Below are 247129 nucleotides of genomic sequence, written 5' to 3' on the forward strand. Positions count from 1 at the left end.
ACACTTCCACAAATTCATATTTTAACCTCTTACCGCCCGCCTTAACATTAACATGTGCATTTCCCCCAGTTCGGCTTTTTATTATTATTATTTTGATCGGAATCAGCAAAAAGAACAGGAAAGGTGGTCGTAGAAACAGAAGCAAAATCATTAATATAAATAATAAATAATAATGGTCCCAAAATTGAACCTTGTGGCACACCATACTCCACGGAATTCCTTTTAGATTCATGTTTTTTTACACTGGGCGTTACCCAAATCTAAAAGCTTCTCGACTGGAGAGCAACGGAAAGCTAAGACCTACAAAAGTGACGGAAACTTTTTGTCTTTTTTTGTCATATTATTGTTGTTTTTTTATCATTTTTTCTGTCATTTTATGTTGTGTTTTTATCACGTTTTTGTCCTTTTTTTGTCCGTGTTTTTCTCATGTTTTTGTTGCCTTTTCATCACATTTTTTGTCACTTTTTTGTTGCCTTTTCATCACATTTTTGTTTTGTTTTCATCCTCTTTTTCTCGCTATTTTGATGCTTTTCTTTTTAGCTTTTAGATTTGGGTAAAGCTCAGTTGAGGCGGGACCGGTGGCCCCAGAGCCAGTGGCCCTTCTGTGCTCTTCCAGAATGGACATATGGCCAGTCCGCCCCTGTCCTCCATCCATCCTGTAGCTTTTTGTTTTAGCGTAATAATTGGAAATTGGAGACTTTTATTCAAATGTCCACACACTATAATGTGGTAATGCCATTTTGTAGCAGTAGCTCTCAAAATTTCCCACAATGCAATCTGAAAAGTAGTCACTAGACGGGTCAATATAGATCACAATGCACTGCGAGAGTCAGAGATCACCGACAGGTCTTTGAACTAAGTTTGAACAGGTTCATGAATAAGGCAAGGCAAGTTTATTTGTAGAGCACAATTCATACACAAGGCAATTCAAAGTGCTTCACAGTTGCATAAATATAAGAAAACAAATACAATCAATAAAAACATCAACATAGAATTAATCAATTACAGTAAGAGGCAAGAGTGTAGATAAAATACTTTCAGTTATATGCATTTTTAAGTCTTGTTTAGATTCGCTCTGTCTTGAGCACTATTTTTAAGCCTTGTAGTGTTATCAGTCACCTTGAGTCTCTCTCTCTAAAACCAAAAAACTACTTCAGTGGTTCTCAACCTGGGGGTCGGGACCCCCAAGGGGGTCGCGAGACAAATTTGGGGGGTCGCCAGATCATTTAGATCAAGGGTGCCCAAAGTGCGGTGCGGGGGCCAAATGCGGCCCTGAGACCAATCTTTGGTGGCCCTCAGACTACTTGTTGAATTTCTCCAGAGATAGTACTTTTTACTCCACTGTTTATTCCACACAATTAAAACCTCAGAAACTATAATATTTTATTGTGAGACAAAGCTGGCATCATGGTTCCAAGCCTAAATAAAGGTGGGGGGCACGATTTAAACCTCTCTTAAATGCACCCGAGTGAATTTTTTACTGACCACTGATCTTTGGCCCTCCACGCCGTACACACTTCAATATGCGGCCCTTGATGATAAAAGTTTGGACACCCCTGATTTAGATAAAATATACATATTTTCATTCGCAAATAATCTAATGTTTTATTGTAGCATGTGTTTGCTATTTTGCTTTAGTGCCATTATTTGTTCGTAGTTTGATGAATAACAAGACAATGTAAAGGCAAATGAAGTATCCAGGCAAACATAATGTCCAAATGAGCGTCGGCAGGAGGTGGTGAGGAGCTGCGTGGGTGTTCGGCGAGGAAAAACTCAAAAACCCAATGGGAGAAAAAAGAAACCTCGGGGGGAACCACTAAAGGAGAGATCTCTATGGACAGACCCAGGGCCGATGGGAGTCCCTCAGACACCGGGCATCCTTCTGCACACTGAGGAGGAGGCAGTGGGCTACATCAATTGCCAACAGAATCAGTGGAGAGTAGACGTTCAGACACAGCCTAAAACTAATTATAAGAGCTTTTACAGACATCTTTCCAACATTGACGAGGGCCAATAAGGCGACAACACACGTGAAAACCACTTCACACATTGATTGGCCTCCACAGTGCCCAGACTTTAACCCTGAACAGAAATAATCATCATGACATTGCAGAAGCTAAAGTCGGTCCAATGAAATACTAGAGTGTGCGACCTTCTATTTAGCTTTCTAACTTTTCTTTTGGCCGGGCGCTGCGTTTCTGTTCTCAATCTCACACGACTTGCTCTGCCATGGTTATTTCAAGACACCCTATCATGTCTCCAGCCTGAAGTAAAAATACATTTTTAATACATTGTAAGAGGACCGACTGCTTATTTGATCCAAAAAACTAATCGCTGAGAGGCACAAGTCGAGCTGAATCGTCCACATTTAGCAAAGTTTTGACCCTTCCAAAGAGCATGTGGGGGAGAGCGAGGGTGGCTGTCACACTTTTTTGTGTATAGACCACAGCTCATCAACTCAAGAGCCACAAGAGCCCATGAGATGGTAGAGTGGGTCGTCTTGTGATCGGAAGGTCGGGGGTTCGAATCCTGTGTGAATGAGTGAGAGGTTCCTTGCTATAAAGCGCTTTGAGTGCCTAATGTAGGTGGGAAAACGCTATTTAAGTTGAGACCATTTCCCATTTAAATGCCTGCACTGCAAAAAGTAAATATCAAGCATTGGCTTAAATGACCTGAATTGAGGAAATGTATCTTGTTTTGAGCGGTTTTCACTCATTTAGACACTTTTCCTGATCGGACCAAGTTTACTTTGCTTGTTTGAGGACATTTCAGACCAGTTCTAAGTTAAATCTCGCTTGAAATAAGAAAGTAAAATTGCCAATGAGATAAGACTAATTTTCTTACCCCAGTGGCAAAGAAAATGACCTGAAATAAGGACGAAATGTATCGAAACGAGTCAGAAACATCTCAGAACAAGTGAAATAATCTAGGACAAATGCCCAACAACTTCTTAACTAGTCAAAACAACTAAAATTTGGATTATTGTGCTCAAATTGAGATGTTTATACTGATCTAGTTAATTACTTTTTGCTGTGTGATGAGTCTCTCACCAATTAGAAACAGAGTTTACCAACACCTGCACTGGACATTGCACCCCAGATCATGACGGACTGTGGATATTTCACACTGGACCTCAAGCAGCTTGGGTTCTGTTCCTCACCCGTCTTCCTCCAAACCCTTGGATCTTGATTCCAGAATGAAAGGCACGCTTTACTTTCACCACTGGCCAACAGTCCAGTCCTTCTTCTTGAGGCGCTTCCTACGTTGGCTCAGGCCCAGAAGCGGTTTGACCCGAGGAACCCAACAGTTGTAACCCATCTCTCGGATGCGTCTGAATGTGGTGGTTTTTGTAGCTGTGACTCCCGCCTCATTCCACTCTTTCTGGATCTCTGCCAGATTCATGAATCTTCTCTGTTTGATGATCCGCTGAAGCCCACGGTCGGCTCTTCTGTTGGTGCATCTTCTCCTGCCACATTTTGCTCTTCCACTAGACTTTCCATTGATCTGCTTGGACACAGCACTCTGTGAACAGCCAGCCTCCTTAGCTCTGAACGTTTGTGGCTCATCCAATGGAGGGTGTCAATGATGGTCTTTCACCCAGTTGTCAAGTCTGCAGTCTTCCCCATATTGATCCTAATTAAGACAATTGAACCAAAGTGAAGCAACTGAACGACACCTGGTAAACCTGTGCAGGTGCTTTGAGTTTAGTAGATGAGTGTGTGACTCAGTTTAAAACATTCATGCCCTGTAGAGTTTGGGCTGATTTCTTCACAGTATTCAAATCTTTGGAAATCCTGTTTTCGTGGGTTTTGTGAGCTGGAAGCCCAAATTATGTACAAATAAACAACTAAATACTTGAGATGGTTTAAGTTGTGGGCCCTGAATCTATAATCTATGGAAGTTTAATGTTTTGAATGGAATTATGGAAATGAATACACTTTTCCATGATGTTCTAATTTTTTGGAAAGGATCTGTATATGACATCAGTGTAGTATGGCTGCCATCCAAACTTCTCCTTCAAATTCCAGGCTACGTTGAGAAAATCTATTTTTGCGAAGGATTGGGGATGTATAGAATGTCGTAAGTGCCTCATAAAAGCTCACGTCAAACAGGCTTGTGGTAAATCAAATGAGTTCTCATTGAATGTGGTGTTGGCTGTAGGACAAATGAAGGGAAGTGTTGCACTGTGAGCGCCCACAGCGCTGCCAAGCACAGCCTCTTGATCTGATGCCAAACTATAATGGGGAATTTCTGACGTGACTTCATGTGTAGCATAGACAACATTGAACAGCTCCCACACATATGCAAATGTGCGGACGTATAGTTTCTGCTGCATTCGATTTCTCCCTTTGCCAAAATTGTACAGAATCTGACTTATCATCCGTGACATACAGTGTAGCCTGGAGACCATAGTATGTCGACTGATTTTTTAAATTAGGTTAGAATATCCAAGCCTGATTATGTGTAAGCTGCTATTGTCAGTCCTTATTAGTATCTTTTTACATAAGAAATGAAAAAAAATCAAAGTGCAAGTAATCAAGGCACTGCAAAACTAATGTTCAAGACAAAAACTTGGTATTTGCATTTTTACACCCATGGAATTAAACATTTTGGATTCTTGTGGCGAGCAATACAAATCATAATCATAATGACCAGCTACACAGAAAAGGCTCCTTTTGCAGTGAGTAAGAATGGATTTGGATGAGGGTCCAACCAGCTCAACACCTGGTGCATTAAGTGGGTTGTTATGTGGGCTGTAAAACACCCATGGCCAATGGTGATGTTATAGCATAGACTGTAAATATAATGGACGTCTTCTCCTCACTCCTCCCCGTTTACCACAATGACCACGCTCGAGGGGGAAATCATGGCAGATTTACAGACTCCTCCTCCCCAGCATGTTGACGAAGCATGTGCCTAAAAGGACATACGGGCGGGATCTTCACTGTAGACCCGGCCCTTGCGTGACGTGTAGCTCGCGCTGCTCCAACACTAACAGTCCGACCCTCATTAAGTACGAGATTTCTAAAATTCTTCTTACGAAAACCAGCCTGGTGTCTTTAATTGTGACTAACCCAGCAATATCACAAGAGGAATATTTAGCCTAGTCTAGTGTTGAAAAAATAGAAACCAGTTGTTGTTTTCAACGTGTTTAAACTCCAATGCCTTTCAATGGGGAACGAGCGGCGATATGGAGGTACTACAGCATTGCCGGCCTCTAGTGTCGTGGGCATAAAGCAGAGCAGCCAGTGCAGACCCACGCCACAGTATTCTCTTACAGTGTTTAACTCACAGTGGGATAAATACGGTTTTTAGTTTGACCAATAGAACTTATTAAAGCCTATAATGCTAAAAGAAGAACATGAGGCAGCACGATATATATACGAGGAAAGAATATGAGGCTGCTATAGGAGAGCAGCGCTCTCAGTGCAGCTTGTAATAAACCTCAGTGACACCTGTTTTTATAAGTGACAACCCTCTCGCTTGTAGCGCAGGCACAACAGATGCGCACATACAAGATGACCGTCTCACTTGAAGCAACGCTGTCCTTGCGCCAGGCGGAAGATCGATCCCAATGTCTCAAACGATAAGACTGAAAATAGGCTCAGCTTGTGTGTTTCCCAGTTAGTATTTGACTTAAAAGCTGGAAGAAATAGCTCTTCCCAGTGCTTGATTTTCCATCCATCCATCCATCCATCCATCCATCCATCCATCTTCTTCCACTTTTCCGTTGCCGGGTCGTGGGGGCAGCTGTTGGAGTTGCCCAAATCACATTGCACCAGCCCCTTATGACTCCCCCTGCAGGTGGTGGGTCCACAGAAGGACAGCCTCACGATTCAAATCGGGCCTGTTGGTCTCTAAGGAGCTTCTGAACCGCTCTGTCTGTCCCGTCACCTGGGACCAGTTTGCCTGGGAAGACCCTACAGGGGCACGAAGCCCCCGACAACAGAGCTCCATTCGGGTACTTAAACCCCTCCACCACGTTAAGGTGGTGGTTCCAGGAGGGGGTGCTTGATTTTATTATTATTATTATTAACGTAAAATATAGTGAACCAAAAGAATGCTTTTAAGCCTCAAATATGCATATTATGTCCACTGAAGCAAGAAACAGCTCTGCTGACTAGAATCATTCCAACACCTCAAAGACCTTTTTATCCATTAAGCCATCGGGGAAATCTCTGACCAAGCTTGAGATTAACTCCCTTTCCTTTTTACTTCATAAATAATCGTATATTTGAAGACCGCTGTCCAAAATGAGACAATCTTTTTAGCAAACACGCCACACGGGACTTGTATGTGCAGAAACACTCTCCTGAAGGCTTCTTGTCAGACCCAATTGCTTGTTAAATCAGGTCGGATTGCTGTTCGGAGGTTAAGGTTACACAAATGATTGAAAAGGTTATTTCTGGGCTAACTTCCCTTCCACTTGTTCCTGCCAATTGTCCTTTGTCCAAGATTTCTGGCCCGCTCCTGGCCTTATTCAAATGGTTACGACCTCACAACTTGAAGAGCAGACTTCTTGGCGGACCGTAGTACCGGCAATCCTTATCAGCATGCCAAAAAACTATGCTGCAAAACGTATTGAGTTACATTATAAGGACATTATATCCACTGAAATGCACGCTTTAAGTGGGAAACCGTGATAAAGGCATGGGAAAGTTTGTTTTTCTGCTAACTTTAATAACAGGGTGAAGTGATCCAGTCGCCAAAAGTACTTATATCAGAGTTAACACCAACAAAAGGGGAGTTAGAGATATGGGGTAAAGTGCAAAAATGTGGAGTTATTGTACAGCGTGAGTCGACACAATCATGATAAGAAAAATAGAGAATGTACTGCAAGGTCTGGAAAGGGAAGTTCAGGACAGTGCCGTTAGTGCTGCTTTCAATGAATATTAAAGATAAAGACATATGCCCGGTCAGAGGCGGATTAGAGTCAAAAGCTCGGGAGCCAAACCTTCCCAATGTGAGTTAAACGGCCATGATTTGGAGAGAAAAATAAATATTAACATGGACCTACCAGGTATAATGGGTTTCCATTTCTTGAGACAAATTTGAAGTAATCGCGGAAAGTAGCCATGTTGGCCCGCGGCCCAAGAAGAAGAAGAAGAAGATCTTTATTTATATAGCGCCTTTCACAAACATAGTCACAAAGCGCTTTACATGAGGCAATTGTACATTCACTCTATACCCGGTGGTGGAAAACTACGTTTGTAGCTTCAGTTTCCCCTGGGGGAGACTGTCAGAAGCGCTATCGCGACTGCGCACGTCTGCGCCAACGGACCCTCTGACACCACCATTCACTCACACACATCATTCATCCTGGCCTATTGTGCATGTTTTTAGTGGTAGGGGAAACCGGAGTACCTGGAGGAAACCAACGCAGATACGGGGAGAACATGCAAACTCCACACAGAAAGGCCCCGTCCAGGTGGGAATCAAACCCGGGACCTTCTAGCTGTGAAGCGAGAGCGCTAACCGCTGCGGTACCGTGCAACTTCCTGTTTCGATCCAGCACACAAAAATAAAAGCACCGTGTTATTCACTAGTTCAGCAGTTCATTAGTTCAATTTTCTTCCTGCCTAACTATCAACAGACAAAACACATATAATGTGTGTATTTAATTATATTCTTGTAATGTTGCAAGTACCTGCTGAACTAATTAATGAGACGAGCTGTGTGCTTTTATTTTGGAGCGCTGGATCAACACAGGAGGTCACTTCTTGGGTCGCGTGGTTATGATTTGAAGAAACAGAGTAAATTGACTCCTGTACATTAAAGGAATAGGCCACCGTTTTTACATACTGAAATATGTTCTTACCTTAGCTTTGACGAGTTCTTTAGGACCTGTCTGATCTTTACCCGTGCCTTCAGTCACGTAAACACAGCGCAGACGGCGTTAGCATTTAGCCTCTCCCTCTCTCCTCTATAGCTCCAAAACAGGTCAAGATAGAAGCTACCAAGCTCTTCCATGTTTTCCCTGTTTAAATATATAAAATATATACAACCTAATATGGTTACGTGAAGTGTTCCACTACAAAGTATAATTACACAAAATTAAACAATGTGGATTTTCTAAGAGGATAAAAGGGGGAAGTATATTGTAAGGCGTAATAATACCAGGAGTAGTTCGAAATCCGCACAGTAATCTAATCCAAACTACTACTACCATGTGATCGATGTGTACCCACCTGAACCGGGCCTTTCTGTGTGGAGTTTGTGTGTTCTCCCTGTGTCTGTGCAGGTTTCCTCCTGGTACTCCGGTGTCCCCTACCACTAAAAACATGTACAATAGGCCAAGAAGAAGAGTGTGTTTGAGAGCGCGGATGCAAATTAGGCTACAATCCGGTGTGGTGTGTTTACATGCACTGTCACGACCAAACAAACAAACAAATAAATAAATAAAATGACTTACGTGAAGGGTTTGCAGGTGGACGTCTGACCGTACCATTGGTGGATTGCGCCTGCCCTATCACTGCTGTCCATGAACCCTGGGGCAAGACACTTTCAAGAGGCTCTAATTGAAGTCAAAATCTATTCTCAGCTTGAAGGGCGCTCGGTGGAGGCGGGTCCCTCTGCATATACAGAAACAGCTCTGTCAGCACATTGTAAACTCTCTGATCCCCGCTGCCTTTTTGACCTGCTCTTGGCTCCACAAAACTACAGGACTGGAGGGTAATTTTCACTTAGTCCGGACAGCATTCCTCCTGCGTTCTCTGGGAGATGGGGAATACACCTGGATGCACGAGCGGAGAACAACATTTGTTGATCTGTCCTCATGTTGCAGCCAAGTCAAACAGACGAGATGCTCCGGGGCCAGAGGCTCAAAGTCAAAGATGTGGCTGCACAGGTCCAAGGAAGCAAAAGAAACAACTAAACCAACACGTTTTATTCAGCGCCGAAACTGGAACAGATGTACAAATAATGGGTCATTTGTAATGCAATTTCAACACTGGGGAAAGGATTTTGAATACGGTTAAAGCAACGACTTTTCTTCACTGAGGCAACATATTTTTGGACGTTAAAAGTAGCCTATTTAACACCAAGACACGCACAGTCTCAAGAAAGTCCATTCATCCATTTTCTTCCACTTGTCCGTTGCCGGGTCGTGGGGGCAGCTGTTGGAGTTGCCCAAATCACATGGCACCAGCCCCTTATGGCTCCTCCTGCAGGTGGTGGGTCCATAGAAGGACGGCCTCACGATTCAACCCGGGCCTGTTGGTCTCATAAGGGGCTTCTGAACCGCTCTTTGTCTGACCTGTCACCTAGGACCTGTTTGCCATGGGAGACCCTACCAGGGGCACGAAGCCCCCGACAACAGAGCCCCCAGGGTGCTCAAGCACCTCCACCACGTTAAGGTGGCGGTTCCAGGAGGGGCTCAAGAAAGTCCTGGATAAAAAAGCAAGCAAACATAGATATTATTGGGGGAAAAAACATCTTATATTTTATTTCTGATGAAGAGCCCATGCCTGAAATGTCCCTTTGTAGTGGAAGTAATAATAAATTTAGCCGCAAAACAGCGATTATCAAAAGCAAGCCTTTGTCTCCCTCAGTCTAAAATTATGGTATTTATTATAGGATTTTTGGAATGCGCTAATGCGGCCTCTTGGTATCTGAAAAAAAAGTTTATTATGTTTTTTGACAATGCTGAGCATAATTTTAGTTGACATTATACAAAGAAAAAATTGTATCACACTATATCTGCAAACTGAAGCATATTCACATTTTACTTAGGGTTGCGCCTGCGGTTCCTCACCTCTCTAGATCTTTTTCACCAGGGTTTCCTTGGAGAAGATTTCTACTTTTTTTAAACATTTATTTACGAAAACCAGCCTGTTTTTTTTATTTGTAACTAACCCAGCGTTAACACAGGAGGAACATCTAGCTGTAGAAAGTTTAACAAAAATAGAAACCAGGCTTTAAAGTTGTTTTTAACGTGTCTAAAGCGCAATGCTTTCCAATGTGGTACTAGTGGCTATTCACCTTATTCCGCCCCGCCCACTTTTTGCGTTGTCTTGGCACTTTCGTTGTCCAGACACTTCCGGTCGAGCGCGAAGCCCGTTCATTTTAACGGAGAACGAGGGAAAATATTCTCCGCTCAAATCTGATGTTTAGTCGATTGATTTGTGTAAAATGGCCAATGTTCATTTGCACCGACATGTCGACACTGCAGCGTTTCTCTGTGCGGCCTGAAAACGGCTTTGTTTTCGTGTAGTGACTGATTTTATGTTGACTCCTCCAGCCCCATGTTAACACATAGGAGAAAAGGGGCGGGCCCATTCATGGCGGCGCCCACACAAAGGTGAATATGGACGTACAACAGCAATGGCGGCCTCTAGTGTTGTCGTCGCAGAGCAGCCAGCGGCCATTGGAAGGAAGCTACGCAGGTGGAGGTGACCAGTGCAGGACACCACGCTCAGAAACAGGGACAAACACTCAGCTCAGTTTCCAAACATCACTTCAGCTCCGCCACCTTTCCCCAGGATCGTTGCACATTCGCACACAAATAAACTGACTCGACACGGTTGATAAGGGGCTTTATTTAATTTATTAAGATGCTACATAGTCCAACCAGGTCATTGGGTTGTTTTTACACACCAGAGAGACTACTGTACTAGGAATATTCACCCTCTTCTTTCAGATAGACTCATTTATTTATTTATTTATATATACATACAAAACAGTTTCATCTCCCGCCTGCGCTTTCCACGCGGATCTTAAACGGCGACGGTCGGAGAGAGAGACAAGGAGACTCCACGGCAAGTCGGCGCAGTGAGATTTATACAACCAGCCTTGAAACCACGATCCCGTTTGTACAAATTGTTACCGACGAATTGTGAGTGTAGCAAACCGCTGGGGTCAGTTGTATCAAGACAGGAGAGTATGAAAATTCGGTGTAAGCTGATACCGGGGTACTTTTCACGTGTAGAAATACTCCCAAAAGTACTATGTTAAAGCCTATACACATAGTACTATATATGCACAGGACTGCTCTGCCCTCCCTCGAAGCAGCAAGTCATCCCCAACCAACCTCCTCGGCTTCGATTCGCGCTGAACAATTGCTTTTTGACGATGCATATTTTTTTTGCCAAAGCCGCCATGTTTGTCTGAGAATAAGGTGGTCCCTCGAGGCAAAAAGCAAAGTTGTTTTTTTTTTTGCGAGAGCTTTAAATGGCGTTCGATGATCAAAGAAGCAGCTTTTTTTTTCTTTTCAGACGTATTTATAAATGGATGGGACATCAAATGCGACAGGGGGAATCGGAACATGATTTAAGACTGTAGATTAAGTTGGCAGCTTGACACGCTTTGCCTCAAAAGAATGAGACGAGACGCAAAATAAAATAAAGTACGCCGGACACGGATTGGGAGAAGATACAGCTCTGAAAGACAAAAGAAGAGACCACAGCGTAACGTCTATTTCTATATATATATACACAGTGAGGAAGAGCTTGGAGTACTTCAAACTTTGCGCAGTGGAGGATTTTGGTAACACTTTAAAATAACTACCTAATTTAGCCTTAATGAATGATGAGTTAACGTGAACAATTCATTAGTTGGCACTTTATAACTAGTTAAAGGTGCATTATGAGTGGTCAGCTCTTTACTTTCCATCACAGTCGTCTCTACAACGCTCCAGGATCAATTGTTTGGAAGGTTTTCGCCGCTGACGGATCCACTCACCAGAAAATCTACAAAACAATTGATCCTGGAGGGTTGTAGGGACCACCGTGATCGGAAATAAAAGTGCTGACCGCTCATACAGCCACTGGGTCACTACAAGGTCAAACACTCACGAAAATCAACTTTTTTCTCTGCATTAAAAGTTCCATAATGCAGCTTCAACAATGAATGAGTGAAGTATGTGGAGATCTATTCATTATGAGAGGCATGTAGTAGTTAAAGGTGCATTATCACACTCAACAAATGATGAATTAAGTGTTAACTCATAATTTATTAACCTCCACCTTAACTGAGTGCATTCTCTCTCTGTTCAGCTTTACCCAAATCCATAAGGTCACAACCTAGAGGCCAGTTTAACGCTTCATTTGAAAGCTAAGACTTACAAAACTGCTCTAAATGGAGCTTTTCCCTTGCATTGTCGTCACTTTATCAACACTGTTTTGTTGCTCTTTTGTGTCACATTTTTTTCACTCTTTCCATCACAATTTTCTCACATTTTCTTTCACTTTCTCATCATTTTTGTCGCCACTTTGACAGAGAATCATTTAGATTTGGGCAAAGCCGAACCTGGAGAAAACGTGCTCAGTTCATGTGGGAGTTAAAGGGGGGGGGGGGTTTTATGCAAAATCGACTTTTTCAAGCTTTACATCATGTTATTATGTCATTCCCTCATTAAAAACATGCCTGAAGTGTTAGGGATAGGTTTGCCTGAGTCCTCCTAGGAACGCCCCCACCTCCTGGAGACGCCTCCGAGCTTTCGTCACCAGCCGAGTAACCAACCACTGCTCCTCAGCAGAACCCCCTCCCCACTGATGCCACAGACAGCGTGTGGAGGGGGCGTGTCTAAAGGCTCAGAGGTTCTTAACTTCTTAACTCCCGCCTGAACCGAGAGCCTTTTCTCCAGTTCAGCTTTACCCAAATCCTGTAGGCCTGTAGGCAACACCTCATTTGAAAGCTAAGACCTACAAAACTAAAACTAAATAAACACTTTTTTTTTCATCATCTCATTTTTGTCAAATTTTCGTGACTTTTTTGTCACTTTTTCGTCAAATTACTCGCATTTTTTTGGTCAAATTCTTATCACTTTTTTGTCAATGTTTCGTCAATTTTTTCTCACTTTTTTGTCAAATTTTCGTCAATTTTTTGTAATTTATTTGTACATTTTTGTAAATTTTTTGTCACTTTTTTCACATTTTCATCCTTGTTTTCGTCAGTTTTGTTGCTATTTTCACACCTTTTTTCCAGAAGCTTTTGGACTGGGGTAAAGCTGGAGAAAATGTGCTCGGTTCAGGTGGGAGTTAAGGGGTTAAAGAGACAGAGGCCTATTTCAAGACATTCGCTACAGCCATTTTGAGAGAGCAATTTTATACAAGGCAGTTATTCTAATTGACTGCATTTACAGACCAACAGAAGGTTTGGTCATCATTGTAGTGTGATATAGACTGGTGCTATGTGGCTGAAAAAAGCATAACACCCCCTCTTTAAGGGATCAAGGCTAAATAAGGTGTAGTTATTATAAAGTGTTACCGGATTTTCCTTTACACGTAGAATGCACCGCCTGGTCGAAACAAAGTCACCACAGTCCGTTCTGGGCCAAAAGAATGACCAGGTTATTCCACGGAGACGGCGTTGCACAGTTCTCTCGTCATCTCGCCAAATAAACGCGACATTGGACGGAAATAAATCTTGCATCACCGCTGAAGCGCATCGAATAAACGCCATAGCGAATAAGCGCAGCAATCAAAGCTAATATTAGAGAGAGTGATGTTCTCCGGGCCAGGCGGCGCATCTTAAAGCTTTTTTGGTAGAAAACATTGATGTCCCGCGTCACGCTCTCTACCACTTCTTGCACATTGTTGACTCTCATGGGATAAAAAATAGACCGCAAGTGATCTCTTCATCTTCATTTCCCGACCAGCACAAACCATAATGCATCCTTGTGTGTCCATTGATAAACTTTTATGTACAGTAGTAGTCAGACAATTTGTTCACACCATCTTCTTGGACTGAGAATAACTCGCTGAAACAGGTCACAAGGCAAGACTCGAAAAAAAAAAGCTAAACGGGTTCAGTTCATGTCGAAGCTGCTAGTTCCTTAAATGCTTTTAGACCCAAAAAAAACAACATCATTAAAATCATAGAAACGCAAACAAAACAAAAAACAAAATCAGAAATGCAGTTGTGCAAACCTACAGCCAAAAATGACACATTTATTATCATTATCACCGTATTATAAAAGCTATTAAATTAGGTTTAAAAAAAAAAAAAAAAAAAAGTCCAGATGCAACACTCTTCATTGTGAACGCATGCAGTAAAACGAGCCCCCCTTTGCAAGAATGCGAGGGCCGTGGTGAGTGACATGTGACGAGTGGAGAAAAAGGACACACTATGTACTAATACTATGGTAGTGTTTGGATACGTGGGTCTGTTTAAAGGAACAGGCCACCGTTTTTACATACTGAGATATGTTCTTACCTTAGCTTTGACGAGTTCTTTAGGACCTGTCTGATCTTCACCCGTGCCTTAAGTCACGTAAACACAGCGCAGACGGCGTTAGCATTTAGCCTCTCCCTCTCTCCTCTATAGCTCCAAAACAGGTCAAGATAGAAGCTACCAAGCTCTTCCACGTTTTCCCTATTTAAATATGGTTACGTGAAGTGTTCCACTACAAAGTATAATTACACAAAATTAAACAATGTGGATTTTCTAAGCGGATAAAAGGGGGAACTATATTGTAAGGCGTAATAACACCAGGAGTAGTTCGACATTCGCGCAGTAATCTTCACTTTACTGTGCGGATGCCAAATTACTCCTGATATTATTACGCCTCACAATATAGTTCCCCCTTTTATCCGCTTAGAAAATCCACATTCTTTAATTTTGTGTAGTTATACACTGCAAAAAGTAATTAACTAGATCAGGATAAACATCTCAATTTGAGCATAATAATCCAAATTTTAGCTGTTTTGACTAGTTAAGAAGTTCTTGGGCATTTGTCCTAGATTATTTCACTTGTTCTGAGATGTTTCCGACTCGTTTCGATACATTTCGTCCTTATTTCAGGTCATTTTCTTTGCCAAAGGGGTAAGAAAATTGGTCTTATCTCATTGGCAATTTTACTTTCTTATTTCAAGCGAGATTTACCCTAGAACTGGTCTGAAATGTCCTCGAACAAGCAAAGTAAACTTGGTCCGATCAGGAAAAGTGTCTAAATGAGTGAAAACCGCTCAAAACTAGATACATTTCCTCAATTCAAGTCATTTAAGCCAATGTTTGATATTCACTTTTTGCAGTGTACTTTGTAGTGTAACACTTCACGCAACCATATTTAAATAGGGAAAACGTGGAAGAGCTTGGTAGCTTCTATCTTGACCTGTTTTGGAGCTATAGAGGAGAGAGGGAGAGGCTAAATGCTAACGCCGTCTGTGCTGTGTTTACGTGACTGAAGGCACGGGGGAAGATCAGACAGGTCCTAAAGAACTCGTCAAAGCTAAGGTAAGAACATATCTCAGTATGGAAAAATGGTGGCCTATTCCTTTAAGCCCGGAAATAAGAGCAAAGGAGTTATCGGACCGTGTGTGCGATTGGAGTTCATTTCCTTCATCGTTAACTGGGCGACACATGGATAACCGCAGGAAAACAAAGGCGGGACATTATAGTAAAAAGGTGTCGAATCAACAAGTGAGAGCAGATACCAGTGCGACTTATACTTAAGTTTATGTGGATTTTCTGGGCACGGACTCGACAAACGGAGAAAGCGGACGAAGACATTCGGCGCCGTGTGCGTTAATTTAAGAGCGACGTGAACAAAGTTACGAACAAAGGTTTTTAATTTGTGAAGTAACATTTTAATCTCGGTGCAATAAATATAAGAAAAGCGCTTTAGTTACAAGTAACTTTCTATTAGTATAAGCATTGGATACTGGTGCTGACAATATTTTAGTATTTTTGGGGTCTCTAAACAAGTAGCTCTGTTGTGCGCAATTGTATTTCTCAAAATCATCTGGACATTTGCGTGAGGCCGGAATTTGCCCGCGGGCCGGACATTGCCTGACCCTGGTGTAAAATCATATTCGCCCAAATGATCAAGCAACCATAGTGAATACCCAGTCTTAAAGGAAAAGGCAACCGTTTTTCCATCCCGAGACATGTTCTCACCTGAGCTTAGACGAGTTGATGCGTACCTGTCTGGACCAAAGATGTTGTTAGCATTTAGCCTGTCCTAGCATGTTCCTATGGACCCAAACAAGGGGTGAAGTTAGAAGCATCCAAGCTCTTTCACGTTTTCCCTATTTAAATACGCTTAGTAGTTCAACGATCCAAGTACAGTTACATAGAAGCAGGAATATCTGCAGAATTCTTTAGGAGTGAAGGTATTACTGCGCGGACGTCGAAGCGCTCCAAAGGCGTTACTACGCGTCACAATCAGTGTTGATTTTGACAACATATTTTATTTTAGTTTTAGTAAAATGTAGCTTAATTTTAGTCGAGATTTAGTCAAAAAAAAACTTCAATTTTAGTCAAGTTTTAGTCGACTAAAATTGCAAGTAAATTTAGTCGACTAAATTTAAGAGTAATTTAGTTGACTTTGCATTTATAATATTCATTATAATCATATTTAATCTTGTTCCTCTGCTTCATGGAGCTGCTCCACATGAACAAAGCTCAGAGCTGCCTTTGGCAGAGAATTTACATGATCTGAGGCTCTTTCAGACGGTCAATAGAAGTTTGGATGATTTTAGTCTCTCCTTTTCACTTTTATTTTGTCTTATTTTAGTCGACTAAAATATCTGGACATTTTAGTCATAGTTTTAGTCTCATGAGAAACTTTTAATTTAGTTTTAGTCCAATATTAGTCTTCAAAAATATCACTTTGACTAAAATTAAGACTAAATATCAAATATTTTAGTTGACGAAATTAACACTGGACACAATATAGTCCCCCTTTTGATCCGCTTAGAAAATCGACATGTTTAATTTTGTGTAACTGTACTTGGATCGTGTAACTGCTCATGTAACCGTATTTAAACAGGGAAAACGTGGAAGAGCTTGGTCGCTTCCAACTACACCTTTGGATCCATAGGAAAATGCTACGAGAGGCTAAATGCTAACAACATCTTTGGTCCAGACAGGTACGAATCAACTCGTCTAAGCTCAGGTAAGAACATATCTATGTAAAAACGGTGGCCTGCTCCTTAAACAAACTGCATAATGAGTGAAAAGAACAATGGAGACAATAGACAAGACAATAGAGAACCGTTCGATTAAAGCAATATGTCAAAAACATCAGCCCTCCCAAACACCGCCTCATGTGTCCCGAGTCACCACATTTTTTAAAAAACCTACATTTGTCACTCTCAAAACCAGCACCGTGTGAACTAGAACCTTCTGCCGCGAACACACCTACAGACACAGAACGATAACTCTTTTGCGCTCGGATTTCACAGGATTCAAAGCCCTCAGTTTGGTTGATTTTTTTTTTTTTCTCCAACCACGTCTGATCGGTGGTCGTCAGTTTGATGGAGCCCTGTATGTGCGAGTTACCCCATTAGTTGTCGTCGTTGTAGTAGTAGTAGTAGTAGTTGTAGTAGTGATCATCTCTCTGGTTAAATCCCTTCAGTTCTTAAAGGGGCTCCAACTGGAAGGATATTCTGTACAGTGACGGGGGGGAGGTCAATTTACAGGTCAATAGGCTCGGGCCGCCATTTAGAAAAAACAAACGACGACGATACAGTGAAATCAACATTCGCACACAGTCGCACCACCACTGCCTCGCCGGTGTTAGAAAATCCATTGGTCTTCAACATTACCATCCAAATCGCTTTTTTTTGGACACTTTGGGGTGTTTTGAACCAGAACGATTATTACGGAAGATTGTCTGCGTCATCAGATTGTCAGATTTATATGTCCGTGGGTTTTGTGCTGTGACTTTTTTTTTCTTCCAACGCTGGAAAAACATGCTTGAATTTTCACCTTTTAAATATTCAATGTATTTGGAGTGGAAAATGTGCCCCAAGTTTGGGGAGCAGGAGGAGCTTTCTCTGCCACTGGGGAAGGTTCAAAGACAGAGCCGTGGGAAGATGTTTTGGTTAGGGGGCGCTGAGGGACAGAATTTACCCCCAAAATACTTTTTCTGTGCATAAATCCTATTTATTAACCTCTTAACTCCCGCCTGAACCGAGAGCATTTTCTCCAGTTCAGCTCTACCCACATTTTTTTTCATCACTTTTTTTGTTGGGCAGTCGTCTCATTTTTGTCAAATTTTCGTGACTTTTTTGTCACTTTTCGTCAAATTATTCACATTTTTTTGGTCAAATTCTTATCACTTTTTCGTCCATTTTTTTCTCAATTCTTCGTCAAATTTTTCTCGCTTTTTTGTCATTTTTTTGTCAATTTTTGTCATTTTTTGTAAATTTTTTGTCACTTTTTTGTCAAATTCTTATCACTTTTTCGTCCATTTTTTCCTCAATTTTTAGTCAAATTTTTCTCACTTTTTCGTCAATGTTTTCTCACATTTTCATCCTTGTTTTCGTCTCAGTTTTGTTGCCATTTTCACACCTTTTTTCCAGAAGCTTTTGGACTGGGGGTAAAGCTGGAGAAAATGTGCTCGGTTCAGGTGGGAGTTAAGGGGTTAATATTGCCTGCAGTTCACAAACTATCCACCAGGGGCTGCTGCAGCGCCCTCAGCACCCTGGGTTCCCACGGCCTTGTTCAAAGATTACTCAAAGATGCGCTACTGGCTCCAAACAGAACTTTTGGTATGTCTTTGAAGAGAGAATAAAATTGTGACATGCTAGAAAGCTGTATTAAAGGCACTATACCTGATTTCTTTCTAGTAATGGTAAGAAATTTGCTTTGTCCTTCTTTAGTGTGTTGTAAACACGGTGCCTCTAAGTATAATTTGGAACAATTTTATGAACTTGCAGGTGAGTTTTCTTGCGTTTCTGTGAATGTGACCCTGAAAAGTGACCCTGCAAGTCGTGAAACGAGCCTTGAAGAATTGGGACGGCACAAATCTGTTAAAAAGGAATGAGTGTGTTTTAAATGTGTGGCTTCCTCTTTCATTATTTGTAAAAAATAAAACAAAAAAACAAAACAAAAATCAGGTATAGGGCTTGAGTGAGTTTTGCATAATAGCCCCCTTTAAAACATTTGTGTATATTAAAAATTTAGTGGCTGAAATTCAGGGACACAAGTTCTGCGTTAAAAAACATTCAAAGCAAAAAAAGTCACTGACATTTAAACTTCACATCTGATGCACAAACAATCTTTCACAGATTACGTCTTGATTACGTAGCGGCAAAACCGGTAACAGTAGATTTCTTCATGTTTATCATAACCTTTCATTTTTCAATTTCTGTTTTTTTGTGTGTTTTTTTTTACATAAATGAATCAAAATCGTTACCACGCCCCCGTCCGGCGAACATGGCATTTCCGATCCAAAAAAGAAGGAGAAACCCACATCCCGCGTTTCTTTTTCGATGGTTGTTGGTTGTTTTCACCCCGAAAAGCATGCTGCCGCTCTCTACAAGACCAGTTTGCCGATAATGACGCCGAGCACGAAAAACAGGACGATGAGGGCGATGCTGCGAGCGCTGAGCCCCTCCTCTCGCTTCATGCCCACTGATGCATGCTGGGACATTATGTTGCTCTTCCTCATCCGCAGGCCGTCGTCCTCCTGCAGGGAGAAGAGGAGGGAGACGCGATGAGGGTTACGTTTAATCATCTGCGACCGTGCAATGTCATAAAGTTCAGACGGAGGGAAGAGCTCTAGAAATGAGTCAAGTAAAGTTTAGAATTGCGGTAGATTTCATCATTTGTCCATTTAACTCAATTTGTAGTTTCATTTGGACTGAGGAAAAGCGTCATTCATCTCGCCCTGCTGTTCCTAAACAAGTCGTCTGCTCTTAAAGGAACAGGCCACTGTTTTTACACACTGAGATATGTTCTTGCCTGAGCTTAGACGAGTTGATGCGTAACTGTCTGGTCTTTGTGCGCGTCCTCAGTCACGCAAAACGACCAAAGCTGTTGTTAGCATTAAACCTCTCCCAATGTATTCCCATAGCTCCAAGCGGACGGGAAGTTGGAAGCTACCACGCTCTTCCACGGGCACGCGCAATGACCGGGCAGGTACGCATCAACTCGTCTAAGCTCAGGTAAGAACATATCACAGTATAGAAGTGTGCTCTCAGCCACGCAAAAAGACCAAAGATGTTGTTAGCTTTGGCCTCTCCCAGTATAGCTCAGGTAAGAACATATCCCAGTATGGAAAACGGTGGCCTGTTCCTTTAATGTGGGTCGGGAATCGTCCAGTGTCTTGATGCCCAGCCAATCGAGTCCTCCGGCTCAGTGTTGGGGACATTTTTTTGGCGGGGGGGGGGGTCTTCCAATTGACTTTTTTGTTCTATAACCCTCAGGATCTTTTAAAGAGGGGGTATTATGCTTTTTTCAATCACATAGCACCAGTCTATATCACACTACAATGATGACCAAACCTTCTGTTGGTCTGTAAATGCAGTAAATTAGAATAACTGCCTTGTATAAAATTGCTCTCTCAAAATGGCTGTAGTGAATGTCTTGAAATAGGCCTCTGTCTCTTTAAGAACCTCTGACCCTTTCCGACACGCCCCCTCCACACGCTGTCTGTGGCATCAGTGGGGAGGGGGTTCTGCTGAGGAGCAGTGGTTGGTTACTCGGCTGGTGACGAAAGCTCGGAGGCGTCTCCAGGAGGTGGGGGCGTTCCTAGGAGGACTCAGGCAAACCTATCCCTAAAATGGCCGCCGTCAGAGTTTTTACAGATTACTCAAAAATACGTGAATGTGCCAAGGCAACACTTCAGGCATGTTTTTAATGAGGGAACGACATAATAACATGATGTACAGCTTGAAAAAGTCAATTTTGTGTAATACCCCCCCTTTAAGAAATTCAAAATGACTGTTTTACTACGACCCGCCTCAGCAGCGATGGTGCCCGGCTGATGCAGCTCAACAACTGTACCATGTTGAAAACGTCATGACAGCACCTGACAGAAAATGAAACTGAATCCACATTTTTGCACAGATTTGGCCTTTTCGTGTGGACCTAGACGTTTTTCCTAGTTGAAAACTTGTTATTCAACCATGTAAAATGTGTGTGTTTTTTTTTTGTGTGTGCCGTTTTTCAAGAGATCTTAAACTTTTGATCGGGACTGTATGACAGTTCGTGAGCCAAGCTGGATTTTCTATTTCCCCTGTGGATCAATAAAGATTGTCTAAGATCAAACTTGAGTCAACTTGAGATCAATCGTATTTAATCTTATCATTTCCTTTTCCTTGTAAAATCTGTCAGACTGTTTTCCTTTTATCTATTAACCTGAAGGACCTTTAAACACATCTGAACGGGAGAGAAAATTCTTCTGATTCTTCCTAATCCTGACATTTCTAATTCAGGCAAAACTACCTACTTTTCGAAATGTTTTGGCTGATTTGTTGCCATTCTCCTGCCAAACAAGCCCCCAACAAAGTTTCTGCAGACAACACGGTGAGCGCATCAGTCACTGAGAAACCGGCTTTATCTCTCGGCTCAGAGAAAGCGGATCTGTGGAAGGGTTCACGTGAGCCTGTCCCCCGGAGGAGTGTGAAAGGCGCCAGGCTGTAACACACTTCATTTCCCATCAGCGGGAGGCAGCTCTGTTAGTTTAATCTTAGCCACAGGAGGAGCCCGCGGTGTCTGAAGCCTCGGGCGAGAAGAGGAGAGAGGAGGTGCTGCTGGAGGCAAGGAATGATGTGCTTTCAATCAGGACGCTGGGTGAAACTTAGACCGACTGACAGTAGCATCTCTCAACAGTGTGCAGTGTTTGTATGAACTGTGGCATAAGGCGTTTTAAAACTTTATTTCATTTTAGGAGGAAAAACAGCTCATTATTAAAAGTTTTTTCATAATATTGTGCAATACGGGGCTAAAATTGAATGATTGAATACTGGGATGTATTGCCTTGATATTTAAAGGGGCTGGATGCAAGTTGGCTATTTTATACTCACTACTGCCACCTCAGGCCGTATGTGTAACTGCACCTTCTATATTAAAGGGGTAGGTATTATGCAAAATTGACTTTTTCAAGCTTTACATCATGTTATTATGTCACTCCCTCATTAAAAACATGCCTGAAGTGTTGCCTTGGCACATTCAAGTATTTTTGAGTAATCTGTAAAAACTCTGATGGCGGCCATTTTAGGGATAGGTTTGCCTGAGTCCTCCTAGGAACGCCCCCACCTCCTGGAGACGCCTCCGAGCTTTCGTCACCAGCCGAGTAACCAACCACTGCTCCTCAGCAGAACCCCCTCCCCACTGATGCCACAGACAGCGTGTGGAGGGGGCGTGTCGGAAAGGGTCAGAGGTTCTTAAAGAGACAGAGGCCTATTTCAAGACATTCACTACAGCCATTTTGAGAGAGCAATTTTATACAAGGCAGTTATTTTAATTTACTGCATTTACAGACCAACAGAAGGTTTGGTCATCATTGTAGTGTGATATAGACTGGTGCTATGTGATTGAAAAAAGCAGAATACCCCCTCTTTAAGCTCGTGCATGACGACAATTCGACCCGAATTAAGACCTTTTTGAGTGACAGTGCAGGATTTTAGCGGCAGTTGTGGTGAACAGGTCTGGGCTCATTCTATACATTAATACACATAATGTATAGTAACTGTATTCTAAATACTCTCAAATGAAAGTGCAAAGGCTCATTCATACTTCACAAGACGCAAGAACTTCTTGTTCTTGCACCCTGAGCTGCAGAACAAATGTCACTTTTGCCTTGCGGCCATGGATCTGTCGTCAGTTACAAAACGTTTCCATGACTTCATTTTGTTCTGCGGCTCCGGGTGCAAGAACAAGAAATTCTTGCGTCTTGTGAAGTATGAATGAGCCTTAACTTTATTAGAATACAGTTACTCAAAATGACTATTCTGAATACGCATTCTGAATACATGTATTTAGTTCCACCCCAACACTGGCTATAACTAAGATTGGCTTGCATTAAATAGAAAATGATCAAATAATTTTAGCTAACTTTAGCTATGCTGCTTGCGCAAATGCCTGAAGCCGTTGCTGCACGAGCCTACTGGTTTACTCGTGCTTCGTTCTAATGATTAAAGTGCTCGGGCGATGTAACCTTCACTCTGTTTATCTGCTCATGCTGCAACAAGTCGAAACCGCAAACAAACTGATGTGTTCCTGGCTCTGAAAAGACTTGTCCTTATCACCGCGAGCTTAGCTTTCCCGCTCTTTTTGTTATTGTCACTGAAGAAAGGTCGACATTAGCATTACAGGAACACTTAAAATTCACGTGTTTAATCATGTTCTTCAAGAAGCAAGCGCAGACTAGACAAGACCCGGGCTGCGGCCTTTACCTGGAACCTTTAGCTGGATTCTGGCCTAGAACGGGGGGTCCACACTACACGACTGGATTCAGTGCGATTTTTGAACGTCTGGGGGTTCACACATAACGACTGAGAATCGTAAGAGCGACACACGATTCTGACAAACAGCTGATGTTTTATAACAGCGCGTCTGTCCTCTCTACGGCTTCCAAAACTGACCCCAAATCCGCAAAAACAGGCCTGTGTTTGTGAGCGCGGGAAACGTGTGCGGGTCCCGATTGGTCAACGGTGTCAACAATGTCACAACACCGCAGCGCTAGCTTACTGCTACTACGAAGCTTCAACTGGGCTATAGTTCAGTCAAATGGAGATAAAAGTTGGCGACAGGAAGAAGCGGGACGTATTTCAGTGGATTTAATAAGAAAAGGAGACGGGCCTCAGCCTCAGGATGGAGGAGACAGAGGAGGAGACGGAGGAGAAAGCGGGGAGGCTAGCCGCCGTTAGCAGCGAGGTGAAGCTAAACAGTTCGTCTTCAAACACAGTAAGTGCCGCTAAACCCTGTTCGTGGTTGAAATGTAGCTGGAAAAGGTGGTTGTCGTGAACTTTTGGTGATATAAAGTCGTGCTGTTTTGTGTGTGGGGCTGTGGCCATGAAATGAGTTGTTGGTGCCGCTGGTTTAACAAGGAAGTGAAAAAAGGAGGCGCGGCGGTGTTTTCCTGTCTTTATATCACTCTGTCATTCACATTTGGGACGGTAAAATCACCCACGTTTCTCCCGTGCGTCCAAAATCGGGCTTAAAAATCAACCATGTTGCGTCTTTCTACCGCCCACACGACACGATTCGAACGTCAGTCCAGTCCTGACCCCCCACACTACACGACCCCCCCACACTACACGACCCGACTCCATGTGACCACCTTCGACTAGACGCGACTCGATTAGACTCGGCACGACTGAGAATTAGAGCGAAATCGGGCATAAAAGTCGTGTAGTGTGTGCTGACCTTTAGAGATACACTTTGCTTAGTTTATTTCATTGCTTTACAATTACTTCATCTCATTACTAGTTTGGTTTCATGTCGCAAATCCTAGACAGAGGCAATAAACCCCATTCTGATTCAGACTCCTCACCCGAATCTGTTTGTTTTCTTCTCGTAGCCGCTGGGCCTCCATCTGCAGCCTCTTGCACTCCTCCATGATCTTCTTCACCTCGCCGTCGTCCAGAGTGGAGGAGCTCATCAGCTTCTGCGGCAGCGCGGAGGACTCGGACTTCAGCAAACTGGACGCCATCTTGTTGTCCATGTCGTGCTGCAAAAGAGGGTCACACGGGGATACGTTTTGACTTCGGGTACGGAGAAAGAAAGAAAAAAAGGACGCAAGAGTTTCCGAGGTTTTTCTGACCAACGCTCTGGCTGGTTTACAGGCGGCGTTAATACATGGGGAAGATGAGTAACCAAATTGGCCGTGGATCGTAAAGTTAAATGAGCTTCGTAAAAGATATGTGTCGGTGAAATTACACTTTCAAACCAGTAATTATGTTAACTTCACTTTATTTTCCTATAAGATCATGGGTCATTTTGGTGACGGTAAAAATGTTTTGTCCCTGAGGAAGTTTGTGCTGTATTTTCCACAGAGAACACATTTCCAAAGGAGCGACCAGTCGAGAGGATCCTGCTCGTAAACTTGTGCATCGTGTTCATTTTAGGTTTCAGTTTAATTAATGGATCATCATAAAGGGGAGGTAAACAGCCCTATATATCGAAGAATTGGTTTATGTCGACGTAAAACTGCACAACATACAAATATATTGTGAAATCCTCCATATTGACATGGCAATATCTGATAACAGGAAGGTAAAAATATGACAATAAAGCCAAGACAGCCAGTCACAGTTTGTCTGTTTTTGTTCCAAGCAGAAACTAAAGTGTGACTGTGAACACGCCTGTTTTTTTTTAGTTCTCAGCCGTGAAAATTTGACCTGACAAATCAACCAAAACCCACTCGCATAGGTAGAGCTGGGTGCCATTAGGGCTGCTCGATTATAGAAAAAACAATAATCACGATTATTTTAGTAGGAATTGAATCAAGATTACTGATTGTTTGAAACATAATCATATTCAAACAATTAAATGTTGCCTTAAAAAAGAATCTTTATTTTATTTATTTAAAAAAAATTATAATAATCTTAGGACAATCAAAAAATTTATATTAAATATGTTCACGTTTCCAAACTAATCCTCTATTGAGAGATACCTGCCTCCTGCTGGCCAGCCCTCACACCTGTCCAAGCAAACAGAGCCGCACGGCCTGATGACATCATCACACAGCGCTAATGTTTTTATGTCGGACCAAAGTGTTAGACTTTAGCACGTGAAACACAAAGGGGACAGAAACAATCATCACAGCGGCATGAAGTAATAAGAGTTTGCTTTGAGCTCTGTTGAGATCTGCTCCTGAAGACGAGTTTGAGACTCTACTACTAAACAAAACCCGTGTCTGGGCCAGAGGCTACATTAACCGAAAATACTCCGTCATTTATGGAATATTTTAAGCTTTGACGGAAAATTTTAAAGGCCGTCCGTCATTTTGAAGGATTGAAAATCAAGCTGCAATTAAATTAAAGATGCAGGTCTGCTGTTTTTCAGGGCGCACAGGGCTCTCTTTCTAAAAACAGCTTCACTGTTTCACACCGCGTCTTGTCCTGGATGAACTCTGGCAAGTCGTATCACTGCCTAGCTAGCGAGCTAACTTTCTGGGCGCTAACTGTAGCAACATTTGTGCTCCATGATTGTTCAGATGTTTTAGTTTAACTCCATTTATCCAGTGATCTCACATTTTTCCTAACATACACAATATGCAGCCTATATATCGGCTATATAAATGTCTTTAAAAAATGTTTATAATGCGAGATTAATTCATGAAGGAAAAAAATAGCTCAGAGAAATTATCCCTAGCGAAACAACTGGTCTGGGCAAAGGATATCGAGGCTTCTCCACAGCTGTTTTCCTTTCAGCAAAAGGTGAGCACTTAACTATCTCAAGAGCTAGGCATAAAAAGTCTTAGTATGATGTTATTAGCAGATCTATCGCGCTGCACTGGTAGTTCAGTGGATCAGACGCGCTCACAAAAACACAAAGAAAGGATTTTTTTGCACTTTGGATGGACAAGCCGGAGTCCATCCTTAATAATCACTTTTTCTCGATTATTCTATTTTTGTGATCGTGTAGTGTAATAATCGAAATCATAACTGAATTTCGCACATTAACTGCACAGCCCTACGTACCATTACATTTTCTTTAATACCGATATCTGAATGATTATTTATTTGATACCATTAATAAATGATTGTCATACAGAACCATAAATCAGAACAATAATGTTTCTTCATTCCACAAAAGTCTAAATTCCTTTAATGCTTGGACCAAACAGGCATCAACACTTGGTCTCTAAGATATATTATTTTTTTCTGTACCTGCTTGATCTAAATACATCACAGACAGCGATTTTCATCCGTGGAAAATTCCAGATTTCAAAAACTGATGCCATAACAATTATCTTCTTTGATTAGATACATGTAATTATGAGTAAATATGAAAGGCTTCTCTCTCGCACATGTTTAAAATGTGCGATGCATGAGAACCGGACTGAGCCTCTGTTAACTGTATGTATTTAATAGGCTCTGATTAAAAGTCAGATGTTACAGGTAATAGTTTTTCAATAAAAATAAACCCTATTTTGTCAACATCTTAATGGTAGTAACCCAGGAGAGCATGTTGTGGTGGATAAAGGCACTTGTTGAAACTCATAATTGTGGGAAACCCAGTCTTTCCGTATCAGCCCCATCTGTTTATGAGACTGTGTGAAGCCCTGTGCCGACCGGGCGCCGTGTGTATGTAACACTTGTTTCATAATGAAGTGAAAACATCTAGGGCAGGTCCTCCTCCCTCCTGCGGTCCCGACACTCAGTGTACTGCACCGTGTGGGGTCCCGGAAGATCCACAAACAACAATAAACCATAAACAACGAGGGGAAATGACAGGAGTTCAGCTCAGGCCTTAATTGTGGGAAAGTATGGCATGTTTTTGCGTACTTGTACAGAAACGCTGAACTGCCAGTGTGAATTAAACATTATTAACTGAGCTTTGTCGTTCGAACGTGTTTTTTTTACGTGTTGCTGTTATTTGAACGACTTATTAGAGCGAAGGCTAAATGCTAAAAAAAACATTATCCTTCCCATAATGGCACAGGCACCAGACATGCTACAAAGAGGCTCAACGACTGCGAAAATAAAGAAATTAAATATTGTTTACAGTAAGTGCTCGTGCTACTAAGAAACAATCATCTACACAATTGAATTTGACTTAAAGACACACTGCGTAATATTTTGGACTACACCAGGGGTCCCCAACGAAATCAGCTCGAGGTACTTTTCTTTCTTAACTTTCGACGGGTCCGGACATATTTAGTCATTGCTCTTCAAAATGTTAAAACATGAGCTCAGGTATTCACAAAGCAGATTAATGAATCAAAAATGTTGCAATCTTATTTCAATGTTATTCAAATTGTGTAATTAATTCAGCCTTAGAAGTTAAGTATATTGACAAGATGCCTCTGGAGGTCTTGGATTATCGTGATTATTGTGCTAGAAGATAATCGCTAAATCCATCAGACAACCAGTGCCGGTAACTTTACCGGGAGTGGGTACATGGAGATGTGACTAAAGTCAGCAGTATTTCAGGTTTCAGTAGGTTAGTTCCTCATCCAAATCCATTCTTTGATTACCCTCTGCAGAAATAGCATTGTCTGTGTGGAGCTGCTCATTTGCTGCGTGTTTTGTATTGAGGACAACAGTAGAGTCCAAAATGTTACACAGTGTGCCTTTAAATACTTTATGTCTCACTCAATATGACATTTACAGCAGACAATGAAGAGGAATATTTAATAATTGCCCAATTTCTGCAGTTTCAGTGGTTTTTTAAAGGGACTAGAAGTTGACCATTTTATACTCACTACTGCCACCTCAGGTCATAGGTGTAACTGCACCTTCTATATTAAGCTCGTGCATGATGGTACTTCGGACAGAGCAACTTTTTGAGTGACAGTGCAGGATTTTTGTTGAGCCAAGGCACATTTTTTTCATTGAAATAATCACGAGGCACCACCAGCAGAAATGTTCTCAAAGTGTCTTGACTCGGAACACCGTATAGTCTCACTAGCCACAATGCCTCAATACATCACTAATTCTCTTGTCTCAAAGAAATTAACTACCAGATATGGAAGAGTATAATATGGTTACTCTGCCGATCACTAGACAGCATAGACACTCGAAAACGATACATTATTTGTGGATAATAATGCATTTGTTTAAAACAAAACAACAACTAGGTGAGATTGGATAATTTCCCAAGGCACACCAGACAATATCTCACAGCACTCTAGTGTGCCACGGCACAGTGGTTGAAAAACACTGGTGTAGAGGGAGGAAAATACTTAATTTAAACATTTTTAAACTCCGTACAGTCCCTTTAAACCATAGGCAAATAACATGATAAAAATATTGTTAATGGCAATTATTTTGGCCAAGATAATCGTGACCCCAAATTTCATTATCGTCCCAGCCCTAGCTCCAACTGTCAGGTCAGTTACCAATTAAATTGTTTCAATATTAGTAGCACTAGCACTAGCCAGTGTGCATTATGGGAAAAAGTAATGTTTTCAAACTTTTTAGGCTGCGACCCCCAAAGTATATGTAAAGTATATGTAAAATATAATCAGCATTTATAATAATTTAGGGTTCAAAACATTTAGCCTTGTTTAATGATGTTAGTTTGGATACATATTTGGTTTCATTCCACTTAAATATGCTATTTCCAATCAAAAATACATGCTCATTGTTCCTCAAGTACTCTCACAGTATTAAAAGCTCTCTGCTATTTTAAAGTAGCACAAGGAAGAGACCCTAAATATATGTACAGTATACTATATAGTCGCACTGCAAAAGTTTAGTTTGAAGTTGAAATTAGCAGCATCTTGTGCAGCAGGGCCGGCGCTAAACTCGACACACGACACTCGGCTTCTCTGTTCGAGCCAATTAGCGCCGCCGCTGCAAGTCTCGGAAATATGGAACAGGATCCTGTCCCGCTGAGAAACACGGTGTTGACGGATGGGGGAGTTCTCACCGTTTTCTCGTTCTCCGCCGGCATCTCGAAAACACACCGCAGCTTCGAGTCCATCAGCTCCTCTGGCTTGGCCTCCTTCCACTGAGGACGACAACAGGAAGGTTTGTGAGAGACATAATTGGAGAGGTGAAGGGTGTGGTAAGTAGCGATGTGGGAGTTTAAAAGAGACCCATGTTTGTATGTGAAGTGATGCTACAAAATATTACAAGAAAGCCTATAGATACTGCAGTTTAGTCCAACCTTTTCAATTCAAACAGCCAATTCTTGTTAAAAAAAAGAACCGAATTCCAAGCAATTGATTGAGCCTGAGTTAGAACTGATTTGGTCCCAATTTATACCCGAGTTTACTGACAGTTTTTAACCTCTTTAACCTCTAATCTCTTATTTGTCTGTGTCGTTTTGTTTATAATGTCTTTTTACTAACCATTTTATCTTGTCTTTTGTTCATGTCTGTTGTTCTGAAGACAGCAACCTGCCCTGGGACTACAGATGAAAATTAGCCATTGTGGCTAACTCTGGCATATTTACATGTGGACTTTGAGGACTCATGTTAATTAATATGCACTGTCCCATCTTAAATAAATAAATAAACAAACCTGGTTATTTTTCAAGTACTGGAACGAATCTTGTCCTCCTATAGTATATTGTAAAAGTGCATTGGATGTAAAGTAAGGCTGGGCGATAAATCAAATTAACTCATGCGTTTAAAAACAGACGATTTGGAAAATGGGTAAATCGTAAAATCGAGTTTACCATTTAGCTCCGCCCCTTTCCCTTGAGTCTCCATGGAGACAGTTGTCAATCATAGCAGGGGCATGAAGACGATAAAACAAGAGGTTTTAGTTTTGAGAGCAGACAGAGAATATCTAAAGCAGAAATAACAATTTTTGAATAAAGGCTTATGTTCTTAACGGGCCTAATTGTAGCTGCGTTATGAAATATTAAAGGGATATTTCAGGATTTTTGACATAGGGCCTCATTTTCTAGTCATCCAGAGTGTTGCTGATATTTGTAATGATAAAAGCTGTGATTATAAGAGATACTTTATATTTTGTGTGTAGAAAAACTGATATGTTGTATTATGATGGACGCATCGAGAGATCAACTCCCTTCTCCCACAATTTGCTGAATATCTCTTCCCAGTTTTCTGTCCCTTTTTGGCCATGACCTTTAAAGGGATATTTCAGGATTTTTGACATAGGGTCTCATGTTGCTGATTTCTGGAGATATTTTTTTTTATAATTCATGCTGTTCTTATATTTGAAGAGTTTTGTGGCGCTAGGCTAGTGCAAGGCCAGCCAGTCAGACACACTCCACAGAGCACCTGAGGCAAATCACTTATAACGCCAGACTAACCATATAAATATCTGTGTCAATAGAGTAATTTTAACCATTTTGCATTTAAAGTAACTTATATTTGAGCAGCATCAGCTTCGTGGTTGTATAAGCTACGCAGCGGCGGAGTGATCTGCTAGAAAATAGTCCCTCAAAATGCGATCATTCATGTGATGCAAGTTCAGTTATATTCCAAAAATTACTGACACGGGTCAGACTGTTTTTAATGCAGGCTAGCTGATATCGTAGCAGTGTTAATTTGGTCGACAAAAATATTTAGTCTTAATTTTAGTCAAAGTGATATTTTTGACGACTAAAATTGGACTAAAACTAAATTAAAAGTTTCTCATGAGACTAAAACTATGACTAAAATGTCCAGATGTTTTAGTCGACTAAAATAAGACTAAATAAAAATGAAAAGGAGAGACTAAAATCATCCAAACTTCTATTGACCGTCTGAAAAAGCCTCAGATCACGTAAATTCACTGCCAAAGGATCAGCTCTGAGCTTTGTTCATGTGGAGCATGAATATTATCCACAAAGTCGACTAAATTCGTCTTAAATTTAGTCGACTAAAATTGAAGATATTTTTTTGACTAAAACTAGACTAAAATCGAATTACATTTTTGTCAAAAGACTAAAACTAAACTATAACATGTTGTCAAAATTAACTCTGTATCGTAGAAATGCGTTAGCCATGCACTAGCCTAGCGCCACGAAACTCTTCAAATATAAGAACTGCATAAATTACAAAAAAAAATATCTCCAGGAATCAGCAACACTCTGGATAACTAGGAAATGAGGCCCTATGTCAAAAATACTGAAATATCCCTTTAATGAGCAGGACTCTGAGCAGTTTTCTTCATATGAAAGATCAAGGTTCAAGGTTCAAGGTTCAACTTTATTAATGTCCCGAAGGAAATTATTATGCAGCAGGAGTCCACACATGATAAAGCAAAAACAAACAAATAAAACACAGTGAGACAACAATTGTGCTTGGGACAAAGATTATACAGTCACAGCATCATCAGTCCGGCTCTGAGGCTGAGAAACAATCAGCATAAGATCAAATAAACCCTAATTTGCAGCAGCTTCACTGAGCAACATATGATCATTTACCTTCGCAACAGCCTCTGGAATAAAAGAGGCCCTGGCCCGACGAGTTCGAGTACAGGGCATTCTTAGCCTGCGTCCGGAGGGGAGTAAGTTAAACTCCTTAAAAAGCGGATGGTCCGGACACTCCATTATCTGTTGGGCTTTACGTACAACCCATTGGCTGTAAAGGTCATGCAGCTGAGTCTGCTGTGCACCAAGATCAGGAGACTTTTTAAAGTTTACTACAAATAAAATCGTCCAAACTATCGCCCATCCCTAATGTAGAGCATTTGTTTCAATGTCATGAACTTGCAGGCACAAGCTTTTTCCCATTTCTGTGAAAGTGACCCTGAAAAGTGACCCTGCAAGTTACGAAACGTTCCTATAAACACATTCCTGTGAAGAATTGGGATGTTATTAATGTGTCAGGAAAGTTAGGAATGAGTTTGGACCACAACTAAACATTAGTTTACAAACTAATCGCTAACTAAACATTAGCGATTGAATTCTCCAGGTTCTGTGTTTCAAAATGACATGCAGCACGTTTTAGTTTTAGTCAAACTCGTAGATGACCAATTTTGATCACGATCTTTCTCTGTTCCCCTGAGGCAGGGGTGGCTAATTAGTCAGAGACCAAGAGCCGAAATTTTCAACCTTGATCCTGTGAAGAGCCACAAAGGCAGCGACCATTTGCGAGATCCAGGGGCGGTACTTTATTGTGATTAAATATAATGTGACTGTTGGTTTTACTCCTAACCAAGATTGAAATAAATATATATTAAATAAACTGACATTTTGTTCTGTTCTGACTGGGACAGAATTAGATTTTTTTTTTTTTTAATGCTGGGGTGTGTTTGTATGGGGGGCCCTGCCCACTGAGCCCCCTCCTCTGATTCGCCCCTGGCCTGTGCGCTCAGTGCCTGCAGCTCGGTCCTGACTGGACTGTTCAGAGAGAAGGCACTCTAGGCTGCACAAAGTTCATAAACTTTAATCAGGAGCCTCTGGACGTCTGAGGTTCTGTTTTAAGTTGTATTTGTTACAGTTACTGTCACATGTGGAACAAAAGTCAATGACTTTGTGTATTTCCGCGATACGTGATGTCGCGCTTCGCATCATATGCTTCGTTAGAGCTCTGCTTTTTTCCATTTCCTAATTTTGATCTTTTTCTGTGAATATGAGGCCAAATTTCATCAACTAAAGAGTAGGCTGATCAGAAATCTGAAAAGCACAGAAGCTGATCCCAGATCCACGATCTTTTCACGCCGCCTCGAAAACGAGGATGATGCGGGCTCTCATTCATGTGTAGAGATGGAAACCGGGTCTGTAGGACGATGGTTGGATTTTTGGTCAAGATTCTTAAAGACTGTTTTACAGTTTATGGGAAATATGTACCAATACTCTTGTAAAGAGCAGCATTTTATTATCCAGTCATGCAAAGAGCCGCACTCTGATTGGCCAAGAGCCGCATGTGGCTCAAGAGCCGCGTGTTCGCCACCCCTGCCCTGAGGCTTTGGAGGTTGTGGGGGGGACTTGTTTTAAAGGCCTGACTTCGCTCTTTCCAATGCAATGAGAAATGAGAAGTCTCCATCACTTTCGGTCCCGGAGATATTTTATTGGCCTAAGATTGGCTGATAGCCGATATTGTGAAATCCCCAAATATCGGCCTCTAGTCCAGACTCATTCCCAACTTTTCTAACAGGGTCACTTTTCAGGGTCACTTTCACAGAAATGCTGTAAAACTAACCTGAGCGTTCATGAAATTGATGCAAATGCTTTGTAATTAGATAAGATGAAAGTGTTCACCACAAATGTCTGAGTTTACAATATTCACCTTATTCCGGAGGCTCGCGTGGGCGCCGCCATTAATTGTGCCCGCCCCTTTTCTCCTATCTGTTAACATGAGACTGGAGAAGTCCACATTAAATCAGTCACTACACGAAAACAAAGCCGTTTATTTCCGCCGCGCTGAAAAATAGTGCAGTGTTGACTTATCGGTGCAAATGAACATTGGCAATTTTACACAAATCAATCTACTAAATATCAGATTTGAGCGGAGAATATTTCCCCTTGTTCTCTGTTTAAATGAATGGGCTTCGCGCTCGACCGGAATTGTCTGTACAACGGACAAAGCAAAAAGTGGCAAAAGTGGGCAGGTCAGAATAAGGTGAATACAAAAGGAGGACACAACAAAATGTGCTTTCAAAGTGCATATGACTAGCCTGGTTTTACCATACTGTCGTACTCATTGCTTTTCGTACAAGGGTCTGGACTTTCACAATTGAGCTGACACAATTTCTGCTAAAACATAGTTAACACAATTATATTTAAGATTTTGCTACAGTTTCACTTCCTTATTGAACACCAACAAGAAGTGACATAGATATGAATCAAACTGCTATATCGCTACCTTCTTCTATGCCACTTCCTGTCAGCAGCTTAAAGGAATAGTTCACCGTTTTTCCCATACCGAGATATGTTCTTACCTGAGCTTAGACAAGTTGGTGTCTGGTACTGTCTGGTCTTTGTGCGTGCGCTCTGTCATGTATTCCTATAGCTCCAAACGGGGGTGAAGTTGGGAAGCTACCTCGCTCCCCCATGGGCACGCACAAAGACCAGACAGGTACGTATGAACTCGTCTAAGCTCGGGTAAGAACGTATATCAGTATGGAAGAACGGAGTGTGCACCAAAAGGCCTTTAAACGAGATGAAAAACATTTACCTTTTTACTTTATATTTCAAATGTAGTGGAGTAAAGTAAGAATTTCTCAACCTAAATCCCACTCAAGTAAAGTGCAGATCCTTAAAAACTGAGGACTTTCTGACTCTAAATAGATTATACAGCAACAGTGACGAAACACTGACACCTCTTTCCCTCTCGACACTTTTCCCAGCCTCTGATGTAACTGCGGGCTGCGAGCTCCACCACTGAGGTTCACTTTGGGTCTCTGCTAACCAACGCTTTGCTTGGCCTGTTGTGTCCTCATAAATTGGGAGTAAAACCGTTTCTGGCCTAAGCCGCACAAACTGGTGGGACGGCTCCTTGCGTTTTTGTTGATTTTCTGCGGCAGCATCGGTGGAGGTTTTGGGAAACTACTCACCACGCCCTCCATGTCGGTCATGTCCGGAGGCGCTAGCATGGACTGCACCATGAACTTGTGTTTGCTCTTCTCATTGGGGTCATAGTCAAACGGCTGTAGCATAACTGGAGGGAAAAAGAGAGGAAAGAAAGTGTCAGTAAACAATGAGAGTAAAGAATCCACTTCTGGTTTTGACACAGTCTCCTCTTACTCTCCTTCGATGCGCATCTGTTACAGTAAAGAGAAAAAGCTTGTGTGGCTGTAGAGAATTTTGGCGAGTGTTTTTACTTTGTGATTAAAATATTAAGCTTAGCAAGAGATCGAAGTGAGGAAAGCATGTCCTGGATACATAAGACTTCAGGAGGAGCCATTGGAGAAGATTTAGGGCTGCACAATATATCGCGAAGAATATCGTATCGCGACATTAGCTGATGCAATATCCGTATCACGAGAAGCCACAATATATCGCAGCATCACCATAGCCTTCATCTGACTGAGATCGACCCATTTTTTTTGAAAACTCAAACTCATGCCCCTTTAAGAGGAGGGATCATTTTATGTAGGTCTGAAAATAATGAATAGTGCCTTAACCGTTTTCAATAGAAATGGAAAGCTCATATTTTATTAACAGCAACTTTATTCAAAATGTAAGATCAACCTGTGATACTCAAAGATATTCAAAGGAGCAGCAGCAACTGTTTCCCTTGTAGATTAAAAAAACTATCAATTATTATCCATGAAATAACGGACTAAAACGTAGCTGTATCTATAATGCAATCTATATGAGATGTCCGCGTATTAGTTTTGCTCCCGATTTGTTTTCAGAAGAGCATCATGATTAAAATATTTGCCTTAAAATATTAGCCTTTCCGTAACTGTACTATAACGGCTCTAAGCTACACTGACTATAGGACATTCACCATCGATACAAAGGTGTCCAGCTGTAGACTCCTTTCTCTTTCTGTCGGAAAAAGAGTCTGTCGGTCCGATTCATTTCCACGCGTGTGTTGCCATGACGGAGACACAGTGACGAATGCGCCGTTGCCTCTGGGGGGTAATCTCTCCAACAGCTCCGGCGTCCAGATCGCTCTTGTTTTTCATCTTCACGTTAACGTATCGTCCTAACAGAAAGCAGGTGCGCGCATGGAATAGCACTTGAACTCGGCACCTTCTGAAGTTATTCCAATGACATCAACCCTATTTTATAGCCGTAGCTGTGATTTGTGGCCCAATGGGATGATCGCTTTCTTATGCCGGGATCAGTGGAAGGAGTACACAGAACTGCACAGTTTTGGAAGACTGTCAAAATGTAGTTTTTTTCTGGAGAGTTTTGCAAATGTGATTAAGGCTGAAAAATGAACGGCTACACTGATACAAGATTCACAGGCATTTCAGAATATCTACAGGGCAAAACTACACGGTTTAGTACATAATAATCCCATGGAGACGAGGGCTGGGACAATACACTTTTGTCCCGATCCAATATGTATCATGATACTTAGGGGCTGATCCGATCCGTATTGATACACAGTGAGTAATTCTGATTAGAAGAGCCGTAAATCCCATCACTAGACGTGTTGCCCTTTGTAAAGAAAATGGTGGTCAAACCAGATCCTGACTTCTTACCCCCCGTAGCCTCCCCATAAAGCAAACTGAACATTTCAGAATGTTCTTTTATTGTAGACAGCCTAATGGCGGGTGCACACTGCACAATATTGGCCGTCTGTGAAGTACGATCACAAGTCGTGAGAAAAATCTCAAGTTGTAGCTGAAAATCGCAGGTCTTAGGTCGTACAGTGAGACAACGATTTAAAATAAAACCGTCATACGACTGAAGACGAGCTACGCCCAATGGCCGCTGGCTGCTCTGCTTTATGCCCACGACACTAGAGGCCGCCATTGCTCCGACATTGGTGTAGTACCTCCATATCGCAGCTAGTCCCCCATTGAAAAGCATTGGACTTTAGACACATTAAAAACAACTTTAACGTCTGGTTTCTGTTTATTAAACACTAGACTAGGCTAGATAATCCTCCTGAGATAACTGATCAAATTTAATGAGGGTCGGACTGTTAGCGTTGGAGCTGCGCGAGCTACACGTCACACAAGGGCCGAGTCTACAGTGAAGATCCCGCCCGTATGTCCTTTTTAGGAAAATTCTTCATCAGAGCTGGGGAGGAGGAGTCTGTTAATCAGCCATGATTTCCCCCTCGAGCGTGGCCATTGTGTTAAACGGGGAGGAGTGAGCAGAAGACATCCATTATAAATACAGTCTATGGCTACGACCGACATCAGGCAGTGTCTGATATTTTGGAAGGCTAGTCGTAGAGTGATCCTCCTCTCGTTGCAGAGAGTATCTCTGTCAGTGTCCCGTCAACACATCGGGACACCAAAGTCACAGGCAACAGAGGCCAGGCCTGAGCGGGTCCGACTACGCATTTTACTGAACTTTCTCTGCAATTTTCCATGACAATAAAACCCACTAGCATGCAGCACTTGTCTCAGCTAAACACACGCCTTCTAAAGCCTTAAAATGCTTCGACAAAACTTTGATCGTAGCTATGATTGTCTTTTTGAACAATCGCAGTGTGGAGACGAGTGCAGCTCACGATTTTACCATCCCCACATCGTGCAACGCGACATCTAAAAATCTTATATGACAAAAAAAAAAGGTGCATTGTACACCCGCTACAAGGCAACATTCATGTGGTCTAAACAGCATCTTGATATGCCACAAAGGCACAGGAGAACTGCTCTATTGGAGTTTATAGAAAAAAAGTTTTATGTCTTTGAGTTCACCCCATGAAAAATGAGGGCAAAAAAAACAAAAGTGTTGCGTTTAAATGTTCGTTGAGCGCAGTTGGCTGTTCAAAATCAGGCCAGTTCAACATCTCTAATCAAAAACAGATTGGGAACGTCCTGTTTAAGTCGGAGCCAATTTGCTCGCCCATCTACTCTCACTCCCAGCGGACAACATCGGAGAACAAGAAAGCTAAATGTTTAACTTCTTTGAGATACACCAATTACCATGAAATGCCTCGACCCAAAGCCAGTCAAAACAGTTTAAAAATAAGCATCGACAAAGCCTATTTTAGCCAACAGCCCGATTTAAGTTTCCAGTATTAAATCTGACAGTAATTTCCGGAACCAGGAAAAGCTGATTGTTCAATACTATGGCAATTACTTTTAAGTGAGAATATTTGAAACCCTTCGAGCACATTGGCTTATTGTTTCATTCCCAAAGTCACAGTGGGAAAGGAATAGAGAAATAGTCACCGTTCTTTTGCCCATTACACACTGAGTCACATGTGAGAAACATCAGCAAAAAACTCCCCTCTATTATGATTTATAAAAACACGTCTACGCTCAGTTTCAGCCTTGTAACGCCCCAGGAATTCACTTGATGTTTACATTTTTCCAGCCCATTCATTGTTTGATGTATTGTCTGCTTTAGGTTGAGGTTCACAAAAGAAAAATATGACGCAACGCTTTATCTCGGGCTCCGACACTCGCGGCAGGAGAGACGAGCACGAGGCAACTCCCAGGTCACTGTTGCTCAACACGCACCCGGTCCACGAGGAAACTAAAGAAGGTCCGGACAATGGGTCTGGATACTTGTTGTTTTGGACTCAAACTGAGGATTTTTCTCATTGAGTAAAGTGATTTCTAAATGCACAAATGGAACACAAATGCTCAAACATAAATCTATACAGCTGCAAATGTCTTGATTTTGATGGACAATGGCTTTCCTCTTCTTCAAAGCGCCAAAGTTGTTGCCAAAGTTGTTGCCAAAGTTGTTGCCAAAGTTTATGTTTTCCTTATGGCTCCTGTGCAAATTTGAAACAGAAATAAGTAACGAGCGTTTAGTTCAAGGACATCTCGAAGTTTGGAGGAAGTGTTAGAAAGAGGGATGTTCATTATTAATCAGATAATCAGTCGTCATCATGGGCTTAATGGATTAAAGAGTGTGTTTAGAAAATACAGTATAAATCACAAATAAGCATGAAATGTCTATGTAAGTTTATAAACCTATGTGTGCTTTGGTTAATAATTCAACTTTTTAACAATGTTTCATAATTATTATTGATTATTATTACATGATTAAACATGTTTACAATGTTGTTGATATGAAATGTTCTGTACAATGACAGTAAGACGGTAGCATTGACAGTCCATATATCCACACGAAGACAAAACGCTTATGTTTTCAGAAACTTTCTTTGTGAGCATGAAGCCGGCTTAGTAAATGTGTGCGTCCACATGGGTCGACTCAGGTCTGTGAAAACGGCACAATTCATCTTCCAGGCCTGTGTGAGGCGCTGTGACGCCAACACAGATAATAATGTGCAGTAAACTTATGTGGAATGTAAACAGTGAAAATGAAACTGATTCATGGATTCACAATCTACAGAAGAGACGAGGAGGAGAGTTTATTCTTCAGACGTAACGGGACTAAACAGAAAAACCTGTCAGTGACTTTTACTGTCAGTCCAAAAACACAGACTGACTCCTGTTTTTCTACTTGTCACCTGTGGCTTCCTGCAGTGGAGCAAAGAGGAGCGGAGTCAAACCATCATAGATCCATGAGTAAAACTCATTATAAAGTCAGTAGATTATGGATCACAGACACCACTCTGGTGCTGTGATGTCACTGTTTTAGTAAAAGTTGCAGAGACGTTGTAACAGCGGCGTCACGTAAACGGCGTTTTGAGATCTTTCCACTCTGGGACCTAGTTTGGAAAATGTTCGTTTACAAACTCCCAAAACGCCGGGCTCGTATGGACGATTCACTGGATTGATAAAATATCTTTGTGTTTGGTCCTCAGCTTGACTTCGTATGGACAGGGCCTGAGTCAATGCACTGTCAATGGCCGGTAGTTAACAGTTAACTGACAATCATTTTAATTAATCGATGAATTAAACTGAGTGCAACGTCCATCCCCAGTCAGAACAATTGGATTTTAAGACAATTGTTAAACGTCACGTCACCTGAACACATAAAAACACTTAAATTAAATCTAACTATAACCTCTGGACAAACTGAACTGGAAGATTCAGACCCGTCCTTCGTAAAACTCAACTGTCCCACCCATCGCAAAACCCGCTCTGGTTCAGGAGGTAAAAATCCCTTTCAAATTCCCCATAGGTACAGACGGTCATGCAAGGGGCGTCATACAATTTTTCACTCTTTTTAGGCGTTTTCTGGAGGACTACAAACATATTTATCACACACAAATGAAGTCAAGCCAAAATCGGGAGTTTTGTCTTTCGCTAAAAGCAAAAAATTGCACTTGTTGCTAACATATATATATATAGCATGAAGCCAACGTTAGGTTTCTGGTTAGCATTGTCTGTTTCTTAAGTGTTTATGGGCAGTTGAACCACTTTGCTCCTCTCCATTTCTCTGCATATTTATTTAGTAGATTCATAATTCAGCATTTGTTGGAAAAATGGAAGAAAGTTTTTTCTCTTCTTTGTTTTCCCCCTCTGGCTGCTTTGAACACAACAAATTAATATACGGGCAATTCCCGAAAACGCTGTCGGTATCAGGACCTTTAGAGCATTTAAAGGCGCAGCAGAGGCAAAACATGAAATATTACAAATTAAAGACAACACAAAAAATTCAATGCATGTGTTTTGTGGCGTAGCTTTAGTTTATATCATTCTTTTAAACTCCTTGCAACAAACATTTGCAAGGAGTCAACAAATGAAGAGGGATTTCATTTCCCACGGCGGGTTTCGGAGTCAGACTGGGCGGGAAATGTTCTCCATACAGTAATTCATTGTAGTATTTGCCTTTCGCAGCCAAGATTACAATCAGTTGGGCTTACATAATATAACAAATGCATCAATTAGCACCATCACTTTGAAACCATTACTGCAGTGGAGTGAGTTGTTTGCTTTCTTTTCAACCACATGTTACGTTAAACTATGCATCATTTATCATGATTGTGCTTCAGATGTTGAGGCCGAGGGTGGCACTGCTGCACAAAGTCGTTTACTCCCAGGTCTCCGGTGTTTATGTTGGATGGGTGGTGTTCAGCTGAGGCCAAACTGTCTCCAAATAAGGAGAGTGTGTTTAACCTTGGTACTAAATGGTCATGTTATCCTGAAATCGACTTTTGGTCAGGTAGCTCAGGCAACGTAGCTTTAGATTTACGACAAGAGATTAAAAGAATAGTGCAGTGAAATGCCATAGCTGGATGAATTAGGATTCGCAAGTGAATAATTCTCTCAATATCCTTATGGTTATTTTTGTCGCTGCTGTAAAAAGTAAAATATGAAGAAATATGCTATTCCTGTTAGAGAGCCCCAGCCATATTCACTGTCATATTACGAGTGGGGTAGAACTAGGGCTGGGCACCGTTAAAATCTTTTCAATACCGCCGGTACTTTAACGATACTTGGTTTACGATACTGATACCTGAACGTTTCCTTTTACATTTGTATCATTTATTTGAGGTGAACAACCAAGTAACTTCCTTTAATGCTGTCCCTGGACCAAATAGGCATCAAAAATAGGTCTCTAAAGATGTATTTTTTTCGGTATCAGCTTTTAATACTTTTTTTTTTTATACCAGCAGTGTCTAAACTTTTATTCTCGATACCGTACTATCTTTTACTGGTAACGAGGGATGAACGATATGGACAAAATTTCATATCTCGATATTCATGCCAGACATCTCGATATCGATACGATATAACTTTGGGTTAGGTGAAAACTAAATCTATATTTGTTTATATCTTGCTTTTTCGATTTTAATATTTTCAATGTTCATATCTTGATATATACGATCACAATATATTTTTGCGATATTGAGATCTTGAATGTCTCGATATCGATACAATAACGATACAGCTTTCAGCCCTCCTGGTGACCCAGCCTTAGTCATATGGCCCTGTCACGATAATATAATCTGAAGTGTGATATATTGAGATAAACAATATTATTGAAGACCTTACAATGCTAACCTTTATTTTATGTGTGATTTTATTCTTGTTTTCTGTAAAGCGTCTTTGAGTGTCTTGAAAAGTGCTATACAAATAAAATGTATTATTATTAACCTACCCTAAAGCTTAAAAGTGACAGTCATGCTTTGTTCGAAAAAGTACTTAATATTAAAACATTTCACAACAAACACTTTCTTTGGGTTGAATGAATGAATGGGTTTCTTTACATTAGAAAAATGGGGCACTGACAATAAATATTGAACCTAAAGACAGCCATTTATTGAACGATAAGTCGATATAGTAATTATTATGACTGGCCTAGTGTCATACCCTAAACCAGTGGTTCTCAACCTTTTTGAGCCGCGACCCCCTTTATAACAGTTAAAGGGGTTCGTGACCCCCCGCCCGGGTCACACCATGAGAAATCGGAACATTAGCCTACATAATTCTTAAAAAACAAAGAAAAAAACAAATGGCTAAAAAAAAAAATCAGGAAATTCCGAACTTATACTGAAACTCTGGTAAAATAGCACACACATGCGACAATAAAATATTATAATATACGCAATAAAAATATGGATATTTTATCTACATGATCTGGCGACCCCCCAAATTTGTCTCGCGACCCCCAGGTTGAGAACCACTGCCCTAAACGTATACATCTGATGATATCGTTTTTGGGCTTTGTCACAATTTCAAACTGCAATAGAAGAAGATGGGAGGACACTGGACAGTCACCTTTTTAGAAACCATTTAATAAAAGCAACGAAGTAGCTCATGCCCCTAGAGGCCACAAGCGCCACTGCAGGTGTTGTAGCATGTTACGTTTTTTTACTCATTAATTGTCCGTGAGAGTAAATACTACGCTGACAGAAAAGACATAAGGAGAGAGGGATATTGTACATCCAATTACACATTGGAGATCATTTTTTTCACTCAGAGTTGGCTGTAAAGAAAAGTTAAGTGATGCTAGCCCACAGTTAGCTTTGCCGTTAGCCTGTTAGCTTCTTCTTCATGATTCCATTAGTGTGTATTGGTGGCTCCAACCCGGAGGCAGCGAAGTTTTTAGTGTGGCTTTCTGGCCAGAGACGCCAGGGGGAGATGAAGGACCCTCCAATCGTCCCATTAACACTTGTATCACCCCCAGAGGAACTACGAAAAGCATTAATTAAGGCAAAAAAGTTACTTAGTACTGCTTTAAGACGGTATATAAAATGTGCATCTGTTTGTTGATGTTTACACTACATGATAGATTAGTTCCCTTAATAATGTGAAACATGCTTAAAAACTCATCAATGTGAACAATTGGGATGCTAGAAATGTGTCGGCAAAGTTAAGAACGAGCTTTTTCATTATATCCGGCTTTGCGACGGGACGACGGGACATGCCTCAGGCCGCTCCCTCCTCCAAATGCAAACATGTTGTGAAGATGTCAGAAAGACCTTCAGCGCCGCGTGTCAGTTTTTGTGGACATAGGGGTTTCTGGTACGGCCGCGCCACATAGTTTTTCCGCGGCTCCGCACAACACCGGAGGGTCCCATCACATTCCCGTGGTCATGGCAGCGCTGATGTATACAGTTACAGCAGCCTTTCGCTTCAAAACACGCCGTTTCTCCTCTAAGCCCGCGCCGACACTTTATAGGGCTGGAGGTATCAAGTGGTAGACGGCTGGTCCAAAGTAAATCAACATGTGCACAGTTCAGACGCTCAAATTCTGTCCAGAAATCATCTTTTTTTCTAATATTTGTGTATTTGTGGCATTTCTAGTATTTGTGTATTTGTGGCAGGGTGTACAGGTGGCAGTGAGTCAAATTAAATGCTTTTTAGTGGAATTTTAATGCCACAATACTATATCTTACTGCCATAAATGCAAATAAATCTTGTTTCATTTGTAAGGCTTATAAATGACGGGATATTTTGAAACTAAACTGGACACAATGGGCAACATTTGAGTTAAACTGCAGCTCAATTTGTTCTGGACATTAGTTTTTGACTGTATGCAGGAAAAATAGTATCAAATCCAATATTATTTATACTGATAGCAATTGTCATCTTGATTTATTCACAATTACAAAAACGTTTCACATGATGTTAAAGGTGTTCATGTTTACATTTTTGCCTTTGGTTCTCAGGACATTCATCCAATACGAAAGTTCAGCTTCCAATGAACATAAAGCGACTCAGCTATTTCCACAATCCCAAATTAGTGCTAGTTTAGCCTCCAGCAACGTACTTTTAAATGAAGAATGGTCTGCTAATATATTTTGTTTCTCATCTGCAGCTTAAGGCAAGGCCAAGTTCAGATGTTGTGCTTTTATAAACCACAAAGAGCTCCTCCGACAGACGTTAGCTTTAAATGCAGCTCTACAAACACAGAGGTGAGCTGCTCTCCTCCTCTTGGTCAGCCTTCATCATGCTCCTGGTGAGTGAGGTGGATTTAACCAATTATAGCAAAGTGTAAGCGCTCAGAAGAAACAAAAAAGCAACATGGAGTTACCAAGTGCACAAAACATCAAAATTGTGACCAAGGCTTCAAGAAAATCATGTTTTTTTCAATCCATAATCGTCCAATCCAATAATCGCACAATAGTTTTGCTAAATTAAGAGGTAAACATAAAACATGTCAACTTGCTGACACACTGACTGCGGTCTCTAGTGATTTTTTATTCAAAGGTTATTGTTAAAATTATACAATTCTAATAGCTGAGTGAACAATGTCTAAAAAACTCAGGGGAATAAAGCTGTTCAAATAAAGCCTAAACAGTAACTACCAGCTATTAACAAGAAATTGATCAATTAAAGCAGTGTTTCCCAACCAGGGGTACAGGGACCCCTGAGGGTACTCGAGGACCTAGCAGGGGGTACCTTAAAGAGGGGGTATTCTGCTTTTTTCAATCACATGGCACCAGTCTATATCACACTACAATGATGACCAAACCTTCTGTTGGTCTGTAAATGCAGTAAATTAAAATAACTGCCTTGTATAAAATTGCTCTCTGAAAATGGCTGTAGTGATTGTCTTGAAATAGGCCTCTGTCTCTTTAAGAACCTCTGAGCCTTTCCGACACGCCCCCTCCACACGCTGTCTGTGGCATCAGTGGGGAGGGGGTTCTGCTGAGGAGCAGTGGTTGGTTACTCGATGTTACACTACAACAGTAGTTTGGCATCCGCACAGTAAAGTGAAGATTACTGCGCGGATTTCGAACTACTCCTGGTATTATTACACCTTACAATATAGTTCCCCATTTTTATCCGCTTAGAAAATCCACATTGTTTAATTTTGTGTAATTATACTTTGTAGTGGAACACTTCACGTAACCATATTTAAATAGGGAAAACGTGGAAGAGCTTGGTAGCTTCTATCTTGACCTGTTTTGGAGCTATAGTGGAGAGAGGGAGAGGCTAAATGCTAACGCCGTCTGCGCTGTGTTTACGTGACTGAAGGCACGGGTGAAGATCAGACAGGTCCTAAAGAACTCGTCAAAGCTCAGGTAAGAACATGTCTCAGTATGTAAAAACGGTGGACTATTCCTTTAAGCCGACACAGCCGGGTGTAAACAATAAGGAAATCAAGTGCAATCAAAGCTGAAGTACTGCATTCTCCCAAACTGAATGCACTGATGATCTACAGTCTGTCCCCTAATAGCAGTAATTGAGATAGTAGCTCTTACCATCCCATTACAAGCTGAACAACACTCCAGTCTAGACTCCAGATAATAGGCCATGCTAAGCTACAAATCCTATATGTTTTCCATTAGGGAAAGCCTAGAGCCTAATACGGGTGAAAAATGTTGGCACCGAACAGAGTGGACAGGGCAGATTTGTCATGCCCCGCTAACCGCAGGTCCCACTGACACAGTTCACAGGAGCTGTTGACATAAGATAGAGCAGGCTGTAAAACGAGTCTCCTGCTGCAAATGGCAAAGGTGGCACAGCGGAGAAACACTACACTGTACCCGTCTCTCTCAAACCGCACTCCGGAGCCCAGGACGGTGTTAGAAAACCTCTCTAGTAAATAGCTAAATAGGCAGTAATTTGAGGAAGTGATTGGCTATAATTAACCTGGTGAGCGCCAGACGTGTTGTTGCTAATGTTTTGTCAATATGGAACTTCTCCAGGGTGGAAAGGGGGAGGGACTTGCAGGAGATTATTTGGAGCTGATTGGATGACGTTCACTGCAGCTATAGTAAAGAAATTGTTTTTATATCAACTCTTTGACTGCCACCATTTAGACTGGTCTGCTATACTTGTACACTTGAAATGGCTTCTGACTATACGTTTGTTAACTGAGCGAGAAACTACAAAAAACTCTTTAATACCACAATCAATACTTCTGAAACTCAACGGAGAGTTACTGAACATACTTATTTATCAGGCCCATTAGCCAAAAACGCTGAACCTACTGCTTTAAAAGTAATATTTACCAAAATCGCTGCATCCGGGTTAGTGGAGAAAAATGCTAACGGCGCAGCAGCTACGCTAACCCCGGAAGTAGCGACTTTAGAAAAAACGTTTTCAGCAGTAGGTGCAGAATTTTTGGCTAATGAGTCTGAGAAATAAGTAGGTTCAGTAACTCTCCGCTGAGGTTCAGAAATATTGATCTGCGAGTACCCGGAAGTCGTGACGTCACTCTTAAGGCGAGACACTGCAGGTGAATAGGGGAAAAAAAATAAATGTAGAGATATCAATTTGAAACTTTTGCTGAACATTACAGATATAAGTATGAGAAAAAAATGTATCGCATTTTTTCGGTCATTTTATGTTTTCGCAACAAAATCAAAATAATGAATTGAGCCAGATTAAAATTTATGGTTTTATTTTATTGACATATTAGTAACTAAGATTTTTTCAGAGGGGATTTTGGATATTTTGTTTAGTTTTTCAATAAACTAATCATCAGTGAAAAAATCTGTAAAAACTCAAATTCCGCCTGTTTTTTTGGTATCAAAGCTGAATAAATCAGGCTAGGAATTAGATATTAAAAAATCCAACTGAAAAAAACCTTCAGAATATTGTTAGGTCTCAGACTGGAAAGTTTGGAGTCTGTGGGAGCTGCTATAAGGGCTCAGGCTCTGCCCGAGTGCAGCTTCTCTCATTCAGAGAAAACCAGCCCTGAAGTTTTGTAGCGAGTGCGCATGCTCGGCCCGTTCTTCCACTTTTCCGCTCCAGCGTCTCGTAGGAGGAAAAATACCATATTTGGGTGAAAGCGTCATCACGGGGCCCCTTAGCAGGACACGTGGATGTAAAATCTGTCAATATTTATGAATGAATACCCGCGGGAAAGACGGACTTTCTACGCGGCGCAGCAGCTACTTCCGGGTTGCCCCCACCTCGCAGACAAAACATCATAAAATAAACATCATGCGGGTGAGTTTTGTCATTTTTATATCTGACATGAAAACTAAGATGTAAAGGGAGGAAAATAGATAAAAATCTCCACTTTGACCACCGCGTGAAACATCAATACTTTCACCTGCCGTGTCTCGCCTTAACAAAGGTATAGGGGTGGAGCACTAGGACCTTGGGAACGCCCTGCACCAGCATGGCACGCTGAGAGCGCGTGTTGCATCTGCCGACAAAAACGCTCCAGACGTGGGGCCAGGCTGAACGGGGGAAGAGCCCCACCCCCCTGAACGAAATTCAGGAAAAAACAAAACATAAACGGTTCATCTAGCCCCAGAGCAGTACTCAAATGAAAACTCGATGACACAAGATCAGAGTCAGATCAGTTCGAGGAAGCGGACGAGAACGGCACGGACAACAATTTCAAAAAGGGGGCCGCCTAAAAAGACACGCTACGACTGTCAACAATGTGTTGTCCCATTACACATGAGAAAATGTAACAAAATGCATCACACCAACCAAAGTAAGCAAAATTTGTCGAGGAGAATGGGTACCTATGTAGCTATAAAATGTTATTGTTTTTCAAATGTTTTTACAGTTGTTAAAGGAATAGGCCACCGTGTTTCCATACTGAGATATGTTCTTACACTAGCTTAGACGAGTTGATGCGTAACTGTCTGGTCTTTGTGCATGCGCTCAGTCGCGCAGATGTTGTTAGCATTTAGCCGCTCCCAGCCTAGGTATAGCCCCAAACTGGGGTGAAGTTAGAAGCTACCAAGCGGTTCCACGTTTTCCCTATTTAAATACAGTTACGTGAGCCTTTACACGATCCAAGTCTAGTTACACAAAATCAAACATGTCGATTTTCTAAGCCAATAAAAAGGGGTACTATATATGTAAGGCGTAGGAATCTGCTCAGTAAAGTGAGATATTACTGCTCCTATGTTATTACGCCTCACAATATAGTCCCCCTTTTATCCTCTTAGAAAATCGACATGTTTAATTTTGTGTAACTAGACTTGGATCATGTAAAAGCTCACATGACTGGATTTAAATAGGAAAAACGTGGAACAGCTTGGTAGCTTTTAACTTCAGTTTGGGGCTATACCTGTGCTCAGAGAGGCAAACACATCTGCGTGACTGAGCACACAAGGACCAGAAAGTTATGCACCAACTCGTCTGAGCTAAGGTAAGAACATATCTCAGTATGTAAAAACAGTGGCCTATTCCTTTAAATGTATTTCACAGTTACATTTATGAAGTGGGAAGTCGATTTTTGTGTTTTGGGATACTTTAAATGCTTCAAAACTTTATGAAATGTTGCTTAACAGAACAGTTTTACAAAAGATGTGGAGCTGGGTTTCCAAACAGCAGCCTTTGTATTTGTGGCTGGACGCTCAACCATGAATCCACCGCCTCACGGTAAAACCCCAAGTCGTACCTGAGACATTGATGGAGGTTCCTGCATCAATGATCCCACTGTTTGGCCGCACACAGTACCGGCGCGGCGCTGTCGTCTTCACCTTAAAGCACACATTCCTGTCTGTGGGGTTGGCGAGCTTGAGGTTTGTGGTGACCACGTCTGAGAAGGGACCTGCACAACAAAGGGCACAAGTAAGTGTAAACGACTTATGAGATGATTATTATTGACTTTTTGTGTTTTTTAAAGCACTATATTATCATTTCAAAGTACACCCTTGTGTGGAAATCTCATTCCATCTCTTCTCTACTCAACAGACCAGTGGCTCTCTGCATTTTTAGTCACAGTAAAACCACCCTTGCGTTTGCGACCCACACAGGGTTTGTTTTCTTTTCAAACTTCGTAGGAAATACTGCATGTCTCGCATATAATCTGCATTGCCCTTTGAATTATCTGGCAACCTCTGTGGGAGTCCTAAGTCCAGGTTGAGAACCACAGCAAAAGACTGACTGGTTGGTTTCTCAATAAAAGTCAGTCACACTTATGCTCTGTTGCTACTTCAATTTGAAAAAAACAAACTGCCCAACTTTCATTCAGGCTCCTACTACTATTCCAAATTTGCCAATATAATAGACTACAGCATGTGTAGGATGTGTAGTATAGTACTCGAGGCAGTGAGCTATTTTTGAATGAGCTCCGAGCGAAAGATAAGGTTTCAGAGAATGTCGAGAGCCACTGACACTTCCTTCTGTTTGCAATGACAGAAAGCACTAAATTGGGCTCAGATGTCCTGTTTGTGTAAAGAAACTTAAACTTCTTTAAAAGGGACACATTTTGGACTATAGTGTTGCCATTAGTGCAAAACATGCTCCCAGGGGCGTAGCACCAAATTCTGGGCCCTAGGTACAAACTATCTTTTTGGACCCCCCTCATATTTCTTGTTCTTTAACCACATAACAGTGGTTTACCAGTGCAGTTGATTTATTTTCTATTATAACTTTATGATACAGCGATCTCTGCGTAGGTTTCCTCCGGGTACTCCGGTTTCCCCTACCACTAAAAACATGTGCAATAGGTGAATCCTCCAGCCAGGTGATTCTGACCATCAGCCTGGCTCCACATCATGGAGATGGGTCCCCGGGTGTGGCACGGCCGTCGAACACTGCTCCTTACGGGTTGCCCCAGTGGCATCGAAGGATGGGTTAAATGCAGAGGACAAATTTCCCTACGGGGACAATCAAGTATACAAAACAAAACAAAACAAAAACAAATCTCTAGATTAGTCCTGGATACTTAGTTCATTGTTTTGTTTTTGTTTGTCTTGTACTCGATGTTTGACTTGAAATTTCATCTGGATCGGCTTCAGTTACAGAAATTGAATAACCTTCAATCCCGGTAGTGATATAGATATTTAAATTGGTGGTGGAATATTCTGCATGCATAATGACTATAAGCAGACCACATTAAACAGGACGACTGCACCAGGGACAGAGGATATTTGTGCTGGGAATGAAAATTGTGTGACTTTAAAGTAGGCATTAAAATGCTATTTTGCAAAAAAGAAATATTATACTATATGTTGGCTCATGAACAAAAAAGCTCAAGGGCTTCAGCCTCATTTAGTCTCGCACCATATTTGAAGCCGGCTGAACCATTTGGCACATTTTTAAATTCATCCATCATTATTGTTTGTGCAAAATTCTGTGTAGCAACCATTGTATTTCAGCTCGGTTGTGTTCAATTCTTATAGTATCAATTATGAGGAAACTTAGAAAGTACAATACAGAACGCTTTTTGCAGCACTTTTTAGGGCCCCCACCCTGCTCTGGGCCCTGGGTACACAGTGCCCATTACCCCCACAGTGCTCCTATTGACCAGCTCGACAAGAAAAACACTATTACTGCAGGGAATAATCAAAGAATGGATTTGGATGAGGACCTAACCTGTTTTAATCTCAAATTCTGCTGACTTTAGTCACATCTCCATGGAGACGAGCTGGAGACGAACCCACTCCCGGTAAAGATACAGTCATGTCTTAGGAGAGATACCGCTCACAGCAAAAACACATGTTTGTTTGTGCATTAATGAGGTATTTTTCCAATGATGAAATGATCTATCGTAAAATAAATGCTAGTATTTCAGTTAGCAAAGTAAAATTCTACGCGGTGTGGCTTTAACATCTTACCTCCCACCTGAACCGACCACATTTTCTACAGTTTGGTTTGACCCAAATCTAAAAGCTTCTCGAACAAAGCGGAAAAACAGCAACGAAAATGAGACGAAAATATGACGAAAACACACTAAAGAAAACTATGAAAAAGTGACCCAAAAAAGACACAAAAGACCAACAAAAACACAATAAAGAAGCGCCAAAAACACGCCCGAAAATGATGAAAATCTGACAAAAACACACAAAAAAAGCAACAAAAAAAAACTATGAAAACAAGACACAAAGGGATGAAAACGCAGTGAGAAACGCAGCCCAGAAGCAATTAGATTACGTTAAAGCCGATCTGGAGAAAATGTGCTCGATTAAGGTGAGAGGTTAAGTATAATCATTGTCCTTAATAATGAGTCGTGTTTTAATGCCTTAGACAGGCAGCGCGATTACTTTTATGGTTAGATGTAAAAAGCTAATGAATTATAAATGGTTATGAAGTGCATAATTTCAAGCGCACGTTCCACAGATGCTCTGAGAATCGCAAGTCAAAAGCCCTTATGTGTTGCAATACATTTGAATTATTAATGGCACAATTTAAAGGGCAATTGCTTTTTATATAATTCACAATATTTCATTTTTATATGAACACACCTCGTCTTTTCACAGATCAATAAGGCATTTCAAGTATAGTGAAATAAAAACAATCATTGGTAGATATTGCTTCTTGATTCCATGTTGCACTTGTCCTAAATAGATTAGTATAAACATCTCAATTTGAGCATAATAATCCAAATTTGAGCTGTTTTGGCTAGTTCTTGGGCATTTGTCCCAGATTATTTCACTTGTTCTGAGATGTTTCTGACTCGTTTCGATACATTTCGTCCTTATTTCAGGTCATTTTCTTTGCCAATGGGGAAAGAAAATTGTTCTTATCTCATTGGCAATTTTACTTTCTTATTTCAAGCGAGATTTACCCTAGAACTGGTCTGAAATGTCCTCAAACAAGCAAAGTAAACTTGGTCCGATCAGGAAAAATGTCTAAATGAGTGAAAACCGCTCAAAACAAGATACATTTCCTCAATTCAAGTCATTTAAGCCAATGCTTGATATTCACTTTATGCTTTGTACTACTGAGTGTTGTGATTTTCAAGCCAAATTATGTGATTATTATGTGGAAAATGGAAGGAATGCATTTTCTAGCTTGTCACAGCAAGTCTGTCTGGCAAACATATTAACGTGACAATGCGCCCCTGATCAAGCCTGTGGTCTAAGAGTCTATGCTTGTGAAACAAAAACATTAGGACAAAAGTAGTTTTTTTCCACTGAAACATCTTGTAAGGTAAAGATTTAATGCAATGCCTCAATTAATATCAGGTTCCTGTGCTGCTAAGAGAGAGTTGTCATTATTAACTTGGGGTACACAGACTGATATAACTAATTTCTCACGGTGTAATGTTTAATAGAGTTCGGGAATGTGACGTCATACCGCTAAGCATTATGGGATTAGCAGCCATTGTAAACTAATGGAGATTTTAAAAGTCAACATACTGGAGTTATTGTTCACATTAAAACACTTGGAGACCACAGTGTGTTAGATGTATTTACCAGCAGTATCTCAGCAGCTAACGGAGTCGTTCCACTGTTTTTTTTCTCCACTTTTTCGACTGTTTTTAGCTAATGTTAGTCTATGGAAATGTATGCTAACAGCTGCAAAGATGGCGGATCTCCATGGTAACTGTGGACATTCCCGAACTCTATACGTGGCCTTGATTGAAAAATCTAAGTTGGTTGCTGTAATACAATGTGTGTTTATGTAACGTTATTAGGCCGACACCTGCATGACATCTTGCAGTCAAATGTCCAGCACCTCCCTGATGTCAGTTAAGAGTTGTGGAAACACTGATGACCTGTAACCAACACAGATAAAGGAGCAAAGATTGTCCATTTCTGCGTGCCGTGAGCTGTCACGCTAACATGACAGCTGGGTGGCCAGTAGAGCGAGGCAGCCAATGAGGGAGCGAGCTAATGTTAGCCCACAGCTACTGCTACACAGACAGAAAAACACCGCTTTCATATAGTAGTTCATTGTATATTTCAAAGGGTTGTTTAATATTGTACAATCGAATTTCAATTTTGACATGGTTATGCCTTGATAGGGAGTGTTTCGTGAGCAGTGGCTGCATTAGAAATACGCGTGTTACTGCCAGATTTGTGTCGCTACCATATTTGGGCCAGACTGTTCCTCATTTAGATAAACATGAGTTAATTTAGTTATAATTCTGGCACATACATCGTTTTGTATATTTTCCGGACAACAAAACTCGACATGTCATAATGTTCCGCAAACTATCAAGTCTCTTTTCATATGTAAAGTTGGTATAAAATCAACTAATGAAAATTACAACGGACCTATGTTTGTCCAAGTCGGGTTGCTGTATCAAACGTGGAACACCGGCTCACGCATGCGCAGAGTTAACTTTGACACAAATCAGGCAGCGACGTAAATCGGGTATCGACTGCAACTGGCCCTCTCTCTAGCTTAGCCGTTGGAAGCTAATCCAGCGAGCTAACTAGCCAGCTAGCTGTCACTTGACCTGCCGTCCTTTTAGCAGAGGTATCTAGCTTTTAAAGGGGTGCTTTTGGCTCTCAACGGGAATCACAGTCTTCCCTACGTCTGAGTCATGATAACACTGGTATGCCCCCCGCTCCTAACCCCGCTGGGACAGTCAGTTCCCCCCTCCTCCAGCCCGAGCCAGGCCCTCCCTCTCTCCCGGGCTCATACCTCTGAATTTCAGTTCGTGCTGAGGCTCCAAGAGCAGAACCTGTTCCGGCCTGGCCATATCCCAACAGCAGCTGGAGCGGGACGATCGCGCTGCAACCAAGTCCTGTCGGTCTCCTCCCCCGTGTTGGGACGCAGTCGCTGGTGAAGTATTTGCGCCGTCAGTGAGTGAGTGGACGTGTTTAATGAATGAATTAGCTGAGTGCGCTTGGTCACTGGAGCTAGTACGGAGCTATGCGCGGAGGCTGTTGTGATGCAGCAGGAAGGGAGTGAGAGGCTGGCGGCTTACGTCACTGCCTCTGCAGAGCGACCAGCGGCATCACAGCCACTCTGAGCGAGCCACGGACCAGCCTCTCGAGTCAAGCTGTCACACGGACAAGTGGGACAACAAACGAGAAGTAAAGTCCAGAGTGATCCAGTGAAACCCTCGCCCAAGTATCACAAGCATGAATCCGTCAGCAGCAACCCTGTCAGTCATCCAATAGTACTAGTTCCAAACCAAGCCCGAATAATAGCTCCCAGCCACAATAATGAGAACTACAATAATATTACAAACCAAAGAAGAAGAAGAAGATCTTTATTTATATAGCGCCTTTCACAGACATATAGTCACAAAGCGCTTTACATGAGACGGTTGTACATTCACTCCATTCTCGGTGGTGGAAAGCTACATTTGTAGCTTCAGTTTCCCCTGGGGGAGACTGTCAGAGGCGCTTTCGCGACTACACACGTCTGCGCCAACGGACCCTCTGACACCACCATACATTCACTCATACATATCATTCATCCTGGCCTATTGTGCATGTTTTTAGTGGTAGGGGAAACCGGAGTACCCGGAGGAAACCTACGCAGACACGGGGAGAACATACAAACTCCACACAGAAAGGCCCCGTCCCTGGTGGGAACCGAACCCGGACCTTCTAGCTGTGAAGCGAGAGCACTAACCGCTGCGCTACCGTGCCGCCCGAAGAGGAGTTAACGCGTACCTGTCTGGTCTTTGTGCGTGCGCTCAGTCACGCAAAACGACCAAAGATGTTGTTAGCATTTGGCCTCTCCCAGTATATTCCTATGGCTCCAAACGGGGTGAAGTTGAAAGCTACCACAATCTTCCACAGGGACATGCACAAAGACCTGACATGTACATATCAACTCCTTTAAGCTCAGGTAAGAACATATCTCAGTCTGGAAAAACTGGCCTGTTCCTTTAATAGTCAATCAATAACGAACATTACCTGCTGACAGAACTTTCAGCATCAGGCTGAGTAACAGGTGCATATATGCAGTGTTGGGGGCAACAAAGGTATCGAGTTACAAAACATATATAACTTTTTTCAGTAACTAAGGAATATGACACATTACTTACACAGAATAATATATTAGTAATTACAATTCAAGCGTATTTAAGTGTATGAACAAAAAAAATGCCAAACTGCTCCCAAATAAAATGCAGCACCAAATAAAGTGGGAAGTTGGTGTGTAAAGGTCTGCAGTCGTGTGTAGCTAATGTTGTCAAAGCACAAAAGAATGGGGAAAGCAAAGGAAAAGGAAATCCTTTACTGCACTTTTGCTCGGTGGCATTCTTACTGTTTTCACTTTGTGTTTTGCCAAAAGTAACAGTGTTGAAGCAGTGTTGGGCAAGTTACTTAAACATTGTAATATATTTTATATTAGTGATTACAGCTTTAAAAATGTAATATGGTTGTATTACATATTATTGTTTCAAAAATGTAGCAGAGTTACACTACTTTGAGTTACTTTTGGCAAAATGTAAACTGAAAATAGCAAAAATGCCACCGACCAAAAGTGCAGGAGATTTCTTTTTCCTTCGCTTTCCCCCATTCTCTTGTGTTTTGTTTTGTTTAGTTTAGTTTAATTGTTTATTTGAGCAGTAGAATTTCTGCTCAAAGGAGTGGGCCGAAAGCAAAAGCTTAATGCCCACCCTGGGCATTTATAAGCAAGTTTTGTAAATTAAATGCAGATCTAATTCATCAGTCCAACTTCATTTGTCACGTTGCATGTTATTTGAGGGAGTTTGGCATTTTTTCATGCAGACATTAAAATGCACTTGTAACTTGAGTTACAGGAATTGTAATGACAAATATATTCCTGTATTTTGTCTCAGTAATATGTTATATTCCTTAGTTAATGAAAAAAGCCATTTATTTTTGTATCTCGTTACTTTTATAATACATTACCCCAAACACTGCTCAGAAGTAACTCAAAGTAGTGTAACTCAATCACATTTTTGAAACAGAAGTATGTAATAAAAACATACATTATTAAAACTGTAACTACGAATATAGAACATATTACTTTATGTTTGTCAATGCCAGAGTGAACACGTCTGAAAATGAAATAATAGTGTCCCTCACAAATATAAAAGTGCGACGCGTTATCAATCTGACTTGTGGAGACAAAAGACATGACTGTCAAAAGACATGACTGTCTTTTCAAAATGCCATCTTAATTGTTTGTCTTGTCTTTTATTTCATTTTTAATGGACTACGAGTCAGGAATTAAGTTGAATTGAATTGAATTGAACTGATTACACAAAGTAACTTGCCCAACACTGCCTGTATGGGAATGTTATACTATAAGTGAGTTGGATAGACACAGACATCCCAGATGAGTTTTGGTAGCGTGCAAGAGTTCGATCGGACATTAGATGAGAGAGTAAGAGACTCTGCACCACTGTTTAGCTCCCAAAGTATTTTGGAACCACAACAGGGGCGGACTGGCCATATGTCCATTCTGGAAGAACACAGAAGGGCCACTGGCTCTAGGGCCACCAGTCCCGCCTCAACCGAGCTTTACCCAAATCTAAAAGCTAGAAAGAAAAGCATCAAAATAGCGAGAAAAAGAGGATGAAAACAAAACAAAAATGTGCTGGAAAAGCAACAAAAAAGTGACAAAAATGTTATTAAAAGGCAACAAAAACATGAGAAAAACACGGACAAAAAAAACTACAAAAACGTGAGAAAAACACAACAAAAAATGATAGAAAACAACGAAAATATGACAAAAATGACGTGACAAAAAGTTCCCATCACTTTTGTAGGTCTTATCTTTCAAATGAGGCGTTACATTGTTGATCTCCAGTCAAGAAGCTTTTAGATTTGGGTAAAGCCCAGTATAAAAAAAAAACATGAATCTAAAAGGAATTCCGTGGAGTATGGTGCACCACAAGGTTCAATTTTGGGACCATTATTATTTATTATTTATATTAATGATTTTGCTTCTGTTTCTACGACCACCTTTCCTGTTCTTTTTGCTGATGATACCAATAACAAAAATAAAAAATAGGTAAAAGGTTAACATATGTATTTGTGGAAGTGCACAATAACGCTAATTTGGGCCTGATCAGAGTCCAGGGCTGTTTTTCAGTCCCAGTCCGCCCCTGAACCACAAGGTTATGTTTTGCGCGTCTGACGAAGGCCCAGTTAATGAACAGTTTCCTAAAGTTACTATACTTTGACTTTAGGCAACTGTTAATTAATTATTGGCAGCACATGTTTCATCCTACGGCCAAAAACTAAAATAGATGTTTTAACTGAACGTTCCACAAGTGTCTGTGCAGTAACTTATGTAATTTTAAGTCCGGTGTTGTAACTTGGTCTGCATATCCTGTTCCCTTTGCATTTAACACACCGTGAAAAGCCCTCAGCTCATGTCAAATATGTGAAATATGTGTCTCGAGTGTCACATTCGTATATATAGGTATATGTGAGTGAACAACATGACCAGTCGCCAACAACACAGTCAGTGTGTCCCACGGGATTCACTTAATGCCCCGCGTAGCCACCGCTTCATTCACGCATAGCTTCAATTTACACACAGAAAAAGCAACATGTAAAAACATTTTGTCAATCTTTTATTAATAAACAAATTGACAAGTCCCTTTTGACACTGTGGATGTACATTGCACGTGTGTTTTCAAGCACTTGTAAATAAACAATCATTAAAAAAAAAGAAGCTAAGAAAGGGTTAACTAGTGCTTAAGAGGATTACTGCAAAAAACTCAGAGAAAGGCTACTGTGATCACAGAAATGCATTACAATAGTGATGTGTGTGCAAACCGATGGCATCTACACTGTCATATACATAATCATTGTTATAATAATACTATAGATTCATCAAGTTCCTCGGGCCAGCCCAAGACAACTGCGTTCGCTGCAAAACTGACACATTTCTGGGGTAGAAGAAGCACTATGTAATTTACAGGGAATAATTTATGTCTGAGAGGAACAGTGGCAGCAGCTCGGAGCGTTCGCCCGCCAGTCCAAACATGGCGGGTTTTTGATCTCGTGCTGTTGTGTCCAGGAGAAAGAAAGAAAGAAAGACTCAGAAAGAAAGACTCAGAAAGAAAAACTCAGAAAGAAAGAAAGACTCAGAAAGAAAGACTCAGAAAGAAAGAAAGACTCAGAAAGAAAGAGACTCAGAAAGAAAGACTCAGAAAGAAAGAAAGACTCAGAAAGACTCAGAAAGAAAGACTCAGAAAGAAAGACTCAGAAAGAAAGAAAGACTCAGAAAGAAAGACTCAGAAAGAAAGACTCAGAAAGACTCAGAAAGAAAGACTCAGAAAGACTCAGAAAGAAAGACTCAGAAAGAAAGAAAGAAAGAAAGAAAGAAAGACTCAGAAAGAAAGACTCAGAAAGACTCAGAAAGACTCAGAAAGAAAGACTCAGAAAGACTCAGAAAGAAAGACTCAGAAAGAAAGAAAGAAAGAAAGAAAGACTCAGAAAGAAAGAAAGACTCAGAAAGAAAGACTCAGAAAGACTCAGAAAGACTCAGAAAGAAAGAATGAAAGGCAATTGATGCGAAGGGAAGAAATACTTTGACCTATGAGTTCTGTGGCACTTCAGTTCATTTGGTTTTGGAAACTCACCAGCTAAATGTGCAAAAGGGAGTAGAATAAAAAAAAATAATAGAATGTAGGCTACTCAAAGTGTGGCACAAAAGAAATCGCCTCAGTCGGCTTTATTTATGTATCTCTACATAACTTTCAGTAACTTGGATTGAGTTTGTGTGTCTGAAGAACTTAAGGTAAGGTGAATCGTCTCAATTTATACACAGCAGGGGAATGTTTCTCGAAGGTGACGCAATACCTTGTTACCCATAAAATCCATGTTCGTATAAAATAATATTTTTGCTATTATATTTACAATTACGACACGCATACCATCACTGACTTTGGCCTTTTTTAATCCAGGCTTAAAGGGATATTTCAGGATTTTTGACATAGGGCCTCATTTCCCAGTTATCCAGAGTGTTGTTGATTTCTGGAGATGTTTTTTTCTTTTTTTTAAATTCACGTAGTCCATATATTTGAAGGGTTTAGTGGTGCTAGGCTAATGCTAGGCTAGTGCTAGTCTAGCGCATGTCTATGGTAACTAGTAGCCTGCATCAAAAACAGTCTGACCCAAGCACAGTGCACCTCAGGCTCTTATAACACCAGACTAACCATATAATTGTCTGTGTTGACTGAATATTTTTGTTTTGTTTTAAATATAACCATTTTGCAGTTAAAAGAACTTGTAAGCTACGTAGCGGCGAAGTGATCTGCTAGCTTACCAGATCTACAGTAGTTTGTTTGACAACGTTTGGAGGATGACCCCATTTTGAAGAGGTTTTTAATGCAGGCTACTAGTTACCATAGACATGCGCTAGCCTAGCACACTTAACTCTTTAAAGCAGTACTAAGTAACGTGTTTACCTCCCTGTGGGGGTAATACAAGTGTTTATGGGATGATTGGAGGGTCTTTCATCTCCCCCTGGTGTCTCTGGCCAGAAAACCATGTTTGCAACTTGACTGCCATCGGACCGGAGCCACCAATACACACTAATGGAATCACGAAGAAGCTAACAGGCTAACGGGCAAAGCTAACTGCAGGCTAACGTTACTTTAAACAGTATTTACAGCCAAGTTTGAATGAAAAAAAATATTTCCATTCTATAATTGGATGCACAATATCCCTCTGTCCCTTCACCTTTCCTGTCAGTGTAGTATCTCCAAGACAATAAGTTAAAAAATTGTAACTTGCTATGACACCTGCAGTTGCGCTTATGGCCTCTAGGGGCAAGAGTTACTTAGTGCTGCTTTAATGTAAGAACTGCATGAAAAATCTATAAGGCCCTGTGTCAAAAATCCTGAAATATCCCTTTAATACTCAGCAATGTGGTGACATTTTGTTTGATTCTTTTGTTGATATATGTTTAACTATTGCTCTCATATAATTGTTTTTATTCTCATTTTACAGTTGGAGTTTCCTGAAAAGGCCTTTGATGACCTTGAGTGTTGTCAAGGGCTTTATAAAAAAAATATTGATTGATTGATTTATGTTATTAAAACAACTTTAGGCCCGAAACTATTTCAAAACCTACAACTAAATACTCATCATTAGCTCTTTTACGAGGGTTAACTGTATGACGTTATCTGAGGGCTGTAACATATTTTTCCATACTCAAATAAAAAAAGAATTGGCTGAGGGAGAGGACTCTTAAAGGCTTAGGTTTATGGGGAGGAAAGGTGAAAGGAAAACAAATGAGAGCTATTAGACGAAAATAAAAAAGGGGAACAGCACGTCCACACTGTGCCTTTGATGAACGACATTGACGGCTATTTGGTCAAGCTTCTCAGTAAATAACACCCGATGTCTATAGTTAGCGACAGGAAGGGGTTCACATCTGTCAACTATGAATAAACACCTGCATTGGACTTGTTTTAGCTTTACACCTTATACTTGGAGTAAGATGTGTTGCTTTTAGAGAAACAGAAGTTGTTAGTTGTTGCACAATATAAGCTGATAATGAACACAGATTCTTAGTATTAATGAACTTGGATATTAGTGCGGCCTGTGTTGACTTGTTTCAACTGAGTATTTTTTTAATGTCATGCATCGTTGCCGTAGGAGAGTCGTCGTGTATTGTCCAACATGTATCTGTAGCGACTGCAACGTAAAGCTTGATTAGTTATGTTATTACACCAACATGCTGTGTGTAGAAAATTCCATAACATTGAAAAATACAAGTTGCAAAAATCTTAACTTAAGTAATATCAAAATATTTTGGTGAAATATCTTAATCCTGTACACATTTACAAGGAATTAAAAATCGCAAGACTTCGTTTGTTGATTTTGTGATTGCTGTTATTAGGTTCAGTAGGTTGCATTGTCAAAACAGTGGCTTCAGGAAGTGCTCGTACCCCTCTGATTATTACGATCGATACAGACGGCATCTCGTCATTGAAGGGGGCGTGGCCTCGCCGAGGGAGAAAATAGAATCTTTTGGGCCCCATTTTTCCCTCTTTTTAGCCATTTTCTGGTGAAACATGAACTTATTTATCACATACAAATAAAGTCAAGTGTAAATCGGGCCCATATGGATATTTTCTCACAGCAGATTCTTCTGTAGAAGTGAAAAAACAGCAGTTGTAGCTAGCACTAGCTAACCGTTAGCATTAGCCCAATGCTAACATGTAGCATCATGTTCTCTGTAATTTATGTATTTATGGGCTGTTGAACCACTTTGCTCCTCTCCATGTCTTTGTATCTTTATTTAGTGGAAACTTTATTGATAATTCAGCGTTTGTTAAAGTAGTTTTTGAATAATTAGAGAAAGTTTAGATTTTTTTCAAAATTGTTTTCCCCCTTAACTGTTTTCAAACATGACCATATATGGGCGATTCCAGAGATGACCGTCTGTATCTATGTTACCATGTTATAGTCGGAAAGATACAGACGGCATCTCTGGAATCGCCCATATATGGTCATGTTTGAAAACAGTTAAGGGGGAAAACAATTTTGAAAAAAATCTAAACTTTCTCTAATTATTCAAAAACTACTTTAACAAACGCTGAATTATCAATAAAGTTTCCACTAAATAAAGATACAAAGACATGGGGAGGAGCAAAGTAGTTCAACAGCCCATAAATACATAAATTACAGAGAATGCTAACATGATGCTACATGTTAGCATCGGGCTAATGCTAGTGGTTAGCGAGCACGAGCTACAACTGCAGTTTTTTCACTTCTACTAAACAATATGCTGTGAGAAAATATCCATATGGGCCCGATTTACACTTGACTTTATTTATGTGTCATAAATGAGTTCATATTCCACCAGAAAATGGCTTAAAAGAGTGAAAAATTGAGTCTCTAAAGATTCTATTTTCCCCCTCGGCGAGGCCACGCCTCCTTCTATGACGAGATGCCGTCTGTATCTGAAAAAGAAAGTAGAGCAGTGGTTTTCAACTGGTGGGTCGGCAGCCTTTCCCTGAAAACGTCACTTATTATTACAGTTATGCTCAAAAAATGTACATACCCTGGCAGAATTTTTCAAAGAATACGAAAGATCCAAGTTTTTTTTTTTCATTCATAGTTAGTGGTTGTGTGAAGCCATTTACGGTGAATCAACTGAGTTTACTATTTTTTTGGAGTCTTTTGTGGTGCACTTTTCATCACCATAGGCCTTGCTGACAACAAAAAAGTGCACCATACCTTCTGTGAAATATGGAGGCGGTTCACTGATGCCAGTGGCTCCAGCAGAATAAAGTAAAGGTCTGAGACTGAGATGGAACTAACAGTTCCATCTCAGTCTCTTGATCTCAATATCATTGAACCACTGTAGGGAGAGCTCAATCATGCAGTTCATGCAAGACAGCCCAGGAACTTAAAGGAATAGGCCACCGTTTTTACATACTGAGATATGTTCTTACCTTAGCTTTGACGAGTTCATGTGTACCTGTCTGATCTATACCCGTGCCTTCAGTCACGTAAACACAGCGCAGACGGCGTTAGCATTTAGCCTCTCCTGCTCTCCACTATAGCTCCAAACGAGGTGAAGATTGAAGCTACCAAGCTCTTCCACGTTTTCCCTATTTAAATATGGTTACGTGAAGCGCTACACGATCCAAGATAGAATAAATTAAACAATGTGGATTTTTTAAGCGGATAAAAAGGGGAACTATATTGTAAGGCGTAATAATACCAGGAGTACTTCGGCGTCGGCTCAGTAAAGTGAAGATATTACTGCGCGGATTTGTGTCATTTTTATTCTTTGAAAAAATGAAAATAAACTCTGCCAGGGTATGTAAACTTTTGAGCACAACTGTACAGAAACAGAATAGAACCACTATTTGAGTCCATTGAAATGACTTGTTTTGATCATAATTTCAGCTTTTTTTGGCTTATTTAATGCTTATTCAACCTCTATTTTTGAGGAAAAGACCAAATTCAAGTGTGAGTTGCATTTAAATCGCGGCTGTCATCCCAGTTTGATTGTGGGTCCCGACACCAAACCAGCTGAGACCCTGTACCCCCAGTAGAGGCTGTACCTTTTCATATGATGCGCAATGAATGGAATTTACCACAGACTTAATCTTATACGAAGGCTCAAAAAACAGCACAACTATGATGGAGAGCCATGGACTGGGTCTGCACTTGCTGAGTAGGGTTAGAGATTGTTAACACATGATGAAAATGTATGTTTCCTCTTTTCAAAACCTTTCACATTTCTTTTTCTTTATGGTAATGTATACGCTTTTAGTCGTAAACCGCCACAGAATAAAATCAACAAAATTAAAAGAGCTCTTAAGACTTCCTGAACCCACTGTCTGTGAAACCGCGCTGCTGTTTCTGAAGTGAAATGTCCATGTTTGCACTGAGTTTTGCTGAGGCCAGGCTGCTGGTATGTGAGGCGGAGATGTGGAGTGTTTTGCGGTGAAAGGTCACGTCAGGTCACGTGGTCGGTGTCGGGGCCTCATCAGCAGCACGTCCTCTGAGACTCGGAGGCCTGACGTCCGATTTTAAAACTCTTCCCCGGACTCCCACCAGCGCCGTCTGCGGCCGGGATACGCTTACCTGCGGGAGGGGGAAACAGGAAATTAGATACAAACAACAACAACTACTGCCTAAGATGTTCTTAAAGCATGTATTTACAACGACGTCGCATTTTTAACTCATTCACTTTGTACCTCAGACTCTTAAAGGACTAGGCCACCGTTTTTCCATACTGAGATATGGTCTTACCTGAGCTTAGACGAGTTGATACGTACTTGTCTGGTCTTTGTGCCCATGGAAGAGCTTGGTCGCTTCTAACTTCACCCTGTTTGGTGCTATAGGAATATACTGGGAGAGGACAAATGCGAACAACATCTTCTCGTCTAAGCTCAGGTAAGAACATATCTCAGTATGGAAAAACGGTGGCCTGTTCCTTTAACCCTCGCCTTCACAAGTGCATTTTCTCCAGTTCAGCTTTACCCAAATCTCAAAGCTTACAGCCAATAAGCGGATTCGGCATCTCACCGAGCGCAAAGCTGGTCCAGGTTAAAGGTCAGGACTACCCAGATCGTATCCCAAACTGTTAACATGACCAAGTGTGACACAGATATTGAATATTTTGAGCGTTGAGAAACTATGTTTAAAAATAATTCTGTAAGAAACGGGGACACAGTGCTACTGGGAAGAGATAAAGAACTTGTGGCCATCACTAAACCAATAAATAAATTTAAAAAAGGTGTTGCATTAAGTAAATAGACGTATCAGTTACAAATAGCGTTATTACTAGTGAGCTATATGTCAAACTAACTAATTTAATCCATTCGCATCACAACGTTCTGGATCTTTTCTTACTGTAGTAAATGTGATGAGTACGTATGGTGGCTCGCATATACAACACTGTGAGGTTCCTTTATTGGACTTGTGAATGGGGCAAAACTTTTCCATAGACTGATTAAAGGAATAGGCCACCGTTTTTACATACTGAGAAATGTTATTACCTTAGCTTTGACGAGTTCTTTAGGACCTGTCTGATCTTCCCCCGTGCCTTTAGTCACGTAAACACAGCGCAGACGGCGTTAGCATTTAGCCTCTCCCTCTCTCCTCTATAGCTCCAAAACTGGTCAAGATAGAAGCTACCAAGCTCTTTCACGTTTTCCCCGTTTCCCACGTTTTAAGGTTCAAGATTGCTGCGCAGTAATCTTCACTTTACTGCGCGGATTTCAAACTACTCCTGGTATTATTACGCCTTACAATATAGTCCCCCCTTTTATCCGCTTAGAAAATCCACATTGTTTAATTTTGTGTAATTATACTTTGTAGTGGAACACTTCACGTAACCATATTTAAATAGGGAAAACGTGGAAGAGCTTGGTAGCTTCTATCTTGACCTGTTTTGGAGGTATGGAGAGAGGGAGAGGCTAAATGCTAACGCCGTCTGCACTGTGTTTACGTGATTGAAGGCACGGGGGAAGATCAGACAGGTCCTAAAGAACTCGTCAAAGCTAAGGTACGTCAAAGTGACGTAATAGTCACTAAATAGCCGGTTGTTCTATGACAGTCTGGTTTTAGTGGACTTTGTTGACACCGTGTGTAGGTGTGAACCTTGACCGGAATATTACACTGACAATGCTGATTCTGCTTACAAGCCAGTGTAACGCCTCATTTAAACTAATCTTTTACCTTGCTTTTTGTCACTTTGTTGGCACTTTTTTGTTGCTCTTTTGTGGCGTTTTTGTCACTTTTTCTTCACATTTTCGCCACTTTTTTTTAAATCACTTTTTTTGTCACTTAACAGTTAGGTTTTTTTTTGCGTTTTCATACTCTTTTTCGTCTCATTTTTGTTACTATTATGTTGCTAGATTTTTCAAGAAGCTTTTAGATTTGGATAAAGCCAAACTGGGGAAAGTGTGCTTGCTTCAAGTGGGAGTTAAAGGGACTATACGGAGTAAAAAAAATGTTAAAATTGTGTATTTTCCTCCCCCTACCTGTTCCAACAATGTCCTAGTGTGTAGAGCTCAGACCTGTTCACCACAACTGCCTCTAAAATCCTGCACCGTCACTCAAAAGGTTGTTACTTCGGGTCCCAAGCTTAATATAAAAGGTGCAGTTACACGTATGACCTGAGGGGGCAGTAGTGAGCATAAAAAGGCCAACTTCTAGTCCCTTTAAACTACTGCATTAAACTAAACTGTTTCCTCTAATTCTAAAGTCTTCATGCTTTGTGTTCATGTGCACAGCATCTGAAAGTGTTTTGTTTGACACAATGTGAGCGTTTGCCATGAAGAGTCACTTAAATGATGACTAATCCTTGGTTTAAAAATAAGAACATTATGGAGCAGCGTTACCCCTGATTATACTATGCCGCCGTAGCATCTGTCTATAGGGCTCACTCTGAAATGGAGCGTATACATCATATTGTTTAATCTGTCCAAACACTGGCAGTTTAATGGTAACCTGGGGATCTTAAGACCAAGAGCTTAAAACACACTCACTTATCTCTATAAACACCTCATTGATGTTAATGGCATTTTTGGCGCTGGATTCTACGAAGATGGCGTGGATGGAGTCCGCATAATCCTTGGCATCCTTCTCTTGTACCTCCCTGTGAAGCAAACAAGGGAATGCCAATGTTCTGTATCTAATATTTTGATCATGATGATGTCAAATTTAAATATTTACAAATATATTTGAGGATAAAGTTTGAAAAGCGGGAAAGCAAGTGAAGGAAATATTTACCTGGCGTCAGTAAGGTCACATTTGTTTCCAGCGATCGCAACCACGATATTTGGAGGCCCGTGCTGCCGTAGTTCCTTCACCCAGTTCTTCAGCGTTTGAAATGACTCCTGTTGACGTAAGACATGATACTTTACCAAGTATTTAGAAACATAAATCTATGTTTTGGGTCTGTTAGGATTTTTCTCACCACGTTTATCTGGTATTTTACAGAGATATTTTACATTACGATATATTTTATTTAAAAAAAGTGGTTCTCAAAGTCCCCTCCTGGAACTGCCACCTTAACGTGGTGGAGGGGTTTGAGCGCCCGAATGATCCTGGAGCTCTGTTGTCGGGGGCTTCATGCCCCTGGTAGGGTCTCCCATGGCAAACAGGTCCTTAGTGACGGGTCAGACTAAGAGCGGTGCAGAAGCCCCTTATGAGAGACCAACAGGCCCGGTTAATCGTGAGGCCGTCCTTCCGTGGACCCACCACCTGCAGGAGGAGCCATAAGGGGCTTCAACAGCCCCCGCGACCCGGCAACGGACAAGTGGAAGAAAATGGATGGATGGTTCTCAAAGTGGCACTGAGGTAGGAAGATATTTTAAAGCAAATATTTTCTAAATGTATGACATTGAATCTGATGTATTTTTGACTGAAAACTGCATATTTTATTGTGAAATTAAGCCTAATATCAAAACATGAATAATTTATGTTTTCATGACCATATGTTTATTGGAGGACAAGCCCCATGAGATGAATTATCTTGTTTTCCAGGGGGTCCTCAGGGTGACAAAATATAGTATCCAAACAAACATCACGTAGGGCTGTGCAATTAATCGAAATTCGATTAAGATTTTGCTTATTACACTAAACGATTATTGAATTAGCATAATCGAAAAAACATTGAAAAAAAAAAGCAGGCTAGCTGACACCATAGACATGTGCTAGCTTTGCACTTTTTTTTTAATTTAACATCAGTGCAAATTTATACAATTTACTAAAATATGCTAATTTTCAATCAAATTTTTCTTACACATAGATGCAACATGTTCATGTTCAAATAAACAATCTACAAGACAAAACAACAACAACAAAGACACGGGTCTGCTAAGTTACAATAAGATTGTAATTTTCAAGAAGAGCGATGGATTTAATTAGTTTTTTATTATTTACATTCATTTTCTCAAGGGAGGCCAAATAAAATTTTAAATCAGATTCTTTAAAGTGGAACCATGAGGGTATTTTTTCACACCATTTCATTTTGTGGATATAATATTTTGCTAGTATTATAATTAAGTTTATTATAAATGTTTCATCTGAATTGAAGGTGGTATTATCAAAGGTCAGTAAAATATAATTTTTTGTCAATGTAATACTCTTACTAAATATTCTTGTGAGGTAGTTCTGTTCTGTACATCAGACCAAAAAGTGCAGACAAAAGGACATTCCACAAATAAATGTTTAATACTTTCACCATCACCTTGACAAAAGGAGCAATTGTTACTGACATCTTTAAAAAAAAGACAAATATAATCTTTTACCGGGTAATATCTATGTATAATTTTGAGTAAGCACTCTTTAACCTTATTATTGAGAATATACTTATGAGGTAACAGAAAAATTGTACTCCATTGTTTTCTACTCATAGGGATCCATTTTTGTTTACATATAGGATTTGCAAAGTCATCAAAATGAACTCTAATAAACTTATTTGCACATTTCTTATCAGTGAGACTTATTCCCTCAACAGTGATGGGTCGTTCGCTTAAATTTAAATCAGTTAGATGTAAACTTTTTGCTAAAGAACTACTAGCCTAGCGCCAGGAAACTCTTCAAATATAAGAACTGCATGAATTACAAAAAAAATATCTCCAGAAATCAGCAGCACTCTGGATAACTATGAAATGAGGCCCTATGTCAAAAATACTGAAATATCCCTTTAAGGGTCATGGCCAAAAAGGGACAGAAAACTGGGAAGAGATATTCAGCAAATTGTGGGAGAAAGGAGTTGATCTCTCGATGCGTCCATCATAACACAACCTTATTATGTAATCGATGCTTGGGAACGTATCAGTTACAAGTTTTTCTACACACAATATATAAAGTATCTCTTATAATCACAGCTGTTATCATTACAAATACACAAAAAGAAGTGAAATACCTCTTTTGTGATGTCATACACGATAATGGCCGCCGCTGATCCTCTGTAGTACATCGGTGCCAGAGCTCTGAACTGTGAAGAAGAAAAAAAGATCAAAGTCACTCAATTTGCACTGTGTAAGTTAATAACACGACTGAGAATAGCCGCAACAATACCTCACGACACTAAATATACACTTTGAGCCTTTGTATTTCAACCCACAGACGGTTTCTCTCGAAGGGAGGCGAAGGGTGAGTTTCCACAGACCTCACACATGTGGTAGCCATCAGGGGAAAGATGAGCACAATGTGTCAGAAACTGTTAACGTTTGGATATTTATGGCCGACTTTTACATTTGATCCGAACTCGATGCATCACACGGGGCAAGTGAATCAAAACAACATGTGCGGATTTCAGAATTCGCTGCAGAAGACGGCAGTTCATACGTTGCAGACGCTCTGGTATGTCCCTGGTGAAATACTTCAGGTCAGGGCCAAAACGAGGGGGTGCAGCAATTAGTATTTGTAGAGATTATGCTTAAAGGGATGTTTCAGGATTTTTGACATAGGGCCTCATTTCCTAGTTATCCAGAGTGTTGTTGATTTCTGGAGATATATATGTTTTTAATTCATGCAGTCCTTATATTTGAAGAGTTTTGCGGCGCTAGGCTAATGCTAGGCTAGTGCATGTCTATGGTAACTAGTAGCCTGCATTAAAAACAGTCTAACCCAAGTGTTGTTTACCTGCGGCCGGCATTACTACACGTGGAATTCAGGAGCTTTCTACAAATGAGATATGGCAACATTTGGAGGACGACCCCATGATTTTGAAGAGGTTTTTACTGCAGGCTACTAGTTACCATAGACATGCACTAGCCTAGCGCCACTAAACTCTTCAAATATAAAGACTGCATGAATTAAAAAAAAGAAAAAAATCTCCAGAAATCAACAACACTCTGGATAACTAGGAAATGAGGCCCTATGTCAAAAAACCTGATATATCCCTTTAAGACAGGATCATTAATCCGAGTTTCGTCAATGAAATTCATCATAATTTAATCAAAGCAGCAATTGTTCTAAAATAAATAAATACAAAGGATTTATCATGTATAAAACCTGCCAAGTCTGTGGTTTAGACATCCACATACGACAACATGCCTGAAGTGTTGCCTCGGCACATTCACGTATTTTTGAGTAATCTGTAGAAACTCTGATGGCGGCCATTTTAGGGATCGGTTTGCCTGAGTCCTCCTAGGAACGCCCCCACCTCCTGGAGACGCCTCCGAGCTTTCGTCACCAGCCGAGTAACCAACCACTGCCCCTCAGCAGAACCCCCTCCCCACTGATGCCACAGACAGCGTGTGGAGGGGGCGTGTCGGAAAGGGTCAGAGGTTCTTAAAGAGACAGAGGCCTATTTCAAGACATTCACTACAGCCATTTTGAGAGAGACATTTTATACAAGGCAGTTATTCTAATTTACTGCATTTACAGACCAACAGAAGGTTTGGTCATCATTGTAGTGTGATATAGACTGGTGCTATGTGATTGAAAAAAGCCCCCTCTTTAAGTCATAAAATGTCAGTAAATGTACAGGGTTTATACAGGCAGAGGCAAGTCAAATTTAATGCCTTTTTTAAATGCCATTTTACTGCACAAATGCTATATTTTAATACCACAAATGCAGAAAAAAAGTCAGCAGATATTTCATTTCTTAAGATTTGAACAAAAAAGAATTGGGCAAAACGGACAACTTTTTAGCAATTAAAAGTGGTCAATTTCAGCTAAAGCTATTGACTACTACAACAATTTGGGTATTTTCGATGAACTTTTACAATAAAAGGTTTTGAGAAGAGCAGATTGCTTCGAAACGCTGTGTCGGAGCCTGTTTCAGTAACAGCGGGTCCCGTGACTAAAGTGTCTATTTTCTGGAAAAGTGTTTCACTCTGCGAGCTGCGTATCAGCGCCTCAAAGCGGGTCATCGGCTCAGAGCGTTTCACTGCGCTGCCTTGAGCGGCGAGGTGCTAAACCACAGATGCTTTCTGGTCCATAGGCAGCAATGTAAACGATTTAACCGCATTCAGGCTGTGTCAGAATAAACGTTTTTCCTATTCTTTACACAGTCCTGCTTTTGAAGAGATACAAAAGCAGCAGGCGAGGACGGCTGACCAGGCGAGGGAAACGTAAGGCGCGCCATCTAAACAAATAGTGTCTAAATTAGCTCTGACTGAGTGAAATAAATAGATCGCACACTGATGTCCTGCGTCGGAGCAGCAGAGCCACAGGTGACTTAGGCCCCGCCCACTGGAGCTCCGTGAAGAACAGAACCACGGTGCAAAGAAAATGACTCTGATTTATCGGCCTATGATTCATTTGATTCATTTGAAAACCGCCACATTTCTGTTTGAGTCAGGTTTATGAGAAGTTGCAATAATAAAGTTTGTCCACAAGAGGTCAGTGTTCGAACAGAATGAATCAGCTCTGAGACTTCGAACCTTACAAGACTTTTTTGCCAGGAAAGCATTTAAGTGTTACAAGGCTTCACTCGCCCATTAATAGTTTTGAGCAATGTCATAATTTTCCCGATACATTTACAATTAACGCCAGTTTGAATCCAATTTAATGCTTTTTATTAACATTAAAGGCCTTCATTTCGGCAAAATTAATTCAACGACTTTTAATGCCCCACGGAAACCCTGATATCAAATGGACTTTCTATTAAAATACCTCTGAAACTGGACAAACCACTATTGAACATCTAAAAATGAAAATATTCGGGAAAATCATTTTCCTCGTTTCATCGTTTTCATTCATCATTAGAGCTATTTGTGTAAATATAATAATTTGCGCTGTATACAATTACCGTAAATGCTCTAATACTGGCCTGTATTCCATTTAGGGCTGAAACAACTAATCGATTAATCGACAACTAATCGATTACTAAAATAGTTGTCAACTATTCTAGTAATCGATTAATCGTTTTCTAGTAAACACAGACTGAAATTGAGCAAAAAAGACATGACAATTATGTATTTTGGATGAAAACCTACTTTGTTTTTTAAAGTTAGGGTCTGCAGTGTTTTGTACATCGTAAATTTCATAAATATCTGTCTTTGTCTCGTCCAATCAAAGCAGAATTAGCACAAAGAACCTCCTACAAACGTTTACTTTAAGTTTACTCCATCCACGTGTCCTCAAGTGGCGCCACCTTAGCTTTATGTGATAAAGCATTAAAAAAAAATACAATTTCCATGCACCTTTCACAGCCAAGCGATTAATCGATTAATCGTAAAAATAATCGGTCGATTAATCGATTACCTAAATAATCGTTAGTTGCAGCCCTAATTCCATTAGCGGCCGGGTCTCTAACAGTGGCCGGGTTCGCGGCTGGCGGAGGCAAATTAAAGCCGGTCTCTAAAACAGGCCGGGGCTTTTATTAGAAACTATAGCGGTAGAAATATTCCCCATGTTAGGAATTTGTCTCATACTGGTGTAAATGAAAACTCACGTGCAGGAAGTAAACAAACGGGAACCCGGGCCGATGGGGAGGAGCTGATGCGAGCGTAACTTTGACACAGATTTAGCCACTTTTCAAACCTCCAGTGACTATTTGTAGAAACAGGGAAAGCAACAAATGTTGTGTGACCCTCCAGGGTTTTAATAAAGTCACCATCGCGTCTTCAAAGCACGTCCAGCTGCTCCGTGTGCAGGTCAGTCCCACGCCTCAAAATAACTCCTCCGATCAGCGCGAGCGTCTCGTCTTCTCTCTGGTCAGTCTTATGATCGATCACAAACACAAACGCTCCGTCTAAAATTCGCCTTTTACACAAGATAACAAAAAATAATCCGGTCCGCGGTAAAAACGAAACAGAAACCTGCAGTGACATTGATGTTAAAGCTCCGCTAACAGCAACGAAACACTTCTTGTTGTCACGACAAAATAAAGGGCGTCAATGTTCCAGCCGCTGGGAGAGGGTTTGAAATGTTAATTAATAAATTAACCTAATATTTTAGGTGCAAATGGACACAAATCTCGTTTTTCCTTGTTTTCCTGGTCGTCCGTTTTGCTCAAATAGAAATAAAGGCCTGTCTCTAATTGTGGCCTGGTTCCAATAAAGGCCTGGTCCTAGATGCCCTTGAGTAAATAAAGGCCCGGGCCTATATTAGAGCATTTACGGTATTAAATGTCTTCCTCATTTTATAATCTTTCAAGAGTTCACTAATAACCATGACCTTAAACTTACAAAATCACTCTGGATTTTGAACTTTTATAGCCGTTTCTTGTCGTCGCGGCCTTTTAAGAGCGTGGGGATTTGCATATCTCTCTGGCATGTGACATTTTCTGGCTTATTCGAGTTGATGAAACACTAATACTGTACGATTCACAGCTCCAACAATTTCACTCCATCTCTGCCCTTTCCTTTAATATACACTTGGCCTGCGTTTCATCTTCCTTAATGCGAAATCAACAGCAACGCTAAACCATGTGTCCCGCGTTAACTAATGATATTTATTTTAAAAGCAGCGGATCTCACCTCACTGTCCTGCCAAGTCTACTTTCCTTCACAATATGATGGAATAAGACTATCCATCTCGCTTTGACACTCTTACCTCAGCGCACATTCCGCAAAATCGTGTTGATATTGGCCCAAAATCTGCCTAACGCGCTCCAAGTTTGGAAGATATTTGGCGAAGTAAACCTTAGGAGGGAGAACCGTCTTTTTATACCGGCTTCGAGATTCCTGTGTGGTCTCTATCTGTGAATCAACCCCAGAGCAATCAAGTTAAATCCACTTTTCAAGCCACACAGAAGCCAAACAGAAAAGCCCCAGTGATGCGCAATTCGCTCTGACTAATCACCCCAAACCGCACGTTTAGGGCTTAATGAAAGACGCTAGTGCTACGATGTTTGTTTTCTGTTAAATTGGAGGCTCGGGGATCGCGGGGGCCGCTGACAGCTACAATCGTCTGCACATATTGAGCTTGCAAATCACGCCGGGCTTTGAGCTGGCTCCGTCTTCCCCACTCGCCCGCTCCCATTTGTCATTTCAACAGATTTTGAGAGTCCATAAATCCGCTGAGGTTAGGAAAACATCCAAACAAATCCACGCAGTCGACAGTTTGGGGATGAAGATGTAGAGAGCAGCTGGGCACAGACGCAGAGCTGTGAGCCTCTCTGAAGGTTTGTAGTGAGATTAGATCATTATCTGGGCGTTTTTCATTGTTTTTTCCGTTCTATTTTAGCAACGACGGAGATAGTATGAGCAACACCCGCCACTGTGTCACTTTCATCGTAACCTCTCGCCTCGTTACAGCGTGTTTCTGCCCTGAAAGCATCGCTGTCCTTTTCTATTTTCATGGCATCGATCTACATTTGTCTTCCTGCAGTATGTGTGTTGCTGTGTATTCAGGGAAGCCTGTAGGGAATTTCTCCACAGTGAGATCAATAAAGTTGTATTCTATTCTAAGGCTGGCAACGGTCCACACAGTTTCGCCCGGACACTTCTTTCTCCGGTTTAAATTATTGATTTTGATCATAAGATTTGTTTACATTTCTATTCTATAAATAGGGCTGGGTATTGTTAAAGGGACAACACGGAGTTTAGCCATGTCCTAATGTGTAGAATGAACTCAGACCTGTTCAACACAACTCCTTCTAAAATCTGTCACTCAAAAAGGTGTTAATTCGGGTCTGAAGTGCCGTCATGCAAGAGCTTAAAGGGGGGGTATTATGCAAAATGTACTTTTTCAAGCTTTACATCATGTTATTATGTCATTCTCTCATTAAAAACATGCCTGAAGTGTTGCCTTGGCACATTCACGTATTTTTAAGTAATCTGTAAAAACTCTGATGGCGGCCATTTTAGGGATAGGTTTGCCTGAGTCCTCCTAGGAACGCCCCCACCTCCTGGAGACGCCTCCGAGCTTTCGTCACCAGCCGAGTAACCAACCACTGCTCCTCAGCAGAACCCCCTCCCCACTGATGCCACAGACAGTGTGTGGAGAGGGCGTGTCTGAAAGGGTCAGAGGTTCTTAAAGAGACAGAGGCCTATTTCAAGACATTCACTACAGCCATTTTGAGAGAGCAATTTTATACAAGGCAGTTATTCTAATTTACTGCATTTACAGACCAACAGAAGGTTTGGTCATCATTGTAGTGTGATATAGACTGGTGCTATGATTGAAAAAAGCATAATACCCCCTCTTTAATATAGAAGGTGACCTGAGGTGGCAGTAGTGAGCATAAAATGGCCAACTTGCATCTCGCCTCTTTAACATCTTATCCCCCGCCCTAAATGTGCACTATGCAACTTTTTATGTGTGAAAAAACACACATAACATCACAGTGGCCTTTAAGATGCTACAAGATCAATTGTGTTAAAGGGTTCGTACCAGAAACTGTCCATAAACCCCCAAATAATGGATTCCGGAGCATCATGGAGGCCACTGTGAGGGAAAGCAAAGGTTCCATGCTGCACCCAAAATGCCACTGAGTCACTAAAAGGTCAAATATGCACAAATATCAAGAGTTTTTTGTTTTACATAAAAAGCTACATAGGCCATAGGCAACAGTAAATAGGCATGTTTTCAGCTTGGACTTAAGAGTTGAGGCCTGTCTCACGTCCTCATGAAGATTGTTCCAGACTTTTGCTGCATGAAACTGAAACGCAGCCTCACCGTGTTTAGTGGTGACTCTAGGACAGTGGTTCTCAACCTGGGGGTCGCGAGACAAATTTGGGGGGTCGCCAGATGTAAATGAAATATACATATTTTTATTAGCGTATACTATAATATTTTCTTGTCGAATGTGTGTGCTATTTTACCAGAGTGTCATTATATGTTTGTAATTTGATGAATTTTATTTTAGCCATTTGTTTTTTTCTTTGTTTTTAAAGAATTATGTGGGCTAATGTTCCGATTTCTCACGGTGTGACCCGGGCAGGGGGTTCACGGACCCCTTTAACTGTTATAATGTGGGTCGCGGCTCCAAAAAGTTGAGAACCACTGCTCTAGGAACCACCAGGAGACCGCTGCCTGAGGATCTCAAGGCCCGAGATGGTTCATACTGCTGTACCACGTCAGCTATATATTTTAGCGCCTGACCATGAAGGGACTTGTACACAAGCGGAGCTATTTTAAAATCTATTCTCTGAGTGATAGGAAGCCAGTGCAGAGACCAGAGCATTGGACTAATGTGGTCATATTTCCTGGTTCTGGTGGTCAGGACTTGAGCAGCAGCATTTTGAATATACTGCAGCTGTTTAACTGCTCGTTTAGAAAGACCAGAGAACAGGCCGTTACAATAGTCTAACCCAGTGGTTCTCAACCTTTTGGAGCCGTGACCCCCATTACAGTTCATTAGGATCGTGCCCCCGCCCGGGTCAGACCATGGGAAACACAGGGACATGAACGTTTATAATTCTTAAAAAACAAAGAAAAAACAATGGCTGAAATAAAATGTATCAAATTTAGAACAAATGTCTCGTACCCCTTTGGCCTTTCAGTGGTCAACCGTGTACCCCCATCTCAAGGGTGTTTATTTAGAAAGTAATTGCTTGAAAGTGGTATTTGTAAGAAAAAGGCCAATGTTGCAGTAAAAATAAACCTAAAATTCTCCCAAAGCAACACATTTTACTGAAAAATTTAGCTTTTCCTATAAAAATGATGTTACATTTTCCCCTTTTTTCAATCTGAAATAGTTCCAAGTACCCCCTGCTAGGTCCTCGAGTACCCCCAGGGGTCTCCGTACCCCTGGTTGGGAAACACTGTGCTACAACACCATAATAATAATAATATTAGAATATATATTTTTCTCTATATGCTCTGGCGACCCCCCAAATTTGTCTCGACCCCCAGGTTGAGAAACCCTGGTCTAACCGACTGGTAAGCAGTACTAAGTAACTCGTTTACCTCAATAAATCATTTCCGTAGTCCCTCTGGGGATAATACAAGTGGTGATAAGATAATTGGGGTCTTTCATCTCCCCCTGGTGTCTCTGGCCAGAAAACCGCAATTGCAACTTCCCCTGTTCCGGGTCCAAGGCGCAATACACACTAATGGAATCACGAAGAAGAAGCTAACAGGCTAACAGGCGGAGCTGACTGCGGGCTAGCGCCATTTAAACAGTATTTACAGCCAGGTTTGAGTGAAAAAAATGATCTCTATTATGTATTTGGAAGTGCAAGCAATGAAAAAGCAACAAAAAGCCACATAAACTGTCAAAAAAATAGTCAAAAACGCTTCAAAAATAGTAAAAAACAAACAAACAGTGAAGCACGACAAAAAAAGATATGATCAGATTTCAATACTATTCATACTCTGGCCTATAGTCTGTAAGCTCCAGTTGAGAAGCTTTTAGATTTGGTTAAAGTCGAACTGGAGAAAATGCCTTCGATTAAGGCGGGGGTTAAGCGGTTATTAAACTCCCATTGACAAATAAACACATTAAAAAATAAGGAGGTTCAAAAGAATGCACTTCAACCAGCACGACACAATTCTACGAGACTTTCTCCACAAGTTATCAAACATCTGACCGCGCCACTATTCCTCTGAAACCCTAAAACAGACACAGGGTAAAGACATGTTGAAGGGATAAAGCAGGCCTATTAGAGTGGCAGCACGCCTTAGATAAGCCCCCAGCAACAGCACACCCCAGTGGGCACGGACAGCTCCTGTTTCAGCCTCTCTCTCTCTCATCTTATCTTAAACCCACCGGCGGTCGTGTCCCTTCAGGGCCACAAAGACACCAGGCCCCCGGGGGGGAAGAACCAGGATAAAAGACCAGCCCACGTCTTATCTGACCTCTCTGGAGAGTTCGTACATGGGAAAAGCAGAAGGGCACGCACAAGAGGGGAAGTGATGACAAATCTCTAAAGTAAAACGCCAGGCTGGGTCAGGGGGGGAAAGTAGCCCGTAAAAATACCTTCAAAAGCCGAGTGTAAGCAAAGTATTGTTTCGCATTGAAGTTTAAAGACCAGGATAGACTAATCTGAGCCCTTAAGCTCAAACATGTGTGCAAGAAAATCCCCTTACAACATGGGATAAGAAATTCTAACATGGGTGAAGAAAGCAAAATATTATTCTCACTATTGCAGAATATCAATGCTCTAAACTAGAGGTCGACCGATATGGGTTTTTCTAAGGCCGATACCGATTTTGGGGTATTTTTAATGGCCGATATGCTCAGCTAATATTTTTGGCCGATTTTTCCAAATGTCTGGTCCATAATCCTGTAAAAATATAAATAATTGGCCACTCCAGCAATTACTTTAGGTGATTCAATAATTTCTGTCCCAGCTTTGAAGATGCTGTTAGTTTTTGTATACTGTTGCGCTGCAATCAAAATACAATTGTGGAGGTTAAAATTAAAGGACCAGGCCACCGTTTTTCCATTCTGAGATATGTTCCTATTGTTATGTACCTGAGCTTAGATGAGCTGATGCGTACCTGACCAGACTGATCTTTACGCGTGACTGCGCTCAGTCACGCAAAAAGACCGAAGTGGAGCCGTTTGTTGATTTAATTCGCTACTAAGGCAATTCCTCAGTCTGGAATTGCCGCATAGATCTCATGGTTAAAGCCTAAATATACATTAAAAATGATCGTGCCGTGAGCAGTAGTTTAAGTTGTGTAAGTCTGATAGGAGGGGGAGGGCCTTATGTTATAACTAACTTCTTCCTACTCCCTTTGAGCAGCACTAATACCTCTTATGTTGTGAAAAATTCTGTATGTTATATGTCTACTATACCTGTATGCATCTGTTGTTTGTTTTGTTTTGTTTTGTTTGTATACTTTATTGTCCCCGTAGGGAAATTTGTCCTCTGCATTTAACCCATCCTTCGATGCCACTGGGGCAACCCGTAAGGAGCAGTGGTCGACGGCCGTGCCGCGCCCGGGGACCCATCTCCATGATGTGGAGCCAGGCTGATGGTCAGAATCACCTGGCTGGAGGATTCACCTATTGCACATGTTTTTAGTGGTAGGGGAAACCGGAGTACCCGGAGGAAACCTACGCAGACACGGGGAGAACATGCAAACTCCACACAGAAAGGCCCCGTCCTGGTGGGAATCGAACCCGGGACCTTCTAGCTGTGAAGCGGAGGCGCTAACCGCTGCGCTACCGTGCCGCCCCGCGGCTAAATGCTAAATGTTGTTAGCATTTAGCCTCTCCTTCTCTCCTCTATATAGTTACACAAAATTAAAACATGTCGGTTTTCGAAGTGGATAAAAAGGGGTACTATATTGTAAGGCGGGGTAGGCAAGTTTGTGTCATGGAGGGCCGATTTGCATTATTTCCAAAACGCCAAGGAACCTTACAATTGTAGCCCAAAGTAAGTAAGTTTTGCACGCATTATATGACCTAATGTGGTGTTTTGACAGTATTTTTCACATTTTGGAGTCCTTTTCACGTATTGGGTCTTCAAAATTCTTTGACTTTACAGCACAGACGTTGAAGTGCTCCTAAGTGCTCCGCTTAGAAAATCGATATGTTTAATTTTGTGTAGGATCGTGTAACTACTCATGTAACCAGTGTTAATTTTGACAACTTGTTTTAATTTAGTTTTAGTCTTAGTCTTTTGACGAAAATGTAATTCGATTTTAGTCTAGTTTTAGTCAAAAAAATATCTTCAATTTGAGTCTAGTTTTAGTCGACTAAAATTGCAAGTAAATTTAGTCGACTAAATTTAAGACGAATTTAGTCGACTTTGCATTTATAATGTTCATTATAATCATATTTAATCTGGTTCCTCTGCTTCATTGGAGCTGCTCCACATGAACAAAGCTCAGAGCTGATCCTTTTGCAGAGAATTTAAATGATCTGAGGCTCTTTCAGACGGTCAATAGAAGTTTGGATGATTTTAGTCTCTCCTTTTAATTTTTATCTAGTCTTATTTTAGTCGACTAAAATATCTGGACATTTTAGTCATAGTTTTAGTCTTATGAAAAACTTCTAATTTAGTTTTAGTCAAATTTTAGTCGTCAAAAATATCACTTTGACTAAAATTAAGACTAAATATTTTAGTCGACGAAATTAACACTGCATGTAACCGCATTTAAATAAAGAAAACGTAGAAGAGGTCGGTCGCATCTAACTTCACCCCTGTTTGGCTCCATAGAGGAGCAGTGGAGAGGCTTTTTGCGTGAATGAGCGCACACGTGAAGAACACAGGTACACATCAACTCATCTAAGCTCAGGTAAGAACATATCTCAGTATGGAAAAAAAGTGGCCTATTCCTTTTACTCAGCGATTGAAATCTCCAGATTCTATGCTTCAAAATGACACGCTGCATGTCCATATTGAGGTTTAGTGAAACTTATAAACCTGTAGCTGATTGTGATGTTTCTCTATCACTTTCGGTCCCGGAGATATCGGCTTTTCGCCCCGATATATCAGTTGACCTTTACTCTAAACAGCTACTACAGTGCATATTCTTCCATAAACTTAAAATGACCTTAAAGAGGAATGTTCAAACTGCAAGAATGCTTTGATAACGAGGGTGTGAGACTGAAAGTAAAAGCAGGTCAAAGGATAAAGTTGACATAAAGGACAAATTACACCGGAATACTTTTCCCCCATAGATCAAACTAAATTCATTGTTCTCTAAATCCCACTTAACTCACTGTGCACAAAGGGAAATCCTACAATTCTCACTCCATGAAGGCAGGGTCTCGCTTATTCAAAGGTATACATTGCCCCCTATCAGAAAACATGTACAACTACACAATACATACTCAACAAGTGCCACTGACATAGCAGGGGGAATCTTTGGACTTTTTACAATTACAAAAAGGCTGTATACTTGAGATAGCTGAAAGCCGTGTTCCATTGTGACGAGCTGAGACATTCTGTGTGAGTGAAATCCGAAGCGACAAACAATGGAGACGTTTTATAAGAGGACAATACAAACCCGCTCCTGTCCCGCTGTGTCCCAGATCAGGAACTTGTGCAGCTCGTTCTGGTATTGCACGGTCTTGGTCATAAAAGATGCCCTGGGAAAGAGAAAAAAAAAAAAATCACCAGAATGATAAAACACACTGCATAATCAGTTGATAGAAAGGAATACCCCAAAAAACGATGACTACAGTCCTATGGAAATGAAGCGGTTTGCATAATATCATGGTGATGGTTACAGAGTGTAATGACATTGTAATAGTACACGTGCATAACAATTTATACGTATTATGGTAATATATTTAACCCAGTATAAAGTCTGTTAATTACCAGGGAACATGGTTAGTATCTCTCTTAGCAATAATTTGGATACAGGGCCTTCCTAATACGATGCTATTGCTGTGCTGAAAGGTAAAGTATGACAAAGGCAAGAAACAAAACAAACAAAACCCCACATGTCACGCTATCACAGTAACGATTTAAAAAAAAAAACTCATTATAGAGCTATTTTTAATGGTTTATTCATTGGTATGTTGCCTTCTCAGCATCCAATGTGTTCTTCACTTGTTTGATTGGTCCAGTCTTTAAGTCTTTTGCAAAGATTTAGCCTTTGAAACTGTCATATATCTATATAAGAAAGTACTGTTTCATTATCTATGTGCTAAACAGTTGGTGAACAACATGCTAAGTAATATTCTGGAACAATGTGGGTTCCCAAAGTGAGGTTCAGCTTGTCTACTAAACAAGAACATAAAGGAAAAAAAGGGATTTCAATTGCATTTGTTAATTCTTGCAGCTTTGAATCAGTATTTACCTTTAGTCATTGCTAATTGTTCATTTATAAGTCATTTTAAAAGGGACTAGACGCAAGTTGGTCATTTTTATACTCACTACTGCCACCTCAGGTCTTCAACGTAACTGCAGTTTCTATATTAAGCTCGTGCATGACGGCAAGTCGGTCCCGAAGTAAACAACTTTATGAGTGACAGTGCAGTATTTTAAAGGCAGTTGTGGTGAACAGGTCTGGGCTCTTTCTACACATTAGGACATTGTTGGAACATGTAGGGGGGTGGAAATACTTTCGTTTAAAAAAATGAAAACTCTGTATAGTCCCTTTAAGGTGAAAACTTTACAAATTCATTTAAAGGGGCTAGATGCAAGTTAGCCATTTATGCTCACTACTGCCACCTCAGGTCATACGTGTAACTGCAGCTTCTATATTAACCTTGTGCATGACGGCAATTCAGACCCGAATTGACATCTTTTTGGGTGACAGGATTTTAGAGGCAGTTGTGGGGAACAGGTCTGGGCTCATTCTACACCTTAGGACATTGTTGGAACATGTGGGGGGAGGACAATACTTAATTGTATCAAACTCGGTATAGTCCCTTTAAATAGAATAAAGTACATTTTTATTATTGTGGGGGCCTCATCATGGGATCTTCGCATCACTAAGGGGGCCGTGAAACTTTGGAAAAGCCTGAGGCACAATAAATGTGCATTTAATTTGAGGCAGCGAAAGTAGCTTACATTTCAGTTTCTCAGAGTGTTTGGCCATTGATCTGAGGTCGCGTCCGGCCAGTGCATTCTATCATAGTGTCATTGAGCTCGGTACTTAATCCATCTTGCTGCCAATGTTTAGTGAATGGATGTGTTCGAAAAAGTGCTGTGAGTGGCCAGTAGAGGTGAACAAGTTATATAAATTGATGATATTCAACAACATTTGGTTACATTTCTGAATTATCTGAATATCTTTTTTATTTATTTATTTAGGGGACAGGTACCCAAACATAGACAGACTGTAGCAGAAGTCTGTGTATGCATTGTAGTAGGGCTGCACGATATTGAAGTGACTTGCGATATGCGATACAGCTGTGCAATATCGCGATAACGATATTATTGCGATATCTCATCAAACACGATATGTTCCATTTTTTTCCAGCAAACTGTGTCAAAAGAAGACTTAAAAAACACCCAATCAGGACCAAAACAAGGGTAGAATTTAACAAAGCTAGTAAATGTTAAACTAAAACTGAACTGTTACACATGACTTCAATGCATGAGCTTGAGTTTGCAAAAAAAATGGGTCGATCTCAGTCAGATGAAGGCTATGGTGATGTTGCGATATATTGTGGCTTCTCGCGATACGGATATTGCATCAGCTAATATTGCGATATGATATGTTTCGCGATATATTGTGCAGCCCTACATTGTAGTGCTTGTAGCAGAAGCTGATTTGCAGCACGTGCCCCTAGATGGGATTTTAAAAAAGGTGACAGTACAAAACATGTTAAAAAAGGATGAGAGGACAATGCCCTTCCCAGACACAGAACTGTACTCGCACACAAACACATAACATTAGTGCAGCTGCTGGCTCAACACGCGCACATTCAAGAGTCAAGCATTTCCTAATTGTCTTGTTGAAACAGTTAATGTCAAACACTTTTACACATCCTCTTTTCAAGACGTGACAATATATTTTTGAAATGCTACAAATTATCAGCAGTGCATGAGTTCAGCTCTAAATAGGGAAATGTCATAAATCTCTAAATATAACCAAAGATGTTAATATGAAAGTGGAAGTGAGAAGAAACAAACCCGATTGTTGGGTTGATGTTTGGATCGAAGCTGTCCTCAACAAATCGCCACACAATACTTGACTTCCCAACCCCAGTCTCCTGCAAAAAGACACAAATGTAGTATACAGTTATCGTCAACAAGTTATGCATATGGTAATTATTGTGTATCTAGCAAACTGACTGGCTAACTGTGCATAATTGTGCACAAACTATGGTCAGGAGACGCAGTAAATAAAAACTACAGTTAGACATTATTACCTGCAAGTCATGCTTTGGTAGATTTTATATTTACAAACATACTTCCTACCAAGAATGACTAGTTATCTATCTGACCAAACAAACACAACAAAATATAGAAACAATCCAGATTTCTCATGATAAAGTGACAACCACACACACGAAACAAAGCCTCTAACTATCATTAATGCAACATCATTGCCGGTAGTTTCCATTACGTGATGACTGTACAGGTAATTCATAATTAATGACAACAGAAATTACATCAACAAGTTTACCATTACAGTAACGTGAGCCGTGTAAGTGGATACAGAAAGTAGACAATTTAACACCACATCGAAAGTGCATTAGGCGACATTTTAGACACGCAAAAAACACCGACTTACCCCGAGGAGACAGACTTTTAACTCTCTTAGTGTCATACCCATCTCCTCTCTTGAAATTAGTAAGTTATGATGCTCATTGAGCGTTTCTATCCCTTGACTAGTTACTTCTTATGTGGAAAATCCTTCAGGTGGTCGTAGTTTACATGCGATTGCACCTCATCGCGGTTAATTTCAGCACTTTCGCATATCCGACTCACGATTCTTTCGTTTAAGGAGTTGTAAAACGCAGATTAATCGGTATTCAGCATATTGTGGATGTTGTAAACAGCTACTCGGGGCTAGCACAGGACTCGCTCGGCCGCCATCTTGGATTACGGCATGAGGTCACGTGACTGCGTCGGCTTTTTGTTTTTTTTGTTTGGACATACACACAAAGCCGAAAGGCTGTATTTCTGCTCAGCTATGTCGAGTTTGTGCCAAAGCTGACCCACGGCTACCAGAACCACCGTTTAAAGAGACAAAAGAGCGGCGTGCACCAGCATCAGGAAGTACTTTCAGGAAGTAGTTTGCTGCTTGTTTGAGTGACAGCTGTGCCGCGGTGACAGCCCACAGCGGACCGACGGCAGCCCGGAGCCGAGCCGATACTCAAGATGGCAGGTAACCAGACTTTTGCACTGTTTTCTTAACCCTCTCTGACATCCCATCTGCTAGATTAAATACAGCGAATGCTTTTAACAATACAAGAGTGTGAAATTTAGCGCACTTTGTTTCTTATATAATGACTGCATTTGTGGAAAAACAAAGAAGTCTTCGCTTTGGCAAGTCAAGTCAAGCGAAAGGGCTGGACAAGCCGCACTAGCAAACTTAGCGCTACTAGCCAGCTAGCTAAGACAAGCTCCTCAGGGTGTAAAACCGTGCGTCCAGCGCAGCATTTAGCAAAATAACACAATCCACATGGCTGAACCTGATGTCCAACATTTGTTCCGTGTAGTTAGGCTGCTGCATGCTCTCTAAGTTGTGTTTATGATCGAACTGTTGTCATAGCAAAGGCTAGCGAGTTGGCGGAGCTATGCAGCTAACATTAGCCGAGGTGCTAAAGTCATTTTCAGCTCTAAGATGACAAAAGCCTGCTTTATACCTACACAAAGACGAGCTGTGTTTCTTCTGCAAATGTAATCTGGGATATATTTTAAACACACCACATGTTTAACACAATTGAAAACCACAATAAGCCCCTGTGTAAATTGGGATATTGCATTAAAAGCACTCCGAGCAGCCCGTTCAGCTGTAAACACAAGCTCGCCACATGCGGCGTTTTGTCTGGCGTTTTCTGTGTTCTCTTGGTTACTCTCGTTAATACTTTGTTTATTACCATAGTGTAACAAGGCCAATCTAAGCTATATTGGGAATATTTAGTAGTATTAACCTAGACATTTTATGACAGGATATCAGCCGGTTATGTCATGGTGTTAGTGTTACAAAACTGGTAGTTTCCATGTCTTCCTTTTGTGAACTGCCATTCTTTAACAGGCACATAGAAATCTGGCATTTTTTCATTGTTTCGTGCCATGCCTTTGACACAACTAAAACCTGAGCACTCACCTGTTATCATCCAACTTTTTTAACAGTTGCTTATTATGTTTCACATTATTAGACTCCTTCTTGACCACCTCTAGTTTTACTCAGTTGGGCTAAACTGTCTTCTCCTCATAGGTCTATCTTTATATTTTGAAGATGGCCACGACGATTTGGATGACTGTAAGTAACATATTCCACCGACACTGTCTGTGCTGTACATGTGCTAGAACAACTACTTCTTTTCAACATTGAGATTTATGATGAAGTGTCGTCTTTCTGCAGAACGGTGTGAAATTTAAAGCAGCCGACAGTAGTTATTTCAACTTTTGCGCAAGGGTATTATTAGTGTCCAACAATGCTTCTTACAAATCTGTTTTTGGGAAGAAAAATGCAACCTCAGTCAGGACAGCAAACGCCTGTAGCTAAACTAATAAGCAATTGCTGGTGTGAATTTAAACCATTACCATTAATTGAGGTGTAATTTATGCATTGTTCTTTTATTTTATTCTGCTGCTCCTTAACAAGATTATTATGGCATTTTGTATTTGTCAATAACACATTTGTCTTCCAGCTTTATAAAAACGTGCATTAATTCGCCATATTTATTTCTACAGTTGGATTTGATGACTACGGTTCAGAGTGCGACGGCATCCGCATCACAGCTTTCCTTGATGCGGGACAGGACAACCTCACTCCACTTGGGAGGCTAGAGAAATATGCTTTTAGTGAGAATGTTTTTAACAGGTGAGTTTGATTTTGAGCAGCTGAATGCAAGACACTGCTGGAAAAACCTTATTTAGCGATATCAATTTGAAACTGTACCGATGTAAATAGAAGGAGAAAATTGTATTGCAGGTTTTCTTTCATTTAATGTTTGCCAAATAGTTTCAGTTTATGGGTTTATTTTGTTGACATATTGGATAAAGATGTGTGAGTTTAGTTTAGTGTTTGATTAGACTAGGCATTGCTGGGAAAACAAAAAACGTCAATACATCAGGCGAGAAATAGGAACTAAAAATCGATCTGGAGGAAAAAAGCAACTGAGGTTCAAGACTGAAAAATATTGACGTCTGTTCTACTTTAAGAAGACAAGTTGTGACCACAATGAAAGAAAAATACATGAGAAATGTTGAATCAGTTCAATAATGTTCGGGCTATTTATTGGTTTTTCCTGTAGTGTCTCCCCTTAAAGGAACAGGCCACCGTTTTTCCATACTGAGATATGTTCTTGCCAGAGCTTAGACGAGTTGATACGCACCTGTCTGGCCTTTGTGCGTGTCCGTGGAAGAGCTCGCTTCTAACTTCACCCCATTCAGAGCTATAGGAATACACTGGGAGAGGCCAAATGCTACAAACATCTTTGGTCGTTTTGTGTGACTGAGGGCACACAGTTTTTCCACGCTGAGATATGTTCTTACCCGAGCTTACACAGGGTTGATGCCTACCTCTCTGGTCTTTGTGCCCGTGGAAGAGCGCGGTCGCTTCTAACTTCACCCCTGTTTGGAGCTATAGGAATACATTGGGAGAGGCCAAATGCTAAAAACATCTTTGGTCGTTTTGCGTGACTGAGGGCACACACAAAGACCAGACAGGTACGCATCAAGTCGTCTAAGCTCAGGCAAGAACATGTCTCAGTATGGAAAAACGGTGGACTGTTCCTTTTAAAATGTATAATAATAAAGCACCTAGTTCTTCAAATACTGAAAATGGGGGTTGCTTTTGCTCTTGAGATATTGGAGTTGTGTTGACACCTCTCAAAGTGAGAAAATTACCTCGGATTTAAATGCATCCCCTTTGTTGACAACATGTTTTACTAGGAAGTCTCAGAAAGGATGTGCTTGCCCTTTGATCGTAGCGAGGAAGCATCTGCGGAATGGGAAGCGCTCGTCACCTCTCGATGCAGATTAAATGGGATAATGTGTGTGTGGCATCCACTTTTGATTTCACCTCTGGAAGCGGTTTCCCAGTAATCCCGTCGCGCCCGCATTAGACTTAAGCTTTAAGTCTTCAGTGGCCAGTAGTTGAAATCATACAGGAAATGATCACACTACCAACACTCATGTCGGGATGTGTCTTCCTAATGACTGTTCTGCATTCCTGCTCATTCACCAGGCGCGTACCTGCACTAGCTCTCATGCGACAGCTCAAAAAGATTCACAGATTGTGGAAATGTCTATAACTGGGTTGTCCAAATTCGCTTTTGTGGGGGACACTTATTTGCTCCAGTGTTTCCACAATCATTTTGACCTGATTTCCCTTTTTCTTATGAATGCTGTTTGGATGATACTCCGGTGCTGCGTGTCCATTTTTAAAATCTCATCAGGCTCTAGTGTTCTTCCTCTTCACGCTGAGCCTCCCAGGGTGGTCGTGTCCGAGTACAAAGGCGTGTAATGTACTTGACAGCTCTGACAGCGCAGTGTTAACGCGGCACTTGTTTGGCGGAGGTATTGGCAGGCTCCCTCCACTGACTTGAGACCCCCCTTTTGCTTTCTAGGCAAATTGTGGCGCGCGGCCTCCTCGACGTGCTGCGCGAGTTCAGCGACAACGAGAACGACTTCATCAGCGTGATGGAGACAGTCGCTCGGATGTCGGAGGACGGAGGTAAGACGCCTCTCTCGGAAATGAAAAGGCTAATCTACACGGGCAATCCTGCTAATTTGACTTGGAGCTTCACCACCATCTTGTATTATGTTTTGTATATGTGTTCTCTTTTTTTCTCTTATGTTTTGAATTATTCATGTATGTTCGATGAATCAATTTCTGTCCATCTCCTTCTCAAGACCTCGACAAACCTGCTGAACAATTGGCCCTAGTATATTGTATATGTGTTTGAGTGTTATTGCAGTCGCTCTTCAAAGACACGTCTGATTGGAGAGTTTGACGATCTAAATATGTTTCTTTTGTTGATGTTCCCTCCAGAGCCAACGGTTCGGGCTGAACTTATGGAGCAGGTCCCAAACATCGCGATGTTCCTTCACGAGAGTCGGCCCAACTTCCCAGCAGCCTTCTCCAGATACTTGGTGCCCATCGTAGTGCGGTACCTCACAGACCCCAACAATCAAGTGAGTGTCGCACAAGAACGTCTTCAATTATCTTAAAGGAACAGGCCACCCTTGTTCCACACAGAGATATGTTCTTACCTAAGCTTAGCCGAGTTGATACGTACCTGTCTGGTCTTTGTGCGTGACCGTGGAAGAGCTTGATCGCTTCTAACTTCACCCCGTTTGGAGCTATAGGAATATACTGAGAAAGGCCAAATGCTGACAACATCTTTGGTTGTTGTGCGTGACTGGTACGTATCAACTCGTCTAAGCTCAGGTAAGAACAAATCTCAGGATGTAAAAACGGTGGCCTGTTCCTTTAAGTTTAAAGGGCTGCCGAGGCCACATTTTACAGCGTGTGTGCGATTGTTACGTTGTGTGTACGTGAGGTTTGTGGTGAGGTGTGTTTCACTCACGTTATTATAAAACGAGTGTGTGGATTAAACTAATTGGATTATTACAGATGTTTCCCAAAGAAGGGGGCAATTTTATGTTTTCATCCCCACATGGCTAAAGCTAAGGTATGCTAACTGCTAACTTTTTACCATTATGGAGGCACATAAAGGAGTATTTGCTTTATTAAAGGAATAGGCCACCGTTTTTAGACACTGAGACATGTTCTTACCTTAGCTTTGACAAGTTCTTTAGGACCTGTTTGGTCTTCCCCCGTGCCTTCAGTCACGTAAACACAGCGCAGACGGCGTTAGCATTTAGCCTCTCCCCCTCTCCACTATAGCTCCAAAACAGGTCAAGATAGAAGCTACCAAGCTCTTCCACATTTTCCCTATTTAAATATGGTTACGTGAAGTGTTCCACTACAAAGTATAATTACACGAAATTAAACAATGTTGATTTTCTAAGCGGATAAAAGGGGGAACTATATTGTACGGCGTAATAATAACAGGAGTAGTTCGAAATCCACGCAGTAATCTTCACTTTACTGTGCGGATGCCAAATTAGCCAAACCAGTTTTGGAGCTATAGTGGAGAGGGGGAGAGGCTAGATGCTAACGCCGTCTGCGCTGTGTTTACGTGACTGAAGGCACGGGGGAAGACCAGACAGGTCCTAAAGAACTCGTCAAAGCTAAGGTAAGAACATATCTCAGTGTGTAAAAACAGTGGCCTATTCCTTTAAGAGTTACATTAGACGAGAGGAGCGTTATGGTTTGTGAATAGAGCCAGTTACAGCGCTCTTTGTGTCGTGTGGCGAGTGGGACATAAAAAAACTAGACCCACCAGCGATCTCCTCATGGTGTTGTTTCTCGCGAAAAACACTTGTAACGCCGTCCACAAAAACCTGCTTAATCACTTCAAGGAGATTAATAGACTGGTGTGAAAAGAGCTTTATGCACTCCTCTTCGAAAACCTTCTACCACTCAAAAGCTAGAGCTGTGTGTTTTTTAAGTGTCCTAATTTTGCATGAATTGAAACCTAAAGATACAGTGGGTTGTCAGATTCTTGAATGTGATATTGTCTCTCTCAGATGGAGGGCAAGAGGCTATTTTTCTTTGATTCCATTGTATTCCCCAAATAATAAGGGGATATTCATGATCCCTTTATACCACAGCAAAAAGAAAAACTCAAATTAGCAGTCTTTTCTTTTCTGTTATCTCAATTGAATATTATAAGCCAGTACAAAGTTGCCCCATGGAACTCATCCTTTGCATCCCTGTGGTTTTGTGTTCCCAGGTGCGTAAGACCAGTCAGGCCGCGCTGCTGGTTCTGCTGGAGCAGGGCCTGATCTCTAAAGCCGACATGGAGACCAAAGTGTGCCCCGTGCTGCTCGACCTCACGGAGCCCCGCTGTGACGACGACTACAAAATCGAGGCAGTGGCCGTGAGTAATCCTATTTGGCCACGCCAGCATTAATAACTCTCCCTCTACCTTTTCTTATTCAGGCTGTATTTGCACACACATGCCTTTCCATCGTCCGCTCGTTAATCATTCATTTAACTCAAGGCTTGACATTTATTTATGGTTAAAACAAGCATGACGCTGATGGTAGAGCGGAGGCAGGAGCTATAACCAGGAGCAACTCAGCAATTTATGATCTGTGACGGCCGGTTGACTGACTTTCTTCAAACCCCTTTATTTTTTTTTGGGTGGGGGGCTTTTCTGGGTAAATAAAGGTCAAATTTAAAAACAAGCAAACAAGCAAAAAATGTGTTTTGTGTCATTACAAATGTTGGGAATGACGTTGATTCCCAACATTTGTAATGCGGCGTTTCTCACATCGCAGTTCTTCACAGAGATGAGTTTATTAGCTTGTTTCACAGCTTTCAGGGTCACTGCCACAGTGATGCTAACTAGAGCTAGCTCACAGTCGATTAAAATGCTTTATTACATGAAGGGGCTCACAAACCTTTTTAGCTGTGACCCCAAGAACTGATACGTACAACTCTGGACCCTCATCATATTAAGTTATTGCTTCGTATGGAACTTTATGGAAACATTTTAAGTTAATGTGTATTAAAGCAGCTTATTTTAAATATTTGACTATTTATCTATTGACAGTTTTTATGCTATTATATACTTAAACATTTACTAAAAACAGCAGCATTTTTCTCTTCATATCATCTTGAATTCTTCTGGGGACCACCACCCAAGGCCTTGTCACCTTCCCCCACTGTATTACATGGACAGTCTTTTCACAAACCACTGCGTATTCACTGTTCTGAAGGCGTATCAAACACATTTCATGTAACTTCTATTAATAAATGAGTAGAGGCCATGTCAATCAAAGTCCGGCCCTCATTAGTATACGAGATTTCTAAAAGGTTTCTTACAAAAACCCGCCTGGTCTCTGTAATTGCACCTAACCCAGCGTCATCACAGGAGGAATATATAGCTGTAGAAAGTTTAGGAAAATTAGGCACCAGGCTTTAGAGTTGTTTTTGGCGTGTGTAATGGGCAATGCTTGCTTATGGAAGACTAGCTTTTTCTGCTGCCTCTATATATGGAGGTTCTGCAGCAATGTCAACCCCTAGTGTAGTGGCCGTGAACCCACGTCACGAACCACTTGGCTGCAAAGTCATGATGTTGATGACGCGCACAAAACAACTTAAAAATCCACAAAATGCTTGATATCCATTTATTTCCACTATTTGTCATCTTGCTACGGTCAAAAGTAGTGTGCCTTCACACCTTGCAACACCTGGGGCTACTTCTAGGCCCTTTTTATCGGGGTAAAACAAAGACACAGTGGTCGGCGGTCCAAATTAAAAGGTCAAAATGGCTCCTACACCTAGCGTCGTGGTCGTAAAGCAGTGCAGCCAGCAGCCATTGGTAGAGGCCCTTTACATATCCTTTTTTTTCTTTTCTATGATCAAATATTTTGTACATTTTTGCATTATTTCTGTTGCCATGGGATTCAATAACACTGGTGGTCCCCTTTTTTAACTATACCGTCCACTGTGAACCATGATGCCACTAGGGCTGAAACAACTAATCGATTAATCGACAACTAATCGATTATTGAAATAGTTGTCAACTATTTTAGTAATCGATTAATCGTTTTCTAGTAAACACAGACTTAAAAAGAGCAAAAATTACATGAACATTTTTTATTTTTGATGGAAACCTACTTTGTTTTTCAAGTTAGGGTCTGTAGAGTTTTGTACATTGAAAATTTCATAGATATCTGTCTGTGTCACATCCAATTAATAAAGCAGAACTGGCACTAAGAGCCTCCAAAAACACTTTACAACACAGTTTAAGTTTATTCCATCAACATGTCCTCAAGAGATGCCACTTTAGCTTTATGTGATTAAAAATAAATGAAAAAATACAATTTTCATACACCGTTCACAGCCAATCGATTAATCGTAAAAATAATCGGTAGTTTAATCGATTACCAAAATAATCGTTCGTCCAGACAAAAAATCAAAACGAAAACGGTAACCCAATTATACAAGAAGCACATCTTAATGAATAACATGGGATGAAAATGTATAAAATACCCCTGATCTGATGCACTCACCGACACATTGATCACTGCTTAACACTGCTATTGTTGTTCTGACAGAAATGTAGTGTTTTATGGTAAATGGTCTCAACTTATATAGCGCTTTTCCACCTACATTAGGCACTCAAAGCGCTTTACAGCAAGGATCCACTCACCCATTCATACTCTCATTCATACACCAATGTACGCAGACACTGGGGGCAATGTGGGTAAAGTGTCTTTCCCAAGGACACAACGACAATGTGCACTTTCAGGAGGTGGGATTCGAACCCCCGACCCTCCGATCATGAGACGACCCGCTCTACCATCTGTGCCACTGTCGCTCCAGTGCTAATTATGCTAATTACGCTAATTCCACCCCTCCTGAAGCCCGTAGCTGCTGGGATACCCATAGGTGTCGTCTTCTCTTGTCGCAGATCATGTGCAAAGTGGTGACGATGCTGGGCAAAGACACAGTGGAGCACCTCCTCCTGCCGCGCTTCTGCGACCTCTGCAGCGACGCCAGACTCTTCCAAGTCCGAAAGGTAAACTGCCAAACTAGAGGGAAGCAAAAATCTAAGCGTGAAGACAATAGTTATCGGATAAACCTAAGTTTCCACTCTTCCACTGAGGTGCTACTTGTTAAAATTAGTTGATTAAATTTGGACATTAACTCAATATCAAGCCGTCAGTGGTTGTTTTACATCGATTTGTAACACAGTGTGCCGTTGTTTTGGCTTGGAATGTTAATACCTCGTGCGAGTGGTGCCAGTTGCCAGGTGGTATGCAGTAACAAGTTTAGCCCTGTGAGATCTAATTTGTCACTAAGCTGCTGTGTTGGAGTTCAGAATTTATATACAGAAAAAGCATTGCCAAGATGGACATTTGTTACATCTCCTCATTTTTCTTTCTGTTTTTCTCAGGTTTGTGCGGCGAATTTTGGGGAGTTCTGCTCAATTGTTGGGCAAGAAGCAACAGAAAAGCTACTGGTAAGATACAATATGTCCATGAGGAAAAGTTATAACTGTTAACCTCTTAAGGTCAGCACACAATACACGACTTTTATGGCCGATTTTGCTCTAATTCTCAGTCATGCCGAGTCGCGTCTAGTGTGGGGGGGGGCCACGACTGGACTGTAGTGTGGGCGGTAGAAAGATGCGACTAGACTCCAGTCGTTGGAAATCAAACATGTTTGACTTTTAAAGGAACAGGCCACCGTTTTTACATACTGAGATATGTTCGTACCTTAGCTTTGACAAGTTCTTTAGGACCTGTCTGATCTTCACTCGTGCCTTCAGTCACGTAAACACAGCGCAGACGGCGTTAGCATTTAGCCTCTCCCCCTCTCCACTATAGCTCCAAAACAGGTCAAGATAGAAGCTACCAAGCTCTTCCACGTTTTCCCTATTTAAATATGGTTACGTGAAGTGTTACACTACAAAGTATAATTGCACAAAATTAAACAATGTGGATTTTCTAAGCGGATAAAAGGGGGAACTATATTGTAAGGCGTAATAATACCAGGAGTAGTTCGAAATCCGCGCAGTAATCTTCACTTTACTGTGCGGACGCCACATTAAATCATCTCGTGTCAAGGACCTTGACACATAAGTCCTATAGTCTATCCGCACATCTGTAATTGTAGCTATAATAAGCACGCTGCAATAATATGGCGCTTTGTTGTCTATTTTAGCCTGTATCTTCTCTTGTACATGTAAAGAAAGACCGCATAGTATCATGTTTGCTAAATTCTTCTAAAATACTTGCTACTAAAAGTTATTACTTGGTGCATTTACAGTGTATTGCACATTGTATTGCTAATATTATGGCCAATGCATACTTTTAAGTGTAGGTTAGTAGCATTTAGTGGATTTAATGCAGTAACAGTAGATAATGAAGTACCAGAAAGTGTATAATTTCTGCTACTCCCACATCTAGGTAAAATAAGAAGGTTGATCTGGGTTTAGCAGCAGTTTTTGGAGTCCGGTGTTGGTTATTTGGACGATTCCAGCTCGGTGACATTTTATTTTCTTGCTCAAGTTACAGTAAAGGACAGAGTTACAAATGAGCTGATTGTACGGATGCGTCTGTTGCTTCCAAAACTGGACGGCTCGTGTTTGAGGAGTTACGCAGTCTCACGCTTGTTCCTCTTTTGGATGTTGCGACAGATGCCCAAGTTCTTCGACCTGTGCTCCGACGGCCTGTGGGGCATCCGGAAAGCGTGCGCCGAGTGTTTCATGATGGTGTCCAACTCCACGTCTCCAGAAGTGCGGCGCTCAAAGTTATCCCCCCTGTTCATCAGCCTCATCAGCGACCAGTCCCGTTGGGTAAGAACAAACCCGGCTTCCCTCGTGATGGAGTAAGAATTATGAAAGTCGCTTTGTCACACATCATGCTCTCAATTTTGAAACATTTACACCATGTTGGGTAGTTTATTCCTCTTTTTGCAGTTATTAACACATACACTTCATCATCATTTTGTATTCACCAGGGTTAAATGATTACAACAATTCAACATTAGTAACTGCTTTTAATTTTTACCGCTATTGTGCAACCAAAGAGCTGTCCCAATGCCAACAATACAGTTCAAAAATAAAATCGTTTTGTTATTTTGTGCTCGTCACCCCCTTTCACAATGTCCCGTCTGATTCACATCTGTGTGTGTTGGGCCTCAGGTGCGACAGGCAGCCTTTCAGTCTTTAGGACGGTTCATCTCCACCTTCGCCAACCCCTCCAGCACAGGCCTGCGCTTCAGAGAGGACGGCGCTCTGCTCGAGGTGCCCAGGTGTACAACAGACATGTGAGTCCGTTTCTCCTAAACAACAACGTGACCTTTTACAAAAACACACAAATAAAACTTCAACACGTGTCAAAACATACCCGGAGCTGTGTTTCGAGCCGATAGCGAGTCTTTGAGTATTGTTTGTATCTTCTCTAGTGGCTGTTCTTACGCTGCCTTCATGTGCTCTCGTAATTATGGTAAATGCCTAAATGAGTAGAAAACGAACGCAATCTCATATTTTCCAATGGAAACTGGGAGATCATTGTGATGCCCGAGTTCCCGAGATGAGATGACCTTTGACCTCTAAACACAACGGAGAGCACTAATAATACATTATCGTGCCTTTTAGCGGCTCGTTATGAAGCCCATACATTATGCATTTAGCTTCTCCTTTTGAATGTCATCACTTTTTCCACTTAGCGTCATTATAGCAGTTATAGGAGTTGGTCAGCGGTTTGTAAAACACTTCCTCACATGGATTTACGCAGGTTTCCTCTGGGTACTCCGGTTTCCCCTAAAAACATGTAGTAATTATTAGGGATGCACTGATACTGATACCAGTATCGGTTACCGGGCCGATACCACATGCTTCTACTCATTCCGATACCAAAAACTGATACCACTTGACGTGTGGCCGGTGCTCCTACGGGACGCAGCTCTCCGCTGAGGAGAGAAAATAGAAACAAACTGGAGAATTCTTTCGTAGAAATGCAATATTCCACATAGAGCTGACTTTACTACAGACGACACTCCCTAAATCAGAGTCTGTGCTGGATTTAACCAGAGCTAAATGTTGTTAGTGCTGCAGCGTCTGCAGTGTTTACAACATACAGGCTAATGTTGCTAATGTTGCTAAACTAGCCGCTAACTTGCGGCTAACAGTTCTGGCGATTCTTATGCCGTTTTATGCCCAGGGGCTTTTTCATCTGAAAAACTAGCCTGACAATCAAAATGTTGTAGCTACTAAGTTGCTATAAACACACACGAAAATCTACAACAGAGCTGAAGTAAAGGCGAAAAGAGACCATTTATTTGCAATAATAAGTAACCATCTCAATACTATGGTTAAATAGAAATTAGGGCTGAAACGACTAATCGATTACTCGAGGACTAATCGATTATTGAAATAGTCGACAACTATTTTAGTAATCGATTAATCGTTTTCTGGTTCACACTGACTAAAATGGAGCAAAAATTACGTAAAAAATGTAGTATTTTTAATGAAAACCTATTTTGATTTTATATTTAGGGTCTGTAGTGTTTTGTACATTGTAAATTTCATTAATAGAACCTTCAAAAAACATTTCCCTGTAGTTTACTTTGAGGAGCTTTTGGACATGAGCTGTTCTGTCTATGATGGACAGTGCAATAAAAATAAAAAATATATAATGGCATCTGTTCAATTCTGATATAACTTTTCTTAAAAGTGTAGCCTACTTTACTCAATGTAAAATGTAAATGAGTAAATTAACTAAATAATTACTAACCAATCTGCTGTGAAAGTCAGTATATAAAATGCCTTGTACGTGTATCCATACGTGGTATCGGCAAGTACTTAAATAAAAGTACTCGTATTTGTTTTAGAAAAAGTGGTATCAGTCCCTAGTAATTATTTATAGGTTAATCCAATCCTCCAGCCAGGTGATACTGACCAGCATCCTGGCTCCACATCTGGAGATGGGACCCCAGGCGCTGCACGGTCTTATATAGGGATCAAGAGGGGGTGGGGCTTATTTTAGCTCACTCTTAGGATCAAGAAGTCAAGCTACTGAATGTTTTGTCAGCTTTCATTTCTCATTACTGTTTGAAAGCAGGAAAATGTGTGAACAGCAGTTGTTTAATCGTTTTTTTTTCCTCCCACTCCAGTGACTGTTCCCTCAACTCCCTGAACTGCCCCAACTTAAGCCCCCACCACAGCGAGAGGACCATCGCCCACACGCCCCCCAACCAGGACGGGCGCGCCACCCCCTCCCCCGAGCGCTCGCTAAAGGCCGACAGCGAAGACCTGCACGGCTACGACGACAACACCCAACAGCACCAACACCACGCGCGAAGCTTTAGCCACAACCTCCTCAACAACAACAGCGGCAAAACGGAGCAGGCGGACGAGAACTTTAACTCCTTCCACTTTTGGAGATCGCCGCTACCGGACATCACCGACGAACTGGAGATGTTGAACTGTCCGGTGACCACGACGACGCCGAAAGAGGAGGGGAGAGAAGAGGGCGTCGCGGAGGAGCAGTCGGCGCAGGCGATGGCGGAGGAGGCGGGGGACAGCTGCACGCTCGACACGCAGTCCGGTGCCACCAGCGACCAGATACAGAAGGTGCTGGACTGTCTGCAGCCGCACATAGACGACCCCGATGTTCAAGGTGAGCCCGTGCGAAGTTAGCCACAACAACACAACTTCCGATAGTTTCTTAAAGCCACCACGCGTCGAATTTTACCCAATACAGGGCTCTAGACTGCGACCAAAATGCTTGCATATGCGACTATTTTTAGAGAATGTGCAAGTAAAAAAAAAAAGTGGTAGCATCTGTGCGAGCAAAAAAAGAAGGTCTAATAGGCTTTATGAGGAGTGCTGCAAACAATGTTATAAACAGCGTCTCCAGAGCACTCTTCAACACACACTACGCACGCACGTCGCACGCACACACCCAAGCTTCTACTATTATTGAAGAAGTCAGCTGGTAGTTTAGGCTAAGCGTTTTGTCCAGGCAAGTGCCCCACTCTCCCTGTTTGTCCGAGGGACAGGTGAAATACAGACAGCAACAGAAGCCACGTGTCCCGACATGAATTAACCTCTATTACTCTCTGCCAATACGCACTTTCCGACAGTTTATTCCCCACAGTAGTATATTTTCACTTTTATGTTTATGTCCGAGCTTGCCGCTCGGCTGCAGCGGTACCGCCCCAAAAGGCGAGCTCACGAGCGCAGGTCAGAGAGAAGCGCGAGCACGAGAGGAGGAGACAGGAGCAGAAAGAGTTTAGCGGTTTATGTTCCTACCTGAGTTCGCTCTGATCTCCTCGCGGTCAGAAGAAGCTTGTTTTAGAGCGCAAACGTAAAGCTAACAGAGAGCTAACGTAAAGCTAACAGAGAGCTAACGTAAAGCTAACAGAGAGCTAACGTAAAGCTAACAGAGAGTTAACGTAAAGCTAGTTAGCGAACATAAAGCTAACAGAGAGCTAACATAAAGCTAACGGAGAGCTAACAGCTGCTGTTATGACCCGCCCTCTCCCTCAGCCACTTCAGATTGAGCTCCTGTATTTTATTTAGGCTTTAGGCTAAAACAGGTACATTTTGACTGTGATTAATACGGTCTTAATTGGCAGTAATACATAATTTTCTAAGTAAAACAATTGTCAAGGAAGATGAATAATAATGGATTGAAAACACAAAATTAAAGCAGAACAATGCAAAATTATTGATATGAAAAACTCAATTTTAAAAAGTTTTAACATTATTTTAATCATTATTAAGATCAATTATTAGTGATTTTGAACATGTTTAAACGGTCCTTGTTTTAATTTATTAAAATGGTGAATTTTGATATTGTGTCTCAAGTCTGTGCGACCAAAATATTGTCTGTGCGACCAAACGAAAAAGTTGGTAGCACCAGCGCTACTAAAATAAAAGTTAGTCTGGAGCCCTGCATTAAATAAACTAGAAATACAAGCATTTATTTCATGACAGATATTTTCATCATTGAAAAACACCTCATAAATGTACAAACAAACATGAGTTTTTGCTGTGAGCGGCTCAGACATGTAACTAACTCGATTTTTAAAGGAATAGGCCACCATTTTTACACACTGAGATATGTTCTTACCTTAGCTTATACGAGTTCATTTGTTTCTGTCTGGTCGTCATGCGTGCCTTCAATCACGTAAACACAGCGCAGACGGCGTTAGCATTTAGCCTCTCCCTCTCTCCTCTATAGCTCCAAACGAGGTCAAGATAGAAGCTACCAAGCTCTTCCACGTTTCCCCTATTTAAATATGGTTTCACTACAAAGCATAGTTACACAAAATTAAACAATGTGGATTTTCTAAGCGGATAAAAGGGGGGACTATATTGTAGGGCGTAATAATACCAGGAGTAGTTTGGCGTCCGCACAGAAAAGTTAAGATATTACTGCGCAGATTTTGAACTACTCCCCTTTAATCCGCTTAGAAAATCCACATTGTTTAATTTTGTGTAATTATACTTTGTAAGGTAACACTTCACGTAACCATATTTAAATAGGGGAAACGTGGAAGAGCTTGGTAGCTTCTATCTTGACCTTGTTTGGAGCTATAGTGGAGAGAGGGAGAGGCTAAATGCTAACGCCGTCTGTGCTGTGTTTACGTGATTGAAGGCACAGGTAAGCTAAGGTAAGAACATATCTCAGTGTGTAAAAACGGTGGCCTGTTCCTTTAAAGGCTCGGTGTGACTTCCATATCTGCAGCACGGTAGCTCAGGAAGTCTCAGCGTGTTCTCATGGCATAGTCTTTCCAATGTGAAGGGCCAAATCATTATTGGAATTTAGCGCAAAAGTGGCTTTTTATGAATGTGGTTTTCGTTTTCACAGGCCAACTAGAATTGGCCCTCAATAAGTGTAAATTTGGACGTCAATAGTTCAGCTGTTCTAACACCTTCTATTCTCACAACCCATGATTACAGCTCTGTCTTTACAAAACAATTATCAACGTCCTTCATCGCTGCGTACAAAGACGGTGCCAGTGAACCCTCAGTTTTAGCTCTCACTACTGAAATATCCTTTTGTTTACACTGCAGTACTATAGTTGGACAGCATGTGTTTAATTTAGTTTTGTATTATATTTTTGTGTTTGGTAAAACCTGTTTCTCAGTCAAATTGACAAAGTTCTCGTCATTTTGCTCCGTCATTGTTGCGGTTTCATGTAGGAGTTGGTGATGATATCAGACCATCTTCACAGTCTCCAGGGCTGATGATCTGGCATTTTTGTGAAATTGTTTTATCACGATCCAAAGTACTTCCACAGTCGACTCTTTTTCTGCTTCTGTCAGGGCGGAAAACAAAAGCCCAAGCTTTTTCATCCGAAATGTCAAAGTCTTTGGCTTCTCTGCGTTTTTACACGGGAGCTGGACTCCTCTATTCTGAGCTTTTTAAACCCGGCTTTTTCTGTCTCAAACTCTGTTGGCCCCTCACCCTCGGGCGGCTGATCTGTGCGGACGTCCCACCTTGTGTTTTTTTTCCTGGCTCGCGTTGCCACCGTGTCCTTTGTCTTTGTAGCACTGTCAGACGCTTCTCAATTGTGTAGTTAAAATCCTGGACAATGTTCACAAGTATCTAATGCTGACAAAGTGCTTCTCGTTTACCTTTTGCTCATTAAAAGTCACAGAAGTTATAATATAGCAAGTGTGAAAGGGTCAGATAGTGACACAGATTCATTTTATCTTTTTTGATAGTGTTGATAGTGAGTTTGCAATAGGGATGGGAAACTTGGGTACCTCACGATAACGATATGCTCACGATTAGGGCTGCAACTAACGATTATTTTGTAATCGATTAATCTATAGATTATTTTTACAATTAATCGATTAATCGCTTGACTGTGAATGGTGTAGGATTTTTTTTTTTAATCACATTATAGCTTAAGTGGCGCTGTTTGAGGATGTGTTGATGGAGTAAACTAAAGGGAAATGTTTTTTGAAGGCTCTATTAGTGAAATTTACAATGTACAAAACACTACAGACCCTAAATATAAAATCAAAGTAGGTTTTCATCAAAAATACTACACTTTTTATGTCATTTTTGCTCCATTTTAGTCTGTGTGAACCAGAAAACAATTAATCAATTACTAAAATGGTTGTCGACTATAATAATCGATTAGTCATCAATTAATCGATTAGTCGTTTCAGCCCTACTCACGATACGCCGATACTGCGATAATCGATATATCGCAACAATGACCTGCAATAGGTTGATTTTTAAAGAAACGTGCAATTTTTTAAATCTTTTTTTTAACCTACTATTCATGATTTACATCTGTCTTCATGTGCTTTGTTCCCCCTTTTTAAATAAGTGAATAAATAATCCCTGACTTACTGAAAATTAAACTTGTAGTGCTGCCCTCTACTGTTCTTATTGAATTCTTGATCATTATTGGCCTCTATTGACTGACAGCAGTGGAGCAATGACCTCATTGATATGCATGAAGTTGATCATTAACATGTGTGACGTAATCAAAAGTATCGATATCGGAATAAAAAGGTATATCGCTTTATAGATATATCGTCACCCCAATATGTTTCTGTGTTGATTAATGTGACAAATGTGTACTTTTCTCTCATATCTTTCTCTTCTTCAGTTGGGATTGGGATTTAAGCTCTATTTGGCATCATAAAATTATTGTTTATTGTTTATTGAAAGGATCCCCATTAGCACAGTCATGCGGTCGCTATTCTTCCTGGGGTCCCACTAAATCCATTCACAAAAAGTATAAACCGTATTAAAATCCATACAAAATGCGTATCAATACTTCTGTATATCCTACGGAAAACCCAAAAAACTGTACATAAAAGTAGTATAAAATAATCGTGATAAAACTGTTAGTGTGATTTCATACTAAAAAAATGTGTGAATCGATTTTCGGTTAAGAAGAAATAGGCTCGCAAAATAAGATCACAGATTAAAGTAAGAGTCCGCACAGCAGTGAAGGCTCCCAATTTTCGCCCGCCTGTAGTTTCACGTTATATTTTCAGCTGTTTGATGGTAACATATTGACCCGTGTTCCCCCCGCAGCTCAAGTGCAGGTCTTGTCCGCCGCCCTCAAAGCCGCGCAGCTCGACAGCCCGTCGTCCACGGCCGACGACAGCCCCACCACGGAGAGCTCATCGCAGGACAGCAGCGACTCGGACAGCCCCTCGGACGAGTGCAAGTCCATGGAGCTGCAGTCGGAGGAGAGCGAGGGGGACAGCCCCACGGAGGAGGAGGAGGGGCATCCCGTCGAGGAGCAAGCGGAGTCACCCCCCACAGAGCCCAGTCCGGAGATATGTCCCGAGTCCAGCCCCGAAACGGATCCGGTCCAAGAGCAGGGCGACGAGGAGGGGAACAGGCCTGTGGAAAACCAGGAGGACTCGCCGCCAGATTCACCTCTGCTGGTAAGAGAGAGTCCCCACACAAACCTCTTATTTTGAGATGTTTATTTTAGGGATGCACCGATACCACTTTTTCTAAAACTGATACGAGTACTTGGATTTAAGTACTCGCCGATACCGAATACCGATACGAGTACAAGGCATTTTCTTCGACATTCTTACTTTTTTCACCGCAGATTGGTTTGTAATTAGTAAATTTACTCATGTGCATTTCATAAAGTAAAGTAGGCGACACATTTAAGAGCAGTTATATTAGAATTGTGCTGATGCCATTTATTTATTTTTATTTTCATTCAATATATATTTTTTTTTTATTGCACTGTCCATCATAGACAGAAAATCCCATGTCCAAATGCCTGTGCTTTATTCATTTATGTATTTTTATTTAACAATAGTATTGAGATGTTATTTAAATGGTCTCTTTTCGTCTTTACTTCAGCTCCGTGTGGATTTTCTCGTGTGTTTTGTTGCAACTTATCCAGTAGCTACAGTGTTTTCACTGTTTTGCTGCAGCTCATTTTCGCTCAATATAAACATGCTGTATCTCTTTAATTTGGATTTTCTGAGGACTTTTTAGTCGCTGGGTTAGTTTTTCAGATGAATAAACCCCTGGGCATAAAATGGCGTCAGAATGGCCAAAACCGCTAGCCGCGAGTTAGCAACGTTAGCCTGTATGTTGTAAACACTGCAGACTCCACACTGCAGCACTAACAACATTAAGCTCTGGTTAAATCCAGCTCAGACTCTGGTTTAGAGAGCGCAGCCTGTAATAAAGTCAGCTCTATGTGGATTATTGTATTTACATTGAAGAATTCTCCAGTTTGTTGCTTCTTCTCTCCTCAGCTGAGAGCTGCGCCTCGTAGCAGCGCTGGCCGCACGTCTAATGGTATCAGTTTCTGGTATCGGGACCTCATGAATGAGTACGAATATGAGTACAAGCATGTGGTATCGGCCCGATACCCGATACTGGTATCAGTATCGGTGCATCCCTATTTATTTTCTTTATTTCTTTCTACTTCATTATTGCCGATCAACATTTACTGACAAAGCACTTCTCAGGGTTACAGACGTTGACATGATTATTGGCCATGTGCTTATGACACTTGTGCGATTCCTAAAACTGTCCTATCGATGTTTTCAAGGCCTCACCCCTTAATGTTGTGTTGACATTTCCACAGGAGTCTGAGCTCATCGAGAGCGTTGAAGACGAGGGAATCGAGGACACAGTTCACAGTCCCACGTGTGACGACAAACCCAAGATCCAGGTCTGCCTTTTTCACGTATTGATTTATTGCCGTTTCCTCCCTCATGCTGATGATGATTTCCACACACTGTGCCGCTCTCGTCTCCCTCTTTGATGCCTAGTTTGTATGTGTGTCGCAGAATGTGATCCCCCAGCAGCTCTTGGACCAGTACCTCTCCATGACGGACCCGGCCCGAGCCCAGACGGTGGACACGGAGATCGCCAAGCACTGTGCCTTCAGCCTGCCCGGGGTGGCCCTCACCCTGGGCCGACAGAACTGGCACTGCCTCAAGGACACCTACGAGACGCTGGCCACAGACGTGCAGGTGAGGCCACAGGAATGAGCAGCATGGTGGAAATAAACACGGATTCTCACACACCCAGGTAGATGCAGTAAATACGCAAAGAATCGAGACAGTTGGTCACTTTCCACCAGCTGATGTTTAACCAAATTACTTCTTCTGGTCCAGAGTTGGTGGCTGGATTTCCTATATCAGACGGTTATCAGTTGATGTAGCGCCAATAAAAGCTGATATCTCCGGGACCGAAAGTGATACAGACTTCCCTTTTTGCGTTTGGAAAGAGCGAAGTCAGGGCTTTAAAACACGTCTTCCCACAACTTCCTTGGCATCAGGGGAGCAGAGACACATTGCGATGAAAATTGGTTAGCTACATGTTTGTTTAAAGGATCTATATCATGCTATTTTAGCCATTCCAAAGTTAAGTATAGGCATTTATATGAATGATTGTACCTCTACCGCTATTGAGCACTCATTTTTGTGATAAATATAAGTGTTTTCTGGAGGTATTTTTCAAACCCGGAAGACACAACGCTTCGATTCAGTTAACTCCGCCCCCTCTCTCCGCACATACTTTACCGTAATATAAATAAACAACAATAAGTGAAGTTACTTCACGATGTAGTTATACGGAGTAGACATCTGCAACACAGCTTCATAAATGGCTAACACACAAGCTAACACACACACGCTAACACACAAGCTAATATGCTAACCCGCGTTTGGACTGACTCACCGCTCTGCTCCATCGCTGTTTACATTACGGGACTCGCGTTGGTTATAAAAGTTAATCCACTTTGATTCAGGCGAAGGTTCCCCAAACATCCATCAGAGACAGTCACAGAAAAACAATATTTTGGTGATAGTCGCTGAATCCCGGGGAAAAAAACAACTTCAAGTGGCCTCTTCTTGAAAAAGGTTGAATAAACTCCGTAGCCAAATGCGCTTCTTTTTCTCCGTGACATTATCGTTAGTTAAGAATAAAGAACAGGTGTGTCCAGTTATAACGAGCTCCATCTTCAGCTGCAGCGCAAACATGACTGATCTGTTCAGACGCTCAGGGGATGTGTTTGTTTTGGCCACAGCTGACCTGGAAGCACCTCGGGCACATCCTTTTTATTTATTTTTTTCCCTTTTTTCTCTCTGGGGGTGTTTTTGATAAGGAAATAGCATAACAACATGGCTAAAAGCTCTAAAATAAAAAGTCGATTTTGCATGATACAAGTTTCACTAAACCTCAGTCAATATGGACGACGTGTATGTCATTTTGAAGCACAGAACCTGGAGAATTCAATCGCTGAGCAGTGTTGATTTTGTCAACATATTTTAATTTAGTTTTAGTCTTAGTCTTTTGACTAAAATGTGGCCATACCGCCTATGCTCTGCCCAATCCCATCAGACCTTGGAAGCTAAGAAGGGAAGGGCCTGGTCGGTACTTGGATGGGAGACCGTTTAGTAACACCAGGAAGCCTAGTGAATGTAGTGAGTGAGTGGTTGGTGGTGGTCGGAGGGGCCGATGGCGCAGACTGGTTGCCTCGCTTCTGTCAGTCTACCCCAGGGCAGCTGTGGCTACAATAGTAGCTTACCACCACAGGGTATGGAGTGAATGAATAGTGCAATGTAAAGCGTCTTTGAGTGTCCAGAAAAGCGCTATATAAAACCAATGCATTATTATTATTATTAAAATGTTATTTAATTTTATTCGAGATTTAGTTGAAAAAATCTTTTCAATTTTAGTCTAGTTTTAGTCGACTAAAATTGCATGTCAATGTTGTCGACTAAATTTAAGACTAATTTAGTCGACTTTACATTTATAATATTCAGGATAATCATATTTAATCAGGTCCTCTGCTTCATGGAGCTGATCCTTTAACAGAGGATTTACATGATCTGAGGCTCTTTCAGACGCTCAATAGAAGTTTGGATGATTTTAGTCTCTCCTTTTCATTTTTATTTAGTCTGATTTTAGTCGACTAAAATATCTGGACATTTTAGTCATAGTTTTAGTCTCATGAAAAACTTTTAATTTAGTTTTAGTCCAATTTTAGTCGTTAAAAATATCACTTTGACTAAAATTAAGACTAAATATTTTAGTCGACAAAATGAAAAAATTTTGCTGAGTAGGGCAGGGGAAAAAATTTATTTTATTTATAAAAATCGAGTTGGTAGGTCAAATCTATGCATTTTTTTTTATTTATTTTTTTTGGCGATTTTTAAGATTTATTTAATTATCATTGTTATTTTGGATATATAGAGATATATAGATAGTTCTCTGCCCTAAACTCAGAGGAAGGAGGTCCTGCTGTACAAGAAAAACAGAGCCCACCTCAGGATTTTTTGTTGTTTTATTGCTCACTGCACAGTGACTTTTCAGTTACAGAAAGAGTTTCCCGTAAATCAAATTTATGTAAAAAATCCCCGATTTTTTTGGGAAACATATCGCCAGGCTCTATCGTTGAGTTAGTTTTAACCTCCGTAATTGTATTTTTAATGCCGCAGCTAGTAACAGTATGCTAATGCTAACAACAACTAATCAAAGCTGGGGTTGAAACTATGACTATACTTAAAAAGATTACAGCTGTACAGTTTGAGCCGAGTCATCTTGTGCTTGTTGTGCAATGTGCCATTAATAAATCAACACAAGAAAAGTAAATTAGCTTGTACGTGAGTCACACTTAAATTACTATATTGAAGTCGGTGACTCATGTTGATTGTTCGTGTCTAACATCTTGCACGGTTTCTCCACAGTGGAAGGTGCGGCGGACCCTGGCCTTCTCCATACATGAGCTGGCGGTGATCCTGGGCGACCAGCTGACCGCGGCCGACCTGGTGCCCATCTTCAATGGTTTCCTCAAAGATCTGGACGAGGTTCGAATCGGGGTGCTCAAACACCTCTACGACTTCCTCAAGGTACAAGCAGCTCCCCGTGTCCATGAATGTACGAGTGAGGAGTTCATTCTGGTCTTTTCACGCAATAATTCTGAAAGGAATCGTCTGAAACAAAGTCAGTGTGCTTCTCACTATAATGGTAAATGCTTTAATACATATTGGTCAATCAGGATCATCTGCAATAGATAATCTCAGTCAATTATCGGAAAATATGTTATTTTCTCTATTTAACCTCTAAGCCTCTAAAGTATAATTTGTCACACCAGTTTTTGTTGTTCAGCTGTTTTTAAACTGTGGCCGGAGCAGAATTTGATGCTCCTAACTTTATAACTTTGAAATGAATTGCTATTGAATCAGATTTTCAATCTGAATGGTTGCAATTTGTAAATTAGCAATAATAGTTATTTAGTATTTAGTTTCCCTTGGAACGTCAAAAACATATCGCCTTCCCTGTAGTTTAGACCCGAAAAATACCCTTTTCTAATTTATGTTTCTTCTGTTAAAGTGCCTGTGACACATAAGACACATTTTTTTTGCTAAAACTTATTTAACACAATAAAATAAAAAATAATAAGATAATAAAAGTCTGAATTTGTGTCAGCAGTGAGAATTTTGCAACCTCCTGTATAAGCAGATATTACACACATATAAGTTTCTACACATATATATATACACACATTCCCACTATTTTTTGTTTTATACAACAAAACACGGGTACGGTATATTTGCACATAGATTATTATTATTTTGTCAAGGTTTAAGTTTAGCACCCTATTCATTTAGATTAGTTTTTTGCATGAAACTACAGTTTTTTTTACTTGCCAAAATGAACACTGCTAAGCATCATCAACCATGTTTAAATACTTATTGGGGGGGATCCAATAATTGTTTACATCTTATTTTCAGTCCATATCAATACATGTTATTGCCTGCCATTCATGTCCAAAATAGTCTTTGAGGGGGGATCAGTCGTTTACGAAATTGTCCAAAGTTCCATCCAGTGCATTATGTAATCTTTCGTATGGTAACAGTGAGTTTCTCACGCCCAAGAGATAAAGTAGGAGAGTGTTCTTTAATCCAGACTTGTAGTATGGAGAGGCGAGCGGCGAACAACATTATGAGCATTGGTTTCGTTTCTGGCTCGCAGTTGCTTACACCAAGAATACACAATATAGGGTCAGGTGGCACTTTAATCCCAAACACTTTTTCAATTTCCTGAACATCCGAAGACCAGAATGAGGCAATTAAAGGCCAGGTTCACATTAAGTGGAAATAAGTTCCTGTGTCCGTTTTACATTTCAGACAAAATTCTGTACATGTGTTATATTTGCTCCGGATTAAAGGAGTCACATGCAGCTTGTTAATGATTTTATATTGTACTGCATGTCATTTGCTTGATTTAGTAATTTGTCTTGCATGGTCTAATACTTTGCTCCATATCTGGTCTTCCAGTTGAACACCAAAGTCAAGTTCCCAGTTTTGTTTAATACTTATTAAACCTTTGCTATTTGCTGCAATTTGATCATAAATGTGTGTCGTTATTTTACTTTTCAATGCAGCTGCCTTTAATAAGATGATATCTAGCACATTTGTATAGCATATTGTTAACAGATTTCTAGTCGAAGTCGAGCACAGAGCAGGAAAGCCAGTTTGTTGTTGCATGAAAACTAACCTTTTTTCCTGTGTGCGTTTGTTCAGCTCCTCCACGCCGACAAGAGGCGAGAGTACCTGTACCAGCTGCAAGAGTTCATGGTGACGGACAACAGCCGCAACTGGAGATTCAGATACGAGCTGGCAGAGTACGTCCGCCGCGTCACACACCCGCCGCTCCGCATTAGCCCCGCTCGCCGCCGATCAGGCCGCGACGGAGCGATGTTTAACGCGATTCGGCTCGCTGTGACCGCGCGCGAGTCCGTTGGTTCGGATTTGAACCCAGGTTTAGCAGCTCAGTGGATTGATTTTGTTGAGCAATGGCCCCAGGGTTCGGAGGGTGTTTTTTTTCCAAATTCACCAGGGCCAGTTGCGCAAGTTCGCTAAAGTGTCCTCCGCGAACCACGTCATAGGTTCTTCGCATGTGAACATCTGCAAGGTTTGGCTGACATTGTGGAAACGGGTGGCTGTTTCCTATTAACAGTTGGCTGTGTCTCGGCAAAATAAATAAGCTTATGTGGCTGCAGTGGACAAAAAGCAGCTGGCAGACAATGACTAACAACATGTAAAAATGTGAGTACAGGAAGAGACTCGTGTTCATGAAAGTTTTGAAGCTGAAAGCCCAACATTAATTTGATGCAGAACGTGCTGAACCGTTTGAACCAGGGCCGTACGCAGAAATATTTAAAGCAGTACTAAGTAACTTGTTTACCTTAATAACTCCTTTTCTTTGTCCCTCTGGGGGTAATACAAGTGATAATGTGATGATTGGGGGGGGGTCTCTCATCTCCCCCTGGTGTCTCTGGCCAGAAAACCACAATTGCAACTTCCTGCACTGGGTCGGAGTCACCAATGCACACTAATAAAATCACGAAGAAGAAGCAAACAGGCTAACGGGCAAAGCTAATGGGGGGCTAGCGCCACTTAAACCGTATTTACAGCCAAGTTTGAGTGACAAAAATAATCTCCATTGTGTAATTGGATGTACAATGTCCCTCTGTCCCTTTGTTCGTGAGAGTAAAAATACTATGCTGACAGAAAAGACAATTAGTGAGTAAGAAAGTTGCTTAGTTCTGCTTTAATGGTGCAAACACAGGCTCCAGAGAACACAATACATGACAATACATGGATCTGAACCCAAGTTTGCTCATGAATTGACTCCATTTGTATGAGCGTGAAGTCTCCTCACGCGGCACAGAGACGTACAAGGTTAAGATATACTTTATTAATCCCCTATAGTGAAATACATTCTCTGCATTTGACCAGTGTTAATTTTGACAACATATTTTAATTTAGTTTTAGTCTTAGTCTTTTGACGAAAATGTAATTCGATTTTAGTCTAATTTTAGTCAAAAAAATATTTTGTTTTAGTCGACTAAAATTAAGACTAATTCAGTCGACTTTGCATTGATAATATTCATTATAATCATATTTAATCTTGTTCCTCTGCTTTATGGATTTGCTCCACATGAACAAAGCTCAGAGCTGATCCTTTGGCAGAGACTTTACATGATCTAAGGCTCTTTCAGACTGTAGAAGTTTGGATGATTTTAGTCTCTCCCTTTCATTTTTATTTAGTCTTATTTTAGTCGACTAAAATATCTGGACATTTTAGTCATAGTTTTATTCTCATGAAAAACTTTTAATTTAGTTTTAGGCGAATTTTAGTCGCGTCAAAAATAACACTTTGACTAAAATTAAGACTAAATATTTTAGTCGACGAAATTAACACTGCATTTGACTCATCCTCAATGCCGCTGGGGCGACCTGTAGGAGCAGTGATGATGTGAAGCCAGGCTAATGGTCAGAAACGCCTGGCCAGAGGATTCATCTATTCTACATGTTTTTAGTGGTAGGGGAAAACAGAGCACCTGGAGGAAACCTACGCAGACACGGGTAGAACATTCAAACTCCACACAGAAACGCCCCATCCTTGGTGGGAATCGAACCCGGGCCTTCTAGCTGTGAAGCACAAGCGCTAAGTGCTGTGCTACCTACTTACTTACCTACTTATGTGTGTTGTAGCTCGTCTTTCTCATCGTTCTCCTTGTATGCGGATTGTTTTTTGTCAGCTGTGTTGATAAAGCAGCATCACAAATACTGTACAAATCCATTCGATCACAGCGTGCTGCCACAGAGCACTTAAAGCACAGCGTGTTATAAGTGTGTAGGAAGAGTCGGCACTGATCTGAACTAATCTGCCTAGAATAAAGTAATCATCATTTTAATTTTCTTTGTCTTTGTTCCTGTAGGCAGCTCATCTTGATCATCGAGCTGTACAGCCACTACGACGTGTACGACTACCTCAGGCAGATCGCGCTCACACTGTGCTCAGACAAAGTGTCCGAGGTCCGGTGGATCTCCTACAAACTGGTGAGTCCCACACGGATCCAGGAGAGCGGGATTATTCCGATTTCTCAGACCTGGAGGCTGGTGAATGACCTCTGAGTGGCTAAAGGCGAGCGGTGATTTGGTTTCCGCTTCGGGGCGTGCAGCCAGGTGAAGATAATGACGGTCTGACGTCACTGCAGTGTTAAAGTGCCATTAACCTTTATCAAAGGACGGAGCGCTGTTTACTCAGGACACTAATTGGCCACGTGCTCCATGTGCCCCTGACGTGTGTCCAATTATGATGGCAGATAACGAGCTTTGGAAATCACACAGGCCAATGTTAATGCACAGAAGGAGAGCTTTTTTTAATTATATTGGTAAACACACAACCATAGTCTCACGTCTTATTTGTTTATTTAAAGGGGCTAGATGCAAGTTTGCCATTTTATACTCACTACTGCCACCTCAGGTCATATGTGTAACTGCACCTTCTATATTAAGCTCATGCATGACCCGAATTAACACCTTTTTGAGTGACAGTGCAGGATTTTAGAGGCAGTCGTGGTGAACAGGTCTGAGCTCATTCTACACATTAGGACATGGCTAGAACATGTAGGGGGAGGAAAACACTTAATTTTAACATTTTTAAACTCCGTATAGTCCCTTTAAGGGGGGGTATTATGCAAAATGGACTTTTTCAAGCTTTAAATCGTGTTATTATGTCATTCCCTCATTAAAAACATGCCTGAAGTGTTGCCTTGGCACATTCACGTATTTTTGAGTAATCTGTAAAAACTCTGATGGCGGCCATTTTAGGGATAGGTTTGCCTGAGTCCTCCTAGGAACGCCCCCACCTCCTGGAGACGCCTCCGAGCTTTCGTCACCAGCCGAGTAACCAACCACTGCTCCTCAGCAGAACCCCCTCCCCACTGATGCCACAGACAGCGTGTGGAGGGGGCGTGTCGGAAAGGGTCAGAGGTTCTTAAAGAGACAGAGGCCTATTTCAAGACATTCACTACAGCCATTTTGAGAGAGCAATTTTATACAAGGCAGTTATTCTAATTTACTGCATTTACAGACCAACAGAAGGTTTCTTCATCATTGTACTGTGCTATAGACTGGTGCTATGTGATTGAAAAAAGCATAATACCCCCTCTTTAATCAGGAACTTGTGAAGTAAAGTGTCTTTGAGTGTCCAGAGAAGTGCAGTAGTTATGACAGTTCTGGCTAGTTTGTGATTCCAATAACGTGGCGGTGTGTGTTGCAGGTGGTGGAGATCCTTCAGAAGTTGTACGCCTGCGGTGCTGACGAACTGGGCCTGAACTTCATCAATGAGATCACAGTCCGTTTCTGTCACTGTCCCAAATGGGTCGGACGACAAGCTTTTGCCTTCATATGTCAGGTCTGGACCGCTCACTCTACACTCTAACGTTTTGCTTTAAAATGCTTTAATAGATCAAGATTCAAGCCTACCTTTTTATCCAATTCCACTGATTGAAAACAGCATCACAGACGAATTGTGATTTGAGTTACAACTGTAGCATTTTCATCTGCGATCATCTATAGTTCTAACTGTGCACATGTGGTGTAAGAAAACCACTGTGAATCCATAGCTTCCTCTTGTGTGGGCGGTGACTCATGAGACTGTGGAGCCGGTTGGTTCACTTTCGTCTCCTCCGTTGTATCCTGACTTTGCTCTTTCACTTTCCTCCCGACCCCAGGCGATCGTGGAGGAGGAGTGCATGCCCATGGACCAGTTCAGCCAGCACCTGCTGCCCAGCCTGCTCAGCCTCTCCTCGGACCCCGTGGCCAACGTGCGCGTCCTGGTGGCCAAGGCGCTGCGGCAGAGCGTCATGGAGAAAGGTCAACAAGGCAACGACAGTTTTGATTCTCAACACTGACTCACGGCTTAAGTTATTTGTGCCACGAGGACGAGTTATTCTTACTATGCACCAGCGACAAAGGATCATTATTCTGTCTGTTTACATGAGAGGTTTATTCAGTTTCAGTATCAGTGAATACACAAACCAATTCACCAGCTATTTGATATCGAGTGTATTTTTCTGCTACTGCTAATGCTCTGAGCAGGTTAGCACATTGAGTGGGAAACTCTTCAGGTGATACACTCTCTAGTAATCTCAAGAAGGTTATTGTTACCTCTTTGATCTCTTTGTTTTGTCCAAATGTAGAGCAGGAGCAGAATGAAGATTTGATTGCGTAGTTGACTGTCGGTGCTTTACAGAGTGCACATGTGCTCTGGGGCCCTGCTGCTGTTGCTCAACATCACCGACTGGTGCTTGGAATCTGCAGCTCCACTGAGCCCAAGTCTCGTGTTGCCTGATCAGATTGATCAAAATGTACAATGCCGGTCAAAAGTTTGGAAACATATTTTATGTGTTGGCCTTTTGACTTTGTGCGATTCTCATTGAACATATTAAACTATGAATGAACACACACTGCAAAAAGTAATTTACTAGATTAGTTTAAATGACTCAAATTGAGCATAATAATCCAAATTGTAGTTGTTTTGACTAGTTAAGATTTAGTTGGGCATTTGACCTAGATTATTTCACTTGCTCTGAGATGTTTCTGACTCGTTTCAATACATTTCCCCGTTATTTCAAGTAAGTTTCTTTGCCAATGGGGTAAGAAAAATGGTCTTGTCCCATTGGCAGTTTCACTTTCTTATTTCAAGCGAGATTTTCCATAGAACCAGTCTGAACTGTCATCAAACTAGCAAAATAATCTTGGTCGGATCAGGAAAAAGGTCTAAATGAGTGAAAACCCCTCAAAACAAGATACATTTTCTCAGTTCAAGTCATTTAAGCCAATGCTTGATATTTACTTTTTGTAGTGCACGGTGTAGGTTCTAAAACGAAATGAAGCCAGCATGACTCGCCCTTAGCATGTCCAAACTTCGTCATCCAAAACACGGTCAATAATAAAAATCCATGGAGACCAAGATGTGGAGTTAAAACTCTTTATTGAGTAAAAACAGACCTTGTAAGACAGACAGGGGATTACAATAAAAGGTAGCTCCCCACGAATGCACCACTGTCATAATATAGAGACAAAACCAAACAAAATATGACAAAACGCAATAGACCAAATACCAAAAAATATGATTATGAAAATGATTACTCAACCAAATAATTAAAGAAAAGCAAATTAGGCCAAAATAACCATTAACCAAAAAACAAACACAATAATTGTGACAAACTAATAAACAATTTACAGGAAAAAAACATAATCTAGACTCCTACATAAGGGATTATGTAGTAACCAAAAAAAGGGTGAAATAAGGCCCTTTACCACCCATGATTCTTGGCATTTTCTCAATGAGCTTCATAAGGTCGTCCCTGATCTGGTTCAACAGTCTGTGAAGTGAAAACCATTTCAGGTGACGACATCATGAAGCAGATTGAGAAAACGTCAACAGTGCAAAGCAGTATGTTTGTTTAAATACTTTTCAACGTATGGAATTATGTTTCAAAGGTTTGTGCTTCAAAGGGGTCTAGAGTAATAAAACAAACAGTAAACCGTTATAGTAGAATTCCTTATGTGTTCATTCAATATAGTTTAAAGGGGCTAGATGCAAGTTAGCCATTTTATACTCACTACTGCCACCTCAGGTCATACGTGTAACTGCAGCTTCTATATTAAGCTCGTGCATGACGGCACTTCAGACCCGAATTAACACCTTTTGAGTGACAGTGCAGGATGTTAGAGGCAGTTGTGGTGAACAGATCTGAGCTCAGGACACGGCTGGAACATGTAGGGGGAGGAAAATACTTAGTTTTAACATTTTTAAACTCTGTATAGTCCCCTTAAAGGAACAGGCCACCGTTTTCCCACACTGAGATATGTTCTTACCTGAGCTTAGACGAGTTGATACGTACCTGTGTGGTCTTTGTGCCTGTGGAAGAGCTTGGTCCTTTCTGGCTTCACCCCTGTTTGGAGCTATAGGAATATACTGGGAGAGGCCAAATGCTAACAACATCTTTGGTCGAGCGCACGCACAAAGACCAGAAAGGTACACATCAACTCATCTAAGCTCAGGTAAGAACATATCTCAGTATGGAAAAACGGTGGCCTGTTCCTTTAATGCCTTCAGTGAGAATCTACAATGTCAATAGAAGAAAAACTAACTTTTTGACAGGTGCTGTATATCCAAACGTGCATAAAAAATACTTCAAAATCCTTTGTCAGCCTGCAGACGATTTTAATCACAGCCTGCCTGCTTGACTTATTCCTGATATTTTTCCAAATGTCTTTCTCTACTCTACTCTTTGCACAATATGCTTCTTAAACTTAAATAGGTAAGTGTTAGTCAAAAGAACCTCATTGATAGCGAGATATTGTGGGGCTTTGGCCTTTTCTGACTTGTTGCTATATATGAAACTTTGAAAAACGCGCTGATTTCATCTAACTCCCAGCATCCTTTGCGTCACAGCTTACTTCAAGGAGCCCGGCTGTGCCTACTCGGACGAGCTGGAGGAGACCGTCATGGCGCTGCAGCAGGACAAGGACCGGGACGTGCGCTTCTTCGCCAGCCTGGACCCCAACAAAAACCTGGCAGACACCGCACCCCTCATATAACACCCCCCACCACACCCTCCTCATCCTCTCTGGACTCCCACGCGCCCGCCTGCCTGTCTACCTGTCTGACTAACGCACAGTCAAGGCTACAAACTCTTAACCACGACACCAGCAGCAACAACAACAACGACAAAAACACAGAACCAGGTCGAGAGTGAAGCGGCGTCTCCGGGATCCAGCGATGAAAACATTAAAACAGCGCACATCCTCCACAGCATCCAGAGTTTTTAGAAAAAGAGCAGGACTCGTATTTTGAACTCCTCCTCCTCCTCCTCGTCTTTTCCTCACACTAAACCGTCGCCCCAAAGCTAATCGTGAGCTTAATATTAACTGTTGACTTTGTTTTTTTTTTCCTTTTTCTTCCGGCCGCTTGAGTCTCGTTCGACGCGTTGTGCACTAACTCAGGGGGACCCGTTTGAACCGAAAACAGCATTGGTGAAACAACATGCAAGCATATCCTTTTTTTTTTCTTTTTTTCTTTGTTTTTTGAATCTCTCGAGCCACAGACCAGCTAAAATCACGTAGCTTCGCTGGTGTACTACGTCAGTGTTTCGCTCCTGAACTGATATTTGTTCTCAAGACGTCTGCGTTTAATGTGATGCGTTTTCTTTTCCGTTTAGATAACCACTAAGGCAGGGGAAGGCAACATCAGGCCCTCGAGATGATTTTTGAGAAATAATATGACCCAAATCAGAGCTCAACGGCCTGTTAAAGTACTCTAGAAATGGTAAAAATACTGTCAATTCCTTAAAATGTCTTTGTATTCTTAGCAGAACACCCTTTTAGGCTGTAATCCTAAAAGAATACTCTAAGAAATGACTTAAATCTACTTGAATTAAGAGATTAAATCTAAAGATTGAATGGATTTGGTCTGGCCTTAAAGCAGATAAAACCTATTCTTGCCAATGGAACAAGCACAAGTTTTTCCTTAATTCAGATTATTTTGTGTAATTTCAAGTGATATTCTTTACAGTAAGTTAATTTGATTTCCAGTGGGATTTCTGTTTGTTCCATTGGCATTGGTGTTTTTATCTCATCTTAGATTAGTTCAAACCGACTCAAATTTAACATAAAAAAAACTTTATTCAAGCGATTTTAAGTCATTTATCTAATTTACGGTGGACATTTTTCCAGTGTATGTGATGTACGACACTGGCATGTGCAGAAAGTGATGCTTTACTTCAATTGCTTCTGTCGGAGGGTCCGGCCCTTGGTCTTTTGAAGAAAACCGGCCCGAGCAAACGTGCCGACCCCTGCACTAAGGTGTTGTTCTTAGTTATCCTGAAAAGAAGGAGAGAAAAAAAAACGAACTAACCAGGTTTTACGAACTGTCAAATAAAGTAAATTATTCCAAATGTTGATCTAAAAGAAAGGTTTGATCCTGGTAGATTTCTGTACACAAGCACGCAATCTTCTGACGAGAATCAATTTACTGTAAAGGTTTTTTAGAAGTATATTTTATAGCTGCATATTTTGGAAATCTGGTCTGATATAATTGGACTCATTTTCTTTGTCTGCCTGTTTTTTTTATCTTGATTTTATTTGGTGTCTAATAAATATGTCAGCCTCCTCATAATGCAGAAAGTTAAAGGTTAAAGGTCAACTTTTTATGTTTAGATAAGTTGATATTGGTGCGTATTTGTGGTTGTCTTGGCGCCTTTACTTTCCATCCCTTTGACCCCTATGGTGCTTCAGGATCAATTTCCTTTAAAGGTTTTTTTTTAGGATTTCCGTAGGTTTTCGGAATTAAATGTATGCGTAACCGTGGAGACGGTTCAAACGGCAGTGAAAACCTACCAGAAATCCTGAAAACGACTGATCGGGATGGTAAGTAACAACGCTAAGCAAACCACCCGTGGTCACTGAAGTGTCAAATATGCTCGAATATCAGCTTTTCTTCCGCATTAAAAGGTTACATAATGCAGCTTTAAAGAAGAAAACCAAGTCTTCACTGTCTCATATATGCAGATTGTGTCCACTTTTTTACAGAAATCTACTCTACAGTATAGATACAGGCGGCATCGCGTCATCGAAGGGGGCGTGGCTTTGTCAAGGGGGAAAATAGAATCTTTTGAGAAACACAATTTTCCCTCTTTTTAGCCATTTTCTGGTGGAATATCAACTTATTTATCACATAAAGTCAGGTGTAAATCGGGCCCATATGGATATTTTCTCACAGCAGATTGTTCAGTAGAAGTGAAAAAACGGCAGTTGTAACAAGCGCTAGCTAACCGTTAGCATTAGCCCGATGCTAACATGTAGCATCCTGTTAGCATCCTCCGTTTTTTTATGTATCTATGGGTTGTTGAACCTCTTTGCTCCTCCCCATGTCTTTGTATCTGTATTTATTCAAAATTGATTAACCCCTGAACTGTTTTCGAGCATGACCATATATGGGCGGCATCTCTAGAATCGCCCATATATGGTCATGTTTGAAAACAGTTCAGGGAGAAAATAATTTGGAGAAAAATCTAAACTTTCTCTAATTATTCAAAAACAACTTTACAAAACGCTGAATTATGAATATAGTTTCTACTAAATAAAGATACAAAGACATGAAGAGGAGCAAAGTTGTTCAACAGCCCATAAAAACATAAATAACGGAGATGTTAGCATCGTGCTAATGCTAGCAGTTAGCTACAACTGCCTTTTTTTGCACTGCTATTAAACAATCTGCTGTGAGAAAATATCCATATGGGCCCGATTTAGACTTGACTTCCTTTGTGTGTGATAAATAAGTCCATATTCCACCAGAAAATGGCTACAAACATGATATTTCCCCCCCTTGACAAAGCCACGCCCCCTTCTATGACGCGACGCCGTCTGCATCCATTGTACCTACACTAACTGTCCGTGGTCGGCTCATTTGGAACGACTTCCTGCCCTCGCTCGGTGGTTCTCACACTTTTCACACCAATGTTCCACCTTCCAAGCGCCAGCAGAGCGAGATCGAGATCAGAATCGGAAATAGATCTCAAAGTGTCACAAAACAACAGAACCACCGAGTCTGGCAGCCATTTTTTCTCTCACACGCCGACCAAAACCTCTAAAAGACTAAACCGTTTCCTTTTTTTTGTGATTAACTCGTTTTCACCCATGAGAAATGTGACTTGCACCGCCCGTTTTCAGGATTCGTTTTTCTTTTCTTTTTTACCAGAATACCTCTGCTTGGACTCGACTGGCCAGTGCGTGGAACGATCCGAATGTCGAAACGATTGACGGTTTAGTTGTAGCGTCTCTCTCTTTGAACAAGGGCTTTTTGCGTTGGAATCGACACAGGGTGTATTCGGCAGGAGACCGAACGATGAAGCAAGCACATTTATTTGGGATATGCATGCCCCCCCTCACCCTCACCCCACCATGTCCCCCTAATCCCCGTCCCATTTGTGTATAGTCCCGCGGTGGGAGTGGATCTAAAGTGTACAGTAGGTAGCTTTTGAAACAGCAAAGGACCGAGCGCTATTTCCCTGGTAAAAAAAATAAATAAAGAGCGATTTTTTCTTTTTTTAAAGTATGAGCGTTTCTCAAAAATGTACCTGTACAGCGTTTAAACCTGTGGAGTTTTTTTTTTTTTTTAAACCATGGCCAGTGGAGTAGTCGGGTATGGACCCAAAAAGAGAACATGATGATGTGTGGATATTGGGAGCAGTCACCAAGTCACTTTTTGTAATCTTGAAAGCTTTTTTTTTTTTTTTTTTTTCCCCCCTCGTCCTTTCTTGTAAATGATAATGTGTTTTTCAAGACATAGGCCTAACTTGAGAAACCCGAGCTGATTGTGGCGTGTGCTGTGCATCTCAAGGTTTTTTCTTTTTTTTTTTTTTTTTTAAATCGTCAAACTTTTTGGAGAGGCCACTGCGGAGAGCGGCACTCATCTCTCGTCTGTCTGCGACCTGTGTCCATCTCATTTTTTATGTAGTAGAACAGTTAATATATACATTTTATGAGAATTATTTTTCTTTCCAATTATGCACCACTGTTCAAAGATTTTATATCCTAACTTTACAAAATTTACAACCTTTTTAATATTCAATGGTTTCATTAAAAAGACATTTTATGTAATGTTATTTTTAGTATTCTGTAATTAAAATGAGGAAAATTATGTCGTCTGCGTCTGATTATACAAGTCAAGAACACATTTACTTTTAAAGGGACCATAGATACAGACGGCGTCTCGTCATAGAAGGGGGCGTGGCTTCGCCGAGGGGGAAAATAGAATCTTTAGAGAAACACAATTTTTCACTCTTTTTAGCCATTTTCTGGTGAAATATCAACTTATTTATCACATTTATAAAGTCAAGTGTAAATCGGGCCCATATGGATATTTTGTCACAACAAATTGTTCAGTAGAAGTGAAAAAACGGCAGTTGTAGCAAGCGCTAGCTAACCGTTAGCATTAGCCCGATGCTAACATGTAGCATTAAGTTAGCATTCTCCGTTATTCATGTATTCATGGGCTGTTGAACCACTTTGCTCCTCCCCATGTCTTTGTATCATTATTTAGTAGAAACTATGTTCATATTTCAGCATTTGTTACAGTAGTTTTTGAATAATTAGAGAAAATTTACATTTTTTCAAAATTGTTTCCCCCTTAACTGTTTTCAAAAATGACCATGTATGGGAGATGCCGTCTGTATCTATAGATACATGATGCTACATGTTAGCATCGGGCTAATACTAACGGTTAGCTAGCACTGACTACAACTGCCGTTTTTTCACTACTGCAGAACAATCTGCTGTGAGAAAATATCCATATGGACCTGATTTACACTTGACTTTATTTGTATGCGATACATAAGTTGATATTCCACCAGAAAATGTCTAAAAAGAGTGGAAAATTGTGTTTCTCAAAAGATTCCATTTTCCCCCTCGGCAAAGCCACGCCCCCTTCTATGACGAGATGCCGTCTGTATCTATTCACCTTATTCCGCCCCGCCCACTTTTGCCACTTTTTGCGTCGTCTCGGCGCCTCTTTTTCCTGACACCTCCGGTCGAGCGCGAAGCCCGTTCATTTTAACGGAGAATGAGGGAAAATATTCTCCGCTCAAATCTGATGTTTAGTCGATTGATTTGTGTAAAATGTCCGATGTTCATTTGCACCAACAAGTCAACACTGCACCGTTTCTCTGTGCGGCCTGAAAACGGCTTTGTTTTCGTGTAGTGACTGATTTTACGCGGACTTCTCCAGCCCCATGTTAACACATAGGAGAAAAGGGGCGGGCACAATTCATGGCGGCGCCCACGCGAACGTCCGGAATAAGGTGAATAGACCCTTTAACTGGTGACATCATCAGTGACATCATCTGGAGGCAGGAAGTGATCAAGAGAAATAATATTTAACAAAAACGAGCGATTATAAGTGTAAAACGACAACAAAAAAATGTGGTCCTGTTGTGGCTTAAGGTGCCAGACCAAGAGGAATGACATTTGAGATGATACAATAAGGTTTATTTGACATTTCCTAAAACAGTTAAACATTTGTTTATTGTAACCATGGCAACAGCTCCAATAGAAATAGATAGGAATCTAACTTCCTGCCTCCAGCTAAATCCCAAATGTTTACAAACAATTAAAGGGTCTATACAGAGTTTAAAAATGTTAAAACTAAGTATTTTCCTCCCCCTACATGTTCCAGCCATGTCCTCAGGTGTAGAATGAGCTCAGACCTGTTCACCACAACTGCGTCTAAAATCCAAATTGCCTCACGCACAAGCTTTAGTGCAATTACACATGTGACCTGAGGTGGCAGTAGTGAGTATAAATGGCTAACTTGCATCTAGCCCCTTTAAGTTAATTTCTTCCATTTTACTTCTTCACACTCGAGTGGGGAAAAATATTACTTGTGCAAATACCACTAAACTAGAATGTTATTTGTAACCTTAGAAATATCTAATTTTCCAAATAACCTATTGATAGAAATAAAAACTAGGTCATGCTACTGATATTTCAGGATTTTTGACATAGGCCTCATTTCCTAGTTATCCAGAGTGTCGTTGATTTCTGGAGATATTTTTCTTATTCATGCAGTCCTTATATTAAAGAGTTTACCTGTGCTAAGCTAATGCTAGGCTAGCGCATGTCTATGGTAACTAGTAGCCTACATTAAAAACCTCTTCAAAATCATTGGGTCGTCCTCCAAACGTTGCCATATCTGATTTATAGAAAACTCCTTTGAATTCCACGTGTAGTAACGCCGACCGCAGGTAAACAAACTGTAGATCCGGTAAGCTAGCAGATCACTCCGCCGCTGCGTAGCTACAACCAGGAAGCTGATGCTGCTCAAATATAACTTCTTTTAAATGCAAAATGGTTATGTTAACAAACTTATTCAGTCGACAGACATTTATATGGCTAGTCTATTAATATAAGTGATTTACCTCAGGTGCACAGACTGTTTTTAATGCAGGCTACTAGTTACCATAGACATGCACTAGCTTAGCACTAGCCTAGCACCACTAAACTCTTCAAATATAAGGACTGCATGAATTTACAAAAAAAAAAAACACTCTGGATAACTAGGAAATGAGGAAATATCCCTTTAAGTTATATCGTTGAATTTAAAATGTATAAATTATCGCTTGGTCATAGAGCGAGAATGAGGTTTTTGATTGGATTGAAGGAGCAGGGGTGGACTTAAGAACTGGGGCAAATATGCTCAAACAACTTTATCTTCGAGCGTCAATATTTACACGTCACACATTTTTGTCAAGAAACGTCCAGTTGTATTGACTCCCCAAACTCAGATTATTTGTCCACCTGGGTGTTTGAACAGTCTTGTTTAATCAAATCAGAATTTAGGCAGTGTTTGCAAACTGGTCTGGAGGGACGGTCGGCAGTAAAAACTTGATACATTATGACATAAATAAGGAATGTGAACAGGGATATGGGACTAACCGGCTCACAGATCTATCCAGAATCCACACTGGCTGTTCCTTCTGAGCAGCACTAACTTCTGTCAGAGCTTTAGATCTCAAAACGTCAGCCATTTTTGTCAAGAAATATCCAGTTGTATTAATTCACCAGGCACTGACTATTGGATTTGCACATTTTTCATGCCCGGGGACACATATGGATCATTGTTAGGGATCAAAATTGAAACTCCCTTTTCCCTTAAAAGGTTGCATTCACGATTTAGAATGTCATAATCTCAGGTGGAGGGCAGGGCCAATAGATACAGACGGCATCTCTGGAATTGCCCATATATGGTCCTGTTTGAAAACAGTTAAAGCAGTATAAGTAACGTGTTTACCTTAATAAATCCTTTCCGTAGTCCCTGTGGGGGTAATACAAGTGTGTATGGGATGATTGGAGGGTCTTTCATCTCCCCCTGGTGTCTCTGGACAGAAAACCATGTTTGCAACTTGACTGCCACCGGTCCGGAGAAAGCAATACACACTAATGGAATCACGAAGAAGAAGCTAACATGCTAACAGGCAAAGCTAACTGCGGGCTAACGTCACTTTAAACAATATTTACAGCCAATTTTGAGTGAAAAAAACATTTCCATTGTATAATTGGATGCACAGTAACCCTCTCTCCCTTCACCTTTCCTGTCAGCGTAGTATTTACTCTCCAAGACAATTAAGAAGTTAAAAAATTGTAACTTGCTGTGACACCTGCAGTTGCGGTTATGGCCTCTAGGGGCAAGAGTTACTGAAATATGAACATAGTTTCCACTAAATAATGATACAAAGACATGGGGAGGAGCAAAGTGGTTCAACAGCCCATAAATACATAAATAACGGAGAATGCTAACTTGATGCTGCATGTTAGCATCGGGCTAATACTAACTGTTAGCTAGCGCTTGCTACAACTGCCGTTTTTTCACTTCTACTGAACAATCTGCTGTGAGAAAATATCCATATGGGCCCGATTTACACTTGACTTTATTTGTGTGATAAATAAGTCCATATTCCACCAGAAAATGGCTAAAAAGAGGGGAAAATTGTGTTTCTCTAAAGAATCTATTTTCCCCCTCAGCGAAGCCACGCCCCCTTCTATGACGAGATGCCGTCTGTATCTATGGGCTCTTTAGAATGTTGTGATGTCACATGAACGCAACGTACTCTGTTTTAATGGAAAAAGATGACAATGTCAAGCTTTTCCAAACAATGAATACTTAAAAACAATAGAAACAATTCAAAATCTCTATTTATTTATTTTCTTTCTTTTTAAAAAGTAGTAATTTTCTGTCCCACGTTGTACTCCCAAAACTCTGCACCAACTCCATCCCACAGCGCTTTTCTAAATGGTCCTGCGCGTGTCCAGCGACATCGCCTCTGATTTCCAAAGTCTTAAAATGGTCAAAGTCGGAGCGTCCCAGTTTCCTCAGTCTTCTCGCCGCCGACCGGTAACATTTCCACGGCTGGGCTTCGAGTAACAGGTATTCGCAGCAGGAGGAAAGATCGGAAAGAAGTCCAAGCAAACCTGAGTCTCCGTGGTTGAGGTGGATCCACATCGTGACCGCGAAACACAGACAGAGGTGAAAGCGAGGGCAGCCGTGCTGTTTGAGGGAGTCTTTCAGAGCTTCTGTATCTGTCGTTATATCCAGGGCAATGAAGGACACGTTGTCGGGGAAAGGGTTGGCCTGGTTCGCTCTCTTGATTAAAATCTCGTCCAAATCGAAGCCCAGGACGTGAACTTGTCTTTGAGAAGGTCCCTCTTCAGTCATGGCCTTTTGGAGATGTTCGTAAAAGGCCACAGTCAGATCCTAAAATGGACAGATCTTGCATTAGAAATAGACAGATTTCCCAAGTGTGGACGTGGTTCAGTTTAACTAGAATAATTCTAACCTGGAATAGTTTATGCCTCATTTAGATCTGGTGCTACTTGGAAATAAGGCTGGGTACCGATACATTTTTTTATCAGTATCTTAACAATACTTTGTTTTCAATACCAATACCTGAATGAACTTATACTCAAATATTTGTCATCTAGAACCATAAAACAGAACAACAATGTTAAAACAATTTCTTTCAAAGTTGTATAATTTATTTAAGCTGAAAGACCCAAATCACTTCCTTTAATGCCGTCCTTGGACCAAACCGGCATCAAACCTTGGTCTCTAAAGATACAGTGTTTTTTCCAGTACCTGCTTTTTGACTTTTATTTTACGATACCAGTGCCTAGATAGAAAATAATTTTCAATACCATACTGGTGTCATTTGTCGGTACTCAGCCCTTCTTAGAAAACCACATTTTCCCTTAATACTTGATACAAAAAGACTGTAAAGTATATTTAGGGCAGGGACTCCCAAACTTTTCAGGCTGTGATGCCCACAATACCTCAACCAAACAAATGAAAATAGAAGGCGGCGAGTGCATCAATGGTCTGGGAAAGAGTGAGAAGGAAGACCGGTGCTCTTCGAAGACTGGGCTGAGCTTTATAAGAATAAATTTGCTGATACTGGCTTGTAGAGTAGCTTGTGCTAAGTAGTGAACGCAGTCAAAAAAAGCAAAATAAAGTCAGAGGCACTCGGGTCATGTAGCAAAAATAAAAGTCCTTTATTTAATGTGGACCAGCCTACGCGTTTCGACCGCACAGGTCTTCGTCAGGGCATGTACAATTGATCACAGGTGTGGAGATTTTAACAGAGTGATCATGTGACCAATCATGTCACGTGATCAACCTGATGATCAGAAGCAGAAAGACAAACAACAATAAGATAAATAAAATTGTCCTGGCCAGGACTAACACGAAAAGACCCAGAGCAGAAAAGTGAAGCATAACATGAAGACTGAATACACCCACAAATGGACACTGGAGGTAAAAAAATATAACTCAGTGAACAGAGGTAAGTACATGCATCAACATTAAAAAACATTCCTTAGTCATGACCAAAAATGACAGACTAACCCACCTTGACCACAGAGCAAAAATTTACATAGAAGTATGTATGATAGTCTTTCATAAAAAAAGGGGAGATGTCAATTTCTTCATTCAACCCAGGTAAATGAGTGGCTCCCAGAGTGTCAATCCAGTACGTTTCACGTTGTAAAAGTTTTTTTTAGTTTATTGCCACCACGCGGGTCCATTCCTCAACCAAACACTTGGACCCCCTTCTGTAAAATGTTATTAGCATTTATAACAATTTAAGATGCAAAACATTTAAAATCTGGCTTAATAATGTTAGTTTGATTTTGACATTTGGCTCAATTTCACTAAAAGATGCTGCTTTCAGTCAAAAATACATCAAATTCAATTTCAGAAATCTAAAAAACCGACCTCCATTTTGGGAACCACTGTACAATGAAGCCACATCTAAACGTTTTTGATCGGTCTGCGAGTTTATATTAAAAAATTAAAATTATGCACATTAGCTTTTTGGTGTGAACAATTCATCAAGGAAATGACCACATTATTAGTTTGAACAATTACATTTGAAAATGTAGGTTTGATCTGAGGCTGCTGTAAAAAACACATAAACATAAGTAGCAGAGACTGGTTGAGTGACGAACCCCAGAGTTGCATCCCACGTCCAGAACGAGGGTCTTATTGTCTTCATTTTTGCCCAGGTCTTGTAGCAGCGAGGCTGGGATCAGACTCAGGCGGTTTTCTGGGGGGTTGAAGGTGTAATAGTTTATGAAGTTCCCAAAAGGAGCAGCTCCTGGATCATTTATTTCGGCGTCAACTTCAGCATTTTCCGAACACGCTGCCATTGTTGTGCCAGTGTTGTGTGCGGCTTGGAAATAGTCCCGTGTGGAAAAAAAAAACACATGATAAAAATGTTCCACGTTGTTATGCATGACTTGCTTATCTATTTACAAAAACCTTATGCTTGGTATTTTATTAACCCCATTGTGAATTAGTAACCCCAACTGGTTTTCAACATTATTTATCTATGCCCAAAGTTCTTTTTTTTTTTATTATTCATTTCGCTTTCTAGGTTTGTCTCTTCCGGGACACTGTACTTTATGAAAGCAAGCGCTAGCTAAACCATAGCTAAACTAGCTGCTCTCTCAAACACTGGTGACATTGGGCTGAAACAGACTTTGTTTTGTTTTTCTGGACCATATTAAAGGTAAGATCAAACGCAGATCAGGCCTTTACTTCGTGTCGATGATGTTGGGGACTGAAAAGAGAAGTTCATTTTGAGATTCGCGTGGAAACATATTTGACCCTCATGCAGGTGCTTCACCACACTGTGCTGAGACACACGGTGGTTTTTATCACACATCCTGACCTGGTAAAAACCTGGTTTGTGTCAAGGGTTGTTTTTACCACTTCATGTTGAGCACATGTTGGTTAGTTCTGTATAACAGATGCCCTGGTAAATACTGTATCTGCTCTGTAGCTTTAATTTGTGCAGCAACAAAACCATGAATTTAAAGATTGTTTTCCACATTGAAAAGCGATTCATTTAATAGTTAATTGCCAGAAGTAATTATATTTTCATTTATCAAAATGTGCGAATGACACCTGAGAAAAAAAAGAAACAACCCTGGAAAGGTATTGGTTGCTCTTCCTTGAAATTACAATAGCGTTGCTTTTGTTTCTTTAGACCCGTAATAAACCCGTAATAAACACGTAATAAACACGTAATAAACGCGTAATAAAGTTGAATTGAATTGTTAAGAGTTAATTACAGATTCATGTCTGTGGAAGTTTGTTGCCTTTAAAATAAATGATGCTCAGTCCAATGGTTCTTCATGGCCTTTTCTTTTGGGGTCATTTAAATGTTTTGTTTATTCTTGTCTACATTATCATGCAATTGTTTCATTTATTTATTTATTTATTTGAGTTATTTTTACATTATTTACATTACATTGTCACAGAACAAAAAACTCAAAGGGAATAGGCTGAAGCAAGAAAGCTTATAGGTGCCCAGTGCCCACCCCATGTTCAAGATGAGTTTACTTTCCAGCTGCAGGCTGATAATAATAGTGTTATTATCATGAAATAAAAATCATTAACCTGAGTTATCCAGGTACATAACACTGTCTTCCCCGGGCACATGGACAGCAGGAGTGTGCAGGTGCCTGTTTGAGTACAAGTTATTACTGAATAACAAGTTCTTATTTCTTTCTCCTTTTGGGTGTGTGTCATAGAATTGGATACATATATGAACTACAGTAATGTTTATTGCAGATTTCACAGTACAATGTTCAGCATTATCAGTAAGATTAGCAGCTTTGATTATTAGAAGCCTTTACATTTTGCAAGATAGAAATCTGAAGAGACTTACAAGACAACTTCCAAGTATGAAAGACTAAGAACTAGTAGTAGTAGTAGTAGTAGTAGTAGTAGTAGTAGTAGTAGTAGTAGTAGTAGTAGTAGTAGTAGTAGTCAAAAAGGAACGTAAAAAATAGTAAATGGTTTAGTTAAATTTAGTAATATTCGCATCACAATATAAATAGATCTCTTATTAGGGCTGGTCGATATGGCAAAAAAATAACCACAATATTTTTTTTTCTCAAATTGGTGGAGAATTTGGTAGAGAAACAAAAGTAAGTGCATCAGTAGGTCCAAAAAAGTAGGTGCAGGTGCTCTTCAGAGATCAGGCATCAAACTTAAAATAAACAAAGGGAAAAGAGGATCTGAGACACTCTGACCTGCAAATGGAAAGTCCTTTATTGAATTGGACATGCAGACGCGTTTCGACCTAGTGATGGTCTTCCTCAGGGCGGAATTTAAAAAAGAAGCACCAAGTGGTCTTAAATACTGATTAGGTGGTCATGTGACCATATTCCACACACTGTTTTCAAATATGAATGTATGAAGTACAATTATATACAATCATACCTTGCGGAAAAAAGCGTAGCATGTGTTAGATAGATTTTGTTTTTTTTCTTTCGATTTTACTTTTTCATAATAAAAATAAAAAATGTAGCTTGTTCATGACCTTTGACAGACCTTCAGTACAAACCTCAGCTCAAACAAAGACAAATGTTTTCCTCCAGTATCAGGCAGTGTTAATTTCGTGCATATTTAGTCTTAATTTTAGTCAAAGTGATATTTTTGACGACTAAAATTGGACTAAAACTAAATTAAAAGTTTCTCATGAGACTAAAACTATGACTAAAATGTCCAGATATTTTTGTCGACTAAAATAAGACTAAATAAAAATGAAAGGGAGAAACTAAAATCATCCAAACTTCTATGACCGTCTGAAAGAGCCTCAGATCATGTAAATTCTCTGCCAAATTAACAGGTCTGAGCTTTATTCATGTGGAGCAGCTCCATGAAGCAGAGGAACAAGATTAAATATGATTATAATGAATATTATCAATGCAAAGTCGACTAAATTAGTCCAATTTTAGTCGTCAAAAATATCACTTTGACTAAAATTAAGACTTAAATTAACACTGCCCAAGTAGAGATTGGATTTTGATAATTGCCCAGCCTTATCTCTCATCATTTTTTTCATACTGTGCATTGCCCTCGACCTCACGCTCATCATTCCCTCTCTGTTCCCCTCTGTTGCAGCGCATCCACAATGGTGACGGGAAAGCGCCTGGCAGACATGGGCTACAGAGCCTTCTCCGCCTCCATGATGCTGCTGACGGTCTACGGAGGCTACCTGTGCGCGATGAGGGGCTACCGCTACATGAAGAAGCAAGAGCAGCTCAAGCTCGCCGCAGAAAACCAGGACCCCGAAGTAATGAAAGACTGACGTACAACGAACTGGACTGTTTCCATTAACGACTTCACTGTGTTGCTTTGAATCAGCCGGAACGGAGGTGGGATTAGTCTGATGGAGAAGTGCAGGATGTGTTTTGTTTAAATGAACCAACGACATTTGCATTTGTGTCTTTTGTGTCCACAGTTGTGCTGAGATGGCAAAGTAACAATCTGTAATATATTAAATGCTACGAAAGTAAATGTTTTTCATTTGTCCATTTGAAGTATCACAAAGTTGTGTATTGTTGATGGCACATGTTCCAAATGCATTCTGAATTAAAAGTGCAATTTGACTATTCTGTGATAAAAACATGGATATCCGTAATTATTCATTAGAGATGTTCATAACCCAGTTTACATTTGTCAAAATTACATTTAGCGATGTCAATATTTCAGTTTTGTCTTGACAAATCATGTATTTAACATAATCTTAAATTCATAATGAAAAATGATAATAAAGGAATATCTGTCACATGTAACTTAAAGGTGCATTATCCAACTTTTTATGCAAAGAAAAAAACCTTGATATTTGTGCCAATTTGTGACTCCCCTGGCTGCATGGTTAAAGGAATAGGCCACCGTTTTTACATACTGAGATATGTTCTTACCTTAGCTTTGACGAGTTCTTTAGGACCTGTCTGGTCTTCACCCGTGCCTTCAGTCACGTAAACACAGCGCAGACGGCGTTAGCATTTAGCCTCTCCCTCTCTCCTCTATAGCTCCAAAACAGGTCAAGATAGAAGCTACCAAGCTCTTCCACGTTTTCCCTATTTAAATATGGTTACGTGAAGTGTTCCACTACAAAGTATAATTACACAAAATTAAACAATGTGGATTTTCTAAGCGGATAAAAGGGGGGACTATATTGTAAGGCGTAATAATACGAGTAGTTAGAAATCTGCGCAGTAATCTTCACTTTACTGTGCGGATGCCTAATAGGCCACCGTTTTTACATACTGAGATATGTTCTTACCGTAGCTTAGACGAGTTAATTTGTACCCGTCTGGTCTTCACGCTTGCCCTCAGTGATGTAAACACAGCACAGACGGCGTTAGCATTTAGCCTCCAAACGAGGTGAAGATAGAAGCTACCAAGCTCTTCCACGTCTTTCCTATATAAATATGTAAATACTTCGACATCCGCGCAGTAATATCTTCACTTTCCTGGGCGGACGCCGAATTACTCCTGGTATTATTACGCCTTTCAATACAGTTCCCCTTTTTATCCGCTTAGAAAATCCACATTGTTTAATTTTGTGTAGCTAGCTTCTATCTTCACCTCGTTTGGAGCTATAGAGGAGAGGGATAGAGGCTAAATGCTAACGCCGTCTGTGCTGTGTTTACATCACTGAGAGCACACGTGAAGAACATATCTCAGTATGTAAAAACGGCGGCCTATTCCTTTAACAAGGCGCCTTTACTTTCCACCACAGTGGTCTCTACACCTCCAGGATCAATTGCTTTATAGGTTTTCTGGGGAGAGGGTCTGTCAGCAGTGAAAACCTACCAGAAACTCTAAATAACAATTGATCCTGGAGCATCATAGAGGCCTCTGTGATGGAAAATAAAGGCACCATATTAACCACTGGGTCACTAAAAGGTCAAATAGGCACAAATACAAAGTTGTTTTTTTTTTGTTTTTTTTACATACAAAGTTACATAATGCACATTTAAAGATATCTCAAAATACATTTGTCATAAGTACAGTGGTATATATCTGTAACTTAGTTTTAACTACCCCTCCTAGAACCGCCACCTTAACGTGGTGGAGGAGTTTGAGCGCCCGAATGATCCTGGAGCTCTGTTGTCGGGTCTTCATGCCCCTGGTCGGGTCTCCCAGGGCAAACAGGTCCTAGGTGACGGGTCAGACAAAGAGCGGTTCAGAAGCCCCTCATGAGAGACCGACAGGCCTGGTTAGAATCGTGAGGCCGTCCTTCTGTGGACCCACCACCTGCAGGAGGAGCCATAGGGGCTGGTGCAGTGTGATTTGGGCAGATCCAACAGCCGCCCCCACGACCCGGAGACGGACAAGTGGAAGAAAATAGACGGATGGATGGATAGTTTTAACTTGTCCGAAAGCCAAAATAAGATATTCATATTTGTTTGAGTCTAGTAAACATTTTCAAGATCTCATTAGTAATGTTGATATTTACACATCTCTAATAAGGAATATGTCTAGTCAAGAGTTGGTCATATATATCTAGAACTAGATTTATTACTAGTCGTTATTCAGTTGTGGATAATCCATCACTGAATTACGACTAGTTATAATGATGGATTTACATAATGACAATATAGAAATGAATGGGAAATGTGTAAACAGCATCACAGAGGAAATTCGAGACGTCAGTATTCCATGTTCAGAAAAGTTATTAGAGGTTAAATGTTTTGCTGTTGACGAAGCTTATTTTGAACATTTCCATGGCATGGGTCGACGCACCCCTGGTTGGGAAACACTGATCTAAATTGCGTCAGAGCAGAAAAAGCTGGTGTGTCACCAGTGATGCCGTCACTGGTTAAGAAACAAAGTAAATCTACGTTCTCACTCTGTGACTCAAGGAACAAGATCCCAGATACAAGCAGTGCTGGGGAGAATACTTTGACATTGTGTTTAGTTACAATATACTGAAAACTCGCCTTAAAATGTATTTAGTAATGTATTCCGTTACTTTGTCCAATCAGAGCACAGTATTTTGAATACTTATAATACTAATTCAGTTACTACCCAACACACGATACAAGGAGTCGAGATGAGTTTCCTCCGCAGGGTGGCTGAGTTCTCCCTTAGAGATAGAACGATAAGCTCGAAGTAGAGTCACTGCTCCTTTGCATCGGGCATTTCCGAAACCGCTCCCTTCTCCCTCACCTTCCCCCTAACACTCAGTTAACGTGTTCCCACGGAGTGGAGTTCTGTCCTAGTCGGACCCCTCAGTGAGGGGGAGTGGGTGAAAAGCTCCTCCTCAGTGAGTCTGCATCGACGCTGGCTCAACAGGTGTGTGTTACACTGGAGAGCAGTCCCACGAGCAACACGCACCAAACAACATCAGTTCCACGTTTATGTCGGAGCACGAAGCGTTTTTAACAACCGTCACATACACATTTATTAATGAAAAACAAAGTGTCAATGAGACCTAATATGATTTTATTGTGAGAGGAAAACACCTCACTCTCAGTTTGAAGAAGCTAAATGATATAATGTGAATACGACATATTTGAATCTGAATGACTTTATAAACTCATGAAGGAACGTTTCTTTCATTTAAAAGTAAGATCAGTCGAACTTGTGATTTTTGCAGGATTAGTGGGCTGTTCAGTCCGTGGGGGCGAGTGCGTCTGAAAGTCACAGCTCAAATTTCTCTAATGAGTGAACCTCTGGAGGTGCCCTCACTGAGGCCTGAGTGGAAGGGTGTAGGGGAAGGGTAGGCAATGTCAGGCCCGAGGGCACCATTGGCCCCCAAGAGAATTTTGAAGAAACATTTATTCATTAGTCACAGACCAAATACCGGAAAATGACTCTAAAATGTGAAAAATTCTGTCAATATTTTCACATTTCCCAGCAAAACACTGCAATAGGTCATATATTATGTGCAAAACTTATATTTGTAGAAAAAAGGTGCTTTACTTTAATTGTGAGTTTCGGCCCTTGGTGTTTTGGAAATGAAGAAAATCGGCCCTCTATGACACAAACTTGCCTACCCCTGGTGTAGGGGAAGGGAGGAGGGAATGGTTTCGGAAAGGCCCATCCAGAAGAGCCAACTGAGGTGGGTTAGGCGTCTGTTGTAGAAGACCTGGAACACGCCTTTGGCTGGGCCTGGGAACACCTTCAGGGAGCTTTAATTGTCTGGGGTAAAGGAAGCGGCAGTCCACCAGTTTACTGCTGCTTCAGTGGCTACGTTTACATGGAGACCCAAAATCTGAACGGGGAACCAGATTTGAACCCAACCTTTGGGTTGTTAAACCAGTGCTGTATCCACTCGGCCACCAAGCACAAGAAGTTATACCACAGCACTTTTGACTCCAAGTCCAAATATGGAGTCTCCACCTGTTTCTGCAGGTGCGCCTGATTGAAGGCAGGGAGATATTTCAGTTACTCTAAAAATCCAAATCTGCTCTGGCTCATGTAGAACTTTTTGTTTCTCTGATTTCTGAGGAGAATGTAAACACATCAAATCTGATTATGGAGTTTTCTGATTTCTCCAGATTTGTTGTGACATGTAAACGCAGCCACTGATCCACTTCCGGACATGCGAAAGAAAATCAATGGATGGGTGGAAGGCGCTGAAAACTGAAGGCAATGACAAAATAAAATGAGCATTTAATGAAGAAACCACACCGTCCGCTTTTCAACAAGAATATATTCCGAGAAACATTTCACAAGGCACTCATCAGAGAACACTTAGCGCAGTCCTCACAACATCGATTTCTCAAAAGGCAGTGACAAAAGTACAATCTCATCAACTTTTTTGGTCTCAAGTAGTAAAAAAAAGTGAACACAAGTTGCCAAAACTGAAGCTAAATCCACAATAAATATCAAAGAGCCAAATGTCGCGCCGTGAACAAAAAACATTTAAAGCATATTACACACAGGACCACACGCCCGACCTCCTTATTCATCCTATGGAACATAAACATCTTTCAACATAATATTCCTACTCTGGCGTGAAGTGCACATTTTCAACAGCTCTGCCAAACTGTGCTCTAGTGTGGACTAAAGGGATAGTCCAGTATTTCTTTTTCATCCTCATTGGTTCATTAGATCGTGAAGTTTATTCCTTATTCGGCAAATGTCTGCAGTTTTGGAGAAGAGAGGAGCAGTCACACAGTCTTAATAACCGGATTAGTGAAGCAAAGACAAACATATATATTGTGGTTAGTTTGTGGGGATTTAAAGCTGCGATACCCGACTTATTGTCTAGTAGAGTCAAGGCCGTGGGAACCCAGGGTGCTGAGGGGGCTGCAGCACCCCCTGGTGGATAGTTTGGGAACTGCAGGCAGTATTAACCTCTTAACTCCCGCCTGAACCGAGAGCATTTTCTCCAGTTCAGCTTTGCCCAAATCCTGTAGGCCAGCGTAACGCCTCATTTGAAAGCTAAGACCTACTAAACTAAATGGATCTTTCTCCTCACATCATCAGATTTTTTTTCATCACTTTTTTTGTCGGGCAGTTGTCTCATTTTTGACAAATGTTCGTGACTTTTTTTGTCACTTTTTCGTCAAATTATTCGCATTATTTTTTGTCAAATTCTTATCACTTTTTTGTCAGTTTTTTGTCACTTTTTCGTCCATTTTTTCTCAATTTTTCGTCAAATTTTTGTCACTTTTTCGTCAAATTTTTCTCACTTTTTTGTCAAATTTTTCTCACTTTTTTGTCAGTTTTTTGTCACTTTTTCGTCCATTTTTTCTCAATTTTTCGTCAAATTTTTGTCACTTTTTCGTCAAATTTTTCTCACTTTTTTGTCAAATTTTTCTCACTTTTTTGTCAAATTTTTCTCACTTTTTTGTCAAATTCTTATCACTTTTTTGTCAGTTTTTTGTCACTTTTTCGTCCATTTTTTCTCAATTTTTCGTCAAATTTTTGTCACTTTTTCGTCAAATTTTTGTCACTTTTTTGTCAAATTTTTGTCACTTTTTTGTCAAATTTTTGTCACTTTTTTGTCAAATTTTTCTCACTTTTTTGTTAAATTTTTCTCACTTTTTTGTCAAATTTTTGTACATTTTTTGTCACTTTTTTGTCCATTTTTTTCTCACTTTTTTCACATTTCCATCCTTGTTTTCGTCTCAGTTTTGTTGCTATTTTCACACCTTTTTTCCAGAAGCTTTTGGACTGGGGTAAAGCTGGAGAAAATGTGCTCGGTCCAGGTGGGAGTTAAGGGGTTAATAAATAGGAAATATGCATATGAAAAAGTGTTTTTGGGGGTACATTTTGTCCCTCAGCGCCCCCTAACTAAAACATCTCTCCACGGCTCTGAGTAGAGTTACGATATTGCTGGTTGCAGGTGACATCACAGCGTTCTAAAGGCCTATTCTAATATATAGAGGAAAAAATATTAGGTTTTTGAGGAATTCTAGAACCTGAAACCCAGTATTTCAGCAGAAGCAAAAAGTTTCTGAGAAAAAAAGTTATCAAATTCTAACAGAAAAAGGGTCTAGATTGGCCCCGTTTGTTTCCCTGGCAGTGTGTGGGGCAAGTGTGGCATGGGGTTGAGTGGTTAGTGTTCTTGAATTTGAGTGGTTTCCCCGTCTACTCCAGTCTCCCCCACATGCACGATAACGTAAATTCTCCTGTTCTCTTGACTCAAGATCTGGAGATGGATCCTCGAACACTGCGGTTTGTACAGTATTATTTCCTTTCAAGGTCTCGTAACAGGAAAAGGTATTCCAGCTTTAAGAGGAAAAACTGAGCACTACCGTACAACTAAAAATCACATAAAATAACGGAGTAAAACTGTCTTTAAAAACATGAACTGAAGCACATATATCGTTATAGGAGAAAAAATTAAAGGCACTTTTTTTCTAGTAGTGGAACAAAGTGTTGTCGTCCTTTAGTATATTGTAAACTCAGACATTTGTGGGAAATACACATCTAATTAAAGAGCATTTGTATCAACTTCATGAACTCATGGTTAGTTTTCGAGCATTTCTGTGAAAGTGACTCTGAAAAGTGACTAAACAGGTTGCGAAATGTGCCTCAAAACTCACCCCTGTGGAGAATCGAGACGCTACTCATATGTTTGTAAAGTTAAAGGCTCATTCAAGCTTCAGAAGACGCAAGAACTTCTTGTTCTTTCACCCTGAGCTGCAGAACGAAATGAAGGCACTTTTGCCTTGTTACCACGGCGACGAGGCAAAAGTGACTTCATGAGTTTGGGGCACAACTAACATTGGAATTTAGTGGCTTCATCTTTCATTGTTTGTAATCAAAATATCAGGTATATGAACTTTAAAGGAATAGGCCACCGTTTTTACATACTGAGATATGTTCTTACCTTAGCTTTGACGAGTTCTTTAGGACCTGTCTGATCTTCACCCGTGCCTTCAGTCACGTAAACACAGCGCAGACGGCGTTAGCATTTAGCCTCTCCCTCTCTCCTCTATAGCTCCAAAACAGGTCAAGATAGAAGCTACCAAGCTCTTCCACGTTTTCCCTATTTAAATATGGTTACGTGAAGTGTTACACTACAAAGTATAGAGTAATTTGGCATCCGCAAAGTAAAGTGAAGATTACTGCGCTGATTTCGAACTTCTCCTGGTATTATTACGCCTTACAATATAGTTCCCCCTTTTATCCGCTTAGAAAATCCACATTGTTTAATTTTGTGTAATTATACTTTGTAGTGGAACACTTCACGTAACCATATTTAAATAGGGAAAACGTGGAAGAGCTTGGTAGCTTCTATCTTGACCTGTTTTGGAGCTATAGAGGAGAGAGGGAGAGGCTAAATGCTAACGCCGTCTGCGCTGTGTTTACGTGACTGAAGGCACGGGTGAAGATCAGACAGGTCCTAAAGAACTCGTCAAAGCTAAGGTAAGAACATATCTCAGTATGTAAAAACGGTGGCCTATTCCTTTAACTTTATCAATGGAGCTTCTTTACATTTTAATCAGGTGCCCTTCAAAAAAAAATAACTTTAAAGTAGTTTTAAGTCAAATTTCAAAGTAACTTCATGAAATACTCATGACATGTTTGAGGATGACAGTTCCTTAGTTTGAGGACATGAAGCTGTTGATGATAATCATAGCTTTACAGTGAGACAATTAAAAAAATATCAAACCAGGGAAAACTAGGCCTCTAATTTGTTTATTTTGTAAAATTCAAAGCATCAAGTGAACTCTGTTTTAGTTAAGTTGAACTTAATGCATTTTAAATATGAGTCTCAGGACCTTTTTGAATGCTGTTGAAGATGTTTTGGAAAATAAAAACAGGGCCGAGGAACCAGTGTTAATTAACATATTTTAATTTAGTTTTAGTCTTAGTCTTTTGACTAAAATGTAATTTAATTTTAGTCGACATTTAGTCGAAAAAATCTTTTCAATTTTAGTCGACTAAATTTAAGACAATTTAGTCGACTTTGCATTTATAATATTAATTATAATCATATTTAATCTTGTTCCTCTGCTTCATGGAGCTGCTCCACATGAACAAAGCTCAGAGCTGATCCTTTGGCAGAGAATTTACCTGATCTGAGGCTCTTTCAGACGGTCAATAGACGTTTGGATGATTTTAGTCTCTCCTTTTCATTTTTATTTAGTCTTATTTTGACTAAAACATCTGGACATTTTAGTCACAGTTTTAGTCTCATGAGAAACTTTTAATTTAGTTTTAGTCCAATGTTAGTCGTCAAAAATATCACTTTGACTAAAATTAAGACTAAATATTTTAGTCGACGAAATTAACCCTGCGAGAAACCTAGTATTGCTCTGTGGCTGCTCCTGCCTGCTCCACAACAAATAATCTGCCGATTACTTCTCTTTCCGACACCATTGATAAAAACAAAACATTTTGACTATCCCTTTAATCTAATAATATAATCGAGTTCATCTGACCAATAAAACTGGGAGAGAACCTCAAAACTTAAACAACACGTGGAGCCAAATGCAACGCACTAAATCCCATTTTCTGTAAATAAACCACAAATATTTATTGTTTTCACTTTTTCACATCTCACGGCGTCTGCTCCAAACTCAGTGTCCGCTTTTTGGTGTTTTGTTTCAGTTCACCAAAAACGTGCGAGGGGGAGTTGGTGACGGGGACACGGGTTAAAGCGGCGGCGTCTCGTGTCACCAGCTGCTGTTGTTGTTGTGTTGGCCGGAGCCGGAGTTTGTGCAGTGGCCGTTGGTGCCGTTGGTGCCGTTGGTGCCGTTGGTGCCGTTGGTGCCGTTGGCGTCCGCCTCGTCCTCCGAGCTGCTCTCGATGTCGCTGCGCACGTCGTTACAGCCCTGCAGGAACGAAGTGAGAGCGTAAGTCTGGCTACGTTGTTGAGGTGGACTTTTAAAACAAGACACATAAAGATCGTTACTAACTTAGGACGAGACACAGTGTGGAGTTGACCTTCGCCTCCATTACGATGCCAGTCATGTTAAGTTTTTGATCATTTGTCTATTCAGGGTTTATGCAGGTGGCGGGAAGTGAAATCTATTACCGTATTTTCTGGACTATAAGGCTGAATCCACCAGTGTTAATTTCGTCGACTAAAATATTTAGTCTTAATTTTAGTCAAAGTGATATTTTTTTCGACTAAAATTGGACTAAAACTAAATTAAAAGTTTCTCATGAGACTAAAACTATGACTAAAATGTCCAGATGTTTTAGTCGACTAAAATAAGACTAAATAAAAATGAAAGGGAGAGACTAAAATCATCCAAACTTCTATTGAGCGTCTGAAAGAGCCTCAGATCATGTAAAGTCTCTGCCAAAGGATCAGCTCTGAGCTTTGTTCATGTGGAGCAGCTCCATGAAGCAGAGGAACAAGATTAAATATGATTATAATGAATATTATCAATGCAACGTCGACTAAATTCGTCTTAAATTTAGTCGACTAAATTTACTTGCAATTTTAGTCGACTAAAACTAGAAATTGGAAAAAAAATGTTACATTTTAGTCAAAAGACTAAAACTAAAACTAAAATATGTTGTCAAAATTAACACTGGTATCCACACAAAGACAAAACGCTTATATTTTCAGAAACTTTCTTTGTAATCACGAAGCCAGCTTAGTAAATGTGTGCGTCCACATGGGTCGACACAGGTCTGTGAAAACGCCGCAATTCATCTTCCAGGCCTGTGTGAGGCGCTGTGACGCCAACACAGCTAATCAACGGCGTTTTGAGATCTTTCCACTCTGGGACGTAGTCGACTTTTGTGGCATTTATGGATAGGAATGCACTGTATGTTGTAAGTCAACAATGTAAGGACAAAAAAAAAAGTATGCTTTGTAATCTGACCCACCCCCCCTTGAAGTTTGCCGTAATTTTGAGGTACCCGACCCAACCGAATCCACGGGCCCCGCGGGTTTCAGGTCGACCCGCGCATCTCTATTGGCTATTGTAAGAAATTCTGATTTAATGCCAGCTGGTATTCGATTAGAACCAATTTAAGGTCTTAAAGCAGTACTAAGTAACTCTTCCCCCTAGAGGCCATAAGCGCAACTGCAGGTGTCGTAGCAAGTTACGATTTTTTAACTTATTAATTGTCTTTGAGAGTAAATACTACGCTGACAGAAAAGGCGAAGGGAGAGAGGGTTACTGTGCATCCAATTACACAATGGAAATAATTGTTTTCACTCAAACTTGGCTGTAAATACTGTTTAAAGTGACGTTAGCCCGCAGTTAGCTTTGCCTGTTAGCATGTTAGCTTCTTCTTCGTGATTCTATTAGTGTGCATTGGTGGCTCCGGTCCGGTGGCAGTCAAGTAAACGTGGTTTTCTGGCCAGAGACACCAGGGCGAGATGAAAGACCCTCCAATCATCCCTACGAAAAGGATTTATTAAGGTAAACACGTTACTTAGTACTGCTTTAATTTTGCCACAATTATTGAATGGCTTTTAATACTTCACTGCAGACAGTTGTAACAGTTTTGTCTTTGCTTCAGATAGTCACATGCTTAATACACTGCCGGACATAAAAGGTGCTGATAATATTATGTTAGACTGCCTTCGATTACACCACTCCTTCACTGTGACTTTGTTTCAATAAGCTTCTGCAAAGTCACGATATTAAAGTTTGATATATTGAGATGGGGTTAAGATCTTACACTGATGTGGCCGATCCGTGTGTGAAAATGATGAATCCTGGTTATTGTTTACTTTGGGCATAGCTTCCCACAAATGCAAATGTCGATGGCGACCAGCGGAGGGAGCGGCGAGACAGTTCTACCTTGTCCTCTCTAATGCAAAACAGATGGACGTGCCTCACATTCATGACACTGTTAAAGCATTACTCATCACCAGAGCAGTTGTTTCTGTGACCCGGGCGCGACACACTGAACGCTGAGCACAGACAAACCCCTGAGCAGGGATCAGTGTGTAAAACAGACTTGGATTTGGATCGTTGTATTGTTTCGTATAAAAGTATATACAGGGTTTATCTAGGAAACAACATGAGAAATGTAATGCTTTTTAATGCCTGAATCCTGTATTGTTGATGCAGGAAATGCAAAAACATAGTGGATTTTTATTTCTTCAGATTTGCAAACAATCCATCAAAGAGAGGTCGTGACCTTTAATGCATTTTATTGCTCAGCAGAAATCCTCATAGAAGTTAAATTTGTACTTTGTAAATATATCTCAAGGACACAGAAGCACTGGTTGGTTGTGTTTTTGTATCAAGGTGAGCTGTAACCACTAAATATTAAAATAAAATAAAATATAATATACAATTAGTTTTTTTCCTCCAGTGTCAAGAAAGAGCAGACGTTTGTGGAAGTCCTTTATGAGCTGTAAGTTGTGTTTATTGTTTCTCAAGCAAACAAACCGAAAAAGTAACAAAAATGTGTTTATGGCCATTTCTTCAATCTAAAACCAGTTATACCCTGGTCAGAGAGAATTCTAATGCGAACTGGCGTGCAGTATTTTCGTATATACCATAGTCTACTGGTGTAGGTTAAAAAGTGTTAACCTATTGCTGGGTTGCAGGTGACACCACAGGCCCATAATATTATATAGAGGTAAAATTATTTTGTTTTTGGGGAAATGTTTGGTCTTGTTCAGAGAGACCATGAACCCAGTGACTGATATTGATGGTCATTTTTGTAATTCATAAATATGCTTTTTAGATACAACTTGTGAAAGTGTAATGCTGTTAATTGCTGGGTTGCAGGTGACATCACAGCGTTCTAAAGGCCTATACTATTATATAGAGGAAAAATTATTTTGTTTTTGAGGAAATTTTTGGTCTTGTACAGAGAGATCTTGGACCCAGTGACTGATATTAAAGATCATTTTTTAAATTCATATATTTTCTTTTTAGCTATGACTTGTGAAAGTGTAATGTTATTAATAGGAAAAACTGGCTCTTGCCCCCCGCTGGGTCCGATGACATCATCACATTCTGGAACCTGCAACCCAGCAATTGGGAAAAACTGGCTCCTGCCCCCACTGGGTCCTATGACATCATCACAGTCTAGAACCTGTAACCCAGCAATAGAGTTCGGGAAATTCCACAGTTACCATGGAGATCGGCCATCTTTGCAGCTGTTAGCATACATATCCATTGACTAACATTAACTAAAGACAGTATAAAAAGTGGAGAAAAAAGCCGTGGAGCAGCTCCATTAGCAGCGGAGTTACTGCTGGTAAATACATCTAACTCACTGTGGTGTCCAAGTGTTTTAATGTGAACAATAACTCCAGTATTTTGACTTTTAAAACCTCCATTAGTTTATGATTGCTGCTAATCCCATAATGCTCAGCAATATGACATCACATTCCCGAACTCTATTGACACAGACGGCATCTCTGGAATCGCCCATATATGGTCATGTTTGAAAACAGTTAAGGGGGAAAAAATCTAAATGTTCTTTAATTATTCAAAAACTACTTTAACAAATGCTGAATTATGAACATAGTTTCTACTAAATAAAGATACAAAGACATGGGGAGGAGCAAAGTAGTTCAACAGGCCATAAATACATTAAAAAAAATGGACAATGCTAACATGATGCTACATGTTAGCATCGTGCTAATGCTAACGCTAGCTAGCGCTTCCTATGACTGCCATTTTTTCACTTCTACAGAACAATCTGCTGTGAGAAAATATCCATATGGGCCCGATTTACACTTGACTATTTGTATGTGATAAATAAGTTCATATTTCACCAGAAAATGGCTAAAAAAAGGGAAAAATTGTGTTTCTCTAAAGATATACAATAATATACAAATAAAGTCAAGTGTCAATCGGGCTCATATGGATATTTTCTCACAGCAGATTGTTCAGTAGAAGTGAAAAGCCCGATGCTAACATGTAGCATCAAGTTAGCATTCTCCGTTATTCATGTATTTATGGGATGTTGAACCACTTTGCTCCTCCCCATGTCTTTGTATCATTATTTAGTACAAACTATGTTCATATTTCAGCATTTGTTACAGTAGTTTTTGAATAATTAGAGAAAACATAATTTTTTTCAAAATTGTTTTCCCCCTTAACTGTTTTCAAAAATGACCATATATGGGCGATTCCAGAGATGTCGTCTGTATCTATAGTCCGGCAAGAGTTAAATCACATTCTATATCACTCCGCTGCAGCTGTTTCCATAGTAACGATAAACAATTGAGCTGGAACTAGCTTCAGGTAAAACAGCTTCAAAAGTGAAATAACTCAACAACGGATGCCCATCGAGGTGTCACATATCAGAAATAAAAGGACTTTGCGGAAGCACGACGCAGAGGCGGTTCACTTATTTCTGATAATTGACACCTCGTCGGGCGTTGCCCCCCCTTACATAATGCATGGCTCCTCACTTCACAACACTCTACTCTCAAAGTGAAGGCCAAAAACATCTAAAAATAAATCAACAAATGAGTGAAACCGGCAGAACAAACGCCTGAAAGGAAAAAGGTCATGAAACAATAACTTACAAGCAGAAGTGATAGATAGCGAAGGTAAAGGCGCAGACAGTGACGGAGAGTTATGGAGGAAAAGCAGCAGACAGGGAAGTGGAGGAGGAGGAGGAGGAGGAGGAGGAGGAGCGTCACTGGGCAAAGACAGAGAAAGAGACAGCGCTGCCCTCACTCAGTCCAGAGGGCGAAGAGCGGCGCTGCATCTGCCGAGAGCCAACACACAGGAAACAGAAGTTATCAAGGAGAACTGGATATTTATAACCTGACCAAGCAAAGTGCATCGAATCTGAAACCTAGAGGGACTTTCCCGGTTATTTAAGGCGAGACACTGCAGGTGAATAGGGAAAAAAAATAAATGTACAGATATCAATTTGAAACTTTTGCTGTCGATCACTGGCATAAATGTGAGAAAAAAAAATACATTGCAAGTTTTCTGTCATTTTATATTTTCAAATAAGAACAAGGTGTTTTATGCCAAAAAATGCCCCAAAATTTCCCATCTTTTCAGCAACGAAATCGGAATAATGGATAGAGCTACATTAAAATTGATGGTTTCATTTTATTGATAAATGTTTTACCAAGACTTTTTCAGAGGGGATTTTGGATATCTTGTTTAGTTTTAAAAAAAAATCTGTTTTTTAGTGGAAAAATGTGTACAAATTTTATTTTCGCCTTATTTTTTGACATTCAAAACTCAATAAATCAGGCTAGGGATTAGATCATAAAAAATCCCTCAGAAAAAACCTTCCAAATATTGTTCAGTCCAAGGCTGGAAAATTTGAAGTCTTTAGGTCCGACTGACGTGGACATAGTGCCGCCACAATGACGGAAAAATGTTTTTTGAGAAAAATGCCCTTGAAATTGCATTGTCCCATATAAGTCTATGGGGGAACATTGAATCAGCGCAATATTTAAACATGTTATTGTGAAGATTAGGTATATGGTTTGGTTTCCGGGTGAAAGCTTGTATGTTCCAATTTGGCCCAAAAAAACCTGAAAACTGAAAAAAAAAAATAGTTTTGCCTGTAGTGTCTCCCTTAAAGGTTTAAAGAACAAACAAACACATGATATTCAAATGGACACATAACTCTAGTCAGTCCCTCCAGGATTTCTCAGGCAGTTTTTTTGTGATTGTTGCATGCTAAAATGCCTGATTACTCCAGCCATTTTCCCAACAGTTGTGAAGAGACTCTGGGGAAAAAGACTTAAAATAGGCATTGTTCTAAATAGTTGGATCGTCTATGAAACAGAGCATATTTCCTGTCCACAGCTCTGGGCACTGGGTGGAGCAAACGAGTCCACACAAACGAGAAGACCAGGGTGAGTGAGAGGAGGACGAGGGATAGATGCAGCAGTTCTCGCTTCAGTTTGAAGGACTTCAGCTTCCTAAAGGCAAATTTAACAAGTAAAATGAATTTATACTGATCAGACTCCAATGTAAGGTTTGTGGGGAAGTCGTGGAGTTAAGGAACAGTTGCAATGCCACACTGATTTTGCAGAGTTTGCGTTAAATTTGTTCCAATACCGATACCACAGACTTTCCTGGTATTGGTATCAGTGAGTATCTAAACCCAAACCTATCCAATACCATTTTTTTTGTCTTGGGGCTATGCAGACAATAAAACCCTTAAAAAAAATCTTAAAATAAGACATTTTGTCTTGTTTTAAGGAAAAAATTCTGCCAATGGGGTCAGCATTTTTCTCTTGCTAAGAATTCTTATTTCTAGAATATTTTTCTCATCATGAAACAAGAAACACTAAATTTAAGCAAATAAATAGCTAGAATTAAGTAAAATGTCCTCAGAAAATGGAATAATTTAAGGAAAACATTCTTATTTAGTGAAAAATTGTGGGTATTTTACTTAAATGTTGCTTGATTTAAGCAAAATTTTCTAAATTACACACATTTTTGAGCAAAATGTTCTTAATAAATACTAATATTTAAGGAAAATATTGCCCGCGCTCGGGGACCCGTCTCCATGAGGTGGAGCCAGATGGTCAGAACCACCTGCTGGAGGATTCACCTATTGTACATGTTTTAGTGGTAGGGGAAACGTACGCAGACACGGGGAGAACATGCTCCCCGTCCTGGTGGGAATCGAACCCAGGACCTTCGAGCTGTGAAGCGGAGGCTCTAACCGCTGTGCCACCTCTATCTGTGAGAACAGTTCTTAATAATACCAGGAGTAATTTGGCATTTCGAACTTCTCCTGGTATTATTACGCCTTACAATATAGTCCCCCCTTTTATCCGCTTAGAAAATCCACATTGTTTAATTTTGTGTAATTATACTTTGTAGTGGAACACTTCACGTAACCATATTTAAATAGGGAAAACGTGGAAGAGCTTGGTAGCTTCTATCTTGACCTGTTTTGGAGCTATAGAGGAGAGAGGGAGAGGCTAAATGCTAACGCCGTCTGCGCTGTGTTTATGTGACTGAAGGCACGGGGGAAGATCAGACAGGTCCTAAAGAACTCGTCAAAGCTAAGGTAAGAACATATCTCAGTATGTAAAAACGGTAAACGGCCTATTCCTTTAACACTTGTATTACCCCCAGAGGGACTACGGAAAGGATTTATTGAGGCAAACAAGTTACTTAGTACTGCTTTAAGGATAAATACAGCCAGGTTTATGGTAAAGGATTTGGTTTGTTTAGGTCCTATTCTACTCTTTAGTTCAGCGTTAGGTTTTTCATTATAGTTTTTGTCATGGTATTTTATTTTTGTACACTAAAACAAAGACACTACACAATTAAAAGCAATAGTGAGTAATTATTAATTAAGAATTAAAACTCTGGATATTCTTGTCCATCTTTCTCTTTCTGCACAATTTGAATTTCTAACCTTTCCATTCACAAGACCAACCCACACACGCAGGAACAAGTCCAGTCGTTTGTACATCTGCAAAAGGCTCCTGAACTTACACAACACGACTGGTTTAGTTCTTACACAGTAAACAAACATGGGATTTCCAAAGTGACTGACCTTGCCGCGACTCACGGCTTTGAAGGCGATGCGCGCTATGAGGTAGGACCAGAAGACGTGGAGCCCCTGGAGAACCAGCAGTAACGAGTTGAAGACCCACCAGGACGGGTACGGCCCCACGATGTCCCAGCTCTCGAACATGGTCGAGTTCAGCACCCTGCGCACGGAGAGGAAACGCTTCAGTGTCTGAGAGGCCGGAGGGTTTTCTTCAGAGGGCTTTGCATGCAGAAGGGAAGTGTGAAGTGTAATTCCTCCCTGTGGGGTTGGAGTTGTCGCTGATTTCTCTAATGAGGCCTCGAGGAACGGCAGCGACGGCGGTAATTCTCCTAATAATTCCCAAATGAGGCAAATGACACAATACAACCTGGGAGGAAACATGGAAAGAGCTGCACTAACACTAAGCCAGGTCCAGTCTGAATCCAACTGAATGCTTTTTAATGACATTTAAAAGGCCTTGATAATGACACAGTTTATGCCCCGCGGAAACCCTGTGATCAGAAGAAATTACTTTGAGCGGAGAGTTTAATCTGTCCGTTTTAGGGACGTAATGTCTGACAAATAATGATCATTTATCCATCAGTGAAGTCCTTAGATCCGGCGTTTTAATCGTGTTGCCATTGACCGTCCATCAGTAACTCGCTGTCCGCCACGTAATTCTGACATGTATTGATTTTGACGAGACTTTGCTAATCCTTAATGGAAATAAATCGTCCGCGGAAGACTGTCGGCCGGCGGAAAGTCCACTCGGAAGTTGGAACAGTTGCAAATTTTACAATAAATCTCAGGAGACAATTTCCTCAAGTTCAGCCTGGCTTCGGCTCCAAATTACAAAAAAAAAATGAATATGAATGAATATGACAACTGGCACCAGCCCCATGTGGGCAGTACTCGGTTACATTTACTTTACATTTTATTTATTTAAGTGTCATGTGCATGACACATTAGACTTTTTTTTTTTTTGCTTAAACAGAGTTAACACAATTAAACACACAATTAAATTAAAAATTTTGCTAAAATAAAATAAAAAATTGTGTTTTTGATGTTTATAATTTCACTTCCTTATTGGACACTGACAGGAAGTGACATAGATAGAGGGAAACTATTTTAAACTGTTGCCGTGCCAACCATGTTACGTCAATGGGAAAAGAGTCAAGCTGCTCTGGAACATTACCTTTACCGTCACTTCTTGTCAGTAGCTTAAAAAATAACTTGTGCTCTCAACATTTCTTCCTTAAATCGCTGCTTCACTGAAATAGAATCATTAAAGTCATGTTTACAAAAGCATATGCACTTTGAAGTGACTGTACTTTTTTCATACAGTACTAACCATACATCTGATCTATGCAATTTCGTTGTACAATTGTATAGAGACAAATAAAGCACTTTGAGTAAATCTTTAAGTGTCTTCATTTTGAAAAATGATGTATTTTGTGTTTTATTTACTCAATTCTTCATAATGATTCATTTTGATTGATTACTATTTTCTTTTAAAATAGTAAAATTGTAATTTGTCATGTTTTTTTTCTCATAATTTGATGCCCAACTGAAACTAAACATTATTATTATTATTATTATTATTATTATTATTATTATTATTATTATTATTATTATTTATTGAAACAGGGACAATGTACAGAACCATTAGTCTTTACAAGAGGAGATGGTTTGTACCAGATTTAGCTCAGCAGCTATTTTCCATCCGCAGTCCCTGGACAGGAATCAAACCTTTATGCTCAGGTGCTCACAGTACTCAAGTAAGTCTTTTTTACTCTTACTTGAGTAAATACTTAGGCCACTGCACTACAAAAAGTGAATATCAAGCATTGGCTTAAATGACTTCAAGTCATATTGATTCATTTTGAGAATATGAATCTTGTTTTGAAAAGTGTTCACGAATTTAGACCTTTTTTCCTGATCTGACCAAGTTTACTTTGCTTGTTTGGTGACATTTCAGACTGGCTTTAAGGTAATCCTGCTTGAAGTAAGAAAGTAAAACCCCATTGGCAAAGTAAACAACCTGAAATAAAGACGAAATGTTTTGGAACGAGTGAAATAATCTAGGCCAAAATACTACATCTTAACTAGTCAAAAGTTATAAATTATTATCCTCACATTGAGACATTTAAACTAATCTAGTTAATCACTTTTTGCAGTGAAACTACTTTAAAGCAACGTGACTCTTCCTCGAGTAAACATTTGGCTCCTCTGACTGTATTATACATTCAGGTTAAGTGCTGATGTCGTGCGTCTTTTCAAACACATGTGACGGACAGGTGCTTGTCAGCGGACCCCCCCCCCCCCTCCCCCCTCCCCCGCCCCCCCGCACAGGTGTTCATTTCAGCCCAAGCGCCTTCAATGGCAACACTAGCTCTTATCACTCATCCTCACCAAGACACTGAATATCGGAGGCTCGAGTTACGTTTGAGTCAGTCTCTGCGCCGCCATTGTTCTGTTTGTTCCTTTTCTGTCCCGGAATGGGCGAGTGGTTGTTGGTGGATCGTGTGCGCGCTAAAACATTACAGCTCTCAGCCTGAAAGCGAACGGGAGGGGGGGGAGTGACTCACGCACGTTGGGAATTGGCGCGGGCTGGAGTTGCACCATGTCAAAACGGCACAAAGAGGCAACGAAGCAAGAGAAACCAGCTTCTACAAGGCACTCGTCGTAAAAGCTGTCACTCCTTCGCTCGTAATCGTCTGTAGCTACATGCTCATTAGCTCGGATGCTTCTGAAATTGTTATTGCGCTCCACCTTTCCATTTCAAATGTCAGACATCGGGCAGGGCTCCAGGCGAAGGTTGTGAGTCGTTTGCATCAGCGCACACCTGATTTGTCTTTTACAGTAGGTGAACCAGGACATCATTGTGGTGTTAATGTTTCAATAATAGATTGAATAAGCTGTTTGCTAATTCACCTTTTATAATACTGCATATTTTACAAGACGAAAAATATGATTGAATATGATGAACAGTTAAAGGAATAGGCCACTGTTTTTACATACTGAGATATGTTCTTACCTTAGCTTTGACGAGTTCTTTAGGACCTGTCTGATCTTCACCCGTGCCTTCAGTCACGTAAACACAGCGCAGACGGCGTTAGCATTTAGCCTCTCCCTCTCTCCTCTATAGCTCCAAAACTGGTCAAGATAGAAGCTAGTAATTTGGCATCCGCACAGTAAAGTGAAGATTACTGCGCGGAATTTCGAACTACTCCTGGTATTATTACGCCTTACAATATAGTCCCCCCTTTTATCCGCTTAGAAAAACCACATTGTTTAATTTTGTGTAATTATACTTTGTAGTGGAACACTTCACGTAACCATATTTAAATAGGAAAGACGTGGAAGAGCTTGGTAGCTTCTATCTTGACCTGTTTTGGAGCTATAGAGGAGAGGGGGAGAGGCTAAATGCTAACGGCGTCTGCGCTGTGTTTACGTGACTGAAGGCACGGGTGAAGATCAGACAGGTCCTAAAGAACTCGTCAAAGCTAAGGTAAGAACATATCTCAGTATGTAAAAACGGTGGCCTATTCCTTTAAGCTGCAGCTGTCCACACTGTACCAAGGTCTGTTTTACCAAGAGAACAGTGGCCTACAGGTACATTCACTTTTATTAATGTGTGTTATGAACTTCAATTATATTATTCTTTAAACGTCCATGTGCCCAGTGAGGCCAAAGCGCCGCCCGCACAGCGACTGTGGCCATGCTTAGAGCCGCCCTCCTCGGCATGTTAGTCCACACAGCCTCAGGAGTTTCCCAGTGTTCGAAGCTGCTCTGAGCTGGATTTCGTGGTGACAAGGCTGACTTTGACACCCTCCATAAGATTTCAGTGGTGAGAGGATTCATTTTAAACTCATTTATTTTGCACTTGAACGTGCACCCAAATCAGCCTCCCCTCGGGCCAAGGTTATGAATAAAACAACTATAGACACTTTAGCAGCATTGTAATAGATGTCATCTGACTAAAATCCCACATTCTTACTCACAGTGAAGTCAAAGTGAGGCCAAAACAATGCACACATTGTAAAAATGCAACACAACTCACCATAGTGGATAAATTATGAGCCGGGTGACGAAGAATACAAGACTGAACACAATGAAGATGGAGTCACACACTCGCTGGTACTTGGCGTAGTTGGCCATTTTGGCTGCCTGCAGGAAACAAAAGTTTAAATAAATTAAGAAAGAAGTACAGCTGAGTAGTTAATTGCGTAAGCTTTGAGTTTCCAAAGATTTAATGACGTCCCCATAGCATGACTGTGGGGAAGAAGAACAGAAACAAACACTTGAAGGAACTAACATGATTTCTTTCTTTTTATGATAAAAGAACTGGATTTCCATCAGTATGTTTATATATTGTTTTTATTGGATTTTGCCATGTTAATCTAGTGATTTAAAGACCTAGGCCAGATAGAAACAGACAGCATCTCTGGAATCGCCCATATATGGTCATGTTTGAAAACAGTTAAGGGGGAAAACAATTCAGAGAAAAATGTAAACTTTCTCTTTGCCCAAATCTAAGAGATTCTCAACTGGAGTTTACATCCTGCAGGCCACTGTCACACCTTAATTGAAAGCTAAGACCGACAAAAACTGATCTAAATGAATCTTTTTCCTCCCATTGTTGCCTTTTTGTCATCACTTTATTGACGTTTTGTTTTCAACGCCTTTTTGTTGCCCTTTCGTTGCTCTTAAGTAGCTTTTTTGTTGCATTTTAGTGTTGTGTTTTTGTCCCTTTTTCGATATATATTCGTAGCTCTTTTATTGCTCTTATGCAGCTTCTTGTGGCATTTTTAATCACATTTTTGTTCCCCTTTTGTTGCTCTTTTGTGGCTTTTTTTGTTACATTATAATCACATTTTTGCCACATTTTTGTCAATCTTTTGCTACGTTTTAACCTCCTTTTTTTAGATTTAGGTAAAGCCAAACTGGAGAAAATGCACTCTGTTAAAGGAATAGTCCACCGTTTTTACATACTGAGATATGTTCTTACCTTAGCTTTGACGAGCAGTAATCTTCACTTTACTGCGCGGATTTCGAACTACTCCTGGTATTATTAGGCTTTACAATATAGTTCCCCCTTTTATCCGCTTAGAAAATCCACATTGTTTAATTTTGTGTAATTATACTTTGTAGTGGAACACTTCACGTAACCATATTTAAATAGGGAAAATGTGGAAGAGCTTGGTAGCTTCTATCTTGACCAGTTTTGGAGCTATAGAGGAGAGAGGGAGAGGCTAAATGCTAACGCCGTCTGCGCTGTGTTTACGTGACTGAAGGCACGGGTGAAGATCAGACAGGTCCTAAAGAACTCGTCAAAGCTAAGGTAAGAACATATCTCAGTATGTAAAAACGGTGGCCTATTCCTTTAAAGTGGGGGCTAAAAGGTTAAAGGAAGTTACTTGATGTTTCAACTCAAATGTATTTATTTATTGACCTTTATTTAACCAGGATAGTCCCACTGAGATTAAGAATCTCTTTTTCAGGAGAGTCCTGGCCCTAGAGGGGAATCTATTGTACATGTTTTTAAGATAAGATAATCCTTTATTGATCTCACAAAGGAGAAATTCACTTGTTACAGTCGGCGTTCAAGAAGATCACTCAGAGTTAATAAAGTGCAGCTGATACAGTGGTATACAGTGGTTTTAGTGGTAGGGGAAACCGGAGTACCCGGAGGAAACCTACGCAAACACGGGGAGAACATGCAAACTCCACACAGAAAGGCCCCGTCCAGGTGGAAATCGAACTCGGGACCTTCTTGCTGTGAGGCGTGAGCGCTAACCGCTGCGCCACCGTGCCGCAAATACTCTCGTTCTATATGAGAAACATTTTAGGTAAAGAAAAAAGCATTGTTTAAGTATCAGCATCATAAACAGAGTATTGTACCCGGCCCTTACCAGGCAACACACCTGCATAATGCATTACGACTAAAGAGACTGGGATTGAATAACATAAACTGAACATTATGTCTGGGTCACGGGTTGTTGTTTTGCAGCTTGTTTTCATTTGCTTAAGCACTTATTATTTCCTTAAATCCTGTTTACCTTAGATATAATCCAGGTTTAATCCTGTTAATACTTTCTAATGTAACGCTTCTGTCGTCTGGGCGTTGCATCATGTTGTTATTCTAACGTATATCCACATAACACCGGGGTTAGTGCTAGATCGTATGCTCCGCAGGGACAGTCTGCTGTGAGTTTGTATAGATCTATGAATTGGTTTGTCTAAAAATACAAATAATCCTAGTCCTTGAAGTTAACCCCTTAACTCCCACCTGAACCGAGCAAATTTTCTCCAGTTTGGCTTTATCCCAGTCCAAAAGCTTCTGGAAAAAAGCTGTGGAAATGTGACAAAAAAGTGAGAAAACATTGACAAAAAAGTGACGAAAAATGTATGAAAAAGTGGCAAAAATGTCACAAAAATGTCACAAAAATGTCACAAGAAATTGACAAAAAATTGACGAAAAAATGACAAAAATGTGACAAAATGTGACAAAAAAATTACAAAAAATTGATTAAAACAAAAGTGACAAAAAATATCAAAAATGTGACACAAAATTGATTAAAAATTAACGAAAAAATGACCAAAATGTGACAAAATGTGAGAAAAAAATGACAAAAATGTGACAAAAAATGACCAAAAAAATGACAATGTGACGAAAAAATTACAAAAATGTGATAAAAAATTACAAAAAAGTTACAAAAATGAGTTGAACACCCAACAAAAAAATGTTGGAAAAAAAATCTGATGACGTGAGGAAAAAGATCCTCTCGGTTCAGGCGGGAGTTAAGAGGTTAACCATTTCCCTGGCCCTAACCTTAATTTGTGTCATGATATCTCACGTTTTCACAGCAGACTGTCCCTCCGGAGCAGACGATCAACAACAACAACAGCCCAGTCAGGCTTTGTGCTCGGGAAGCCTTGGAGCGAATCCGAGCCCAAAGGAAGTGACTGGGGTTTTGCGGTGGCTCGCGATGAGCTCATGAGAAAGAGGGGTTTCCGTGAGTGATCGAGTTTCCCTGACCTCCAGCAGGAAGTCGGAGGCGTCGTGGACACACATGACCAGGCTGCCCACGCGCACCATGTTGTTAGCGTAGGAGAAGCTGATGAGGCCCACGGTGGCCAAGTGGTGGATGAACATCACCCGGAAGTCCTGCGGAAAAGGCAGAGAAGACCAAAAATAATGGATTGGGTGAAGGACATTTTGACACTGCGGGTGAACAGGAAATAAATAAATAAAAAGGTGCGGTTTGTAGTAAGCACAATAAACAAACAAATGCAAAACAGCAATAAAAGCTGCACACTGTTAAAGGATCTGGCAACCCTAAAGGCTCATTCATACTTCATAAGACGGAAGAACTTTAGAGCTGTAACAACAAAATTGAGGCCCTGTCCACACAAATTCAAGCTGAGGACCATATGCAAAGATATTTTATCAATCCAGTGAAGCACTGTCCTCTTCCAAGCTCAGAAAATCATTGAGAATCCATCACATTTTCTGAATGGTGAATATGTAATTCTCCCATCAGGAAGACGGTACAGAGCACACAGTTTCAAGAGCAACAGATACAAGCTCTCATTTCTCCCCAACTCTGTGTCTCTTCTAAACAAACTGAAGGATAAAGAGCAGGTGAAGAGGCGTCAGAACTAAGATGAACTCAATTGTTTTATTGTGATGTACTGGCTGCACTGACTTACTGAATTGTTTTATATGAATGGTTGTACTGTATGTGTGACAGCTGCGGGCAATGAGCCCAACACAAATTTCCTCATTGAGGACAATAAAGCTTATCCATCCATCCATCCATCCATCCATCCATCCATCCATCGTCCTTACGAGCCCGGCGTTTTGGGGGTTTGTAAACGAACATTTTCCAAACTGGCTCCCAGAGTGGAAAGATCTCAAAACACCGTTTACGTGGCACCATTGTTACGATGTCTCTGCAGCTTTTACTAAAACAATGACATGACAGCGTAAGAGTAGATGAGACATTTCTAAAATGAATATCAGCATCGGCCAATCAAAATACCCGATAATCGTTTAGTTTATTGAAATGACAGTGTGTAGGGGCAGTTACATTTAAAAGATGGCTGCACCAGATTAAGCACTATGAAAAAACCCACATCGGTCGACCGATATTTCTATGATTGAAACCTTTACTATAATAAGAAATGTTTAACTTTAGGCTATATAAGAGATAAAAAAAAAACACATCAAATTAAATTACTTAGAATATCGGCCTTTATATCGGCTATCGGCCATGTCAACCTCTTTCATATCGGTATCGGACCCCAAAAATCCATATCGGCCTTATTTGTAATATCCCGATATTTCACAGGGTTTATCAACACATTTCACAACTTGCAGGGTCACTTTTAGTTTAGTTTATTTCAGCAATTTTACATTCATTACATTCATATACGGTTGGAGATGCTCAAAATGGAGTAAGCAAATGAAGCTTAGAAGTGCCCATACCATTCTGTGACAATGTTTGATTTTACAATATACTAAAAGTGGGTAAAACTGATTTTCTTCCACTACAAGACAAAAAACAATCTACAATATTGCAGAAAATCATGCCGTTCAGCCCTAATATCGGGAAAGTAGCCATTAAGAAAACCCTGCTCTGCTGTACCTGTGACCATATGCTGTACATGAAGCGCTGCAAAGATGAAAGTGAGTAAGAGTCGGCTCCTCCCACTGAGAGGAATTTGTGTCATTCCAAACGAGTGGAGTCTGCTCCTCATCACATGACATAAGTGCCGTCACGCTGCTCGCACGAGGCCTCGGCAGCACCAGCCCAGAACAACACACGACAAAAACACCACAGGCTATGTTTCTGTTCATCCATTCATCAGGGACTTCCAACACTGAAATCTTCATCGTAGTGAGTTTTTTCCTCCTCACTACTGCCTCAAGAACATTTGCTCTTCACACTTTCATGCTTGAACTGTCCCGTTTATCCCTAAACGCTGTGAGGCACTGACACGAATGAAGTTGAGTAAAGTCACTTAGGCCTGAAACGTGAGTCCTTATTCCTTAATAAAGCAGGTAAAAAATATCTTCAAAGTATTATAAGTAAGGGATGATGCACGACGAGGTGTCCATTATCAGAAATAACTGTTATTCTGATAATGGACACCTCGGAGTGCATTATCCCGCTTATACCATGGTCCCGCCAACTGAAACTGTTCATTGGGGCCTGTTTGCTTATTTTTTTGTTGAGTTATTTCCCTTTTTAATCAGTTTTACCTGAAAGTAGTTCTAGCTCTGTTGTTTATCGTTACTATGGAAACAGCTGCAGTGGAGTGATATTCACCTTATTCCGGAGGTTCGCGTGGGCGCCGCCATGAATTGTGCCCGCCCCTTTTCTCCTATGTGTTAACATGGGGCTGGAGAAGTCGATATAAAATCAGTCACTACACGAAAACAAAGCCGTTTTTCGGCCGCACAGAGAAACGGTGCAGTGTCGACTTGTTGGTGCAAATGAACATCGGACATTTTACACAAATCAATCGACTAAACATCAGATTTGAGCGGAGAATATTTTCCCTCGTTCTCCGTTAAAATGAACGGGCTTCGCGCTCGACCGGAAGTGTCTGGAAAACGAGGTGCCAAGACAACGCAAAAGTGGGCGGGGCGGAATAAGGTGAATAGAATGTGATTTAGACGGCATCTCTGGAATCGCCCATATATGGTCATGTTAAGGGGGAAAACAATTTGCAGGTGACATCACAGCATTCTAAAGGCCTATACTATTATATAGAGGAAAAATTATTAAAGTTTTTGAGGACATTTTTGGTCTTGTACAGAGAGATCATGGACCCAGTGACTGATATTAATGATCATTGTTAAAATCTCTATATTTTTTTTTTAGCTACGACTTGAAAGTGAAAGTGTAATGCAGTTAATGGTTTGAGGGGGAAAATAGAATCTTTTGGGAAACCCAATTTTTCCCTCTTTTTAACCATTTTCTGGTGGAATATGAACTTATTTATCACATACAAATAAAGTCAAGTGTAAATCGGGCCCATATGGATATTTTCTCACAGCAGATTGTTCAGTAGAAGTGAAAAAATGGCAGTTGTAGCTAGCGCTAGCTAACGTTAGCATTAGCCTGGTTGCCTCGCTTCCGTCAGTCTACCCCAGGGCAGCTGTGGCTACAATAGTAGCTTACTACCACCAAGTATGGAGTGAATGAATAATGCAATGTAAAGCGTCTTTGAGTGTCCAGAAAAGCTCTATATAAAACCAAGGCATTATTATTATTATTATTATGTAGCATCATGTTAGCATTCTCTGTTTTTTTTATGTATTTATGGGCTGTTGAACCACTTTGCTCCTCCCCATGTCTTTGTATCTTTATTTAGCAGAAAACTATATTCATAATTCAGCAATTGTTAAAGTAGTTTTTGAATAATTAGAAAAAGTTTAGATTTTTTTTACAAAATTGTTTTCCCCCTTAACTGTTTTCAAACATGACCATAGATGGTCATATTTGGTCATATTTTCCCCCTCGGCGAAGCCACGCCCCCTTCTATGACGAGATGCCGTCTGTATCTATCACTTTTTAATGGACATGGTAGAAATTAACCAGTACAACAGAAAGTCAGTATGTGTTTGTAGAGGTCAGAAGTAATATAAAACGTGACTAAAGTGTTTTGACCTTTACAATCCACCAATTAACTTGCAATGTTGTTTTGACAACAATTAATCATAATAAGCGTGACACAGGTCAGGAGGCAATGGTGAAAGATCCTAAGGTGCTTATTAATCTGAGAAAACCTGCTAAACCAAATTCCTTTAAAATCCTTCACCCTTGAAAAGCACAACACACAGTCAGAGCGAGATGTCCTCAAGAGTTCACTTCAGGTAATGATTATAAGCAATCACAAGCCAACAGGGTACACTTAAAGGTACGGCACAACAAAGGCTTTAAAACCTGCTAAATTCCCCACATATTCAGGACATATTGTCACAGACCCTTTTGTTGTTTTGTTTGTACTCTTTGGGCTCGAATCCCCATCATTTGACTAGAAAAATGACAAGTGATCGAGCAGACTTGTCTCCCCCTGATCTAAAACAACCCCAGGTTTGATAATAAGGAGCAATAAATGCACAGATTACAGGGTGGAAATGGATACATGAGCCTTACCTTCCTTTTAATGTCAGTAAACTGGGAGAACATGAGCGACCAGTAGAAAGCCAGCTGGATCACGTAGAAGTAGTACATCCCAGAACTCAGCGGCTGCAAAGACAGAAGAGAAGAGTTGGTTTGTGTTTTTATTCTTAATCATTTCGAGGGGGATCAAAGTGACAACAGAAAACGATGACACAAAAAGTTACATTTATTCAACTTGCAGTGTGCTGAGAATCAACTAATGAAGACTGGGATAGATAAAATAACATTGGTCACAGGTGAAAGATAACAAATAATAAACCATATTTGTAATGCACGAGTTGCTTAATGATCAGATCAGGTCCCTTTATGTTGTGAGTTGTATCTTGTATCTTTATTTTTAGAATTAAAGCGGCTTTTCGGAACAGTGAGCCAACTTTGCAAAGACCCGCTCTGCACTTCCTCTGCCTCACCCTCAGACAGGGGCGGACTGGGACTGAAAAACAGCCCTGGACTCTGACCAACCCGGCCCAAATTAGCGTAAATGCGACACTTCCACAAAGACATATGTTAACCTCTACTTAACCGAGTTTGGCTTTACCCAAATCCAAAAGCTTCTTGACTGGAGAGAAACGCAAAGAAAGTTAAAATCTAGAAGAGTGATGGTCACTTTTTATCACCGCATTTTTGTCATGTTTTTGTCACTTTTCGTTGCGTTTTTGTTGTTTGGTGTTGTGTTTTTGACTCTTGTTTTTCATTTTCTTTTTTCATGTTTTGGTTGTTTTTTCATCGCTTTTTTCATTGCTTTGTCGTCTCGTTTTGGTCACATTTTCTTGTGCTTATGTCACTTTTTTTGTTGCTTTTGCGGCACATTTTTGTTCCGTTTTCATCCTTGTTTTTGGATGCTTTTCTTTTAAGCTTTTAGATTTGGGTAAAGCTCGATTACGGGAGGGTGTGAGAGGTTAAGGAGAAAGGTGAGAGGCCAGGCCGGTGGCCCTTCTGTGCTCTTCCAGAATGGACGTATGGCCAGTCCGCCCCTGCCCTCAGAACAGCCCTCACCTGCCTCCATGTAAACACAAACACATGCAGGGATCGCAAATGTTTGAAGCAGCAGCCGCAGCAACAGCACACGACACAGTCAGAGTTTATCATTATGACTGATAAAGAAAAGATAAATGATAAACATCTGATCGACCTGCTCTGATGCAGCTGAAATCCTCATCAATCGTTTGTTCAATAATCCAGTATCTACAGGGGGCCGAGGCTCCTTGAATATTTCTGGACCACTCCCTAACCTGGTCATTTTATACTAAGCCCTGACGAAGACCTGGTGGTCGAAACATGCTGGCTTCGCCTTCTAAATAATTCAAGTCCTTTTACTTCCTTGTGCTGTGCATATTGGTTTTGGAGTGCCTGGGTTTGCCGTTTTTTGCAAGCTGGATCCCTTTCCCAAGAGCACCCATACTTACTTTTTGGATTACATTGGGACACTGAGAACAATCAGTCATGTTGTTGTTTTTACATCTACAGGGGCCGTCAGGTTTTTTTTCTTCCATCAATCACGCACAGGGAAGCGTATGAGGCGTTCAAGGGTTGCGAGAAATAAAAGCTCTGCACTGTAAATTTAGTTCTAAATCAGGGGTGCCCAAAGTGGGGCCCGCCAGAGAGTGACCTACTTTTGCGCCGCATTTGGTTAATACTAACTCTTTCCCATTCATTCTCAATGGTGAATATGGATGCAGTACACTTTTTGGCCACTGGCGACAAATTGGGGGCGCTGTTTCACTCCTTTCGCAAAGTTAAGGAAACACTGTTCTGGTGTCTTGGTCATAGAGCGTCGTAGCATCAACTTTCCCATTTTTCCATAATATTTTATTGCAAAGGCCATCGACATATATGACTTATAAAAGAATTTATGCTGAACTGACACTTTCAAATTGGTCTAATATGGCATTTTCCTTGACTTAAAGAAATGAATGAAGTAAAGTCACTGTAGGTACTGCAGGTAAAGGTGATGTTGTTGTTTACATGTTGCACTATATTGCTACAATAATTGATTTTGTTCTGCTAAAACTAGGCTTTTGTAGCATGTTATTTGCATAAAGAATTAAATGCAAATGTATACCAAAAAGGAACATAAAGTAACTATTATTATTCGTAGTTATATGTGCTTCACGCTTCACATCGCAGTGTTTGGCCCACAACCCACAGACACTTTTTCATTTTGGCCCTCAGAGACAAAAAGTTTGAGCACCCCTGTTCTAAATGGAGCATTGATGTTCTGAAATGCCAAAAAAAACACAGACTTACATGAACGTTGCAGTTCAGCAAATACGTACAAGTCTCAAAATGTTAACTTTGTAACATTTCTCATTTATTCTGCTGATAAATGTGTTGGATTATTGATATTTCCCTTCTCTCTTTGAAAGCATCAAGAGAGCAGTCTGTGGAGGAGGAGTGATGGGGGAAGAGCAGGTGAGGGGAGGGGGAGGGAGCACAGCAAGGTTCACTATTAAAGAAAAAAAATCCAGGAGTGTAGTTGAGAGCAGCTTTAAATGTAGCCGGTGTTTAAACTGAGGGCATTTAATGTAGAAAAGTCCAGTGATCCGTGTTTGATGTTAGTTACATAAAGTCTCATGATATCAGTTGGTATCGGATATCGGTAGATACTAAAACTCAAATATCAGGAGTAACAAAGCTGGATCAGTGCAGCTCTAGTTTACACCCAGTCTAGACAGAATTTAGTTGATTTTGGCTCCATATTTGACCCATTTTAGTCCTGATTTGATCCTGATCCAGGTCTGGTGTCTCCTGAAAGGCCAAATATTAAATCAGATGGCACTTGATGTGAGTAATTTGAGAACAACTGATGTAAATTAGAGTAAATGAAGTAATGATCGGTGCGTGACCCGGCCTCTGTGCCCGGTCACAAAGAAGCGCTTCTTATCATAATTACTGCCATGTGCCTTCACTTAAAACAACTTACATTCCCACACAGTGTCTATGGGTCTATGGGAACGCTGCATTTTACAAGTGTCTCGAAAAATCTGAATCCTCTGCATGAAAAAAACAGCTTTTGTTGAAATTTTTGCGCCACATTTTTTGCAGAAGCGACCGATAATATATTTGGTTTACACGTCGCAGGCTCCTTCAGTGACAGAAAGCCAAGCAAAACCAAAGCTTTATCCAAACAAACTACATTCCTCTACAGTCGAGACGTGGAAATATCATACTGTGCACTGATCTACTGGGCCGGCAGCGGTTTATTCAACAGACAAAAGATCTTGCAGTGGTATTTCTGGTGTCTTTAATGACAATGGAGTAAACTTACTTGATAAGGGTAACCGTACCAGCAATGCCTTGTGTCCCACATCCAGGGGGACTGAAAACAAAAGTAGTGTGTTAGAGTCATCTACATATTAGCTAATAAAGGAGTAACAAAAATACTCTTATAGTCACAATTATTTGGATTCATCTTGATACCCCCGTCAATGTTTTGGGTCTTAAGGTCAGCACACACTACAAGACTTTTCTAGTCGTAAACGATTTTATATAGAACGGGGGGTCCACACTACACGACTGGATTCAGTGCGATTTTCGAACGTCTGGGGGTTCACACATAACGACTGAGAATCGTAAGAGCGACACACGATTCTGACAAACAGCTGATGTTTTATAACACAGCGCGTCTGTCCTCTCTACGGCTTCGAAAACTGACCCCAAATCCGCAAAGACAGGCCTGTGTTTGTGAGCGTGGGATAACGTGTGCGGGTCCCGATTGGTCAACGGTGTCAACAATGTCACAACACCGCAGCGCTAGCTTACTGCTACTACGAAGCCTTCAACTTGGCTATAGTTCTGTCAAATGGAGATAAAAGTTGGCGACACGAAGAAGCGGGACGTATTTCAGTGGATTTAATAAGAAAAGGAGACGGGTGTCAGCTTCGAGATGGAGGAGACAGCGGAGAAAGCGGGGAGAGGCGAGCGGAGAAAGGCTAGCCGTTAGCGGCGAGGTGAAGCTGAACAGTTCGTCTTCAAACTCAGTAAGAGCCGCTAAACTCTGTTCGTGGTTGAAATGTAGCTGGAAAAGGTGGTCGTCGTGAACATTTGGTGATATAAAGTTGTGCTGTTTCGTGTGTGGGGTTGTGGCCATGAAATGAGTTGGTTGTGCCGCTGGTTTAACAGAGAAGTGAAAAAAGGAGGCGCGGCGGTGTTTTTCTGTCTTTATATCTCTCTGTCATTCACATTTGTGTCGGTAAAATCACCCAGGTTTCTCCTGCGCGTCCAAAATCGGGCTTAAAAATCAAACATGTTTGATTTCCTACGACTGGAGTCTAGTCGCGTCTTTCTACTGCCCACACTACATGACCCGCCTCTGTGTGACCGCCTTCGACTAGACGCGACTCGATTAGACTCGGCACGACTGGGAATTAGAGCGAAATCGGGCATAAAAGTCGTGTAGTGTGTGCTGACCTTTAGTCACAATAAACTCGACACAAGCCAATTAGAATAGGCCAATAGATACAGACGGGGGCGTGGCCTAGACGAGGGAGAAGGAAGAATGTTTTGGGAATGACAATTTTTTACTGGCAATTTTCTAGCAGATTATAAACATATTTATCACATGCAAATAACGTCAAGCCAAAGTCGTGTCCTTAAAGATGTTTTTTTCACAGCAAATTGTTTGGTAGAAGCGAAAAACGGCACTTGTAGCTAACGTTAGCATATATAGCATGAAGCTAACATTAGATTCCTGTCAGCATTGTCCGTTTTCAAAGTTTTTATGGGCTGTTGAATCACTTTTCTCATCTTCATGTCTGTCTCTTTAGTTAGTAGAAAAATACATTCATAATTCAGCATTTGTTAAAGTAATGGTGACGTAAGTAACATTTTTTTCTACTCTTTGTTTTCCCGCTCTGGCTGCTTCGACCGTGACCATTTATGGGCAAAGACGCCATCTGTATCTCGTGTGTTTACATGCAGTCGAGCATCCAGGTTATTGACAGGGATTTTAAGTGTCCTGGTTTTGTCCGTGTCCATGTAAACACAGTCTCATGATGTCAGTTTCCTGGATAACCCCAATATCTAGCTTATTAGAAACCAGGAGACTCTCAATGGGATATTCCTACAGTTGCTGATGTACTTGATCATGTGCAAACTTTCGAAACAGATACGACGGGCAGAGGTTTTCCTACAGAGATTGTAGCGGGTACCTGGGCTTTAAAAATCTCGTAAAAATAAACGAAAATCTCTGTTGCAGAAGCCGGGACATCTACAGTTTTAAGCGCTTCCTTGGATAGTTTGTCTCTGTGTTTAAAGAAATGTCACGACCGTCACAGAGAAATGACAAGGTTACGTCACTCAATGCGCCGCTATGTTGCTAGTTCAATTAAAGTGATAGTCTGTACGTTTGCAAAGTGAGGAGAGATCGAGTGACATCTAAGTGAACAATCAAATTCCTCCCCTCTTTATCCATAAAGGCCTTTCCTGGTTTGCAAAATGAGGAGAGCAGGAACAGGATTTTCAAAAGTAAACAATCAAGCTCCTCCCCCTCCTCTTGATTGGACCTGACAGGTTGATTCACAGGAAAAGCTCGTCTCATTGGTCAACGCGGGAGGATAGACTCTGATTAGTCGCTGAGATCCGGGAAGGAGGGACTTTACAAAAATAATATATATATCATTATTTGCTTTACATGAAAATGCAAGGGCAGGTGGCCGATATTGCACATTTTATATAACGTGTAGACTTCCAGACTATCGTTTTAAAGGAAAAGGCCACCGTTTTTACATACTGAGATATGTTCTTACCTTAGCTTTGACGAGTTCTTTAGGACCTGTCTGATCTTCCCCCGTGCCTTCAGTCACGTAAACACAGCACAGACGGCGTTAGCATTTAGCCTCTCCCTCTCTCCTCTATAGCTCCAAAACAGGTCAAGATAGAAGCTACCAAGCTCTTCCACGTTTTCCCTATTTAAATATGGTTACGTGAAGTGTTACACTACAAAGTATAAATACACAAAATTAAACAATGTGGATTTTCTAAGCGGATAAAAGGGGGAACTATATTGTAAGGCGTAATAATACCAGGAGTAGTTCGAAATCCGCGCAGTAATCTTCACTTTACTGTGCGGATGCCAAACGTAACCATATTTAAATAGGGAAAACGTGGAAGAGCTTGGTAGCTTCTATCTTGACCTGTTTTGGAGCTATAGTGGAGAGAGGGAGAGGCTAAATGCTAACGCCGTCTGCGCTGTGTTCTCACAGAGCTGTCCCTCTTTAAGTCTAGATTAAAGACACATCTCTTCAAACTAGCTTTTAAGACTTAGATCGCACTTATTTGATTGATTGATTTTTTAATATTGTTTTATCTGTCTGTGAAGCACTTTGGTCTTCCTTGTGTTGTTGTAAGGTGCTATACAAATAAACTTTGATTGATTGATTGATTGATTGATTGATTGATTGTGTTTACGTGACTGAAGGCACGGGGGAAAACCAGACAGGTCCTAAAGAACTCGTCAAAGCTAAGGTAAGAACATATCTCAGTATGTAAAAACGGTGGCCTATTCCTTAAACGTTAACATTAGTCAAAACTAATCATGGATGAAGTAGTTGAGGATTTCACATCCACATGAGTTTATATTCAGTTCATATTTAGTGAATTGGACTACAGCTGTCGTCACGTCCGCTAATTGCTAATTGGTTTATTTCACTAGGCCCGTTCAAACTGCTCCAGTTGCTCCGTGACCAGACTGACACCCCTGCGTGGAACGTACAGGGAATAGCACGGCAGAGCCAGGCAATGTAAACACACTCAATGATTGAAACAAAAAGATACAAAAAAAAGAGAATAAAAAGTTGGAAACATCAAACATTTCAGAAAATGGAAACATTGGCTCACCTGCCATAGAAAGTGTACTCCATAAATAAATATACCCAGATAAAATGTAAACCTCCACCTGGAAAACACAACATTGAACAAACGTCTAAAATGTGAGTCAATTAAACATCACTATTCATTTTTCCTGTGGACTTTTCTGAAGAAAATTCAAAATAAAGGCATAGCAGAAGCGAATCAGCAAAGGGCTCTACAGACAATAGCCTGATTATAGTTTATATTTGTGGTAAATGTTTAGTTTCATTTTGGTGTTTGAAGTTTCAGTTCACTATGATCAAGAATATAAAGTCCACGGGAGAATGAGTGAAAAAATTACTTCCCAATCCAGATTACCACCAGAGTCTTAGTAATATTAGGCACATTTGTACAACTTTAACAATGCATTATCATTCGTGTGAAGCATCGGGCCTGCAGTGTAGATTCTGTATAGTATGAACAGAAAAGAACAATGGCGTCTGGAGTCGTGGACAGGAGCCGCAGCTGCAGCCCGCCCTCCCCTGTGTCTGTGTATGTGACTGTGCAGAGAGGTCGCGGAGTCAGACGCACATGCTTTCACAGAACTTGGTGTGCGTGCTGGGCTTGTCCTGGTTCCTGCGGTGCCTGAACCAGTGCTGCACTTTGCGGACGTCCCAGTCCAGCTGCTTGGACAGGCCATCCAGGTGCCGCGTGTCTGGATTCTAGAGAAGCAGAGGGAAACGAAGCTTTGTGACAGAGGTTTTGAAAACCCAACACTAGGGCCTGCACTATTTGTGAAAATGTCATTCTTCTTTTGAAAGTCAATAACCTCCAGAGTTCAGTGAGCTTTAGCATGAATGAAACAAAACACAAATCCAATCTAAGTTCTACAACTGAATAAATTGCTAAAAGAAAATACTGTAAATGCTCTAATAGAGGCCGGAGTCTTTATTTACTCAAGGGCATCTAGGACCAGGCCTTTATTGGAACCAGGCCACAATTAGAGACAGGCCTTTATTTCTATTTGAGCAAAACGGACGACCAGGAAAACGAAGAAAAACGACATTTGTGTCCATTTGCACCTAAAATATTAGGTTCATTTATTAATTAACATTTCAAACCCTCTCCCAGCGGCTGGAAAATTTACGCCTTTTATTTTGTCGGGACAACAGGAAGTGTTTCGTTGCTGTTAGCGGAGCATTGATATCAATGTCACTGCAGGTTTCTGTTTCGTTTTGATCGCGGACCGGATTATTTGTTGTTATCTCGTGTAAAACTTTAGTTTAGACGGAGCGTTTGTGTTTGTGATCGATCATGAGACTGACCCGAGAGAAGACGAGACGCTCGCGCTGATCGGAGGAGTTATTTTGAGGCGTGGGACTGACCTGCACACGGAGCAGCTGGACGTGCTTTGAAGACGCGATGGTGACTTTATTAAAACCCTGGAGGGTCACACAACATTTGTTGCCCTGTTTCCACAAATAGTCACAGGAGGTTTGAAAAGTGGCAAAATGTGTCTGTGTCAAAGTTACGCTCGGATCAGCTCCTCTGCAGCGTCCCCCCTCGGCCCGGGTTCCCGTTTGTTTACTTCCTGCACGTGAGTTTTCATTTACACCAGTATGAGACAAATTCCTAACATGGGGAATATTTCTACCGCTATAGTTTTAATAAAAGCCCCGGCCTGTTTTAGAGACCGGCTTTAATTTGCCTCCGCCAGCCGCGAACCCGGCCTCTGTCAGAGACCCGGCCACTAATGGAATACAGGCCAGTATTAGAGAATTTACGGTAAGCCTGAGCAGAGAAAGTGCCCTTTAATGAAGAACACACCCAACAACTAAACACAGAGAACAGTAAGTTTGATACAAATGGTGATATAACTCTCCGGCAGCCGACCTTTGTGATGGATGTGAAGACTTTCTCCAGCACAGCGTTGGGTTGGGCTCTTCGGCCGACGCCCGGCTGGATGTAGAGACTCCGGGCACAAGCATTGGCAATAAATCTGCAACACAGATCAACATACAGGGCACGTTTTAGACACGCTGTGGTACAAACAATAAGCAGCGGTGCGTCTCGTGAAAGGATCAGAGTGATGAGAGAGTGTCCATTCAATCACCCGTCACATTTGCATCACTGTTACTGCATCATAGTTTTATAACAGAGTTTTATTTACTGGCTACACCAGCTGAATAATAATGAAAAAAGTGACAGGTGTCGTATTGGCAAGGATGCAACAATCCTCAGATTATGTTCAATCGTTCAATACGCTCTCCTCAAAACATGCAAATATGTTCAATATGTACGGGATAATGCACGACGAGGTGTCCATTGTTTTATCTGAGTGTATTATCTCGATTTAAACTTTAAATTATGCAATGTTTCTTTTGTGATTATGTGTGTAAAATTGTAACTTGCATGTAAACCTGTTCCCCTGCATCTTGGCCAGGACACTCTTGAAAAAGAGATTTTTAATCTCAATGAGTTTTACCCTGGATAAATAAAGGACAAATAAAAAAAAATATTTAAAAAATTAGTGCGGAGGGCATTATCCCGCTACCACGGTCCCGCCAACTGAAACTGTTCACTGTTTGCTTATTTTTTAAAGTCCTCGGCTGGAGTTATTTCACTTTTTAATCAGTTTTACCTGAAAGTAGTTCCAGTTGTTTATCGTTACTATGGAAACAGCTGCAGTGGAGTGATATAGATACAGACGGCATCTCGTCATAGAAGGGGGCGTGGCTTCGCCGAGGGGGAAAATAGAATCTTTAGAGAAATTTTCTAGGCGGATAAAAGGGGGGACTATATTGTAAGGCGTAATAATACCAGGAGTAATTTGGCATCCGCACAGTTAAGTGAAGATTACTGCGCGGATTTCGAACTACTCCTGGTATTATTACGCCTTACAATATAGTTCCCCCTTTTATCCGCTTAGAAAATCCACATTGTTTAATTTTGTGTAATTATACTTTGTAGTGTAACACTTCACGTAACCATATTTAAATAGGGAAAACGTGGAAGAGCTTGGTAGCTTCTATCTTGACCTGTTTTGGAGCTATAGAGGAGAGAGGGAGAGGCTAAATGCTAACGCCGTCTGTGCTGTGTTTACGTGACTGAAGGCACGGGTGAAGATCAGACAGGTCCTAAAGAACTCGTCAAGGCTAAGGTAAGAACATATCTCAGTATGTAAAAACGCTGGCCTATTCCTTTATGAAGAGGGGTCTGAGTGTGTGCTCCAACTATAGAGGGATCAGACTCCTCAGCCTCTCTGGTAAGGTCTACTCCAATGTGCTGAAGAGGAGGATCCGGAAAATAGTCGAACCGTGGGGCTCTAGCTGACATCAGTGGGACTGGATGGGAAGTATTTAGCACTAAAAACTTGCATAAAGTAAACATTTGGGTCACCTTTTTGATGAGGAGTGGGGAGTGGAAGCTTAACATTGTGAGAATTGAGCAACGTAGCACTTAGCACACAGACTTTGTGTATTTGTGCTTAATTAGCCATGCGCTCCATGGGTTTTACAGGCCACATTCTTATTTTTATCCAAACGGTCCAAGTGGTTTGTGCAGGAATCCCAACCAGGAGCTGTTTAAACGAGCCGCCTGGGTACACTTTGGCACAGGGGTACATTTCAGTGCTGGTTAACTGATTAATAACCGTTAAGAGCTAGGGATGCACCGATACCACTTTTTCTACAACCGATACGAGTACTTGGATTTAAGTACTCGCCGATACCGAATACCGATACGAGTAAGGCATTTTCTTCAACATTCTTACTTTTTTCACAGCAGATTGGTTTGTAATTAGTAAATTTACTCGTGTACATTTCCTTCAGTAAAGTAGGCGACACATTTAAGAGCAGTTATATTAGAATTGTGCTGATGCCATTTATTTATTTATCTTTATTTTCATTCAATATAATTTTAAATTTTTATTGCACTGTCCATCACAGACAGAAAAGCCCATGTCCAAATGCCTGTGCTTTATTCATTTATGTATTTTTATTTAACAATAGTATTGAGATGTTACTTAAATGGTCTCTTTTCATCTTTACTTCAGCTCCGTGTATTTTCTCGTGTGTTTGTAGTAACTTAACGAGTAGCTTCAGAGTTTTCATTGTTTTGCTGCAGCTCATTTTCGCTCAATATAAACATGCTGTATGTCTTTAATTTGGATTTTCTGAGGACTTTTTAGTCGCTGGGTTAGTTTTTCAGATGAATAAACCCCTGGGCATAAAACGGCGTCAGAATGGCCAAAACTGCGCTAGCCGCGAGTTAGCAACGTTAGCCTGTATGTTGTAAACACTGCAGACGCTGCAGCACTAACAACATTAAACTCTGGTTAAATCCAGCTCAGACTCTGATCTAGAGAGCGCAGTCTGTAATAAAGTCAGCTCTATGTGGATTATTGTATTTACACTAAAGAATTCTCCAGTTTGTTGATTCTTCTCTCCTCAGCTGAGAGCTGCGCCTCGTAGCTGCGCTGGCCACACGTCAAATGGTATCGGTTTCTGGTATCGGGATCTAATGAATGAGTACGAGTACGAGTACAAGCATGTGGCCCGATACCCGATACTGGTATCGGTGCATCCCTATTAAGCGCCGACTATCGGGTAAAGAAAAATGAGAAAAGGAACAAACCAAAGTCTCAGATGGTCAATATTCCCAGTTCAGCAGCAGAAAGAAGAAAAAGGGGTAATTTTCAAGCAAACACAAGAGGTATTTGGTTTGTTTTCCTCCCACATACTGCAGATAGTCAGTAATCCTTACAATGAAACCAAACTGTTCAAATATTTAGAAATGTCACAGTGTAAACCACAGAAAGTCGTGACCCTAAATTGTGTTGTTTCGCCAGATCTTTTGAGGCCACTTTGTTGACATATTTGCACGTGAAGCCGTTAAATAAAAACCAGGTCAAAGTGTTGGTGTTTTTGAGGTATGCCGACTATGCCATGCACCTGGGAGACGAGCGCGTGAACCGAGGGGCTTCGTGACGAGTGGAGCAAATACAGACGTGTAGTTTGTAATGACGCGGCATTAACAGAAGCCGTCTCAGAAATAGAACCACTGATTTACCGCGAAACAGCAGGAATGTCCAAGATTAAGGAGATTACGAGACCAAAGAGTGATGAAAATGCAACTGTCCAATGTCAGCTGTTCATTTTTCATGCATTCTTGCAGCAATTTTGGGCATTTGACAGGGCAATAAAAATGCCAGACACATACTGTAACTTTGAGCATTGAGATAGAACCAATATCTTGTCAGAGGCTTCACAATCCAAAAAACAAAATAAAACAAAGTCCTGGTCAATCCAGTGCTAGTTTAAGAATCTGGTGGTTCCCAGAGTCAATAATAAACCCTTTTCAAAACCAGGCTGGATTTGCCCATGCATTTGATAACTGAAAGTATTTCATCTGCACTCTTGCCTTTTACTAACCTGGCTAACGCCATGCTGCTGTGTGCGCTCGAATCATTTCGAACTGCACAACAGCCTGGGGACCATGGCCGAAATTTTCGCATGGATTTGGGAACCAATCACAGAACGAGGAGGGACGGCAAGACGATGACGAGCTACTCGATATACGGAAGCTTGTAGTTTATTTACGGATTTTAAAAAAAAAGTTAATTTACGGATCCAACATGACAGCAGCAGACGCGACGCTATTTTTCAATCAAGCTTTAGACCTTGTTCTAAATAGTTTAGCTCGAAAGTTTACAGCGGGTACGTCATACGTCATCGGATACGATTGGCTGTGGCCTCGTGCAGACGCATGATACACATTAGTGTCGCCCAATAAACGAGTATGGACAATCGTAAACCACACCTCTCCTACGAGAAAATAAATTGGTGATCCCGAGACTAAATATCACTTGTGATTTTAGTCTGGCGTTAGCCAGGCTAGCCTTTTACTGTAATTGAGTAATTTTAAATTGATGTTTTTATTGATTTTATCGGTCTACAAATAAACTTGCCTTCCCTACTACTATTACAACGTAATTTCTTAAAGTAAAGGCTATTTAAACAACACTTTTTACGGTCAAATGTTTGAATTTTACCATTAACATTGTCGTAGTACTAATTTTATTGATCCTTTCTCAATAATCTGCAACATCCTTGAGGTGGGGTTACGTGGATTACCTCTGAAGGGTTCAAGGGGTGGGCAAGACAAACAAGGTAATGGGAACCACCGTGTTAGACCTCAAGTTTTGTATTTTCTATGAATTTATGAAGTAAAAGTAACACTGACATTAAGGACTTCATTTTGACACAATTTATGTAATGCCTTGTACACTGAGTAAGTTATTCACAGTGCATGCGTGAATAAGGTCAGGCGCATTGGGGGGAAAATTTCAAAATGCCATTGTCAATGATGATTCTTGCTGGTGATAACATTGTCTTCTCAAAGTTCGTCTGATAACAAGAGTGGCTTATCTACGCACATGGACGCGGTCACGTTTGCAGCTTCTTTACAAATCCATCTCAGTTTTCAACAAGAACAAACCAGCTGAAGCGAAGCGTAATAAGCTCGTCTTCGGCTGAAATGTCTTTTGTGCCTCCTCTGCACAGGTACAGGGTTTCTCGCGGTGAGAACGGGACACTCAAAACCAAACAGCCATTGCGTTTCATCACTCACAGACAAACGCACATCGACGTACAAAAAAACACCCTTTGTTTGATGCTTAAACTCTTCTTGTGCTCCTTGTTTTATCATCGTCTCGCTTTCACTCCACAAACCTGCTCGACTTCTCCAGCTGTTCTTATCCACTGATGTCTGAAGTGGATCTGGCCTCTTGTACTTTTATGCACCTTACAATTACACACTTTGAATTACTCTGCGTGCGAATTGTGCTCTGTACAATTAACACTTGCCCTGAGCGGGATTTATTTCAACATCTGAACTGGATTAAATTACCATAGTTGTCGTTCCTCAACTTGAAAAAGAAATGACAATTTTCAGTTACATTACAAAGCGCATTGTAGCATGTGGGTGACCTATTGCCCTCTTCACCGTGGTTACCGCATTCCAGAGATAACCAAAACCCCCACTTCAAGACGCGTCTTCACTCTTGTGAATGGCCTACCAGATTGAACACAGTTCGGGACAAGAAAAAGACTGTGACGATCTTTCCTTTAGACTTCACAACCAGACGAGAACTCTTTATTGACCTTCGAATTGGACTAAAGACTGAATCTCAAACATCCGATTTGAGTAATAAGCCAATTCTTTAATTCATGGACAGTGAGAATGAACTCAACCAATCTGTTCTAATGATGAATTCTTCCCCAGGTCAACAAAGACGCAATGTACAAACATACTGTCGAAATGTTGTTTGGAAAGTTGTGAAGTTGTTAATGTGTTTATCGCAATAGAAATGTATTTCTTGAATTCTCTCCCAAAGACATTCCCACTTGGGATCGTCATATCGAGTTACGGACTGAATTCGACCGATTGGTCGAATCCACGGAGAAAAAGGGGCCGCCCCCTTGGTATAAAGGAAGGAGAAATAGCCAGAAACTCCCCTTACCCTTGCTCTTCTTTTTAAAACGCGCTTCTGAGAGGGTTGGAGAAGGAGAGACGGCAGGATGAGCACATGGCTAACATCCCCCGCTGAACTCTGACCTCTCCTTTGTCTCAGATGGACCACAAGAACTTTAAGTTTGAGCCCGTCATTTGACGTGATTTGTAACTACCAGTTACTTCTTTTAAGAACATTTGCATTTTTCCTACAAGACAACAACATTTTTGATCGCTGAGCTTTCAGCGAAACCAATTTGAGTCTAGCTGGTCAATCCAAACCCCAAGGCCCCGAGGAGCTGGAGAGAGAGACCCCAGACCCCCGCGCCTGCATCAGCTGAGATAGCCATCCGAGAGAAACCACAGGACGTCGGTCACCAGGACTTTGGAAGCCGGACCACAGTTGGAGTGGAAAGCCTTTCTCTCACGATCGTAAGCGTATCTCATAGACCTGGCTCAATAAGACTCACATAACCTCTAACCACCTTACTGACTTTCAGATACAATTTTAGAACATTTTATCTGATTATTCATCCTGTTAGCCTTCTAGGTTATTCTGTTTGCACTTTAATATTTAATGCCGTCTGTTAATTGATTTTGATCATTAAACCTCCATAAACCACAGTTTGCTTTGGTAATGTCTATGTTTATTATTCCAGAATAAGGGTCCATGTGTACGTCCAAGACCTCATTTCCTTCAGATAAATCTGTAGTTTAGCCTCCTATTCTTACTTTATTTTGTTCGCTTTTAGAACTGGTGCCCCGTTAAATTTTAAGGCTAATCTACAACCTATTAATTAATTAATATACAAATTAATTGATTAATAAACCCTCATACCCTACATATATTTTGGTGCCCCGTGTGAGGCGTCATAAACTCTATCTGTTATTAATGATCACTGATCATTCCAAAGCAAACTTTGAGGTTCAATCTTATCAAAAAGTTGTTGAAAAAGAATGAAAAATGCATTTTAAAGGTGTCCATTGAAAACAAAACTCTCTGCGCAACTCTCTCTCAATGCTACCGTTTACAGGTCGCAGCACATTATTTTAAATGTGACTTTCAAACATGCATGTTCTCTTTGTGCTATCAAAAGCACAATTCTCAAAGGCCTTAAGGTAACCAAATTTTAATAGCTGCGAATTTTCCAGTATTAAAAATTACCTGTATTTTGCAGTAAGTAATATAATTTGTCTGCGAGTTTTCCAGAAATTGTAACTTTAAACTGCATCGGTGTTAAACTGTCCTCCCCTGCAGGAGCTCAGATAACACCCCTGAGACCCCCCTCCTTACAGCTCTGGTCAAGGAGATGTTTCACCCCTGGCCCTTGGCGCCAGAATGAGTCAATCATTCCCCAGAGTGGGCCGGTCTTAATGACATCACTTCCTTAGAGCCCGCCTACCGAAGGCTGTGCCACAATCACTGCCCCCTACCGTGAAGGAGGAGACAGAGGCAGAAGTGATTTTAAGTGAGCTTTGATCACAACGCTCTCTTCCAAGTAAGTAAGCTTTACTTGAGTAACTTAGACAATAAAACTTAAACTATAAAACATTTAGTTGTACCTTAGTTTACTGTTGTTTTATTGAAAATAAAGCCAAAACATTGTCCTTTTCCATCTTTAACAGTTACTGTACTGTTCTTCCTTCTCAAGACTAACACTTGTCTTCGGCTTTAACTGGTCTTTTCTGATTGGGTCTAACTTAATGACTTGTTTTGTGGCCACACTACAAGCTCTTATTTGCCTTTATCTAGACCAATGCTCAGCCTTGCAATTTAAATTGCAATCTCAAATTGTAACGCATAAAATTTTACAATTTTTAAGCTAAAGGGCTCAATTCAAATTTACCCTCTCTAAGTAAAACTTAGTGAATTTTCATCCACCTCTTGAAATCAATTTTAACTGACTGACTGCTGGACAGTCATCAATCAGTTAAGTCAAATTTTGATATTGAATTTAATTAATTAATTAAATTTTAATTCAATAATCACTCTCCAAAATGTCGATGTCCTTTCTTCTCATTCATTTTGTCCCATTCTCCTTTCATGTCTTGCTTCATTCCATCTATCAACCCTGGTTGTAGTTAAGTACAATTAAAACTGGTTTGTTTCATTGTGACCCACAGAAGGTCAAGTCAGACTTTAAAGTTGTCTGAGTTTTGATAAAGCAACATGCCTCCGAGAGAACTAGAGAACCTCGCCGCTGTCTGCAGACCAGGCCAGGGAGACGTCCTTGACTGTGTAGACAAAATGCAGGGAACAGATCCCTCTGAACTTGAATCCATAATTACATCTTTAGTAAGTATAACATCACTTGCAAGAAAACAAGAGGAGAATCTGACATTGTTAGCTAAAATGGCAATTGCAATGCATTTACAACTTAAACAAACACAAGAAGCATTGACTGACACAAGGAGACAAAATGATGAACTTGCATCACAAAATGCCTCTCTCCAAGAAGAGAATGCAAAGCTTATGAATGACAAAGAAACTAAACATCTAGAAAACCAACATCAAGAGGTAGGACAAAAACTCTTCGAGCAAGAGCAAGAACTGAAATTTGCAGATTCAGAACTTGACAAAACTAGCAGAACCCTCTCGGAACGAGAAGAGGAGCTAGTGACAGCCCATGCTGAGCTAGACAGGACGACTCAGAACCTTAACAGGTCTGAGTGCCTTCTCAATAAAGCCACCCTAGAGGTAAGAGATTTAAAATCGGAAATTTTGATTCTCCAAGAAAACCAAGAAAAGGACAAAACAAAACTAACTCACATTCAGAGCCAGCTTACAGCAGCTCAGATTAAAATAGATCACACGACGCTACGGCGCACGATCAGTGAGGAAGAAAAGAGCTTTAAAAGAGAGCAAGAAGATCCTCCTGAACAAGGAGTGAGATCTCAAGTGTATCCCCTGGGAACACTTCAGGAGAAAACAAATAAGTTCTTAAGGGACTTTTCTCCCCCACCTGCTTTAACATTGAACCCCAAGCCACCGCACCTGCAGCGGTTGGACAGGCTCATCTCTGAGCCACCTGATCAATGTTATGCTTCACAGGAAACAAACGATCCCGTCAAGATCTCCACTGGTGAGTTTGAGCGTGGATATCGTGTTCCAATCAAAGATCTTGACAGAATTGCACAACATGTCATTCGCTTTGATCCCAAGTCTGATGGTGCTAACGACACAAGCACCTACTTAAATGACATTGACTTTTACCTGCGTAGATTTCCAGACTCTACGGCAGAAGATAGAATTTACCTAATCAGGTTTACTTCAAGTAGAAATGTGGGAAGTTTCATTGATAGACAGGCGTGTCACACAAAGGCAGACTATGGTCGCCTTTGCCAAGCTCTCACAAAAGAGTTCTCAAACTGCCTGACTACTGGCCTAACTGCAGCCTTAAATGTGAAGCAGACTCGACAAGAGTCTCCACAGGCTTATTACTGCAGACTGCGCGATGCCTACTTTAGTTCAAATGAACTTGAGATGGAGGAAGATCTCCACTTTAAAACACTTTTTGTTCTAAATCTTCATCCCACAACAAAGTACCACCTTGGCATCACCGCAGATCCCGCTACTCAAACGAGCTACCAGCTTCGTGAACTAGCGATGCGTGCTTTCATGAAACACAAACAATCGATGATAAAACATCCAGAACCTTCCCCAGTTCTTAATCTCGAGTTAAAGAACTCACAACAGATAAGAACTCAAAACTGCAAGTCAAGCAGTTCAAACATGCGTTCTTCTCCAGCAGAGAAACGCAAAAGTGAAGTAAAACCGGCCCAATGTCAACAGACAAATGAGAAGCATAAGCAAACGCTGCTCTCCAGCCCTGAACTTGAGTGTAGGCAAAACCCCGCCTATGGCAAACAGTGCCAAACAAAGCAGCATCTCCAACAGGGGGGTCATTACACTCATCACAGTAAGAACAGAGAAAATCGGGATAGCACAAAGCATCTCCGAATACACAAAAATTCTCAATTCTTCTCGTCAGGAGAACCTGAAAGAAATCAGAATCATGGCTGTCAAAACCAAGTCAGTGAACTTGACAGCTCAGCTGATCTGACTCACTTCAGTGATGAAAATGACACTTTTATTGAACAGACTCCAGACAATGATGGTAAAGCTGAGCTATCCTCATTAGCCTCTTTAAATCCATCAGAGCTGTGATAAAATGTCAATTAAACAACCTTTCAAACGTTTTCTGTGTAATCTCACTGAAAAAGGTTTGGCTGGAAAATTTTACATGCCAACCACTATTGAGAATGCTCTCCAAGAGGAAGCAATCCTTGACACAGGTGCTGACGTCAGCATAATGTCAACCTCTCTTTTTAATGAAATTCAGGAAGCACTACAACATAAAAGAAGAAAAATAAATCTTCACTCTTGCTTCCTTGAAATCCAGCCATATGCAGACATTCAAACTGCATTCACAGAAATGGCGTACATTCGCTTGACAATTGGACCGATGACAGTGGTCCATCCATTCTTTGTGTCCCCACTTGATATGATGCCTCTCCTTATCGGAAAGGATCTCCTCAATCGATTTGAGCCTCTTATTGATTTCAAAGAATCAATACTCTATGCACAGGTGCTGAAACCTTGGCCTTTCTCACATCCAGGAAACTATGGTGAGATCTTTCAGTGTGCCACTCTAACACATACACCTGTCCCAAAACATAAGGACTACAAACACAAGAAGTCAGGTTCTGACCCAACTCAGTCTCTGAATAACGTCTGGAGACCCCAAACCAACTTCTTGTGCAGGGACACAGCTCTACCTGAGCTGAACTGCCCACAAATGCGCCCAGAGAAGACTCAAGGTCACCTTTGTGACCCCAGACAAAACAATGAACTTCAAAGTTCATTGAAGATCTTATCCAAGCAGGCAGTCATTGATGACAACGCTGTAAAGGCTAGCCTAGAACCCCAGCTCACCCAGCCAGGTTCTGTTCAGCCTTTTCCCACCCTTCCCACCCTATCTTCTATTGTGGCCCCTCACGCTGCCTCATTGGCCACCTCAACCCCCTCCTCCACCCTTTCTGAGCTTCCCTGCTCATTCTTATCAGACCTTGCCACACCTCGGTCTGATGCCTTCTCCAATGTCGTCCCTAACACAGACACTGCTTGTGAACGATCCTTACCTCATGTTTTCGGCCTTTGGTCCCGCCAACGGATCCAGCCTGGCCCGGACACACTCACTTCTCTTATGCTCATGGTGCACCCGAACCACAGGGGGGTAGCGCTGGCTCAAGCACATAAATCCTCTCTGTCGGCCCACAAAGGCACTCAGACAATGCGAGAAATAAGGCAAAAGGAATCCTGCTGCCCACATGCATATACAAATGCATATGATAAAGGCACGATTAACAGGTCAACCTGCAGCCAATGTCAGACATCAGGTCTGAAGAAATGGGTAAAGCCCACAAACCAAAGGTTTGGAGATAAACAGAACAATCTCCAAAAGCAGAGACACTTAACACCTGCCATTACCAAACCAGTATGGCATGGTAAGTTATCAGGGAACAAGGTAAGTTATCGCAACTGCCTCCAAGCTCTGAAACAAAACATTTAGTCCACTGGACAGATGAACTTGGTGCTCCAGATGCACACTTGTAAATAAACAGGAAACACAGCTCCTGTTTGTAAATAGACACAAGCCAGTCTATTCAGTGTCAATAGCAATCACTAAAGTTTTTCAATAGCAATTCCTTCTCTAACCAAAGGGGGGAGCTACTTTAAACTTTTTACTAACGTTTGCTATTCTCTATGCATGCTGTCATAACTATTGAGGCTTTGTTTTCAGTTTGATTGCAGTTAAACTCTGGACAACAGAATACAATTCAATCAGCAGTCAGTTGTCAATGCTCAAGTATTGCTTAAGACTCTTCAATCCATGGTGCAAAATCTTTTGTTGTAAAGAAAATCTTGGTGAATTCGCAGCCTAATGCTCCGTCCACACCAAACTCGATTTGGGCGTCAAAAACGCGCGTCACGCCCGTTGTTGGACGCCTGTGCTCATTCAAGTCAGACGCTCGTAACCAAGCGTCAAGACGCTCTCGACGCGCGTCAAGAGCGTCGTCGTGGAGCGCGTTGGGAGCCGTTATCAGTTATCAACATGGATGACATAGAGAGAGTGGCTTGGCTTTTATTGCTTCATAAAGCCAGACAACGTCGTCTACGGGCTCGTCGGCGCCGTGTCTGGATTCATGAGATCGTCCGAAGGCGTTCTCAGTTTGGCGAGTTTCACCATTTGCTCCAGGAGCTGCGCTCGGACGAGAGTCGCTTTCAACGGTACTTCCGCCGTTTTTAATCCTGGTGTTTAGATAAAGAAGCACTGATGTGTCTTTCTAAAAAAAAAAGTCCCAGAGCGGCTGTAGCTCCGGTTCACAAAGAAGCTACGTCCGTAACTTGTGACTTGTTGACATCTGTGGGGCTGGCGTAGAATCTGCCCCGGTGGCTTAGCTACAACGTACGTCACTATGGGGAGAAAGCTCCTGATTGGTCGACGCTCGCGAATTTCGCCAAAAAGTTCAACATTTCCCAACTCGAGCGTCGGCCGCGCTCAACGCCCTGGAGGCGCGTCAAACGCTCACCAAGCGTGAAAAACCTCAAAACGCGCCGCGGAGGAGGCGCGTGACGCGCTGCGGGACATCTTGACGCCCCCCGGAGGCGCGTCCTCCATGTATTTTAAATGTAAACCTGACGCTTTGGAGGCGCCAAAACGAGTTTGGTGTGGACGGAGCATTAGATATCAGCAACTCTAGAGACTTTGTTTTCCAATGGACCGCCTCAGTAAATTTAGCGCTTCTACCGCTTTTCCAAATTTAGGTGTCAAACCTGAACCCTTAGGACTTAAGTCGTGCATAGTTGCACACAATGCAACACATATAGCTTCTAGCTAACATTGTAGCCACAGCAACAAACACGTAAGACTAAACCTAGTCTGTAAACACACTTGCCTATTGCTACACACATTTAGCCTAATATTGCCACAGTTAGCAAACACCTGAGCCGACTCTGTGTCAATGGACATCGGACATCGTCTTCAGTCAACGGCCATCCCATCACATCACGGCAATGGCGTGCCAACCTCCGCCGTAGGGTGGAGCCTGCCACGAAGGGGGGACTGTAGCATGTGGGTGACCTATTGCCCTCTTCACCGTGGTTACCGCATTCCAGAGATAACCAAAACCCCCACTTCAAGACGCGTCTTCACTCTTGTGAATGGCCTACCAGATTGAACACAGTTCGGGACAAGAAAAAGACTGTGACGATCTTTCCTTTAGACTTCACAACCAGACGAGAACTCTTTATTGACCTTCGAATTGGACTAAAGACTGAATCTCAAACATCCGATTTGAGTAATAAGCCAATTCTTTAATTCATGGACAGTGAGAATGAACTCAACCAATCTGTTCTAATGATGAATTCTTCCCCAGGTCAACAAAGACGCAATGTACAAACATACTGTCGAAATGTTGTTTGGAAAGTTGTGAAGTTGTTAATGTGTTTATCGCAATAGAAATGTATTTCTTGAATTCTCTCCCAAAGACATTCCCACTTGGGATCGTCATATCGAGTTACGGACTGAATTCGACCGATTGGTCGAATCCACGGAGAAAAAGGGGCCGCCCCCTTGGTATAAAGGAAGGAGAAATAGCCAGAAACTCCCCTTACCCTTGCTCTTCTTTTTAAAACGCGCTTCTGAGAGGGTTGGAGAAGGAGAGACGGCAGGATGAGCACATGGCTAACATCCCCCGCTGAACTCTGACCTCTCCTTTGTCTCAGATGGACCACAAGAACTTTAAGTTTGAGCCCGTCATTTGACGTGATTTGTAACTACCAGTTACTTCTTTTAAGAACATTTGCATTTTTCCTACAAGACAACAACATTTTTGATCGCTGAGCTTTCAGCGAAACCAATTTGAGTCTAGCTGGTCAATCCAAACCCCAAGGCCCCGAGGAGCTGGAGAGAGAGACCCCAGACCCCCGCGCCTGCATCAGCTGAGATAGCCATCCGAGAGAAACCACAGGACGTCGGTCACCAGGACTTTGGAAGCCGGACCACAGTTGGAGTGGAAAGCCTTTCTCTCACGATCGTAAGCGTATCTCATAGACCTGGCTCAATAAGACTCACATAACCTCTAACCACCTTACTGACTTTCAGATACAATTTTAGAACATTTTATCTGATTATTCATCCTGTTAGCCTTCTAGGTTATTCTGTTTGCACTTTAATATTTAATGCCGTCTGTTAATTGATTTTGATCATTAAACCTCCATAAACCACAGTTTGCTTTGGTAATGTCTATGTTTATTATTCCAGAATAAGGGTCCATGTGTACGTCCAAGACCTCATTTCCTTCAGATAAATCTGTAGTTTAGCCTCCTATTCTTACTTTATTTTGTTCGCTTTTAGAACTGGTGCCCCGTTAAATTTTAAGGCTAATCTACAACCTATTAATTAATTAATATACAAATTAATTGATTAATAAACCCTCATACCCTACAGCATTGTGATTGGAACAAGTAACCTCCCTCTATCCTGTCTATGCGCAGGGGCGGATTTTGTTACATTTTTGTCACATTTTTGTCAATTTTTTGTCAAATTTTTGTTGAATTTTTGTCACATTTTTGTTGAATTTTTGTTGAATTTTTGTTGAATTTTTGTCACATTTTTGTCAAATTTTTGTCACATTTTTGTTGAATTTTTGTTGATTTTTTGTCAATTTTTTGTTGATTTTTTGTCACATTTTTGTTACATTTTTGTCACATTTTTGTTGAATTTTTGTCACATTTTTGTCACATTTTTGTCACATTTTTGTCACATTTTTGTTGAATTTTTGTCACATTTTTGTCACATTTTTGTTGAATTTTTGTCACATTTTTGTTGAATTTTTGTCACATTTTTGTTACATTTTTGTCACATTTTTGTTACATTTTTGGACTATATTGTAAGGCGTAATAATATCTAATAAAATAAAATCTTCACTTTACTGCGCGGATTTCGAACTACTCCTGGTATTATTACGCCTTACAATATAGTCCCCCCTTTTATCCGCTTAGAAAATCCACATTGTTTAATTTTGTGTAATTATACTTTGTAGTGGAACACTTCACGTAACCATATTTAAATAGGGAAAACGTGGAAGAGCTTGGTAGCTTCTATCTTGACCTGTTTTGGAGCTATAGTGGAGAGAGGGAGAGGCTAAATGCTAACGCCGTCTGCGCTGTGTTTACGTGACTGAAGGCACGGGGGAAGATCAGACAGGTCCTAAAGAACTCGTCAAAGCTAAGGTAAGAACATATCTCAGTATGTAAAAACGGTGGCCTATTCCTTTAATGTCTCAGGACAGACTGATGAGCAAAGGCACACAGTACAGACGCCCTCATGGTAACAGCAGACACACTTTTTTGTTAAAACAAACAAAAAAGAGACGTTTAATCTTTTCTTTTCTTCAGACAGCAATTGTAATGGCATAACATGACACTCCCATTAGACACTTATTTATTATTTTGGCAGTTTTAGTCCTCCATAACGGAGCTTTACAATTTGAAATAATAAAGATTTGACGTGGTTCTAAAATTACTGGAGTTACGGCTGATGAGGGGTTTGCCTTGAGCTCCCCCCGCAGGCAACAGTGGGAATGACGACTCGGGTGGTTAGAAACTCTAACTTGCATTATGTGAAGGACAGTTTTGTGCTTTCCCTCTGATGCAACATGAACAACTGACAAACAAAGGACAGGTCGTGACACATCCCTCTGTCAATGCCCCTGGGCAGACGGGTCAGGCGGCCAATCATTTGCAACATCAAGGGACCTGTTTCCAAAATCTTGAGCCAGGATCTTTGCGAGCAGCAGATTAAGCACAAGGGCATGATTTTAGTTTGGTGAGGGAAACCACCTGAGCCGCAGAAAGACAGAGCGAGAGTATCCAAAATTTAAACCAAAGATTGTTCGCCTATCCGTGCAAAACACAGATGATTATTACAGAGCTAATGCTGCACCGATCCAGCTTTTTTTGCTTTTTGTGAGTGAACAAGTGAAAGGGACCTTTTCATTGTGAGATCAATAAAGTCTTATCTTTTCTTGTAAACGAGATAGAAAGAATTACTGGACTTTATTACGCTGAATATCCTTGAGTGACAGGCCATCAGGTTGCATTAACTCAGATGAAGTGATTTGATGGTTGGAACTTGTGCATTACAAATCTGTTATATCTGTTTTTCTTTAACAGTATTTCAAAAACTAAAAGCAGTGTCCGATTTTAGTTTATTAGGCTACTTTAGAATGCTGTTTTTAGACTCTAGCTCAGCATTCAACACTATAATCCCACAGCAGCTAATCCTCAAACTGCTCCACCTGGGGGTCAACACGTCACTGTGGCTGCGGGACTTTCTGACGGGGAGACCACAGGCTGTACGTGTCCTCCAGAACCATCACACTGAACAAGGGGGCTCCCCAAGGCTGTGTGCTGAGCCCCCTCCTGTTCACTCTGCTGACCCATGGCTGCACTGCAAAGTACAACTCAAACCTCTTCATCACAGACGACACAACAGTGGTGGGCTTCATCAGCATCAGAGACGAGTCAAACTACAGGAGTGAGTGAGCTGTCTGGCCATGTGGTGCACACAGGACAAGCTCTATCTAAATGTGGAGACGACAAAAGAGATTGTTGAGGACTTATGAAGAGCGCGGGTCCATCATCCTCTAACAATCAACGGTGCTGCAGTGGAGAGGGTGACCAGCACTAAGCTCCTGGGTGTGCACATCACAGAGAAGCTCTCCTGGACCATGGACACGACATCACTGGTCAAGAAAAGTAATTAGCGTCTCTACTTTCTCCTCAAGTTAAGAAGAGCCAGAATCCCAGCTTCCGTTATGTCAAACTTCTACAGAGGGACTATAGAGAGCATCCTGACCATCACTGTGTGGTTCTTCTACAGAGGGACTATAGAGAGCATCCTGACCAGCTCCATCACTGTGAGGTTCTACTACAGAGGGACTATAGAGAGCATCCTGACCAGCTCCATCACTGTGTGGTTCTTCTACAGAGGGACTATAGAGAGCGTCCTGACCAGCTCCATCACTGTGTGGTTCTTCTACAGAGGGACTATAGAGAGCATCCTGACCAGCTCCATCACTGTGAGGTTCTTCTACAGAGGGACTATAGAGAGCATCCTGACCAGCTCCATCACTGTGTGGTTCTTCTACAGAGGGACTATAGAGAGCATCCTGACCAGCTCCATCACTGTGAGGTTCTTCTACAGAGGGACTATAGAGAGCATCCTGACCAGCTCCATCACTGTGAGGTTCTTCTACAGAGGGACGATAGAGAGCATCCTGACCAGCTCCATCACTGTGTGGCTCTTCTACAGAGGGACTATAGAGAGCATCCTGACCATCACTGTGTGGTTCTTCTACAGAAGGACTATAGAGAGCATCCTGACCATCACTGTGTGGTTCTTCTACAGAGGGACCATAGAGAGCATCCTGACCATCACTGTGAGGTTCTTCTACAGAGGGACCATAGAGAGCATCCTGACCATCACTGTGAGGTTCTTCTACAGAGGGACTATAGAGAGCATCCTGACCATCACTGTGTGGTTCTTCTACAGAGGGACTATAGAGAGCATCCTGACCATCACTGTGTGGTTCTTCTACAGAGGGACCATAGAGAGCATCCTGACCATCACTGTGAGGTTCTTCTACAGAGGGACTATAGAGAGCATCCTGACCAGCTCCATCACTGTGAGGTTCTTCTACAGAGGGACTATAGAGAGCATCCTGACCAGCTCCATCACTGTGTGGTTCTTCTACAGAGGGACTATAGAGAGCATCCTGACCATCACTGTGAGGTTCTTCTACAGAGGGACTATAGAGAGCATCCTGACCAGCTGTGTGGCACGGCGCCAGCACTGCCTCCTGTCGAAGGAGCCTCCAGCGCATCGTGAGAGCGGCGGAGAAGATCTGTGGAGCCCCTCTCCCCTCTAAAGGAGATGTACTCGACCCGTCTCACCCGCAAAGCCGTCAAAATCACCAGGGACCCTTCCAGTGTTAATTTCCTCGACTAAAATATTTAGTCTTAATTTTAGTCAAAGTGATATTTTTGACGACTAAAATTGGACTAAAACTAAATTAAAAGTTTCTCATGAGACTAAAACTACGACTAAAATGTCCAGATATTTTAGTCGAGTAAAATAAGACAAAATAAAAATGAAAAGGAGAGACTAAAATCATCCAAACTTCTATTGACCGTCTGAAAGAGCCTCATATCATTTAAATCCTCTGCCAAAGGATCAGCTCTGAGCTTTGTTCATGTGAAGCAGCTCCATGAAGCAGAGGAACAAGATTAAATATGATTATAATGAATATTATCAAGTCGACTAAATTAGTCTTAAATTTAGTCGACTAAATTAACATGCAATTTTTGTCGACTAAAACTAGACTAAAATTGAAGATATTTTTTTGACTAAAACTAGACTAAAATTAAACTACATTTTAGTCAAAAGACTAAGACTAAAACTAAAATAAAATATGTTGTCAAAATTAACACTGGACCCTTCGCACACAGTCTCTTCAAAGAAATGCCTTCAGGGAGGAAACTACGGAATCCACGGGCCAGTTCCAGTCGACTGAAGAACAGTTTCATACACAGGGCTATCGGGAAGCTGAACTTATACTAATATTGCCTCTGGATTAAACCAAATTGTCCGATTCACAAGTGGATTTGGGGCGCGAATTCATCAGCCTTTCACAATCCACACCATCAGGCCGGTTACTTAACTATCGGATCAAACAATTCAGAACAGGTTTGTACAGGGATAAAAAGTTAAGACATTGGATAATTGTGAGAGCGAGACAGAATATTATGTCTGCAGAAAACCTCTGACTGAAACAAGTGCAACCAGTAATATTTAGGATAAAGATTCTCCTTAAAACCTTACCCTTGTTAGGTGTGAGTGCTATACCTTCAATATGTTCTTTAAGGCGAGACACTGCAGGTGAATAGGGAAAAAAAATTAATGTAGAGATGTCAATTTGAAACTTTTGCTGAACATTAAAGATATAAATATGAGAAAAAAATGTATCGCATTTTTTCTGTCATTTTATGTTTTCACATAAAAATAAGGCATTTTGAGCATTAAAATGGCCAAAATTGCCTATATTTTGGGCAACGAAATCAAAATAATGAATTGAGCCAGATTAAATGTTATGGTTTTATTTTATTGACATATTAGTAACTAAGATTTTTTAGGAGGGATTTTTTTTAGATATTTTGTTTAGTTTTTCAATAAACTAATCATCAGTGAAAAAATCTGTAAAAACTCAAATTTCGCCTGTTTTTTTTTTTGGTTTCAAATTTGATAAATCAGGCTAGGAATTAGATATTAAAAAATCCCTCTGAAAAAACCTTCAAAATATCGTTAGGTCTCAGACTGTAAAGTTTGGAGCCTGTTGGAGCTTCTATAAGGGCTCAGGCTCTGCCCGAGTGCGGCTTCTCTCATTCAGAGAAAACCAGCCCTGAAGTTTTGTAGCGAGTGCGCATGCTCGGCCCGTTCTCCGACTTTTCCGCTCCAGCGTCTCGTAGGAGGAAAAATACCATATTTGGGTGAAAGCGTCATCACGGTGCCCTTAGCAGGACACGTGGATGTAAAATCTGTCAATATTTATGAATGAAAACCCGCGGAAAAGACGGCCTTTCTACGCGGCGCAGCAGCTACTTCCGGGTTGCCCCCACCTCGCAGACAAAACATCACAAAATAAACATCATGCAGGTGAGTTTTGTCATTTTTATACTGACATGAAAACTAAGATGTAAAGGGAGGAAAATAGATAAAAATCTCCACTTCGACCACTGCGTGAAAAATCAATACTTTCACCTGCCGTGACTCGCCTTAAAATGTGCACATTTGGAAGAAAACCCCACTTTCTTGGTCAAATTGTCATCTAAAAATACACAGTGAGTAAACAATGGGAGCGATCAACACCAAAGTCCAGTACAGTGTTTTTAAATAATGTGTTTATTTCACACTGCGGAGATGGACCCTGATCACAGGACATCCGAGAGACTTCATGTGCGACGGCGCTGTTAAACATTACAATTCACAGTTTAAACTTGGTGCACTTTGAGCTAAAGCAATTTTATGAGTCGGCTTCATTGAGAGATAATGTTTGGAGAGACAATTGTCACGGTTTGATCTACAACAAGGCTGCGGTTTATGTGGCCATAAAACGCATTTAACAGCTGTCCATTAAACGCAGCTCAAGGGTTGAAGATAATGGAGTTTTGAGCAACAAGTCTCTCAGGATTCATTCAGAAGCGAGAGGGAGGTGGTTCGGACAATCGCATATTCACTTGTTTAATGTAGATGGACGGACTGGATTGGTTTGGTGTTAAATGTAGTACTTTGAGGACACTTTGCACTAACAGGCCGTCATCGAAGTGAGAGCGCTTGTAATGGCTGAAGAAGCAAACGCGGCTGTGCACAAGCACCGAGGAAAAGGTCAAACGCCAGGATAGCCTCTGACATTTCAAGGGGGAAAAGGAACCAGAGGAAAAAGCATCCAAAATACAAACTTGACAAGACTTTTCTGTCAGGACAACCAAGCTCAGACGTCGCAGATCACAAAACACAATTCAAAGTTCACAATAGTCTGAAGAGTGAGATCCCAAAAACCATTAACCTCTAATCCCCCCACCTTAACCAAGCACATTTTCTCAGCTTTTTCCTGGCATGTTTTGTTGCATTTTGGTCGCCCCTTTTCATCCTCATTTATGTCTCGTTTTTGTCGACATTGTACACTTTGTTCAAGAAGCTTTTTGGGTTTGGTTAAAGACGAGCAAGAGAAAATGTGCTTTGTTAAGGCAGGGGTTAAAGATGAACTAAGTAACTTGTTTTGTTTTTAATCCTTTCCTTAGTTCCTCTGGGGGTAATACAAGTGTTAATGGGATGATCGGGGGTTCTTTCCACTCCCCCTGGTGTCTATGGCCAGAAAACCTTTTGCAACTTTCTGGCCTCCGGGTCGGAATCACCAATACACACTAATGAAGAAGCTAACAGGCTAACAGGCAAAGCTAACTGTGAGCTAGCCCCACTTAAAACGTATTTACAGCCAAGTTTGAGTGAAAAAAAATATCTCTATTGTGTAATTGGATGTACAATATCCCTCTCTCCCTTTGTCTTTTCTGTCAGTCCAGTATTTACTCTTTTGTCATTTTTTTTGCTGGATTTTTGTCCCTTTTTTGCTGTATTTTTGTCGCTTTTTTGCTGGATTTTTGTCACTTTTTTGCTGAATTTTTTTCACTTTTTTGCTGGATTTTTTTCACTTTTTTGCTGGATTTTTGTCACCTTTTTCCTGGATTTTTGTCACTTTTTTCATGGATTTTTTTCACTTTTTTCATGGATTTTTGTCCCTTTTCTGCTGGATTTTTTTCACTTTTTTGCTGGATTTTTGTCACCTTTTTCCTGGATTTTTTTCACTTTTTTGCTGGATTTTTTTCACTTTTTTGCTGGATTTTTTTCACTTTTTTGCTGGATTTTTGTCACTTTTTTCCTGGATTTTTTTCACTTTTCTGCTGTATTTTTGTCACTTTTTTGCTGGATTTTTGTCACTTTTTTGCTGGATTTTTGTCACTTTTTTCCTGGATTTTTGTCACTTTTTTCCTGGATTTTTGTCACTTTTTTCCTGGATTTTTTTCACTTTTTTGCTGGATTTTTTTCACTTTTTTGCTGGATTTTTGTCACTTTTTTCCTGGATTTTTTTCACTTTTCTGCTGTATTTTTGTCACTTTTTTGCTGGATTTTTGTCACTTTTTTCCTGGATTTTTGTCACTTTTTTCCTGGATTTTTGTCACTTTTCTGCTGGATTTTTTTCACTTTTCTGCTGGATTTTTGTCACTTTTTTGCTGGATTTTTGTCACTTTTTTGCTGGATTTTTGTCACTTTTCTGCTGGATTTTTGTCACTTTTTTGCTGGATTTTTGTCACTTTTTTCCTGGATTTTTTTCACTTTTTTGCTGGATTTTTTTAACTTTTTTGCTGGATTTTTGTCCCTTTTCTGCTGGATTTTTGTCACTTTTTTGCTGGATTTTTGTCACCTTTTTCCTGGATTTTTTTCACTTTTTTGCTGGATTTTTGTCACTTTTTTGCTGGATTTTTGCCATTTTTTTGCTGGATTTTTGCCATTTTTGTCGATTTACATCCTCATTTTCTTCTCGTTTTTTGTCGCTATTTTGAAGAAGCTTTTAAATTTGGAGAATTTGGAGAACAGGAGAAAACATGTTCAGGTGGGAGTTACACAAAATGCTACAGCCTCTAGGGGCATGAGTTACTTAGTTCTGCTTTCAGAGGTTAATACCTATGTCATAAAGGCTGGATTGAACCAGCCACATCTCTATTAAATTGAACAAACTTCATCACCAAAATCGGCTCGGGGAATATAAAGGACCCAGCCTCGAAAAAAAGAAATCTCAGTCTAAAAATTATGTTAACAATATTGCAATAGAGACCGTCGATATCTACTCTAATGCTCCCATACAGGGCTAACTACAACCCAAGATCATGGGATGGAGTTAACCCATGACTCGGCTTGGGCCTGGACTTGCACTCACAGCAGCTTCAAACTCACGGCCAAGAAATGAGAGTCGATGGAACATGAACAAACCGGTCTGAACGGAGCCTGGACGTCCATCGCAGATGTATCAGCTCCGGGTTTAGACAAAGAGCTTAATACTGGATTACAAAGTGGAAAGAGAAAGGATTTGACAGTCAAGAATATAAATGAACACAGCAATTTGTGGCATCAAGTTTCATGATAAGGCTTTTGTGTAAATATGGTGTTTTTTTCCCCAGAAAAAGAGGGAAAATAGCATTTTTAAAACAAAGAAATAAGAAGCAAAAATCCACAATAGGCCAGGATGAATGATGTGTGTGAGTGAATGTATGGCTGTGTCCGAGGGTCCGTTGGCCCAGACGTGTGTAGTCGCGAAAGCGCTTCTGTCAGTCTCCTGACAGAAGTTAAACTGAAGTTACAAACGTAGTTTACCACCACCGAGTATGGAGTGAATGTACAACTGTCTCATGTAAAGCGCTTTGTGACCATGTCTGTGAAAGGCGCTATAAGGCCGCCTTCTTCTTCTTCTTCTTCATCTCTAATAGGCCTGTCATGATATAGTGATATTAGGGCTGGGCAATATGGCTAAAGAATAACAACGATTACGATTTTAAATAAATTTTATTGGAAATAAACTTAAAACAGTCTCCTTTCAAATGAAGAAAACTGCTCCTGCTCATTAATGTTTAGATTCATAACATCCTACAATTAGGCCCATTCAAAATTATTTCTGTTTTAAATATTCCTTGTCCGCTTGAAAGAGTCAAACATCTTTATAATCCATGGACTTTTTCATTTCATTTTTTCATTTCATTTTATTTTATGTCCCGAACGCCACAAGCTGTGCATGTGGACCAGGTCGTCGAGGCACCCGCCTCTGACTGCCACCCAGTCCTCTCCGCACCCGACCCCTACGGATCCCTCTGCGGGTGGTGGGTCCACAGGAGGGCGGCCCACGTCGTCCCTTCGGGCTGTGCCCGGCCGGGCCCCGTGGGCAGAGACCCGGCCACCAGACGCTCGCGTTCGGGCCCCAACCCCAGGTCTGGCTCCAGGGTGGGGCCCCGGCTGCGCCATGCCGGGGGACGTCACGGTCCTTGAATGTCGTACGTCCATGAGGGTCTTCTGAACTGCTCTTCGTCTGACCCGTCACCTCGGACCTGTTTGCCATGGGAGACCCTACCAGGGGCATAAAGCCCCAGACAACATAGCTCCTCGGATCATTCGGGCACTCAAACAACCCCACCACGTTAAGGTAGCAGTTCAATTTTATCGAGTGAGGGACGGATGGAGCGTGAGATCGATAGACGGATCGGTGCGGCGTCAGCAGTGATGCGGTCGCTGTATCGGTCTGTCGTGGTGAAGAGGGAGCTGAGTCGGGGCAAAGCTCTCGATTTACTGATCGATCTACGTTCCCACCCTCACCTATGGTCATGAGATTTGGGTAATGACCGAAAGGACAAGATCGCGAATACAAGCGGCCGAAATGAGTTTCCTTCGCAGGGTGTCTGGGCGCACCCTCCGAGATCGGGTGAGGAGCTCAGTTACCCGGTAGGAGCTCGGAGTAGTGTCGCTGCTCCTCCACGTCGAAAGGAGCCAGCTGAGGTGGCTCGGGCATCTGTTCCGGATGCCTCCTGGTCGCCTCCCGCGGGAGGTGTTCCAGGCATGTCCTAGTGGGACAAGGCCTCGTGGAAGGCCCAGGACACGGTGGTGGGACTATGTCTCCGAGCTGGCCTGGTGTCGCCTCGGGGTCCCCCCAGAACAGCTGGAGGATGTGTGTGTGGGCCGGGAAGTTTGGGCATCTCTGCTGAGACTGCTGCCCCCGCGACCCGGCCCCGGATAAAGCGGAAGAAAATGGATGGATGGATGGATTTTATTTTATTTATTCTTTTTTCAAGGCAATGCAACCTAAAATAAAGCAACAAACTTTTCAAAAATGTTTTAGTTCATCGTCCTCATGCCTCGAGCTCTACTGTGATTAACAACCGTATCCATGGAGACTCAAGGGGAAAAGGGCGGAGTTAATGGTGCTGCGGCTACGCCATGTTTGTCTCCGATCTGAATGGGAGAAACGCTGAGGATCAGACTCGGAGGAAACTTTCTTTTAGTGGAAGAAAACTCCATTGTGAAGCAGCAGAGATTGGTAGATGTTATTATGTCACTCCCCCATTAAAAACATGCCTGAAGTGTTGCCTTGGCACATTCACGTATTTTTGAGTAATCTGTAAAAACTCTGATGGCGGCCATTTTAGGGATAGGTTTGCCTGAGTCCTCCTAGGAACGCCCCCACCTCCTGGAGACGCCTCCGAGCTTTCGTCACCAGCCGAGTAACCAACCACTGCTCCTCAGCAGAACCCCCTCCCCACTGATGCCACAGACAGCGTGTGGAGGGGGCGTGTCCGAAAGGCTCAGAGACAGAGACAGAGGCCTATTTCAAGACATTCGCTACAGCCATTTTGAGAGAGACATTTTATACAAGGCAGTGATTCTAATTTACTGCATTTACAGACCAACAGAAGGTTTGGTCATCATTGTAGTGTGATATAGACTGGTGCTATGTGATTGAAAAAAGCACAATACCCCCTCTTTAAAAGCATGAATTGTGATAAGTGATGTATTGAGCAAACGAAAATATTGTGATTCACGATACTGATATGATTATTATTGATTGTTTGAAAAGTGCTTCATCTTATCTTATCTTATCTTAAAATACCCCACTACAAACATGATATACAATGTGAAGCAACCTAGTTAAAGCAGTACTAAGTAACTCTTGCCCCTAGAGGCCATAAGCGCAACTGCAGGTGTCGTAGCAAGTTGCGATTTTATAACTTATTAATTGTCTGTGAGAGTAAATACTACGCTGACAGGAAAGGCGAAGGGAGAGAGGGTTACTGTGCATCCAATTATACAAAAGAAATCATTTTTTTCACTCAAACTTGGCTGTAAATACTGTTTAAAGTGACATTAGCCCGCAGTTAGCTTTGCCCGTTAGCATGTTAGCTTCTTCTTCGTGATTCCATTAGTGTGTATTGGTTGCTCCGGTCTGGTGGCAGTCAAGTTGCAAAAATGTACAGACGATGCACAAGGATGATGATAAATACTGAGCCCAAAAGTGTATTGTTTATTTGTCATTTATAGAGCTACAAATCTATATAGTAATTATCGTGACAGCCCTAATCCCTGCTCTTAGCTGTTCTTTGTATTTGATTCGTCCTTGAAGGTGACTGGGTGAGGCCTGTCTGGAGCAGCTGGCGACTGCAGCACAAAGACTTGGACCCTTTCCAGACCTTAAGCTAGGTTTATTTACTCATGTACCCAGCCTGAGGAGGAATCTTGGGTTTTATAATTAGCTCAAAATAATTGTACTATACTATATCATCTACAAAACTGTGAAGCATTAACACTTCACATTTTAAATTTAAAAAAAAGCCTATGTAATGAAAAGATTTTTGTAGTTTTTCGAGACAATTATCTAATACCCCGACTCAAAACTGTATAATTTAACCTCCGAACCTGCACCTGAACCGAGCACATTTTCTCCAGTTTGGCTTTACCCAAATCTACAAGCTTCTTGGAAAAAAAGGGTCAAAATGGCGACGAAAACAAGGATGAAAAAGCCACAAAAACACAACAGAAGAGTAACAGAAAACTGACAAAAAAGCGACAAAAAACTGACGAAAGTGTGACAAAAAGTGTGACAAAAACGGCAGGTCAAAATATCAGCGTAGTATTTACTCTCACAGACAATTAATCAGTAAAAAAACGTAACATGCTACGACACCTGCAGTGGCGCTTATGGCCTCTAGGGGCATGAGTTACTTAGTACTGCTTTAAGAGGCTAAGTGAAATACTACTCCGGGTATGTTTAATGAGTCAATAATAAAGTTATATTAGGGCTGCAAGACAAGATAAAATGTTTTATATTTGATGTTGAATATTTGCGATCACAATAATATTGCAAGGATTGACTCAATCACACAATGTTCAATTAAATTCAAACTAACCTGTAGCCACAACAGAAATAGGAATCATGACTAAAACTTAACTTTTTCTGCATTTTCAAATTACCATAAATTGCTAGACGAGTCAGATGGAAAGACCTCAGTAACCTATGTGATATTTCCTCTTCAAATGAAATGTCTGCACCTTTATGACTACATAAGGGGCCCGATCTTGTGCATCAAAACGGAGACGATAGCGTGACATTTTGCGCTCAGGAGGAGCACTTTGTGATCTTGCCACTCCAGACTTAGCACATTTAAGTGGGTGGAGACACACACATTTTCCTCCAACCAGATCGACTCCGCGTCCAGGAGAGTGGTTGTGTGGGGTGAACATGTGCTTTTGTTTTGCTTCGCGTTCACGCCAAGCGCGGCCGATCCGCGCCACAGCGGACGCTGTAGCTCTTTTTCTCTCGAGACGTGAACATCGTTTAGCTCACGATGGGGTAAATAAAGTTTTTAGTTTGACCTGTAAGAAAGAACGCAAGACAGCGCAATGTAAACGAGGAAGTGAATGTCAGCCGTGTTTCCATCAGTGCAGTCACCTCCTCACAGGTGGCGGAGGCAAATGGCACATATAGCGCCGCCACTCGGTAAATAATTCGCCAAGAGCCTGCGCCGCCCCGTGCGCCGCCACAAGATCTGGCCCTAACACTTTAAGAAATCAGTCCAGACTCCAGGGTGTGCTGAAGAGTGACAGTAATGGTGATAGCATCTGTTAGCTCACACCTGTAGACGGTGTTGGTATCGGAGCCCATTGACCGGAGCGGCAGGTTAATCCCGGTCTGATATCTGATCAAGTCTGGAGCCTCCTCCTGCACGGCCACTGTGCCAGAGGAAACAGACCTTATATCCGGGAAACATAACGGTTTACTGTGCCAATCCACGTCAATATGTAGGAGTGAACTGCCTAGACATCATTTTTAGAAGTAAAGACTGTAGTAGTAGTATCCTCCTTGAAACACTTGTTCTTTTCACTTCACAGTAATCATTAAACATATATATCACGGGATGCATTTTACAAAGAGTATTTGTTTCCCTTCATGTCACAAACTGAACATTGCTGAAATATTTAGACTATTGTGTCAAACAAATGCAAACATACAACTATCTCTCACCCAATATTTGCACAAATCCTGCTTCCTCCAGCACAAACACACTTCTGCTCTCGGCAAACACAACACTAGGCATTGTTTGAACATCATTAAAGCTACAAAACTAGGCCTAACATGTGGTGCCTGAACCACCAGTACCACCAGTACCACCGCTGTCCATTTCTTTAGCCTATCCCTCGTCTTGCATTGGAAACGTGCGCTCCGTGGTTCTAGCTTACTCCTGCATATTTGATAAAAGATAGGAATGAATGGGTTGGCCGTCTTCAATTTCAATTGTATTGCCAAGTAGTCTGAGGTGGGTAGTACTCAGTTACATTTACTCAAGTACATGTACTTACCCTTTTCAAGTAACTGTACTTAAGTGAATTTCTCCATTGTGAGCTCAATAAAGGATTATCTTATCTTAGTTTTTGTACATTTTACTTATTATTTCTAGTAACATTAAAACTATATGTAATATTAAAAGTATCAGCCGGAAAGTCCAGTGTTGCTTCTGTGCACCAGTGTTTGACAACATATTTTTATTTAGTTTTAGTCTTAGTCTTTTGACGAAAATGTAATTCAATTTTAGTCTAGTTTTAGTCGACTAAAATTTCAAGTAAATTTAGTCGACTAAATTTAAGACTAACTTAGTCGACTTTGCATTAATAATGTTCATTATAATCATATTTAATCTTGTTCATCTGCTTCATGGAGCTGCTCCACATGAACAAAGCTCAGAGCTGATCCTTTGGCAGAGAATCTACATGATCTGAGGCTCTTTCAGACGCTCAATAGAAGTTTGGATGATTTTAGTCTCTCCCTTTCATTTTTATTAAGTCTTATTTTAGTCGACTAAAATATCTGGACATTTTAGTCATAGTTTTAGTCTCAAGAAAAACTTTTAATTTAGTTTTAGTTCAATTTTAGTCGTCAAAAATAACACTTTGACTAAAATTAAGACTAAATATTTTAGTCAACGAAATTAACACTGATGTGCACAAACAGTATCCCATTTTAAAATAAATCCCAGCACAAGATTTCCTCAAGTTTACTTTGGTGTCGGATCTAAACTACAAAAACACTGAATATCACAAGCATCCCACAACCGGCACCAGCCCCACGCTTCGCGAAGCCATGCCGTAGAGGTGGGTAGTACTAATTACATTTACTAAAGTACATGTATTTCAGTAACTTTTTGAAGTACAGTGGCACAGCGGTTAAAGAGGGGGTATTATGCTTTTTTTCAGTCACATAGCACCAGTCTATATCACACTACAATGATGACCAAACCTTCTGTTGGTCTGTAAATGCAGTAAATTAGAATAACTGCCTTGTATAAAATCGCTCTCTCAAAATGGCTGTAGTGAATGTCTTGAAATAGGCCTCTGTCTCTTTAAGAACCTCTGAGCCTTTCCGACACGCCCCCTCCACACGCTGTCTATGGCATCAGTGGGGAGGGGGTTCTGCTGAGGAGCAGTGGTTGGTAACTCGGCTGGTGACGAAAAGTCGGAGGCATCTCCAGGAGGTGGGGGCGTTCCTAGGAGGACTCAGGCAAACCTATCCCTAAAATGGCCGCCATCAGAGTTTTTACAGATTACTCAAAAATACGTGAATGTGCCAAGGCAACACTTCAGGCATGTTTTTAATGAGGGAATGACATAATAACAAGATGTAAAGCTTGAAAAAGTCGATTTTGCATAATACCCCCCCTTTAACACTCGTGCTTCACAGCTCGAAGGTCCCAGGTTTCATTCCCACCTGGACGGGGCCGTTCTGTTCTGTGTGGAGTTTGCATGTTCTCCTGGCGTCTGTGTCGGTTTCCTCCGGATACTCCGGTTCGCCCAAGGCTACAATCCAGCGCGGCACATTTACATGCATGAGTCCCATACATGTTCATTAACATGCACTGTCCCAACCAAATAAACAAAGCTAATCTGTTCTGTACTTTTCTTTCTTTGGAGGTGTTTGACGACCCTTAAGGACGCTCAAGCAGTTACTCAGCCAGTACTCACACTACTGAAGTAAATCTTTCTCCAAGTACTTTTTTTACTCTTACTTGAGTAAATATTTGGGCCACTACTTTTGTCTTCTACTCCCATGAAACTTGCATAGCTCTGGTTGAACGCAAAGCAAACAAACCAAAGAACTTGGGCAGAATCTTGTTGCTCAAGACGTTGCTCGGCACAAGCCTGACCCGTCCCACTGCTAAACCAGGACTCCTTTATACATTTCACTGGTTAATGTTGACCTAATGTTCTTTAACAACTTAACCACATCATGTCCTTCAGTATGTTCGGACTCCTGGCTCCACACAAACTATTGCATTGTGACGTCAGCGTTCCCTCCCAGTCACGGACCCACCTCCAGATCAGATGGTCGCTCTGTGATTGCCGCCCTTGTGTATAATGTATGCCACCTGTAATTTGACACCTTCGCCGATGAAACCTCAAACGGCGAATGGTGTGATAGCGCAATGCCTCCAGGTCATCTCTTCCATCTGTGTAGCGCGGCTCGCAGCTGGATCGGCTCCCGAAGAGAGTGTTTGAGAGAGAGAGTTATGCCCTGTCATCACATTATTGCCTTCTGTTCTGCAGCTCCGCGGCCCGACAAAAGCTCGCGTTAACCTTTGCACATGCAGGACCCAAACAATAAAGCAGCGGTGGTTTAGAATTGGCCACAACATTGCAAAAGTTTTATTGGTGCTGAAAGAGTTCTTGTAAATAAGGGATGAGATACTAAAGCATTTATCCGTGTTCATATGGTGTGAGATTAGCTCTGACTGAGTGAAATAAAAAAGACTGCGTATAGGTCTGTGACAATAACAAAATCTAAAGCTCGATATACTGAGGCAGGAAACTATTGAATGAACTACTGAAGACCTTATAGCGCCTCAAGCTCTGTTTGCAGTATACAAGACTTTTGTCTTGCGGGAGAGTCGATCCCACCCACTGAAGCACAGACCCAGATTCCAACAAAAAAGTACTCTTATTATTGGCCTCTAGGGTGTCTTTCCACATGCACGGACTAGCGCGCTTTGGCCACAGCCAGAGGTCGGTTCCAGACCTATACCTGGTCAGACCGGTTTGGCCCTGGCCTTTGTCATGGAAAAGCTCGCGAAAGTGGGTGAACAGATGCTGACCTCTGATTGGCAACGAGAGAGTGAACAGCCCTCACTAGTGACACTCAGGTCATACGGATTAAATATTTCACAACATCAGACCGCTGTTCTAAAAGGGGTTTTGCCGATATTAGCATTTAGCCGCTGTTAGCGCAGCTTTAGCTGGTGTTGGCATAATATTTGCATGTAGCTTTCCTTCACAGTTGTATTTAGCGGTTTCTTTTCTGTTTTAATATAGCTTGGCACCTCAGAAGATTCCATAACCCCCACCAGAAGGCAGTATTTGTCCACATTTGTTCTCATCGCGGCTTACAAAACTTAATGACGATCTGTACAGCGTGCTCCTCTGTGGGGGCGCTGCCCACAACAAACTGGTGGAAACAGAAAGGTCTGCGGGCCGGGGTAGAGTCACTGTAGATCGTGACGTGCGCGTTCGGGTCGCGCTGTGTGGAACGATCTGGTCATTCAAACCACAATATCAAATTGTTTAGACGTAAATGATCAATACATCGCCACATGCCTGTGTGAAACTTCTGGTGTTGGTGTTTCAATAACGTCGAATAACAAAGTTTGTCCACAAGAGGTCAGTGTTCAAACATATCTGAAGCTCCGAATTTTTACGAGACTTTTTGCCAGCCTTGAAGCAGCCTCATTCGCCCATCACTAGTCTCTAGCTCTCACAGACCCGGTTCCATATTCTTGAGTTAATTCGAAGCTCGTCTCAGCCGGAGTTCCCAGTGAGACGTGAACAGGGTGGACCGCCAATGCTAACACTGTGCTAATTTAGCCTCTGACTTCCTGGTTCATGCTGGAGGAAATTGTGCTATCGATACAGACGGCGTCTCTGGAATCGCCCATATATGGTCATTTTTGAAAACAGTTAAGGGGGAAAACTATTTTGAAAAAATTTATGTTTTCTCTAATTATTCAAAAACTACTGTAACAAACGCTGAATTATGAATATAGTTTCTACTAAATAAAGAAACAAAGACATGGGGAGGAGCAAAGTGGTTCAACAGCCCATAAATACATGAATAACGGAGAATGCTAACTTGATGCTACATGTTAGCATCGGGCTAATGCTAACTGTTAGCTAGCGCTTGGTACAACTGCCGTTTTTTCACATCTACTGAACAATCTGCTGTGAGAAAATATCCATATGGACCCGATTTACATTTGACTTTATGTGTGATAAATAAGTTGTATTTATCTGTATCTATATTGACACACGAGCGCACATGGTCTGTTTTTCTTTCACAAATGTCGCGTTTCCAATGTAGATCTATGTGTCACAAACACTTGATTACCACAGCTTCAATAGCTACAAAGAAGGAAAATCATATTTACAAATCTGGTGGATCTAGATCTGTCTGTATGAGCTTAACATCTCTGGACCTGTTGTTTTGTATTCTTCTTGTTTTGTTTGTAAAACTGAAAGAGGAAGAGCGTTAATTTTAAATAGTCTGTTATGCTGTGCTTCCCACAAATTCCTAACTTTCCAAAAACAAAAACATCTTTAACACATCACAATTCTGCACAGGGATACGTTTCTCAGCACGAAATCACAACTTTCAAGGAGCAACACTGTCACAGTGATGTCAACACAACAACCAGCCATCGGAAAGGTCTGCTTTTACAAGACGCTGAAGGACAGATATAATGTACAGTACTCCACTATTGGACAAAATAGGTGAATGGCCTTTAAATGAAGATTTAAAGGCACTCACTGTAACATTTTGGCTGCCTAATGTCAACATCTCCATGGAGACGGAGCTGGAGACGTCCCGCTCCGTGTAAAGCTGCACTGAGTGAGCAAACACATAATTATTACTATGATCTGTAATAAAATAAATGTTTGTATTTTGTTCTTATCAATGGTCGTGTTGTGCGGTGTGGCTTTAAGCAAGTAAGTAACAAATTAAACGTCTGAATGCCGAGGTCCTCAACTGATTGACAGCGCCACAAGATCAATTTTAGTCAAATTTAAGTAAAAATCTAAAATTAATTTAACTTGCTTTGGAGCTTGCCATGATACAGTCTTGCTCTTGCTCCTGGAATAAGAAGAAACTTCATATTGCACCTTCAGCAGATAAAATCACAACGTGCTTACAGCCACTTATCTGTACGATGAACTGTGATTTATGACCATTTGAACAGTGGACATTTATAAACGGCAAAGGCTAAAATGGTCCTGAAAACTTAGTCTGGCGTCATGGGGTCTTAAATACTGCATGTTCTGAAATGTATTAAATTCTTGCATCTAATTTAACAGTAAAATTTCTAGATGTATTGTTTCCTCCAAGGCCAGTGCTCCTGGACGCATCGTGAGACAACAGATGCAAATGATCCCATGGCTACGATCCCGTGTGGCGTCCCGGAGTCTCACGTTTTGACAAATCACAATCAGGGATCAACATACATGAGGAAACAGTTCAATTACACTTACATTGTTCAGCCCTAGTCAGAGTCACAAGTCTTTTCTGCCGGAGTTAAATCTTAAGAAAATTAAAAACACTGTAATATTGAAGCATAAAGTTTGTATGGCCAAGATAAGATTTGTGCCCTCTCACACACAGCGGGTTTTGCTTATCAGTAAGATTTGCCTGCTTTTTATTATTGGCTTAATTAATTAGTTACTAAGAAATGTCATAACTGTTCCTGTGGGGTTGTTGCGCAGTCAAGACTTGTGTGTATTTCATCCACGCTGGTACTGATGGAAAACCACAACTTCAGGCCATTTCCATAGTAAAATGTATTTATTATACATGGCTTGTGGCTGAGCTCAGTGTTTCCCAACCAGGGGTACGGGGACCCCTAGGGGTACTCGAGGACCTAGCAGGGGGTACTTGACACTATTTCAGATTGAAAAAAGGGGGAAATTGAACACATTTTTTAAGCTATATATTTCAGTAAAATGTGTTGCCTTTGGAGAACTTTAGCTTTATTTTGATTGCACGATTGTCCTTTTTCTTACAAATACCATTTTTAAGTAATTACTTTCTAAAAAAAACTGCAACACCCCTGAGGTAGGGGGGTACACGGACGACCATTGAAAGGCCCAAGGGGTACACTAAACAATAAAGGTTGGGAACCACTGGCTTAGCTGATATTATCATCTGAAGCAGAAATAACATGGGGACCAGAAGTGTGACAATATATCGATTTTCCGATATATCGCGATATTTTGCGGGACGATACAAGGCCGATACTTTGTGTTCTGATATCGATACTTTTGATGACGTCATGCATATTCATGAGCAACCTCATACATATTAATGAGGCCGCAGTGCTCCACTGTTTTCACAGTCAATAGAGGCCAATGATGATCAAGAATTCAGTCAGGGCAGCAGGGGGCAGCACTACAGTTTTAAGCACTTGAACCAAACACTGTCACACAAATAAATTACTTTTAATGATAATGTTATAAGTATAAAGAAGATGACTTTGGGGTTGATTTATTCCTTTTTCAATGGGCTTGTGGTTTCTAGTTTATTTAAATGTAAATGAAGTCAGTGACAGATCTATAGACCCACTTTCAGTTTGTATGTCAAGGATCATATATAAAAGTGATACAAAGAACATGAACAGAAAGGTAAATGATGAATATGTAGTATGCTAAAATATATATCACATCGCTAAGCATTATGGGATTCGCAGCAATTATAAACTAATGGAGATTTTAAAAGTTAAAATACTGGAGTTATTGTTCACATTAAAACACTTGGACACCACAGTGTGTTAGATGTATTTACCAGCAGTAACTCAGCATCTAATGGAGTTGTTCCACGGCTTTTTTCTCCACATTTTATACTGTTTTTAGCTAATAGTCAATGGAAATGTTTGCTTACAGCTGCAAAGATGGCCGATCTCCATTGTAACTGTGGTTATCGTAAGCCATGTATCGCGTATCGTATTGAATCGTGAGGTTCCCACGCCTAATGGGGACTGTTTTTTGTATTTGATTTAAAAGGTCTACGTTTAAAAATCACATGAGTAAAAGCGTTGTTAATTTTCATGTGTAAAAACGTAATGTTGACTAAAAAATCCAGGTTAATATGAAGAGAAATTGAGCGACACATTGCAGCTCTTTACATAACTGTTCAAGGCCGTGGGAACCCAGGGTGCTGAGGGCGCTGCAGCACCCCCTGGTGGATAGTTTGTGAACTGCAGGAAATATTAACCCCTTAACTCCCACCTGAACCGAGCACATTTTCTCCAGTTTGGCTTTACCCCAGTCCAAAAGCTTCTGGAAAAAAGGTGTGAAAATAGCAACAAAACTGAGACGAAAACAAGGATGAAAATGTGAAAAAGTGAGAAAACATTGACGAAAAAGTGACAAAAAATTTACAAAAAAGTGAGAACATTTTGACGAAAAAATGGGGAAAAATGGACGAAAAAGTGATAAGAATTTGACAAAAAAAATGTGAATAATTTGACGAAAAAGTGACAAAAAATTTACAAAAAATTTAGAAAAATATGAAGAAAAAATTGGGAAAAATGGACGAAAAAGTGAATTTGACAAAAAAAAAATGTGAATAATTTGACAAAAATTAGATGACTGCCCAACAAAAAAGTGATGGAAAAAAAAGGTGTGAAAATAGCAACAAAACTGAGACGAAAACAAGGATGAAAATGTGGAAAAAAATGCGAATAATTTGACAAAAAAAGTGAAAAAAAAATTACATAAAATGACAAAAATTGATTAAAAAAAATTGTCAAAAAAGAGAGAAAAATTTGACGAAAAATTAAGAAAAAATGGACGAAAAAGTGATAAGAATTTGACCAAAAAATGCGAATAATTTGACGAAAAAGTGACAAAAAAAGTCACGAAAATTTGACAGAAATGAGACGACTGCCCAACAAAAAAAAGTTATGAAAAACATTTTTATGTGAGGAAAAAGATCCATTTAGTTTTGTAGGTCTTTCAAATGAGGCGTTACACTGGCCTACAGGATTTGGGTAAAGCTGAACTGGAGAAAATGCTCTCGGTTCAGGCGGGAGTTAAGAGGTTAATAAACAGGCTTTATGCACAGAAAAAGTATTTTGGGGGTAAATGTTGTCCCTCAGCCCCCCCTAACTAAAACATCTTCCCACGGCTCTGCAACTGTTAATGTAAACCGAGCTCCACATATTTTATCAAGTGGGCAAGTCCAAACTATGTCCCATCACCTCCCCAGGCAAGTTTTAACTTCTGGACCCGGGGGGAGAGACCTCGCTTCATGGGGAAAGGGAGGACAGGAGGAGGGGGTAAACAAGGGGGGGGCATGATGATGCATCTGGGGGGGAAATCTAACCAATAACTGGTGATAAAAAAAAACGTAGAATATTCAGGCTGGGCGCGAACAACGTAAACAAAAAACACACGTAGAAACAAAGAAAACAAGTTTGCTGGAAGGAAGTAGGAAGGAGTTTTGAATAAGGTTTACGGATGAGGAAACCCTCCGCGGTGCATCACTGTGCGGTCTGTAAAAGTGACAGAGACGGCCTGGGAAAGTGGAGGAAAAGTGCAAAACAACTAAGCGCACGCACCTTTCAAACAGTATCCTGACGCCGAAGATGCCCAGAGCGAGCGGCAGGGCTGTAAACAAGTGTGCGGGCTTTGGATACTCCACCCCGGGCGCCTGCTCGGACAGATCCGCCCAGGTGACGTTGTGCGGCAGCCAGAACCTCTCGCTCCAGAACCAGGCTGAAAGAGCAGCCATGTTTTGGGGTAAAAGTGTCCGGTAGGAGCGGCCCAGAAGTTATCCAGCGAGTGTCCTTTTGGTCCGAGACAGAGGAACACACTTGCAGAGCGCCGCTGCTGCTCTAGGTGTTGGCGGCGGTGATGAGAAGAAGTGTCACGGACTCAACTTTGCGGCAACAGCGAGAAGCGGCGGCGCGCGGGCGACGCGACTTCCGGTTTTCAAAATAAGACGCGGGGACTGTTTCACGTCTACAAGGAAATGCTCGTTGTAATTACTTCACTTCGCTGGTTTGGTTCAACAAAGCTGTTTTAAAGGAATAGGCCACCGTTTTTACATACTGAGATATGTTCTTACCTTAGCTTTGACGAGCCGTCAGTCACGTAAACACAGCGCAGACGGCGTTAGCATTTAGCATCTCCCTCTCTCCACTATAGCTCCAAAACTGGTCAAGATAGAAGCGACCAAGCTCTTCCACGTTTTCCCTATTTAAATATAGTTACGTGAAGTGTTCCACTACAAAGTATAATTACACAAAATTAAACAATGTGGATTTTCTAAGCGGATAAAAGGGGGGACTATATTGTAAGGCGTAATAATACCAGGAGTAGTTTGAAATCCGCGCAGTAATCTTCACTTTACTGTGCGGATGCCAAATTACTCCTGGTATTATTACGCCTTACAATATAGTCCACCCTTTTATCCGCTTCGAGCATAGGTGTCAAACTCTGACCCGCGGTTCAAATTTGGCCCGTAATGTAATTATATTTGGCCCGCGAGGCTATACCAAATGACTACTCGAGCTGGCCCACCGGTATCATACATTTTTTTTTCAGATTTTGCATATCTGGGCTATTAAATTATATTTTGTATGTAATAAGTGTTGCTTGTTCCATATTCAATGTTGTTTTGGTCCATATTAAAAGGTTAATTTCTTCAATGGTGGCCCGCGCCTTTGTTCAAGTTTTACATTTTGGCCCACTGTGTATTTGAGTTTGACACCCCTGGCTTAGAGTGTGTGTGTAATTATACTTTGTACTGGTGCTGATGTGGCTGTGGCTGATGTGCCGCTCCCGGTGCAGACGGCTCCTCTGATGTCTTTTCCTTAACTGGTTCATCTGTACCCAGACTCAGCACTACGTCCATTATCTCATCATGTGTGTGTGTGTGTGTGTGTGTGTGTGTGTGTGTGTGTGTGTGTGTGTGTGTGTGTGTGTGTGTGTGTGTGTGTGTGTGTGTGTGTGTGTGTGTGTGTGTGTGTGTGTGGCTGCGTGTGTGTGTGTGTGTGTGTGTGTGTGTGGCTATGGGGAGGGGGGTGGGGTGAGCAGTGTTGTCTGTTTGGAAGAGTGGGTGGTTGGTTGGGTGGGCGGGAACTGTTTTTAATCTGTAAAGCACTTTGCGTTACAACCTTGTATGAAAAGCGCTATATAAATAAAGTTTTGATTTATTGATTGATATTTTCTGCTTAGACCTGATTATTGTCCTCTTAACTCCCACCTGAACCGAGCACATTTTCTCCAGCTGTACGCAAATGTAAAGCTTATTGGAAAAAGTGTCAAAAAAGAATAAAAATGTGACAAAAAATTAGACAAAAAAATTAGACAAAAAAATAATTAAAAAAAGCAACAAAAAAGTGACTAAAAACAACAGAAATGTGACAAAAAAAACATTAAAATGTGACAAAAAATAACAAAAAAGTGACTTTAATGACTACGATGTAACTGATAGCTGGTCGGCTGATACATAATAAAAGCCACCGCCCCGGACCACGTGAACCAACTTGGGAGATTGAAACTCCATGCCAACTCTAACCCTTTTTTTTTTCTTTTACTTTGAAACTCCTCCTCCACTTCCATCTGGTAAACCTAAATGTGTCTGACTTGACGATGTTTAGCTGCGCAACGGTGCCCCGTGAGGTCGGGAATTGAGGAAGTGAGACATGTCCCGCCTCTTCACTTAAGAAATTACTGCAACATTGGACATCGGTGCATCTTCTTCAGGAAAGTGAGACACGTTTTGTGATTCATTTTTATCTTAGCAATGTGTGATAAGTTATCTGGTCAAGCAGAAGTTAGATAACCCGGGGCAAGTTTATGCCTCTGTGATTGATGGGATGGCACGCTCTAGTGGCAGTAGTGCGTATTGCAACTACACACTGTCAAAAAGATTATGTAATATAGTATAACAAGACTAACTCTAAATAAAGGGCGGAACTTTCCAGACGAATTCAGGATATTAATATTGACTTGTATGCCAAGTTTAGACGAGGTCCGATCTCTGACTTATCCTTTATACTATTTTTTTTCTTCAAACTAAATTATCCACAATTGAATAACACTGATATGTAAATGTAAATCAATATGTTTACAGAGAGTAAACACGTACTTATTTATAAATTCATAGCATTCGAGCCTCTTTCTGTTCTTTTTTCTTTCTTTTTTTTTTTTTGCAGTGAAGTGCTGTTCACTGACTAAATTTAGTTTGACATTTGCCCTAGGGTATTTTTAGCCTCAATAACTATGTCAAATGTTTCAACTGTATGAATTGTGTAGCCACATTCTTCTGCTGTAGTATGAAGCTGTTTGTGTATTGACACTGAGAAGGTTGTAAACAAAAAACAGTGACATGCAACTTCTGGCTGAATACAATTAGAGGGTGTTTACCAAGACAGACCTGTGCTAAATAGGGAGTGCAAAAAAGGAAAATAAAATATTATATCTTGTGGGCTTGTTGCACCTAAGTTGAAATATCCGGTATTAACCTCTTAACTAGGGTTGCTCGATTATTGAAAAAAAAATAATCACGATTATTTTTGTCATAATTGAAATCACGATTATTCAAACGATTATTTGTTGCCTTTAAAAAAAAGTCTATCTTTATTTTATTTATTTATTAATCAAAACACTACACTTTATGTTTTCTGGACGGTCATAAAAGTACAAATGATTTCAAGTACGCCTTGATTAAAGAGAGGTCTCTGTTTCACACCTGCCCCCTGCTGGCCAGCCCTCACACCTGCGCAAGTAAACTAAGCAGTGCGGCCTGATGACATCATCACACCGCGCTGTTTGTTTTTATGTCAGACAAAAGCGTGAGCCATGGCACGTGAAAAGCGAAGGGAAAATAATCCCAGCGGCCTGAAATAACGCAAGTCTGCTTTGCAAAAAGAAAAAAAAAAAAAAACATTGAAAAAAAAAAATGTTTGGAAAAAAATACAAAAAATGAAAAAAAGAAAAATTGAAAAAAACAATTTTTGAAAAAATAAAATAAAAATAAAAAAGGGTTTTTTTCCGATTATGCTAATTTTGTAATCGTTTACTGTTGTAATCGAAATCGTAATCGAATTTCGATTAATTGCACAGCCCTACTCTTAACCCCCACCTGAAACGAGCAGGTTTGAGCATTCTGGTAATTTCTTTAAAAAATCATAACTCTGCAATTGAATGGGCTTGACACCTTTTTATATTTTCAATCATCTCGGGGGCTGGATGTGATCGCCCAGGTCTGCCCTAAATGTACAGAATTTTTTTTAAAGGTTGAATAAATAAAGTAAAGTCTGGTATAGTAACGTTCCCATGTAAAATGCCTTGTTTGGGCTGCTACTGCTTTTAGCCTCATTTGAACCATTAATAACAGTTTTGCACTGTATTCATTCCTTTACCACTTCCATACATACTACACACAGACGTCAAATGTCAAAATCCTGTCAAATCTTCATATGGAAATAAGTTGTCATGTATAAAAATGCCCCGAAATAATGTTAAGGTACATGATCATGATTATGGACAAAGCCAGGTTTAAATGTTTTTATTTTGGTGACATATATAAAGCAAATATTGGGCAATAAAAAAAAAAAAATGTATTTACTCTTTGGATTTCAAAGGCTCAATACATCATATTAGTCAAGTATAAGACAGAACATTGTGTAGGTGCTGCAGGAGGCGATTTTGTTCCAAGCCTGGGTAAAGCTAAGAGTTTGTTTACTCAAAATCCCTACGATTTTAAATATACGGCGCCTGTTGAACGCTGCATTGGGAAGTAAAGTCCCCCAGAAAGGTCACAGTTGGACAGTGCAGGCAATGGTAAAGGTGAAGACTAGTTTAGGATGTCAAAGCTCGTGTTACTAAGCGGCAACTCAAAGGGTCTTCAGCGAGTGAGAAGTCGAACAACACAAGAAATACTGAAAACAAAACGAGAAAAGGGAAGAAAAAAAAGAGACAAAATGCGTTTATTCAAAAATATAATGTTATCTGCATCACAGTCAAGTTCAGTTAAGGCCTTTCTGTTTTAAAGACTGACGTAATGCACATTAAGTTATTCAGTTACAACAAACATACACAATAAATCATGGAGGTAAAGTAGGACAGTTAGTAACAGCAGCCCGAGAGTGTGGTTTTGTTGAAGATGTCTGCAGTCCTCTGTCGTCGGTCCGTGCGATCACAAGTGCTCCGGGTGGTTTTGCAAACAGTTGATGAACTCTGTGACTGGACGGCCATTGAAGCAGATCTCGTAAACAGCAGTGAAGAGAGGGAACCTACAAAAGGAGAAATATTTGAGTTTAGAAAAAGAAAAAAAGAGTCAGTGGTGTAATAAACAGTGAAAGAATCAAGTATAGATGAGATGTGGAGGAAGAGGCATTGTTATTATTATCTGAAACTAATACTCAAAGATTTTAATAAAACTCTACATAAGACACATCGTGGCAAACGTGGCGGCCATCTTGTGACTGGTCGGTGAGGCTAATCCCTATAGCAACCAATGCAAAACAAGGAGCAGAATTTCATTGATTCGGCGGCAGAATGTGAGATACGCTCATTGTTTGTGATTGGTTGTATTATTTCTAAGTCTACAATCAAATGTTTTGTTGTTTTGACTAGTTAAGAAGTTCTTGGGCATTCGTCCCAGATTATTTCACTTGTTCTGAGATGTTTCTGACTCGTTTTAATACGTTTCGTCCTTATTTCAGGTCATTTTCTTTGCCAATGGGGTAAGAAAATTGGTCTTAACTCATTGGCAATTTTACTTTCTTATTTCAAGCGAGATTTACCATAGAACTGGTCTGAAATGTCCTCAAACAAGCAAAGTAAACTTGGTCCGATCAGGAAAAATGTCTAAATTAGTTAAAACCGCTCAAAACAAGATACATTTCCTCAGTTCCAGTTATTTAAGGCAATGCTTGATATTTACTTTTTGCAGTGTAGGTATCTCAGCCAGGATGTAATTTCCTGAAATGCTAAGTTGTGTTGTTTAGCCGTATTAGCATTGTTTTCTCCATTCATTCCCAGGGTTCAGGGGTTACCATTCCGGTGGTTGGCATTCATTGTATCACTGTCCCATGTTCAATATTGGTCATGTCGTGTTAAAAAGTACAGAAATGCTCTTATTTGACATAAATAGAACTGAATTTGAAGTGTTAAAAATGGAAAATACAAATGTAGTTAAAGTCTATGCAACTGAGATAAACTTTTAAAAAATTCAAAAACGTCACTCACAAATCAAAGAGTCACGAATAACTAAAAATAGATCAAGCAAATAAGTGGTTTTCCCATTTGATGACATTGCACTGGGTTAGAAGGGGGGGTCACAAGATGGCCGCCAGAATTGCCAAACATATTACTATGGTCATGTCTTATCTGAGTTTTATTAAACATCTTTGCTGATACAATTTTTTTACTAACCCTGTTCCTACCACTACAGCTACACTTCTGCCTGATTTCTTTATAGAAATAAAGATAACATGGGAAACCTGGATAATGTCCATTTGTAACATTTGCAGACTCACTTTTGCACCATGTTTTTCTGTGTCAGGACTTGGTTGACCTCCGCCGCTGTGGCTGGGCCCTGCAGTTTCTGTCCATTCAGCAGCTCGTTTTCTAACTGTTCAATTGTCTGAAACGAAAAGTAAAACACAAACTAATATAATAACAAGTACAGTGATACAGCCTGACTAACACCTTTAACTATTATGTCAATAATGTAATAAATAAATAATATGACGTCTTACGTTATTTGGCTCAACAATGTGATCATTACATTAAAACAGGCCAAATCTATGTCACTGACATTACTAACAGTGGTCAGAAGACACTGTAATGAATGTGCCAGTTCTAACTTAGCCAGAATAAATAGAGCAATTTACATTAAAGGGACTATACGGAGTTTAAAAATGTTAAAATTATGTATTTTCCTTCCCCTACATGTTCCAACAATGTCCGAATGTGTAGAATGAGCCCAGACCTGTTCACCACAACTGCCTCTAAAATCCTGCACTGTCACTCAGAAACGTGTTATTTCGGGTCCGAAGTGCCGTCATGCATGAGCTTAATATAGAAACTGCAGTTACACATATGACCTGAGATGGCAGTAGTGAGTATCAAATGGCGAACTTGCATCCAGCCCCTTTAACGGACTGGTCAAAAGTCTGGAAATACTTTTTTCAACACTTTTTACATTTTGTGGTGAACAAGGGTGAAATATCTGCCACTCTTTCTTGGCATTTTCTCAATGAGCTTGATAAGGGCATCCCTGAAACAGTCTGAGAAGTCAGAACCATTTCCGGTGACTTCTGTACATCGTGAAGCTCACTGAGAAAATGTCAAACGTGTTTAAAGTAGAATCAAAGGAAAAGAATTTCAACTTGTTTTAGTCTAAAACATAATTCCATACGTGTTCATTCATAAATGAATGTCTTCAGTGAGAATCTACAATGTAAATAGTCTTGAAACAAAAGAAAAACTAATAAATAAAAAAAGTGTTTCCAAATGCTTGAACGGTTCTGTACGTCCAATTTAAAACCAAAAAAACACTAAGGGCCCGCCTGGTGCAAGGACAGCGTTGCTCCAAACAAGATGATTCTCTTGCATGTGCGCAGCTGTTGCGCTATTGTGACTGAGCAGCACTGACCACTGAGTGCTTTTTTGCGGGCTCACATCTTTTCCTCGTCTGCCTCATGTTCTTCCTTTAGCATTACAGGTTTCTATGAGCTTTATCAGGTCAAACAGAAAACGTATCCCACCGAGAGTTAAAAACTGTCCGTGTCCAGTTTCCCCTGAGATAAAGGGATGTAGAGCCGGTCCCGCTGTGGCACGAGTCTGCGCACAGGGACGAAACATGATCCAAACAAAAGCACAAGTTCACCCCCACAACCCCTCTCCCTTCCCCTTCCCGGCCGCGGAAAGACTCTGGTTGAAGGAAAAATGTTTCTCTATATAGGGTATGGGTGTCTGGATCATAGTGCGCTCCTACTAAGCGGCAAAGTCTGCGTTTAGTAACACAAGATCAGGCCCTAAATGTCAAAGTTGAATGTCACCCACTTTCCCCGTTTTGGCAAAGGCCTCTCCGATCTTGCGGTTCCTGCCTCCGTAGCAGGTGGTGATGAGGTCCGCGATGCCGCAGCTCTCCAGGAAGGTGGCGGGGGACACGGCGCAGTTCGTGCAGAAGACTTTGGCGAACGCGATCATCTCCATCAGACCCAGACGGATCACTGCTGCTTTAGTGTTGTCCCCGAATCCAAGGCCATCGCAAAATCCTGCTCCCACCGCCACAATGTTCTGCATCAGACAAGGTGAGGGTTAGAGGTCGTTCTCGTGCACTTGATTCAGGATGTTTTTGACAGAGCCGTTTTTTTTCTATAGACAAACTATGCAAGTTGTGTAGGGCCCCCGCAGCTGCAGGGCCCCACATCTCAAACTACGGTGTTGTTACACTTATGTATACACTGTTGTTAGGGGCCTCTTATGTCTCAAAGATGAGTTGTATCCGCACGGTTCTCATGCATGCAGTTACTTACAGTAACTCTGGTTCTCTGAATGTGCACAGTCTAAAACTAATTGGGCTACTCACAGGCTAATTCTCAGTGGTCAGATAGAAATAGCCGTCAGGAGCAGGTTTGAGTTAGTTTTAAATCAGAGGTTCCCAAACTGTGGGTCAGGGACCAGAGGTGAGAGCATATACCCTTTAACTGCTTACATCAGTGACATCAGCTGGAGGCAGGAAGTGATCAAGAGAAATAAGATTGAACTAAAACTAGCCATTATAAATGTAAAACTACAACTGAAAATGTGGTCCTGTTGTGGCTTTAAAGGAATAGGCCACCGTTTTTACATACTGAGATATGCTCTTACCTAACCTTAGCCGGGTTAATATATCCCCATCTGGTCTTTGTCCGTGCGCTCTGCCAGGCAAACGGAGCACATACGCAGCCTCTCCCACATGTCACATAGCTCCAAAAAAGCTCACGATAGAAGCTACCAAGCTCTTCCACGTGTTCCCTATTAAAATAAAGTTACGTGAAGTGTTTTCATGCGAAGTATATTTACACAGAAATGTAGCATGTCGATTTTATAAGCAGATAAAAAGGGGGACTATATTGTGAGGCGTAATGATACGAGGAGCAAAACGTCCGCGCAGTAACTCCTAAAGACTTCCCCCGCTCACTTCCGTCAATAAGCTTTAGGAGTTACTGCGCGGACGTTTTACTCCTCGTATCATTACGCCTCACAATATAGTCCCCCTTTTTATCTGCTTATAAAATCGACATGCTACATTTCTGTGTAAATATACTTCGCATGAAAACACTTCACGTAACTTTATTTAAATAGGGAACACGTGGAAGAGCTTGGTAGCTTCTATCGTGAGCTTTTTTGGAGCTATGTGACATGTGGGAGAGGCTGCGTATGTGCTCCGTTTGCCTGGCAGAGCGCACGGACAAAGACCAGACGGGGATATATTAACCCGGCTAAAGTGAGGTAAGAGCATATCTCAGTATGTAAAAATGGTGGCCTATTCCTTTAAGGTGCCAGAACAAGAGGAATGACATTTGAGACGATAAAATAAGGTTTATCTGATATTTCAAAAAACAGTTAGACATTTGTTAATCGTTGCTATGACAACAGCTACAATGGAAATAGATTGGAATCTCACTTTCTGCCTTCCTGGAATGTTTACAAACAATTAAAGGGTCTATGGGACCATTTCCCATTTTAATAAGTTGGAAAATAGACTAGTAGTGGCCCTATATCCCAGTCTCAGTGGCTTAGTGGTTAGTGGTTCTCACACAGAGGGGCGGGGCCTGAATTGAGGTCATTATGTTCCACTTCTGCACAGTGGAACTGTTTTTGATCGTAAATGGATTTGCTCTTCGTCGAATAACCATGGGACGTGTACTGTAGGGCCCCCCATGTGGGTTTTTGCTGAGGGCCCCAGAAAGGCCAGCACCGGCTCTGGCTTTTGATGTAAAATTTGGATTCTGTTATGAAAACCTTAAAGGGGGGTATTATGCAAAATCAACTTTTTCAAGCTTTACATCATGTTATTACGTCATTCCCTCATTAAAAACATGCCTGAAGTGTTGCCTTGGCACATTCACGTATTTTGGAGTAATCTGTAAAAACTCTGATGGCCATTTTAGGGATAGGTTTGCCTGAGTCTTCCTAGGACCGCCCCCACCTCCTGGAGACGCCTCCGAGCTTTCGTCACCAGCCGAGTAACCAACCACTGCTCCTCAGCAGAACCCCCTCCCCACTGATGCCACAGACAGCGTGTGGAGGGGGCGTGTCGGAAAGGCTCAGAGGTTCTTAGAGAGACAGAGGCCTATTTCAAGACATTCACTACAGCCATTTTGAGAGAGCAATTTTATACAAGGCAGTTATTCTAATTTACTGCATTTACAGACCAACAGAAGGTTTGCTCATCATTGTAGTGTGATATAGACTGGTGCTATGTGATTGAAAAAAGCAGAATACCTCCTCTTTAAAGAATAAAACACAACAGACCTTGAGTGCTCCGCAGATCTCCACCACATCGCTCTCCTCCACCACGGTCACACGGAAATTGGTCGTTTGCATCAGCTCCTTCAACATGGGCCCCACTGTTTTATCTGTGCAACCTTTAGAGAAAAAAAGAAATTAAAAGAAATAACACATTAATAATATTTTAATGAAACAATAACACGTCGAATAATGTAAGTTGGGTTGTTCAGTTTCAACAATGTGCCGTACCGATGGTTGTCTCACAGAACTTCTCGTCGGCGACCTCGTTGGCGATGTTTGCTCCCATCAGGACGGTCATAGTGATGCCCAGTTTGGCTCGGATCACCTCTGAGATCAGCTTCAGCCCGTCGGGACTCGCATCCACCCCCTAAACGGAAATCATCATCACCGTTACGCAGAAACAAGAGAGGTCCCGATCAGAGACACGAGTGAAGAGAATGAAAAGACAAGCCAAAGTCAACAGTGTTTTATTTGCTTATCCACATCCTCGTTTATTTCCCCTGATCTCTGAGTGGAATTTACTGCCTCCCAAAGCAAAATGTCTCTTACTTCAAAGATTCACACTCATTCCCTGAGCTCCACATGAGACACTTCTCCACGTCATGGCTGAACTTGTCATCTGTATGCTCCCAATCAATGTTTTTCTCACACCGCGAAAGCGACATTTCGGGCGTCAAGCCTTCATCGGTCATGTTTCACTGCTTTTCGGGTCGTGCACGCGTTTCAGATTTTTGTGACGTGTGTGTCTTCTCAACCTTTAGATCTTTGTGATGCAGACATGGACCACACTCCCCAAACACATCAATGAACAAGTATCTAAAGCAGTGGTTCTCCATGAGTTTTGCGGCCCAACTTCAACCCAACATGACACAACCAAAAACAATAACTTCAATTTATAATGGGAATATTTGTCTTTTTGCTTCTGTTATAGTGTTAATCTCATTTAATTTAATTTTATTTAATTTATTGGTTTATTTTGTCAGAGCAGTGCATGTTAAAGGAATAGGCCACAGTTTTTACATACTGAGATATGTTCTTACCTTCGCTTAGACGAGTTCATTTGTACCTGTCTGGTCTTCACGTGTTCCCTCAGTGATGTAAACACAGCGCAGACGGCGTTAGCATTTAGCCTCTCCCTCTCTCCACTATAGCTCCAAACGAGGTGAAGATAGAAGCTACCAAGCTCTTCCACGTTTTCTATATTTAAATATGGTTACGTGAAGTGTTACACTATAAAGCCACAGGTAATAATACCAGGAGTAGTTCGACATCTGCGTGGTAATATCTTCACTTTACTGTGCGGATGTCAAACTACTCATGGTATTATTACGCCTTACAATATAGTTCCCCTATTTATCCTCTTAGATAATCTGCATTGTTAAATTTTATGTAATTATACTTTGTAGTGTAACACTTCACGTAACCATATTTAAATATGGAAAACGTGGAAGAGCTTGGTAGCTTCTATCTTCAGAGAGAGAGGAGCTATAGAGGAGGAGAGGCTAAATGCTAACGCCGTCTGCGCTGTGTTTACCTGACTGAGGGCACGTGTGAAGGAAGACCAGACAGGTACAAATGAACTCGTCTAAGCTCAGGTATGAACATATCTCAGGGATCTCATGCATGTAAACACGCCACCCTAGATTGTAGCCATGAGCTAATTTGCATCCATTTATTGTCGTTTTTTTTAAAGAGGATTGCAACTCATTTTTGAGTCTTGTTTTAAATTTTTCACACAAAATGGCAGCTTTAAATGGGTCTATAATGACCACAAGACCTAAACCAAGTCTGAAGGATTGTACCAGGTCAAACCTTTAGACATAACAGGAAAAACTGGGTCCAACCAGTGGAGTTAGAGTAGCAAAACTATTTACTCAAGTCGAGTAATGTTGCTTTAAAATAATTTTACTGAAGTAGAAATAAAAAGTAACTCATGTTTCAGTAAATTAAAAGAAACAAAACAAGGAATAATGTGAAAAAAATCTAATAATTTCAAAGAACATATCATAAAAACATGTACAAATAAATCATTAGGAACAATTATTTAAACACTGAAAGACTCACAGTGACACGAGTTACTTTTTTTTTTTACTGGAGTAAAAGTACACATACTTTTATTATTACTTATGTAGAAGTAAAAAGCACTGAATAATAAAAAACACTTGCAAAACTACAATTACTTCAAAAATGACTTAAGTACATGTATTTGAGTAAATGTAACTGAGTACTACCCACCTCTGGGTTTTACACAAGACTAGTAAAAGTACTTCACTTAGAAGTAAAAAGCACCGAATAAAAAAACAACTTGCAAAATTACAATTACTTCAAAAAGTTACTTTAGTACATGTACTAAAGAGTAAATATAAGTACTACCCACCTCTGGGTTTTACACAAGACTAAACTATGTGGTGGTAACTCTGATCTAAAAGAACTAAAACCTGAATACAATGGGCTCTAGATTTACTACAGTTTGTGCCACAGTTTGAGAAACACAGCTCTAAAACATTCATACGGCTTAGTCAACAAGTCTTCAGTGGGTTTCTTGTCAGTTTGATACTGCTCCAAAGAGGTTTCATTTCTTCTGCTGTATTCTAACTGGAGCAGTCACGATCAAGGCCGTGGGAACCCAGGGTGCTGAGGGCGCTGCAGCACCCCCTGGCGGATAGTTTGTGAACTGCAGGCAATATTAACCCCTTAACTCCCACCTGAAGCGAGCACATTTTCTCCAGCTTTACCCCAGTCCAAAAGCTTCTGGAAAAAAGGTGTGAAAATAGCAACAAAACTGAGACGAAAACAAGGATGAAAATGTGATAAGAATTTGACAAAAAAATGCGAATAACTTGACGAAAAAGTGACAAAAATTTACAAAAAAGGGACGAAAAATTGAGAAAAAATTGACGAAAAAGTGATAAGAATTTGACAAAAAAAATGCGAATAATTTGACAAAAATGACATGACTGCCCAACAAAAAAAGTGATGAAAAAAAATCTGATGTGAGGAAAAAGATCAATTCAGTTTTGTAGGTCTTTCAAATGAGGTGTTACACTGGCCTACAGGATTTGGGTAAAGATGAACTGGAGAAAATGCTCTCAGTTTAGGCGGGAGTTAAGAGGTTAATAAATAGGATTTATGCACAGAAAAAGTATTTTGAGGGTACATTTTGTCCCTCAGCACCCCCTAACTAAAACATCTTCTTCCACGGCTCTGGTCAAGATGCTGACTGGAATCAGGCCTGAAATAGTTCCTTATTACAGGATGTAAATGAGCTGCAGCTTCTATGAACTCCTCCATGGCACAGGTTCTTCTAACATCTTGCCTTCAACATCCTTTACCAATTACACCGTATGAAGTATGATCAAAGCGAGTACCTTTATAAGCGACAAGCCCACCGCGTCCTTCTTAATGTGGTCTTTGATGGTGTCACAGACTCGGACGATGAACTGATGAGGGACCACAAAGATGAGAATATCTGCTCCCTTCGCCGACTCCGCCAGGTCTGGGATCGCCACCTACAACACACGCACAGCACTGTAATAAACACAACCCATCTGTAGGCTCTTCAGAACGTCATCTACTCCACACTGACCACATTGGCCGGCAGCTTGTGTCCGGGCAGATACTTGACGTTTTCATGGTCCATGTTGATGATTTCTGTGAGTTTTCGACCGTTTATCGTCTCCTCGAAAACCCACATGTTCACTGTGGTGTCGAACATGTCGTATTTGGCGGCATTGGCCCCCACTATTTTGGCGATGGCCGAGCCCCTGGAAGAGAAAAAGCAGAGCCGAGAACAAATTAAAACTCTACATGATCTACTAGACAAGGTGCGAACAACGATTTTGGTTTGAAGGTTGGGGGCAGTAGTAGTTTGGGGGCGATCGAACAAATATATACTTAATGCTTAGGGGTGGTTACCATAGGAACTGGTGCTTGTTAGGTTTAAATGATTTGTGGGCCACATTAACCTCTAAAAAAAAAGTAAACGCATCCGCACAGTAAAGTGAAGATCACTACGCGGATTTCGAACTACTGGTATTATTACGCCTTACAATATAGTCCCCCCTTTTATCCGCTTAGAAAATCCACATTGTTTAAAGGAATGGGCCACCGTTTTTACATACTAAGATATGTTCTTACCTCACTTTAGTCGAGTTAATATATCCCCGTCTGGTCTTTGTCCGTGCGCTCTGTCACGCAAACGGAGCACATACGCAGCCTCTCCCACATGTCATATAGCTCCAAAAAAGCTCACGATAGAAGCTACCAAGCTCTTCCACGTGTTCCCTATTTAAATAAAGTCACGTGAAGTGTTTTCATGCAAAGTATATTTACACAGAAATGTAACATGTCGATTTTATAAGCAAGAAAAGGGGAACTACATTGTGAGGCGTAATGATACGAGGAGCAAAACGTCCGCGCAGTAACTCCTAAAGACTTCCACCCGCTCACTTCCGTCAATAGAAGCTGGAAAAGCTTCTATTGAAGTGGAAGAGCTTGGTAGCTTCTATCGTGAGCTTTTTTGGAGCTATATGACATGTGGGAGAGGCTGCGTTTGCGTGACAGAGCGCACGGACAAAGACCAGACGGGGATATAGTAACTCGGCTAAGGTTAGGTAAGAACATATCTCAGTATGTAAAAACGGTGGCCTATTCCTTTAATTTTGTGTATTATACTTTGTAGTGTAACACTTCACGTAACCATATTTAAATAGGGAAAACGTGGAAGAGCTTGGTAGCTTCTATAGGGGTCACATCATACACTGTACATAATAAAATATATATAAATAATAATAATACATTAAAAATGCACATAGATTAAAATTGTGTTGAGCCTGGTAATGACAACTGGAGCAACAAGAACACGGACTATAATACGTGTATTAATGTGCCCTTATGTCATGAAAACTAGTGAATGTGGCTGATATTTGGCATTGGAAACTGAAAGAAATATATGAATGGTCGCTTTGTTACTTGCTTTGTAGCGAACTTGCAGGAAATAGTAATAGTGTAATAGTGTTTGCTTCTGTTATTATGTGAATAGCTCAAACAGTGGTTGTGAGTCAAAAAGCTGTTCTGAAAGGAAACGAGTTCTTCATTTTTTGTTTTGTTTCTTTGCTATTGTTCCTTGTTGTTGTTTTGTTTACACTGATTATACTATGAGAAATGAAAGGTTCATCATTTTGAGTTGGGGCAAGGCGCTCATAAGCTTTTGCTTCAGCCTACTCCTTTTGAGCAAAATGTATGCTCAAATAAATAAATACATAAATACATAAATAAAAAAATTATATCTTGACCAGTTTTGGAGCTATAGAGGAGAGAGGGAGAGGCTAAATGCTAACGCCGTCTGCGCTGTGTTTACGTGACTGAAGGCACGGGTGAAGATCAGACAGGTCCTAAAGAACTCGTCAAAGCTAAGGTAAGAACATATCTCAATATGTAAAAACGGTGACCTATTCCTTTAACTATGTTTTAGCAAAAATTGTGTCTAATGTGTCATATGCACTTTAGACACAAACTCAGGCCTGTGTTTCCCCCAGGCCTGAGTTTGCCCCCTCTATACTAAACAGACCAGTCTTACTGTTGCTGAAGCCTCCTTACACAGTCTGGGGATGGTGCCAGAATATAATACATGATTATGAACATTACTGCTAAAGTAGTAATACAGCAGTAGTCTTTGTCAGATTGGATATCTGCGCAGTAAGATTACAAGTTACCGTCTGAGTCTGGAGAGTGTCTTTATGGACAGAGAAATTAGACACTTGTCCCAGAGACATTTAAATGTCAGAGTGGTTCAGGATTACCAACACTTCCACAGTGGATTTGGAGAGCTGCAGAGAGGCCTGTGATACAAAAAGAGGGGGAAAACTATCTATCTCGTCTGTCTAATGAAAAACACTTAAACATGACAAAACTAAATCCCATCGCAGGAGACTACTTGACTTGTAAACCGTTTTTATTGTTAAATCCTGAACACGATCCCATTCATGAACCCTGATTCCTCCAGTAGCTCTTTGGGGACACTTTTGTATTGGTTTCTGGGGCGATAAATGCTCTCATTACATGGCTGAATGGGAATCCGCAAAGTTAGATTGCCCTAAAAGTGTCCTGTTTAGTATCTGTGTTGACAATTTGTGCTAAAATCTGTTTCCTCCCTGCTCATTCAAAGTCCATCCCATGAGTAAAGGGTTAACGGGGTTACCTTTAATATTTAAGTAAGCAAACATCAATACTTTTGGACTACTTGCTGTATAAAACTTTCATGTTTTATATCGCAAAATGATGGACATGCTTTGATTTTCAATGCAAAGAAAATGTCTCTAAAGGGAGCAGGATTAATATAGTCAATATACTCAACATGGATGAATGAAAACAACTTTTTTTCTAGTCATGGAACCGAATTTGTCTTGTCCTCCTTTAGTATACTGTAAACTCAGAGATTTGAGACTATGTGCATCTCATTATAAAGCTTTTGTATCAATTTCATGAACTTGCAGGTTTGTTTTTTAGCATTTCTGTGACAGTGACTCTGAAAAGTGACCCTGCGAGTTGTGAAATGTGCCGATGAACTCGTCCCTGTGAAGAAAAGGGATGCTGCAAATGTGTTAAGCAAGTTAGCAATACGTTTGGACACAACTAACCTTTTCATTGCATTGCGTCCTTTGTTAATGTTTGTAAAATATGTTATAAAAATATCAGGTACAGGCCTTTAATTTTCTGAACGCAACGATATTTAACAGTTCAGCACAATTTGGGAATTAATGAATTGATCAGTGTTTTGGGTGTATTGGAAATAAATAATGTTGTCACTGAGCTGATCAATGGCGGCCTCTGACACCAAGATGTCAGAGTGAACCTGTAACCATGGCGACGGACAGCTGGAGCGAGGCCCCCTGATAATAAACATGAGTGTGTTCTCCTGTGGGAGGGACTGCCCTTGGCCCTCTGGTCACTCTGCGCCCTCCGAGTGCCTGTGGTTTCTTATTTAAAGCGTCTGTTCGGGCGACCTAGGTCTCGGGTCAACCCTGTCCCTCAACAGGCTGAGCGGGGGCGACATGCGCAGTTTACTTCACATAGGCCTCTGCAGTGTTACATATACAATGTTGTTTGGTATTTGTGTTTGTACAGTGGTGAGTGAGAATTACAATGCTAACAGGTGTGCCAAAGGTTTTTAATAAAACTCTAGATCGAACAGGACACTCGTTGATGTGGCAAATGTGGCGGCCATCTTGTGACTGGCCGGCGAGGCGAACCCCTACAGCAGGGGTCCCCAACTAAATCAGCTTGAAGTCCGCAAACTTTTCTTTTGTAACTTTCAACATGAGACCAGGGTCCGTACATATGCAGTCTCGCTCCTGAAAATGTTAAAACATGACCACCGGTTGTCTATTTACAAAGCAGAGTTGATTAATGAATCAATAATTTTGCCATTTTATCCATCCATCCATTTTCTTCCGCTTTATCCGGGGCCGGGTCGCGGGGGCAGCGTCTCAGCAGAGATGCCCAAACTTCCCGATCCACACACACCTCCTCCAGCTGTTCTGACCCCGAGGCGACACCAGGCCAGCTCGGAGACATAGTCCCACCACCGTGTCCTGGGTCTTCCACGAGGCCTTGTCCCACTAGGACATGCCTGGAACACCTCCCGCGGGAGGCGACCAGGAGGCATCCGAAACAGATGCCCGAGCCACCTCAGCTGCTCCTTTCGACGTGAAGGAGCAGCGACTCTACTCCGAGCTCCTCCCGGGTAACTGAGCTCCTCCCCCGATCTCGGAGGGTGCGCCCAGCCACCCTGCGAAGGAAACTCATTTCGGCCGCTTGTATTCGCGATCTCGTCCTTTCGGTCATGACCCAAATCTCACGACCATAGGTGAGGGTGGGAACGTAGATCGGTCGGTAAATCGAGAGCTTTGCCCCGACTCAGCTCCCTCTTCACCACGACAGACCGATACAGCGACAGCATCACTGCTGACGCCGCACCGATCCGTCTATCGATCTCACGCTCCATCCGCCCCTCACTCGTGAACAAGACCCCGAGATACTTGCCATTTTATTTCAATGTTATTCAAATTGTTGAAATCATTTTCATTCAGCCATTTACATTAAGTATCTTGAGAGGATGAAAAGGCTTTGGGGTCCGGACTAAAGCCTCTGCAGGTCCAGATTTGGACCCAGGTCCGCCAGTTGGGGACCCCTGCACTATGGCAACCATTGCAAAACCAGGAGCTACATTTTGATTGATTCAACGGCAAAATCTGAGATACATTCATTATTTGTGATTGGCTTTTTATACTTCTAAGTCCAAGTATCTGTTGTTAAGCCACACTAGCATTGTTTTCTTCATTTATTTCCAGGATTAGGAGGTTAGCATTCATTGTATGTAATGTGTATAATCCTGACCTACATCATCCCTGTTCGTCCCTGTTTTATTCTTGTTATTTTGTAATATTAGCGAAAAATAAAATCAAACATAATATTGGCAATTGGGGAATATGTTTTCATCGCAACATACTGTGCGCGAATGCAACTTTAAGTGTCTCATGTGTGTGGTTTGAAAAGATTTAACCTTGGAGTAATTGGTGTAACTGCTTTATCACCTGTGCTACTGTTAAATTATTTGTTTTTTTGTTCTGTGATAAAACTATGGACATATGTGTTTGTATTTATGTTTATGTTCGGTTGTGTTGAGGTCCTGCTCCGGACACTGCTGTTTCTGTCCTTCAGGAATGCAACCGATGACCTCAGCAGGTCCATGTGTTTGTCAGCAGTGACAATGTGATCGACAGCACATCCGTGTAGTTTTGTCACGACTAAAATTCAAACTTGATATTTGATAAAAGTGCAGTGATGTAGTATTTGCTAGAATTTAATAAAATATAATGCAATTTTTGATACTAAATAAAGTGAGTTTCTTTCCAACACAAATGAATGGCAATAGTTTTGTTCATTTTAATCAGGGATAATTGCCGCCAGCCTTTTCAGGGTTTCTACAAAAAGCAGCAAGTCAAATTTGATGCTGCTTTGTATATTGCAATTGTAATGCAAGTACATTTCCACAAATGCAAAAAATTGTGGCATATTTCATTCATTCAATCAAACGGGGCAAAAAGGGGAGACACAATGGGCAACTTTTGAGCGGCATAAAATGTCAAATTTCAATCAGAACTTAGATGTAATGCCAGTTTGAATCCGATTTAATGCCTTTTTATTGACATTTAAAGGAATAGGCCACCGTTTTTACATACTGAGATATGTTCTTACCTTAGCTTTGACGAGTTCTTTAGGACCTGTCTGATCTTCCCCCGTGCCTTCAGTCACGTAAACACAGCGCAGACGGCGTTAGCATTTAGCCTCTCCCTCTCTCCTCTATAGCTCCAAAACAGGTCAAGATAGAAGCTACCAAGCTCTTCCATGTTTTCCCTATTTAAATATGGTTACGTGAAGTGTTCCACTACAAAGTAGAATTACACAAAATTAAACAATGTGGATTTTCTAAGCGGATAAAAGGGGGAACTATATTGTAAGGCGTAATAATACCAGGAGTAGTTTGAAATCCGCGCAGTAATCTTCACTTTACTGCGCAGTAATCTTCACTTTACTGTGCGGATGGCATTACCACGCAGATGTCGAACTACTCCTGGTATTATTACCTGTGGCTTATAGCGTAACACTTCACGTAACCATATTTAAATAGGGAAAATGTGTAAGAGCTTGGTAGCTTCTATCTTGACCTGTTTTGGAGCCTTAGAGGAGAGAGGGAGAGGCTAAATGCTAACGCCGTCTGCGCTGTGTTTACGTGACTGAAGGCACGGGTGAAGATCAGACAGGTTCTAAAGAACTTGTCAAAGCTCAGGTAAGAACATATCTCAGTATGTAAAAACGGTGGCCTATTCCTTTAAGGCCTTAATTTTGGCATAATCCATTTAATGACTTTTAATGTCCTGCGTAAACCCTGATTTTCAGTTCTACAGCCAATACCCACCAATACTAGATAAGATTACAGTGGGAGGAAAAAGTGTGTGAACAATTTAAACAGAAATATAAGAAAATCCGAAGGGCTCACATACTTGTTTCACCCACTGTAATATCTACTGTATTTTACGGACTTTATGTCGCTCCGGAATATAAGTCGCACCAGCCTTGGCAACTACCTGGACACGGAGGCGTAACTGCACCGTTGACAAGCCTCTCCCAGCATCACGATGTTAAAGCACCTATTTATGAACTCGCTCCTCTCCTGGCCATCTTGCTTTTAGCTCGTGATTAGCTTTTTATGGTTTTCTTCAGTGAGAGTAACCTCCTCTTTTCACCAGTACCTCACAAGTCTCTCGCTCACTCCAAACTTTCTTTCTACTGCTCGATTACCCGTTTTTAAATCTTCATTAGTACAGGAGTTGCAGATACTGGTACACAAGCCTAGAGCGCCCTCTAGTGTCTGTCAGTGTGAAAAAAACAAATGTGTTTTTTGCTATATAAGTCACACCTGAGTATAAGTCGCACCCCCAGCCAAACTAGGAAAAAAGTGTGACTTATAGTCCGGAAAATACGGTAGCTGTTTCTGGGTATCTCTTTTTATTGACAGCTTTACATAGTCTTGGAGTTAGGGCTGCAACTAACGATCATTTTGAAAAAAAAAAAGACAAATTTATCACATAGAGCTAAAGTGGCGCCGCTTGAGGACATGTTGATGGAGTAAACTTAAAGTAAACGTTTGTAGGAGGCTCTTTGTGCTAATTCTGCTTTGTGATTGGACGAGACAAAGACAGATATTTATGAAATTTACAATGTACAAAACACTGCAGACCCTAACTTCAAAAACAAAGTAGGTTTTCATCCAAAATACATAATTTTCATGTCTTTTTTGCTCTATTTTAGTCTGTGTTTACTAGAAAACGATTAATCGATTACTGAAATAGTTGACAACTATTTTAGTAATCGATTAGTTGTTTCAGCCCTAATTGGAGTTCACCGTCGTAGAAGAAGTTTCCAAAGTCATCCCCTGGACCGGGTTGGTTGAGTTGAGGATTTTTCAACTCTAAATCGAATCCACTCTGGCCAAGCAGGCTGGTTATAATCCACCTATAACCTTTGGCCTTTGATGACCCCATCCTGTTGACAGCCTTGGAAACCTCTGCACTGGTGACTGTCTTCCTTCCCCTTTGATCATTTGAAGGTTTCTTGCTCTGGGGAAACTAATCTGTCATTCGAGTATCGCCAGTTTGTCCCAATATCCACTTATACCTATCATTTTATAAACCTCATCAGTGCTTTGGGACACGATTTTAAACTTCCTGTAACGGTTTCTTGATTATAAAACACCGGCATGTCCAAAATGTTACTCCGCCATATCTTTTCCACCTCTTCCACCTGATTAGTTAATGAATACACACTTTTTCTTGAGCAACACTATGTACAATAAGTGCAGTTTTTTTTGGGCCACACACATCCGTGCAGAAAAGTTAGCTCGCTCCACTCTTGCAACACACATGAACTTTATAATCCCTTTATCTCACGTTACCAAACATAGATTACTTTATCCGTTTGGGGGGAGAGAAAAAAACACACGGCGTTTAGCAAGCTCGCAGACCTTGACAAAAAAGGGCAGCACATAGAGAGAGACACTGCTGTGAATACAAATGCAAACCCTGACACTTACCAGTTCCCTGAGCCGACCACGCAGACTTTCTTGGGGGCCATGGTTGAGCCTGACCTTCTAGCGCAGGAGGTGCTGGAGAGGAGACAAGACTTGTGCCCAGGAATGAGGCTATTTATACGGGGCCGCAGCTGAGAACCCGGAGTCCCCTCCCTCCCTCCGGTCTGGCCTTCCCCTGCCGCCCCCGCCTCCTGTCCAGTCTGCAACGAGCCTGAAACGAGACACTAGAAGAAGATGCAGAATTTACAACAGAAATGCCCGAGTCACAGAAGGGCCACTGGCTCTAGGGCCACCGGTCCCGCCTCAACCGAGCTTTACCCAAATCTAAAAGCTAAAAAGAAAAGCATCAAAATAGCGAGAAAAAGAGGATGAAAACATGAGAAAAACACGGACAAAAAAACACAACAAAATGATAGAAAAAATAATTAAAAAACAAAAATGTGACAAAAATGTGGCGACGTGACGAAAAGTTTCCATCACTTTTGTAGGTCTTAGCTTTCAAATGAGGCGTTACATTGTTGCTCTCCAGTCGAGAAGGTTTTAGATTTGGGTAAAGCCCAGTATAAAATAAACATGAATCTAAAAGGAATTCCGTGGAGTATGGTGTGCCACAAGGTTCAATTTTGGGACCATTATTATTTATTATTTATATGAATGATTTTGCTTCTGTTTCTACGACCACCTTTCCTGTTCTTTTGGCTGATGATGCCAGTCAAAAAAATATTAATAAAAAGCCGAACTGGGGAAAATGCACTCGTTAATGTTCTGAACGGATCCCATTTTCTCCAGTTTGGCTTGACCCTAATTAAAAAGATTCTTGAGAAAAAAGCACCAAAAAGTGACAAAAACTCAACAAAAATGCAACAAAAATATGACAAAAATGTGACAAAAATTCAACAAAAATGTGACAAAAACTCAACAAAAATGTGACAAAAACTCAACAAAAAATGCAACAAAAACTCAACAAAAATGTGACAAAAACTCAACAAAAATGTTACAAAAACTCAACAAAAAAATAACAAAAACTCAACAAAAATGTGACAAAAACTCAACAAAAATGTGACAAAAATTCAACAAAAAAATTACAAAAATTCAACAAAAAGTGACAAAAAGCTCAACCAAAAATGCAACAAAAACTCAACAAAAATGTGACAAAAACTCAACAAAAATGTGACAAAAATTCAACAAAAATGTGACAAAAACTCAACAAAAAAATAACAAAAACTCAACAAAAATGTGAGAACAACTCAACAAAAAAAATACAAAAATTCAACAAAAAGTGACAAAAATGTGACAAAAGCTCAACCAAAAAGTGACAAAAACTCAACAAAAAAATTACAAAAATTCAACAAAAATGTGACAAAAAAAAAGAAAAAAGAATAAAAAAAGAAAAAAAACATACAAAAGGTGACACAACACAGCAACAACGCGAGGAAAAAGGTCAGTTTTGTGGGTCTTAGCTTTCAAATGAGGTGTTACACAGCCAAAAGAGGACAGAATGCATTTGGTTTAGGTGGGTGGTAAGAGGTTAAAATATGTATTTGTGGAAGTGCACAATTGCGCTAATTTGGGCCGGGCTGGTCAGAGTCCAGGGCTGTTTTTCAGTCCCAGTCCGCCCCTGCTCAAAGGACAAGCACAGTGGTGTTAAATAAGGCAGCTGGTCATACTGGGAATGTTTGGGGATTCTACATGCCCAACAGAACACACTTGTTAGAGAAAACCATCTGTAGGACTGTGAGTTTGTCTTTTTGCCTGGACCGCCCACACCAGCAACAGACGAGCACATTTGCTTCCAAAAGTCAAACCGCCGTCTAGGATTTTCAGGTAAACTTGAATAACTTTTGTAAGTCGTCTGGAAGAGCTTTCACTGCAAAAAGTGAATATCAAGCATTGGCTTAAATGACTTGAATCGAGGAAATGTATCTTGTTTTGAGCGGTTTTCACTCATTTAGACACTTTTCCTGATCGGACCAAGTTTACTTTGCTTGTTTGAGGACATTTCACACCAGTTCTAGGGTAAATCTCGCTTGAAATAAGAAAGTAATATTGCCAATGAGATGAGACCAATTTTCTTACCCCATTGGCAAAGAAAATTACCTGAAATAAGGACGAAATGTATCGAAACGAGTCAGAAACATCTCAGAACAAGTGAAATAATCTGGGACAAATGCCCAAGAACATCTTAACTAGTCAAAACAACTAAAATGTGGATTATTGTGCTCAAATTGAGATGTTTATACTGATCTAGTTAATTACTTTTTGCAATTGATTCTGACTTTGAGCATCACTAATATAGTTTGAAATTCCGCAATGTCTTTTAGTTTTAATAATCCTGACCGAATGAAGAATCTGGCTTTGGAAATTTTGTATAGAAATAAAGGCATTATGTTGCTGTGATATGTATTATCCCATTCTTCTACACAATAAGTTAAATAAGATAGAATAATTAAGCAAACAACATTCTCATTGTATATTATGGTATATTGTGGTATTTTTCACATGCATTAATGAGCTGTCCATGTCAGCTTCTCATCAAAGATAAACCCCTTATTTCAGAGACTTTCTCAAATTTTAAATCGTTCAACAAACTTCCACCTTGTTGTATTATTTACATCAAACCACATTTTCAGCAAAGGTTTACAAATCATTTCCTGAACAGTGCAAAATTGTATCGCCCGCAAATAAGACAAAGCGTAACAAAACCGAACCGTGTGGAAGTCCACATTGTTTCTGAAATGTCAAAAGATTTACTTCCATCCAGTATTGCATATAAAATTGTGTATTAAATTTTCTCCAGTATTATAATATAATATTAGAGCAAAGTGCCACATGAAGATGGATTACACCACATGCCTCTTCATTTAGTCTTCCTGTCTCAGATTCATTCAGAAACAATGTATCTGAAGCGATTCATCACATATAAATGTCTGTGTCGATAGAGTAATTTTGACAATTTTGCATTTAAAAGAACTTATATCTGAGCAGCATCAGCTTCGTGGTTGTATAAGCTACGCAGCAGTGGAGTGATCTGCTAGAACAGTGGTTCTCAACCTTTTGGAGCCGCGACCCCCATTATAACAGTTAAAGGGGTTCGTGACCCCCCGCTCGGGTCACACCGTGAGGAATCGGAAAACATTAGCCTTAAAAAACAAAGAAAAAAACAAATGGATAGAAAAAAATAGCCAACATATAATGAGCACAAAATAGCACACACAAGCGACAATAAAATATAATATGCTAAAAGAAGTATGTATATTTTATCTACATGATATGGCGACCCCCAGGTTGAGAACCACTGTGCTAGAAAATAGTCCCTCAAAATGCGATCATTCATTATTCTATGGACACAGACATTTATATGGTTAGTCTGGTGTTATAAGTAATTTGCCTCAGGTGCTCTGTGGAGCGGGTCAGACTGTTTTTAATGCAGGCTAGCTGTTACCATAGAAATCTTTAGAGGAACACAATTTTTCACTCTTTTTAGCCTTTTTCTGGTGGAATATCAACTTATTTATCACACATAAGTAAAGTCAAGTGTAAATCGGGCCCATATGGATATTTTGTCGCAGCAGATTGTTGTGAAAAACGGCAGTTGTAGCAAGCGCTAGCTAACCGTTAGCATTAGCCCGATGCTAACATGTAGCATCAAGTTAGCATTCTCCGTTATTCATGTATTTATGGGCAGTTTAACCACTTTTCTCCTCACCATGTCTTTGTGTAATTATTTAGTAGAAACTATATTCATAATTCAGCATTTGTTACAGTAGTTTTTGAATAATTAGAGAAAATTAAAAAAAAATCAAAATAGTTTTCACCCTTAACTGTTTTAAAAAATGACCATATATGGGCAATTCCAGAGATGCTGTCTGTATCTATGTCAAAAATCCTGAAACATCCCTTTAATGAAGCAAAAGACGAAACAACAAACTCAAAAGTACATTTACATATCCTTTATTATAACATAAACATACAGAAAAATAGGTTTGGTCCATGAAAAAGTCATTAAACACCACACCCCCCACTGTTGAATTCTCACTCCCCCCCCTTTAACAATGTTAGTGTATTCTTCACACACAAAAGAAAATGCCAAATATCTTTTTAACACTGCCGTAAATAATAAAAAAAGAGAAGCCAGGTTTTTCAGTCAGAGACACAGTGAAGCAGCGTATTAGCTCGTGTAATATGGCTTTTTTTTCTGCTTAAATTAGAACAAATCAACTCTTTGCGACTTAGCTTTCATCTCACCCTGCAGTGGAAATAGGAGGTTGCTCGTACAAGTAGCTATTTCAGTGTGGTTGTCAAGTATAAATATTGAATAACAAAGTAAGCGAAAGGAAAAAGAGAGGGTACAATTCACTTCACGTCCACCGTCATGTTTCGCCGTGGCTGTATTTACAAAAAAAGAAAACTATAAAGTCTAGAGGTACTTTAAACTACGACTACTTCCAATATAATCTGTACTATTAGCCAACAAGACCGACATCGCAAAACACTTTTTCTAAAGCAAGAAATGGAGTACGAAATTAAAAAAACAATGAAAACTTTGCGCTTACAAACAGCTCTTGATCGCGGCAAAGCTACACATCATCCAATCACAAAAGATCGCCATCTCGGGGCACATTTTGTTCAAATTATTTTATTCTCAGCAGTTTTTACTATGCTTTGTTCTCGCTAAACCACGTATCAAAATGAGGAATGCTTCGGGCTTAAGGCGAACACAAGGGGGATCACGCGCTGCAACCGAATGGGGAATAAGGTCTCGAGAAAGTAGATGGAAACAACAACCCAAAAGAAAGAAAGAAAGAAAAAAAATAGTACGGACAATCAAGTGTCTATTTCGAATCTATCCTCCCCCCATGTGTTGTTCTCCGTAGCACAGACTTCATCAAACTGTGGAGAATTTCTTTAAGTGTTCCTGATGCCGAGCGCCTGCTCCAGCTCCTGTCTCCTCTGCTGGACCTGAGAACGGAAATGAAAAGGTTTCTCAGACAAAAAAAAGACTCAGTGATGACACTTTTAATGCAAATAATCTATGCTGAAATTGTAGACAAAAAAAAATAAAATCTTATGTTGACTTTTACAAAAAAACATGTAACTGAATGAGTTTTTTTTTTTCCACAAACGAGGAAGACAAATTAAAATGTAAGCTGTGGTTCAAACTAATGACTACTACTAACAAATTCCTAATTCAAGGGGACAAGTTTATAAGCACAACATTTCAGGGTCACTTTCACAGAAATGCTGTAAAAAGACCAATAAGTTTGTGAAATTGATACATACAATACTTCATAATCAGAGGCAGAGTTTTTACCGCAAATGTCTGAGTTTACAACAGAAGGAGGACAAAACAAATTTCCTTCCACAACTACAAAAAAACATCTTCTTTTTTATCTTTATTTGAAAAGGAAAAGGCCACCGTTTTTACATACTGAGATATGTTCTTAGCTTAGACGAGTTCATTTGTACCTGTCTGGTCTTCACGCGTGCCCTCAGTCACGTAAACAAAGCACAGACGGCGTTAGCGTTTAGCCTCTCCTCCGCTATAGCTACAAACGAGGTGAAGATAGAAGCGACCAAGCTCTTCCACGTTTTCCCTATTTAAATATGTAAATACTTCGACATGGAGCTATAGAGCAGAGGCTAAATGCTAACATCGTTTTGCATGACTGAAAACCAGACAGATACAAATGATCTCGTCTAAGCTCAGGTAAGAACATATCTCAGTATGCAAAAACGGTGGCCTACTCCTTTAACCAGAAGAAAGAAAGAAGAAATCAGGTAAAGCACCAGGTTTGTAGCTCACCTTGGAGTAAAAGTAGCGGCAGACGGCCTCCTGAGCCCACGGCTGGAAGTAAAACTCCGCTCTTCTCTCCTCCTCGGGGTTTGCCACCACATCGGTCATGGTCTGAAGAAACAAACGCGTCAAAGTTTATTTCTGTAGCGCTTTACAACAAGCAGCTTCACATAGAAACACAGGGAAAACACAATCCGTACAAAATGACATAAAACGTAGAAACATCGGCGCAATAAACAAACTAGATCAGTGTTAGGTGTTCTGGAAAGCCTGTCTAAATAAGCGAGTCTTTAGTCTGGACTAGGGATGCACCGATACCACTTTTTCTAAAAACCGATACGAGTACTTGGATTTAAGTACTCGCCGATACCGAATACCGATACGAGTACAAGGCATTTTTTTCAACATTCTTACTTTTTTCACAGCAGATTGGTTTGTAATTAGTAAATTTACTCATGTACATTTCCTTAAGTAAAGTATGCGACACATTTAAGAGCAGTTATATTAGAATCGTGCTGAAGCCATTTATTTATTTATTTCATTTTTTCATTCAATATAATTTTTAATTTTTATTGCTCTGTCCATCATAGACAGAGAAGCCCATGTCCAAAAGCTCCCAATGCCTGTGCTTTATTCATTTATGTATTTTTATTTAACAATAGTATTGAGATGTTTCTTAAATGGTCTCTTTTAGTCTTTACTTCAGCTCCTGTAGATTTTCTCGTGTGTTTGTAGTAACTTAGCGAGTAGCTACAGCGTTTTCACTGTTTTGCTGCAGCTCATTTTCGCTCAATATAAACATGCTGTATGTCTTTAATTTGGATTTTCTGAGGTCGTTTTAGTCGCGGGGTTAGTTTTCCAGATGAATAAACCCCTGGGCATAAAACGGCGTCAGAATGGCCAAAACTGTTAGCCGCAAGTTAGCAACATTAGCCTGTATGTTGTAAACACTGCAGACGCTGCAGCTCTAACAACATTAAGCTCTGGTTAAATCCAGCTCAGACTCTGGTTTAGAGAGCGCAGTCTGTAATAAAGTCAGCTCTATGTGGATTATTGTATTTACACTGAAGAATTCTCTAGTTTGTTGCTTCTTCTCTCCTCAGCTGAGAGCAGCACTCACCGCACATCAAATGGTATCGGTTTCTAGTATCGGGGCCTCATGAATGAGTAAGAGTATGAGTACAAGCATGTGGTATCGGCCCGATACCCGATGCTGGTATCGGTGCATCCCTAGTCTGGACTTGAACTGTGGCAGGTCCGTGATGACTCGTGGGTGTTTTTTACAATAATTTGACATTGTTGTTGCCTTCATAGAGACCATTCTATCTAGACAGGAAGTAAACAGCATCTATAAGGTCTGAACAGTCATCATGACAAAGCAACACTGGCCAATTCCTGAAATACCAAAATAGCTGCGTGTTCTCAGACTGTGACTTGCATGTTTGGACTTCGGGAACGTTAATGTGTGTCTGTTAAACTAAAGTCAGCTGAAATATAAGTGGAGCGAATGCAAAATTTTTGAACATTTTGAAAGACACATTTGTTTACGTTGCTTGTTCCGTCTTCAAGGTGAGAGGCCCAGGAGCTACAAACCGACGTGCGCATGTTTTGACTGAGTTTAATCACATTTATATGAAGCTCACCTTGAGGTCTCTGCACTGGGACTGCAGCCAATCGTTGATAAAACCCTGAGGATCTCGAGCGAAACTCAGCATGAACTCTCTCTGCGTCTTCAGTTGGTTTATGGTCTCGATCGTCTCATGGATCTGCAGCGTTAGACACAAAGACCTGCAGGTTACACTAGTGCGTACGTTGTTACTAAAGGTCAATGAAGTGGGACAGTTTGAAAAAGCAACAATAACAAGACAATAGTTAGTGTTTTATTGTAGTAGTTCCTGAAATGTGGAAGGGATTGTGAGCAGCTCTCATCATCGTAAATGATTTTTGTCAGAATCAAGGCATTAAATTGTTTTTCACCATAGTAAAGGATCCTTTGGTCGTCAACTGGCCTGGGTTTCTTTTTATTTTTTACTTCAGTTAAGGACATTACACCACTTTTCAGATGCGTCTTCTTGCTCTTAAGTCAAAAGATGGGACTGAAATTGCTCATTAAAGGGGCTAGATCAGGGGTGGGCAATTAATTTTCATAAGGGGCCACATGAGAAGCCTGAATTGAGTCGGAGCCGCACCAACAATAACTCAAACTTCGGGATAGAAGTATAATATATCGGGAGTGAATCGCCGGGGTCCATAAACAAAAGCTCCAAAATAAAAATATGTTTTGATTGGGAAAATACATTGAGGACTTTTAATCCAAGTTGAGCTGGACATTTGATTATGCTGCAGTTTTTATTTTTTGTACATTGTTGAAGCAATATGTTTTTTGTGCGTCTGTATTTTTGCACTGAATATGGAAAGCACTTTGGGGCAGTACTATGTTTATAAATAAATAAATCTTGACCTTATTGTAGCCACAGCTGCCCAGGGGCACTGTCCTTTTCCCACTTGTAAGTCACACAATGTGTTGTTTATATCCTGATTTCTTGTTATGTCAGTTCCCTCTGCTGGACACCTGTGGAATGCTTTCCTTTTATTCCTATTTAATCTGCCCCCTAGTGGCTGGAGTGAGCATTCAGGTAATAAAAAAAAAAAATCATAACTCCGCACAGGAATGGGCTAGAGACTTACTTTTTTTTTTGGACATACTTATGAATTTATGCTCTACAAGATGTGGGCCGGACTGAATCATATCGCGGGCCGGATGTGGCTCACGGGCCGTATTTTGCCCAGGGCTAGATGCAAGTTAGCCATTTTATACTCACTACTGCCTCCTCAGGTCATACGTGTAACTGCAGCTTCTATATTAAGCTCGCGCATGACGGCAATTCGGACCCGAAGTAACGCCGTCTTGAGTGACAGTGCAGGTTTAGGACATTGTTGGAACATGTAGGGGGAGGAAAATACTCCGTACAGTCCCTTTAAAGTCGACTTTGTTCCGGGCCGTGGTTTATTTTGACGGACAGGACGAGGCAGTGTGTGAGACTCGTACACTGACCTTATTGTCCAGTCCGGCGATCTCCTGCTGACTGGCCGTGGACAAGAGGAAAGAGTTCATCTGGGTCTTCAGCGTGTCGTCCACCTCCACGTCAATGTCGTAGCACGCCGTCTTCTTCTGATCGTTGGGGTCCACGCTGTTAAAGAAAATCGATCCACATGTATTTAGCGCTCGTGCCGGAGCCGGACTAAATCAGCTGAGTGGGCGCGCAAGGTCACCTGATTACGTGATTGATGATGATCGGCTCCGGGGGCATGAGGAGGGCATGCAGGCGCTGTGGGATCTCAGAGAACTTCATCCGCTGAGACTCAAAGATCTAAGGAGGGAGGAAAGCAGCATGGTTTACAGATAGTCGGACAAGTAATAACTGCAAGTAGTCATTCAAAGTCAAAGTTAGATTAAAGTCCAGTTGCTGCATTAAGCAAATGGCAACACCGTACAAGTTTTAAAGTACTCCAGTGTTAATGCTATCAAGTAATAAAACAATCTTATACAGCTCTGAGGTGCACTTTGCGTCAGGCATCACCATTTATTTTGCCTGTTTACGTTGGCAAAAAGCCCAAATAGCGGCTGGAAAGCTTCTACCGTACAAGGACAGGGGACAGACACCTTTGAAACGTCGGAAATGTTGTATTTCTGATGTGGCACTTTATGGAAAATGAAGGATTTACAAAAGGAGGACGAGGACTAGACTTGGATATCATTAGAAGATTTGACATATTTTTGTAAGTTCATACCTCAAGAGAGAGAATTAGGGCAGGGCGAGCTACAAATCTGTTGAGAGGCCCCTCACAAGGGGCTCATAAACCTCGTCTTTTAATGCACCTCACAGTATAGGAACATCATCTAAAAAAACAGCCCCCTATGGCAGCTGGCTGGGGGTTTATTGATGGGGAGCTAATGCCCCCTTCAGCTCTGCACCCTGGCTTTTTAACGCACTACACTTTGCAGGGCTTGATTACTTATACATATTACGCAATTCATTGTAAATTGAAAAAATAAATAAATAAATTGCTGGGTTGCAGGTGACATCACAGCGTTCTAAAGGCCTATACTATTATATAGAGGAAAAAATATTTGGTTTTTGAGGTAATTTTTGGTCTTGTAAAGAGAGATCATGGACCCAGTGACTGATATTAAAGAGGGGGTATTATGCTTTTTTCAATCACACTACACCACACTACAATGATGACCAAACCTTCTGTTGGTCTGTAAATGCAGTAAATTAGAATAACTGCCTTGTATAAAATTGCTCTCTCAAAATGGCTGTAGCGAATGTCTTGAAATAGGCCTCTGTCTCTTTAAGAACCTCTGACCCTTTCCGACACGCCCCCTCCACACGCTGTCTGTGGCATCAGTGGGGAGGGGGTTCTGCTGAGGAGCAGTGGTTGGTAACTCGGCTGGTGACGAAAGCTCGGAGGCGTCTCCAGGAGGTGGGGGCGTTCCTAGGAGGACTCAAGCAAACCTATCCCTAAAATGGCTGCCATCAGAGTTTTTACAGATTACTCAAAAATACGTGAATGTGCCAAGGCAACACTTCAGGCATGTTTTTAATGAGGGAATGACATAATAACATGATGTAAAGCTTGAAAAAGTCGATTTTGCATAATACCCCCCCTTTAAATAGGTGTACAAACTTGTACTGCTTGATTTTTACCGTGATGTTTCTCAGCTCTTCTGAGACCTGGGAAGTTGTGGGAGGCTCAATTTCAGGCTGAGCTCTTTCCAATGCAAATATTAGGAAGTCTCCATCACTATGTAAAATACTCGCATATCGCCCCGGCTGTAATTAACACACGCCAAACGTGGCAACAACCCCGACGTCCGCTTTCAGTAAACTACGCTCGTGTGTGAAGTCTGAAGTAAGACCCGGGCGGTTCGTACCTGCTGCAGATACTTGTCACAGTTGATGAACTCCCTCTCGTGGGGGTCCTGCAGCTTGTGGGTCTTGACGTACTGCCACAGGGCCTGGATGATGACGGGCCTGGTCTGGGTGTGGATGCCCAGCATGCGGGCCAGGCGCGGGTCCAGCTTGAACTGGGGCGGCTGATAATCCAGCATCAGGAGCACGGTGCAGCGGACGCCCACGTCTCCGGGACGCTTCACCTGGAAACCATCCGTCTCCTGAGTGGTGGCCGTCCTGTGCCACTGGGAAACAATGGAGTTGTTAACGCCAGGGTTTAGAAAGGTTGGTTTTAATGTCACTTTATGGCACAAATGGGATATTTCTAATGTGACGATGCAAAAGAATTAGCCAATTTCAGTATTACAATTGAATAACAAGACATTTTAAAGCAAAGTGGACACAATGAGCCACTTTTGGGCAAAGCTTTCTTGAAGCACTTTAGCCAAATTCCAAGAGGTTATCGCATAGTGGCAGTTGGAATCGAGTTCAGTGCTTTTGAATGACATTTAAGGCGTTAAAGCAGGGGTGTCCAAACCTTTTTCCTGTGGAGCCGCATACTGAAGCGTACACAGGGTGAAGGGCCATAAATCGGTAGTTAGTGCCGCAAAACCTTTGACTAGCAGAGGTTTAAATTGCGCCCCACACCTTTATTTCTGCTCAAAACCTTCATGCCAGCTCGGTCTCACAGTAAAAGGTTAGTTGTTTGGTTAGAATTGTGTGGAATTATTACATTTCAAATAAAAAGGACTATCTCTGACGATGTGTCCCGATTGAGCAAAAAGGCAGAGGGCCACCAAAAATTGGTCTGAGGGCCGCACTTTGGGCACCCCTGCCTTAAAGGGATATTTCAGGATTTTTGACATAGGGCCTCATTTCCTAGTTATCCAGAGTGTTATTGATTTCTGGAGATATTTTTTTTTTTGTAATTTATGCAGATTTTCTGTTTGAAGAGTTTTGTGGCGCTAGGCTAGTACAAGGCTAGCACATTTCTATGGTATCAGCTAGCCTGCATTAAAAACAGTCTGGCTCCACATTGCACCTGAGGCAAATCACTTATAACACCAGACTAACCATATAAATGTCTGTGTCGATAGAATCATGTTAACTGACCTGCATCACATTTTGAGGGACTATTTTCTAGCAGATCACTCCGCCGCTGTGTAGCTTATACAACCACGAAGCTGATGCTGCTCAAATATAAGTTATTTTAAATGCAAAATGGTTAAAATTACTCTATGGACACAGACATTTATATGGTTAGTCTGGTGTTATAAGTGATTTGCCTCAGGTGCACTGTGGAGCGGGTCAGACTGTTTTTAATGCAGGCTAGCTGATATAATCGAAATGCGCTAGCTTTGCATTAGCCTAGCGCCATGAAACTCTCCAAACAGAAGATCTGCATAAATTACACAAAAAATAAATCCAGAAATGAGCAACATTCTGGATAACTAGGAAATGAGGCCCTATGTCAAAAATCCTGAAATATCCCTTTAACATTGGCACAATAAAAGTGTAGAAATGTTATGGTGAATTTACACACTTTGAGGAGGCTTTGACCTTTACTTTGACAAATTGATCACCGGCCTGACAGCTGCACAACAACAACACACAATTGTTCTATGCAGGTTCTTCAACTTAATGCAACTTTTCCAGTTTGAGTGGAAGAGTTTCCGTTGCAAATACTTAAAAAGGGCTGTGGCCAATTTTTTTTTGCCACCTTCAAACTCTGACAAAGAGAGCTTGTTCAGTTTAAAGTGGACACGTCATCCACATGGAGCCTAAAAATAGAGCTAAAAACCTTATTTTGGTGCCTCAGCTTTGATATTTACGATCAATAATTTGAAAATATGTTTCTAAGAATTAAATAGTAACAATGAAAGGCAGGCGAAAGAGCTGAAGAAAACCTTGTCTGGGGCTCCTCCTGGTGGCAGCTATAGGAATAATTTCAATGTCGATAACGTTGAATTATGGACAGTTTTTGGGTTTGAACAATGATGCAGTTGTGACCAGGAAGAACGAGGCGCTGACACCGTAGAGCAGGGGTGCCCAAAGTGGGGCCCGCGGGCCAAATTTGGCCCGCCGAAACAATTCTGTTGGCCCGCCAGAGAGTGACCTACTAATACTATCTCTCTCCCAGTCATTCTCAAAGGTAAATATGGATGCAGTACACTTTTTGACCACCATAGTCAAATTGGGGGCGCTGTTTCACTCCTTTCGCAAAGTTAAGGAAACACTGTTGTGGTGTCTTGGTATTTATCAATTACAGAGCGTTGTAGCATCAACTTTCTCAGTTTTCCAACTTTTATTGCAAAGGTTGTTGACATCAACAACAGTATATGTCAAAAAATGACATATAAAAGAATTGATGCTGAACGGACACTTTCAAAAATAATCTAATGTGGCATTTTCTTTGAGTTAACGAATGAGGTAAAGTTACTGGGTTTTTTTTTGCACTAAATTGCTGCAATTCTTGATTTGGTTTTACTAAAACTAGGCTTTTGCCATAGTTACCATTTGTTTTAACATATCATGTTATTTGCTTAGATAGGCTACATTTGCGTTTGATTCTATCGAAAAAAATAAATATAGTCACTTTATAATTTGCAGTTATGTGTTTTTCGTGCTTGACATCGCCGTGTTTGGCCCGCGACTCACAGGCACTTTTTAATTTTGGCCCTCGGAGACAAAAAGTTTGGGCACCCCTGCCGTAGAGGAAGAAACCGCTACATTTAACAGCCGTGTAACTCAGATCATTTTATCGCCAGTGTTGCTTTCAGATCTTCAATTGCAAAAACCTTTCCTTACACTATACCAGGCAGGCGGTAAATCACTTGAATGAAGAGAAAGCCTTAAAAATTGCCAAAGCTCCGATATAAAGGTTATTCATTTTCATTTTCTTGCTATTGAACGCTTGCCCTTGGGCCCGACGAGAGGTTTCAAAGAAATTGCCTTCTGACAAAATAACCTCATTCTCCTTCACAGTACTGTGGTGCGTTCAAATGTCACAGGTAAACAAGACAATTAAAAAGAACACAGAGGAAGTTATTGAATTATCGATCGATACAAATGTTTAAATCAGATTAACCAACCTCCACAAGGTGATTGTCTGGACCGTACAGATCCTTGTCCAGCTCGATCACCAGAGACTTGAAGAAAGAGGAGAACTTCCTCTTCTGTTTGGTGGCTTCGTACTTGGATACAGCCGTCTGCAAAACAAGTCGGTGATTTAAAGCGGCCCGTGGATCGATGTGGCGACAGCGATCAGGCGAAAGAGCTTACATCTTCGAGCAGACGCCCCTCGACTCGCAGCTCCCATGATGCAACAGTGCCCTCCCCGTCCTCCGCGTCAGGTTTGGCGGGGTTGAAGGTGTTGGATATGAAGATTCTGAGCTTTCTTTTTTGCTAAACACAACAAAAGGAGAAATTAGGAGCGACAAGCATTCGAGGAGGAAGCTGGGCTGGTTCTGGCTCGAGCAGCAGGAATTTGGACTTCCTGTCTACTCAAGATGATTTAGCCATGTCTTGCTGAACTGCTGGGTTGCAGCATTCTAAAGGTCTATATTATTATAGACATAAAATAATTCTGTTTTTGTGGAAATTGTTGGTCTTGTACAGAGAGATTATAAATATTGCTTTCTACTAAATAAAGATACAAAGACATGGAGAGGAGCAAAGTGGTTCAACAGACCATAAATACATAAAAAACATGCTACTGCTAACGATAGCTAGCGCAAGTTACGACTGCCACTTTTTTTTTTTTTTTTTTTTAACAAGAGTAGCTGTGATAACTGAATTTCTTTTTATTTTTTTTATTTTATTTTTTTTACTTTTTGTTTATTGACACGTCAGAGCAACAAGCCACAACAAAGGTCTCTGATTTTTTCTTTTCATTTGTTAAAGTCGTTTTTGAATAATTAGAGAAAGTTCAGATTTTTCTCCAAATTGTTTTCCCCTTTAACTGTTTTCAAACATGACCATATATGGGCGACTACAGAGATGCCGTCTGTATCTATAGTTAAGGTGAGATTTTATTAACAAAAGGTGTGACGCAGATTAAGATGCTAAAACAGCACCACAACCTGAGTCAGTCTGGATTAAAACAATGGCCTACATTTTAGTTTTCTTAAAAGTTTGCCCCTGAGCTTCATGTCAAAAACAACATATTATGAAAACAGACATCTCCCCCAAAGACGTTTTTACATCCAAAGCAAAGCAGGATAATTAGGCTGCTTTAAGACCTGATTCTCCCCTTCCGACAATCCGCTGTCTGCCATGTACAGTTCAAGTTTTCATTCCTTTGAGGCACGGTTAAACTCTCATAAGGACGGGAAGATGCACCTTTTATTCTTACATTACAAAAAACACAATATAACAGATAATTTGACTATATTGACATACTGCAATTACATGTTTTATATCCTTTCAAATTGAAAAGACTGTAAAACAACTCCCAAACCCCTACAGACCAGAGTCAGCTTGGCCCTTACCTTGATGGGCCTCTTGAGAGCTTCCTGAATGTCCAATCTTTTCCGCATGATGGTCTGGTCCAGCTTCCTCTCGAATGCCAGCAGATCCATGTAAGCCTGAGACTCCGGGACTAGTTCCCTAATCTGAGAGAAGCAACAACACTAACCAGTCAGTGTGACATTTCAAACAAAGGGTAAGAACTATCCTTATAATGACACAGAAAACAACAGGGCCTATTCTCAGTGCTAATACATGTCTATAATACATTTTGATATACAGTATTTCATTATGCTCAGTCGCATGAAGTTATATTTTAAAAGATTTACCTCCTTTCAGTTCAATTCATGTAAAGCGCATACACAGAAAATCAACATATGGGTTAATCAGTTTCAGGCAGATGGACTTCAGTGATTTTACAATATGGCTTCATCGATATGACGGGGGCGTGGCCAACAGCTGCTATATATAATCATTTAATTCCATGTAATTTAAAAAAAATCGAATAAATAGCCTATAGTTAAACATTTATTACAGCAGAGGTTTAAATCTTTGAAATATATCTAATAAAGATCGACCAATGTGGGTTCTTCTAAGGCCGATGCCGATTATTAGGGATTTTGATTGGACGATATCAATATGCCCTACTGATATTTCTTAATATAAGAATTTAAAAATGTCTCGTCTATAATCCTGTGTATGAAGCTTTAGAGCGCAACTGTGTAGGGCTGCAACTAACGATTATTTTGTAATCGAATAATCTATCGACTATTTTTACGATGAATCGATTAGTCGCTTAAAGTAAAGTAAATGTTTGTTGGAGGCTCTTGGTGCTAATTCTGCTTCTGATTGGATGAGACACAAACGGATATTCATGAAATTTACAATGTACAAAGTGTACTACATACACTTGCTATAAAAACAAAGTAGGTTTTCATAAAAAATCCTACATTTTCATGTAATTTTTGCTCTATTTGAGTCTGTGTGAACCAGAAAATGATTAATCGATTACTAAAATAGTTGTCGACTATTTCAATAATCGATTAGTTGTTTCAGCCCTACAACTGTGACAGCAGGGGGCGCTGTATGAGGGGCAAAGGGCTGATTCATAAAGGACATTCATATTAGCAAGTACTTTAGAGGGAGCTTGTCAATTCCCTTTATTATTTGTGATAAATTGTTTACACCCAGTTAAGACATAATTAATTTTAGAGCCCTTGTCAAACCAAGTGTGGTCCTGATTGATCTCGATCCAAGTCTGGTCATACTGAAGGTGAATTATATTATGATGTGGTACTTGTTAGCTTGTTTTGACCATGTGCCCAATGGTTGTCACAGGTGAACCAAATTTACTGCTGGCATCTTAAAACACCACTTTCAGGACCTTGGCGAGTTAGACAAAGTGTTTCCGAAATAAAGAATGGGATCATTTGCATCTGTCCCACACTCTCAAACATCCTGGCCTTTTGTACATGTTTTTAGTGGCAGGGGAAACTGCAGTACCCGGAGGAAACCTACGCAGACAAGGGGAGAACATTGCAAACTTCCACCCAGAAAGGCCCCGTCCAGGTGGGGATCGAAGCCGGGACCTTCTAGCTGTGAAGCTGAGACTCACTCACCCTTTGAGGTAGAATTTTATCAGCCATCTTCTTCTTCTTTGTGCTGCAAAAACACATTAACATCAAAGATCAATTGGGGATGATCCGGAGACAGAGACAAAACAAGTCATTACGCTCCTCGACACCTACTCAGTGTTGAGCAGACGCTGTAATAAATCAACAACAACAACAGCAGCAGCGCCTAAAACCTGGACAGAATCTCATGACACATTGCATCGAGATTCCTTTTAAAAGCGTCACAAATAAAATAGATTGGTTTTCTGCTCCAAAACAAACAGAAGCATTACTTTAAATTGAGCCTAACACTACAGCAGAGGGGAATTCAGTAAAGGCTTTGGTACAAAAGTGACTCGAGTGAAGTCTAGTCTTAATTGTTTACACATTGATTGATTGATTCATGGGACTTACTGCTGGTTCCTGCTCTGCTGCTGAACCTGTTGGATCTGCTGCGGGGCAGGTCTCTTCCGGGACGGGTCCATGACTCCAGGCATCCCCGGGCGAGACACCGGGCTGCCCCCGTACCCCGGAGGGCCCATGGCGGGTCCCTGTGGGGTCATCCTGCTGGAGGGGGGCATGCCTGGTCTCTGTAAAACCACAAGAAATAGACATTAGATACAAACGGCTTTATATACTCTGTGTCTTGAGAGAAAATGGAGACAGTTGAACAAGTGGTTGCCTGAGAAAGATCACAGTGTTTCTGACTGTTGGGATTTTAACCTCTTGCCAAACGCTGCTGTGCTGTTTCTCCAATCAGCTACTGTCGCACATATACAAGGTCTATATTAGATCTCATCTCGAGTATTGCTCAGTGCTGATATGCAGAATTGGAAGAACACCGGTGAACTGTGTGGAAAGTCTTCAACGGGGCAGTACGCATTTAAAGGAATAGGCCACCGTTTTTACATACTGAGATATGTTCTTACCTTATCTTTGACGAGTTCTTTAGGACCTGTCTGATCTTCACCCGTGCCTTCAGTCACGTAAACACAGCGCAGACGGCGTTAGCATTTAGCCTCTCCCTCTCTCCTCTATAGCTCCAAAACAGGTCAAGATAGAAGCTACCAAGCTCTTCCACGGTTTCCCTATTTAAATATGGTTACGTGAAGTGTTCCACTACAAAGTATAATCACACAAAATTAAACAATGTGGATTTTCTAAGCGGATAAAAGGGGGGACTATATTGTAAGGCGTAATAATACCAGGAGTAGTTCGAAATCCGCGCAGTAATCTTCACTTTGCTGCGCCGTAATCTTCACTTTACTGCACGGATGCCAAATTACTCCTGGTATTAGACAGGTCCTAAAGAACTCGTCAAAGCTAAGGTAAGAACATATCTCAGTATGTAAAAACGGTGGCCTATTCCTTTAATTCCAAAACACCTACACAATCGAAACAAATCTGTGTATAATTTAATTCAAAGGATTTGAAAACAGAAAAATGAGGGAAAGTTGAGACCATATAACTTTAGGATTTTCAACAAACTTCTGCAAATATAGTCGAGCCAAAATGTGAAAATAATGTCACTCGAGCCGCAGTATCACATAATCGCTTCTGCTTTTTCGTTCATCTAAAAGTCATCGCTTGAAGAACGTAGAAAAATCACAACAACCGCACATCTGTTGCTATGCCGACCACGTCCTTCAACCGACAAAAAAAAGAAATCATATCGACAATGAAGCAGAACCATTGATGACAATACGCACAGCAAGTTCAGCACAATAGTTCAAGCCGTGAAGAAAGGACGGGGCCAAACGCCATCGAGACATTACGCTTTTTAGACTCTACGATTTCTTTCAAGTCTCGCGAACTTGATCTTTCGAAACGCCGATGCTTTTGACTGCGGATCGCTGTGGAGACAAAACAGGAGCTACATTTGAGCGTGGTGATAATTTGCAAGGTCGAAAGGAACTGGAGCAAACAATAAGCGGGGACTAAACAAGTCAAGCGGGGGGAAAAAAGGAATATATATACTAGATATATACTAGCGTGAAAGTAGAATTGGATGGGAATTGGGAATACAAAAAGTACAGCATGAAAAGGAAATGCACATTGCGAAACATGACTCCTGTAATGAACTCACCAGTCCGTGTGAAAGGAATTCAAAAAGGCGACTCCGTGTGTCCGACTGCATGATATCTCGGCAAACACTAATGAGAATATGCCAGGATTCCTCACGGGCTGCAAGTCGCGCAAATGACCAGCGTGAGGCGGAAGGTAAACCAAAAGTCCAGGCATGCGGCGAGGAACGGGAGACTGACAAGCAGGGACGGTCAATAAAGGCGGGATGAATGTGAGGTTTGCACACAGCGCGGCGCGGGCACAAAAGAGAAGAACATGCCCATCATTCAGGCTTTTTCACACCGTACGTCGGAAAACAACCTTGGTCTCGCCGAGAACAACGGGAGCGCGGCGGTATTCAGAGAACGCCGTGCCATTGACTCGCGGTGAAAAGCAGGCGTGTGTGCGCGAGCGGCGCTCAAGGACGAGGCGGAATAATGTGGCTTCTTTTCACTCCGGAGGTCGTCAGTAGCTAAGCAGCGGCAAAGGCTTTGATGGATTCAAAGCAGCGCACATAGTTAGTGAAGAGATCTGACGGCTTCATCTGCTGCAGGGGAAAAAGTTTAGAAAGCCTGAATTTTGCTTTGTTATTATACAGTTTGATCCCACAGTGTACTCTGAAATTAAAGCATAACAATGTTTTCCTTACCTGGACTCATCAAAGTCTCACGGCAGACTTACACAAAGGAAAGTTCTCAACTCAGCTGTGTCTTAAAATGAATTTGCTGTATAATATTTGTTGTTTGTGCTTTCATTTCAGTTGTACAATGAGGGATTCAACATCATAACTGTCAAGAAAACTAGAAACATTTGAGTATATACTTTCAGTGCCACTGCCTAAAGACACACGAGCGTTTACTGATGATTGGAAGGATGAAAGGACCATAAAATAAGCAACTCTGACAATTAAAATAAGAGAGTATGATCATCAGTAGCGACGATTATTACACAAACACTTTAGTGCAGTAGTGAGTAACATCAGAATTAAGAGTAAAATTAATCTTATTCCGTCAGTTTCTACATTTCTCTGTGCATTCCTGTTCTCGTGATGGTTAATATTGCGGATGAGAGACGAGAGATCACAAATCTGTGGTCTGCACAAACTTAAATGTATGACGGAACAGTCATTCATTCTCCCGAACAGTCGTGAACAACTTTCATCTCAACGATCACACTAAAACTTTCATAGGCAGGAAGCGCCTGCACGTTTTCTTCACAACAACAAAAACAGCGCGAACAACTTCTCCTAACTTTATTCTCAGCATTGGAGATAGAGGTGATCAAATTAGGCTAAGCTAATTGGCTAGCGCGTCCAACTAGCAGAGTTAGCAGGCGGGTTGGCAGTTTCGAACTAGTCTCAAACTAACTCAAGAGTTATCGATCTCGAAGACTTTCGTCTTTGATAACAACCGACGTATTTTTCGTACGTGTTTTGACTGGTTCAATCTGCGGTTTTTATTCGTGACAATAATCAACATTTGCCGCAGCCGACAAAGCGGCAGCAGGAGGCTTTGTTCTAGCTCGGAGCTAACGAAGAGCAAAGATGGAGAGTCTCACCGGGTACCCAGGCCCAGGCATCGGAGAGCGGTACATGTGGTTCTGCGTCGGCCCCGCGGGTCCCATCCGTCCAGAAGGCGTCCCCGGTCCCATGCCTGGTACCGCACCCGGCACTGGAGGTCCAGGACCCATCGGGCCGCCGCCTCCACCGGTTGGTGCCGTCTGAAAGCCCCCTCTAGCCGCCATCTTCCTCCTCAGAGCTGCTGCTGCTGCTGGACCTCTGAGACAACGCGATACGTTCGAAGGCAAGTACCGCGAGAACAGACTTCGACTTTAGCCCCTACAGTGACCTCTCGTGGCCATTTATGGAGGTACACGCCATAGCTAAAAATAAGTATTACTACATTTACACATTTTTTTTTTTATAATGTGAATTTATGCAATATATAACCTGCCCCATGTTCTTTAAAAAAAAAAATAATAATAATAATATACGCTGTACCTTTTTTGTTTGTATTTGAATAAAAAAAAAAAAAAAAAAAAAATAAAAAATACATTTACCCAACACATGCTCGTCATTAATCTTCCCAACTAGCCATTTTGGTTGAGTTTAGTGATTCTGAGGTCTGATTTGGTACCTAATTTGAACATTAAATATGATATGCTTAATCAAGTCGAATCAGAATAGTTTTTATTGCCATTGTTTGTTGCAACATTAAAAATAAAAACATATGACACAGAGTTTTGATAAAAAATAAGCTAAAAAACTTAAGGGGCATGCATAAAGAATATTAAATGAATAAGAGATAAAAACAAGAGATAAAATATGGTAGACAACAGCAATTGATATAAAGTGATATAAAGTGATACCGTGATAAGTGATATATACCTGTGTACCTTTTCTTGTCTTCAATGAGGTCCCTTGTGCACTTCTTGGGTGTTTTAAGGTGCTATACAAATACATTTTGATCAATTGATAATAATTGAAAGCCTATTGCATGATTACATCGATTAACCTTTCCCTTTCCTAATGTGAACTTAGCCTTCTTTTTCTATTGTAACCTAAAGAGAGGCAAAACCAAGGCCGTGGGAACCCAGGGTGCTGAGGGCGCTGCAGCACCCCCTGGTGGATAGTTTGTGAACTGCAGGCAATATTAACCCCTTAACTCCCGCCTGAACCGAGCACATTTTCTCCAGCTTTACCCCCCAGTCCAAAAGCTTCTGGAAAAAAGGTGTGAAAATAGCAACAAAACTGAGACGAAAACAAGGATGGAAATGTGACAAAAAAGTGAGAAAACATTGACAAAAAAAGACCAAAAAATGACAAAAAAAAGACCAAAAAATGACAAAAAATGTGACAAAAAAAGACAAAAAAAGCACAAAAAAAAGAACAAAAAATGTGACAAAAAAAGAACAAAAAATGACAAAAAAAGACAAAAAAAGAACAAAAAAAGAACAAAAAATGTGACAAAAAAGAACAAAAAATGACAAAAAAAGAACAAAAAAAGAACAAAAAATGACAAAAAATGTGACAAAAAAGGCCAAAAAAAGACAAAAAAGAACAAAAAATGTGACAAAAAAAGAACAAAAAAAGAACAAAAAAAGACAAAAAATGTGACAAAAAAAGAACAAAAAATGTGACAAAAAAAGAACAAAAAAAGAACAAAAAAAGAACAAAAAATGGACAAAAAAAGACAAAAAAAGAACAAAAAAAGAACAAAAAATGTGACAAAAAGAACAAAAAAAGACAAAAAAGAACAAAAAATGTGACAAAAAAAGAACAAAAAAAGACAAAAAAGAACAAAAAATGTGACAAAAAAAGAACAAAAAATGAACAAAAAAGACAAAAAAATGACAAAAAAAGAACAAAAAAAGACAAAAAAAACAAAAAAAGAACAAAAATGACAAAAAAGACAAAACAAGACAAAAAATGTGACAAAAAAAGAACACAAAAAGAACAAAAAAAGAACAAAAAAAATGTCAAAAAAAGAACAAAAAAGAACAAAAAATGTGACAAAAAAAGAACAAAAAAAGAACAAAAATTGACAAAAAAATGACAAAAAAAGACAAAAAAAAAGACAAAAAATGAGTTGAATACCCCCCCCCCAAAAAAAGATGGAAAAAAAATCTGATGACGTGAGGAAAAAGATCCATTTAGATGAGTTTTGTAGATCTTAGCTTTCAAATGAGGCGTTACACTGGCCTACAGGATTTGGGTAAAGCTGAACTGGAGAAAATGCTCTCGGTTCAGGCGGGAGTTAAGAGGTTAATAAATAGGATTTATGCACAGAAAAAGTATTTTGGGGGTAAATTTTGTCCCTCAGCACCCCCTAAAATATCTTCCCACGGCTCTGGGCAAAACTGAGCCTTTTAGATGAGCTGACCATACTCTGACTGCTTATCAAAAAACTCCCCCCCCCCCCCCCCCCTTTTTTTTTCCACGAGAGCTCTTCATGATCAAAGTGTGTGGCCCGCTGGTCGGTCACATCCTAGTGGACATTTCATATCTTCATCTGACCAACATTATTCAGAGTATTCACTCCAGCGCCCATTCGCCCACTCTGAGGGCGAATGAAATCATAGAGATATTTTTGGCCGGCATAAATCGATAAATGAGAAACCGGCTCATGCTTGACACTTCCTCCGCTGTGTTTCCCTTTGAACTGAAACGTAGCACACACAGCCCTCTGGATATGTGCCATAACAAGGCTACATCTGCGCAAATACAAAGGAGGATGCTGAACCTCTGAAGTGCAATGCAAACCAGCGGAGCCCCAGGTCTCGGAGGCAGCAGCGCTATCAAACACTTTAGTCTGGGCAAACTTTGATGTTCAGACTCTTCCAGCCAATTATATCCAAGCCACAACATAAACAAAGATTAACCATCTGTGCGGCGCATGCTACTAAAGGAGCCCTGTTGGTCGTCTTGGGTTATGTAAATGTGTTAATTTGTTTTGCAGTGGGGAAATTGTTTTACTGCAGTAATATGTGGGGAACCTCAAACATTGGCAGTTTAATTGGCAGTTTGCAAGAAGAAATGTGTTGTTTGTCTTTAAAAAGATATGAAAAAGTAGGTCTACTCTAATCAGGGGCGGACTGGCCATGTGTCCATTCTGGAAGGGCCACTGGTTTGGCCTCTCAATTTTCTCCTTAACCTCCTATCTTACGCCTTAACCCCTTAACTCCCACCTGAACCGAGCACATTTCTCCAGTTTGGCTTTACCCCAATCCAAAAGCCTTTGGAAAAAAGATGTGAAAATAGTGACAAAACTGAGACGAAAACAATGATGAAAATGTCACAAAAATGTCACAAGAAATTGACAAAAATGTGACAAAAATGTGACAAAAATGTGATAAAATTTGACAAGAAAATTACAAAAAATGACGAAAAAATGACAAAAAATTACAAAAATGTGACAAAAATGTGATAAAAAATGGACAAAAAATGGACCAAAAAATGGACCAAAACATTGACGAAAAAATAACAAAAAAATGACCAACAAACCCAACAAAAAAATGATGGAAAAAAAATCTGATAACGTGAGGAAAAAGATCTCTTGGTTCAGACGGGAGTTAAGAGGTTAACCGAGCTTTGCCCAAATCTAAAAGCTCAAAAGAAAAGCGCCAAAATAGAAAAACGAAAACGAGGATGAACACGGGACAAAAATATGCCGTAAAAGCAACAAAAATGTGACAAAAACGTGGCATAAACATGACAAAAACCAACAAAAATATGACAACAAAAACAACAAGAAAGAGACAAAAAAAAACACAGCAACAAAGCAATGAAAAAAGCAACAAAAAAGTGATAAAACACAATGACAAAGCCACAAAAGTAATGAAAAAACAACAAAATCATGACAAAAAGTTGCAATCACTCTTGTAGGTCTTAGTTTTCAAATGAGGCGTTACACTGTTGCTCTCCAGTTCAGGAGCTTTTAGATTTGGGTAAAGTCAATATGTATTTGTGCTGTGCGCATTTTCGCTAATTTGGGCCACACTGGTCAGAGTCCAGGGCCGTTTTTAAGTCCCAGTCCGCCCCTGACTCTAATTAACTAATTAAGGCTTATAGGTTTGTGGTCAGTTAGTGAAGGCAATTGTGATGTAAGTTGTGTTTTACTCACACAGATCTTACACATCGGCTGCAAGCTCTTCCAAATAACTCTAACCCTAAATTGGCAGAAAACAAGTGAAATACACGTTAAGTATTTCATTATATGGTAGGGTCTCCCAGGGCAAACAGGTCCTAGGTGACGGGTCAGACAAAGAGCGGTTCAGAAGCCCCTTTTGAGAGACCACCAGGCCCGGTTAATCGTGAGGCCGTCCTTCTGTGGACCCACCACCTGCAGGAGGAGCCATAAGGGACATTGTTTTTCTCATTGCTTATACCAAAAGGTTTCCAAATATAAACTTCGTAACGTTCATTGTGTCTACTTGTGTTCTAGTATCACTTTTTAGGTTCGTTTTGCCAGACACTAAGGTTAGAGATGTTAAAGATCTTTTACCTTTACATGTTTCAGCCGCCATCTGCAGGCCGTCATCAGAAGTATCACCGGCGTGCGGTGACGTGTCACTTATCAGCTGTTCTTACTTCCGAGGCGTGACCAGTCTGATGGTCCCAACGGGTCCGACAGACTGGTCACGCCC

At 40.9% G+C, this 247129-nt stretch overlaps 7 protein-coding genes across 11 annotated transcripts; 1 reads left to right on the forward strand and 6 right to left on the reverse strand.

Moving 5' to 3' along the window:
- Positions 1 to 19149: 19149 nt before the first annotated feature.
- On the reverse strand, positions 19150 to 53659 carry vapb (VAMP (vesicle-associated membrane protein)-associated protein B and C). The gene is made up of 6 exons (XM_079579344.1): positions 53382 to 53659; positions 48460 to 48612; positions 34746 to 34849; positions 29218 to 29298; positions 24170 to 24346; positions 19150 to 19357 (listed from the first exon to the last, which is right to left on the reverse strand). Exons 1-6 carry the CDS (start codon positions 53437 to 53439, stop codon positions 19205 to 19207), a joined length of 726 nt encoding a protein of 241 aa, XP_079435470.1. The 5' UTR covers positions 53440 to 53659; the 3' UTR covers positions 19150 to 19204.
- A 9261-nt stretch (positions 53660 to 62920) lies between these two features.
- On the reverse strand, positions 62921 to 83406 carry rab22a (RAB22A, member RAS oncogene family). The gene is made up of 7 exons (XM_079579348.1): positions 83105 to 83406; positions 82501 to 82580; positions 79919 to 80000; positions 68034 to 68105; positions 65891 to 65997; positions 65647 to 65756; positions 62921 to 63235 (listed from the first exon to the last, which is right to left on the reverse strand). The coding sequence occupies exons 1-7, from the start codon at positions 83144 to 83146 to the stop codon at positions 63138 to 63140; spliced, it is 591 nt and encodes a 196-aa protein (XP_079435474.1). The 5' UTR covers positions 83147 to 83406; the 3' UTR covers positions 62921 to 63137.
- Positions 83407 to 83471: 65 nt separating this feature from the next.
- On the forward strand, positions 83472 to 115812 carry ppp4r1l (protein phosphatase 4, regulatory subunit 1-like). Of its 4 annotated transcripts, none has more exons than XM_079579233.1 (21): positions 83472 to 83701; positions 84758 to 84802; positions 85237 to 85366; positions 87117 to 87223; positions 87542 to 87684; positions 89352 to 89498; positions 92043 to 92150; positions 92529 to 92594; positions 93774 to 93932; positions 94281 to 94405; positions 96254 to 96759; positions 101155 to 101513; positions 102689 to 102775; positions 102876 to 103079; positions 105801 to 105962; positions 107640 to 107740; positions 109844 to 109964; positions 111190 to 111324; positions 111644 to 111794; positions 114376 to 115153; positions 115785 to 115812. In XM_079579233.1, exons 1-20 carry the CDS (start codon positions 83695 to 83697, stop codon positions 114519 to 114521), a joined length of 3009 nt encoding a protein of 1002 aa, XP_079435359.1. In that variant the 5' UTR covers positions 83472 to 83694; the 3' UTR covers positions 114522 to 115153; positions 115785 to 115812. The 4 variants fall into 4 exon arrangements, with proteins under 4 accessions (XP_079435359.1, XP_079435360.1, XP_079435361.1 ...); XM_079579234.1 differs by having other exon boundaries at positions 83473 to 83701; positions 111644 to 111785; XM_079579235.1 differs by having other exon boundaries at positions 83473 to 83701; positions 102894 to 103079.
- Positions 115813 to 122626: 6814 nt separating this feature from the next.
- bcdin3d (BCDIN3 domain containing) lies at positions 122627 to 125178 on the reverse strand. Its single transcript, XM_079578819.1, has 2 exons — positions 124977 to 125178; positions 122627 to 123228 (listed from the first exon to the last, which is right to left on the reverse strand). Exons 1-2 carry the CDS (start codon positions 125175 to 125177, stop codon positions 122671 to 122673), a joined length of 759 nt encoding a protein of 252 aa, XP_079434945.1. The 5' UTR covers position 125178; the 3' UTR covers positions 122627 to 122670.
- An 11379-nt stretch (positions 125179 to 136557) lies between these two features.
- Positions 136558 to 200817, reverse strand: cers5 (ceramide synthase 5). Of its 2 annotated transcripts, XR_013793990.1 has the most exons (11): positions 200518 to 200817; positions 164535 to 164640; positions 163233 to 163363; positions 162690 to 162747; positions 159121 to 159171; positions 155826 to 155918; positions 151694 to 151822; positions 148715 to 148821; positions 144676 to 144832; positions 141710 to 141894; positions 136977 to 137075 (listed from the first exon to the last, which is right to left on the reverse strand). XR_013793990.1 is itself a non-coding variant. In XM_079579322.1 (10 exons), the coding sequence occupies exons 1-10, from the start codon at positions 200688 to 200690 to the stop codon at positions 136917 to 136919; spliced, it is 1164 nt and encodes a 387-aa protein (XP_079435448.1). In that variant the 5' UTR covers positions 200691 to 200817; the 3' UTR covers positions 136558 to 136916. The 2 variants fall into 2 exon arrangements, 1 of the variants encoding a protein (XP_079435448.1); XM_079579322.1 differs by lacking the exon at positions 141710 to 141894 and having other exon boundaries at positions 136558 to 137075.
- A 4108-nt stretch (positions 200818 to 204925) lies between these two features.
- On the reverse strand, positions 204926 to 222172 carry LOC306980090 (glycerol-3-phosphate dehydrogenase [NAD(+)], cytoplasmic-like). Its single transcript, XM_079579330.1, has 8 exons — positions 222093 to 222172; positions 214026 to 214203; positions 213808 to 213948; positions 210668 to 210806; positions 210443 to 210555; positions 207983 to 208219; positions 206452 to 206558; positions 204926 to 205203 (listed from the first exon to the last, which is right to left on the reverse strand). The coding sequence occupies exons 1-8, from the start codon at positions 222131 to 222133 to the stop codon at positions 205107 to 205109; spliced, it is 1053 nt and encodes a 350-aa protein (XP_079435456.1). The 5' UTR covers positions 222134 to 222172; the 3' UTR covers positions 204926 to 205106.
- A 4125-nt stretch (positions 222173 to 226297) lies between these two features.
- smarcd1 (SWI/SNF related BAF chromatin remodeling complex subunit D1) lies at positions 226298 to 242751 on the reverse strand. The gene is made up of 12 exons (XM_079579299.1): positions 242543 to 242751; positions 239336 to 239511; positions 238928 to 238970; positions 237332 to 237454; positions 236124 to 236246; positions 235934 to 236050; positions 232823 to 233086; positions 231157 to 231254; positions 230939 to 231074; positions 229527 to 229649; positions 227893 to 227994; positions 226298 to 227048 (listed from the first exon to the last, which is right to left on the reverse strand). Exons 1-12 carry the CDS (start codon positions 242726 to 242728, stop codon positions 226995 to 226997), a joined length of 1545 nt encoding a protein of 514 aa, XP_079435425.1. The 5' UTR covers positions 242729 to 242751; the 3' UTR covers positions 226298 to 226994.
- Between the last annotated feature and the right edge of the window lie 4378 nt (positions 242752 to 247129).

This window comes from Gobius niger (genome assembly GCF_951799975.1).
Source record: "Gobius niger genome assembly, chromosome: 20".
Taxonomy (NCBI): domain Eukaryota; kingdom Metazoa; phylum Chordata; class Actinopteri; order Gobiiformes; family Gobiidae; genus Gobius; species Gobius niger.

Bases quoted from the DNA above. Each gene is read 5' to 3' on its own strand.
- vapb (XM_079579344.1), bottom strand. From the start codon at position 53,439: ATGGCCAGGCCGGAACAGGTTCTGCTCTTGGAGCCTCAGCACGAACTG. The intron at 48,613-53,381 runs GTATGAGCCCGG...TTTGTTGTGCAG, and splicing joins GCACGAACTGAAATTCAGAG to GTCCCTTCTCAGACGTGGTC. The intron at 24,347-29,217 runs GTGAGAACTCCC...CCTCTTTTGCAG, and splicing joins CGGCGGAGAACGAGAAAACG to CACGACATGGACAACAAGAT.
- rab22a (XM_079579348.1), bottom strand. From the start codon at position 83,146: ATGGGTATGACACTAAGAGAGTTAAAAGTCTGTCTCCTCGGG. The intron at 82,581-83,104 runs GTAAGTCGGTGT...GTCTTTTTGCAG, and splicing joins TAAAAGTCTGTCTCCTCGGG to GAGACTGGGGTTGGGAAGTC. The intron at 65,998-68,033 runs GTATTTCACTTC...TTACGTCAACAG, and splicing joins TGTATGACATCACAAAAGAG to GAGTCATTTCAAACGCTGAA.
- ppp4r1l (XM_079579233.1), top strand. The intron at 92,151-92,528 runs GTAAACTGCCAA...TGTTTTTCTCAG, and splicing joins GACTCTTCCAAGTCCGAAAG to GTTTGTGCGGCGAATTTTGG. The intron at 103,080-105,800 runs GTGAGGCCACAG...GTTTCTCCACAG, and splicing joins CGCTGGCCACAGACGTGCAG to TGGAAGGTGCGGCGGACCCT.
- bcdin3d (XM_079578819.1), bottom strand. From the start codon at position 125,177: ATGGCAGCGTGTTCGGAAAATGCTGAAGTTGACGCCGAAATAAATGAT. The intron at 123,229-124,976 runs GTTCGTCACTCA...TGTCCATTTTAG, and splicing joins ACGTGGGATGCAACTCTGGG to GATCTGACTGTGGCCTTTTA.
- cers5 (XM_079579322.1), bottom strand. From the start codon at position 200,690: ATGGCTGCTCTTTCAGCCTGGTTCTGGAGCGAGAGGTTCTGGCTGCCG. The intron at 164,641-200,517 runs GTGCGTGCGCTT...TCTGTGTTGCAG, and splicing joins GTCAGGATACTGTTTGAAAG to ATTTATTGCCAATGCTTGTG. The intron at 144,833-148,714 runs GTGAGTTGTGTT...CTCCGTGCGCAG, and splicing joins CTCATAATTTATCCACTATG to GGTGCTGAACTCGACCATGT.
- LOC306980090 (XM_079579330.1), bottom strand. From the start codon at position 222,133: ATGGCCCCCAAGAAAGTCTGCGTGGTCGGCTCAGGGAACTG. The intron at 213,949-214,025 runs GTCAGTGTGGAG...CGTGTGTTGTAG, and splicing joins ACAAGCTGCCGGCCAATGTG to GTGGCGATCCCAGACCTGGC. The intron at 206,559-207,982 runs GTGGGTGACATT...TTTTCGTTTCAG, and splicing joins CCTTTGCCAAAACGGGGAAA to ACAATTGAACAGTTAGAAAA.
- smarcd1 (XM_079579299.1), bottom strand. From the start codon at position 242,728: ATGGCGGCTAGAGGGGGCTTTCAGACGGCACCAACCGGTGGAGGCGGC. The intron at 233,087-235,933 runs GTTGGTTAATCT...ATTGTTTCCCAG, and splicing joins CAGACAATCACCTTGTGGAG to TGGCACAGGACGGCCACCAC. The intron at 229,650-230,938 runs GTCAGTGTACGA...CTAACGCTGCAG, and splicing joins TCGCCGGACTGGACAATAAG to ATCCATGAGACGATCGAGAC.